The 243,793-nt window shown below is 40.4% G+C and overlaps 2 protein-coding genes across 5 annotated transcripts; one reads left to right on the forward strand and one right to left on the reverse strand.

Annotated features, from left to right (window-relative positions):
* Positions 1–43,842: 43,842 nt before the first annotated feature.
* Positions 43,843–88,629, reverse strand: GABRA4 (gamma-aminobutyric acid type A receptor subunit alpha4). The gene is made up of 9 exons (XM_054825204.1): positions 88,391–88,629; positions 88,162–88,280; positions 78,766–78,833; positions 76,101–76,321; positions 75,916–75,998; positions 73,986–74,129; positions 72,435–72,587; positions 68,844–69,103; positions 43,843–52,574 (listed from the first exon to the last, which is right to left on the reverse strand). Exons 1-9 carry the CDS (start codon positions 88,471–88,473, stop codon positions 52,041–52,043), a joined length of 1,665 nt encoding a protein of 554 aa, XP_054681179.1. The 5' UTR covers positions 88,474–88,629; the 3' UTR covers positions 43,843–52,040.
* Positions 88,630–106,532: 17,903 nt separating this feature from the next.
* Positions 106,533–239,552, forward strand: GABRB1 (gamma-aminobutyric acid type A receptor subunit beta1). Of its 4 annotated transcripts, XR_008576766.1 has the most exons (11): positions 106,533–106,685; positions 106,768–106,859; positions 106,951–107,018; positions 175,874–176,094; positions 209,444–209,526; positions 230,152–230,289; positions 230,395–230,547; positions 231,785–232,035; positions 232,373–233,850; positions 234,051–234,214; positions 234,331–234,639. XR_008576766.1 is itself a non-coding variant. In XM_054823104.1 (9 exons), exons 1-9 carry the CDS (start codon positions 106,597–106,599, stop codon positions 239,526–239,528), a joined length of 1,443 nt encoding a protein of 480 aa, XP_054679079.1. In that variant the 5' UTR covers positions 106,533–106,596; the 3' UTR covers positions 239,529–239,552. The 4 variants fall into 4 exon arrangements, 1 of the variants encoding a protein (XP_054679079.1); XR_008576768.1 differs by lacking the exon at positions 234,331–234,639 and adding an exon at positions 239,181–239,300 and having other exon boundaries at positions 231,785–233,850; XR_008576767.1 differs by having other exon boundaries at positions 231,785–233,529.
* Positions 239,553–243,793: the final 4,241 nt, after the last annotated feature.

Genomic DNA, 243,793 nt, shown 5'->3' on the forward strand with positions numbered 1-243,793 from the left:
ACCCAGAAGACTGATCTAATTAACATTCTGAGAGAGCAGATCATTAAGCCGTTAATTAAGAAATACACATCTCAGTCTCTATGATTGTTACAGCACTAGGCAATATCTATGAGCAAAGGAGATAATTAGAGATGCTTTCTAGTTTATCTTTCTAAGGCAATCTAAACATTGTTGCTTGTGGAAGGGAGTGTGATACAGAACATGTCAAAACAAGAACTGCAAACACTATTTAACCGCTGTTTTTTCTGCTTTCAGTTATTTACAGTTGAGGTAGGGCTTTTACTTTCCACAAACAAATAATAGTAAAACTCTGAACCACTAATGTATTAATTTCTCCTCTACTGGAAATAATCTTCACTCTTGCCATGGATCACTGTATGTGCCATGCTTTAAATGAAACTGGAACAGAAAATAAGCAGTTTGCTATGCTGGTGAATGCGAATGAAGCACACACCAGCCCATGGTATGGTGACGATTAGGAAATACTATTACCCCCTATTATCACTTTAAATAAGTATTACTAAAAATGTAACAACTGGTTTAAAGAAGTTTAACTTGATACTATGCTAGAATTATAGAAAGTAAAATGATGACTGTTTTAGTATAATTCAGGAAGAAGAAAATAGAATTGGGGTGTCTATATTTCTCACTATAAAAGAGAGATTCCTGAGCCAGTTTTAAAACAGGGAACGTATCTAGTGGAAATAAACTTAGTGTGCATGCACTTTATACCTCTTATAATGCATCATGGTAGTATGCACAAATGTAGGAGACTATAGCTCTCTCAGGTGTCCAGGGGGCCTCCTGGTTTTCAACACATACATTTGAACAGAAAATTAAAAATAGATATTTATATAAAAATACATTTAATCAAGTTTAATATTAATCTGTTAATCACAGGTTGCCCAGAGAGGTTGTGGAGTCTCCTTCTCTGGAGATATTCAAAACCCACCTGGATACAACCCTGTGCAATCTGCTCTGGGTGATCCTGCTCTAGCAGGGGGGTTGAACGAGATGATCTCCAACCCCTACCGTTCTGTGAACAAGTTTGCTGATCCCTCAATATAAATCCTTAAACAAGCCGGGTTTATTCTTATTATTTAATCTGTAAAAATATTTAATTTGCATACACATATACATTATTTTTGTAAATTATACTTATAGTACTATTCATTGTAGTTAACAGAGTTCACCTTGTTATTTGCCTTAAAGCTTATGCTGATTTCATATCACAGATATTACCAGGAAGACCAGATGAAAAACAGGTATTTGGAAGTATCTTGGAAAGCAGAGCTTGACTTTACTAAAACTCTAGAATACTTAATGCTCAAATGTCTTTACTACCTGGTTTATAAACATCTTAAACATAATACATAAATGCTAATGTTAACGCATAATGCATAATGTTCATGTGCATTGTTATTAATCCATTACTATCAGAAAGGCTACATAATTCATGTTCAACTGTTATGTAGTTTGTTCATTCTTATTTCTAAAATCTGAATGTTCTTACATTTGTTTGAAAATAAGAAAGCTTTTAGGTTGTCTTCTTCACATCATTATGATTTTTTATTTGTACATCTCTTACAGCATGAAAGTTTTCATGTTAATAAAGTTAACCCTGGACTTACAGGATTACTGCCTTTGATACTTTAACATTTTTCTCTTGTTATCTGCCAGCTGTTCACTTATTCTTTTTTATAATTTACCTTGTTACTTCATATTTTATTAAGTCCTCAGTTTTGTCTGTTTCCTCATATTTTAGCATATCTAAATCTCTATCACATATACTTTCAAGATAAGTGATGATTTGAATGTTTTCTACAAATCTTTTTTTATTTCCTTTCTGTAAAAGAAAAGACTTTTAAAAGTCTTTGTTTCTTACTTCAAATCTCATTAGATAGTTGCAGAACTAATAAAACATTTTATATGATGAAGCAAAACATTGTATGCTTTAGATCATACCGTACCAAGTAAAATGTAAAAATAAACTGTAAGTAAAACTAGAGAAGGACATGCGGCCAAAAATTATTTTCCGATTTTTTAATGTGTTAAGTGAGGCAAGCCTTTTAATACAGATCGTATCACAGAAACATATGCCTGAAACCAAGTCAGATTCCAGACAAATAGGGTATTAAAGTAGAATGAAAATTATGTAAGCTTTGTGCTCTTGGGGGATGATGATTCCCTCTCTTGCTGCATAACAACATTATGTTTCTATTTACTCATTTAATTCCCAGTCACACCCTTTGATGAAGAAGGACAGTTAACCTTCATAGCACACACATGTTCAGCTGGGTTTTGTGAGTACAGTCTCAGCGTGGAGCCCCCCAAATGGGGACCCTACACAGCGTGGTTCAAATGGGCTGGAGCAAAGAATGAAATGGCAAATCCTGGTTTCCCTTTTTGCATTCCTCCCATCTTGGACTTAAACTCCTCTTTTTTCCCTTACCTTGGGTGCCTGGTGCACCTGTGCAGTTCAGTGGTTTAGCAAAAACCCCATATTTTTTACTAAAAATATATAAATATATATATATGAAAGTATCTATGTTAAAAAAAAAAAAAACAAAACATATGACAGTAGACAGCACATGTGCTTCTACTTTGGGTAGCATAGCATTTACTGCTACCCAGTTACCCAGCTATGACCAGTGCACCTGTGAATCTTCCTGTAGATTTTAAAGTATTCCATTATTGTTGTAGCCACATGGCCTGCAGTCTCAGTAGTTACACTACTAACATCCAAGAGCAACTTTCTCTAAAACTGATCTTTAATAAACCTCTTCCACCTTTACCATGCCTCATATGAAGCCTCTTCATTTTCTTTTCTCCTCCAAAATAGGCACAGATCCCAGTTTTCAATCATCAAAATTTCCATTTAAATTCAGTTTTGTACCATTATAGCCTCTTTTCAGATGTGAATGCTTTTTCTTCCCCTGGTATATTCTGATTTCATACTGTGAAATCCATGTTTCCCAAGGCTTTCCCTGACACTGCCTTCACTGCTGCTAATACTTGTTCACTGTTATGCCAATCTGAGCTGAACATTTCCAGGACTTCAGACAAAAAGTTATCAGAAAATTCACTCTGGGTTACACCTTGCCAAGAAGTTACGAGTTTAAGCATAGGCTTTGTTTTTGGTTTAAGATAATGGCATCTAATACTAAAAGCCGCAAGTGGAGAACAAATCATCACTGGGCAGGAAAACTCATGGCATCTGGTTTACTGTATACGGAGAAAGAAGCAGCCCATGCTTATGTGGTTTCTGAGCTATCCCGCATTGTACTGGGCGATCAGTAAACAAAATAGAAGGTAGAAGTCTAGAGCTCAGAAGCTACAGACCTTCTGTCAGAGACAGCACTAAATCTCTCCCTCCTCACCAGCCACCTACAAAACTAGGAGCAATTTCATATCTTTGAGATCTCCACCCTTCTGTCATGTCCCATTGAAAATATTCAGTGGGCTAAAAAGTTACAACAGCTTTTGGGAAGGGGGAGGAAACAGTTAATACTAAAAGCATTGTGGAAATGCACAGCTCAGAGTTTGGGCTTCTGGGTTGTGAACGGGTGCTACCTCCCACTTGGCAAAGAAGCGGTGAAGGTGGTGGAGGTCATTTGCAGTTGGGGAACGCAGCTGAACTGTGACGATGGCAAACAGAGCAACACCCGGTGGGGGAAAGGGACCACGAATAACAGCTGAGGCTCAGAATAGTTTCCAGGATTCTGCCCAAAACTGGAGCATTTCATAGCTGCTCAAGTTCTCTGACCACAGTGAAGCTGAAGGAAAGTAAAGCAAAGACAAGGTGCTCTGATTTGAGGAATAGTCAACAGGAGTCCCAAACTAGCATTAAATATGTTTGGGAACAGGTCTGGAGGAATGTTATAACTCTGGAAAAGAGTTACTGCTAAGATTCACCTCAACATCTAGCAAGTTATGTATCTGCAGTATAAAAAATGAGACTCCTGGAAAGCATTTTAAACTCTTGACTCCATTAGGTTCTTGTTCCCATCTGAATGTGAGGGTTATTTAAGAGTAAGGGTTGACTGATTGCTTTTTGAAAGAGTATTGAAAGAAAAAGTTGGAGGTAAAAAAAATTATGGACTAGAGACTGATTTGTGCTTGGCTTAAGGGAAACCAAGGACAAGTCTTCTTATTTATACAACCTGCTGAATGAAGCATTTAAGCTAGAGAAACCTGGATAAAGGATTTAAGATACTGCTCTAAAAAGTATTCATTTCCTATTTTCTCTGTTATCATGCCACATGCCCTTTGGAGATTGAGACAACCAGTTTGTTTTACATAGGCTAACGACCAAGAGTAATTACTTTTAGTCATTATTAACCTGAACCAAATTCAATACATTGTCCAAAAGGTGAAATTGTCTCTGCACATTGTTAATCCTCTACAAAAAAGGCAGTCAATGGTCTATGTTTTAGATTATTAAGAGATGGTGCACCTCTCAGAAGCACAGTGACATTATGTAGATGGTTTAAAATACTCTTAAATTATAAAATTTTGAATGCCTTTCCAAACTTACTTTTCCTGAGGCCGGAAGTGGAACCTCTAGCATTTTGGTTTGGTTTGTGGAGCAGCAACGTGAAAACTCCCACTTCCCATCGGTGTTCAGGTGCCAGGCAGAATTGGTCCAGTCAGCACAGCATTAGCTGCCCTACACTCAGCTTACTCTATGTGTCCATTTCTTTCCCAGTCCACCCATTTGTCCATCCATCCGTCCATCCATCCATCCATCCATTTTCTGAATACTCCTCAGGCCAGACAATTACAGTGTTACCGGAAAGCGGCAAAATAATTCACTCTCTAAGACTTATTTTGAAGTTTTAGAAAGCAGGCATTCTTTATTGCAGCACTGGGTGCACGGGGGATAACTCCACCTAATGTGCACACCCAAAAGACAAAACTAGCAAGTATTTATACTATGTTAATATACATATTCAGTATATTTCCGAGTAGTGCTTATCACATTCATGGATTTTCCGGGAACTCATTAGCATATGCTAATGTCTTTCGCACATGTTTGTTGGCACCTCCAGGTGGTCGTCAGGGTTCTTCAGACTCAGTCCTGGTAGCACCTATACCTTATCCCTCAAGGCTGGTTTTGTGATAACTTTCTTATCTTTGTGCATCTGTTCTTCCAAGGCCGAGCTGTTTAAAATGAGATTGTTCCAGAGCTTCTTATCTTACAACTAATTATTTTCTAAGTTACAATGTTTTCCCTTTTGTTTGGTTACATCTATTGAGCAATGGCTTTAATTGCTTGAATTGATCTTAATATTTCAATATTCACAGGTATCAACAGGCCTCAAGATGCAAAAAACTATGTGCGTACATAGCGATGTGAATCATATCACTGCAGCCTGTCACTGTGCAAATCTTGGAGTTAAGTTTATATTGAGTGTTTTCAGCTTGAGAATATAACTTTACCAGGCTCAGGGAGAAACCTCACAGCTCCTGTCTGTCCCAACATGAACACCCTGTGCTGTTTGGCCTGGCAATGAACAGAGTGCACAGTGCAAGCATGTAGCTAGGGACCATGGCAAGGAGAAAAAAAAAAGAAAAAAAAAAGAAAACAAAACCAACACCAATAAAAAAGCAATTCACACAAAATGAGACTAGGGAACAAAAACTTGAAGACTTTATTTCTGAAGATTATTTGATGATGTAAATAGCAAGTTATATTACAATCTTTAAGCCTAATTAAGTTGTGCATTATAGACAGTAAAACTAGGTTTGAAATTCAGCAGACTTTCATTTTTAATGGAAAAAAGGTGGCATGATTCAGCCCTAGAGATGTAACTATAAATGCCAGGCTCGACTACCTGATTCCATAATAACAATGCTCCAAGTGTTCATTTTGCACATGCACATAATCACAATAAATGCCACTCTGACTTCCAGTTTGGAGAGACTGAAGTTGCACAAATATAAAACCAGGTTTTCGTGCCAGGTGGGATATGCAAAACTTAAAGCTCTGCCAGAATATTGTCCAGAAAAGGAATTTCACACAACAACATCACATGCACAGAGGAAAAGACACTAGGCATAATCTCAGCTGGAGTACAAGGTGTTCACTTGTCCATTGACTGGTCTGAAAGGGGAAGAAGTAAATCAGTAAATTCATGTAGTATAAAAGAAAACATAGTGAACTTCTCTATGGAAAGTATTGCAGAAAATAAAGGAAGTCTGTTGTGTATTCTGAAATACAGCAGAATGTATTGTTCCATTTCAAAGGCAAAAGAGAAAACAAGTATACCTGTTAGTACTTCATGTGACACTTGAAAATACCACTGCGTGTATATAAATAAGTGATAAAGAAACAAAACTCTCCCCAGATGCTTATGTTGACATCCTGTGCTGCAGATATAACAGAAACATGAGGTGTTTTTATTATTTTGACAGGTTACAAATCAACGGTATTCTAAGCAACAAATTAAAACTGTGTGTCACAAATTCCTGTTTTCTATGTCGCTGATGGCAAGAGCCTAAAGCAATACATCTTTTGAGGGCTGCTTTGGTTGATTTTGATGTACCCTGATGAGAAGTAATTGCAGGCCCCATACATTCTTTCACAGCATTTTGTAAAGTGGCTTTCAAAGACAGGCATTACGGGGATCCTCATTTGTCATCTCTCAGCACCTCCCTGTTCAGAGTTGCTGCCATTCCTTGCACACCTTGGCAAGAAGCATCTCTGCTTGCATGACAAGGAGCTGCCTGGCTCGCCTGCAGTTAAATATCCTTCAGTCGTGATCTGAAAGCTCTGGCAGAAAGCATCACAGGAAAACCCATGGAGGAAGGCTTGGATTTCCTGCCATGCTAGGGAGAGCTGGTTCAGCCCATGGAGACAAGTGAGGGAGGAGAAGTTACTGAGACAGGAGAAAGAGCCTGCAATGGCCCCAAGAGGAAGCTCCAGGAAACCAAGGGCACCTCAACCCAGGCCTAAGAGAGCCCCAGCACGATGAGGAACCTGAGGCAGATTTCATGCATGCAGCACGTGTTTCACAAAAGTTTTGCCATCCAGACTAATGGAGACATTTCACTGAGGGGCAAGGATCTTTTTTCATACTAAAAATTAAAGGCAGGCAGAGAACACACAGGAGCTTGTTTGAGCACAAAAAAAATTCCACACTTTCTACTGAACCAGTCTAGAAGTCAAGAAAAGCTTTCAGAATAAGTCCCGTGACCCATAAACCCCACACATTTCATTGACTGAAAATGTGGGCACGATTGTAAGACTAGGCAGGTGGGCTTTCACTAGTCCACTGTAAAAGAAGATGTGTAGAAGTGTATTTGATCCTTGCTGGCATTTTAGTTGCTATCATGCCACCTCACTGACATAAGCAAAGAGCTCTTTCTTGGTGGACTTCGGTTGAAATTTGACCTCATTAATGCTGATGGAAATATTGCAGCTAAGTGGCTTCTTTACCACCAATAAATGTGAAGATTTGCTATTTGGCAACAACAGTGTTTTGAACCAAAGATAGATGTTCAGTTCTGCTGACTAGGAGCTCTCAGGATTTCTGTCTAAAAGGCCATAAAATATAGGAGTTGGAAATAGCTGCTAAGGCATTAGGTTTAACTCATGTTTGCCTTTTGATTTCAGTACAGACCAGGAGATTTTGACGATGAATATTGTAAGCCTCGATATGACCTTCTTAGAGGGGAGAACATTTACCAGCGATTTGTCTTTCAAATTTATGCTTGATCATATCAGTAGGTTAAATGTTAGTAATTTCATTCCATGTAGGTGAGTAGTATCGTGCATTAATGCGGTTAGCCGGGTGTGAAGTGAGTGCAGTGGAACAGGTTAATGGCATTGCTGACCTGAGAGACATCAGAAACTGACTCTGATACAGGCGACAGGATTTCTGAGACATACTCCATTTACTCAAATTTTAAACATTAATGGTACTTTATTAGAAAGAAACAGCTGAAATGAAACACATAATGCTTCAGAGAATGGAGATATCTGCACATATACAAGTATTCTTAAATCTTTACATAGTTCTTGAGTCATTATGGCATTTCTTTTCCATTAGTCATCAAGAAAAAAAATAATAAAAATACCACTGATGGGTATTTATATGGGTGGATTTACCCATCTGTCCAGCTAACCATAAGGAAACTCAGTTTCTCTGTGTATGTGTGTGAATATACAAATACATATATATACGTATATACCCATATTTGACAAGTATTTATGATGTTACTCTTCAGCTAGAGGACAAGCTGTACAAACAAGTAACAATGGCTTGAAATCTTTGTTGTAACCAAGTGGGTTACAACAAGGTGGGTAGAGGTTCATATATGCAGTGGTTACTATAGTTACAGTATCTCTCTCTGTCCCTTTAATGAGGAACTAATCACTTTGTTCTCTGTCCAAGACATCCATATTTTGCACGTTCGCCTCTTCACCCACACCAGACAGTATTTCTTCCCCAAGGGGAGGCAGAAATATAGCAGTGTTAACCCTCCTTTGACTAGCTAATCCCAAACTCTTAGGGAAAAGAAATAGGATTTTCACAGAAGCGCTGAGTTTAATAATGGGCAGGAATCTGCCATGACATGGCAGTGGATAACGCTTCCCACCTCACCACAGCTACCAGAAACCCTAAAAAGCTGCTTACATTTCTATTGCCATTTCTCATTGAATTAAATAGCAGAGATGGGAAAAAAGGAATTCAAATTTGCAAGTATTTAATGAACAGCTTGCTACAAGGCCCAAAAAATTAGTAGTTCCTAAGATTAAAGACACCTGCAGGCTCTATATGCATGCATGGTAGCTTTTTTTCCCCTCTGAAATTATGTCTTACGGTAGTAGGTGATGAATTGTGACCCAAATCTGGGAAGGGATTGGAGGGCTCACATCTGACAGTTAGGACGCTGTGCTTCTCAAAATGTCTGTCAGCTGTCTTTGGTACCTCACTTCGCAGATCTATCTAGCTCTTTTCTTTAGGTAAAAAGGACAAGATTCAGGGGCATAAACATAGGTGCAAATGCCTTTTCTAGGCACAGTTGGGTTTCTGAAACCGGGTCTCATCCTGTCAAAATCTCACTTGCTGGTAGGCTCAAATACTTCAGCACCCTGAAAAAGTGCTCTTTGACACAAGGACCGACAAGGGAAATTTAGGGCTATCAAGTGTCACAGTACATTTTACCTCTCTAATGAGTTGGACACTCTCCCCAGAGGTGGAAGAGTCTGTTATCAAACACCCTAACTCATGGGTAAGAGTCACCTGAAGAATGATAAGTATATTAGAATAATCAGCTACTGATCATTTAATATCACTAAGTAAATGCAGCAAAGTATCTTTTCAGTTTCATCCTTCTGCAATACAAATGAGAAACATCAGTCTCATTAGTCAATTTTGACAGCACCTTTTACTGAGCGCAAGCCCAAGCTAAAGAGTAACCAACAACGGCAAAGGCAATTTAATGCCCCTAAACGCCACGTACATCTATTACTTCTGTAAGCTACAACTTTCAACCTTTTCAGATGAACTTATAGCCGGGTTTAATGTTGAACTGAAATTACCCACACTTGATCTTTGCCTCAAGGAAATGAGGTTTAAATTCACCAAAGATTCAAGTGTCTGTGTGAATATCTACACATCTGTCTGTATTTCTATGTGCTCTTCCTCTTTTGCACCCATTGCCAGTTATCAGACAGGTTTGACAGAGTTGAACATACTGTCTTATATAAAGACATTAAGACATAACTTGTCTTTAACCCCTTAAACATATTCCTAATACCTTTATATTCTTAATTATACCTTAGCATTTTTAATATTTTCATGAAAATATTAAGTTTTATAAATATGGGTGTCCAGAAAGAGAATTAAAAATTGTACAAGTGCCGAGGCAAAGGTTGTGTTGTGATTTCAATCCATCTGCAGCAGAGGATACAGGCACAAGACATAAGAAAATGGGATTCATTGGTTGGAACAATGACTAACATTATATTGAAATTCTAAAAAATAAACAAAAATAAAATAGGTTTATTATTTTAGATTTAAGACAAGGAAAATGTGGTTATCAGTTTCGCACAGGCTTCTGACTTCTCTCAACACATCCTTTATTATTTGAAGGAATAAATTTAAATTTAACGTGTTAGATCTTGCACATGAGAAATGCCACCTTAAAATCTAACAAAAATATGACTGAACTGTCGTTGCAGAAAGTCACTGTTCCCAAAGGAGCAGCATCACAGAACAGGGTTTCAGGACAGGACACAGACAAAATAGCTGTCCTTTTACTTTCAACCTCCTTATTCTTTGTAAAACAAAACCTTCTCAATGTAATGGATGACTAGTGTATATATATATATGTCAACATTGATGAGGGTAAACTTATGGTTTGTCAGTTCAATTTGGATGCCTGCAGTCTAAATGCTGAGTGGTCCACCTAGGACTGACAAGATACATACAATAAAGGATATCATAAACGCTGATAGGAGCTGAGTTGGGGAGGCACTAATGCGAGACCTTTTGGGTTTTTTCCTAGGTTTTTTTCATTTGTAAATGGTCTACTTACACAACAGTAAGAGGGAAAAAATTAGCTGATGAGAAAGAAATACTGTGCAAACAGGAGACAACTAAGGCAATGCTTTGCTCTTTGTAGAAATGTTCTCTTAAAAGATCATTTTCCCTTGTTAGCTAAGATCTTTCTTTTTCAGCAAATAAAGAAAATAGGAAAAAAGAGTTTTTCAGACCAGTGTGTGATACATGCGTATTAGCCTAAGAGTGATAGACAGTTGCATAAGCTCAAAAAGAAAAGATATTTTAAGAAAATTATAGCACCATTAATTCCTGAAAAGGTTATTGTCTTTGAATATGTTCTCCCTTGTTCAAAGGCCCTCACTGATAGCTGCAATTACTTAAAACAATAGTAATTATGTTCCATACAAATTGACACAGATAGTGAACATGTTGGTAAAGTAGGTGGCATCATCCTATCCCAGGATTAGGCTTTCTCTGCCTAGTGAATTAGAAATACATCTGTTTCTACGGCAAGATCTAAATTGTACCTGCTATTATACCTGTTTCTCTGAATTTGAATTATGTAAGAATATGAAGCCTAAACTGTAATAACAGAGTTATCTTTGCTAGAACCTGCTTATACAAATTCCCCACGTTGGGAAGATGACACTTTGCTGAATGCTACTAACATGGCAGCTAAGAAGTTCCCCTCTGAGATATAAAATAGTTTATAAGACCAGCAGTTGTCTATTTGCATATGAAAGACAAAAAGCAGCAACTAAAATAATCTCCAGAAGATCAATTATTACATCATTGCAGTTCTATATATAATTTGTCATATCATATTAGCTTTTCCTTGCTAAAATATTATGCACAACATAACCATTTCTTCCCAACACATCCTTCTGCAAGGCAAATGAACAAATTGTATATTTTAAACACTTCTGCTCTATTTAAAATAGAAAGTGGGTCACTGGGTTTGCAGATAATTTAATTTCATTCTCAATTGTCCTGTGCCTCTTGTTATCAGGATGAACATTAGACAGTATTAAATCAAATGGTGCTAATTACAGGGACTAGCAAACAAGCAACTGCATCGCGTGGCAGGCTGCTGGGGACAGCAAAAACTGCTCACACCTCAAATGGCCCCACTAACAGGACAGCAGATTAATGCAAATCACAGGCACATGCAGACCCTTTTCCTTCTTTCCTGCCCTGGTGAGAGGACTGTTAGCATAGTAACCACTACAACTGAGGTCACCCACTTCAAACACCAGCGTTCCCACTCCCCTGCCAGCATGCCAAGGGTCTGAGCTGCAGAGGGACAGGCTGACCTCCTCCTCTGTGCCTCTCCTACCCACAGGGACGATGACTCCCGCAGCAGGACAGTTAACAAAGGCCAGTAGCATCACAGTTAGCTCATAATAAGACCAGTAACTTTTGAAAAATGAGGTGCCTTCCACATCTGCAAATTCTCAGCCTGGGCATTGATGATGTATGAAGTAACGGAGAATCAAGTTGCGCGCTTCTTAATCAGCAAACAGCTGTTTCTTGTGGAGGGAAATGGGAATGGATACTACCCTAAAATATCCTGTACAGCAGAAATAAACAGGAATAGTCTTTGCTCCAGTTATGGCCATCCCCATTAAAACCAGGTGATTCTTCTCACCTTATTCCCATACCCGGTGGCCAGGAGGAAGGGACACCCTGCCTCAGGATAGGACAGTTTATCAGGAAATCATATGGCACTGATAAACCCAATCTATTTGAAAATCTATAATCTCAGTAATACCAAAAAAAAAAAAAGAGGAGACAATTATCTCAGCAAAAGTCAACAGAGAGCAACTTCTGGAAATAAAACGCTTTATATTCAAATTGAAATAACAAACCGGCTAAAACATGTGAGTAATAAAAGGCTACTAACAGTAAAGCAGAGTGAAAGTGGATTTGGCTAGAACATGTGTGCTGGGTATCTTCACTTGCCTTGCGAACAGTGAAGAGTCAGGTCTCAGGAGCTTGGAGGTAAGCAAGCGCAGGCAGCACCCACCAAGGCAGCTGCACTGCAGAGCAGCACCCACAGTGCAAGTGGGCCCCAGCACCGAAACAAGCATCTAATGTTCCTTCTCAATTTACCATTTACTCAGCAGAGATGGAGGACCACTGAAAACTGAGACCCTTATGATAAAGTGACTTTCTCCAAGATGATACATCCATTAAGAAAGAGAAGTACAAGCCACAGAATCTAAGACATAGAATCATAGACTCATAGGATCATTTAGGTTTGAAAAGATCTTTAAGATCGCAGAGTCCAACTGTAAACTTGACACTACCAAGTGCACCACTAAACCATGTCCCTAAGCACCACATCTACACATCTTTTAAATACCTCCAGGGATGGTGACTCAACCACTTTCCCAGGCAGCCTGTTCCAATGCTTGACAACCCTTTCGGTGAAGAAATTTTTCCTAATGTCCAAACTAAACCTCCCCTGGTGCAACTTGAGGTTTTTTCCTCTCGTCCTATCACTTGTTACTTGGGAGAAGAGACCGACCCGCACCTGGCTACAACCTCCTTTCAGGTAGTTGTAGAGAGCGATAAGGTCCCCCTCAGCCTCCTCTTCTCCAGGCTAAAAACCCCAGTTCCCTCAGCCGCTCCTCATAAGACTTGTGCTCCAGACCCTTCACCAGCTTTGTCACCCTTCTCTGGACACGCTCCAGCACCTCAATGTCTTTCTTGTAGTGAGGGGCCCAAAACTGAACACAGTACTCGAGGTGCAGACTCACCAGTGCTGAGTACAGGGGGATGATCACTTCCCTACTGCTGCTGGCCACGCTATTTCTGGTACAAACCAGGATGCTGTTGGCTGCCTTGGCCACCTGGGCACACTGCTGCCTCATGTTCAGCCAGCTGTAAACCAACACCCCAGGTAGCTTTCCACCAGGCAGCTTTCCAGCCACTCATCCCCAAGCCTGTAGCGTTGCCTGGGGTTGTTGTGACCGAAGTGCAGGACCCAGCACTTGGCCTTGTTGAACTTCATACAGTTGGCCTCATCCTATTCATCCAGCCTGACCAGATCCCTCTGTAGATCCTTCCTTCCTTCAAGCAGATCAACACTCCCACCCAATTTGGTGTTGTCTGCAAGCTGACTGAGGGTGCACTCGATCCCCTTGTCCAGATCATTGATAAAGATATTAAAGACAACTGGCCCCAGTACTGAGCCCTGGGGAACACCGCTTGTGACCGGCCACCAACTGGATTTAACTCCCCTCACCACAACTTTCCGGGCCCCGCCATCCAGCCAGTTTTTTACCCAGTGAAGCATACGCCCATCCAAGCCACGTGCAGCCAGTTTCTCCAGGAGAATGCTGTGGGAAATGGTGTCAAAGGCTTTACTAAACGTAATAAAGGTAAATATCTGCACAGGACTGGCAGATACAGTCCAGGATTTACCATACAGCCCCACTGTTTTGAAGAAGAGGCAACCAGGGGCAAAGGGGGTCTTCCAAACATCTAAAATGGTTGTAGGCCCTTATGTGCAAGTAACTGAATCCTTACTCTGAAGTCAAACAGAATGAGCATAATCAAGCACAGGATGGGGTGTGAGTTCTTAGTCTCTCAACATAAGTGCCATTTCCAAAATGAGACAGGAGATAATAGTTTTGGAAAGGGGAGGGAGAAGGAAGTCTCCACTCCTGCAATGTGCTTATAAAATTTATAACTCCTGACAGTGTTATAAAAATGGGAAAGGTACTGGGTATACCAATGAATATGGTCACTAATTGCTAAATGAGAAGTCTGAGATAAAGAATTTAGTTTTGTATTCAAAACTGAAATCCTTGCTAGCACTGCCTAATATTTGCTGGAGTATCTAGTTTGGCTAGAAAAGGCCATATCAACATTAGCAAAATGTCATTAAATTTCACTGTACTGGTTAACTTCCCTTTCCTCAGCATAAAAAGGGGGAAAAAAATCCATGAGGAGGAATTTGGATTTAAAACTTACTGTAGGGTTGATTAGTTTGTGGGTCTTTTTTTTTTTTTTTTTTTCCATAGACATACATCTTTATACAAAGCCAGTAGAAGTGGTAATTTAGAATTTATCAGAACAAAAGTATTTTTTTGTTCTTGAGCTTATTGCCATCTGGGTGTTCCGTGAAGTCATGTTTCTGTGTTGTCAATATAGTGCAAGATAGTAATAAACTGGGCAGCTGCTAAGCTATATTGTAGCTTCTCATGCCCATTATTTTTGGCAATCTTGAATATAGCAAGAGACTGTGCACAGTATTATAAAACTAAGGCAGGGGTAGTAAGGAGCCACTGGTGTAATAACGATGGCTTCATAACTCTGCCCTTTCAACAGCTGTGTAAAGAGGAAAAAAGATGAACAAAACAAAACATGGAGCTCTTTCATGCTTATTGGACTTGAAATTAGCTGCTGTCATTTCTTTATTGACTCAGCACCTTCACATAATGCTCTTAGTTCTGCCTCAGTTTGTGAATATGTAGTTGGCTTTATACATATGCAGTATTTTTCTAAATGGCTTTATTTTTCTAGCAGAGAATTTTTACAGCATCTTCAAAGCTTACTTTTTCCTTCATTGGTGCTTTTTGTGAAATATGCTTTTACTTTCATCAGGGTTTAGTATCAATTAAAGTTCTGTTTCAAATAAGTGCAAACAAATTTATCTTTTACACAAAGGTCTACCAACTCTCTAAACTGCCTTTTAAATTTAAGGAATTAAGGAGTCCTTATACTTAAATAGTAATTAAAGAAGTCATTTTCCTTTACCATTAGCAGTCTTTGGAAAGACAGCTCCTGCTGTAAGGAAATTGCTTGGTCACTGCCAGACCATCAGTCCAAGTGACCATAGATACTCTCTTCTCAGATCATTCCTTACTTTGGACTCCAGCTGGAGTGTCTATTTAGACCAATACACTATATATACACCATCTCACTGTTCAAACACAATGTTGAAAGTGAATTTTCTGGTGGTTTATGTTAAGACAAATAACATTTGTAGCTACACATCTCAGGAGACTTGGCTAAAGGATTTAGAGGTGACATTCACTGCATTAAGAAGCAGCATATCTGAGATAGAAGTTCCATCACTTTCCAACTGTGCATCTGTCTTAAAATTTGGAGATTCTAGACAAAAAAGTTACTTCAGGTAAGAAAATCATTGTCTTCTCTGTACAAGGGTTTAAACTAAGGTCATAGTCAACTCCAGAGACTGTCAGAGGTTAGACTCTGCTCTACCCTACGTGTAGATCACAGTGAAGCTCAAATCAGTGGGATAGCTTTCATTTAAATAAGGGAGCCTCTGAATTCCCCTATAAAGGCAAACTAAGGAAAACTTTGTGACCTAGTTACAAATGCTGCATGAGTTTTTGAGCTGTCCTGGCTTAGGTGGCTGCCAGAGCAGGGATATTCTACATTGCTATTTTTAATGCAGATGCCTTACTAGATCTCATCTTAATCCTCCTGACAAAAGCCTGACTAATTTAATCCAGATTCTTAGGAAGCCATGAATGGTATTATCTCAGGAAGAAAGCCAAGTGCTCAGAATGGAGGTACATCAGCAAAACTTGGAGAAGAAACACATCAAGCTAAGAATGTAGATCTGCATCTATCCATCAGGATTAGTCCTGTATCCTTCTGAGCAATATAACATGACTGTATATTTTAACTAAACACATGAATTTTAATTATACACCACTGTCAAATGGTATGAAAAGAGATTTGAGGGAAGTATACATTAGAAAAATACAGTTTCAGAAAGAACACTAAGACTGCCCATTACAGCTTCTTTGACTAAATTTAATTAGCTTGGAGTTGCAGGAGCAATAAATGACCAATTTCCTGATAGTCTCATTATTTCAGTCTCAAAAACATACTTATCAAGTATAGAAAAGAACAGATTTTTATTCATAGTCTGACAGAGGATTGTTACTTTCCCTAGGTGTAAACTAAATAAAAGTAGATTAGGGTATTGCTTCTCCGGAATAAGAAATGTATGGACACCTGGCTTTTCACAGGTAGTCTTCTGTACCTTTTACATCTGCTCAATGCAAGTGTAAATTAGTGCCCCTAGTGTAAACAAAAATCAAACTGTAACGTAATAGTGTTTCAAATCCATTTGACTTTTTTCACATGCGATGGAGAAAGAAATCAGCTCTATATATTTCAAGGAATAAGTAAATAAAAATACTATTATTTACTGGCTATTTATCTGCTTTTGTTGAATTCAGATGTTTAAAGAAAGACATTCTCTACCTTTTGGCTTTCATGTATAGTGACCTTCGGAACGGTCATTGAATTGGAATTGGAATTATGAAAAAAACAGAATGAAAAGTTATCAAACTCAGGATAAAGTGAATGGAAAGAATCATCAGTCACTTACCTTCTCCTTCACCTGGCATTGAATCCCCAAAGTATTTATTAGATACTAATTAAACTATCAGCTATCATCTTTCAGCTTTAATCTGGCGGGGCCACACCAGCAGAGCTTCTGTCATAAAAAAGGCTCCTAGTCCCCCATCTACACTGGTAGTCTGACTCTGCATCAGCTGTGCTTCAAAGCCAGCTTTCCGCAGGGTAGGTGACCAAAGTCAGATGATCATTCCCTAAGATGAATTCTGACTGCTGTCTCATAGAGTGGTGCTACCAATCTCTTCTTATACCTAAATGCAGTTAAGAACCTAATAGAACTGGGAGAGCCAACTTTTTATTTTAATTTGCTTATTAAAGCTCTGAAAATTTATTATATCAGCTGGACCACCCAAACGGTGTCTCTCTAACTAGATAGTACAGCTACAGAGAAAGAAGCTTTGTGTTTTCATAGCCTGGCACAACATAGTCCCACTCCAGGATGGGTTCCACTGGTACATACATTTATTAGTCCTGCTTTTATTTGTAATTGTCTCTGACATGCCTAGAATACCAGCTGGTAGAGGCTCCACTCTTATCGATTGTCATATTTTGAACTTTAAGGTTTGACTCCACAAGTACCTTTCTTGGAACTGCAGAAACAGGTCCCCTGAACCCTGGAGCTTGCCACATTGGTCAAGCATCAGAATAAAAAAGCAGCATCAGCAAATGAACAGAAGATCAGAAGATGGAGTCAACAGTTGCATAGAAGCTGAGTCTTCAGTCTATATAACTAGCATAAATGAGATATAGCCTCATGGGGAATGTGCATGTCTGGAATTACATATGATTTTTAAGGAGATGTCACATGGTGACATTTCAGCTGCTGAACACACAGAAATTCCACAGTGAGGTTCAATTTGCATTTTTATGTTTCTTAGAGTTCCTTAATGCAAATAAAAAGCATTTTAAAGTTCCTGAGATCAGAGCCTGGAATCTCTTCTTGGTTCTTGGTGGATGATGCTGACACAGCATAAATTAGTATATCACAGAATACACGAGCCTATGAGCTTGTCACGAGCCTTTTGTCTTGACGGCTGCTCAAGCAATTACTTAGTAGCACTGAAGATGAGATTAACCAAACTAAATTAGAAAAACACTCATATATTTAACTTCCATTCACGACCAATAATTGCCAGTTAAATTTAAATTTGTTCATATTCTGGATGATAAAGTAAAAATGTCCTTAGTGGAAGTATTTGACTACTTATCGACTCAGAGGGAAAATTGGGCTATTTATGGAATGTTAATGCTCAGACCATCTGAAAAGAAAAGCACATATTAATCTTTTACATATTAAGATTTCCGCTGTTGTACAAAAATGTGTAATTCTAAAAAGAAAAAAATCTGCAAATGAAAATGTCTACTAAATATGCAACAGCTTCATATGCTAAACTGATCGCAAGAGAAAAAAGGTGATATAGTGTATGAGCTACCTCTGAGTGAAGAGACAGGCCTTTGAATATAATTCTGAAATAGCTTTATTTTAAAAAGTTAGGGTTACACAATGAGCAAAAATCAATTTGCAGTCAATGTACAGCATGTGATGTGACCTGGAGATAAGTGACTCTTATCAAGCTATAAATACTCAAAAGCTCAGTAGTGGTCTCACCATGAGCAGCAAAAAGGAAAGCTCAAATTGCTTATTGTCGCAGCATGGCTTGGATCATGCTGTGATCAATCCAAACTAGGTGTGATTTGTGTGACAGAGATGAAGGAGAACAGCTACAAACTCGGAAATAAGTTGGAGGCTGCTGACTGGAACCCAAGGCCTTCTCCAGACACCTTATAGCTGGGTGCCCTTATTCTTCAAGCAGTGTGCCTGCCTGCTCTGTCAGCAGGTTGGATGTTGTCTGGTTGCGTTAGACTGGCAGTGGGCCCAGCCTAATAAGTCCTGCCTTTCGGGTTACTGATTCACCTAGGGTTAGCAATGTGCTATCTGGAACTATGCAGCTTTGGCTTAGAGCTGGCTCACGTTCAGCCAGCTTGAAGCCTGGAAAGAGCCAGCTTGCTTCTACTCACAAAACACTGAGTAGATATACCAAAAGCCCAACTATACTCTTCTTTCTTCTCTGGCATCCACAAACCTTTAACTTGTTCCTGCACAATGGAACAGCTCTAACAGAGGTGACATCTTACCTAACACTCTGTGGCTGTTCCTGCACAAGGCAACAGCTCTAACAGAGGTGACATCTTACCTAACACTCTGTGGCTGTTCCTGCACAAGGCAACAGCTCTAACAGAGGTGACATCTTACCTAACGCTCTGTGGCACTGGCGAGCATTCCCCTGGGACAGGACAGATCTGCTGAAAGTGTTTAACCTAGACTTCCCTCATCTCGATGGCATTCCTAAACATTTACATGCAAACTGACCTCTTTCCACAGAAACAAACTTCTATCATGTCATGACGAGGGATCCCATCCTATCCACTAGGTGCACCCTAAAAATGCCCACATTTTTGTTTTTGTTTATAAACTTATGCCAGTGTAGTACATTGGAGGATGGAGTGAGGGAAGTTGACCTTCAAATGGACCAAAAGCTGATCTGCCAAGATTAAGCAGTGATAGATTCAGCACCCCACTGACCTGTGCTATCTAGAGTTGGTTTACAGTGCTGGGGTTGTGGCAGATGCTCTTAATGATTTGCCTACCACCCTTTAGATATCAGCCATGTTCACCTATGGTTGTTATGTGCTTTTTTTTTTACCTTTCCTCTGTGGTACAGATCAGCTCTTGACTTCAGTATATCTCTTTCTGATGCCAGATAAAATAAAGGCTTAGATAGGAGAAATGAGACCTTCCACGCCCACTGCTGGATAGGACATTTTGTTGACTGTCATTCTCCCCAGGGTTTTAGGTACCACATAAGCTCATCTAGTCAAGCAAAAAGGGATTTAGGTTCTGTCCTGAAGGCAAAATGTTATGGTGAGACTTAGGATGCCCTTGAATCACTGTGTTTACATCACGACCATTAGACATCTCTCCGAAAAACTACCCCCAAGAGCCAGGAGTATCACGCAGCACAAGCCAGACACTCCAGGCAGTAAGAAATGCAGGCAGTAACTGCGTTGCCACAGGCGTGCTGCTTTGCTGACATTGCTGTCGTGCCTCCTGACCTGTGCTGGTACCTCTGCCTGGTGCTGCAGTGTCACATGCCACCTCAGGGTCTGCGTGATGCGTTCAGTCCCCCGAGGCAGACATTGCCTTAAGACAGCTGGGATTTTTTAGAAGCCTTGGCAGGTTTCAAATTTATATCTACACCACATTTCACCAAGTATGACACAGCCAAAGTATTTTTCTTCTCTGTTCCCACTATACTAATGCTGAGGGGGTTTTTCAGGGTTGGTGAATTCCATTGCCAATTTCCCATGGTAGGACAGCTTTACATCAGACAAACTGAAAGCAGAGCATGTGGAGTCTCCAAATTTAGCTTTTTAAATTAAAGCAATAGGCCATGACAAGCAGTGAATTTCTTGAACGGTTATTGCAGACTGCGGGGGGCATTAAAAGGTACAAGACAGAAAGCCAAATGGCTTTTTAAGCACTCAAGCAGAGTGAAGCTCAACTGGAAATGAATTACCTGGAGTGTGTTATTGCTACTGTAACATGCAATTCAAACATCTAAAAAAAAAAAAAAAAAAAGAAGACAAACTATGTTTTAAATAACATATAATCTTAAAGAAACATAAACTAGGAGGAGTTGATAAAGGCAGACATTCTGCAGAAGGTCTATGTGTAATTTCAGACAGTTCATCCATAATTTTAAGGCTCTGAACCTTGAAAGAGAAAGCTCACTACACAGACTGTTCAAAGATATACTGTGCACCTTCGTCATGACTTTACTGAGTATTGAAGAATGAAAAATGTTTCTAATTAAATATATCCAAGGGCATCTAATTCTAAAAAAAATAAATCAAAAATATTTAGTTAGAATTTCAGTCAGCCATGTATTTAGAAAATTTATAGGGGGTATTACTAATTGCACTCAAATTTTGTCCAAAATTTCATGCATATAAGTCTGGCTACCCTTAAAATAAGATAAAAATCAAGAAAGTGACATTTCTAAAGTTTACTGCTATACCCAGATTATTCTTTATTCAAGTGGGCTGTTTTCTTCAAGAGTTCTTCCTGGTTTCTTGGGTCAAACTAGGTGCTGCAAAGCCGAATTTCTAGGCAAGTAAGTCCCTATTGTATCTAGACCCAAGCAGGCACTGGCGTCCCCACTGTGAAATTACCCGGCCTTCACAGCAACATGCTGCACATCTTGCAGCTGCCATGCTAGCACTCCCAAATATTTTTTACTTTAGTTTAGAAACCTAAGCCAGAAATATCTAAAGCCACTCTCACATGAGTTTAAATTGGAAGATAAAGTTGAGATTGGCTCAGTCACCTCTGTGGATGCATAAAGCATCTAGAAGATGGGAGATCTGTGGCAATTTCTCTTTGAAGAGAACAATTGATTTCAAGGAGAAATAAATACTGCATCCACCAATGGCAGCCTCCTGCCTGGATTTTAGTTGAACATTTCATTTGCAGAGCACTTGATTTATCTGTGTAAACACACACTTAAGGTTGAAAGACACGCAGTAACTGCACAGCATGCTGAGCCAGGAGAGCCAGTGACCATGGAAATGGTATGGGGTAGCTTAAGGTTTCACTGAAGTACCAGATTCTTCAGAGATGCTCTGGATAACAAGATCTTACAAGAACACAGAAGTCTCCATTTCAGGCTTTTAAATTCTTCACTGAAAAGTAGGAGAGGGTTTTTTAATTTATTTTAACAGCAGAAAAGGTCTATTAAGTGCAACAGACTTTAACAGGCCGGCATAAAAAAAGCCTGCATTATATATACTGCATTCTGGTTTTTTCTTTCTCCATTCCCACTTTACTGGAATGAAATTTTTCTTTACCAAAAGAAAAAAATGATCCACACCATTTTCAAGCATGGATTGTGATGCAGAACATTGTCACTTTTGCTAGCTTAATTCTGTACTTGCCTTGAAAATCTCACCTGCTGTTGTTTTGATGCTTGCAGGATGCTCAATTGCCATGCTGCCAAGGTTGCACCGCTCTAGAATTGCAAGAACGTAAATATATCCATTGCTTAACAGGGTGTTTGAAAATGCAGGGTAATATTCAACTCAAAAACTTAATGCTGACACAGGTTTTGATGAAGAGTTTTTTCAATGTGTGCGCTGTGTGAGCTTAACTGTAGCCCTCCCTTGCATAAACATTTGAGGGAGAAAGCAGATGGCTGTCACTGGGAAGCGTGGTTACCTTTCTGGGGCCTGTGGCAGAATGAAATCTCAGGTGTAATGGCCTCGTGCTTATTGCGTCTGATAAGCAACGTGCATTCATAGAGCAGAGAGATGACCTGAACCTGGTAAACACTCTGTCCTTTTAGCAGTAGTTATACACCACAGCATCGCATCCTACTACGCCAGCCTTGCGCTCCTTCTGGTCCTTCTAATTTGCAGTGGACATGGGTAAGTGCAAGCCTTCAAAAGTAAGAAAGTGCATTCTCACCGATGGAGGTGGGAAGTGGTCTCACCAGCAGAGAACCAGCATGGGGTGTATTGATTAATGACCTTCCTCTGCATGCCCAGGTGGAAATTCATATTCAGAAAGGTACAGTTACAATTTTTTGGGGGTCTCCTTCAACAGCTTATGAACTGTGGATCAGATCAGGGATTTTGGTGAGCAGGAGTTATCATGGTATATTTTAATATCCTTCTATAGCTGAGTAATTGCATTGATTCTGTCCTCGCCACAAAATCCAGGAATCGTTTTAGTTCCCTGTGTCGAAAATGAATATAAAAAGGTGCAGAAAATAAAATACTATTTTAGATTTACTTTGGATGATATGAAAATAATGTCCAAGATAAAAAGGAACTGTGGCTGGTATCTGGATAAAGGCTAGTGACCATCTGTAAATTTATGGATTGCATGGTTTAAACAAATAGACCTGAATAAATCCTGAAATATCTGTGAGAATAATACAGATGTGCACATGCAAAAAAATGAAACAAACAAGGAATAGGGCCAGCAAGATTTAGAAACCCAAGGGCAGCTAAAAAGCATAATTTCATTTTGCTCTAATTTGTGCATTTTATCAAATTCTAATTTATGCTATCTCCAGGTTAAGACAAATAAAAATCACTCATTTAAATTCTTACCAGTCTCAGATGGGCACTGAGATTTCTATGTAATCATCACATTAAACCCCCCACAGGATCAGAATAGAACAAAAGAAATGAAACCTCCTCTTTCTTCTATGTAGGCTTTCCAGAAAGTCTTTTTGTAATGCTCTGAGTTTAAACAGTTGGGAAAAAAAAAAGCTTTGATTTAACAACCCAAAGGTCCTTGAAAAATGTGTGTAGAGAAAATATGTTTTAGCCTTTGAGTGAGGCTACTGTTAATACGCACGTAACAGGTCAAATAGAGGAGCTCACCATATGCCAAGGGGTTAATTTAAACTTTCAGTATTCCTTATTATTGCAACATTTTGTCTCTCTGTTGGCAGGGAAAGATATTTTTTTTTCCCCAGAGTTTTGTCTCCTGATTATTTCCACATTAACCTTTTAGGACTCTCTTCAATATTTAGATCATGACACATTTCCTCATTTTGTTTAGAAACATTGATTGAGAAGCTTCTCATCCCTCCCTGTGAAAATAAGTAACAGATATGTAATGAAGACAGATGTAGTGGCCAGCAGCAAGAAAAGCAAAAACTCCAGCCTGGACCCTAATAACAACCACTGCATGTCCCAAGGCTGCATGTGGCTCTTGTTTGCCTGACCCATAAAAGAATTTTGGGATTACCAAGTGGCAGAGCTTTGTGATGTCTTACAATGTTGCTTCAAAGGCTGCAGAGATTTGAAGTATATTATTGAGAGAAAGATAATTACAAAAAGCATCAGTTTGGGGAAGAAACAGAGAATTAAAATCAGAAAGCCTTGTCTGGAAAAAGGAGAGTACAGCTGACCACATGCTCCAAAAAAAGTATTAAGAAATCAACCAGCTTTCCAGTTGACCGTGGTATGCAGTCATTGTTTGTAGCACCAATATTGCATTAGCTGAAGGGAGATCAGCAGCAAACTGACACTAAACTCTGGGACAATTCTTTTTCCTCTACAGCCGCTTTCTCTTTGAGACAATTAACAACTGTCATTACAGTAAATCCCTTTGCAGTGCAAAATGTGCATCATTTAAAAAAAAGGCCAAAACTTTGGATTCTGATTAAGTGTGGCTTCTTGGTGCTCTAGGTTTCATTTCCCCCTCTTATTACTTCTACTTTGGAACAAAAGAGATCACAGTTACAGGTATGAGAAAACGTGAGATTCAATTTGTGGGAGAACAAAACTGTGTTCCAAGAAGCCTCACGAAGTTCATCACCAGCAGTCACAATTTCTTTGTGCATTAATCATGAGTTTGATGACTGCAAACTGTTGACTCTAAGTATTCCCTGAATAGTTCAGATGTCTCCTTCATCATACAAATTAATACTGAGGCACTGACTATTTCAGTAATCTTTATTCATGTTGTGCAGAATTTCCCTGACTGGGGAAAGGAAGACCTTTAGCATCAGGAAGAGAAAAGTAGACTTAGATGAAAATGAGAAGTCTTTCTTGAAGACTTTTTTCCCTACTTTTTGACAACGTATTCAACATTCATCCGCTATTGAGCTATTTGAAGAATGGCAAATTAAGAACAACACATTACAGCTGTAGTGGGCCACTGCTTAAGTAAATATGCACAATCAGTGGGAACCATTCATGTGTGGAAAGTCACGTTGTTACCAGTGCTCTTGGTAAAGATAATTTAGATGAACAGTTGATTCACAAACAGCTTAACTGATATACAACCTTTGTATAAACAGTGTGCACCCATTAATCTAGACAGCATTAATCTCTTTACTGGCAAATAATTTTGTGGGTATGGGCTAAAGCTACCGAGAGTCTTAAGCATCTAATTGTCCTCATCACTTCAATAAAGAGCGTTTGCTTAAGCTGTGGGTGACAATGTCTCCAGTTGCCCCCCATGCCCCAAACTGGACTTAGACCTAACACAATTCACCTCACAAGAGGCTGCTCTGCTGCGGGGATCTCAGTCCCTCTTGCTGCTGCGATTTTCCTCTACCTGGCGCACTAGTACCACCCTCTCCACGTTTAGACACCAGACATAAGAAGGCAATCCGTATTCACCCCCTTTTCTTGGCCCACTGAATGAATGACTACTCCGCAGAAAGCAAAAAAGAAAGCCCTAAGATCCTCACCCCAGAATAACCCAGAGCAACATCTCCCCACGCACAAAAAAACTGCTGGATCAGGGCAGCACTGATTACATATTTCTTTTATTGCTTTCACAATATGAATCTTATTAAAAAGAAAATGGTGAACAGTGTTAAAGTCTTTTCCTGTCTTTTCTCTTAATGTTTGCAGTATCTCACTGCTCGGCAGCTAATTAGCGTTGTGCTGAAAAACAGTGCTGTGAGTCACTGCCGGGTGACGGGGAGGGGAGAGGGCTGCAGACTGGTTCGATCGTTCACACACCTTCATCTGCAGCCTGACCACCAGGCATGGGCAAGGGAAGAACCTGACTCAGAAAAAGCATCGTGATTTCTGATTTATTGGCAGGCCACAGTCGCGATCATGGCACCCTCAGTGTTTCTCTCCCCTCTTTTGCAATACTTTGCAAGCATGAATTTGGAACCGAAATAATTAAACAACGTAATTAGACATTTATTTTAACTCTGTGGGCCAACGTGTTGGCTGAAGCTTTGCAAATGACGAAAACCACAGCTGCCATGTTCAGCTTTGGGAGCAGCTCAGCTGTACTGTGTGTCATCAGTTCCCATCCTGCTCTCTCGTTTTAATTAGGCTCTCTTGCAGGCAACAAATCAGACTGATATTCTTCCTAAACGCTGGAAGTGCCCAAAGCAAACAGTGAATACTAAGGGAAAAACAAAGAGACAAACTAGATGTTTGTGCTCTTTAAGACAGCAGAGCTTTGCAAACACAGTCAAATCTATCAAAATAGCCATGTTCAAGAGAGAGGTGGCACACTACTATCGCAGTAGTGTTACTTCAAAGTTGTCAGGCAGAGATACTCCTGGCAGAGACACTCCCTGTGAAATCAGGCTTGGGTTATCTGAGGTTCCTCAGATAAAAAAATCCCCCCTAAAATGAAAACCCTAAACCTCTCTTCCTTCTCCAAGCTCTTCCTCTTCTTGAAGAGGAAGCCTTTCAAACTTGTGAGCTGTTTCCCATCACCTGTCCTTCATGTTGGCCAGTAGTACGTTCTGCCTGCGTTGTACAGCAAAGGACCACTGCACTTTGTGAGCTGCTCACATTTTCTCCTCTCCCGCACTTTCCCACACTCTCTGCAGCAAAAAATGCAGAATGCAGCAGAGCTCCCTGAGGATGGCTGACCCCAAGGGGGACTGGTGGAAGAAACAGCTGTGATAAGTAGGAGAAAATACCACTTAGTGTGGAGGGAAAGGATGAAGCGTGCCAAGGTCTTGCACTGCATCCTGAGGTGAGTCTGAGCTCCCACAATTTCTGATCAGCTGAAAAGACATTGTTATAATAGGGAGGGGAGACCCACAGCCTCCTAAAATCCCCCAAAAGTAAAAAAAAAAAAAAAAAAAAATAAAAATTTAAAAAAAATCTACTTTAGTACTGATACTGTCAGTATCATGTCAGTATCACGATAGTCCCTGTCACTAATAGATGCCTGAATGAAGTCCAGATATCAAATGTGTAATCATTCCATGCCAGACTGCAGCACATATTCATAATCACACTATCAAAATATTTTAAGCACTCTAACAGCTACTTTGCTTCAGAAAAACTGCTCCAGACATGATGTGAAAAGATCCATTGTAGCAGGTCTCATTCTTTGAAAGAGGTGAAGAACTCTGTTCTTCCAGCGTTTACAACTTGGCTAAGACATGAAAAGCACCTTCAATTTCTCTCACTATTGTAATGATAAAATAAAAAAATATTCCCAAAGAAAAATATTTTAAACCATTCACAAATCAGCAGATCACTTTACATGAAGAACTAAACTACTTGTATGCTGCATGAGCCATATAGTTACAAGTTAATTACAGAATAAACTGTGGATTTGCAGGATGATTACAAATGAGGCTCTGGGCATGCATATAGCAAGATCCTTTAATTTGAAATGATCTTGATCAGGAAAAACAGCAGAGCAGCAGCTTTCCTCCTGAGGATGAGGAGGTAAACTCTTCTACCAAGGTAGGAATGCAATGTGGCAGGGGAATAGGAAATAAGAGCTAATGAAGATAGGCAAAAGACTGTCTCCAGGATGTCAACATCTCATTTTAGAGAATAGGGTACTGCTCACATGAGCAATATCAATTGCATGATCCTGGTCCTGGAAGTATTAGTATTCTAATAGAATCCTAATAGAGTGTAAAAGTTTGAATAACTAAATCATCTGACCTGGGACTGCATGGATCCACAGTCGTCAAATTCACCATTCTGGACATTCATTCAATCTCATTAAGTGAAGGCAAATGAAAAAATTATTCGAGTGTTGGGCCAGGCTAATACAAACTGAGGGAACAAACACTGCTTGAACAACAACTTGTTGACACACTGAAAAGCATATGCATGTTTGCCAAGGCAGGCAGCTCCTAAGGATTACGCTTTTCCCTGAACAGCTATCAGCTTGCAGCATGTATCTGAGTTTACAAAAAGAGGTTTAAGAAAATGTATTGAACTGCAAACAAAAATAGTACCAAGTGCGGGCAGAGCTCAAACAGCTGCATTGCAGTAGATGTTTGCTTTGAACATCGTGACAGAACAGCATTCAGCAAAAGCTATCCAGTGCGTGCGTTCAGAAAGGATGCCAGGATGCTGCTGGTTCTTGTACTCCCACTGACTGGGATGACAAAGCCATGAACATAATTGTCAGGCAGTGAAGAACTGTGCTGAGGGGCTTCAACAAAGGAACATAAAGATTTCTATGATCAGCTTACATCTGACTAGACTATGGGGGGGACACGGCACGGAGAAGGGGAAGACAGAGCAAACAGACTGACGAGAGCACTAGAGACACGCTGAAAGAGGAAGGACTGGCAGTGCAGAAGGGAAAATTGCTGTACAGTAGTCAAAATTAAGGATGAGGAATAGCTTACAGAAGAATGTAGAAAAACTAAACAACATGAAAACAAATAAGTAATCAAAAGCTTGTAAAGTCTTTGGGCCAAAAATCTACCTTTTCATGTGTGTCTTACCAAACATGACCAGGACAGGGTCCCTTGGGTTACAGCCACGTGGCATGCCTCAGTGTTGAGGTAATTATGTTACTCCTGGCCCCAGGGTCTATCAGATCTCTCACCAGACATCCCCTGCTAATGAAATGAAGTCTGCTGGAAGAGCTTACAATGAAACAAGTGTTGATTCGTTTTTAAGTGAATCGTACAAACTCAGGTTAACTCCATGTGTTGGAAATTACTGATCTGAGCTAAAGGTTAGACGTACTAAGGAAGAGATAGGCAGGCCCCACAGCAGGATTTAGCCAACCCAGTTTTTCCCAACATAATTGCATTCAGCACCCCTCAAAAACCTGGAGGTGCTCAAATCCCTTTGACACCACCCAAAATCCTCAGTTGCAGCCTTCTACTCTTCTGCACATCTGCTCCCACCTGCGTAGTTCAGCTTCCAGCTCCTACCCAAGTCTCAAGGGGATGCCAGAGTTAGCCATTCCTCCACCAAAGTCTTGAAAAGAGCCCGTTTCAAACAGGTTTCATAATGCACATAATTTGTTCTGGATCATATACACTGTGAACTCTACTTTCTTTGAAATGTGCGTGCCAGAGGGAAGCTTTCCAGCGACAGATCACCTTTTCAACGCGCAGCTCGTACCAGCAGAGCTTTTAGCTCAGGTAGAACATGATCCTAGCACAATTATGCAGCTTCTCAGTCAGAGGCTGTGAACATACAAGCAAAACTACCTTCCCATTCAATTCTAAATATCTATGTCTCTAAGATTTTATTGGGTACAGCCTCTAAGCTACTTTAAAAATGCAAAATATCATGTTCCGATTTGTTGATTTTTTTTTTAAAATCCCATTTGATTTTTCTCTTGGAAACACAGGAATGAGAAAAGCTGCTTTTAATCAAAAGCTGTTTTTATGAAGCTCAACATCCTTATTTTCTTTTTTTTAAAGAGATTCTGAATTCTCAGCTATTTATTCTGACGCATTAGCTTCTTAAAAATTAATGAGCCTACTTTTCTCATTTCCTTTCCTTCTTACCCTTGTCCAGTTAGTAAATCCTTTTAACACCTGATTAGTTTCAGCCAAACCAATTACTTATTACTGTTATCTTTTCTATACTGGTTTTAACAGTGCTTTTAATGTTCTTGCAAATGTCTCCTTTATTTTCTGCTTATGGCTTAAGTTCCCCCCCTCTGATTTTGCACAGTCCTTCATGAAACTACATTGCTTGCTTCTTGTTTCACAAAGAGGTCACAGCATCCTTAATCATGCTTTCTCCATTATCATCACTCACGAGTTTTGACTCTCAGAAACTAAAGTTCTTCTAATCAAAGGACTGCTATTTCAATCCTTGCTAATGGATAGATATTTTGTTCTTGTGATTTTACTCCTACACTTGTATATTATTTCAGTACAACTCTCTATTACAATCTTTCTATTATTTCCCTTTATTATTTCTCTGTCTTCATACTATTTTAATATAATATGTAAAGCATCACTATCTTCTCCTTACTTACTAGGCAAAAACTCCTTTCTTTGTTTTAATTCCCTCTGAATGTCTAACTCAGGTTGACTGCCTGTAATTTTCTTTACCCACTCATTTTCTGACCTCCAAGGCATTTTATTTAAATCTTCAGCCTTTCTTCAACTGCTGAAGGCACTCTAAATACTTCCCAAAATCCTTTCTAAGAGGTTTATTCACTTAAAAAGATATGGTGATCTTTTCTACAATATTTTGGATCCCAAGTTTCTGATCTTTCCTTTCTCAAGGAAATCCCAGGCATCGTATTCACATCAATTTCTGAGCTTCTTCGTACAATTTGTTTTCGGCTCAGTTTTCTTCACTCATTTTATCTCACAGTTTTGTCTGCAAATTGAACATCTTAATTATACACCTACTTTTTTTCTCACAAAATTTAAGGAGAACTGACACATGTCAATTCAATCTAAGGATGTTTTCTAATACCAGATCTTTTATCACGTTTTCAGTGCTTACCACGCTACCTGTCTATACAAATTTATGTCCAATAAGGGACACAGTGAATTGTAATATTAGGACACAGAGGGAAGCCAGAAGAACAAGTGATTACATGCAAACAACTACCTCGCTAGTAAAATCTACAATCAGTGACAATTAATATTTAACACCTAACCCTAAATAAAGAAAACACAAACACAATAATATTCTAAAATAATAAATACATTCTAACTAAAAAAATGTACTGTTTGTGCAGCAGTTAAACATATTTCCAAGAATATATGATACTAATGCGCCCAACCTCTTCTTGTCCCTTACCCCAGTATACAGTGATATCAGTGATGACAGCAGGCAATTAACAGCCATGACCCCAGTACATAACAGCTGTCTTTTTTTTTAAGCTGACAGGGTCCAGGTTTATTCCCCACCTCCAAACATTCATACTACTCATATTCATTTTTTACTGTCACACAGAGCTTCAGTTAATCTATCTGCAACTTGTGCTTCTCTGACATCACATCTGCTGTGCACCACAGCCCTCTCCATCACTCTGATGCTGAAATATTCATTCAGAAAGGTGTACAGGTGGAGGGCTGAAAAAATGAGAAGAGCAGGAACTTTTAGCTGTACCTTTTGAAAAGAAGGGAAGCCATAATTTGAATTGCCTAGGTGACACACTGTTTTGGTCACACCACTCACCACTACCTCACGCATACTGCTTCAACAAGGTAAGGCTGAGCTGCAGCACAGTTAAAAACTAAAAGCAATGTTGAGAACATCATAGTCTAAGAAAAGCTTTGTAAAAATTATATTTTGATAAAAAATTAATATTTTTATCAGTTTATGTACAAATTATCTAACCTATTTTTACCTAAGAAAACTGAATATACAGACACAGAGTCTGAATAGAAATAGAAAAAGGCTAGGCATATAAACTGCCAGTCACCGAGTCATGCTGTGTGACAAAGACATAGTAGCAAGAGTCCTCATAATAAAGATGCAAACTCTTAAGAAACACAAGGAGCTATATTCACAAAAGTATGAATCAAAATAACAATTTTTAAAAAATCACTTGATTCATTGGGGTTTCGTTTTCTGTTTTTTTCTGAATAAAGGAAATACACCTTATTTTTCCTCAAAAATGGACCTTAAGCTAATCCAGACTCATACCCAAGGCAGGACCAACAGCATTAAAACATTTCTGAGAAAGGTTTTTTTAAGAAGAAAAGGCAATGACAAAGACTCAAAACAAATTCTCTAGGCAGCCCTGTGCTGGAATACAATAGCAGTCAGCATGTTTTTCCAAATGTCAAAGGGCTCCCTCGCTGTGTAAATGTCAACTCCTGAGTTTGAGTTGCCAGTCAAAATGTAGAAGACCAAAAGGTAATCTGCATATAGATGATCAAGAGAGCATATAAAGTCAGCAGGATGTAAACACATGCTTAAAATCACTCAAATACACGTTGGGGATGGATTAGCGAAGTGGGACACAGTATTGTCATCACCTGAACACCCCTGGTTTTCCCCAGCCATAGAGACCCTGACCATCTTCTCGGTTTTAAAGCCTGACATAAATAAATTGTTAGTGAAAAACATTCACTGATGGGCATCGATCAGCAAGCACTGGGCTGTTTGACGCTGTCAGCAAAGAGCCGTGAACCCCATAAAAGCTGATAAATGCAAAGGGGGTGCAGTAATTTAGGTCAGGGTAAGAGTCTGCTTTCAATTCTGACCTGGAAGTAACTTGTTTAATATCCCTATACCTTTTCAATGGTACTATCTTCACGTTGCAAGTTTTCAGCAGGTGTGCAACTTTACTTACTTGCTCTCAGCTTTTTAAAGGCCTCACATCAGAGATGTTATACACGGACTGTCTTTATTGGCAATTGCTGAGCCGGGAAGTCCTGAAATGAAGAAAGGTATCCAGCTTTTTTCCTGTAACAGCTTGAAGTCAACAGCATTTAGGGTTTTCTTTTTTTATCCCTTAACATTTCCTGTTCGAGGATCAGAAAAGCTGTTCTCTTTATGTAATTGTTTCCTTAAATTGCTGTTTTCAATTTGCATAATGTATCATTTAAGTAAAGGTAAAGAAGTGTTCCATCTTGATAATTTTTGCCACAGCTGAGATTGCAAAATTGCTTCTTGTTAGAAGGAAATTTTTAAAAAGTGCAATCACTGCAACTTTCCAGATGGCAACTAACATATTTTTCAGTGTGCTGCAATAGTATGTTATAGATATGCTTGCTATTCAGTTCAAACTAGGAAACATTTGCTCCAGCTGAGGTAACTTTTTGGTCACACTTTTTCATATTTTATCACACTTCTTGACATTTTATGATTTTTTTTTAGTTCCATGGCTCTAAGTTTTGTCTTGTATATAAAAATTCTCTTAAAATTTGACTTACCAAGATAGATACTCTATTTCTCTGTTGTTAATTTCTTTGCTATAAAAGCTGATTAAATCTTTCCTCCAGACTTATCTGAGAATGCAGTTCTGTAGCCACAATACCATTCTACATTTATCAGTCCTTACCACCTCCTAACTTAAATTCTCTTCTATTATTAACAACAGGTATTCATACCTGTAGTAACCTACATCTTAGATCTATTTGCAAGGCCAGATCTAAAACCCACTAAATTCCTCATAAAACACCATGGAGGTTCATGACTGATACCTCTGTGAAATTAGCCTTTAATTAAGAGGTTGCTGGAAATATCAATGTCGTTACATTGAATAGTTTCATGCAGATCTATATGTAGGTCAAGAAGCATTCTTATTTACCTGAACTTTCCCACCCTCTTTTTGCACTTCAAGGAGAGCAGAGTATGGAGCCTTATTGTCTCTGCAGTACAGGGCCACAGACCTGTGCAGATGATCAGTAGAGTAAAACAAGATTTGTCCTTGTTTCAGTCATCTTCCTGTTCCTACATTTTGAATGCTATCCTTCTCTGCCACGTTCTCTATCACCAGTATTAAAACTGTAAGTCTGTAAGCTGATGCAACCCCTCACTTGAAATTCTTTCATTAGATCAAGTAATTAAAGTTTATTAAAACAGGGCATGCACATCCCTACCCAGTGGCTATTTTATTAATCTGTCTCTATCAGAACTGGACAAAATTCCAAATTTTTTCACAGAAAAATTGAAAATCTTGGTTTTGTCGACATGTAAACTTAACCAGTTTAGAGATTTATATTTCAATCATTGGCTTTGTTTTTTCAAGCTCAACTTTTTCACACAGAAGGAACCTACATGTTACAATTGGAAATAAAAATCTGTGATAATTTCATTCTTTACAGCATCTTTCTTGGTCAAAGAAAGCTCTGTGAAACATTTCGGCTCCAAACAACTTCCCTTATGTTTAATGACAATGACATGGACTCGAGTGATCTGCAAGAAGACTTACAAGAAGGCAGTGAAATCAGCCACCTGCACACAAGGGTCAGAAGGATTGCCTGTGTACTGTCAAACCTGAAAGATTACAAGGAGCGCAGAGTTTATCTAGAATATGTGCATGGGGTTGATGATTCACAGAGCTATCACTGTAGCTTAGTCCATGTGGAATAAGTTGTGGTATGTCTCGGGTGATTTATCTGTATGCCGCTGCTTGGGTGTGATCACAGGCTGCGAAGTTCACGTGTGATGGCACCCGCAAGATCATTTACTCCCAGTGTCTGAAACACTAAATGGCTTTATTTCAAAGGTAGGGATTGTGTTAGGGTTATTTCCTAGACAATGAAAAGCATTTGCAAAGGACCAAATTGCAGTAAAACACGTCATTTCATTTTGAAATACAGGTATTAATGGCATACAATGCCACTAATGGTAGTTAAGCTTCACCTTCAGCTAGGATTGTTATCGCCCTGAGGGGTATTTCTGTGCAACTGCTTTTTAAAAAGTCCTCTTTCAACAAACACACTTTGCTGCATCCCTCCATACATTCACAACCCAACTCAAAGAAGCTTCTTTGCAGCTTCTACTTCATGACCAGGTAAAATTACAGACCCTTACTTTAAGGAACACAAGGAATCTTCTCTACCCCGCTGCAGTCTGGTGCACCTACACTACTAGGTTAAATCTGCCCAGGACCTTTGCCTGCTGCTGAGGCTGGTAGAGAACTGAGTAATGCCATCTACTTCTCTTGCCTTCCAGGTCAGGGCAACTATGTATTGAGAAAGCTCCTGTCAGGAACTCCTACATTGTGTCCAGAAACCACTTGGCCAATTGATGCAAGCCAAAAAAACTCCAGAGACTAGTTTAGGTATTTAACTTCCAGTACAGATGTAGTCAAGAAGAAAAAAAAAAAAAAACACCAAGGAAGAAATAAAACGATGTCTTTGTTTCATTGTTCAAACACTGGACTGCATAGTATAACTACTGCACTGGGGGATGCCAACAAAAGCTCCTAAATTAATACATAAGTGGAGTTATTTCTCTTCCACACCAGGTATCTGAGAGAGGTTTATCTAGCTGCCTGAACAATTTATGAATAATTTGTGACAAAATGAACATGAACAAATTGTTCTTGCATTTATTCATAACTCAGAAAACTCTTCATAAATGTTATTTACTTCACAGACAATTTCAGCCTTGATTAACTAGAGCATCCTTCTTCAGGAGAGCACTTGAGCATGTCCTCAAGTCCCATTGAAGTCAATTATTAGGTTAGTTGAGGGAATCAGTTACAAAGAGAGATTGGGGAGGAATATTGGACAAAAGAGGGCAGGAACTGAAAAGCAGAGAAGGAGAGAAACAGAAACAGTATATGGGACAAAGCCTAGCTGAAAAAAACTACAGGATTTGAGATTAAATCTGGTGGCCTTGGACCACTGTACTTTGGCTATCTGTACCTCGCTCTTCAGTAGCTCCAGCACAAACACAGTAGAAAATATCTTCTGTACTTATTTCTTCATGACTCTTGCAAAATGCTTTATTCTATACAAGTTTCCCTAGAAAACTCTTTACATAAACTTGTTAACAGAACATGAAGCTGTTTGTAACCTGAACTAACTACTTGTGAGGTCACCTAAATTTAAAGACATTATAATGTAATACCTCTTAACTGAATAGTGAAAAAAACCGAAATCATGGTCACAAAGAAATGCAACAGCAATGCATTTGCAAGGACATAACCAATACTCATGGGGAAAATCTATGACAATGAATTAAGCACACGATTAAGTAATGATGTGGTTGATTTGCTCAATTTAGCACACCCTGCTCCTATGATAATGGAAGTAAGAGATGCTCACACTGTATAAGATAATTTCCTCAATGAATTTGACTTTCATGTGAACAAGGTAATGATAAATCAAGCTGCACGAAACAACAAGAGTGCTTAGGCTCATTCCCTCAGCTCTTGCTTTGAGCACCTGTAACCTATCGCTGCCACACGTCATTTCTTCCCACCTGAGCAACCAGACCACAGCATGCACTGGGACAGAGGCTGGATACCTAACCAAAGATTTCATTTGGACTTCAGTACAAGTCTGTACATAACCAAATTTAAACATTTTAGCAAGACTTGCATTCCAAAACATACTTGTGAGAAAAAGAGACAGAAAACAATGATCCCTTAAAGGACTTTGGAAAACAAATATATTTTTTATTATTCAAATTACACCAAGATTGTCTGAGAAAAGATTTGCCTCTCCCTTCCATCCACTGCCCGCCTTTACTTCCCTGTCACCTGCCTTTCTCTCCTCCTCCCTGCTCCTACAAAAAGTGCAGGAAGAAGAAGGGCCTTTGCAATGGTATCAGCATGAAATAGCATCTGCTTGGGTTTAGGTTCAAACTCTACTATAGGTTTGTATGTTGGATTTCACTGAGTGGGACCACCATCTAAAAAGCTGGCGTGACTGGCAGTTAGCCCAGGGTTTGCAATCCAGAGCCTCGGAGAGTCTCTTGGTTCTCCTCCTGTGAGATCTTTGGCTCCTTATCCTATGTTTATCAGAGAGCTAGGGGGTGTCACAAAGGGATTTCAGAGACTAGGATGCCAGAAAGGGACTATCCTGAGGTGGCTCAAAGGGAAGCACTGAGAAGACAGCGTCGGCTTCACTCGGGTTTACGGTAGGACATCTCTATCATTTGTTACCTCCACGCTAACAACTCTTGGTGAGTTGCTGATAAGTGCATTTTTTTTTTTTTTCGGCAAACTGTTCAGGCCTCGTGCTTCCAGCGCATCTTCTGTATTTTTGCCTCTGACAACAGCATTTTTCTTCCCTATTGATAGCATTTATATCCACTGCTTTTGCATTCCAAGCAAAAGCTTCAATGACCACAATGAGCACTCAATGGCTAAGTACTTAAAAGGCACATACAGAACATGAACAAAAGTTTTCATATCTAGGTTTTGATGCACCTAATTATTAGACTTTGCCCACAGATGCCTCGGACAGAGAACTGAACAATCCATTAGAGACTGGCTCTTTCCAAACCTTTCTCGGCATACAGACACATGTACTTTGCACAGATTTCAGAATCTGCCAAACCAACTTCTTCCCTCATCACTACTTGCAACGGCAAGCTGATGGCCGCTTATGCTTATGTGATTTTATTCATGTCCCAGAGAAGTCTAATTCTTCATATTTTAGAATGCAGCTCATTGAAAACAACCTATGAAAAGAAAGGCAAGATAAAACATGCATTACACATGAACTGATTGAAAAAGATCTGACAGATACAGTGATCTACAGGTGGTCACAAGTTTGATAACAACTAAATACATTCAGAAGCATCAATATTGACATTTTAACTAATCTAGGTTGATGTGAAAATTATCAAAGACCAAGATGCAGATAGGATCCCAGGCTCATAAAATCATAGAAAAAGAGGCTTCCATTTAGAAAAGTGGAGCAGACAGACACAATTTCCTTACTTATGTAGCTACATTCATAAAGAGTTATAATCTTTTCTCACATTCAGGGATAAAAATTTATCACACTTGCTCTCCAAAAGTGATATTTATTGCAATCTGATACACTGAAGTTAAAACATAAAAAGGGTTTTAGGGTAATGCCACCTGCAGTGACTCTCAGGCAGACCTCAAACACCTCCTCCCATGTGATGGCCAGGGAATCTGGTAGGGGCCTGCTTCTGTAGTCCCAAGGCATCCCACCTTCTCAACCTTCAGATCTCAACACACAAAGCAGAACCTACGCACGCAGTCTCCAAGGTGCTGCTGTGCTTTATAGCCCACAATAAATCACATAAGAAAGATGCAATGCTGTTTTAGAGGAGCTGGAAATTTAGAAAAAAACACAAGCACAACTTCCAGACTAAACTGACAGATATAATTGGTTTCCATAAAAGTAAAGAGAGTTATTAAAAAGAAAAAATAAAGGAATCAAAGTCAATTGCATGGTAAAAAAAGAGGCTGCTATATTGCAGCAGCAAAAATCATTCAGACAGACCTAGACCCATATAATCAGGCTGACTGAATTTCCAACCGGCTACCTCCACCCTTACAAAGTCTCTTTGAGCTAAGTATCTAAACCACTATGGCATTTTGTCACACAGCTGGGGTGAAGCTCACAGGATGGTTGTGCCCCTGGGGAAAAATAGTCCTATAGCTGGATCTGTGTCCATTCAACCCATGTAACACTTGGGCCTCTTCAGTTGAGTCCAGTTCCCCTATTACAAGTCCATAAACTGCTTTATCAGATGCTATCTTAGCAGCATTCAGGGCTAAATCCAGCAACATCTGTTGGTGCTCTTAACCCCTGTCTATATGCACTCCACATAAAACGTTACCTGGTGCTAAGGTTCCCTGGTTCCTCAAACAAGGGATCCAGAAACACTGTCAAAAATGTGTCTGAAATTATCTGCTGGAGTAACAACCGAATCATGCACTGTTCTCCACTCCAGATCCTGCATAAACTTCTGAAGCAAAACACCTTCCAGCATGCTTCAAGGGACTCCATGAGGCTTCTCCTTTGCTATAATGGTCCACTGGTTATGGTTACTTCATGTCATGGTTACAGTTATTTTATGTCATCTGGGAACTCGCACCTATATACAATTGTGAAATGGGCAGGAGTCTTTGAAGGTCTTTTATGGTCAAGTGCTCTAACTGTTAGCCTAGTAAAGAAAAGGACATAAGAAGTACCTCTGTCTGTAATCAGTTTTAAAAAACACCCAGTAGACACAACACCAGGGAGCCCAGAGTTGTTCGTGCTGTTTTGGCATGCTCTATTAATGCTGTGCATGACACTTCAGAGTAGCTCTTTATTCAGCTTCTTGTCATCTGAAAAAGAGAATACTTCAATACATTTTTAATGAATTTTCTGAGGTTTGAAATGAAATTTTCTGTAGTTTGAAATTAAATTTTCCTCAGTTCACAAAGTAAAAATCTCCACAGAGCAAGCAGAAAAAGTCATATAGGAAACATAGCCAAAACTGCAATAAATACCAGTGAGTATGCTTGGATGCATTTCCCATCCTAGAATGCCTTTGGCATCTTGTCCCAACAGCTTCATGCCTGATAGCTCTCCAGCGAGATTCCTTTCACACCATCCCTCCAGGGCAGCAACATAACCCCTGTCTGAAGGCTTTCATCAGCATTAAAGCCAGCTCAGCAATACAGGTAAGTCCTCTACTCTTAAAGACTACCCTTCGGTATCATTTTCCAACAAAGTTGAAAAACAAGTCTATTAGATAATTTCTCTAAATCTTGATGGCTTGATCATGCAACTCCTGCCTTCATCTTTCCTCACCTAGTAACATCAGGCTGTGACCAGTTCCTTCTCTCCCTCACACTGGGACTACCCTTCACCCCAAATCTTGAATTTCTCCTCCAGCATGACTCAGCTGTGCTCCCTCCTGAGGCGAAGTCAATACAACCGCCTGTCTCTCTGTGCCTGCGCTGGCTGTCATCCTGGCATGACACTTGCTAGCCTAAGCTTTGAAAAGCCACCTGGGTTACATCCAGCCTGTTCCCGGGTGTTCCTTCACTTGTATCTGCAGCTGTCATCTGGTTGGTTTCTTAGACAATTTTACTGTTATCATCCCAGGCCACCTAACAGCCTGAGCTGGTTTTAATATATTCCAGGTCAGAGCCTGCTCAGTAGATGAACAGTGATACTTAACATTTGAGATCAGGACTTTTTATTCAAATAATATCATTCTTACCTGCTGCTTCTCCAAGACCATTCCAACAGAGAATCCCAGAACACATCTGCGAGACCGAGCCCTGCAGAAAGGAAGGAGGAAGAGCGCAGAGAAGAACGGCGGGCAAAGAGCCAGAACCTGACTTCTCCAACCGAGTCCTCCTCGGTTGTGGTTTTTCTCTTATGAGAAGTACTAAGCACTGCGTATAAAAGTAGAACATTTTAATGGGAATTGAGAGCACCTATTCCCAGCTCAATCTCAGCTTTTTCATGGGTCTACAGTGAGACCACTCACACAGCAAACCCAGGCTCAATTCTCTTCTTCAATTCAGACTGAAGATAAACCTACAAGAGAAGTCTCATGCTCCTAACTACCAGGAACCACTAGGGCTCTCAAGAAACACGAATCACATTCAAGCCCTGCACGTGAAGAGGTATGAAAAATGAATTTAGGAGGTACTTTGCACCAGCCCAGAGCGAAGCCTCCAATTGCTTTCAGCTTGCAGACTGAATTCCCCTTGCACCACCAGCAGACGGAGTTCTGACGTGCATAAAACCTGATCCCAGCATCCGTTGAAGTCAATGTCAACTTTGCTCTGATGCTAAACAGGCCTCATTCCCTGCCTAATCAATATGAGTGTCATTAATAAAACGTGGGATGGGGGTAGCATCATGCCATACATCAGTCAGTGGCAGCAACAGCACATCTGACTAATTTGTGCATCAGGCTTAAAAAGTACACCCACAGAAGCCAAGAGAAAGGGATGTAGAGTCTCCCACATCTATGAACTAGCTGTGGTTGTCAAACAAAGCAGATTTCTTGGAGTCAACATCTGTGCCTGAAGCAAGCAGCAATTACAGCTCTTTGCAGCGCTGTAAGCCATTCTGACAGCTCTCAGCCTGCAAGAGGATTTGATGGCCCTGGCCACACTTAGCAAAAGATATGAGGGTGCCCCACTCCCTGCCTTGCACAGGCCATCACACATGCTCAAATGATTTCTCCATGCATCTCTCTCTACACATATTTATTGCTAGATATCTTTCATCCTTACTGAAACACAGTTTTTGCAAGTCTATGCCCTTTGATGCATGGAAGCTTTGCCAGGCCCAAGCATGGAATATTAGAAAAATCACTTTAGCTCATGTAATGAAGTAGAGCAGCTGACAACTGGCCTCTTGGCAGGTAAGGCAAGCAGTAGGCGCTGTTATATTACCTCAAGGGAATTTAAAAAAAGAAAAAAAAAAAAGAAGAAGAGAACGAAGTGGGCACTGCCCACTTGTTTCTGCTGCTGTGAGAGGTAAGGTAATTTATCCAGCTTTTAGCTTGTTAACATAGTAAGACATATCTTGGCAATAATACATCAGTAGACTGGTGTGCCATCTTAATAAATTATACAACATTATCATTCATCATATTGCTGATGAAACCCATCCCTTTATCTGTTGACTGAATCATTTAGCTAACATCAATGTTCCAGCAATAACTGCAGGAGGATCCATATCAAAGTTTACTATACTCCTTCCTCTTCATGCTTTAGGCCACAATTAGAAAGACAACTGTTTAAGAACTCTCACAATTGTATTTTATTTGACATCAGCAATATACACTGGAGTATAATAGGAACAATTTTTTGCACAATCTTTCTTGCAAGATGGATTTATTTTCCAAATACATAGATGTTCATAATACAGGAAGGTAACAGTTAAGCTGCACAATAGCAAAACAAGTTGACAGCTATCAAACCACCTTTTAAGTTTGTTAGTATAGTCAGGTGACCAGCGCTGAATATATGCCTTCAAATAATTTAGGTAACCTCTGATTCTTCCAATCTTCCCAGCCACATTGTTCCATGCAACAAAAATGTGCACGAAGAATAGTGTAAAAGAATTCAACTCCAAGGCTCCTCTTGCTTTGATTTCCTTTCTGTTTTTCCCCATGTATGAGTCAATACAAAGGGATAAACATCAGAATTTGGCATGGCACATAAACTCTTGCAACATGCATCTAGAGCAGTCACATATTGCAGAAGTAGTAAGTTACTGAAAGAGAAGTTAGGGGATTTAGGACTTTCATAAGAGGATGTCAAAGAAGCATTTCTACCATGCTGCTCTAGCGTGCATTTTCTGCATGCCATGGCTTTTACAGAAAACGAACATAAAAATACTTCCAAAAGCTTCATATTTTTCACTGGGAGTCTTTCTTACAATGTCTAAGCTTAAACCCAAATGCTTTGGTTGCAATGGACAGGGCTTCACTAGAAAAGAAAAGCTTATAGTTAATTACAACACCAGTAAATACCATCTTCTTGCTTTTTATTCTTTTCAGCTTAAAAATAACACACAGCTATAGCAGCTGCTGCACATCACATAGAAAATTCCCTTTTTCTTTTGGTTCCTCAGGTGGTACAGCGATCACACTTTGAATTAGCACAGAAGTTAGTATCTCCCAGCCTGCCTCTCTGACCACTGTGAGTTGAGAGAAAGGATGTTCCACATCATTTGTTGGATGTGGAACAGCTCACAGATTTAACAGCTCACAGAAGTGCCTCAGCAATTTGGAGTATCAGAACTGGCAGGAAGGGCAGAGCACGAGGGCAGTAGGTAAAGGTGAGGAGAAACAGGAACTCGAGGCAACTATTAGGTGGCTTATTATTGCCAGCATGTAAATACTCTGTCTGCAGCCAGGCTTTTAACAAACTGTCAGTGCTCTGTATATTTGCTAACGATGCAACACTCTTCACATACATCCAAGTGGAATGGTCCTTGCCACAGCAGCACACAGCACGAGCGGGCTGGCAGGGCTAGCACTCACCCAGAAAATCTAGAAACCAGAAAACCTTTTGTCTACTCTACAACTGACTTGTGTTTCAAGCATCCAAAGTGCTTTATGCCACTGCATTAACACTGGATCTTGAAACCCACGCAATAATCTTTGAAGACCACTGCTTCAGTACTCCAACCCTACCCACGCTGCACCTCACCGTTTGACTGTCGGGTTTTATCTGCCACCAGCACAGACACACGCCCGCTCCCTGCCCAGGCTCTGCTGTCCACCCTGGTGATGCTCAGCGCAGAGAGCGCCCACAGTCGAGGGGAAGGTGTGCGAACCGTGCACCGTCCCAGCAGCTGCCTCCCCCCACCTCAGCCGTGAGGCAAGGGAGCAGAGCCAGGGACAGGTCTGGAGAGAATCAAAACGGTGCAAAAGTAGCAGGACACGCTGAAGCATATCTTTAGATTGTACACTTAACGGTTTTTAAATAGCTAATGAGCAGCTCTTAAGCCTAATTCAACTCTCACATCTTACTTCAGCAAAATGCCTAATGGTCTCCAGCCTCAGCTGTTCTTACCCAGAAGTGGGATACCTTCTGCCGAACAGATTGCTCCACAAGGACTAAATTTAGACTTAGGAGACCACGCTCCTATCTCAGCAAGGCCACCACCGAGTGCCCTCCTGACTGGACTGATGAAGATAAAATTCCTAAGCCTTGTTGGAAAAGGCATTGCCTTCTGCACTCCCCCCAGGGCACAGCAGAGGGGAAACTTGGAAGTGTATAGGGAAGCTCTTAACTCATGTACTCAGTAAGAACAACTGATTGCTTGCACATCAGAGAAGGTCTTGTCTTTTACTTGCATATTTTCCTCTTACCTGATTTCACTGTATGTATGCACACCCTCTCCAGATAGGAAGTGCGAAGTAGCCTTTTCAAATCTCTCTACAAAATTCTCCCACCTTCTGTTTATGTACAATATTCACATTCGCCAAAGGAAAAAAAAATACAGTCCGTGTATTTATGAAACAGCTACTGAATATTACATGGCTAAGCATCTTCCCCACCATGATATATACTAACCAGCTTAACAGAAAAAAACGCACATACATTCATTGTGTCTTATCTTCCCAAGTGAAATGGATACAAATAAAATTCACATTTTCAGTACAGAGAAAATATTTTTATAAACTACAGCTCATTTAAAAAGTTGTAACTAAATACTCTCCAAATGAGAAATTATATTTGAAAACAAAAGCTGTCTTTTTAATAATCACAGATATTCCCCTGAAGTTGCCTTAGGAGTCTTTGCTACCTTCCCAAAGTTTGCCACAGAGCTTGTGATTTCCATGCGTGCAGGTGAGGAAACCTCTTTTTAAAAAAACAAACAAACAAAAAAACCCTAGGAAAAAAAATCAGCTTGATTTTTTTCCTCATGAATAGACAACAAAACAGAGAAATAAGCATCAAAGAGAAAACCCCTTTTCCAATGTTTAACCTATGGGAGAAATGGTAGGGGTATAACAACTACACCTACCCACTCCCCCCGCCCCCCCCCCCAAAAAAAAAAAAAAAAAAAAGAAAGAAGCAGAGATGGGGTTCTGCTTCTGGGGAAGCCCACAAACTGCCGGCAGGAGCCTGTGGGTACTTCGCAGGCAGCAGCTCTAAGCATGCTCAGTTTCATTACTATACACGTACCTGTCGCTCCCACCACTCGACGTATCAGAAGATTTAGCAGACATGCAAGAAGACAAGACTGCAACACACCTTGGTTGTGCTTTGGGATGTGCAGTGCTGTTACAGTGAGTATCAGCAGTGCCGTTACAGTGAGTATCAGCAGTGCCGAGCTGAAGGACGAGTGTTCTTCAGCTTCAGTCTGCCCTATTTTGTACTCCAAGAAAGCATTTTCCATCCCACTCCCAGTGCTCCGAGGACCCCGATTCCCCACGGTACAGCTTGGATGCACAGCAAGCTGGATGCATCCCAGCTGGCAGCCGCTGCTAGCTCACATCTTTCCAGTCTTCCAGTCACAGAATCAGAAACCTTAGGACAGATTAACTGTGCTGAGCCTTGGGCAGGATTTGCAGTTGGTGCTGAATTCCACATTGTGCTCAGCCGGTGCCCAAGCTGAAAGGAGTTTAGGGGGCATCTTCGTAAGTGGCTTAATCCAGTGTAAGATCTGCACTGTCTCTGGGAGAGGCAGTCTCACTCTCCTTCCTCCCCTCTACTTCCCACCACAGATTCCTACCTTCTCCCCCATCAGCAACCTAACAGCTCTCATGCAGCCATATGGTGGGTTACAAATGCATCTTTGCCTTTCACGGGATCCTCGCAGTGCAAGTGCCGAGGTTGTGGATGTACATTTTCAGACACGTCTACTTTAACTGCAGCTGCAGCCCACAACCTGTAGTACTGACCGGATTGTCAGAAATGTTCAGCACTAAAAGCTCCCAATGAATTCAGGTACCAGCAATGAAGTCTTCAGATTTAGTACAAAGGCATGATACTTCCAAAAACTGGCTGTAACTGTAATGAAAGCTTTTTTCTTAAACACACCCCTCCCTTCTGTAACTGAATTAAATCAGAGGCAGCAATCTTTGTATTCAGTCTCTTAAACATAAAGCAAGTTAAATGCTAAAAGTTCCAAAGTGTTTCATTACTCAAAATTAAATATATGGACTCCCAGAAAGAGTTTTTTTTAAAAAAAAAAATTACTGTTTACATTTTTTTGTTGAGAAATGCTCTAGAAAGGAGGGAAACAGTAATAATAAAAATCTTTTTCCCTTACCATTCTGTCTCCTAATTCTTCCTGGCTGATGATGAAAATACCCTTTTTTAATGAAAACAACTTCAATGGAACACAAATGTTTCTAAGAGGACATTAGCAACTTATTTTCTTTATTACTTTCTCATTATACTTATAATGAAGAAATAATTATTTCTAGGCTGTTTCCTGCCAGATGCTGTTCTAGTACCTCTAATAGGACATATCTTAAAATAACTGCTTGGTAGCAAGAAACTAAATTTTTCATCCTTACTCATGTTTTCACTTCTCTTCCTTTTCTCTCTCTTCAAATAACTTTATTGATTTAGGCTCTTTCATAAATTCTGACCTGCTTATGTTTTTATTTTTTCGTCTCCATTATTTGTCATTGAAGTAATTCACAAAATCACCTTTGTGGAGGAAAAATGACTGAGGTTCAAGAAAGCCCGAGAGACCCTCTGTTACCATGCCAGTGGAGGCAGGATGCGAATCCTCATGCTGTGGTTTCACGTCAGCTTCAACCCAGCTCAAACCCCCAAACTGTAAGTGAGCTCCATTCCTCCTCTTACAGCAAACATGCCCCGAGTCCTGCCCTGCCCAATATGCTTCATGAGCTCTTCCAATATGGGTTAAACACTCAAGGCCAGGATTTTGCACAACTGGATTCGTTTCCACCATGAATGTGCTGCTGGCACTGATCTGAAAAGACATGCATCTATAACACAAAATTGTATTTTCATGTAATTCTACAAGAACTCTGGTTATCTAAAATTCCTCAAATCTCCACCACTGGTTTGGTGCCAAAGAATGTTGCCACAAATTAATAAAAACCGAACTGCATGTACATACAGGGGAAAAAAAACTTTTTAAAGTATGTTATTATTCATTTCATGATGTGGTAAATTCTAGAAGAATGGCAGATTTTCAAGCTTGTGACTGTAAAGCAGACTATGAAATTACCTTTAGTAATAAGGTTCAACTATCTCATACTTTGAAAGCACTTTAAAGAAATACTTGTACGTCTTCTTGACTTCAAGTCCTCCATCCCTGAGCATTTTTACTTACCATGGAGATGAGCCACCAGCACAAGATGATGAGGGAAGACAAAGCAGTACTCGATTAAATTTTGTAATGCATCGAGCTCAGAAGTCCAGCTGAGTGCTTCATACTGCCACCTGCTTCTTGTACCAACCTCCAGCTAAGTTTTTTCCAAGGATAAAAACATATTCACAGATAATGCTTATTTCTTTAAATGCTTCTTTATGCCATCAGATCACCTGTGGAGTGCTACATCAGTCACAGCAACATGGATACAACATTCACAAAAACACACAGCAAATGTTGAAAGAGATCACCAACAGCAAGACCACCGGCAAGAAACCACCTTGATCTCTGTGCTAGTTGAGGATTAATTCAGTAATACTGTATTTTTCCTCAGGATCTTTTTCTTGAAAATAAAGACATGAAGATAATTAAAACAACCTACCTCACACGGTGCTTTCCAGCCAGAAAATGGAACAAAGTCTTGTTCAAAACAAGACTGCTTGCAAGTATGTCTTGAGTCTGCCTCCCTTACAATTCAGGGGATTCATATTATTTGAATGGATACATATAAATATGCATCCTGGCTGTGATCACATTACTATTTTTAAATGCTAAAACTATGCTATTATTTAAAAAGAGCATTCAATAACTGATGGGAATTTGGATGGTTTTCTAAAAAGGGAATCTCCAAGGCTTTTTATTTTTGCTGTTGTTATTTTTATTTTAAAGAAGTCATCACGCTCTCAGTTTCTCTTGCACAAGAAAATGAAAATAGAATTATGACCACAAAACAGTGAACCGCAGTGGACAGTAACTGGTTAGCTTTGAAGTCCTTTCTAGAGGAATAACATGAAAAGCGTAAGGAAGTTCTAAAAGATATTTGTACATGCATTAAGGTACAGGCAGGAAGGCAATGCTAGTCAATTCTGAAATAAATACCTACTGCATTGTCTAAATTCATGTGAAAACAAAGTATGTTTTGCAAATTCTACCAATTTTACAATAATTGTGTTTTTCATTCCCTCCAGTTAAGAACACAGCACATAACATCAGCGGAGAGAGATCTTTTCAGAGTGCTCTGTACTTCACACTACTCTCACTTGCTTGGGATGTGGCAAAAACTTACTTTCAGAGTCTGATTTACTCAGAACATGCTGAAACTGCTCACCACACTCATATTCTCCAAAAAAGCTACATCTTGACTTTGAGGAGAGACGTACAAATGAAGACTGTACAAATTAGTGCACATCAGACTCTTTCAAAATGGTGCATTTTTCCTTCCAGTAGACATCCTGTTTAAAGTGCACTGAAGTCAATGAAAAACCATGTATTGATTTCAGTGAATACCAGTACAGGTCCTTATAAGTAACCTACCTTGGAATCACACAGTAAAATACATATGAGGTTTTGAAGAAATAAAAAATATTTGGGAGAAAAAGATGCTATTGTCACTTCATGGGTTTCTTTTTTCCTGGATTTTTTCCTAGTTCTTTGGGGCTTTGAGGGGGGAGTGGGTGGTATTAATACTGACCTCCTTAAGGCTATTTAACCTTTGGATTTTCACTGAGGGAGAAATTTTATTTAGAGAGTTTTGCTCCTCCAACTCTATGCTGTAATACTTCTAAAATTTTGATCATCCTTGGCCTTATGTATCTCATCATTAAACATTATATTTCACCTAGCTTCTCAACACTACGGTTGCCATTTTGCTAATCCATTACTCAATGTAAGGATTAAATAAATCCAAGGGTAAATTTTTGTCAGCTGTCTGTATTGCAATTCCCAACAGTGGAAACAGAAACCACGTTCCAGCTTCTCACACCGAGAAAGGTTCTCCTAGGAAATCTCCTGCAGCATCTATGGGAAAATGTCCAATTTGTGGACATTTTGTGTCTCTTACACAACTTGTGTTGTCATTTCCGCCATTCTGGCCTTCCCTCCACTTCCAATAGGACAAGGGAGATGGGAATGTTGGGCTTTGGATAAACTGGGTAAATATACACTGCACACTCTGATGTGCTCACATTGCACACAGACACGGTGCTACACAGTGTAAGGTACAATGTGGCCAAAGGACATACAGGAGGCATGCAAGAAAGTGGAAGGAGACAGAACTCCGTGTATATTAAAAAGTTGAGTTCATTCACTTTTCTGTAGAAATACTGGTTAAATCCTATTAAATACAGTCACTTAGTTTCCCCCAATTTTTTGCAAGGTCCATCCTGAATTATGAAAATGACGAGATGTCGAAGGCTACGCTTGAACTCTCTGTAATCAATAACTTTTAGCTCCCATTAACAGAAAAGCTCTAGTCACATTCTTTATTAAATTATTTACCTCTTTTATTCAATTATCACATGGCCTACTTGCCTGATCACAGGGTAATGTAGAGTGGATGACTAAACAGTCTACAAAATCTGCCTTTTTTTTTTTTCCCCTTTAAAAGACACATGGGAGAAGAAACGTGCCACCAACATCCACTTGATGGAGATGAGTCCATTTTATAGGAGGAAAAATAGACTCCAGTTCTGCTGGCGAGCTCTTAAGAGCTCAGGTCACCATGGTGGGACAGGGTCTAGTTTTGCCACCTTGGTGGGCTTCATTATTTTCACTATTACAGTCAAACCTGTTAATAGCAGGCTGATAGAAATTTGACCTTGCTCACAGCTGACTATAAAATACACTTCAATGCCCGTGAAGGCAATCTTCCTGAACTGAGTTTTTAAGTGGTTTTCTTAAATGCCTGTGTCACTGTTTGGGGCTGCATCACTGCAATGTGTGGGAGTTCTGCTGTTGGTAACAATGTCTCCGAGGAAACAGCAGTCAGTGGAGATCTCTCTCTGCTTCCTGGTAAGGTTTTTTGGCTTTCTATCCAGTTTCCTTTCCTGTTGATAGAATGATCTATCTGAAGTGTTTGGTTGGTTTTAAATCACTATGGTACTGACAAAAAAAAAAAAAAAAGATTGTCTGACAAAGCTAATAGAGAAAAAAAAAACAAAAAAACAAAAACAAAAACCAAAAACCAGCTCCTGTAGAGTTCATCTCACTCAAAACCATCCCTAGCAAGCCATTTGGTCACTGTACTGACACCTGCAACATTCTCCCTTAGGATTTGAGTTACCAGTACTGAACATTTGGGCCATTATATTTAGCATATTCCTGCTTTTGTTTGTGCTTCTGAATTACACAGTATTCAGAACCTGCCAGTATTACTGAGTATATTGCAGGCTCTTTACTGTTTCTGATCACTCTACAAGGAGATTAAATGTAAAGAAGAATCACTGTTAACAATAAATTCCTATTTACATTGTCCATAGGTACTTTGGAAAGCTAGTTATGGTAATTGTTTCATATGCTGTAATACAAAATCATAGCACAGTACAATAAATCAGTCCTATACTCATAATAAGTTTTTTTTTTTTATATCTCATTTTGAACGTGTAGGCATGCAAGTGTCAGAAGGTACTTCAGAAACAAACTGACAGCTTAAAAATAGATTTTTTTTTTTTCCCCTGTGGTATCATTAAAAATTTCTTCCAAAATGGAAGCAAATAAATAAATATTTGGAATCTATGAATTTTTGCAATCCTTTTTCCCTCCTTACAAGTCTTTGAAATGAAACAGGAACTACAAATGAATCCAAGTAGCACATTTAGATCGATCTTGGTCAAATAGCCTGAACTAGCATTGATCCTACTGAACAATGCCCTGAAAAAGCAGATTATACAGTCAGTATATAGGGATGGGTGGCAGGAAGAGACAGCTGTTTCTAGTGAATCGTTTAAAGCTCTGTCTGAGAAAAAACATCCTTGGTTCTCATCAGAGAGGAAAGCAAAGAATAATTTCAGTAACTTCTGGCACAAACACTAGGTTCTCAACACACAGAAGGCCATTGTTCCTCATACCACAAATATTTTATCATTTGCGTAATTATGATCAATAATTGCCAAAGAATTAGCTTTGTTTCCTCTGGCTTAACAAAATAAACAAACAATCTCTTGTAGACTATCTTCTACTCTGACAATCTGCAATAACGTGACCAAATTATGGAAGAAACAGCTACAGCTCCTAGAGATACATCTAAAGATGCAAACTACTGCAGTTGGAAATTTTGTATGGATGCTCCATTTCCAGTTCTGTGCCATAGCGCATGTAATGGTTTTCCAACGAGTGTTGTAAGCTCAGGCTCCTTCTAGATGTAAGAGGCAAAAAGAGAAGGACCATACCTGGCCTCTCAAGAGCATCACTTAAGTAAAAAAAGAGCAAGGTTACTGTTGATATCACTACATCATAATAAAGTCATGTACAACATTCCCACATCCTGTGCATTCTATCATCAACAGTCCAATGCTATACGTGAAATAGCAGCCTGGGACCCATATTACACGTTGTAGTATACATCTCTTGCAGTCTCCCAGGTCCTGCAAGGTCTGACTCTCAGCCGTGAACCGGCTACAAGACTTGGATAGAGAGAAAGAGGCACAGAGATACAGTCATAGTTTCACCTTCTGGGGTCTTTTTACTCTGATTCTCATCCCAAAGGAGTCTAGGTCACTCATGCATGTCCTCAATTAGCCCAGCTGCTCATGGTCTCCATCAGCCACTTGATCATTACTTGGGCACAGACCACTCAACACTCACCTGATCTGCCCCCCAGCATAAAACTTTGACCACGGGCTATCAATCTGCTGTGCCAATCAACTGAAGCTAAGGATTAGTCCACTGAAAGAAGATTCGACTACTTCCAGACCCTTCAAAGGCACAGCCAGATCACAGCTGAGAATTTGGCCTTTGATTTTCACTTGTCACCTGCACAGAAACGCTAACCATTTGCCTAGCCAGATGGATCTGTGCAAACACTTTCAGATTTATTGCCAGCATATCTTCCACCCATTCTGGTGAAAAGAACATTTCTGATCAAGCTTTCTATCAGGTTTAAACTCTTCAATTCTTTAACAAAGTTGCCCGCTTGCATATTGCAATTTGAACCCCTAAGAAAAGCACCTATCTATGCCATAGTGTAAGAGAAACAAACGGACCATAAATAAACCTCGTGTCTCCCCCAGGCTCCACCTAGAAACTTTCTTTTCTTATTTATGTCACAGCATTCCTTCACAAAAGGGTGTCTCTCATTCACTCAAAGATGTGCCATAGCCACACTCATCAAAGCACAGGAAAATTTGTTTTGCTTAGTTTTGAAGCCACTTTTAAAACTGTGTTGAAAATTTAACTTGACTCAAACATTATATAAAAGGGGGAAAGGGAGGAAGTATGCATTCAAAGGAAATCAGAGGAGCGTGACTGAAAAATATGGGGGGAAAAAAAAGAAGAAAAAAAATCAAAAGCATCCAAAGGAAAGAACAAAGAATTCAAACAAAAAGTTGAACATTGTGGGCCTGGTCCTCCTATACCGCAATGGATGTAATTTAGGAATAAATCCACTCAAGCTGGTCAGCAAGGTCAAAGAAGAATCGCACACTTAAGATCACCTTACCAAACAGAAAACTCCAATTTTGAGAATTGCATCAGATTTCAGATTTTACAAGGTTCACTCATTCTTATTTTGAAGTGAGAATTTCCCAGGTTGCAACGCAAAATAATACTTAGTAAAAATACACGGAGCTCTACAACTCCTTTGCATAACTTTTCTGGAGTTGCACTCTCCCAGGCTGGCCTCTCTTTTCTTTTTCCACTGTTCATTTCCCACCCACCTCCCCCCCTTCTGCCAATTTTGATCTAGCAGGGAAAGTCCTTTCCTAGCAAGCACTGCCAAAATATCGAGGACATGGGCCTTGCACTCAGAGAATGCAATGCTGTGTCCAGACAGCAGTGCTGGGTGCCTCAGGCATTTATAATAATCAACATGCATATTCCTAGCAGTCAAGATGTGTTCCACTGCACAGCTGTGCACCTCTGCGTTTGATTTGTTTCGGGTGCACGTTCCTCCCAAAGGCAAGTTCCATGTAGCCAGAGTAGTCTGTCTGAACAGAGTGATGGTTCACTGCTAGCTGAAGGGAGGAAGACAAATCTGTTACCCATTACTCTGGTGGGAGTCAACTAATTATCCCCAATAACTCCAGCCTTTACAACGGGAAAGTAGCACACAGCTTTTATAAATAAGAATTATTGACCTTTTTAAATAGTTTCAAAAGAAGAAACTCTGCATCAACTGTGAGTATAATTTAGGAACTACTACATAGCAGCAAAACTACATTAGACTTTCCGATTTTTCCATGGTATCCTTGGATAGATACACCACCCAGTAGACCATGTTAAATGCTCCAAAGGTAACAGGAAATAAAATGCGTGCATATTTGTCTATCTTACTCGTGCCAGAGTGGGAGGCAGGGGGAGCAGGTGGTGTGACAGCAGATGGCTTTGCAGATGCTCCTAATGTATTAGGTGTGGTGGTCTGAATCTGCTCCAGTCTAGATCCAAGCAAGTGCTGAATGGAAGGGGATCCAGCTGTGGCATGCTGGGATACAAATCCAGTTAAAATTGGGGTAGAAGGAGGAGCTGGAGGGGTGGCTCTTGCAGAAGATAATGTCTCTGATGCATTGATGCGTGTGAAAGGGTTGGGACTTGATGCAGGAAGGGAGTGGGGTGTAATGTCAGAAGACCCCTGAGCTACAGAGGGAGGCTGGATGGAGCTGTGCCTTGTGTCAATTCGACTCCCACCATCAGCTTCGGACTGTACTGTGGCGTTCGTTCTTTTCCTCACATTTGAATTGGCATCTGTACTCTGCAAAGTTTACAAAAAGAGTTACTAGTCATTCTTAAAATAAACACTTAAACAAAAGCAATGGAAATTTGATAATCAAGCACTATCAGAGTAATACTCACAAACATGAACAGTAGCTTGATCCTGAAGCACAGATACCGCATACTCACGACAATAGATTTAACAGTATTTAAAGTGATAAACAAGAGTTCTTTTTACCTGTGGCTGGAATACCAGGGTGAACACATCTGATGCATCACACTCCATGTGATGTGGTACCTATATAAACTTAATAGCATGAGGCTAACAATTCTTGGGTTAGAGTTGGGGTTTTTTTCCAGGCTCATGCTCAAAACAAAATTCTCTGATGTTTACCTATTTCTCCAATGATATGAAAACATTCTAGACACAAGTTACCAGCCATGATGGTTTACTTCTGCTTTATACCTCCAGAAAAGTAACTACAATATATTAGCAACTCTAGTCTGTCTTCCAGAGTAGACGCTATTAAAATGCAAGTATTTACCAAACCAAGTTACCACACGGCGGCTCTTTCAGAAACAAAGGCAGAGCTTTTCCACATCAACCACAGGCAATAAATTCTCCAGCTGCAATTGAACCAGTGAATAAATCAGTCTTTCACCAACTACTCTTTTCCATTAATTAACTAAGAAAAGTAGTGTATTCTCCATCACTTGATGTCTTCAGGCAAGTCTGGATGTCTTTCTGAAAGATATACTTAAGCCAAATAGTACTTATTAGGCTGGATGAGAAACTGAAATACAGATAAGGAAGTACGGATGGTAAATGCAGCAGAGTTTAATATTTTACTGACTTCTGGGAGTGGGACTCAGGCTCTCCCTTTCTTCTCTGCATTTAAGAGGAAGCCTAACATCTCCTGAACCTCCTTTTGGAAGGGCACCTGAAGAACAGACCTTCGAACCTCTAGCCCTGCACCTAAAATATAATATAAAGCATGTTATATCTTAGATATAATACATGAATATATCTTGTGCAAAGACTCGCTGCTTTCCAAAAGACTAAGGTTTAATGGCAGATAGAGTACATACACTCAACAGCAGCAATACTGGTCTAAATACAGGCAGGACCAATCACTTGTTATATATCAAAAACCCACATGTTTTGCACCTCTGTAGTGATAACCATTCCCAAGCATTGCCCTGCACCACACCTACTGTGCCTTTGGCTCCCCTTCCCCTCATCCCTACCAGAGAACCCTGCCAAAGCTCACAGCACAAGGAAAGGGAGAGAACGTGAGCAGCAATCTCTCTTCCCTCCTTCATCCAACAGCAATTCTCTCCAGCTAAGTGCCAGAGCAGTAACGGAGAACAACTCACGTATTCTTCAAGGTACTAGTACCTTGAGTAGTGAGAAGAGCGACAACTATGTCTGTCTGCTACATCAGTTGTGCTTAGCTGTTTTGCACAAGGAAACATAGAAATGGGAGCTGAAAAAAAATCTGAAAAAGTAATTAGAAAAAAAAAAAAATCAAGAGCCACTGGACATCTCCAGTACTCTGACCATGGCCAGAATGCTGGTCCCAAATCCTGTTAATTGCAGTATAAATCAGTCACTAGCAGCACTGCTGGCCTGAATTTATCTGAAGCTGTCACAGCTATATGCCAGTTCACGGCTGATGTATTTGCCAGCTCATGGTTGATATATCAAAGAATCCCTCTTAGGTTTCACAGTTTTCCTTCCTGCATAGAAGAATGTCAATCCTTTTTATTTATTTTTCTGCATCTGCAATCCAAAGAAGCAGAGGACTGGAATAAACACCAGAGGAAACTGGTATTTCCTGAAAGAAACACTAATTGTACTGTTTGAAAGAGAAGCCTGAGTCATTCTTTGGGAAGTGCAGAAGTACACACAGGTGTGCAATTTGGATACTTCCACACCAGGGTTGTCAATGACCCAAGAAGAGTAAAGCTGCTTTCAAGACTGCTAAATTGAAATGATAAAGTACAGTCAGGACAGGAGTGCATTTACTAAAGACTTGGTAATACCTGATGGAGGCTTGCAAAGCTAAGCAGATGCAAGTCATTGATGTTCACTGTTCAAAACAACAGCTCTGTGCTATGGAGAAGCTGGAGAGGAGGTGAGCTTTACCTTCTGCATGCAGATCCTTGGACAACCTGGCTTTGCTCAAGTAAGATTTTCCCATCATAAAGCTCTCAAGCAGTGCCTGGAGGGCAAAAGCCCACAGGCTGTGACAGGGGTTGCAAAGTAGATCTGCACTGGAACTAAGGCATGTCTCGCTTCCCTCCTGCTCTCTGCCTACATTAGACCAGCAGCTTAGAGGCGGTGCTGCTGGAGAACAGAAGTATCACATCTTCGATCACTCCAACCGCAACCATAAAGGAATGGCCCCAAGCGCAGAACAGAGAATTAAGTGTAATTCACAGAGGCATCATTTAACGCTCCTGCTTACTTGTATTGTCATCTGTTTTCAAACAGCCACTTCAGTATTATTCCCTTCTGTGCATCATCAACCACAGACACTAATAAGACAAACAGGTAACAGCCAGGCTCCTTCTCACATTCCAGTCATCTCCATTTCTTTTGTGGGAACTTGTTTCCATTGATACGTTTGCATAATACCACTTCCCCCCACTTCAGCCATCATCTAAGTGACCAAATAAGACCTGTTGCTACTTAATCCACTATTGTCCCATTACAGTGTTTATTCTAGAACAAAATTATCTATACTATTTCAAATGGTCAAAGCATGTAAGTGTTGAAAGGTCTACTGGGCATTCTCTTTCTTGCTGCTGATACACAAAACTTCCAATATTTCAGGAACCTTAAGTTTAGAAAGAAACCCAGTTTCCTCGTATTATCACGATGTACACACAAAGCCTAAATAGATAACATTGTAAGATATCACAACATAGCACCAGCACATTGCCCCTCACCTCATATATCCTTTTCTTGCACTTGCCTTACTCAAGGCTATATCATGACAATAGCTCGTTCTCCTCCTTCAAAGCACTCAGGTGTCTCTTCTTTTTGATTTCTCCACTTGAAGAGTTTCTAGCAAAAATTCTTGTTATCGCTTGTCTACATATGACCCCTATATATTCCTCAATTCAGTATTATAAAGATAACTCATTTCTTCCTACATTAGTCTATTCCTCCTCTGTACCGATGCTATCTTACAACTCTACATCATCTGAAGGTTAGTGCCAAGGTCACTAATAAAAATATTAAAGAAGGCTGATTCCATGGCCAAGCCTTAACGAACCAAAGTCTGTTGACATCAGCAGAAGTCAGGTTAATCACTACATTGCAAAACATAGTACAATGCGACATTCAGTTTGTACTAAGCAAAACATTCCACAGATATTTCAGCTATGGTGCATACCCCTAGTAAAAGGATATTGCAATAATGACAATCTGACCAACAAAATTATATACATATGTAAAGCACTTGCTGCCTCCCAAAATTATTTTACTTAGTCTTTTTAAAAACAACAGCAAGAAACACAAACCTACTGCCTATCAGTAGCTTTTAGTTTGGAAGTACAGAAACAAGAAATAAAACATGAAAATCAAATGGAAGCCAAAGTAAAATCCAACCCAAGAAATTATTATCCAAGTAAAGATTCCTTTCTGAGGGCAAGTCGGGAATCTACTGAATTGTCCTGAGCCAACAGAGAGCTGCTGTGCTAGTCCAGATGGGGCTCCACAGGAAATACTGAGTCCACATTTTTTAACATTCTCACTCTAGATTGAGAAAGGATCTGATTTTCTGGAGGCACTTCAGTGAGATTTTTGGGAGACATTTAAAATGGTGTAGGTCAGGAACACTGGAAGCTACCATAAAACACAGTGTATTACAGCATGCAATGCCAGACTTAATACATTTGATAAAGATTGCCCTTCTATAAACATAACAACTTGCTGTTTACATAAACAATGCCTCACCCTTCCTTTGAAATAGCCTATCATTCTGACTTGGTCTAACCAACTCCACACTTCACAACCACTACCAAAACAGAAGTTGCAAGTACTTTGCTTTGCTGTATCTTCCTTCAAGAGGAAACCTTCTTGCTATTGATCCTGTCGGGAAAATTCAGCCTCTGAACCTTAACTGGCAGAAACACTATGGATGAGAGTTTCCAAATCCTGGGCGATCTGAGAGCACAAGTCCTCTCCATGCATAGACTAAGTTCTCAAGAGCTCTGATAATAATCTAAGAATATGTATTTTGTTATAATTGTAGGACATCTTCATTGGATACAGCTCTGTAGTTGGCTAGGTTACATTAATGCCGAGAATCTACAGCACCGGTCTCCTATTTGATTTTTAAGAGCCAGGATTGGCAACAGTGAAAGTTAAGTTTCAGCCTCCATGGCACTTCAAACATTTATCACCAAGACTTTGATTTAGGGACACTAAAAGGTACAACATGCCAGAGGTAGACAGGTGACTACACTAACAAAGCCAAAGAATTGAGCAAACATAGGGAAATGCAGACTCCAGTCTGATTAATAATCACTCCTTCTTCCTATCCAAATTAATATTTTATTAGTCCATGCAACCAAAAAAACCAAAAAAAAAAACAAACAAAAAAACCACCTCAGTAGAAGACATTTAGAAAGCTCCAGTCCTATGCATAAACATATTTTACTGGAAGGCAGGAGGCCATAGGGTAGGACAGCAGGTTCAAATTCTGTCCAACAAATTCTGTCATACAGCACACAGTATGCAAAAAGCTTTTGAAATATTTACTGTATTAAAAAGCATAGAGATCTTGCTTCAATTTTAAGCATCACATGCTATTTTGCATGGGTTTTTTATCTTTAAAAGAACTGAAGTGGGGAAAAATACATTCAGTACAAATTCTACCTATGTAAGAAGTCCTGATCTAAGATGCCCTTTTGCTAGTCCCAGAGCAGAAAGTCCATTTTATTTGGCATAAAGATAGGATATGGAAACCAACCTCCTTGCAGGCGTGTGTAAAACATGGTAATTAATGCTGTCTCCTTCCCTTGACAAGTGGATTCACATGCAATTGACCATGAATAATGCAATGAACGATGCTGTTAGCACACTTCACAATAAATCTATACCATTTATTGTTAAATACTGTGGCAAATTTGCGGAGCAAGTTTGATGGTCAGCTTCTATGACAGAATGTATAGGGGGAAAAAAAACCCCTACAACAAATCTATTGCCAAAAATCAATTCGCAGCTCACTTGCTTTTCCATTTAAGCTAAACTTTGATGGATACTGCTGTTTACTACTGCACTAAACTGATGCACAAATATGAGTCAGTCCAAACTCTTCAATATTTAACAAGGTTTGCACACTATAAACAGCTGCTCACTTAATGTGGACATTCTGAAACTTTCTCTAAGCCTACATAAGCCTTGACTTGAGCCAAAAAAATAAAGTACTGGATTGTTTTGTATGTATTACCAGTTTTTGACAAGCAAGCCAATTTTGCACTTCAATGAAGTCAAGATTGCAAATTTAGCATGAACTGAAGTAGCGTGCAGCAGCTGAGCTGAGATTCACGGGAATGGGATCATCAGCACAGCAATATACAATACTGAACTGACAAACTTAGCCATCTTGTTACAGAACAAAGGGAGCTGGTAACAACCACAGTGCGTATTCCCTGTGACGAGCCCAACCTAGAATCTGTAAAACAAACAAGAACATTATTTAAAAGCCACATGCCAAGTCCTGGGGAGAATGCAGCAATGATAAAAGTGATTACCAGGGCATGAGGCAACTTTATCCTTAGGACTGTATTTAAGTACGTAAGCGCTGAGAACACTGTGAGAAATTCTTGTGTTGTAGAGCACTGTACAGTTAGCTCCTTCATACAACTCAAGAGCATCTTCCTACAGCCTGTTAGTGCTCTACACAGCAGTTTTCAATCAGTCTCTGCAATTTTAAATTGCTTCATCGTTGTTATGATGGATATTGGAATGTGAATCCAAATTAAGCAATTCCTACTGCCTGAGCTAACAGAGAACCAGTAGTTCTCAGCTCCGAAAATCCCCTTCATAGGCCCTCTGGCAACTAGAAAGCAGAGTGATCATCAACGGCTGATAAACAGGTACACATTAAAACTGGGGCCATGTATTTGCAATATAATTCAGAGGTATTCTTCTAACCCACATCAGCACTCTTTGGAAAATAGCTCAGCAGTCCTGGGGTTGGATATATAGACACTTCAGAAGACCTGTGTCAGCCTCACCCTACGGCAGACCTTCACAGCAACATCATGCAAGGTCTCAGGGCTGCTTTTGCACTGTCTGTTTACTTACACAGAGAGTTCACTGCTGCAGGTCAATACATTTTCTAGATCCTTAGCAGATCTTTGACACAGGATATCGCTAAAGCGGTATGTCTCTCTGGGACAGAGGGATTACAGTATTTAAAGCAGTAGTTTCTATTTTCTCAGGGATAAATTCGCAGCAGAATTTCCAAGTCACAACACCACCATCTGGTACCAGTCCTAGCGGAGAGAGCTAACGCTTCGACATCCAGCAAGCAGCTGTCAGAGCTGGAGAGAAATGCCCTGGGTAGGATCACAGCCTGAATTACATGCCTTTGCAGAAGCAGCCATCCAACTGTACCCAGCACTTTCAGCTCTGAGCTCTTTCCTGGAGCTAGAAACCCAAGTCACACTGTAAAAAGACACTCAGAAAAAGACTCTATCCTCCTCTACGGTAACCCGGCGACCACGATGGGAATGTAGGTTTGGTGATAGAAGACCTCTTCTCAAATCTGCCCTGACTGTCGCAGGGGTATCACCGCAGGCTTCCCACATCTCAAACGCTTCCCCACCGGGCTACTGGATATTCTAGGACAAGTTGTCCTCATTCCTTGTTAGAGATGTTGCATTCTGCGCACTTCGATCTCACCCTCCCGTGGCAGTGCGTGCACAGACAAGCTGGCTCCAAAATCAATTCCTCTCTTTCTCCCTGGCCCCATATAAATGATTTAACATAATAAGAGCAGCTTCAATAGGAAGTTAACATCCCACAGACTACCTAGCAGTCTGGTTACTAACACAATTCTGCAAGACAGAAGGGACAGGACTCAAGCCTGCTCAGACTCCCAGGTGAGGTTCGTGTGAGGCTGTATCTAACGGGCATGCTGGCCATTTGGATGAAACGGAGTAGGTATTTTTCCACCTAAGATGCATAGCAAACACTTTGGAAGCAGCAAGTCAGTTCTGTACATGCCTACCTGGGGAAATACAGTAATTAAGCCTTTTAGGTGCCTAATCACCATTTTGGATATTTAATCTCAGTTACAAAAAAAAAAAAAAAAACCAAACCAAAACAACAAACCTACCACAAATACCAACCAACCAAAGGAAAAAAAAAAACCAAACAACAAAAAACCAACAACCAATCTGAAAAGGGTACTGCAATCAAAGCAGTGTTAAAATCACACATAAGAATTTTAATTGTTTATTAGAATAATCAAGCATATAACAAAGAGGTATTACTATAATGAAACAAAAAATGAACAGTAAATAAACATCTTTATGCCTCACTTAATTTTGCAAGACTAAGATTAGAGCCTTCCATGACGGCACTATTAAACCTTCAAGGAGGTAAATTAATATATAGGAAGGTCAGTGACATGCTGTATGAAAGCATTGGTTTCCCAAATTGGGGGATCTCAATTAACTCAAATGAAAACTCATGCAAAAATTGGAAGGCTTAAAGCAACTGAAAGCCTGGCATTGCTTACTGTTTAGCTGCAACATGAAAATTGTTTGTGTGGTAATTTAGTAATATTTTCCTATTAAACTCTACCATAGTGTTTTTTATCCTTACCATTCTTTCCTAAGAAAACAGTCTGTTCTTCTGGGAGGACATTACATAGCCTGCCAAATTCACACCATTTGACATTTACCAGGGAAGTAGCATGTTGTCATCAGTGTAAATAATGCTGCTTGTCCCAAATCCCACTGAGTCACCATATTGCCGTGCTGCTAGCAAATGCACAACTTGGAGGAGAAATCTACCATGTTTTACTATTATGTTGTAGAGCCAGTCAATCAAAATTTTACTGGAATAGTACTAGAGATTTTGTTTTGCTTTACAGAGACCTGGAATATGACCAAGTAAAAGCTCCACCTGCCACAAAATACAGTGAATTCTAGTCCATAGCTTTAGAGGTGTAAAGAGCAACGCAGATTATTTTAGGAGGAAAAAAGTGAGGGTAGATAAGCTTAAAAGCCAGTCGACCATCCAACTGCTCATTTTGTGATCTGAACCATATGATGGGAGGGGAGGAGAGGTAAGAGCAGCGCTCCATCTTATGTTCCACCATTACATAGGCCTAAAAGTGCACGATGTGGAAGAAAAGTGAATTCCAGGTTATTGAAGAGCCATAAATTAGAAGAACCTTTTTTCAAAAAATGGATGACAAATTTATGCCAAATAAACCCATCCACCTGTATGGTGCTTAAGAGCCATACATATGCATACATATGTGTATGTATGTATATGTAAGTACATATGTATATGGTTCTTAAGTACTGGTGTGCACAATTCTGAAAGATTTTATTTATATCATGACAAAAAAGAAAGAACTGAAAACATAACTGGGAGGCGGGGGGGAATAAATCCATTAGGCTAGGTTGGGTGCTAACCAACTGCTGAGGTGCTCTGTATAACATCTATGAAAGGAAGAACAGCAGCTGATTAGGGACAAAAGACCTTCATTATTTTCTGTATCTTTCAATTTTTGGTGACCTTAAAGCTGTAGTTAAATTTGCTTCAGCAGTTCACTGAAAATGCCTTGAACACTTATTGCCTTGTAGATTTTCCCAAGCCTCTCAACATTTATTTCTTCTGACTCCAATTTTCCCAATGTAAAAATGAAGTCAGCTAGAAATCTCATACACAGCTGTGAAACTCAATTGCAATTTGGTGTCATTGGGCTCACCAGTATTGAAAACTCTTTGCGGAGGGGAAACAAAACTGAAATTTAAATATAAATACAGAAAAAGCTTTAAGCAGAAAATATGAAGAGCCTTGTGTTCAAAGGCATCATTTCATACTAATCATCTAAGGAAAACTATAAACTCCTTGACAATTTGCATTATCAGGGATGCTGAACAATCTGAAAGTCTTACCCCTGTCACCATACAGGTTTATTCTGACTTGGTGTTTCTGAAATGCTACCACAATTTTATTTTTTTTTAGTACTTAATATTTGCATGTAAAAACAAAAAAGAAAAAAAAGAAGGAAATTGCAATTTGATCAATACAAGACCTTGTTTAATGCCTGCAACTGACATTAGTAATAAAAGTTATTTTCATGCTGAACAGGATTGTATTCCTTATTCTAATGAGGAAATCATAAGGAGTGTCTGTTTTCAGCAGATCAGCACGATGACAGAGAAAGGCACTTAAGCATACTCTAAAAATTAAAAACAATGGGGTGTAGTATTTTCTAGAATAGCCACTTAAAATACTGACATTACTGGCCTATGCTTTGGTTTCCAAAATAAAAGCCTTATCCTAACACCATTTAAATTAAGTCTTCCAGTAACCACAGTAAAAACTGTCAGGTATTTGAGCATCAGATGAATAACAGCTGAGCATATCTCTCACATTCCCTTGCCTACTATTGTGGTAGTTCATTATAATACTTAATGAAAATTGAAGAGTGAGCAATTACTGCATTTCCTAATAAGGGTTGGAGGAGATAGCACTCCAGCAGGATTTCTTGTTTAGTTATAAATCAGGTGTTGAAATTAAACTCCTGCTTTTTTTTTTTTTGGTGCATATTAAAAAAACCCACAAATCCAAAGAAACAAAAAACCCGAACAAAAAACTTTTTGACTCTAAGAAAAAAACCTCATTCCCCAACTTTGAATTCCAACACTTACATTCGTTTTATCAACACCCAGCCATTTTTTACCTTCATCATAACAGAATTCTAGAATTCAATGGAGTTTACATCACAGTTACGTTGTGGCAGAATCGAGCCCCAAAACTTATACTACATCGCATACTTCCAGTAATTACTCTGCTCACTTTGCAGTAGACAAATGTTTCTACTTCCAGTGTAAAATTATTCCACAACTCAACCATGTTAAAGGTAGAGCAATATCAGGTTCTTGGAAAGAGACCAAGTTTTTTAATATAGCATTTTAATTTGTGCTATTTAGAAAGACATACTACGTGAAATATTAAGAAAACCATTTTAAATTGTACACCCCATATTTATGTCCCAATCATATTGTTTGGGCACATATTTAGCTTTATACATTGTGAGTTGTGTCAGTCGCTGGGTAGGACTCAGTCTAGCGAACCAAGTAAAAAACAAAAATCAAAGAAAAACAGAAACAAACCACAAACAAAACCAAACAAGCAATCAAAAAAAGAACTCCCAAAAAATAAAATTTAAAAAAAAAATTTAAAAAAAAAGGAAAAACCCCACAAAACATTGTCCCTGAGCATCACAGCTTATAAAATATTTTAAGAACAATTTTGGATCTATTCTATCTTCGCGTATCCAAACATTCAAGGTTCCCACTAAGTCACTGCAACCTTACCCCAGGTAGTCGTTCTCTCCTATTTTTCAAATAGCGTTCAGTATGAGATATGCCAGTTGTTTATGACCTGCATCTACTCTCATCCTACTGAAACATGATGCCAGCATATTATGACTGCAAATCATTGACAGCAAAAATGTTGACTAATGAAACTAGAGTGACAGAAAATTGTTGATGTATCAAAGAAATTATTCCCATGGCACAGCAGCCTCCCTTTGTGTGGTCCTGTCCTTGTATTTGCACAAACTCTATGCATTTCTTGAGACCGGAGTCCTTCATTAGGATCCAAGTTTTAAATGCCAGTGCTCTAAAAAAACCCAAACCATAACACCCTAGGCAGTGTGGAAGTACTGAAGCAGCAAAAAATTATTATTATATTTAAAAAGTGAAATGCTGTTCCAACTGCAGGACTATTCAAGTCACACAGAGGAGGTAGGCTATGCATCCCCATAAGGAGTTCAGTAAACAGACCATCATCATCTTGTGGTCCAAGTACCACCACCATTACGATCTGACTGCTCTTCAGATACCTCCCTCCATATACGTGAAAAATGCGTTTAACTCCACTGCTCTGTTTACTGGGACAGGGGAAAGTATTTTTCTACTAGTCCAAGGAAGAAGCAAAATAAATTTAGCGGCAAATAAATTTAGCGGCAGTACCTTCAAGTACTACTCTAGAGATGGTACATTTTATGCACCTCTCTTCATTATATGTCTACATATTCAAAAAGAGGTTTTGGTTTAAAGGTTAAAATTTCCACTTTCACTTACAGTCTAGGCCTTAGACACAAGACACACACACACACACAGAAAAAAACCCAAACAAAACCCCAAAACAAACAAGCAAACAAACAAATAAAAAAAGTAATTATCCAGCCTACAGCCTCTGGATTGTATCCAGCCCATCAGAACTTCCTTGCTCTGGAAGTCCTGAGACAGGGCACTGAGTTGGGCATGAGCTGGATGAATTGCTCCAGATGTTTGTTCACCAAATGCTGCTAAAGCATCCCCGCTCTGCCCCCGCCTCCATCATATGCTAAAAGGCAAGTATTCCCCTCATAGAAAATACATCTTCATCCCATGAAAGCATGTATGCAGGCTGCCCACATGACAATGTTTCTTGTAAACTTGTCAGGCACATGTCAGTCACATACCACCCCACCATGGATCCTCCTGGTGAGGAGAGGAGTGTGCATCTACATGGCACTGAAGAGTTTGACCTTTGAGTTCCTCCATTAGATGCAATGAGACTTACTCAAGACAATGTGACACTTAACTGGCTTCAGAAAAGAGGAAAAAAGTTGGAGCGTTACCATCTATTTGTGACCGAGTTTAAAGAAATTATTGCATTCAAAAGGTTTGTTTGAGCCTGAACTGTTTTTTCAAGTTTCACACTCTTTTAACAAACAGCTGAGGCTAAAGCTCATGCTAACAGTGTTTAGGAGCCTATTTTTTTTCAGACTATTTTTCAGTAGCATTCTTCATCTCCAAAATTGGGTAGATCTTTAAAAAGAAACTTCATAGGAATACAGTGAAAAGGAAATAGTGCAGAAGCATAAAAATAGACTCAGGAGTCCAATAACAAACTATAAATCATTCATTTCCACCACACACTGACTTGCAACAACACTTCCACTTTTACTAAAGAAAGGAGTTCAGAACATTTAGGGACAGGTTCGTTCCTTCTAACCTGAAAGCATTTTAACTTGCTTCCAAGATAAGGATATCACAGGAGACCATGGTGTAAGTCATCTGTCTTGGCTTAAAGAGACTCCAGTACTATTTCACTGTGCCTGACAGAAGGGATGAGTGAGGCTGTCCAAGTCCTTTGTGAGCTCAAGGCAGATCTCCAACAAGCTTGGGTCTTACTCATGTGATGTCTACTGCAGAACTGCACTCCGTAGGGAAACACATTAAATTTGTGTCAGAAAGTTATAGGTAACGAGAAGAAAGAGTTGAAATGGGGCAGGGAGGGGGAGGAGGTCAAATAATACCATGGCGAAATCCAAATCGAGTGATAGAGGAGCACACACTGCATTCGCAGGTACTACAGGCTCACTCCTGCCACCCCCCGCCCCGTAAATGAGCTTGACATCGGGATTTTTTTGTTGGAATCAACACAGTTCAGATTACTTGGCTAGCCTCCAAAATTCATTTAATGCTTTCTGTAATCAATATATTGATCAGTCGCACTCACCATGTAGCTCCAAAAAAAGTAAATATAATTATGCAAGAGAATAAATTAGAAAGGCATATATGTTTGCTACAGTAAAGATGTATTGGTTGGGGCAAAGAAATACATAATATGAATGAACACATCCCACATTATTTGATCATAATGATAGGAGTTGCCTTTGATCAAAGACAACTGCAAAAGTGTTTTTGACTGAAAAGAACAACCCACCACCAAGAATTCTAATTAGTGCAATATATGAACTGATTCAATATAGAAAACCCACTTTAATTCTATGGTCAGAAATTGGTCAGACACATGCATGTCAAAAAGGGACTTCCAACTATGTGCAATTTATCTTTATTTTACCAAACCCTACTATTAATATGCCTAATTTCTAGTACTATCAGATAGTAAAATCCCCATGTTCTATAGGGAATCCAGTTTCATAGCCCAACTTTCTGCCTCCTAGAACCCCTCTAGGACAATCCCACCAAGTTACTGGATGACAACAACAAAAAATCAAATATGCATAACAATACAGTGAATAATGCAGAATCAACAGCCTATAATACAAAATCCTCATTTAAAAGTATAATTATCACCTTGCTTGTTTTCCTTAACAGCCTCAATTGCTCTGTATTTTTCTTCTTTTCAGGGGACCTATACAGATGAGACCAAAATTATGAAAAGCCAGCACAGCCAGCTTTATGCCATTTCAAGGCAGGCAAAAGTACAGGGCTAACAGACATAAGAGTATTCCAATTTCCAATTAGTAGAAGATCCAAAGCAGGTTGCAAATGGTAAGATACGCACCAGAAAGAACCGTAGGGTTTAGGTATTCGGGCATCTTCTTTCCCAATTTACACACACTTCCTCCCTGGGCTAAGTGAAAATTTTTAATTTTGGGAGATTGGCAAGTTTACCAGGTTAGGTAAAGTCTGTTTGAAAAAAAGTTTCAAGTTTAAAATGAAATTTTTCCTTGAGCTCTGGCAATTGTATTGCTAATAACAGAATTTCTAGCACAATAGTGGCAACGTAGTACAGACTTTTTTTTGAAACACTAACTGGGTTAAGAAATCAAAGCCTATCATTAAGCTATGAAGATAAAATGTGTAGTCTTTATGTTAAGAAACAATGCTGACAGATTACATCCTACAGTCAGGCTATTGTCCTTCATTCTTTGTGCACCACAAACTCCCAGGGAAGCTGAAATTCTGTTATCTCTGGTAAATCAGCACTGATTAGACAGTGTATGTGTAGGGGAAAAAAAATCAGATTCATAATAAGGCATAAGAAAATTCTAGACTAGCCTTTTATAAGCAAAACTAAAATTTTAAGGAGAAGGACTGTATTACAAGTCAGGTTGGAAAACAGAGTCTAAGGGCCATACTAGCTTCTGTTCTGTGCAGCAGAAGCTGAGGACAGAAGTAATTCTCTAGTGATGGAAAGGACTGCACAATAGCTAAGCCTTTATAACAGTATCTGTGGGCTCACCCTGTACACCTGTGTTGGAAGAGCAAAGACTCAAGTCTTAGCATAGGCATAACTGGAGAAAAAGCCATTAAAGAAACCCAGTTCAAGTTACAATCAACATTATCACTCATTTGCATACTCATAACATTAACGTGTAACCCTTCAAAAAAGTAGATTGCTCCCTTGAGTGCTCTCAAGATCCCCCAACCCGTAAGCACACTACCACATCTATCACAGGGGCATTCATTAAGCTGTGGTATAGAACTGTTTACATCTCATTTTGCCTAGCTTTCAAGTTGAGTGAAGCTCTGTGTGTTCTGTTGTTAAAAAAAAAAAAAAAAAAAAAAAAAACAAGAAAAAAGAGGGGAAGAAGCATAACAGAGAGCAAAAGAAGTTTCTCCAAATGTGTGTAAATGGCTAAGCATGATACAAGACTGAGTTAAAGCAATTCTGATCATGAATCAAAACAGTGTTAAGCCTCCATCATTGCTACCCGAGAAAACTACTTTTTCCTTTTGTTTTAATCAAATCTTACAAATAAACCTAGGATGAAATTGTGCTTATGTAATTTATTGTCCTATGGACCCGAGTAAAACCTGACTATCACCAAAAGCAGTATTTATTAACTCTCCTCAGGAGTGCCCGAGATACTATACAAAACCGCATGATGTATAATCAAGAAGCTTAGCATAGACTAATGGCACCAATTCCTCTATGTACAAGGCAAACTATACACTACTATAAACAGACTCTTTCTTTTTCCTGTCTCTTACTATTAGTCAAAGGAGTGACATGTGTAACCAACTCTTCAAGACACATCCATCCTTTAAAGCAGAAATGGGAGCTAACAGGACAACAGAGTCAGGAGATTGAAAACAGTAATGATCTATGGTAGGAGAGCAAAGAAGAGGAAGAAAAATAGAAGTGGGTGGACAGCAGCTGAGCAACGGTATCAAATGGAAAGGGCAGGGAGGCAGAAAAGAGCAGATGAATAGGGAAGGAGACAAATGAGATGCGAAAAGAGACAGAAGACAAAATTACCAAGAGTTAGCCTAAAACAGCAGTTCTTAAGTCACAGCTCAGCCAAAGGAAATTAGAAAGTCAGCCTGACAGGAAGAGTAAATTACAATGCTGCTGTCAACATCTTACTTCTTGAGTGGTGTTGCCAAGAGAGTCAACCATGGCTGGGAATTACTGGCCTACCACACGACTGGTGCAAGTGCTGTAATGACTTTGTTAGCTAGGTGTCTCATGAATAGAAGGAGTAATGCAGGAGCTAGTCAGCGTATGGGAATGGGAAAAGGGAGGAAAGGAGAATCACTGGTGAGCTGGAAATGAGATCAAGTCTTTATCAACTGGTCTGCACGCTAAGATAGCTACCACACAAGTCACGCTTAATCCAAAGAGCTATGGAAGCTGGAAATTGTTTTGTTAAACAGAGCCCCAAAACCTGTTAAGGAGTTGAGGTGAGCTCCTGTGCAAAGATGCATAAAGTTACATTAAAATGATATCTATGGTGGACACAAAGGTTTCATCCATCATTCTTCAAAAATTCCTGAAATTGTAACTGATGAAGAAATATAACTCTAGATAGATGATACATGCAACGAGCAGAGAACGGTGACATCTACGAAAATGCTCCAAGGTAGAACTGCATACTTCGATTCTTTAAAGACATTAGCCACATAAGATAACATGCTGTCCTTATAATCTGTAATATCATGGTCTGTATAATCAGTCCAATCAGAATCAATGTGCAAAGGAAAAGACAGTTTCCTAAACATACCCATCCTAACTGACCTTCACCAAGACACAGCTAAATACAGAAAAGACTGCAGGTATGGATGGACACAATCTCCTCCTCTCCTCCAAGTTAATCCAATCATGCAAGAAAGAATTAAATAATGTTTTACAGGATTTTATCATTGAATACGGTGTAGCATTAGTCTTGCATTATGCCGACTTACACTGCATTGTTAGCTCAGATGGAACCTGGGAGGAAGTTAGAGGCCTGTTTTTACTGAGAAACAGTACCAAAAAGATCAAAAATATTTGTTTAAGTTGAAAACGTACCATGAGTGTCTCTTCTGTACTTCTTTGTCTTTGTACTGGAGCAACTGGAAATTCAAGGAGGGATTTTACCGTCTTCCTTTTGGCTTTTTCCATTTGAATATTAGTAAAATAGTTGACAGCAGCAAACTCAATGAGAGCAGAGAACACAAAGGCAAAGCAGACCGCTATGAACCAGTCCATGGCAGTAGCATAGGATACTTTTGGCAGTGAATGTCTTGCACTGATGCTCAGTGTCGTCATTGTCAACACTGTGGTTATTCCTTCAAAGAAACAAAACAAAAGCACTGCTGAATCCAAGTAGATCAGAGTGAGAACAGGCAAGCAGGTTCAAACAAAGAATTTTAAATCATGTAGGAGTCTTTCTCTGCTGCTTGGGAATAGTGCCTTAGATTTAAGTCATGGCAACAATCATATATCTATGAGCAGCTATGCACGTAAAACAGTTAAACAGTTTTCAAAGGAGGCATGGGAAGCCATGACTTCAGCAGATCATCTATAGATCACATGAAGAAAACATGGAAGCCTTCATTTCATTCTTTTTTCATGTCAAGTTCAATAGGATTTCTTACAAGCTCTTTTCTAAACATTTGAACATAATTTAAGTTGTTAAATAGGGGAGAGCTCCTCATCCTGCAACAAAAGCATCGCTTCTCCTGTAACGGGTTCAGAATGCCACCTATTAACTCTGCATCTGTTCCTCTGATCCCACTTGTAATCCAGGCGCCACCAAGTCATGGAAAATTGTTTTGGTGCTAAGGAAAACTGGAATATTATGTAAAAAACTCTGTTAATAAGCAAACCATCACCTTTACTTTTAAACCCTTCTGCTACTAGTGGACCAATGAGATTTAATTAGAATTTCATCTTCTGAAAGAACAACTTCTTAATTAAAATGTACAGGCATGAACACTGAGCTCATAATATGACCACTTCATGGTAACACTTCAAATGCAAATACATGCTGTATAAAACCAAGGCATGGGGTTTTTTTCTTTTTGCATCCAAAATATCATTCAAATATAAAATAGTGAGTATATAGTGAACACTGCTTAAGTCCTACCATGATAACATCAAGGAAGACTGACTACAAATGGAGATGTCTTTACTCTTATGAAAAGAACACTGTACCCATTGTAATTCAAGATGAAATGCATATGTTGAGAAGAATTCAAAATAATTAAGAGCATGTTTTCCAACATGATCCTCACATCCCCTATTCCCTAAATGGTGCTATCCCATCTGGGTAACATAATATGAAAAAGCTTCACCTACACACTGCCATACAGAGAACAGGACGCAATGAAACCAGTCTCTCCTATTAAAGGAGGAGAAAAAAGAAAAAAAGACTAATAGCCAGTTCATGAAAGCACAAAGAATATCTCAGAGAAAACTCAGCAGGATAAAAACACATATGTAAGCTCACAAAACCTTCTGCAGTGGGAAGGTGTTGAAAAACACACCACTGAAAATAAACGTTTAAGTCTGAGGAAAAAAAATTATGGAAAGTTATTTTTTTCCTGGAAGAGACCCATCCCCGCTAAGCCCTATCCTTCCTGATTCTACCTTTGTCCACTTTAAGCAAATAGTTTGCCTGAATTGTCTTTTTAAAGACATTTGTTTAACAGATGTAAGAATAGGGCAAAGTGACTTGAATGGCCAACCATTCCTTAAATACAAAGGAGGAGAGGGGAGGCTGTGACAGTATTACAGTTTACTGTCAGAGTCTTTTATCAGTTTTCCCCCTATTCAGTCATTGTTCTGGGAAACTCAGTTGTCACCGCAACTGCCCTTGGATATGTGCCACAGAGATTTACGGGGTAGGGAATTAAGTTCTGGTAAAAAATATTATATATACACATGAACTGTAATTATCCAGAGCTAAATACTTGCAAGCTTCTGATTAGAAATGCATGTAACCATATAAAAATATATTAAAGAGTATTTTAATATAAAAATTAATTTTAAAAATCTGTTTGAAAATTACTGCTGTCTTTCCCCTAAGAAACACCAAACTCCCACAATCACCAGACTCAAACATCTGAAGCTCTGACTGCGGAAATCACGACCTGATGTACCTTAGTTCCTTGTGTATCCCTCCTCTGTTACCTTTGCCAAGTTTTCCCTAATCGTGCAGCGTCCAATGGAAAGATCTTTTGGTTAGCATCTTCTGACAGTTCCTCTCAAAAGCTGGTACCGTAGCAGATATTCTGGCCTCATTCCTATCTCTTGCCTGCAACATTTCTATCTTAAGAAAACCTCTAAAAAACAAGGTCCCTTTCAGCATTTGTCAGAAAACTAAAAAGATGGTTCTAGCCATACTTTAAGCCACTTGTTTTCAAAGGTGTTTGAGAGACTTATCTGTAACTCAGTGGATGTCCAACCTTTATTATTTGTTTTTAATCTCATATATGGGTATGACGACACGTATTACATCTATGACGCTATAATGTGTACATTTTCAATTATCACATTTTGTCTCTAAATACAGATTTTACCTTATAAGTTCATGGCAATAGTCCCTTCAAAAAAGTGCCATTACTCAACATCACTGCAAAGGCATGTGAAGTGATGTCCTAGTTTCCCTAATGTAATGCTGGAGTTGAGAGCTAGTGGAGTTCTTATTAGGTTTACAGGTTGTTTCTCCTATAACTCATCATTAAACTTGTCTAATTTGTGATACTAAACAGTGTTCTGACTCTACTTACATGTTTGAATGGGCCGTCACGTAGAAACATTAATTCCTATCACTCTTGCCAGCATCTATCTATCTATAGAAAGGCTTTTTGTAGAACATTCTCTTCCTGATTAGTCCTGCTTTAGACTAAAGTCATTATAAAGTCAAGACATTGCTCTACAAAGACTGCTTTTAAAAATGTTTTTATCCTACTTCTTTGTTAGGAATCGTATTTCCATTTAATTTCTTATGCTTTGACTTCCATAGAAGCTTTTTTGTTTTTTTATTTTCAGAGTTCACTGTAGCATCTCATTCAAGCTGTATTTTGATGAGGGCAATTTTAATATCTTGCGATCGTTTTGTTTTCTGAATTCATTTTCATAATGGCAATGGCAGAAAGGAGAGAAGCGCACTAAACATGAAACTACTAAAAGTCTTACCCATAGCAAGCTTCCACTGATGACACATATCTCACAAGAAGACATCTGTACATCTCGCACACTCCCAATCAAATTACTTTAAAAGGATTTTAGAAGGTGTGAGTTTAAGTAATTATATTACTGTCAACTGGAGGATAAAACTGCTCTGGATGTAGGCTGAGGACTTGACTGGATTACTCAGGGCGAGGTCTTCCCAATTTGCTCCCCCAAGTAGGCAGAATACCCACAGATGTACATCCATGTGCCACAGGTAACCATGTCACCCTTCTGGTTAAATATTCCAGGTTTCTCTTCAGTTTCCAAGGATTCATATAATACATTCTTCATACATTGATAGCAAAAATTCCTCTGAATTTCCATCTTTCCCTTGTTTCTGCACTGGCACAGAGGCAGTACACCCCATCCACTAGAAAGGCCTATTCCAGTGAAAGTCATTAAAAGAGGAAGTATGAGAAAAAGTAAAAAAGAAATAATTACCAAACACAGTTCTAGCTGGAACAGACTCCTTATTTATCCAAAATGAAACTTGAGAAAGGATCACAGTCATAATGCATGGGATATAGGTTTGAATCATAAAATAACCCATTTTCCGTCGGAGGTGGAAGTAAACTGTCATAACAATATATTCACCTAAAAAAAAAAAAAAAAGAAAATATTTTTCTGGCTGCGCATAAAACGTTTGTGTTGCAGAATAACTGTTTCAGACTAACAGCTAGGATTGTTTAAGATGATGCTATTCATACCACTTAACGTGTATAGAAAGGTATGTTTCTCAGAGACAAGAATGAAACAAAGTTTTAAACAAAGAATTCTTGTAGGTCCATACAGTGCCATTCAGAAACTGCTATCAAAAATATTATAAATGTACAGCTAATACTGGATCACTTTTTACAGCATAGGCACGATTTTAAAAATTCTTTTGGCATCTTTTTGAAGAAAAGACCCCCAAGACACAAGCTAGCTACCTACCATAGTATCCAGAACATTATGGTACCTACCTGTCAAATAAAACAATAACAACAATAATGCACATTAAATTACATGGAAGTATCGCAGCTTTTTACTAGGTTTACACATCAGCACCACTGTGATAATGAAGCAAATGCAAAATTCATTGACAAGAATTAAAAATACTGTAAGTTTATCTAAATATTACCATTCATATTAAACAAAAAAGAAATTGCAGTTTTACCATAAACTGAATAAACTGTCTAAATAAAGCACTACAGAATGAGCATTTTGGGGATAGTAAGGAAATTCTGTTGCTAACTCATGATAATCAATATGCTGAAAAGTAAATTTCTAGTGTATTGCAAAACGTTGTTTCATCTTTGAGAAAAATATTCACAGAGCAATACATCAAATATATTTGCATTATCTGTTTCATTTTGACCATCTCGTAACACCCAAACTTGCTGACGCTTAGAAAATGATTCCAAATTTTAAAAATATTTTGGGAATATGCTTGTTTATCACCACACTGCTCATCAGTGACACTTCACTCATTTCGGATGCCTGTACTTGCCATTTGCCTTATTTCTTACAGCACAAATCAGCAGAAGTATCTATTGTGACTAATGCATTTGTGCCTATCCTTATCTGACTAGAGGGTTTTTAGGGCCCTAATAACCCATTCTGTACGCTGTACTTCTATCCCGAGCTGTTTGCACCGTCAAACAAAGGAAGTCTTTTGCACATAATGTGGATACAGTGCTGAGAAATTACTTCCTCACCCAGGCATCCTCTTGACTCTTCAAACTGCATTTTAAGCAGTGATTAAATGCTCATTTTGTCCCTCAGAGTAATGATCTCATTCTAGCTTTCTGAAAGACCGTCGCAATTTACTGTAATGAATCTGCACATGTAAATCTGAAGGACAGAAACCTGATTCAGATTTATGCTCTCAGCCCTTAAAATATACCCTATGACATTCAGTAGAACACCTTACAGAAAGGAAAGAAAAACACTTCAGGCGATGTTACAGGGTAAGTTTTACCTCAAGTTGATTTTTACTGACGAGATTCCTACCTGTAATAGATTTAATGGTTTCAGTGGATACCGTATGCCCAAGCAGGTCATACTGAACTAAACTGGAAGACTCCTCAGGAACTTCCACTGACTTCTCAGGTCCTTTTGTCCAGGTATAAATCATTTCACTCTTTGGATAAGCATCTACAACACAGCATCAGTTTGCATAAATAGGTAACGTCTACTCACATCTTACTAAGAGCCCAATCCAAACCTACCGAAATCAAACGGCAAGACTCACACTAAAAACTTTAGAAGATACCCTTCACATTAAGTTACCCCCAAAAACAACCCTCAGAGGAGAATAAATAGCAGCTAAGGTGATATGTCAAAGTGTCACACACAAATTCACATTTGAATGTGAAGTCTAAACATGAGTTCTTTCTGGATCAGCCGTTTTGGGCATGTAAAGTTTATCTTTAAATTATTTTAGAAATTGCTATCTAAAATTTTATCATTAAAATATACTAATATATAAAAAAGCATGTATAAGGATGATACATTTTGGAGAATGGGTGCACATTTCTTTACAGAAAAGAATTACTATACTAAAAACTACACAATACTACAAAGTATAATATTTTAAACTTGTGTTTAAAATATTTCCCAGAAACCAGAGGTCAGCAAAAAATTCACAATAGCCCAAAAATAAGCACACCCAAAGAAACATTTTACATTTAATACAAAAGACATAACTTAGGGCTAGCATTCAATCCCTACACAGCCCAAACTCCTGTTAAAATTAATTTAAATCAGTCTTGCATTTGAAACGGCTACATCTTATTTCAAGTGTCACTGAGGAAAGTATCAGATTAGCGTCAAGCGCAATTTCTGCTGCCTGGTAATCCTGCCTGAAGAAATATGCCTGTGGGGAGAAGTCCCCACTATTGAAGCTGCCCTGTCATACAGCTGCTACCAAAGCCAATTCTGGCAGAACCTGGTCTCCAGTCTCCCCGTAACAGGGATGAAAAACCTTATCAGAGCAGTGCCTTTTATATGCCCCCCTTTTGGTTGACTACCCAGCCGTATGAGGTAAATTTATGCTAAGGAAAGACTATGAGGAGCTGCCAGCCATTTCTAACTTCAGAGCTCTGGGGTCAAGGAAAACAGATTAATGTCCAGCCACTGACTACATCGGAGTGTAAAGCGGAGAGGTCAGTGATAAAGGAGGCTTACAAGAGTGACAAGGTAGTTAATGGAGTGCACCAACCATCCCCAGGCGGTCTCAGTGGTCTCTGCTGCGGATTCAAATCGGGGAAACATAACTACCTCCCTCGATTGTTATGCAGTATGCCCCAAAATGTCCCTTCTAGCCAAAGTCTGGAGATTATCCAAAAACCCATGTCTGACTTGAAAGCAGAAAAGGCAAGTCACCTGCACTAAGATTCCTTTCACGAGTCTAAAAATTATTTATCTGGTCTAAACTTGCCACACAGACTCCCATTACAGGCCAGGAGACAGACAAATACAACTAAAGATCAAATCTGCACATAACCTACACATCTATCTTATGGTGTCAACGTGCCCCCGCTAACTGTACAGAAAGACAAATAACCTGCTTCTCTAGGTGCCTTTTCCCTGGCTGTTCTAAGCTGAGATGGATCCCACCCTCTTTGTCTTCTCCAGAGAATCTCTCCCTTCACTGAGCACCCAATTCCTCACTAAGAACCAAGAAAAACCTACGTATTTCAAGCGTGTAGCCAGAATAGTGGGGTTTCACATAATAGCTGAATCAGTGCCTGCTTTTCAGTTCTCTGCCTGGGTTTAATTTTTGAGGCCCTAAATAAAATTCCCAAGGAACTTAACAGGAGTTTTGTCTGTGTAAGGATTGTGTATCAAGACTAATATTTAGAAAGTTTAGTAATTGCTCAAAATCTACTTCTACTATTTAAATTCTGTAGTTACAAGAAATTTCATAATTGCAACTTACAACTCCCAAATTTGAGAGGACAAGCATGACCATCCATGGGAAAATCCACTAATCTCATGGGACACTCTGCACTTATTGTAAGCCTATAATGGAACAAATTAAATAGTCTCTGGTTGCCATTTTGTCTAGGCAGTATAACTTTTGCATACAGTAATTGTAAGAAGCTGAACAAACACGTTAGATACCTCATTGTGTACAGGATGGTGCCATTTCTCATTATTCTAAAGAGTTTATTGGGGGCTGTCATATTATGTGCAACAGACTTTTTCCCATTCCTGAAGAAAGTGTCAGGAGTCCACACCTTTGAAACCATCAAGTTGTTAAGTCTTAAAATTTCAATAGGGCCATCATATTTTAATCTTTTGTCTACCCATGTCTGACGGAAGAAGACATCCATTGTATATTCCTGTATTAAATCGCAGAAAAACAAAGATCACATTTGCATGTATGAGTGTTTCCTGTAAAAAAAGAAATCCCTCAGGAGCAAAGAAATCAATCACTAGTAAAGAAAATGCGAAGTCCACTACACAAACATATTTCCACCAATTAAAGCGTGTTGTGTACTTCTTAATAGCTTAATTTCCCATATTAGTCGTATCAATAAATTGCTACACGTATTTAATCATTAAGGAATAATTAATCTAATTAGCTTGCAGGAAGCAGGCAATTGAATTTGCAGTCAAGCATATAACTGGAAATGAAATGATCTCTGACAATAAGTGTCAACAGATTTTTAAAGAAAAGATATCCATGCATTTTCTGCTGCTGGCTAAATTAAAAATACCAGGACAAACGATTACTTCCACTTTAAAGTCAGGATAGAAAATGTAATTTCAACTCATGGCAAGTAAGCTTTTAACTGAGGAAAGCTAAATATTTCCTTTGCCATGCCCACAAAACATGGATAATAAATTATATATAGACTTGCATATGTACACGTTTGCTTTTAACTACGTAACTCTCCCGTTAGTTTCCTCAGAAAAGCCATTCGGGTGCCCCAAAGAAAACATGCAAACAACAACTGGAGAACTGCAGACACAGGCACGCCATCAGAAATCATACATGAAGGAATGGCTGAAGGAATGCATTTCTCATCTTGGGAAACTAAAATATTTCACAAAAAAGCATCATGTGCCATTGGAAAAGGTAACACAGAAAGCCTTAAGTCTTTTCTAACTTACGGTTGTGATTTTGTTCCTTTCTGACTTTATTGCAAACTCTTCTGCATAATGTTACCATTGAAACTACTTGTATGGCCGTATCTATTCAAATGGGCAAGGAGGCACGTCTACCAGCGTAATGCATCTTAGAATTATGTCTGTCATCTTTTCCATGGCTGCGTCTTCCACTGTGGTTTATAGTTAATCTATGAAAAGTCTCTTTTCTAGTGTCATTTCTTGCTGGTGACTTCATAGCTCATAAGTAGCAGTTTCTGTTATTAGCTTCTACGTGAAAGATTTTGTAATGTAAGATTTCAGCCCTTTTTATTACACTGGGTGCCAAAGTAACCCAGCTCTAAAAAGACATTCTGATCATCCCCTGTACCGAGACTGTACCACACTTTGCTGTTTCAGCGAGATTTTTGAATGCAGCCACATTCAGATTACATTTGGTCGCTAACGGATACATTAACTAAAAATTATTCCAAAACCAATTCCTGGATCCCTGAATAGTCTCCTAACTAATCCCTGACAATGAAACAGGAAACATCTGCTGTAAATTCTCCTTTTGCCAGTACCTTACCTACCTTCAGTCCCTGTTCTCCTATATAACTCCTGCCTTATTCTATATAACTAATAGTTTCCCATGTGGCGCCATGTCAAATGCTTCACTGAAACCTCAGAGATGCCATGCAGCTCTCATTTTAGACTTGAGGCACAAGATGTCCTTGGGACCAGATTCTTGTATCCCTTGTCACACTGCACAGCATCACGCTGTATGTGACAGCCATTGAAGGGGTAAGATACATTTCAACATGAGACTGCTGTCACAAATCTAGCCCTTGAAAAGATATCTCGCTATCACATACCTTTGCACGTGATAGAACCAAATCAGTTGCACCACAAAGTGCACGACAGCACTGTATGGGAAGAAAGTTACCGCCCTGAAACTGCCTTTCCCTTAAAGAAGTTCAGTTCAGCACATACAGCTGTGTTACTTCCATGTGATTTCTTGGATATTTTATAAAAAGAGAAACTATTGTATGATTTAAGCGTATACCGCAGGACTATACAAGTTGATGAGAGTTATGCTGGATTTGACCTCAGATGAATGCAGATGCCGTTCAGGCACAAGTACCAGTACATGCAAATGTAACGTTTCTCTTCTGTGACTATTTCATGCATGTCACTGACATTCAATTTCTGCAGACACTTATGAAAAATCTTATCAGTCAAACATTTGCTGAAAGCGATGCTAAAAGGGGCACAAATATCGGCAAAGGGCGTTCATCTGAAATGAAAATGTCAATGAGTATTTGTGAAACGATGTCATTATTATTCACCTGAGAATAACACAAGTTTCAGAAAGGAAAGGCAATTTCAAAGATATTACACGTTTTCCCCACAGCAGAGCGACTTAGACACTCCCCACAAGGCCTGATTCTGATTCTACACCATGAAAGTCTGTTTTAAATCCTATGAAGTTAATTCCTTAAGCCAGCCAAAAACCAGTGAAAGTGTGACCAGAATCAGGCCTGATGTACCTAATTATAACCTGTAAATTAAGCTGTTACTAATCTTGTCTACTTTGCATAATTGACAGAACAGTACAGATGAAGCATCCATTCCTCACTGCAGTTAATGGTTTCTCAGAACCAGGAAATGGCATTTTAATCCCAGAAATACATACCATTTCTACATCAGAAACAGGTCCAAAACTGGTGACATATATATCTGTTTTGACTTCAGTAACAGGACCTAATGTATGAAAAGGAAGTGAGCAAGAAAATTTGAATTTTGCAGGTCAACAATTCCCATAAATGATCCTGGCATGTGAACAGTTATTGCTTTGAGGGTTCTGTGGACGAGCAAGAGCAAAATGCAAACACAGGTCATGTCAGGTAAGTCTCTAATAACAAGCACTGCTCAGTTACCTTTACCCCATAAATAAATCAAAAGCAGCATTTCCATGCAAACCCCCATTCTGAAAACCTATGTTGACTCAATGGATAAGAAAACAGATGCCAAAAAACAAAAAGGCTCACTGAAAACACCATGCTGATTAACAACAAGCACTGAATTCAGGAAATCCACGTTCCCCAAGGCATTTATTACTAACATTTGGTCCTATTGGTAATAACTGGACTACAGGTATTAGCATGCCATGCATTGGGCAATTTAGTACTGCAGTATCAAGAACTGCATCCGTATCCTGAGATGCACTTAAGTGCTTCAATACTAACAATCAAAAGTTGGACATCTAAGCACTTTTGAGGGTCTGAACCTAGGTTCAGATGCTCCTATGAAGCCTGTCATGAAAGCACGAGTGATGCCTAGGACACCGTTCAAAACACTGCACCGACCAGAGGTCTTGCGCTCTCACAGCTCGGTACCACAAAGCAACCATCAGAGAAAGCAGTTTCGGTTTAACGTGTATTTCCTTTACTACAGGACAAAACACCTTGAAATTTCAGACGTGCATTCACTCTGCAGTAGACTCTACAGTTCCCCTTAAACCAAGGAACACATGCACTAACTAATTTCACTGGGATTTACGTCTGTTCCCAATGTAAAAGGCTAGAAAGCTGCTAATCGTTACCAGTTATTATGATGATTCTGTGATCAAAGCATTAGCTATCAGTTTAAATCAGGTAATTAACTCACATTGTAAATTAAAATAAATAAATAAATAAATAAATCTACCAATGGTCTCACCGAACAGTATCTGTTGGAAAAAAATGTATGATCTACAAATTCACAACCACAGTTTCTAAACCCTTATAACTCAAATTTCTAAAGAGGGTAAGTAGCTCAAGTCTGTTAATTCAGGTTGTATCATAGTATTTACAGCTAAAAATTAAAGGAGACTTAGCAGCAGCAGAATATGGCCCTCTTGCAAAGAAAAAAAAATTAAAAAATCACTGTTCACAGATGCCACTTTGAATCAAATGTTAAAAGGAGAAAAAGAAACAAGCAACTGGAAAACAGGGAACTTAGACTTCTTGCACCCAGAACAAGTGTCAAACTGTGAACAAAAAGTAAAATAAAACCATGTAAAATTATTTCACTAAACAGTTTGCAAGTTATGTAGAGAAGAACTGCTAAGAGTTTTTCAGCTAAATGTCAAAAAACCGACTTTGCTGGAAGTTAACAGAAGGACATTTTTTTTGAGATAAAATCTAAAGAAAATTCACCCTACAATAGCTGGTAGCTCAGTGGTCCCTGGAAAGTTGGATAGTCTGGCATGTCTGGCTTGAAGAGGTTTTAGGAAGAAACTCCCAAGTTTCAGATAACACACTTTCATACCACGCTGTTTGTTTTGCAATGGGTTGCTCTCTGAGCACGTCAAATGGAAGCTGCTCGTCTTTCTACAAAACACAAAGTGTTCATTAGGTCAGGGAAATCCATGAGTGGTTAGACCACTCATTTTACTGACAGCGTAGTCCAATGACATTTCCTGAATATAATATAATTTCTGGAGAGCAGAAGATGTCCGAGAGATTGGAAAAACTCTTACTAGAGCTGTCAAGATACTGGAAGTGAAAACATTCATCTGCTATGTTAAAAAATAAGGGACAAAAGCCAAATCACACTTGTACATAGAAGAGCTCCAATCGTATCTGACCTCCCATAATCACAAGACTATAGTTTATCTAGGGTTGGTTTAAATATATAAATACTTATTTGACCTGAACTTGACATGCTTCTGAAATCAAAGTTCTATAGAAATGAAAAAGTCATTTCCCCCACATAGCTCTAATAAGAAAATGTAGGAATTAGTCTCTGTTTCTCAATAATAAGAGAATACTGAATATTCCACTCAGTTCCTGCATCCCTTGCAGGAACTGCTTTACTTGTTTGTTAGTTCTAAGAAACTAAATAGGAACATTCCTCAAAAAAAAAAAAAACCCAAACCTTTAACTGCTTTCCTCTAGTGATATCACCTTTTCTTTAGCTATCAGAACACTGTAATTTTATAATCATATCAAATTAGGCAAAGGGACAGATTTTTCCCACAGGCATGAGCTGCTTCTCCTCAGGCACTAATTTCTTTTGTTTCATTAAATGATTATACCTTCACGGGCAATAAGCGTTCAGAGATTTTTTGCAAGTATATTTTTTGGAGTTTCTCAGAAAGAAGGGGAGAGTTAAGACCAAGAAGCTAATCTCCAAAATGGCAAGCCTACGATTTAATGCTATTAGAACTCCTATAGGAGCAGCAGCAGCACAGGACTAAAACTATGCTTGAGTTCACTCTTCAGTAACTGCTATTCTGCTCTCAAACCTTTACTGATTAGCAGGACCCATGAGAAAGAAGGAAGCAGGAACTCTCAGACAATAATGAAGCCACAAAATAAGGTGGAAATTAAAGTTTCTTTCGGATGCTTGCCTGACATGATGGCAGTACAGTGACAAAACAAATGTTAAAATCACATTTCAGGCTGCTAGAAAATGCAGATGAATGAGAATCTAGAAATATTTTAGGCATCATAACAGTTACCGAGCTAGTACTGATGTGCAAATCCTTGCTTTGCATTCAAAACCTCAGTCAAACATGAAAACGTTTGGTAGGAGTGAAGACAGCAGCAAGGGACAGTGACGCTGATTATCTCCCTAATGCTTTTTCTCCAACTGCAGCCCTGTCGTGCTCCACGTCTTCCACCTACGTTGTCAGTAATGCTAAGGCCAAACTTTGGATTTTCTAGCACATCCTAGTACTTAATGCCAACCCAGGAGTATCTATGGCGACACCAAAACCTATCTCTTATTCTTCCTGTTCGAGAAGAAAACTTAACTCCAGTTGGTAACAATAGCGGGGGTACAAATAGTGAGTCATGCTTCTTTTTTTTTTTTTTTTTTTAAACTATTATTAATCGTGGGAATTCCTGTCAACAAGGAGGAGATCTGTAGTCACCTAACCTACTTTTTCTGGTGATTTAAGCAGCCCTCCGAAATGAACGTGTTGCACCACTTAATCAACTCAGGCTCTGCAAGCAGAAGATCCTATTAGAATCCTTAACACTCTATTACTGGCAATAAAATGCAGCGAGTTGTAAGAATGCCAATTAACTTTAAATATGACCATTTGGGCTTATCCCTCAATGGATGTTCAGAAAGCATCTATCCACCATAAATCTTCAGGAACGCTGAAGAACTATTTATAACATACTGGTGTGTATTTTTATGTCAATGAAATAGGAGGAGAGTCCTACACACTGCAGTGGGAACAGTTAAGTCTGAATCACTGCTTGCAAGATAATATACTTTAAAGAAGCTCAGGCAGGATTAAAAGCAACCCCTGCAAAAAGCCAGAATAGTTCAGCGTTAGATAGAGATGTTACATGTGGGCTGGAGAAGCGATGCCAGGCCCTAACCTTGTGAAGAGGAACATAAGACAGCTCTCCCATGCATTTTATGCCAACATATGGGTTGAACTGCAGCACAGCTTCCCAGTGAAAGACTTTGGGCTCCATTATCCCCGCGTCTCCATAGGCAACTGTCACTGCAGAGATCTCCGCTGTATGTAAACAGTCAAATCCTGCGCAGACTTTCTGTGCGTTGCAAATTTTGCCATCAAGAGTCACACAACCAATCGGGAACATTAGCAAACAAGTCTGTACAAAGGTTTCAGTATACAAAGTACAATTTAAATCCTAAGTGCAGTTATCGTTGCTATTATGAGATCAGTCCCAGGATACATAAACTACATGAGATTATATTACATCAGTTCCTACAGCTACATCTAAAAAAAAAAGTAAAAAAGTAGTAAAGTAGATGCTACAGATTTTTTAAAATATAACTACATGAAAAAGATTTGGTGCTTTCTCTTTCCAAATTCTTGCTGTCTGAATAGGGTTGATATCTTTTAAATAAAATAAAAAAAAAAAACCCAACAAAAACCACCATCATACGAAGCGTGTTCTCTTGTTTCGTTCTATCAGAAAGAACAGCAGAGGACACCTGCTATACGTAAGATTTCTGTTAGGAAGCCGGAACAGCTAGGTAGGGCATTTTTAAAAAATTAATGTAGAATTCAAACACATGGGCTACATTCTCTACCAAAAAACAAATGTAACAAATGCAGCAGCACACAGTAACCTTTGTTTCTACATATGTTCATCCATCAGCATGTCTGGGCCCTGAAAACGGAGAAACATACCTCCAGAAATGAGGAGACTACTCTGTTTCTTTGCCTGTTCATCAGCAAATAATCTCTGCTGAGACAGCCAACAAGCTTGATACTGGTGCCAGTTTTCGTGATGTGGACACCTGTCTAGTAAGAACTGGACTAAGAATATCAGCTAATTTTATACAGGTCACTGAACAATAGACAGATGGTAATGACTTCAAGCATTACTAACCTCAGCCAAATTCAAATCAGTCAACTACAGGTATCTAACACCATATCCTGTTAAGCCTTTGAGTCATCTACTCTCACCAGCTAAGGAAGACTGGACAACTGCCTGAAAAAAAAAGGATCAGCTTCACTTTACAGTGCTCACTTAAGTCCATTTGCAATCTAAAAAATAAATAAAGTACATCATCTATTATGCTGAGCAATGGAACCTTGAAGGTACGTGAGAGTTCCTAAGAAGAGCAGATAATCACGTAGATATTTTTCTGTTCTCTAAAACCAGAAAATTGTCTTTACTCTTCAAATGTATTCTGTGTTTATTTTCTGACTAAAGTCAGTCCTCCTGCATTGACAGGAAATTAAACTCTTCGGAAACACTGTTCATCAGCTGAACATCAAAGAGCCTAGAAGGGGCAAAGAAGCCTTCTCCTACCCTTCTTAAGGGAGACAATGGCCAACATATTTAATTCCACCAAGTACTCAGCTGCACTTTCACAGGTACAAGATCATGAGCAAGAACATGAAAAGAAGGAGGAAAGAAAAAGAAAAAGGAAAATGAATGAACATAGTCCTGTTCCTTCTACTCATGAGCCAGCGTAAGTGGCAACTTCTAAACAGAAAGCCACAGAGCTATCACCATTTTGCTAGCTGATAGCGGGACTCGCGGCTCGTGCCAGACTACCTCACGCAAGTAACATAATCCGAGAGGAGAGAGAGCTCCAGCTTTCACTGACTGGTGGGCAACCACACCACAACGAGCCAGTGGTGGTGATACCATCAGTCCATTTAGAGCCAACATCAGTGGGTTTTGCAGTCAACCCAACAGCCTTGGGCAGGAGGCAAGTCACACACCACCTTCCTTCTTTGGTTTGGCCATAAAATTGGCCGTTAAAGGCAAGACACTAGAGATGAGATGTTCTCTAAAAGGCACACCTAACAAAAAAAAAAATCACAAAAATGAGCAGATACACGGCAGCACACAGTGACACTGTCCTCACCAGCTTCAGTCCTCTCATTCCTTCTTCCCAAAGTGTGATGAGTTACCATATCATGAAATTTTCAGTCAATTAGATTTTCTAAAGTTATAATCCAATACAGGCTTGAATCAGGCGCTTATTTATGTCAAGAGTTGCTCAGGTAAAGTCTGAAACCATGCAAGTGTTTAAAATGGCAAATCAGACCCAGGCCTTTTACTTCAAGCAAACAACGCTCCTGTCAAAAAGTCGTCTGGATTTCTACTGTCACTTTGAAACTAATCACCAGTAGAAAGGTAACAAGGGGAGTTTCAGAGACAATCCAGGTTTTGCAACTTCCTATGGTTTTCCTTTGGTTTGTATCATACAGAAAATTTTTAAAAAGCAAAAGAAAACCAGAGTCAGGGTATAACTAGAAATGCTTTTCCTTCAAAGTTCTCCATCTGAATCAAAACAGTATTGTGGCAGCACTCTTGAAGTTTTCCAGCAGATAATGTTTTTAATTAATCACACTACAAGTGTAAACATCCCGTTCTTATGATCTGTTAGATTATAGAGTGGTCTTGACCAGGAAATCCCCGTGCATTACAAATTGCGTTCTGAAATTCAGGATAATGATAAAATGGAGTGTACAGCGTAGGGAATGGAATTGACTTCATTTCCACCACACTATTTTCAAAGATCATATAGCATTACTTAATTCATTAGTCCCTAAATACCTTCCCTCTACTGAAATTCAAAACTCTTATGCATTTAAAGTCTTCCTGACAGCACTTGGGGGTTTTTGTTGTTGTGGGGTTTTTTTCTTTCCTACACAAAACTGCCCATTCTGCTTTGTTTCATTACATTTCTAGGTGAAATCTCTTTGCTTCTCTCTTGCTTCTTTAGATTCCCTCCCCCTCCAAACTTAATGGGAACTTTCACCTAAATGGTCTTCAATAACCTTTTTCATAAACCTGTCCGGGTTTTTTTCATATACTACCAAACCTCACAGTGCTTAGTAAGTGACAGCAACTTTTTAGGTGTTTTTTAATCCATTTAATAAAGTGTGTTTGCAATGCAAAATGTCAACCAAATGACATGGGCAACTTTATTCCTCTATTGACCCTCAACATACACCATGCTCCTGCGTAAGAAGTACCAAGACGAGCTCCCATATACTCCGTTGAGGGTCAAAAACCTCCTGAGACACCACATTTGTAAGCATGTTCAGGCAATTTAACTTCTCCTCTGTGACTACCAAAAATTGTGCTAATTAATGATAGCGTGGAGAATTTGGATCCAATTTTAGGAAATCTCCAAAATCTAACATTTTCTACTTCGCTCTGTATGCAAAAATTCTTCATGAATTCTTATTTGTGGCAACTCTGGAAGATGCCAGCAAAATTCAAAATTTGGCTACCTCCCTAATCTGATTTTAAACATCATTTGCGCCAGAATTAGAAATGTTGTCATTGATTTGAAGTTTAAAATCAGCATCAGTCAGACCTCTGTGGGGCCTTTTGTTCTTAAAATAAAACCTTCGTTTCATTTTGAGCCACGTGAAAACTAGATGGTGAATCAGCTTCAAGAATAAAACAAAAATATTCTGCTCTTCATCAGAAAGTGACGTAGCTTTAACGTTACCAAAACACGCTATACTTTCCCTCTCTGAATATTCCCATCCCCTCTAACATTTTGTTTGTTATGCTATAAACTAGTGAGTGACCCACTTTTAAGATGCAAGCCCCATTTGTCATAAAGATTTATTCAGCCAAAAAAACCCCAAAATATAGGGAAAACTTGATTTGGATAGTGTATATTTTAATAACTAATCTATAGTTGCTACTCTGAGTTATGTGAACAAGTCAAATCTGACCAATTGCAGCAATTTCTTTCTTTGATTGGTTTTGTTTTGTGGTTTTTTTTTTTTTATAAAAGCTGTTCTTGTCAAATCAGGTGAAGGTAACTTTTGCTGTGAGGAGCCAGGGAGGCAGGCATCATTTTCAAAAATAAAGCATTTTTTCCCCCGTGTGTTACTTACAAGTTCAAAACTCAAAGATAAGCAGTTTATATGTTATAAGGAGGAAGAAGCAAGAAGCAATATAATATCCATTTCGTGAAATATTTACCCAGAAGTGTTTTCCCCAGGCTGAAACCTGAGGGTTTTTTTCCTCCCTCTATCATTTACTTCAAGATTGCCATTATGAAAGTTCAAGGAGATACAATGAACTTTTTCTCCTTGATAGCATTTTGCTGAAAGTCTGCAACGCTTACTGGGTAAAAAGATCTACTCTTGCAAAATATCTTGCAAAGGACAACTATATTAAAAATAAAAAATCAGATAAACTGTATGCCATATTACATATTTAGTAGTTGTTTAATTTTGGAAATCTGATAATGCTCAAAAAGCATCTTTGCTAGATGACTAATTAGTTGGCATTCAACCTAAAATGATGCCAAACATAGCACATCTCTGGTACGCATGCAGAAGTGTCTGTAACCTCTCCGCAAAGACTAAATTGCAAAAGGCTACCAGCTCCCAATGATTCCTCCGGGTGCTAATAAATTTAGCTTCCTTCTCACTTAACGTGTAAGCTAACTTATAGAAGGCCCTCATTTATCCCATACGCTCAAAATAATAAAGGAGTGATCAACGATGCCAGGTGTTGTCCTTTAACAATCACGATCATGTATCTGAGCACTGTATATGGCATGTGGGGAACGTGTTGGCACACATGTCAGTGTAGATGTATCACGTGTATGAAGAAGGTACTTTCAGGGGAGGAAGAAAGTATTTCGCAACATAAACCTACGCAAGGATCTCATTCAATCCTGTATAGGAAGCAAGCCTATAAAATGCTCGTTATAGCTTTATGCATCATGAGGAGGACTGTAGCATTTCTTCTTAAATTTTCTTTTTCTACTTTCAAATCTGTATTTTTAATATCTTCATTCCAGATTACAGAATAAACTTTTATTTTTGTCTGGATCCTAATGATTTTTGGTTCCTAGTCCCTACACAGTAACATTAAAACCAATAAAGATCAGCAAATCTGGCTGCTTGTTCGACAGCACAAAACTGCATCTTAACAGCCTGGGGCAGGAAAGGGGCACAAAACTCCCACATGCTGAGCACGGGCGAAGGCAAATTCAACACTCCTCCACTTCTAATTCCTATACAGCAATTAAATCTACTACTTCTAAATCAAAGCTGGAATTCGAGCAACTGTGGTAAAGAACTGGTGTACTCCGGCACCTGAGCTCTGGTTTTCCCTAACTAGTGGAACAGAACCCACCAAAGACCTGACCTCTTAGGCTGGTAAAAGTGCACTTGTTTCTAGTGGGACCCGATCCGTGGCATTTAGGGGTCAAAAACTGCCAAGAACCCGAAGAATCCGGATGTCAGACAGGTCCCTCCATCCTCATCCAGCCAACGCACAGCGGCTTCAGGGTTGGGGGGTTTTTCCCCCCAGCGCAAGAGCAGCAGCCCGAGCCCAGGGTGCGGGCAGAGCAGCGAAGCGGGGGCTGAGCCCGGGACCGCCCCAGCAGGGCCCCCACGGCGGGGGTCGCTCAGCCCCCCCAGGGCTTTCGGGGCCAGGCGCTGCCTCACTGCCGGCCCTTCCCTCCCCGGAGGGCTCGGACCGCGGGGCCGGGGAGGGGGGAACAGACGTTTTCAGTCGGTAACGGGTGGGTACGAGCGGAAAGCGCTGCGCCCCCCGCCCCTGCCCGACGCCCCCCCACCACCACCCACGCCGGCACCGCGCCGCCACCGTACCCCCGAATCCCGGTCGCAGCCGGTTGTCATAGCCATCCAGGAGGCTGTTCAGGATGCTGGTGAAATTCTCCGGCCACAATTTCTCCTCTTTTTTGCTCTGCCCTGGCGGCCCGGTGAGACTACGAGGCAAAGGGGGAACGGGTGAGCGGAGCCGCCGGGAGCCCGCGGTGGCAGCGGCACCGGGACCAGCCGCCCCGGGGCCCCCGCCGCCGCCGCCGGGGGTACTCACCACGTCGCCAGGCACAGGCAGTGCAGGAGGGCGATGGAGAGACCCGAGGACATGGCGATGGCTGGCTCCTTGGCAGAAACCATCTTTGCATGCCATACTTCACGCCTGGGCACGTTAAACGCCTTGTCCGGGGCGGGGAGGGGGACGCGGGGCCCGGCGGGGGGGGAGGGGGAAGGGGGGGGCGGCGGCAGCCCCCGGCGGCCCTACATGCACGGCGCCCCGGTTGCCAGGCGCCCTGCACGGGCGGAGGAGAGGCAAGTTTCCCCGCGCCGTTAACTCTCTCGGGGCAACAGGCGCCGGTCCCCGCCGCTCCCCCCCCCCCTCCCTCCCTCCCTCCTCCGCCCCGCCCCGCCCGCGGCCCCGCGCTCCGCCCCGCTCTCGGCTCCCGGCCGCCCCGTGGCACAGGGAGGCCGCCGCAGCCCCCTCCGGGCGACGGCCGGGCCGTGAAAGCCGCCCGCCCGTTGGCTGCCGGTGGGGGTGCGGCGAGGTGGGGTGTCTGTGCGGGAGGGTGCTTGGGGAGATCGTGCTGGTGACCGCGGCGGCGAAGTCTTCGTTCGTCCCAATCATCTCTGCTCCCCGAGGGGGGAACTAAGCCAAGGCGGGGGGGGGGGGATTAATTCCCCAGCGAGGGAGGTTTGGGAGCAGGAGGGTCCCTCCGCTCCGGTGTCAGAGGAGCTGGGGGGAGAGCAGAGAAGGAGGAGAGCGAGCTCTGACTTCAAGGTTAAAACCGAGCGTGCCCAAAATGCCTGGGAGCGAGTGGGTTATCCCGGGTTTCTAAAAGCAAAAATGCCAGAAAAAGGGAAACGTTTCACATTATACCTTTTTTTTCCTCTCTCTCTTTTAATTCCTATAATTAGGAAACAAGATTTGGTGACCCAAATAATTTCCATTATACAAGGTCCAAGGGATTCTGCGGCAATTACAGTATAATTCACTCACAAGTGTTGCTAGTCTGTCACAGGCTGTTGGGTTGGTTGGGTGGCGAGGGGAAGAGAAGGGAAGAGAAAGGGGGGGTTCCCCCATGCAATAGGTATTGGCATTTAACAACTTGTTCTTCTGATCAAGTGTGCTGCAGGGGCAATTGTTTAGGTTTGGAAATCAGTGTGCATGTCAATTTTAACGAGGATGCTGAAGTTCATTGTGCAGGAGTGCACCGAGCAGGTACTGTAATTGACTCCAAGACTAGAGTACTGTCAACGCTGACAGAAAAAGGCTTTATTCATTACTTGCTACAGTATCTCCCAGCACTGAAATGCCTGATTATCTTCAAAACTACCATACACTTGAAATCTTCCTGATTGTACTTCAGAGCTTGTTCCAGTGAGGGTGCCCTTTGCTGATTCCTTTGAAAAACAATTAAAGCTGTGCTTGAAATCCATTTAGCTTGCTGATGCTGTTTATCTTTCAAAAAACTCTGTCTAGGCAGTCAGTTCTTCTTCCAATTTTAAAAGCCCCATTTAGGCCTCTGCAGATTATTAGTCTGCTTCCTGAGATTTTGGCAGGATCCTTATCTGCTGACTGCCTTACAGGATCCTGCTCTGACTGCCTTACTGGAATGAGGAATGCTCTGCTGAAACCTCACAGAGCAGGCAGCCTGCCGATGGACGGCACGCGCGCTCCATGCAGTATTTACGAGCCTGGACAACGCAGACGGTAAGATGTCACGCAAGGTCACATCAGCTCCTGTGATGAGGCTCTAGGATCAGCCTGTTTAACTCCACACCAGCAAGAGCTGGCTCCATTAGCAGTCTGATCAGGAACGACAGAAGGATGGATCAGCAGCTCTTCAGGAGTCCAATTTCCCTACATCAGATAAGTTTGCCTGGGTTAATCAGCCACTTTTGGTCTTCTATAAAGTGATGTAATTTGGTTTTCTGGACCAGTCTTCTGCTATAGCATGGACTATCCCAAGGGGATGCTTGGGACCGGCCTCCAATAAAAAGAATCTCTGGTTTTCCTGTCCCTTGCAAGAAAAAGTAATCCCTCATAGCAGAACATTGAAAATGTTTCTAAGTGATGTCATCAGATCTAGGGATATCTCAGAAAAATTCTGCTGGCAGAAGCCAAACTCACAAAATTAAAACAAAGGCAATAGATGGTGATTGAGTACTGGGAAGAATTCTGCTGGCTAGTCAGACACAGAGCAAACCACGGCTCTACAGCACTGCCACTTCTAGCAGCTGCCGTGGAAGAAAGCCAACACCACCCTGGCAGAGCCCGGGGCACCCTTGGGTTTAGATTGTTTTATTGCCTTCGGCATATGTACAGACACCTGCGTGAACTGAAATAGAAAAGTCGAGTGGTATTCACCGGTAATGATCTCCCCACATGAATGTCCTGAGAAATGTTATCGCTTAACCCTCTCTGAGATCTGTGCCTGGAGTCACAGGGAACATGGATGCCATAGGCCCAGTAGTTCTTCTGCAGGTAGAAATCAGAGAAACTCACTCGGTTATCCCCCTTCCAGCAGTTTCAGGAATGGACCTGGTCTTTGCATGATTCCCAGGTTCTTTAGAACGAAGAATAGTATTACTGATACCTTTTGTCTCTTCAGGAAAGGTACTTCAGTAAAGGTAATGTCAGGTTGAAAGATTTGTGGACATGCCATGCCAGGGCATCAGGTAAGAAGTACTCATGGCTTCTAAGAAGATGCTCATGTTGTTTTTTCTAGGAAGAGGTAGACATAGTGCCCTTCTGTCACACCGTCCCTGCCATAGGTTATATTGGTGTAGGATCCAGGTGCCACCTGGGTGCTTTTACTCCCTTGAAGTGCTAAAATTAAATGAGAAATCACTTTCTCTAAATCTAGAAAATGAGTTCAAACACTTTTCAAATTTATTGGTGGATAATATCTCCCTTAGATCCAGCACTGACTATCAAGTATTAAGTAAGATTAATACCAAAACCAGAGATTGCTGTCCTTGATATCTGAACAACTGTATCATTTGTTTATTGCTGAAACTTTTACAAAACTGGGCTTGAAGGGAACATAAACCAGTTCAAAATAACAGTAAACCATCCTGTAAGTCAGATAAATCACTTCTGAGTACCTGTTTATACCTTTTGATATATGCATTGCCCTGGCTAATTTCAACATTTTTTTAGTTACATCTTAAGAGATAGTCTAGATTCTTTTGTAATGTATTTGTAGCATAGACACACACAGAGACTCCCAGGGTGCTGCTTTGTCACCAGCAGTATGCTGATTTTAAAAATACTGCTTCAAATGGTCTTTGATCACTTCGAAGGATTTCTGGGTTATATCATCTCTCTAAAAGAACTTGATGACACCAAGAAAGATTTAGTGGTCACAGGCTGGATTGATGGCCCCTAAAAATGCTGAATTTGGCACTTCCTCAGCTTCTCCAGCTTTTACCACCAATTCTTCCAAGATTTCTCTGAAGAAATCTCACCCATCGTGGACTATTGTAAGAAGGGGACTATTTTTGCCCGGCTCCATATGCTCAGAAAGCACTTGAATATTTTAAACAGACTTTTTTTTTTTTTTTTTTTTTTGTACTGCCCCTATGCTGATGTATCCTCCTAATGATTTTTAATGAAGCAGACATTCTGGCCATGCCTCAAAAGCCATTTTATCCAAAGCTATGGATCTTCCAATATAGCTTGATAATTTTTTATTTATCACAACACACAGAGAAGCAGAAAAGTTTTTCGTCACTCTTCCAATTTCTACTTTACCATCAGATTAAGTGGAAAGAAAAAGAAAGTCAGTACTTTTCTTGTGGAAGGCACTATCTAGCCTTTCCAATTTTTTTTTTTTAAACTATGGATTCCACCAACATTACAGGTTATATAGGTAGATTATAGGTTACATCGTTTTTCCCAGCAGATTTCATTATTCAACTGATTTTGACCTGATTTAGTCCTGGCATCAAATCCATGAAGACAGCCAAACTTATATGGAAAAGAGTGGGAAAATCTTTAATGCCCAACTATATATTGCATAGTTAAAAACCTCTAACACTTAGAAAAGAGAAGATAAAACTGGGATCTCTGCCAAACACCTAAATGTTTCTTTATCTGAATAGCTAAGTCATTGATTTCTTGGACTTTCTACAGTTTCTGCCCATATCAACAGAGCTTCTTACAGTCTTGATCAAACAGCTTGTCTTCACGTACATCTTTTTTAAAGGTCAGGGGTTGAATATCCATTCTTTGGAAAATGTGTACCCCAACCCCATTTCTGGCAGATGACCAAGAAAAGACACGGCTACGTTTTCTGTACGGCTAACTAGAGAGTCTTTTACTCCTTTCCTTGCACCTCCTCAAGGGTGCAAGGGGTCTTTCACTACCCTCCTCTCCTGCATCCACGCACATTAAAGAAATCACGGGGACCTACAAAAAATACACCTGTCCTTGCTTTTATCAAGACTTTGATCTGGAGCTCAGGAGAAGTCTGAACTACCTGTTCGAGGAAGAGTTCTCCGTTGGTGGGGACACCAGGCTACTGTGGGCCTTGACTGCACCTCTAGCCATGTGGTTACATTTTAGCAGTCCGGATTTTGGGCCTATTGACTGCAATTTAAGTTCTGCTCTGGAAGCAGTAAGACAGATGCTTAAGCTCTTTCCTGCTCTTCTCCCAGTCCAGCTTTCCCTCCCTAGTGTAGTTCTGGTAGGTTTTTTCCCAGCTCCTTATTTCGGTATCTGATCACAAAGTTGTTACCTCCAGCTTTAAAAGGATCCAGTTGCATTCAGTGTAGCAAACATGTTACCAAGCACAGTTCTTTCTCTCAAGAGCTTACAGTCTAGATAGGTAAGACTAACTAAGGCTTGGACACAATGAAGTACTATTCTTTTTCCCTGGGAACTGAGGTGCAAAAAGCCTAAGTCACAACGCAACACTGTAACACCATGGAAGGAATTTGGAGCAGAACAGGAGCTTAATTCCAGCCTGCTCTGTCCCAGGTCAGGTCTCTAAATCACCACCTCAGCTGTCTTTTCAAAGCACAGCATAAACTCTGTGTAAAACTGAACCTTCAGCTGGCCCAGCTTTGCTTCACTTCCATGGCCAGAACTCCTACGAAACTGCAGGAACTGATGCCGACATGCATTTAGCCGTGTATTTTTTCCTCTGACATATGGTATTTACAAGACTGTTCTACAGTACCATGGTTATTTTAACACACATGTCCTTGATTTCTTGGAATAAGGCTAGAAAATCCTTTAGGTACCAAATATATATATACACACATATACACATATATATTGCTATTACTGATTGCAATAAGATTTATGTGGATTCTTCTAGTGATTGACACATGGAAGTTTAAGGAGGTAAACGGTGAGCTTCATATTTAAGGGGACCTCTACTCTACACACTGCAATGGAAATGTGTTTGTGGAAGCAGGAACTCACTCCAGGAACTGCCAATTTGGGGCAAAAAGTGTTCTCAGCAAGAAAGTATTAAAGAATTCCTATGCCTCCATCATCTCCTTTCTTGTCTAACCCTACTGCTTCCACAGGGGACACACTCATATAATCGGGCATGTCACTGACCCATGTCACATCTGCAGCAGGAGCCTAGAGGTGCCAGGGCCATTGGGGCAGGTCATTGTCACCTTCTCAGTGGCAAAGCAGGGAATAAAGTGGATCTCCTGATTTCTGTATCTGAAAACATGATAAGAAGATCTCTTCATGTGGGGAGAATAGAGGGTTTTTTTTCTAAAACAAGTACAAGGCTGGCTGTTTCATTGAGGTGCAGGACCTGGCAGCCAGAGTTGTGGGAAGGAATTTGGGAAGTCACTGCCCTGTACCCTGCCTTCCCCTGTTAGAGCTTCCAAGTTTAATGCAAAATGTGTCAAAATTTTTGGTTGCCCTGAGCAACAGTAGCAAACCTTCTGCAGCTTTCAGAGGCAGCAGGCAGGGCAGAGAGAGGGGCAGGGGGCCGAAGCACGGGCAGCTCACGGGGGCTGCCATGGCTCAGAGGGAGAGGAAGGCTGGGTGTTCCTGCTTGTGGTCTCCTTCAGGTTCCTGCTTTCAGGCGGAGCCTCCACACTACACCACCTTATTTTAAGATAGCTGCATCCCACTGCTGGCCCCTGCTCCCAGAGGGAACGAGAGAGCAGAAGCACCAACAAAGTGCCTCCCTGGAAGGCTTCATGTTCCCAGTCATTACACATCCATTAATCCCAGAAGTCATGAGTCATGGGCAGATGTCTGGGGAATAAGTTAAAGCATGCCATCGGAGCCATAGGTCTGGCTCCTGACTCACGCTGAAGGCACTGGTGTCAGCTCTAGTGATTTTCTCCCTGCCTTCATGGTGCTTGGCTTGCCTGGGTCTCTCAAAGGCAGGAGGAGCCCTATTTTTCTTTCAAAGAGAGAGCAGGAGAGTTGCAAAGTCTCTGGATTGTACAGTGGGAGAGAAAAACCTGAAAATTTGACCTAAGTCTTTTCTGTATAAAGAACCCAAAATCCTTCAGGCAGGTAAGTAAAACTGAGACTTCTGAATCTCAAGACCCCTGTGGGGCTGACTTCTGGTTCCCAGGTCCGGGGCTAGCAGTACTGATGAGGCTCTGTTTATGTTTATCCTGCTCTTCCCTCCTGTTGCCGTGCCGGGGTGGGGCGGGGGGTCACTGAGCCGTGCTCAAGCACCACCTCTGCACTGACAATGATGTTCAGTAAAGAAGAGACACTGCTTCGGTTTGGTTCACTTCCCACCATTGCTCTCTTTGCTTATGTCAAACACACACATTAACAGAAAGACCTTCCTTTCTACCTTGGAAGAGATACATCCTTTATGCCGTGACATTTTAAGAAATACTATGGCTCCAGAAGGAGCAAGGCATAGTTACCTAGCTAAAGGTGTTCTGCATCTAGCTTCTTGCAAGGGATAGCTTGAACACCAGCTATAGTCAAAACCTTCCTTATAATGGCAACATCTCTGTATTAAATAATAATACCAGCATACATATGTTAGGTAGAAAATATTGCCTTTAAAATGTTTTAGTATAAAAACAAACAGAATGATTTTTTTATGCAAATAGAGCTGCCAAACAGACTTTTGCAGTAGCCCAGGGGTCTGGAAACAGCTGAGCAAATTGGTGTTTAGAGCTGTACTTGTAAGCTCTGCTTGCAAAGGCAAAATTTGCCATTGTGGTAATACACTTAATCTACAGAAGACACACAACCAGTCTGCTCTTCATTACCATCTGGTGGTTGTTGCATGGAGTGGCATTACTAACCTCTCAAAAAAAAGTTACTGAGAGGAATTTTCATATCATCACCAGAAAGGAAAGGGCGCTGTAGCAGCAGTGGGCAGCACAAGGGGGCTGGTTTTGCCTTACAGGCATTGACACAGAGGCATCAGGCCCAGAGAACACTGACAGGATGAGCAGGTGGAAAAGAGAAAATTAAGAAGCGTCTGGTGGTACTTCAGCATTTCATCATGTAATTTAAGGCGTACCTGAATATCATTTGCAAGGAGCTGAGAACTGCTTGGGAAGTGCAGTGCGCTGTTCCCTCCCACTGACAGCAGTGGTCCCTGAGACCATTTGGCCGGATAAGGTATCTTGTTAACCACTTTCAATAACTAGTTCCCAGATCTCCTTCACTACTTACCCAGAGAGGTATCTTACAAGTGGTATCCTAGCAGGGGGCCTATGTCCTCGGTGGTAAGCAAGAGGAAGATAATCCCATTCCTCAGCTATATGGGGAGCTAGCTCTCCTCTCGCACAGTTTGTGCTCTCCACTGTATAATCTCTTCCCCTTCCCACACAATGGATTCATCAGAGGGAAACTCGGCAGTGGGATTCAGCTTGGAAGGGACTTTTGGAAGTCATTGATCCAATCTCCTGTTCAAAGCACAGCCAACCTCAAAGTTAGATCAGGTAGCTCAGGGCCTCTGAGGACATCCTCACCCTTTTCAATCTTCTTGGAGTATTTCTTATCCTTGGAGTATTTCTTATGAAGGAAGGGTAGTCTGCTCTTACACTGAGTGAAAGAAGTAGAATAACTGGTGAAGTACAACACCCTTTTGCTTTTACCTAAGTGTGTGGATCAACAGATAATTGCTATACAGTGAAGAGTCCACTCTAAGTACTTTGCAACAGAAGAAATATAACCTCCTGGCCACAGTCACAGAGGGTGCTAGTTTGGATACACCGCGGGGCTGATCCAGTGCAGCTGCAGCATCTCTTGTCTTATGCACTAGATTGAATTTTTCAATAATAGCACTAAATTAAATAAATTCATTATTGTAATTATAAAATTCACAAAGCATAATACACTTAAAACCAGAAATAGTTTTATGGCTCAATTGCTTTTACCTTTAAAAAAGATGCACTTTTCAGTTCCTTTCCAAGCTCTGCCACTGATTTCTGCGACCTTGGAAAAGTAATTTAAGCCAAATCTTCTCAACAAGTGTAGCTAACACTAAGTGCATGAATGTATATGAAGGTTTTTGTACATAAGAATGACCCAGATCTTGTGGAGGCCAAATACCCAAATCTGCATTTAAAATTTTGATCCCCAGGCCTCTGTGTCTGAATTTCCTGCTCAGTAAATTTTAGAGGAGACTTACATATGTTGCAGCGATATCTGAAGGTATTAATTAGTTCAAATGCATACAGTGGCTTAAAAATGTAAAGTATATAAATACTAAGTAGTATTATCAAATGGGTCAGTATTTAACCAATACTCATGTCCTTGTTAGCTTAGACATTTCATTGACTTTGTGTCTCATTTTGGATGTTTAATACATAATCAGCTTTCTAAATATTTCTCTGCTGGACACAGGCATCAGAGTACATGAGATTAACACTATCTGAGGAATAAACACTCCTTAGCCAAAACACTGGCTATATGAAGAGGCCTCCACAGTCACCTCCCTGACCTCTCAGCCCACTTAGACATGACAAATGAAAGACTTCCACTGATGATGGTGAAAATGAGTCGGTAGAAAACGCAAGGGATGAAAAGGAAGCTGAATATTTTACAGAGACAAATACACAGTTCCAGGAGGCGGACTTCACAAGATGAATGGTTTTAAGAGGATGGATGAGGTCTGCACTCACCAGCGCTCTTTCTTATCTCATGGAAAACCATCTATGTCTTCCCTGCCTTATTACTCCAGAACAATACATGCTCTTTTCCCTGCCGTATGGTTCAGCTCACGGCCCAAAAAGATGAAGTACAAATCCACCCTGACTTACGTACAATTTAGACACCAGTGTCATTTAGGTTCCGTTCCAAAACTCACTGAAGTGAACTAAAAACCTGCCACTCACCCTGGGGATTTTGGATCAGAACCAGAAAGCATTTTTCACTCCAAGTTCCTGATTTACTATGGCGCTGGGGTTTTCTCTATAATACTTTGTTTTCTTACAGCCTCGTTGTTGTTGTTTTTATCCTATTATACAAATGTTCTAATTCCTCAATTCCCCATCTGACAGACAGGCAGGTGACAATTTTCCTTCATCAAATGCAGGTGGAGAGGAATTTGGCTTGGCTGCCACTGCTATGTCCAGCGCCTCAGACTGGTCTTAACGCAGAGACAACACTGAAACACATTTTGCAGATTTTCTGAAATTAAAACCTTGATAATGTCCAGAAACTGAAGTAAAATTTAAGCCTTGATGTGCCAGTTGAAGGTAGAGAAACTCTCTGAACCAAGGAACAAGTCACTTAGGAGGCACTTGGCAAGACAAAGGGAGACACAACAGAGAGGTTAAGAATATGAGAAGTTAGCTGATGGGAAGGATCCAAAAGTCATCCCTACAGTAGGAAGAGATGAGAAGGAAATGCTTCCAAATTATAAAATTAAGTTTTTTCTTGATATTTCTTCTTTTGGCCTCTTCTGCCCATGAAGCTAAGTCTTTCAATCTCTCTCACTTCTGTCCAGAGATGGTATTAGAAAATATCTGAAGCTAACATTGTTGACATCACTCAAATGCTTGGTGCTGCTCAGGGGAGCACGGGGATGCTCCCCCACCCCTTATCTCACCCTTTACTTCTTCCTGAGGGTTCGAGTTCTGCTGATTGCCCTGAAACAGGATTCGGGATGGTTTTGCACTCTGTGGCGGTTTTGAAGGCAGCCACAAACAGTTCAGTCTTTTCCAAAATGCAAGAACAGTGAATTAACCAGTAACCTCTGTGGCTCAGCCATCCCTCCCGTGGGCCTCTCCTCAGAGCAGGTATCCCTGGGACAGCCCCTGTGCCCCGTGCCCAACACTGCCGTGGGGAGAGGTATCAACAGGGGCTGCACAACACAACACGTAACGTCCCAGTTTTGTGACCTCGCTGAGGAACTTCTCTCTTGTGTCTTTACCAGTTCTCTGTGATCAATTTTTCTTCCAGTTCTTATCTTTGTCCTTATTTTAGGCTTTATTTTAGGGTTCTTTTTCAACTAGCTAAAACCAGCACAAATGACAGGGCGTAATCTATTTCTCAGTTTATGGACCACTTCCAGTGACTGCTGCCAGCCCACACAACGTATATCAATCATGGATTTTAGACCTGCACCCCTGCATCAGTTAAAGAGATAAGTAAAATTACTTGTTGTCTTACACCTTCCTGTTGACAAAGTGACTCCCAGCTGAAGAGATTCACATATGCTCTTTATTTCAGCAGGCAAGAAGCATCTATCTCACTCATCAAATGTGCTCCCGAGACAAGAAAGGAGTGTGCAAGCAGATGTTGTGTAGGACTATTGCATTTGTTAAAATCATGCCCACTTTGTTTTCTCCCAGCGTAGGTATGACTATACATGGCGATACATATCTAATGCTGTCATTTTCATGGCTGTAAATCTACTCAACAGAATTCCAGAGGAATTTGCCATCAGCAAAGAAATCAGCCTGTCAGTTTTCAGTCTGGCAGATTTTACAGTTCTAGTTTACTGGTTTTCTAATACGGACTCTTAAATGTGAGACGTGAAATAGTTTGTAAACGTATTCTTGAAATATAATGCAAATTTTCGTTCTTGTCACCTCTGTCCTTGAAGGCAGCAGACAACCTTGGTAATGAGTGGAAATAGGAAATGCCAACCTTTCGTGAGGCAGGGGCAATGGCAAGAGGACAGAGAACAGTTTCTATTTGCAGTGACCATTCTTGACTATTCTAGCTTTTACTCTTCAGGGTCTTACCATATAGAAGCACAACCTCTTAAAAAAAAAAAACAACAAACCAAGTATTATACAATCTTAACCAAAATGTCTTGTTTATTTTCTTACTGAAGTTGGCTCTTTGAGGGGGTATGGAATTTGGAGGCTGGGTCTCCTATGAACTAAGGACATTTTCAGGTAGATCCAATTTTAAAACTGGAAGTGCAAACCAATGGAAAAGGCCAGTGTTCAGCATCAGTTTTCATCTCAAATCAGACTGCAGTAAAAAAAACCCCAAAACTTTTAACGTAAAACTAGCTTTGAGGAAAAACTAGTTAGGGCCTTCAATCTCCCCAGCAACGTAGTACAGCAAGCGAGCAGGGGCTACTGGAGATAACAAAGGAACTGGAACTACAGTTTCCACTGAAGAACTGCAAACCATCAGTAGAGACAGGCAGTGATGTTACCACCCTTTAGAGTAACAAGATCACAAAATACTTGAAATTAGAAGGGGAAGTTATCTAGCCTACCTCCTGCTCAACTTCAGAGCCAAGTTCAGCTCTCACTCTGAGCTGCACTAACCTCAAAGATAGATCAGGTTGCTCAGGGCTTTGAAAGGAATATTTTTTAATTCTAAATTTCTTGAGAGTAAATAATGCAGAAATCTATCCTTTCTCAAAGAAAAGTTCATTTTGATTAAGTATTTTCTTTCTTCTTCCTGATGAGGGAACGCTTTGATCAACACACTTATGTGAAAATATCCCCAGAAAAGTTGCTTGTGTGACTGAATTCAGCTTTTCTGTCTCTTCATTGCTAGAAGCAAACAAGCTAGGCTCTTTTTCATGTGACTCACACATTCATAAGAGTACGTAGCGAGTGCATCACATCCCTGAAATGGGACAAAGAGACACATTGCATTCTAGTGGCTCAGTGTGGTAAAATACTTCTGAGTATGAGAATGCTGCTTATATTTCTCAACTCACTACTTTCAAAAGGACTTATTTAACCTGACAATTTAAATAGGGTTTTGCAGTGAGCTGATTCAGAAAACAATGAAACAGCAAAGCTGGAGAAAATTAACTCCATTTATCAGAAAAATAATTTCTGAGCCATGCCAGTAACAGTGTTTCATTTCTTATACCAAAAAAAATCCCCATACAAATAAAGACAGGACCAGGCCTAAGAAGTGTAGAAGATCTCAATCCTACAAATATGTACACAACTTTCCATAGTATGCATCAGCCTGTTAAAATCAAGGGAGCTGCTTGCAACGGAAAGGTATATGTGTGCTCAGTTTCCACAGGATAATACATCAGGTATTAACTCTTTCTGTCCTGCTTCTGACATCTCACCAGCACTGACAAACCTCAATTGTTAGGAACTGTATAAAAGCAAGTACCTAAAATACCTTTTAACAGGAATGGTAACAATATCACACTTCTTATGTCTCTGTTCTTTAAATATCTTGTTAAAACCAGCCTCTGCAGTGCTGTCTACAATTGCCTTCCTTTTTTCAGCAACACTTCAGACCACTGGCTCTTTGTAGTTCACGGCTCACTGAGGCCACTAAGCTATGCAAGTGCATACAGACTAAATGCTACTTGCGCCTTCTTCATGTCTGTCTCAACGCTTGTTGAATGTCTGCTTAATTTATCCTGGATAGTTTGTTCTCTGCAGCCGGGATTGTCTTTTTTGATAATCTCTATAGCATCTGGCAGCAAGACCTTAATCTTCAGCCTCTACAACTTCTCTTGAGCTAGCATCAGAGGGAGAAGGAGCTTGTGAGTCTCCCACACCTGGGATGAAGGACTGGGAAGGTGAGCAGAGTTGCTTCCCGCAGGTAGCGAGGAGCGGGGCAAACACAATGTACTGCCAGGGTGGGGGGGTTCTGTCATTAGGCGTGCAGCGCTGGACACGAGCACCTCAAGAGGAAGCACGTTCTGTCATGTTAAGAAAGGATGTTGGATGAGCGGTGGACACAAGGCTGGGGGATCCAAGAAGGGATTTCAAATGAGTGCTACAGATTTTTATCTGACATGATTAAAGACTCGCTAAATTATTCTGGCTGTAGATATAGGATAAAAAGAATCCTATTGCTCTTGTATATTCTCTTCTCACTTTGATTATTAAAGGTGAATAACTTCAATTCACAGTTTTGATATTTATTAGTAATTCTTCAAAACACTGTCCTAAGTGTTTTACAAGTTCTTAAAGGAAAGTAGAACCTGCACTAAGAAGATCTTAATTGACCTTTACAGCATAGAAAAAGCAAGATAAAAATGGGGCACAAAGAGGGCATGAGTTTTGAGCTGACCTTTTTTTATTTCCTGAGGGAAAGGTGAGGGTGTGGAGGTTTACTGAGAGACCCGAAGGAAAGGGAATGGCTGGGAGGGTGAGGTGCTCTCCTCACTGCGGGGCAGCATCCCGCCGTCTACAGATCCCAGGATAAAGTGCAAGCTCAGTGTGTCACTCCACAGCTCTTCTCGATTGCTTGCACAGCTTTCCCGCTGCACTGAAATCCCCGCAGTATGCTAAAAGTATCTCCAGCTTGCTGTTTTCTGCCATCTGAGAAGACTGCTCACAAGCTGCATTTGACTCAAGGGATTACTGTAGGTATGAAATGACAATAGCATTATCACTAAGCAGATGAAGTATGTGACCTATTTCATTACCTGCCTTTTCTCTAAGCACAAATACTAACCGGGTGTGGGTTTTACCTGCAAAGTTAGTCATTTCATAGTTCCTAGGTTTGACTTCATAGTTTTGAAACCCAACCATTTAGCTTAATTTTTACAAATCTGAAAATTTGATCTAAAATTTGGAATATATCTTATCAGTATAGTTAATGCAAAATGTCACCTGCTCAGTGCCAAGTAAGAAAAAATGTATACCTATCCTAATTCTCATTTTTTTTTAGCTGGGGTGTATACAGTATGAAAAGCCACACAGCCAAGCAATCAGCAGGGCACAGATGTCTGACAATGAAGAATCCGAAGATCCTGAGCTCGGTTTCCCATTCTGTTTTCTGTGCACACTGTTACACCGTAATGCAATTTTCCTAATTAATGCTGCTGCTCTCACACTTACCACCAGTCCTGCTTCTGCCCTGTGGCTGGTGTACCTGTTCCCACAATAGTTCTCCCCACTGACTGGAAAACTCCAAGTCCAGTTGGACACTTAGATTACGAGTATCCTGGGTCTGCAAGTCCCTATTTCCAATTACTCAAACCAGTCAGTATTACAAATATTAGCATTTTCAATCATCACCTCCACATACAAAGTGCACAGTGTGAGGCACACAGCTCTCCTTCTGTTTTGAGCAGAATCACAAAGACACACCTTCCCTCATTCTACATTTAAGAAAGCACAACATATCACTAGAGGTTGCAGTCACCACTTTTGCAATTTTTTTTGTCTCCTAGTTTCATTAAAAGTTGTGGTCTTCCTTCCTACAGATCTTATCCAGTGAGAAACAGGAATAATTTCCCTTTTTTCAGTGATCTTGCATTCTTTTTAATTAGCCAACATTGTCTGAGCAGGACATTATCTTTGTACTGTGTGCACTTTCTGATTCCAAATCAAAATGAGCATGGCAAAAAAGATCTTTAATAAACTGGAAGCATTTCTTTGTGTAAAAAAAAAAAAAGGCTCCCCACTGAAAGTTTATGCATAATGAAGGTGAAAAATGAACATGCAACTGGTGCGGGATGGTTTTATGAATCATGCTTTGCCATTGTATTATTTGTCTTGCTTCTAGGAAGCATTCGACATGCCTCAGAATATGAAAAAAAAAAAGAAGTCATGGCTACTATGTTAGAACTAGTGGATTTCAACTGTTTTAGTTTACTAGTGTTTATATATGCTACTAACACAGCCTAGAAAACATTTTTTTAAAATGTTATTTACAAGACGTATGGCTATCTCATAGACCCTATAAATATTAAACCCAGCACAGAAATGAGTGGGAAAGGAATTTGGCATTATCGTTAGCAATGGCTTAAAGAAAAGAGCTTATTGAACAATAGATGAGAAAATAACCATAAGAAAAGGCCGTAAGAGCAGAAATTGAAGCCACCACAGAAGTCTGTTTTTCTTTAAAAATATTGCAAACTAGTGGCAAAAGTCTCTCAATTAGCCTCCTAGACTTTTAGGCACTAAGCAGCCTGATTTCCAAAGGTGCAAAGCAGTGCATCTATTTACATGCGTAAATTCTGGGGTGCTCAGCAAATTCCAAGATGCTCAAAAGCCACGTTGGGCACCCATCAGGTTTCACTCAGCCTGAGTGAGTAAACCCCACCACAGTGGGTGAAAAGACACACTGCTGTATTTTGAATCAAGTTTATTGACTGCAGAAGAAGCTGCAGTTTGAATCACGTTTGTAAATCAGACTACCAGATGCCTCGTCACCTGTAAAAGCTTTTAGAAAATGTTCGTGAACAACAGTGATAATACCTGGGCTTTGAAAGCTAGCCTCTTTGCCACAGTCACTCATTGTGGACATCACCTGTTCTTTGTAAAAGACGTCGTTGAAGAGATGCCGAAAGCAAGAATTATACGCCAAGGAGTATTTTTATCAAAATTAGGACAAGATTCTTCCACATTGGTGGCCCGGAAAAGCATGCTATACTTTCCTAGAAACATATCTTCTGCAAAGAAAGCGGAACTTCAAATTCTTAAACTTCAGATAAAACTACTGTGCATTTCAGTTGGTAACACATGGGAGCTCTCTCACATGAAATCCTGCTATTAATAATTTATCTTTTCCAGTCCTGGACACAATGAAAGACAGGTCCCAGACGTGTTCCCACACCATGGGGCAAAAAGGATCCTTCTCACCACCCCTGCTGTGGCAATGTAATGCCATGCACCTCCTCCTTTGTGTGGTTATTAAAAATACCGTATCAGCCTCTTTGTTCCCAAGTCCCGGCTACTGAGGGATCTTTTCAGTATTGTCTCCACATGGTGGGATATTTGCAGTTGTTTCAAGACCCCAGGTTAGAGCCCCAATGTCCCCAGTGATCAAGCTGAACAAAATGGAGTTGAATTTCCTTAGCATGCCACCTTTGGGAAACAGTCGACAGCTCAGTAGCCTTATTTTTGGGATGCTCAGTGGAGGAAGCTCGATGCTGGTCTGCAGAAGCCAGGACAGCTCAGCAGGCAGAGCTCTCGGTGGCACCGGCTTGCCGAGGAGAACATCCTTGTCCTCCCTGCAAGTCCACTGGTTAGGCTGAGGCATCCCTAATGGCAGGAGACCTGTAGGGCAGGGTCTTAGCTCATGCCTTTTCCAACCAGATGATAAGCTCCAGAAATGCACCTAAAACATTTCAACCACTAATGGGCATTCAGTCCAGGGACCGGACTACTGCTAGTCCGAACTAAAGCTGCCCTGAAATGTAGAGAACGAAGAATACACATAGAATAAACCTCTGCACTTATGCCTTAAGACAGATTTTGGCAAGCCATAGAGACCAGTGGTCTCACTTTCATATAGGCATATGACTTTCACATGGCTTATGACAAATCTAAAATTATCTACAGAATATAATCTGCACACCATCAAGAAGTAAAACAGGACTCTATCGTCTCATGGAAAATTCTCATTCAGTGCTTCAGAGGACCAGGTAGCCCTATTATGGCTATGTCTGATAAAACTCTGAATAAAAAGATACCTTTTGGTAGACTTCTATGAGCAGGAATTTTTTTTTTAAAAGTGCTATATCCCAGCCGCACCAATTATAATTGAACACTATTAAAATTTACTAGTAATTAGTACACAATTGGTAAATTTTAAAAGCTCTTTCCAATGCTAAAAGCTCTTTTGCAATGCCAAAGTACCATCGAGTTGAGCTGGGGGATCACATTTTTCAGCAGCTAAGGACTAAAATAGGAGGAAAAGAAAGATACGTCTGATATTAAAGTCCCCAAAGCCAATTGAAAATATTTATTATACTGTTATAAACCATCAATAATTATTTTCATAAACTTGTACTGCCATGGTTACAGAGAGTAGCTGTGAGGGTGAAAGACTCCTGCGGTAATCTCTCAGGAAGTGTGCTGTGCTCCTTCTCCAAGAGTGACAAATTTGCATAGAAATATGCATTTTTTTAAATGTTCAAAATCATCACTAAAATTTGTGTCACAAACTACCTGTTTCAATATTCCTGCATTTTACAAATATCGTGGCATATTTCAACCATGAAAGCATCACCAAAAGTCTGCTATTTCTCAGAAACAATTCTCCACAACACTGTAGGAGCCTCAAAACCATCAAATACCTATCCCAAGGTCAGTGCACAGCACTATATAGTGCACGGATGAGGGGGCTGAATTTGAAAGGGATAAATGTTATCTCTGCTGAGCTACTGGTGCAGGGAAATAGAGCAGCACCGGCAAAGTCATAAATTGTTCACAGGGCTCCAATTAGTCAGCGTGTAATATTGCTCAGAAGAGCTCAGGCAAAGTTAGAGCATCAATTCATTCTTTTAAAAAAAACCCAAAATCCCCTTCTAAACGCAAGATCAATTACTTTGGTTGAAAAATAGCAACTAAAAATCTGTTGCGGTGTCCTGCAGATGCCGCAGCGGGTACTTCTGCGGGCCAGCGCCAGCCGCGACCCCGCTCAGGAGCAGCACGATGGCTGGGTGCGTAGTTAAGCCTTCGCTGCCGGGCGATGTACTATGTGCACCAAACCGTGCAATTTCCTTCGGATTTGCCGATTCCCTTGTACGTTATCTTTAACATCAGAGCCTATCAGTGTGAATTTTCACACACAAGTGCGCTCAACAATTATTTGTTTCCTCCTGACGAGAAGTTCGCGCCCCGGGGCGGGCGGGGAGGCGACACCCGGCCCCGGCGGCCCCTCACAGCAGCCCGGGGGCTCTCGGCCCCGCTCTGCCCAGCCAGCCGCTTGGCTTCGCCGCCCGCTGCTGCAGGGCCGCCCCGCCGCCGGCACCTGTTGCCGCGCCATCTCCCTCAGCCCCTCCGCAGCGGGCCGGGCTCCGCTCCGGTCGGGCACAGGTGCTTCCCGGGGGCCGCGGCGCCCTGCTCCGCGCATGCGTGGTGCTGTGGGGAATTGTTGCACCGCTCCGCACGAAGTTGCATTCCGCGGCTCTTCCCCCGCGAGGCGGCGGCGCGGCCGCGTCCGGGATGGGGGGGGCGGCCGCGGCGGCGAGGCGGGGCGGCCCGCGGGCTCTGTCGCTGCCGCTGGTGCTGGCCGTGGCGTGCGCGGCGCGCAGGTGAGCGCCGCGGGGCCGCGGAAGGACGCGGGCGTGGGGCCGCCCGGCTGCCTCCCTAACCCGCCTGTGCTCCTTCCCGCAGCGCCGACGGGCCCAGCAACATGTCCTACGTGAAGGAGACGGTGGACAGGCTGCTCCACGGCTACGACATCCGCCTCCGGCCCGACTTCGGAGGTGAGGCGCCCGCGCTCCCCCGACCCGCGCTCCATCTCTCCCGGGCACTCCCGTCCCCGCGGGCTAACGCCTCCTCCCGCTCCCCGCGCAGGTCCGCCCGTGGATGTGGGCATGCGGATAGAGATCGCCAGCATCGACGTGGTCTCGGAAGTCAACATGGTGAGTGACCCGCGGGCCGGGCCGGGCCAGAGGGCGCTGCCGCCGACTCGCCGCCGCGGCCGGCCGGCGCGATGGAACTCCCCCCGCTCCACAGCGCCGCCTGCCGGCCGCGCCGCAGAACTCCGCGCCGCTCCTCAGGTGCGGAGTCAGGCAGCGCCCCGCGGGCAGAGCTCGTCCGGTCGGCAGCACCAGCCCCGCGGGGACCGGCTGGGACCTGCCGGGTGCCCGGCTGCAGAGGGGACTGCCTCCCGAGCGAGAGCAAATGTTATAACATAGCCGAGCACCTCGCTCCCGGTTGTTGAGGTAATGTTTGCATGCCTGAACTGACACTCCAGATGTGCTCCCTGCCTCCATCAAAATACCTACTACAAGTTTGAGGTTGGTTCTGCTTGTACTGGTCTGCCCTTTGCATAGTCAACAGCTGTCTTCGGAAGTGTTGGAGTTTCTTGAGCTGTAGCAGCAGATGGGCAGACGTGCATTTTATATGTTAAATGATTTAAAAAGTTAGAGACTTCACTTTGCAAGCTAGTGGCATTGAGTAAAAGGTGCAAAACCAAAATGGAGCTTCTAGAAAACGCTCTTTCTTGTAGAAGGAAAAATCCCCACCATTGCAGATCAAGTACATAAGGACGTTGCCTATCCAGCTATCAAAATCAGAAAAGTCTCCTAGCTACAGGTGTGAAACATACTGCATTTGATTTCAGTTCTGCTGCTGGAAGGAATGCTAATAGGCATGCAGGCTGAAGGAGCAAAAATGTGTCTGTATAGTGCTTGCCTTGTTTGACAGCCTTTTCCCAGAAGAAAGTGAAAAATCAGTTACAAGTTTGAACATTTTACAAAATCTTGTTGGATTAGTATGCACCGTGGGCATTTCGCTCTCTCTTTTCTTATGTTTGCTCTCATCTCAGATGCTTTCTTTCCATAGGGGAGCACCTATTTAGTTAAAAGAAGCTAGAAACCTTGCATTTCTGTCCTGATAAGCAGTTTATTTCACTCAAAAAAGGTGGTATTTGCCCATCTGAAGTAGTTTACTCAAGAGTGGAGATTTTTTCCTTGGTATATTAGTTAATAGTTGTCATTAAAGCAATCTCTTCAGAGATTGTTTTCATTTTCATGTTTAGTTTTTTCTTTTCTTTTTTATATATACACAGTTCTTGTGTGTGTTTATATATAGATAGATATTCCTATATATACACACAGTTTGTATGTAACTGTTACATTTGCTTATGAATATGCTTGGCAGAATGGAGAGGAAAGGAGATTTGTCACATTGTGTGCAGCATACCAGGCTCTGCAGAGTGCTAATACCACACAAAGACAACCTGGAGCTCCTGCTGTTTCTGTTGCTGTACTGTACTTTCAGGGAGGACATGGTAGGGACTCTTCAGATGAGGCAGAGGAAACAGAACATAGACCATGTCAACATAGTGAAAGAACAAATCTACTCCAACTCCAAACTGTTCTACTGGGACTGCTGCTTCTACAAAGTGGTACACCCTTGGAAAGCCAAACACGGCAAACACCATCACCAAAATACCTGCTCTAAAAGGTTCAGAACTTACCTTGTAAAGTCTCAACACCAGAAATCCTGTTAATTTCGAGGGGAGTGGATGTGACAGTTTCCAGTGGCAATGTCATGGGGCATTGCATTGCACCACAGCATTTCTGCTTAGCTTTGGTGGATCTAACATGCAGCTTCCTCCTCTATTCCAACCCTTGCACAGCCCCTGGGAAAACTGTAATTTGAACTTTATGATTTTTAATTGAGGAAAGTTATGTGCTAGATGGATTCTTTGACTAATCTCCATTGCTAGAGGGGCAGCTCAACTAAAGACTGATCAAAAAAGTAAGAAGATGTTTTCATTTCATAAAATGCCACATCTTTCACAGTGGAAGGAAGCAGCCATTCCCAGATATAGCAAATAGCCTGCTTCTTAAGGCAAAATGTGGAAAAACAATCTCCATTCTGAATCGGTCTGAAAGGGCCGTTCCCATATCACAAGTGCTTATCTATACACACCCATGTCTAGAGTGTTCTTTGTTGCAAAGTCTTTATTGTGTTGCTAGAGACTATTCATGTTGTCTATTGTCTTAGACAATGATCAGTAATTTCAGCCATGAATGCAGAAAAGAGGGGAGTGATATCTCATCTTAAGAAAAATTGTATTACCTAGTAAAATAATGCTTTATTCTAGAACTTTTTCTGAGAATCACAGCCTTGAAATGCTTAATGTTGCAGCCAACGGTGAATCATTCAGTTTCTCTCCTTTCCTTTGAAACTGTTGTCTTGAAGATTATTTTTTTCTTTGTTTAGTAAGAGCTACCATTCTGTGGCTTCAGAGCCAGAAATATTTACCAGAAGATGGTAGTTTATAGCTTCTGTTGTCTACAGGGCAGTTTTGATGCTCAAGGACACTGGTAACATGAGCAGAGAGGGCAACATTGACATCGTGTGAGCTCCTCCTGGCAAGGGAGTCTGGTTGGAGTCCACCAGAGCTCTGTTCAGTCTCACCCTAGCAGTAATGGAGGGAGTTGTCTCATCCCTTGGCTCTCCTCAGGCACAGGGAATCTTATTTCCGGAATGACAGAAGCAGCTATTCCAAATCCTGGTACCCACAGGCAGGGTTGAATTTTCTATTCCAGTTTCAGTGCTTAAATAAGAGTAAAGATTTAAAAAAAAGAAAACAAACCACAAAAAACCCCAACAAAACCATCTCTAGGCTATGAAGGAGATGTACCCCTTTAGTGCATTAGCTGAGACTTTGTCATGGCTGTAGTCTGTCTGCCAGGTCAACAGGCTGATGTATATGTCCAAGTAAATCCAATCCTCAGGTAAAAAGTTGAAATATAGACAACAGAACTATTGAGAATTCTGTGAACACCATCAGTAATAACTCTCTGCTCAAGCAGCTTGTCTAGTTGTAGTGGCTTCTTCAAATACACTAAACTGTTGTGAAACAGTTAATGAATCGAGACTTGCACAGCCTTGAAGTCAACCTTTCTGCTATTTCACCTGAGTGCTCGGTCCTCATCTGTTCAGCTCTTTAAACTGCATTGTTTTATAGCTGCTTGGTAGTTCAGTAATACTGTAGGGAGCTGCCATAGCAACTTTTACAGAAGACTTAATCGAAGCACTCATTCTCATGACTCTCCCATTTGTCATCAGATATGTTGTCATATATTGATTTTTGCAGGTAATAAGCTAAAGAGCTTGTCATACATCAAACAAGCAGGAGAAGTAGAATGTAAAAGTCCTAATGACCATTGCCTGGTTCTAACCATACTTTCTCCCTAATATACTATGCGATAAGTTTTAATCTGTTACCATCAGATTTTCGCATCCTTGCTACAGTAACTGGAAACATTCCCTTCCAAAGGTACAAGATGACCCTTCGCTTTGTCTCAGTTAATGACTTTGGCTACCTTCCATCCATAACAGAGTTCCTTTAGAAGTATATCAGACATTTGCATTTTATAAAGAGTTCATTAAGAACCATGCTACAACTAAATCTATTAAGCTGCTGTGACATGAATTGTCTGGTTTACTCTGGTACCTTTACACGGTTAACAGAAGGTGCTGCTTGTACATCAAGTAAAAACACTGATAGCATGATTCATGGTAACTACCTTCAAGGCAAGCAAACAAATAGCATATTGCTATATCTGCTAGGAAACAGTCAAGAAGTAGCTGGACTCTGTGAAAAAAATTCACATGCAGTACATGACAACTTTCTGTAAAAAGAGAAGGTGTCAAACCTTTATAATAGGGAAAAGATAGCTGTACATGTTCTAAAGTTTTGAAAACCAGTGTGCATGATAAAGACTCTTTTATAGAACAGTTAAGAGACACCAAAAAGAAAAAAAAAATGCACCCATTATTTTATATTGGGAACACTGTACCTGACCTACCATACTGATTTTACACTGATGATGAAGATTTGGTTTGTATGATAGCAGATTGAAGGTTTTGTGTCCCAGCAAAAAGAGGGTAAAGAAAACATGGAAAGAATGTTTCATCATTCTTTGACAGAAGAAATATAATTCAGCTTCTGTATACCCAAAGTCACTTTTACTCAAGGCTTTTACATTTATCTCATCTCCCAAATAAGCCAAAAGTCTTGCAGAGAGGCAGGATCTCATCTGTTGCCTACTGCTCAAAAGTCACTACCTGGTTCTCAAGATTGCTTCTTAAGTAGTCTGTCTTTTATGCTGTCAACATCCCGACCTGTTGGATAACATCTTTTTGCCCTGGAAAGAATTTAATTTATCTTAAACCACTCACTTTTTGTGTCCTTTTGGGAAAACTGATAATTTAATAAGCCAGCTGTATAGATTTTTTTCTTTTCATCCATTTCACTTGATACCGCACTCTCATATTCCATCTCGATCTTTCTAGCCTGTGTGATTATACATAAGAAATTAGACACCGAGACAGCCATTATCTTCTGGTGCATCTTTGACATCATGGCTTATGCTGAATGATGAAGTCATGTGTTTGCAGCACAGAGTAGACCTGCGTGTCATGTTTGATCCCTCACTCTGTCATGACTACAGATTGTCATTGGTTTGGAGAATGAAGCGTCTCTCACAGTACTTACAGCTCCACTGCCCATATTGTCACACATCCTTTTCTACTACACTTACTTAGCTTTCCCTGGAAGCAATATAGTATTTATCTTTTTTCTTGCTTTAGGGCTGCTCCCAGGCCTCCTGCTGAAACATTAGCTTACATTAGAAACTGAATCCAAGAGAAATGCATTTTCCAATATACTATAAGTTTACAGATATATTACTTTAGAGGCTTATAAACAATTCTGTGTCTGAAGGCTCGACTGTATTAGTTCAGAGCATCCTACTTTGTTCAGTTTGGGTAGTGAACAGTTCTGCAAGTGTGGAAAACTGAAAAACAAACTTGTGTTCTCCCCCCAAAATGATCTCTATAAATAATCATCTTGATCTCCAGAGTGTGTCTTTCTGTGATACTTCATGCTTTTTCTGTTTGGTCTTCCACAGAGTCATTTCCCACATGTCAGTGTTGATGTATTTTACTTGTTTTAGGATCTGCACAGGTTTGCTGTGTTTGTTGTTTATCATCAGTCTAAGGGCTCAATTTCCTTCAAAAAATGACAGAAATCAACAGAATATGTTCCAGACAGTCTGAACATCAGAACCAAGCCAAATGAATAAGCAGTTTTTATCTGAGTAAATATCACTCTGCAGGTTGAAACAAAGGATTAGAGTTTTGTTCAGTTGTATAAACAGCAGTAAAGAAGGACATCTGTGTTCAGAGCTGCATGAAGAGCAGCACAGCCAGTGGGTTGAGGGAACTGATTATCTGTACTTAAGACTTGCTAGACCACACCTAGGTACTGCATCCAGTTCTGGGTTCTGTCCCACCCCCAGCCAGTACAAGAAAGATGTTGAACAAAAGCAAGTTCAGTGGAGAGCCACCCAGCCGATCGTGGCTGGAGCACTTGCTCTGTGAGGAGAGGCTCTGGGACCGGGGCTTGTTAGGCCTGGAAAGAGATGGCTTCAGAGGCAGCTTCCCAGGACCTGTGAAAAGGTTAGGGAGAAAATGCAACTAGGCTCTTCACAGAGGAACGTCGTGGGAGGACAAGAGATGACAGACATGAAGGGAAACAAAAGAGATTTAGACTGGATGTTAGGAAGAGGATATTGTACCCTTTGAGGACAGTCCAGGAGAGAAGCAGGATGCCCAGGGAGGTTGTACAGTCTCCATCCTTGGTGGTCTGCAAGACCTGACTGGATCAAGCTATGAGCAACCTGGTCTGACTTCATAGCTGAATTTTTCTGTTTTATAAAATAATAATCAGTTAACGTATTCAGGAGGCAGAACTCCCCTTAACATTAATAAACATTCACCAATAGTCAGCTGTGCCTACTTTCAAGAGTTCCAGGATGATCAAACAAGATGAACTTGACTATATATACCTCTGTATTATACATATATATATACACACACACACAAAAAAAAAAAGTTTTCAAATTTGCCTGTAAATCCAAGGCAAGGATATAGATGCCTCCAGGGCCTAGAAGAACAGAAGGGCTTCCCCTTACTTTAGGGCTGATGCCAGTCCAGGTGGCTGTGGCATTCTAGGTGTTAGTCAAGAGAAGCTAAATGTGCGGGTTTAAACACTAAGGCTGGGTAAGGCTTAGAACCAAGGCACTGAAAGTTTGCCCATTAATCCTGGCACGGTAGTGCTCATGCATTGGACCCCAATTTTAGGAACGGTAGAGAGACTTTGATGTATGGGTGAAGGTTATCTTAAAGCACTTTTTGCAGGCTGAGGGAGGCTTGAGCTGTGTTTATAGACATAGCCAGAGTTTCACATGTCATCCTGTTCTTTCTCCCTGTCTGGATAAAGCATCTGAGAATTTAGCTTGGTGGCTGTTGTGAATCTTAATGTAGGAAACAAACTCTACACTAGGGAACCAAATCAGCATTATGAACCCCATCTCATACCTCTTTGCATCACAGCAGCTAAGTCTCATTTTTTGTAATCTCCAATCTGGCTCCTGGCAAACTAAAAACTCAAGCTCCTTCAGCTCAGCCAGTGAGGCAACAGAAGCGATCAGGGTAGTCACAATGATAATAAATGCAGATCCTTGATCTAAATATATTTGCCTGAAGATGTTCATACAGATTAAACTGATTTTTAAAAAAGACATAAAACTCAATAATTATTAATGAAAATTTGCTTAGCCGTAGTGCAGAAGAAGAAAGGAGAATTACTTTTTTGTTATGTAGCAACTCTCTTGAAGAGCATGAAGTACACGCAAAACCACTTGAATATTAATAAGAATGTTCAGCAACTGATTTTATTTTTTTCCAGTAAATATGGAAAAAACTAATCAAGTAATAATACATAAAGGTCAGATCATTTCATCACTGTCTATTCCAAACGAGTAATTATATTAAAGAGTGAAATATGGAATGAATGTAGAAATAGGCAGCTTGAGGTTAAAGGACTGGGTCACTGTTATTAGATGTTTTGTTGGGTTATTTTTCATTTGACTACATGAATAAGCAGTTCTTCAACAAAATTAACAAGTGGGCAAAAAGGATAAAGCAATAACTTAAATGTTTTATATGATCCAGAAAATGGATAGATCTTAATTTTTCAAAAGTTAAACTAACCTGAGACCAGCTTCAGGGTTGATACAAGCTTGTCATGGTTTAACCCAGACAGCAGCTAAAACAACCACACAGCCGTTCGCTTACTCCTCACCCCCACTGGGATGGGGGAGAGAATTGAAAAGGAAAAAAAAAAAAAAAGTAAAACTCTTGGGTTGAAATAAAGACAGTTTAATAGAACAAAAAAAGGAAGAGAATAATAATAGTGATAAAAGAATGTACAAAACAAATGATGAACAGCACAATTTCTCACCACCCAGAGCCGATGCTCAGCTAGTTCCCAAGGTGCCCTGCCTCCCAGCTAACCCCTCATTATATACTGAGCATGACGTCATATGGTATGGAATATCCCTTTGGCCATTTTGGGTCAGCCGCCCTGGCTGTGGCCCCTCCCAGCTTCTTGGGTGCCCCTCACTTTCTTGTTGGCAGGGCAGTATAAGAAGCTGAAAAGTCCTTGACTGCTTGGCAACAACTAAAGCATCAGTGTGTTATCGACATTATTCTCATCCTAAATCCAAAACACAGCACTATACCAGCTGCTAGGCAGAAAATTAACTCTATCCTTGCCAAAACCAGGATAAAGCTATATTCCAAATGTTCTTTTTCAGCCTGATAGGCATAATACTTCCCTGATTTCAAGGTTTAAACAAACTAGCTATGAATGCCCTTCATAGAAAAGATGTGATTCTTTTATCTAATGTTAAATTCAGTTTCCCACAAGGACAACTCTCCTGACTCCCTCAATTGTTTCTCTTTCCAGCCACTGCAGGTGGCTTACCCTCACTTTCCAGCTTTCCTCAAGAGCTGATAAGCTCAGTTCTGACCTGTGTACTTCATCTTTTAGCCCAGATTTTACACCTGACACCACCGGGCATCCTGACATATCTGCAGTCCAACCAGATAGTATAGCCTGTGCAGACTTTACATTTCTGAAGACAAGAAGTAAAGCGGTCACACTTCCTATTTGTTTAAAACATATTCCAGGAATGCAACAGAATGGCACAAGATAACAAAGGACAGAAAATTACTAGTCAGTTGAATTTTTAACATAATTTTTTTGGTAAGCTGCTTCTTACCTTCTTGTTTCTCCTGAGCATAGAGCAGAGAAAAAAAAAACAACAAAAAAACCCAAACCCAAAACAACTGCAAGTCTGAAATATGATGGTATTACTGTGATGAACTGTCAAAAATCTCTTCCACTGGAGTGAGCAAGCGATCACCTGGAAAGGAAAGGGCCACACGTTTTCTTAATCATGCCCTAAAACACTTCTCAGCCAGGTCTAGTTCCTGAAATCTACAGTTCATCGTATCATAGTGGTGAGCAGTGGTGCATATGAAATGGAAGGAATAACACTCTCCCCATGTTTAGCGGAAACTTCAGCACTGAGTTTGAGGTCTCTAGGATTTCACTAAATAAGGGGTATACCTGCAGCGAGGTATGCCTTTCAGTCATGTGGGTGAGAAAATCCAAGGTTTTCCCAGCACTACCTGTTTTGTGCACCCACATTAAATACCACAGCTGTGCTGTGACCTCTGGAAACTTCCAGCTTGTGGTCTGTTAGCGTGCACAAACCCCACAGTTCAGTGACACAAGCTTTTTGAAACATTCAGGGTACCAAATGATTAATAATGGAACGATTCACACAAAAGATTCATTCCCCAAAATTAACCACCTTCTAATACGAGAAAAATAAATCCATAAAATTAAATTTTAAGTTCTTCCAGGAACCTGAAAGATGTTTCTTTTCTTGTGTGTGTGCAGGACAGGGCAAGGGCTTTAATTGAAAGCCTGAGTTTTCATTTTCCCCAATTGCATTGCCTTTTTACTTCTGATTCTGGAAAGGAGAGAATATTAGAATCTTCCAAATTAAGCATACACTTCAAGTGTCAGCAGAACTTTGTGATTTTTTTCTTTAGTCAGCTTTACTGTGTACTCTATTGCCTGGAAAGTATTCCTCAACTCCTTTAGGCTGTATTCATAAATTCTCTACCAACTGCAGGTCAGTACAGACCTGGAGCTGAAGCTGCGCAGCCAAGAGAGAGGAACAGTCCCACCACCAGTTCGCCCCGAGGTGGGACAAGATCCCAGCCTCGGGGGACGAACAGTAACAAGCTCCAAAGCTAGCACCCAAAAGACTTCTTGTTCCTCTTCACAGGATGCCAGGTACTCTGGGACAACAGCTGAAACTGTTAAATCAGACCCAGAGATTGCCATCACTCAGAAGTATCCCCAGCTGATGTGTTTTGTTGATCGCTGTATTCCAAACAGCAGCTGCCTGGAAGAGTTCTCTGGGGTGTCTCATCTCCCATCTGTCTAACTGTGCTGTATTTTAAAGCATCAGTAAGGCCTGAAAAAAACAACTATAAGGGCTTCTAGCAGGTGATGAAAGAGTCCAAGATGGCTACCAGAAAGATTGTATACTTCAATTCTCTTTGGGAGTCCTTTTTTTCTTCTAGAAAAATAATTCAGGATCTTAAGGCACACACTTCCATGCTTGTAGAATTCCTCTTTCCTCACATACAATACCGCCTGTAATGCTGACAGTGCTCCAAAAAGCATATTAAAAAGAAATTATTTCCACCCCAAAGGCTAAACTACTGCAAATATGTTCACAGTGAAATTGGTAGTAGCAGTCACTGAATAATCTAGCAGAATAACACCAGATAATGCAGTTTGTTCAATTCTTTCTTTAAGCAATAGCTCTGTATTAAGATTTACATGGGCTGGAGAAGGTAGATTAGATTTCTTTTTCTAGATTTCAAGATTAAAAGGTTGCTTTTGGCCAAAGCAGTGTCACACTGAGGTTTGCTCTGTCCTCTGTTGGGGCAAATCCTTAATGGTTTGTGTCATGTCATGTCATGAGCAAAGCAAAGGTAATTTAAAAGACACAAAGGCAGCTTCTAGAAAGCTGCATTATCACACAGACATCCACCCTATAGCAAGATTGAGTTGCAAGGTTTTAAATGCTCATAGCAGAGTGTGTAGTTTCAAAGCAAAGATTAATGATTTCAGACTACGAAACTCAATTAAAGGTTGGAATAAATGTTCTCCATTAAAATTCATCATCTATTTGGCTGAGATGGAGGAATTTCAGTCATGTCTTTTATAATTGCCTATAGAAAGAACTGAAGAGATAGCAAAGTTAAAGCTCTTGGAACAGATACATGGTGTCTAAATATTATTCAGAATCTTAATCATATTAAAAGAGGAGTGCAATTAATTCCCCAGCATATTTTTAACCTGAAGAGATTCTTAAGTGTAGCTGAAGTAACATGAGTAGCAGTCAGCTGCAGGTACATATGTTCATGCTTGTGTATCTCAGGAACTTCTAGGCAGAACTAATTCCCACAAAGCACTGAGGACTCTGGTCCCCTCCAAGGAGACTTGATGCTGATAGTCCCGTTGGTTTCAATGAGTATGCTATTGGTTTCAATGAGTATGCTCATGGATAGAATTTCCCACACCAGTAAAATTAAGTGCATATTAGCTTTTCCAGCTCAACAGTTTACTCAGCAGTTTGCAGGAGCAGTCCATCTCTCCAGTTTACATCAGTTTTAAACCTTTGTTCCTTTGTAATTTTCTGTGTCATTACTCTCCAGCATGAGAGAATAATCAAGCCTGGAATGATATTTATGACTATTTATCCTTTATTTAACCAATGATTTTGTAAACCATTCACTGGTCAAAACAATACACTGGTCAAGGAGAGAAATGGATGAGGTTCAGAGACTTCATACATATATTGCATTTCATAGGCAGTGCAGCTTTGTCACAGGCTTCCTATGAAGGAAACACGGGATTAACAGCCACCTGTAAATTCTGGGTTTTTATCCACTGTGCCAGGACAAACTAGGGGGAAAAAAAAGCAAGCTGCAAAACATCAATAACATGCTGGGAATCAAATCTGCAATGACAGACTTCACAGCTTGTTAAATGCTCCATGGATTCCTAAACTAATAGGGAGCAAATTCAGTGTCATTGTGGTGTCAATTGGAAATGAATCCTGAATATAGATGTTTTTCAGTTCCCACTGTCAGGGGAGATGAGTTTGTTTTCCAGAAGCACACGGGGGGTCTGAATTTCTGAGATCTTAAGGAATATTTACATTCCAGACAACACATTCCTTCCTTTTAATTATTCCTAGTAGAAGCTCAGAGTAAGCACAAAGCAGATGATGAGAAAGACCAGCATATTTTGGGAAAATATAAAGACAAACATAACACAGTAGTCACCATTCAACTCACAGCAATCATCCTGGCTCTGCTCATCAATATGATATGGTCTATCAGAGAGAGTTGCTTTTTGAGGAAGTTTTTGCACTGGATCAATGCAGTGAGCCAATTTCAAATATGAAGCTAAAATTTCCAAATGATGGACATTTCATCATGCCAATGCTGAAAACATAACACAAATCTTTCACTGTTCCCTTCCCAGAACCCTATAATCCTAAATGCAGTTTATGCTGTTCTGCCCTTTAGATAGCACCAGGGAAATACTGCTACCAGAGAGAAAATAGGGAAATGTCCATGTCCAACCACTGACCTTCTCTGGGTTTGATCTCCTCAATCTCTTACTGGAACAGGGATGCTTTGTGAGTAATACCGCTCTACGTCCTAGAAGAGGAATAGGCAAGAGGAGGCATAAACAGCATGAGTCAAGACTGTTCTCATGGATAACGTGATACTGCACTGTCACTGTTGATCTCTGGACATTTTGCAGTGTGACATGGGTACAGTATTGTTACACTGCCCACTATGAACACCATGGATTTTAGGGTTTTTTTATTTTATTTTAGTGCCTTCAAAGTACCTGTAAGAACTCCAGTTAGTCAAAGAACAGACATTAAATACATATTGTTAATTACTTTTTAAGGGGTATTGATATTAATTCTTCAGCTCATCGTTAAGAGCAAGTGCAGCACTAGCAAAGAGCCGCAGAGCAGGCAGCAGTGCTCTCAGTGTCAGGTGTTTGCTTTTCACATCTGCAGAAACCAGAAGCAATTAAAATGATAGGTCAACTCCTGAACTGCCTCCTTCTCTCAGAAGGTAACACAGAACAAAGGACCATCCAGGAACACTGCTTATTACGTTGTCCAATTTAAAAGCTGTTTTTCTTTCTCAAAAAGAAAGAGAAAATTGAGAACTTTTTTTTTTTAATTGGTTTTCAAGTCACTTTTTCTCTTGGGCTAATACTCTTGCTTATACCTACCCTCCTCCCGCAGCATGATAGCTATTATGCTACTATCTTAATGGAAACAAATACTTTTTTTAAAAAAAAGATTAATCTGCAGATGACTCAGACATGTACTATTCAGGCAAGCTTATTACATGGGTTTATTGCAGGACTTTTGCACGGCTTGTATTCAGAAATCCAGGCAACACTGGCGCTCCACATCATAGAGAATGAGTCCGGAAGGGCTGCTGACGACAACCTGTTGTTCCAGGGAACAGCGTCAGCACCTGACTCCGCAGGAGAGGACTGCTGGCTCAGCAGGGACCCGCTGATCTCACTGCTACTCTGCAGGACCCATCAGGTCAAGCTGCTGTCATGACAGATGGCTAATTCTTTTCACCATATTTAAAACAGGAATACTGTGGTTTAGATTAGTTTTTATCAGACTACACAGAACCTTTTACAACACAGTCAACATTTTTTATGAGTTTCAGGTTTGCTGTATTTCCAGAGATGTTTGTGGGGCTAGAAGGGAACTTGAACTAAAGCAGGTAGATCTACATTCTGTAGTTGTTGTGGGGTTTTTTTCTCATCCAAATGATTACAGTGATAGAGAGCTTAGCACAATGTTGTGGAAAAGGATTAGAAAATATGGAGCTCTGTACTTAAAACCTTTTGAATCCAATAAACTCATTAGGATGCATAATTTTGCACTTATTAGTCCAAGCAAATGGAAAGTCAGTGTTTCGCGTGCCTTCCAGTTACAGAAGTGATCACTGTAACACATTGCAATATTCAAGAACCCTGGAACAGGAAGCTGGACACGCTTCAGGCAATAGTAAGCCAAACCCAATTTGGAACCAATACACTGTGGTTAAAGTACTTCAATTAGCTAATATTGAGTTACAACCATGTGCTCTTGAGTCATCTTTTATAGCAGTTCTGTAGAAGAAAAATATGTTTGAAGTCTAGATAGGGAAGAAGTTATCCCCATTTATTAGCTGTTCTTCCACTGAATATCGGCTCCTAAGGGCTCTTCTGGAGCACATGGAACATAGAAGTGCTCGGCCCACGCTGCCCTTTGGTTAGGTTCCACTGAAATCAGCGAGGATGCACCAGTAATGAATCACACCAACCTTAATCAAACTGATTATACTTTCCTGCAGTAATAGCATTTTCTTGCAAAAATGCTGCCTATAACATTTGTAAATTTAAGACAAACTGAACTGTCCTGAACACACAGACGTCAAGGAAAAACTTTTCAAAATGCTTAATTTCTATGCTAAATCTTCTGAGAAGACCTCAATAGCAAAATGAAAACAAATGAAAATGAGCAAGTGAAAAAAAAAAAAAAAAAAAGAAGCCTGTTACCCTCCCAGGAATATATTCTCTGTCATTTCAGAGCCTTGGCTTGCAGACAGCTTGGTTTTCCTTGCAGCTTTTTTACAGTTTTCCTGCTGCTATATTCATCCATCCTAACCTAACGCTTAAATGTTGGTATAAGAAGCTATCGGTCTTTCTGACAGTAATCTGAGATCTCAGTCTCCTTACTGTACATTGAGCCAGCTCCAGTGGAAACAAAATGAATGTGAACAACTACCTATTCATCTTCTTTTTTATTATTCACACCCACAACTACATTATCAGAATGACATACAAGCTTTAAAAGTCACAGGTGAGAATCTCTTCTGTTCTCTGTAGGTATGTGTGATTAGCTATCTGTGACTTTATTTGTATATTTGTCTTTAAATTAAGAAATCAGAATAGGTGCACAACAGGAGCTTCAAATTTTGTGCTAAACTTGGGGAAGTACGTGGGTGTTAATGCTTTTTCCTCCTGGCGATTGCAACAGTCATTGTAGCAGCAGAACAAAGCTGCGAGGGGAGGTCCTGATTCCAAAGGAAAAGGCAGCGATTCAGCTGGCTTGGGACAGGTGCGGAAAGTGTTTTAGACACCAGTGCAGAAGCCTTAGATTTCACTCTGTGTGCAGCAGGAGATCAGTACCTACAGCCATTGTATATTGTTGTATTACAGAAGAAAAAACACTTGGAGAGATCCTAGGTGGAACCAAAGGGTCAATTTCTGTTCCTTACACAGAGGGGTTTTTTTCCTTTTTTTCTGCATGACTGTGGACACACAGCAATTCTTCTGGCTCCCAGTTCCTCCTCAGTTATGATTTCTACCTTACAGGCATATTAGGAGAATTAAATGCATAGTATGAGTGTTCATTTGGACAGTGGGCAAGTTTCTGCACACTTAGGTGGAAAGAAAAGGCATACAGCCTGCAGCTGAAAAAGAATATATCCCCTGTGACCAGTAATTTCAACACAGCATCGTGGCTTATGACCCAGCTAGTCTCTTCCTACATCTCTACAACAGTATTCCTGCAGTACTGACAGGAATTTATTTCTTACTTACCTAGTGAGAAATCCCAAGACAGCACAAGATGTTGCATGGTAATTACATTTTTTCTCAGTGGGATTACTGAATGACATATTGTGATATATCAAGAGGCAACTGTGAATTTAACTTGAGTCAGCACAGTAGGCTTTGCCCCGTACAGTGGGTTTCCAGATGAACAAAGTGTGAATGTAGGAATAAAGGGAATTTTCTGACTACCTCACAGCATCATGCATCCTCTGTCAGCATTAGCTTTCAAAACACACACAGTTCTGGGCTGGCTTGGGAAAACCTTGTGTAGTCGTTATTTATTTAGCTTACACATTCACTTTAATATTTAAGAACATACTGTTTGCAGTAGGGATTCATAGGAGAAGAATGATACTCATTTGTCAAAAGAATCAGGCATGTCAAAATACAAAACTTACTTTTTCTTTCTATTTACTCTGATGCCGCTAACGGCCTATTTCTTGTGAGTAACAGAACAGGTCAGCAACATGCATGACCACTGTGTAAATAGGCTATTTAATCTCATTAAGTTTCAGATCATTATTTGCCCAGTTTTTGGAAAATGACAACAACATTTAACAGCAGAGGGCTCTGCTGATCATTAAAGAGGTGGGCAGATTTTCATATTTAGATATGACATGGTTGTGTTGTCTTTTGCAAGAAATTGCAAGGGTTGTATTTGGGGAGGAAGAAGCAATAGAGACTGACACAAATTCTGGTTTTTGTCTCACACACTTACCAGGGCAGTTAGCATGAGCAGAAATTCCCTTCTTTGGAAAAGACTTTTTTCTTTAGGTATTTGTGGAAGAGTTTTAGTGCACCCTAACAAACCATAGCCTTAATGCAAAGTGTGCAGCTTGTAAGTGGAAAAGTCTTCCCAGACCTGCCATTGTCATTTCTAGAATGGACATTTACCTCACTGGGTTCTCTGTTGGTGCCTAGTGTACTCTAAATAACTTGGCTGAAGGATGCTCATCTCTCTCCCCTTTAATGCTATCAGGCAAAGTCTATGCAGATATTTCTCCAAGGTTAGGAAGATAAAGTTGGGCAGTATGGAGACCTTGACAAAGATTATTTTTTCTTGCTTTATTATCTGTTACTCCTTAAATTCAAAACAAGAAGCACTTTCTCCCCCATCAGGCCTTAGCCTCGTGATTCAAGCATTATCAGACCAGTTGCACAAAGTAATTCAGAGCCACCTAAAAACTGTATGGATATTAGGTGTGGTTTGGTGGATAAAATTGCTCCTCAGACTCATTCTCTTGGCCATGTTTCTACCATAAAGACCAGTCAAAGGCAACAGAAGGTAATATGGCTGGGCTGTGCCAACTGGAAATTTTCGCACACTTGGCAATAATGTCTGGATAACTGGGTGAACTGGCGTTATAGCACATAAAGATACTGAATGAGTCACAAGACCTAAGCGAGGACAAGATGTTTAGATCCATGACAAAAACTGCTACATTTGTTAAGAGGAAAGTATAGAAATCAGTGTGAAATGAGAGAAGTTGTCTTATCTAGTCCATCCACTGAGTGAGGAGAATCCTGCCTTGCACTGTGTATTTTCTGTGCTTACTCCAAGCTAGTCTGAAAGACTCCAGGAACTAAAATCAGGTCATGGCTGAGCAGTCCTTCCATATCTCAGTGAGGGGGTTCCCCTTGTCTCTGGGACATTATGTCTCCTATATTCACTTTATAACTTTAAATCACATTTCCCAATACCTGCTCCTTTCACATAAGGGTAAGTCCTTTTATGTCCTTTGTTTTACATCCCATAATCCATTTTTTCTCGAGTTTTTCTCTTATATAAGACCCTTAAACTCAGTGGCCATTTTACTTATTTTCAGGTTAATGAAACAGCATGTCATATGTCATTCCAAGTACCAGCCTATGTTAAGGATCCACTTTATCAGTCTGGAAATGCACGCTTGGCTACCTTGCTGCTTCCTAGTTGTATTTTCACACGTGTTGCTGAGAAAACTTAACAACTGATGAGTAATGTCATGCTTTGTAATGTGAGTAGTCCAATTTGGAGTCATATTTTTTGCTACACATTGATGTTGGATCAGAATTCCTGCTCACCAACACTGTTATAAATTGGCAGTGACTAGTCTGAAATGAGTGAATCAGATCCAGATGAAAGAAAGAGGACAAGCAGACATAGCGTATTTTCAAAAGCCAACTTCTGCATATAAATTCATCCCAAAACAAAGCATCTTTCAGATATTGGATGGAAAGTAATTGCAATTCAGAGTATTATTCCCAAATCTCCTCATTTCCCTGTAATTTTTGTTCTTTACAGCATGGCCCTACTTTTTTTTTTATACTATGAATTATCTTTTATTAATTCTGTTATCTTGCCTGTTTTTACTTCAAAGCAATCTTATCTACACCTAAGCAATCTTATCTAAATGTACCTGCATCCCATTGATTTTAATCCATGACTTCCTGCATTCACTCAGCTTTCTGCTTGTGTCATCCTACAGATACATCGGTATCAAATAAGCTTTCTCACAGAGGTCACTTGTGGAAACATTGGTACATTCCATCAAAAACTAAGCCCCATCCAACCTGGGCTCAAACACTTCCAGGGAGGGGGCATCCACAGCCTCTCTGGACAACCTGTTCCAGTGCCTCACCACTCTAACAGTAAAGAATTTCTGTCCAACACCTAATCTAAATCGACCCTCCTTCAGCTTAAAAAGTTGTGCCATAATTAGCTGTTGAAGAACACTGAGCTAAGGGAAGAACAGTAAATGATTTACACTAAATTCATCTGTGAAAAGAGCAAGGAGTTAACAGGTTCAGGATGCTTTATCATACAAGATGCTGTGCTGGCATAAATTATTTCTCATCGAGTTCCCAGGTGCTCCATCTGAGGCAAGTTTTGAACCAATGTATTTGAGATAAGGCTGAAGATAAAATGCTTTGACCAGTCAGCCTGGGCATTATTACAGACCTGAAACAAACAAACTCCTGGAAAGGCAGTATATTTTCCGCAGTATGACTTCCAGTAGATAGTCAACTTCTATATTGCTTTCCACATCAGTGCCACAAATGAATTTTCATGCAACGCTGAGTGAAAATATGTTACAAGATAAGTAAACGCACATTTTCTAATGTCAGCAATCCAGCTCATTTTCTCAGGGTTGGGTTCTCCATTGAATATGCAGCAGTAGGCAATCACCGAATGTTTTTTTTCAGATTCAGTATCTTCTGACACATGAGATATGCATGATGGGGCAGCAAGCTGAGGGCTCACCGGGTGTCTGATGCATTATCATGGAGGTGAGCAAACCAAACACCTACATGGCAGATGAGAAGGGGGACTTCTGGCAGACAGTAGGAGGATACCCAGCTGGAGTTTAGTTACGGACTTGCTGAAATTGGCCTGTACTTTGAGAGTCATTTTGGATGTCATTCAATAGTTTTTATCTAGTTCCAGGGAGAAAATTACAACGTTTTAAAATGGCACTGGAAGCAAGGAAAGCAAATGGTGAGTGAGCTTTCAGCCCAGAAAGTGAGGCATAAGCTAGACCCACATCAACAACAGTGCTTAAAAAACCCCAGCAGTCTTCTCCAGCATGTTTCTGAGTTTTGCGAAGGTGGGAGGTATGTTTCTCTAAAGTGGATTATAAGCATCAAGCAAAAACATGTTTCTCACCTTAGCAAGGCGTCATATAATACCTTGATAGCAGACATGGGCAGTTTCTCAGTTTCTTTGTAGTCTTGATACACCCAGTCAGTCTTATTGACTACTGCATTCACAGAGTCAAATGATAAAAGCGTATCAGAGGATCAGTGAAATGTATTTCAGAAATGATCAACAGAAAACATATGTAAATAATATGATAATAATGTACCTAGAGCGTGCCAGAATGGAAAACAAATACTAAACAGGGTATTGTGTACAATCTATCATAGTAAAATCAAATTTAAAAAAAAACCCCTACTTTTTTCATTAAAATGAAAGATGGTTTCTGAGCAAAGTGTCTCAGAAGACACAATGTTAAAAACTAAATACAAAACAACTGCTTTTTCATCCATCTCTGTTAACAGATTAAATCTCTATTATCTGGACATCTGTAAGCACAATATAAAGAGGAATACAAAATGTAGGATCAACTTCTGTTTCAAAAAAAGTAATTTTAATTTAAGTTAGTGGTTTTTTTCCTCACTTCAAGTTGTTCTTACTTTATGAAATGTTTTGGTGCCTATGTTTTGCTGAATGGGAAAGGATGGCCAAGAAAAATTTCCTTCAAAAGAGAGCTCTCTGCACTCTGCTGTCCCATGGCTCCCATCTCTCACCCCCATCCCTTGCTGTATCAGCAAATGATAAAAAACCAAAACCAGCGTTTCAAAGACTGGTGCTGGGGTGTTCAGCTCAGGTAGTTCCATAGCTAGGATTCTGAGCAGGAGGATTTTGGCAGAAGTATGGTGGGGAAAACACCATCCTAAAAATGCTTCATAAATTCCTTTATCTAGTGACTTACATAAAAGCCAACAGAAGGCTTAGGTTATGCTAGGGACTCGTTGTATGGAATGGGATAATCTAAAACATCACTTTACTCTCTATTGCTAAACAAGTATGGCAAAAGTAAAATTCACAGAAATCTTCCCAAAGATGAAAAACAACCCTGTAGTGCTCCACCATGATTGTGAGCAGAACGTATTGGCTTTGGACCTGAAGCAACTTCACAACTCTACTCCAGAGCCTTCTTGCTCTAGAAAGTGTTTTGTAAACAGACAGTGCCAACTTCTTGTTTTGTAAACCAGACAGTGCCAACAACTGAGCATGACGTTAAGCAGCGAGTTATGAAATTTACTCTTTGCTTTGCTACTATTTCTAAGTACATATACAAGACTTAAAAAATATAAGACTGACTGTAATCAAAATGCTGTGATTCAGTTTCTATCTAATCAAAACACTATGACTCAGTTTCTGTGTCCCTTTGCAGTGTGCCATGGCAAAAAGCAATAGATTCCCACTGCGGACTAAGTAGTAAATGAAAACGTAGTGCAGTGCAGAAATCCAAGTTTTATCCCGCAGGTTTTATAAACCAGTCTTCCTATACCTGTGGCAGCCATTGTTTCTTTAGCATGGCATCCCATGTTTTGAAATAGGTATTATTGGTTCTCTTGCAGGATCCGCTGGAGCCTTCTTCACTTGGCATTTCCTGCTGACAAATTGTCAGTATACAAAAATCCATTGCAAAAAATACTCCAAAACCCATGAATCTCTCCCTTGCCTCCCACAACAGCTATTTGCTACTGTAAGAATACAACAGTTGATCAGTAGCAGGAGAACTGTGAGTGTATTGTACACAGCTCCTCAAGCTACACAACCTGTGAAAAAAAGGTCTTTGAAAAAAAAAAATCACTCCCAAATCACTCCCATAAGAATGGCTGGCCACAGTTATTTAAACATTTGCTTAGACAAAATGATGAGTCGGACAGAGAAATCTTAGGTGAGAATAAGAAAGTGCACAGGACAGCGATCAAGGATATCATATGTGAGGTTGTTAGGGATCTTATAAAAGTCCATATTGTTCTTCCCTCAACCAAGATTAGAAAGAAAAGCTGGTTTTTTGGGTAAGATTCTAGATAGCCTAATTCAATTCCTAAATCAGCTGTAGAGTTCTATTTTATCTAGCTATATTATTTCCTTTTGCTGAAGGTCTAAGCTTTCCAGCATGGCCAGTTATGACAATATCCAACAGTTTTACTACTAAAATACTGGATTATTAATTCACTATGACATTTTATGATATCTCTGATTTCAGTTTAAAAGCAGAGTTATCTAAATGAATTTCACAGCATAAGAGCTAGTCACAAAAAATTATTTATTTTTCTGTGTGATATATTTCTGCCTCTGTGTATTTTTATGTGTTGTTAGGTGACTGATTTGCTTCCAACATTTTCAGGTCATGGAGGTGTTTCTTTGAATGCTCATAATTCAAGTTACTAATCACTTGAGAATTCATTTTTGCGCAAACAGTTGGGAGAAAAAAATAAGTGGTTAAGAGGATTATTTTATGAAAGAAAATGCCTACAAAGATGCTTTTTTCTATACAAATTTTCTTCTGTTGATTATAAGCCTAAGAGAATTAAATTAACAATATTTACTGGACTTACGTTAGCAAAAAAATATGTAATTTTTATGGAGCCTCCAAGTCCCTGAATGTTTTGTCTTTTCTATAAGTTTCTGGAATCTGTAACCCAGTTACAGAACAGCAAGAAAAAAGTAGGTTTTTTTGTTTTTACTGAGTGAGTCTGCCACATTGATCAAACCAGTGATATCATTTGCTTCCATGGTGGACTGCAGAGAGACAACCGTTTTTTACTTTTCTTTTCCATTCACCATCCATTCTGGGGTGAAAACTGGAAGCAATAACAAAGTCAGAATCCTTCCTGAATTAAACCAAGGGAAGGCTGGCCAATGTAGACAGAGAATGGCAAGATCTGTTGGTATAGCACTTAGTCACAGTGTTGTCTTGCATTTACTTTCAGTAGGTCATTTCCTCTATCAAGTTCTCCCTGTGTAGACTACTATTTGGTTGCTTCAGAATATCAGAATATCCAGAAGATAGTATAACAATGAAAAATGGAGGGGAGGGTGTGAAAGAAGTTCAGAATTGCTTAACATGAATGTAATTTTGGCCATTTCAGAAACACTGGGCTTCCCTCTCTCTACATCGCTGTACAAAATTTATTTTTTTTTCCCTTTTACATTGTTCTTGTTCAAACAGTAGAGAAACGTTCATCCATTTCAGAGAAAACTCTGCTTCTCCATTACAGTGGTATTGGAAGATTAGTTGTAAAGGAGAAACAGAAGTAACGCTTAACTTTTCACTAGTTCTCTAAATGCATAAATACTGCTCTAAACTCAGTTCTTCGGGAGCATTCCTTTAGTAATGGCCATCAACGTAAAGTATTAGACAAACAAACATACATAGCTTAGCAAGGAAAATGAAATAAATTTAAAAAAACCTGGTGCCCAGCCTCTGTGACGCATGTTTTTAAGATTACATGGAGAGATTCTACTTCCCATAAAAAAGCCTGTTTTTCACCACTGTATTGAAGGAGCCAACCGTCAAGTTCTGCACATGCATCGTGGTCTCAGGCATGTTCGCCTGTGACTGGTGGTTCTCCTTTGCTGTGCAGGATATCATCTGTCAGTAGTCATTCCAGTGTGCAGCCGTTAGGTTCAACATTCACTTTGCATTCAAATCTGAGGAAATTGCTAGCTGTCCGTAAATCTGCCACTGGGGAAATAGCACAGAACATATTTTTCAATATCTCTACAGATCTTCTGATAACCTGTAATCCATATACATCAATTCTTCTGGCAAGCGACACATAGGTGCTGTTCTACATTAGAGCCATCAGCATCTTTCAATGTCTTTGATAACAAAAGATGTGATTATTAAAAGGTGGCAACGGTCCTCTTCAGCAATTAAACTCATTTGTTAAAAGGTGGCCGGGAGCATTTGCTCACTGTCTTACCAACATCTCTTTGGGGGCAAGTAGAAGGAGCCACTCTCTTCTCTCTTTTCAGTATGGCTATTTAAAAATAATTCAAAATTGAGCACAAATAGGTGAAGAATCAAAGCACGCTTTTTTCTCGGCCAGTTCGGAGTCTCTGAATCTCTTCAGATGTAGTTCTGTCACTCATGTGGTGTTTGGGCTGGAGCCCAGACTGAGAGTAGGAACAGCAGAGACCAGTTCACAAACAGAAGGAACCATAATCCCATTCCCAGTCCCATGCCAGTGGTAACAACCTCAGCAGGACTTAGTTCTTCCACATAAATCGTCAATAACTCCATTTATACCAGGGGCTTATACCAACAACAGAGAAATTAGTATCAGGCTTAAGAACTACAGTGACAAAATACTGGTTTCTGTAGCATTTTGAGGGCCTACATAGTGTTGATGCTATTGTGATGAAGCTATTTTTATCAATAGAGCTATTAAACACTGGGAAAAAAAGAATAAACTACACATGTGATAAGATTGGGACACAGTTTTTCTTTTACTGAAAAGGCTTCTAAAGAAGCTGTAGAACAAGATCAGTTCATTAATATTCATAGCCCAGTTAAGATGGCATGACAATATATTTTGTGTAACGAAAATTTATAATCTATCTGCCTATAAAAATATGCTTTCAGGTAGCTTTTTTAAAACTTGAAAATGTCCTGTGTTAAAGAGAAGGATTTTTTTTTAAATCACATTAACCAATCAACTGCATCCTTGAAAACCAATAAGAAATTTAAACAGAAATTTTATGACTCTGACTGGAAAAAAAAAAAAATCACACTGCCTTGAATAAAGAGAAAAGATGCAAAAAAGGAAGTGATTACAGGCTGAGAATTTATATTCCAGGTTTCAGTTGAATGGTTGTATTGTAGACTCCTCAGATTCATTATGTTCACACTGCCAAGAACTACTCTAACGTAGTAGATGAGAATTGCTCTAATCTATTACCATTGGCTGCCAACAGTAATTCTATTAATTCAAAGAGCTAATGACATTTACTAGTATTGCCATGCTGTTTTATTGCATCTTTGAAAATAGATGGGAATATTCAGTGGTGTGTCATTCTAAACAGACTAAATTTAGAGCCTTGTTCTCCACTCTTTCCACTCTATTTCATGTGACCAAATCTGAATAGCAGTGCTTTGCGTCTAATTTGCAATGGTGTGATTGAGTAGGTGTATGGCACGTGCACTCCTGAATTACATGCTTTACACCATACATGGAGAATCTGAGGTGTCCAAAATGATGGCTCATCCTGTGCTGGAGTGTAAGCTAATACCCTTCCAGGCTTGTGTTTTCACATCATGCAGGATAACAGGAAGTTTGAGTCTCCAGTTTGAGTCTGGAAGCAGGGAAGCCAGATCTTGCAGCACTATGCCCAAAACAATTAGTCCAGACTCAGCAGGGATAATAATTTGGGCTTGGTGTCCACAAATATAACTGCACCATTTCTATTTCACAGCAGACGTGGGTCAGAAATAGTTTAGGTTCCCTGTACCAAGACATGCAGCAAAAGACACACAGGCACCAAATTAAAGCATGAGGTCAGCCCACTAAGCAGAGATCAGCCTAACCTAGCTAGATAGAAGTTGTTTCCCTAACTGTGAATGCTCACGGTGTAGGCATCCTAGCCAGATGTTTTTCACAGAAGAGGAAGGTGCAGTACTGTTTCCCTTTCACTTGGCTGCCTACGGGCTTGAGCAGTCATGCAAAATACAATTTCCCTGTTCTAGAGTAACCGATTTCATGCCTCCTTGAGGAATGGTCTGAACAAAGTTACCCTGGTGCAGGGCTAAGTTGTTCCTGTAGAAGTTGTTATACGTTTTTGAGTAAGAAAACATGAGAGGAAATGTGTCTGAGGTCCAGCCCTATGCCAGTAAATGCCTCATATCAAATACACACTAATTTCAGACAAAAAGTTTGCCTATGCAGCTGTAGTGGGACATCTCTTTCCCCAGCAGTTAAGCAGAAATCCAGCAAAGTTACAAAATAGGAATGTATGAAAACTCACAATTAAGAAGTTCTTTCTTTGCCTCGGCAAGGAACAAGGACTGGGCTGAGGCTTCTTCCCCCATCTAGAAATTTGTGTATGTCCACGCAAGAACCTGTATTACTAATTTTCAGTACACAACATTTACATGGCCGCATTTTCAGCAGAGGTAAGAATGACAAAAGAAGCTAAATAATAAAGTAGGGTTGGGTTTTTTTTAAGAGAAGTAATGTGTTATTCCTCAGGAATCTCCACAGCGAAGTTGTAAAACCTCCCTAGAAAGAGAAGCCTGCTTAGAAGATTGCTTGGACAGCTGAAATCCCTCTGTACCAAATGCGCACGGGCAGGCTTTGTTTTTTCAGATGACAAATTTCTTAATATGAAGTCCCTTCTTCTCAAACAAAAGTGCTAAAATCTAACAGCAATACCGCAGTAGCCACAAGGATTGTGAACAGGAACGTGTCTGGCGGTAACTAATTTGATACCTTTCTCCAGTCTTGTAGCAGATTCATCATCAAAATACATGGCATCTATAATTCTAACTGAAATACGCACTTGGTAACTCTGCATGAGCTGGCTGTACTGGGAATTACAGGCTGGAGCACTTGCAGCATCCTGCCCCTTTGTGGCTGCATGTGCTAAAAAAGAGTGGAAAGCAGGAAATCAGTAGCTCCCACCAGGTCAGGATTCCTTAAGGACTGCATCACCAAATGCTGGTGCCGTGTACAGGAGCATCGCAGTTATTCCCTGCTGGCTTGCAGTTCCCAGACAGTACAGGTTAAAACAGAGCTTTGAAGGCTACACTCAGCAATGGTGAAGGCACAAGCTAAGTAAGCGGTTACCTAAACTAAGCGAGTGCTGGGCACAGCAAATTTGTGGGGGTAAGCAGAGGAGGGAGGTCCTGTAGGTCTCACGGCAGTGACCCCAGCTCTGCTCCAGGCTCAGGCTGTCTTCCCAGAGCAGCTCATTCAAGTGCCCTCTCCCCACACATCTCTGAATGCAGGTGCCTCTTGCAAGGCACGCCTGCACGACTGCATGCTCTGCTTGCCAGTGCTGATGCTGAAGGAAGCGGCTGCGCAGGTAAAGCCGCCTTGGTGGGCAGCACGGTGGGAAGGAGAGGCAGCTGGCCACCTTCTCCTCACCTTCTTCCAGACAACAGGGCAAGAACTGGGTGCACAAGCTCAGTATCAGGAGGAGAAGCAGCAGCTTTAGATATAACTGAATACACAGACACAAGCATCAGGGACAGGAGCTCATTCAGCCTTTGCTCCCAGCCCACGTAGGTAGATGGTGCCTGACAGCCACACTCTTATGACTGTGAAAGTGAATGATGTCAAAATGAGGAAGTTATTTTATCTTCATCCTCAAGGCAATAATATTTGTGTTTGCACTGATATGAAACCTGCAGCCAACTCAGTACGTAGGCAGATGCAAAACAGCTCATGATGCATCTTCCATGTACTTTTCACAGCAGAAGGCCACAGATCTTGACACAGCATACTTTGCCACGAGGAGAATCTGTTCGCTATCATTGAACATGTCCTCCATAATTAACAAGATGTGCCTTCACTGTGCTGAATCTATAAGGACCAGGGAGCAGTTACATATCAAATATGCTTAAATTTCTTATGCTTAAATTTCCCTACAATCTACCCTCTCTAAGTCCAGAGGTCGTCTTACTTACTGTTTTTGACTGGTATAAGGGTTAGCCCCAAAGGAACAAGAAGCCTGTACAAATACTCTCAAACCCATCCTAGAAGAATCACATCAGTCTCCCAAAGAGAAGGTTGCAAGAGAACCAAGAGCCTGAACTGATCCTGCTGCCTGCAATCCCACAAAAGCAGCATCTCCCTACAGGGTTAGGCTTGGTTTCAAAAAGAGAATTTGCTGCAGCTATTAATTAAAACTAGTTTTATTTTTTACATAAGCTCTTTTTCAGTTTTCTCCTACCTGACAAAACTCTTTCAGGTTATCGGAGGGAAATTATGAAGGCCCAAGATGTGTAAACTAAACTACTCACCGAACGTGAGCCTTGTCTTCTGCAAAGGTGGAAATTTTCTGGCCAAAGCACAGCCCCCAGGTGTTAGGAATCTGGTCCACACCAGGAATCTGAGCTCATTTGTACTGTCATCGGAGAAAGACATGTCTGCCCAGCAGGTTACCAATCAATTCATCCCTGTTCTAAGATGTGTAAGATGTCTGTCAAAGTTGTGATGAAAGGTTCTTCTACTATCAGTGAAATGACAGTTCACATAAAATAAAAGATGATTTAGTGAAGAAGGGAGGGGGGAGGATTTACATGAGATAATGAGCAACAGAAAGAAAATGAAATCAAGAATCAACAATAAAATGTTTCAACAAGCCAGTGCAATTGAATCAGTCTCAAATGTTATCTGACATTTTTCCCCACTCCCAATTTAAAGCAATATGTGTGGGTGTAGCAAAGGCTATTTGGAGATCCTCTCCAGTTCCATATTTGTCATCTGGAAGTGGCGTGACAGAAACACACTGATGTGCACTTAAACACACACCCACACGCAGAGTGGTCCCAGTTAGACAGGAATATAAAGCAATTAAAGCCTCTGGGAAAGAAACAGCATTATGTATTGCAGCTAATTTCATGCCTCCTTGTGCACATCAATAAAGCATCAATAAAGCCATCTTTCATGTGGAGTTTAAAATGTGTTCATCTGAATATAATTAAAGTGGACAGCATGAGCTTTAGGAGGGTTACTGTAAGAACATAGGTGGTGTAAAGAGGGGAAATCTGTGAATGACCTTCAAGGGTTTTTCCTCTTGTGTGTTCATGCTGACTATGTGAAGTGCTTGCAATATCCATATAAAAGCCAATGAAATAATTCTTATTAGCGTTACTATAATGAGTACAGAAGAATTGTTACCAATGAGCTCATTTTCAACAGATGTAAGTCCATTACAGCATCATAGAGCCCACTTAGGATTTCAGTGAACTGTGTTTTCTGAAAGGTACGGATAGGGAAAAAGAGGAGGACAGAACAATTCATAAACACTGCACCCAAACTCCCTGGCCCTCATCCCATTTTAAATGTTGCCATTTATTAATGGCATCTTTATTATCTGTGTCTCCTATTTTATACCCATCCCTCACATCCCTTCTTACAGCCCCAGCCTCAGTCCATCCCTGTGATGGGGTGGAGGGGGCATTTCATGCCCTGGCCTGAACTCCCTGTGGCCCCATCACCGCATCCAAGGGATGAACAGGAGTGCAGCATGGCTTCTCCTTGCCCATACACTTGATTTCCAAGCATGGAAACAGAGTCAAGGGAAGATAGAACAAACTCCACTCATTTCAGATGTTGTCATGCTGTATTTGTAGACTCTGTGTAATTAGGTCATAGAAGCACTAGGTCTTCGGGGCACCTGGTGCTGTCAGACTTCAACTGCTGAATTAAAAAAAAAAAGATACTGTTTTTCTGTATGTATTTCAAATTAAAATTGCCTTCAGCTGAAGAAAGCTTCATCAGTCAGGGGTTATGGGGCTGAAATTTAAAGGACTGGTGGCAGTTAAGAGACCCATCTTAACACCAATTCTAAAAAGGCAGAAACTCTACAACTTCCTGTAAAAATAAAAAAGTACTTATGTCAAGCAAACACAGAAATATAAAAAGGACTATATTAATGAAGTTATATTTAATAGGAAAAAATGCTGCACCTTACTGCTCTCTAGTAAGTGTTAATGATGCAAATGGCAGCACTTCATTTTTGTTGATAAAGCTTCAAAATGAGGAGGTATGTCCATTTCTGCTGAAAAAGCCAGATTCCCCAAATCCAGTTGCTGGCTGGACTGAATAGACTGTGTGCACATGTCTTATCACAACAGGTTTCTTTACAATAGTGTGATCAATGTATGAAGTAGTTGCTAGAGAGAGAATGATAATAAAAGTCCCATGTAAGAAACATACCATTTGCTCTGAGCTTGTGTTCTTTTATAGATACCAAGTTACCATCATGGATTTTACTAGCACTAATACAGTTCCAAGAATCTTCTTTAAGTCTGTACCTCTGACAGGTCTCACACCTTTTCCTGTCAAGATCCTCTGGTTGGTCAATGACTGAACCATTTTTTGAAATTTTTGTTCTCTTCCAGTATAGCTTACTGGGCCAAAAGAAGTATTTCTAACTTACTAATCTTCTACTGTGACTGAGAGCAGGTTCCCCAGGATGACCATATGCTGTGATCTAACCCTTAGGTAGCGCTCAGTTCACTTTGCCCAGCAACTAACAGGTGAGCCAAATTGTTTTATCTCTGCTCCAGCCTCTGTCTTCATGTGGAGCAACAGCAGCTGATATATGATGCACTAAACAAAATCAGATGGTGAACCAGGATTAATCAACTCAAAACAAGTGGGTTTAATATTTAAAGGCTTCACCTGATAAGCAATGGCTGCAGCCCCCTCTCCTGGCTCCTAACACACTTCCTTTCTCGTCCATCATTGCTACTACCCCTCTACCTTATTTTTCTAGCATGCCTTTTTTTTTTTTTTTTTTTCTTCTTTTCTCCCCTCCCTTCCCTTCCTTGTAATGTCCCATCCTCACCGGCAGCTTGGCAGCTTGCTTCCTTTGCACACTGGCTGGCCAATATGCTGAACAGCACAGTGTGCATCTTAACCAGCTGGCCGCTTTCATATGCCACGTATTATGCACAACATAGCATAAAAGAGAAGATTTATTAAATGTTTAACTGGAAATCAGACATTAATCAATTAGTCAAGCTCTGCCATTTAGGGCCATTTCCAGAATGAGAGCTCTACTCACATTTCTTGCCAAGTACTTGACCTGAAATAGTTCCAGTTATTAAGCTGATCCACTGACTTAGGCACTCTGAACAAGTGAAGGGCAAGGGAGAAAGTACCAAAGAGAGACCACAGCCATCTTTGCATAGAGGAAAAAAAACATGTGCAAGACATTAATCAAACAGTAGGTGGAAGCTCTGACTCAAAGACTTTGTAATCTGAGTCACAGGACTTAATATTTGAATAAAGCAGACAAGTGAGCCTGAAGAAAACTGTGTAGGAATCCAGTTTGTATTGAAGAGCAAATTTTTTTCTGTCCAGTCACCACCATTCTGGCCTTTAGAACAAGTGGTCCTGATGACAACTTACCACCTGCCATAGCCAGATTGAAAGACTGTTTGTATGTCATGGTAAAGAGGGCAGAAGGAATTGTCTGTAGGAAGTTTTCCACAGTTAGAAAAGGTAATAGGAGAAAATAAAGTTGTCGGGATGTGTGTGGGAACCTCAAAATCAAGACTTCAGCTGAGGATGGCCCTGCAGCTCCCATAACAGAGGCTGATTTGTATCATGGAGATTACTCTGTGTGTATTTAGGATACTTTCTTTAGATTATATTCTAAGTTTTTAAGACTGGGATGTTAGGAATTGGCATTAATAGATATTTGGGTAATTGTAAAATAAAAGTACTCCAGGAAATGTTACCTTTCTCCCTGCCTCTTATCAAGTACTATCCTGATGAGATAATCCTGTTATATATGTATTGGCATAATCCCAGAGAACCCTAAGAAGGTCACACAGTCCATTTCTTAGGAAGCAGGGTTAGTGGCGGTATAGTGCCTGTACCACACATTTGGTTACTACGTACTTAGAAATGGCCAGTGACTGATTGCCTGTAACATCCTGAAGCAACTGATGAAAAATTTATCCTCAGTATTAGAAAGTTTTCCCCTTACTAACTGAAGTCTACCTTGCTGCTTTTTAAATCCATCATGTCTTGACTTAGTCGCTGCTGTTGGCAGCAGCCTTTCATGCCATTGGAAGACTGATGGATATCACGTCTTCTCTATACTATGTTAAACATGAGATCTTGCAGGTTCTCTGTTTATATGTCCCCCTACAGCATATGCCTGGGGTTTTTTCTGCAACAGCTTGACATTAGCCCATATTCATCTTGTAAGCCACAATAAATGCCTCAGATCCTTTTGTTCAGAGCTGTTACCTATTCCCTGTCCTGTATTTGCACATTTAGTATTCCTGTTAGGTGTACGCAGGAGTTTGAATGTGTCCTTAACTGAGTCACGTCCACTTTTTCAGACTATTTCTCCAGTTTATCAAGATCTTGACATGAAGGCAAGACAGCTAAAGGAAGAAGACAGAGCAGAAATCGCTGTCCTTGAAGTGAGATACTCTCAACATCACATCGTTAGGGTACTTACCCACCGATTTTCTGCTCCAATAAAACACGTTCCTGTGAGGAACCTGGAAAGGCACCTCATCAAAACTGTCCAGGTTGCGTGTTTTGGGAAGGAGAACTAACATAACAGTTGCTTCCTGTGATGTGGAATCAAGAATACTGATTCATATGCAATACAAGAAGTATTGGTTTGATTAATGCTTCCCGGTCAATGGGAAGCCTGCAAAATCATAGAATCATTTAGGTTGGAAAAGACCTTTAAGATCACTGGGTCCAACTGTCAACCTAACACTGCCGAGTCCACCACTAAACCATGTTGCTAAGCACCACTTCTACACATTTTTTTAAATACCTCCAGGGATGGTGACTCCACCACTTCCCTGGCAGCCTGTTCCAATGCTTGACAACCTTTCAGTGAAGAAATTTTTCCTAATATCCAATCTAAACCTCCCCTGGTTGAGGCCATTTCCTCTTGTCCTATGACTTGGTGTATTGGCTTGGGCTGAGCTGGAGTTAATTTTCCCCATAGCAGCCCTCCTAGTGCTATGCTGTGTACTGGTGGCCAGCGAGGTGTTGATAACACACCAGGGTTTTGGCTACTGCTGAGCGGTGCTGGCACAGCACCAAGGCTGTCTCTCCAACACCACCACCCCCCCCCCCCCCAGTAGGCTGGGGGTGGGCAAGATCTTGGGAGGGGACACAGCCAGGACAGCTGACCCAAGCTGACTGAAGGGATATTCCATATTGTATGACGTCTGCTCAGCAATAAAAGCTAAGAGAAAGGAGAAGGAAGGGGGGGCATTCGTTATTTACGACATTTGTCTTCTAGAGCAACTGCTATGCATACTGAAGCCCTGCTTCCCGGGAAGTGGCCAGACATTGCCTGCTGATGGGAAGTAAAGAATAAATCTTGCTTTTCCTTTGCTTCCAGCCTTTTGCTTTATTAAACTGCCTTTATCTTGACTCACGAGGTTTTTCTCCATCTTATTTTTCTCCCCTCCCTGTCCTGCTGAGGAGGGGAGCGACAGAGCAGCTTGGTGGGCACCTGGCATCCTGCCAGGGTCAACCCACCACACTTGGGAGAAGAGACTGACAACCACCTGGCTACAACCTCCTTTCAGGTAGTTGTAGAGAGCAATAAGGTCTCCCCTCAGCCTCCTTTTCTCCAGGCTAAACAACCCCAGTTCCCTCAGCTCCTCCTCATAAGACTTGTGCTCCAGACCCTTCACCAGCTTCGCTGCCCTTCTTTGGACACGCTCCAGCACCACAATGTCTTTCTTGTAAGAGAGGCCTGACAATGCACTAATAGTATCTTTCCTGTCCTAACAGTGATTGCTGCTTCTATTACAGACAGAAATTCAGAGGAAAAAAAAGAGATAACAGTTCCTGATCACAAAAAAAACGTTCAATATAGAATTCACCACTATTGCAACAGGCTTGTATCTTATCCTCTCCATACAACTTTGTTATGGAAGATGACAGTTTCCAGTGAAATTTTCTCCCTTAGAAAGAATGCTGAGAACTCACAAAAAAAGCCAGAATGGGACCTCAGTCTTCTCAGTGTTTCTGATAACTTAGTTTGTAAGTTCCAGTTAATATCTACTCAAAGTAACCACAAGGAAGTCACATGCCAGCATATTTTACTTCTACAGTCAGTCACTTCAAAACATGAAATTCTTTTTTTAATGACATATTTTGGGATGTGATGTCTGTCAGCTTCTAGGAGCTATAGAGAAATTTGAAGTTGTTGAACTACTTGTATTGTAACAGAAACCAAGAGAATGAGTCCAGTTCATAGCACACACCAAATTAAAGGCAACTACTTATTGAAGCCAGAGATGCCACGCTTCATCTGCTCACAACAGAGTAAATGGAAAACAACTGACAACAGTAATGCAGAAATCAGCACAGTATTGTTTCCATGTAATATTTAAGATAATGTGTCTAACTGTTTTTACAGTACTACAGAATACACATCAAAATATTGCGAGGAGGAAAATATACAATGAAGATTGGAATTTCAACTCCAAAAGCCATTGGAAACAATGGTGAACTTGCATTATCTCAAAATAAATGTGATTACTAGGCAAAGATTAGAAAGAAAAGGCCTTAAATCAGTCTTGCTGAATATCTAGTCCAGTAACATCCAAAGTCTCTATCCAGAATTGAATCCTCTGTGAGAACTGTACAGAGGTATAGGAAGGCAGTACTTGTCCAAAATTATGAGTATCTCTACTTACTCATTTCAGATTTTAATACTGATCCAGAGTAAGGGTTCTTCATCTCAAGGAGAGACAGTTACAGCTTATAATCACCTCTTGCAACAAAAGATGGAGAGCAGCTTATAGGCACTAGAATCAACATGGATCATTGTCCATTCTTTCTCAATCTGTACAAGAAAGAAGGGAGGAAGTTGAGTAACAGCTCCCACAGATGCTGCTCCATCTCTGAATCCAAGCAGGTTGGTGACTTATGCAAAGAACTAATCCACCACAAACTGGTAGGGCAAGAACAATCTGGGCTGTCATGATTTAATACCTGCCAAGGATACTGCTGCTCAGAAGATACATTTTGCAGTACTACCCAGTGCAAAATTTGTAAAGACCAACTGTGGCATATACGTGACATCCATGGCAGGATGGATTTATAACAGACAGCTCTGGGAAGTTGCTAGGTAACAGTGTCTTGTCCTCACAACCATTGAGCAGTGATAATCTGTTCTCATGATGCAACACTGCAGCCTAATGTCCTTGCTCAAAATTTCTGTGTGTGCAGATTTTTAAATAAAAACAGATCTGCGCTGATCTCTCTAATTTACAGAATGTTTCCTTTGCCAACTTTTATAATAGTCTGCCTAATCCATCACTCTCACACCAAACACAGCTCTTCTTATTTCTCGGAAATCACAATCTGTTTCTGAATGCCCACTCTTTCTGGAAGAGCAAATCAGAAATTTTACAGCAGAAAGCTCACCGGTCTGCCTGATTTCATTAAAAGATGACATGACATACAGTATTGCATTCAATGTATGCATTGTCTGGTGACAGCTCTTGATCAAAATAAGCATTAAGGCAGCAGATAGAGGAAAGTGAATTTGAAGTTTATGGACCATCTGAGAAAAGACTCACTCTGCAGCAGGGCTCTCAGAAGACCTGAAACAGCCTAGAGGAAAAGAGATGGTTGCACCAAAACAAATCCAACAAAAAACCAAATTCCCCACAGCCCATCATAAATAGTAAATAGCATCTGCTGCAGACATAGCATCACTGGGATTTGTATGATTGACTATGACAGCCAAGGAACTCTGACACTGACAATGACTTTTCTTGGGCTTTATTTTTTTCCAAGCACGATAACATGGCTTACCCATTCCATTACTTCGTTTCACTGCTGCATTTCATCCTTCCTGTTGTTTTTAAGAGTAGAGTGAGCAATACATAATAGATCCTTGTCTTCCTGAGTTAGAATCTCAAGACTAAAAAGCCACCCTCTGAGGAATGAGCTGGTACAGCAGTTCCCAGGGCTTCATGTCCGAGGTGGGCACCAGGTCTCTGAAGGACCATCTCAGCTGCCCCATCTGTTCACTGTGATGCTTTATTCCCCAATAGGGCAGGCAAAAGCCATGGAAACCTGGCCGCAAGAGCCAGAGGAAAATAGCCCCACCTTACTATGCAGAGAGCTCCTACAGGCCACATATCTTCCGTCAGATCCATTACAGAGGGAAACAAAACTGTAACTCAGGTTGATATTTAGAGTGATCCCAGACTGCCCGACACCACTGTCAGTGTCCCGCTTGTGGCAGTTTCTGTCAGCTCCAGCCAGGGGAAGAGTTATTAGCTTAATAAATTCTGTTCAGCCAGAAGCCAAAGATTCTCAAAAACATTGCTTTTTCTAAGTAATCATAATTTTCTACTGATTTTCTTATTTTTCAGTGTATTGCCCTAAGCATTCTTTGTACTCTTCAGAAGTAATGGCTCCACGTTAAAGACTCTAAAGGTGAACAAGGGTTTGCGAGGTTGCCTTACACCTTTTGCAACAGTGCCACAATGTAAGTGCAAATAAAAAACCTCCCTCGCTCATGTTATAGACATTCTTTCCAAGTAGGCCAGAGACTTGCTTTTTCAGCAAGATAAAAGCTTCATAGTCATGAGGTGCTGCAACTTCAGGTCAGGCTGTACAGTAAGCCCTTCACAGAAGCACTTCTCCACCCAGGACACGCCGCGCCTGCACCTCTCTGGGCAGAGCCTTGCAACTCTGCCAGCATTACGCTGCTTGAGTAATTCATCACATCCTTCTGACGATGGTGTTTAATCTTTGGGAACCTGGTTTGTTAAAGTTTCTTAATAACACAGGTACATAGTAAGTGAAGTAGAAGGCAATGGCATATCTGACCACTGCTAAACCATAATACTTCCTTGAATTTTTTGTTAAGGTCAACTTCTTTCAGGCATGAAGTGGATTCAGCGACTGACAAGCCCCTTTCCCCCCTGCAGATTCCCTTTTCGGTGCAGTTAATTTCAGCATCTTTCCCAACACACACAGACTTTCAGCAATACTGTCTTTGCCATGGGATCTTCCCAGTTCTTCAGAGTACACTGAGTTTTCAACTGACCAAATGTAGCTTCCTTAGATGTCACGTATTTATAACCAGTAGCACTCAGTCAGAATCTTTCAGGACATACTGGGCTGTTCCTTCAGTGCATTATTGTGCCACCACGAACCTGCACAGGCACATTTCCCCATTCCAGTGCCCCATACTTTAGTCAGCTGTCTGCCAAGCATTTGCACATCAACCACACCTTTTCCTCCTAGAGGAAATGCAGTATTTTTTAAAAGCTCTTGTTATATGGTTTAGAAATCCCCTCCCCTCTGAGATGGATGTGAATCTGTTCCTTCTAACTACAAAGGTTACTGTTGTGACTGTAAAAATAGTCTTAAACAGAATTTTTTCTGAAGCTTTTTCAGGGGGGATATTGGAGACAAAAGCAAAGAGTTCAAAGAAAACAGAGACTTCTCTTAAATCCATCACAGCTGCAGACTTCTCTGATTCTTGCTGCTGCTATAGTGCTCTTTTTTCATTATTGTATTACATGGTCTCTCAGCTGCCCCTCTTGGGTTCGGTTCAGCTGTGAGCTATTTGAGACACTAGTCTTGAAATAACCTGTATGGAACCAGAGATTTCACATAACACAACTGCACACTGTATTATTCAACTCCCCATTTCTCTTTTGAAAACAATTTTGCAGACATTTCAAACAAGATTCCCAAATTTCCTACTCCTGGATAAACGTTACATGTAAAAGTCTTCTTCAGTAACCACTACTGGCTTCTCTAGACTTTCCTCATAATAACACAACAGGTGATTAAGGAACATCATTGTGATATATCCTGCCTGATTAGCACTAGATTTATTCTTCCTTGAACTCAATGTCAGACTACCCAGTACAGTTTCTTTATTACCACAGATCTTTACCCATTAACCTTGCTAGAAAGCCCCACAAACCCAACACTTCAGAATATAAATCTGTCTTGTGCATTAACATATTCCACGTGGAAAAAATTCCGCTCATTGGATAATTTTTAAACTGGTTTGAAATAAATGTGATCTTTAAAGATGTATGTTCTTAAAGTAAATAGAAAAATCTAATTAAGATCCCTTTCAGTATGAGGAGTGAGTTTAGTTCGTGTCATACTAGGTGTTTGGACCTGTTCTTGTCTATATCGAATCCATTCCAAAATGGATCATCTAAAGGCTTCCTAGACCCGTGCATGTTTTTAACAGCCTGCGTTATAAGGCGCAATGACAGAGCTAGCATCATTTTCAACAGACATCAATACCAGAAACAAAATGACTATGCAGATTGCCATCATTCTGCCCGAAGCACAGAAATGATAGATAGAGATCAAAGCAAAAAGTCTGGAACTCTGTGAACTGCTGTGGCTAGTTAAGCTCACTGCATGCCCAGTGTACACCTCCAGTGAATGTCTCTTCCACTAAACTTTTGAGCTAGCATCTTCATAAAGTGCAAAAGTGCGGGGAGGAGACAAGTCACATAGCCAGCAATTTCACTGAGAAGTTAAACGAATAAAAACACTTGCAAAATAAGGTTTCAAGATTTTCCAGTTCTTTCTAAAGAATGCATACCTGGAAATTTGCCTTGTTTATAATAGACACCTCTTAACACCATATGCCAGCTCAAGGTCCCCAGAGCACGTCACTTTTTTGTTCATTTGCTCGCATTTCTCATTTCCCGGCTTGCTGTGATACGAAGGAAAACGGTATATGGATTATTACTGGTCATGAGATGCTTCTGCTTTATCCGCTCTCTTTTGAAACTGGTTGTTAGTTCACACATTAACACTAATTGCAGCAGCAGAGGTATCAGATGTGGAAAGCCAATTCTCTGCAATAACAAAGTCCCAAAACATTTAGAGCTTTATAGGGTAATAAGGCAGAAAGCAGCTAATGCAGCATGCAGTGTGCTAGCAGAATGTGTGAAGCATTACAGCTTAGATAAACCCATTTGAACCTAATTCACCTTTTGGGTGATCTCAGTAAATAGTTCCATCTACTGCATAAACATGTGTTGGTGAAGGGTGATTATGTAAGTCAGAAAGGCCAAATTCTCCTCAGTAGATACTGTGATTGGACAAACATCCAGGATTTAAAGCACTTAAAAACTGCAAACTTCTAATAGACTATACAGTGATAAAAATCACAGAATCATTGAGGCTGGAAGGCATCTCTGGAGGTAATCTGGTCCAACCCCTCTGCTCAAGCAGGGTCTCCTAGACCACACTGCGCAGGACCGTGTCCAGACAGCTTTTGAATATCTCCAAGGATGGAGACTCCATGACCTCACTTGGCACTGCTTGGTCACCCTGACAGTAAAAACGTGTTTGCTGATGTTCAGGAAGAACCTCCTGTCTTTCGGTTTGTGCCTGTTGACTCTTGTCCTGTCACTGGGCACCACTGGAAATAGCCTGGCTCCATCCTCTTTGCACCCTCTCTTCAGGTATTTATATAGGTTGATGAGATCCCCTCTGAGCTTTCACTTCTCCAGGATGAACAGTCCCAGCTCTCTCAGCCTTTCCTCATAGAGGAGATGCCTCTGTCCCTTCATCTCTTCATGGCCCTTTGCTGGACTCTCTCCAGTATGTCCATATCTGTCTTGTTCCAGGAGCTCAGAACTGGACGCAGGACTCCAGGTGTGGCCTCACCAGTGCTGAGCAGAGGGGAAGGATCACCTTCCTCGACCTGCTGGCAATACTTTGTCTGACACAGCCCAAGATACCATTTTACTTTTCTGTGGCAAGGGCACATTGCTGGATCATCTTCAGCTTGGTGTCCACCAGGACCCCCAGGTCCTGTTCTGCCAAACTGCTTTCCATCTATTGTAGTCATTAACTGGGGCGGGGTGTGTGTGTCTACCTGACCACAGTCATCCAATACCTTGTCTATATCTTCTTTTTGTTATAGCCCAATATGGTACCTATGCATTATTAGGATTCCTGGCATCTTGTTCCTGTTAGTCCCATGGAACAACGAGCATCCAGGATTTTTCAGACCTTTTCCAACACCTCTTCCTTCTATAGGGCCATTCATCAATTTAAATCAAAGGGTGTCACTGTGAGGTATCAAACCCCACTCTTTTTATATATATGCGTGTGTGTGTGTGTATTTCCCTCTGTGATTTGCATCAAGGAATTGCAAATTTCTTAACCAAATGTTAAGCTACCCTACTGTAGGATAGCTGTGGGGAGCGTTTTAAGTAAAAGATACTAATTGAGTTAAGACTAGCTGCTATATCCAAGGTACTTTAAAGGATGAAAAGCCAGTTTCCTTCCTAAGCAATCCAAAATTCATTTGGGATTGCAAGTCTACCAAAAATCCAGGCAGAAATATACTAAACCCCTGTAGGCCTTCAGAGAAGCCACATGCTTGCAGTTCCCTAGGCAATGACAAATAGACTTTGCCTTGGTTGTGAAGCAAAAACAGGTCTCAGAAAAGATACTGCAAAGACATCATTTCTAGTACCCAGAACTATAGCTTTCCAAAGGATTCAGCTGCTGTATTGTAGAAGGTGGTAGATTAATGGCCTTCAATATCTGAGTTCCAGTCCCTCATTTCTATGCTGAGGACACTGTACAGTCTTGTGTTTTGTCTCTGGTTTCCAAAGTCTACACATTCCCACTTTAAACAAGTCTTGCAAAAATTAGCAGCAAAGGAAACATTCTACCAATGTATTTTTTCATTTCCATTCCTTACTGCTTCCAAAATTCCTGCTGAAAAAAAAAAAAATGTAAAAGCACCTTCAAGAGATACATCCTTTCTCTCACGTAAAGCTATTTGGACATTTCATTTCTTACCCCAATTACAGTGTGACATATTATATATCACACTATAATAACTATAGTTCTTTAAAGAGCGTGATTAATTAAGCCTCAGAACAGCCCTGTGAAATAGCCAAGATTTATTATTTTACAGGTGAGTGAACTGAGGCGTAGAGAAGTTAGGATCAAGAAAAAACATGAGAAATATTTAGTATGAGCTCACCACAATGATTCTTGCTCAGATACTATGTTTCCACTACTTGCTTCTAACAGCTTATTAATTTGCAAGAACACATTCAAAATTGTGTATTAATTGTGTAATAGGACTGGGTTTGAATAGTCTGTTAAAATCCCCCCCCTTTTTTCCCTTCCCCTCAGAGTTTAGCATATAGCTTGAAGGTCTGAAATTTCAGCATCTGAAGACACCAGGCATCGATGGTTTATGAAGGTCATTCAGAAAATAAAAATAATAAATTTCTGAAACTGCTTATGGTAGAGGATGATAGATTAATTATCCTTACCTGTCACCTGTACAGTTCATCTGATTATTCTCATGAAATATTTTAGCAGCAATAAATCTATACTAAGGCTAGCCTGACTATGTCTTGCAAAACAAGCCACTGAAAGCATGAAAGGAATCATTATGTTATAAATAAGTAAAATAGTAAAGAAAACTCTTGTATGGCTAAATAGCACATATAAAGTAGAACAGTAAAGCATGGCATGGTGGATGCAGCTGCCAATAAACTATATTTTTTAAAATTCTGACAGCATTTTAGGGCTAGAATGATTTCCATTTCACAAGGAATCAAATTTTTATTACTTGGCAACAGCATGATGTAGGAAGCATGAAAACAAGGGTGGATTTTAATGAAGATGGTGACCCCAGATCCCATTTATTTTACACAGTCTGCAGCTTCAACTCATGAGTCCAGGACCACTATCCCTGAGTTCAAAGGCCGCCAACTTAAGTAGCCCTCACTTGTCAAACTGCACATTTATCCCGTGGTGTTGCTCTGGCACAGCATCTCAGACTCTCTCCAGATGAGCCATGTGACAGCTCATTTTATAAGGGGTCACTGAATTTTTCAACAGACAGCCCATAGTTTAGAAACAAGTCTTCACCTGTGCCAGCACCTCCAGTCTGCCTTAACCAGTCAACTCAGGCAGAGAATGAGAAAGCCTCAATAGCAGAATATCGGAGTTGAGAGGAAGAAGTGCTCCCCATGTTGCACAAAAATACATGAACTGCCCAATAAAGGAGGAGATTAAGAAGTACTGTAAGAATTGAGTCATTACACTGAAAAACAATAAGCACTTTCAACGTCACACTGACAGTAGGTACAACAGATTACCATCAGAGAAATGACTTATCCCCTAAAGACCAGCAGCAGGAAACACTGGTCACCTATTTCGACCTCTCTCTGAATTAATCCTTTCCTGTACAATACTTCAGGACTTTCTATATGAACGTGTTAGAAAGACTTAGTGCGTATTACCTTCTTAAAAATAAGAGTAAGCAATAAAAACTTTCAAAATATTGCAGGACCAGTGCAAAGACACCCAACTAGAGCTAGGAAAAAGTAGTTTTGAGAAATAAGGTACCAAAATGATGACATTTCAGGGAAATACAACTAGTAGCCTGCCTTCAGCTGGGTAATTCAAGAAGTTACCTGAAGGGAGCCAACAGGTACCAATATTTTCATTAGCAAGTGCCCAAAATTCTGCTACTATTCAAATGCCGTCATTGGGCTGGCAAGTGCCTTACTGGTTGTCATCTCATGCCTGTGGTCCTTTAGAGGACTCACACACAAGATGTTCCCATCATTTTGAAAGTTCAGGTGGCATGTCACACTGAACCTCTCTGACAGCTTGAAAGCAGGAAACCAAATCGAGCCTTTAGCATATGGAACGACCATCAGCAGGTGTGCATGCGCTTGTGCACAAACTAAAGGCCTGTAAGCAAGTTGTTCTACAAACAGGCTCTAAGGGCTGCCCAACAGGTGAGGTGGAATGGGCAGGCAATTTAGCTTCAAGGCTATCTCAGCACAGCAATGGAGAGGCAGCTACCAGATCCACAGCTCCTGATCAGGCGGCCTCCATCATCGCTCCCACTGGCCTCAGGGGACTTCATAAGAAGGTACAGTGGATGTCTGTCTATGGGCTCTCCGCAAGCTCATTAAATCCTCTCTCCCCAGTTCTCTATTACTCCTTATTCTTAACAGAGCTCAGCCTCTGTGCTAGGGAGCTACAATGCTAAGCTTATGGAAACCAAAGTGCCCAGGCAGCAGACTGACCTGAAGAGACTCTTTAGAGAGTTTGTCTTCCTTGATAAATCTTACTGCCTGTTCTGACACAAGATGATGCCCTGGCACCACTGACTGCTCTCAGCACATCTCACTTAATTTCTGTGTCTGAGTCATCTGTTTTTAGGCCAATTCCCAAATTAAATTATATGCAGTGATTATTTAAAATAAATCAAGGGAGCTTAAATGGAAAAACTTACATATTACTAAAAAAATAAAAAATCACAATGAAACAATTTCAGATTCTCACATATTCTGTCACTATCAGGTCTATACAGCAACCAATGTTTCCAGAGCAACTTCCCCACCCCAGAGAGCATTGCAAGGATAAACATAGTGCTAATGCCTGTGAAGGACTCAATGTGATAACAACTAACTGAAAATAATTTAAAATTATATTTTATTATGATGAGGTAGCTCTTAGCACCCTCAATGAAACACCATGTAAACACATCACAACACGCTCATCTCTTCCCAGGGATTTGAACGTCAACAACACAGGATACACAGTGTGACCTCATGTATAGACAAGGCTGTGTTCTGGTTCAAAAGGGGTCTCAGATGTCAAAACTCTGTAGCCTAAAATTGGGCTTTCAGGTTTTGACTTAGATTCTGAAATTGGTAGCCTGTTGCTCTAATAGCAACCAGTAGCCCTGGTAGCCTTTCTTCTCTTGTCCTTTCATTCAACCATCTACTGATCTACCAGCAGTTTCATTCATCTCTTCTAACCCCTCCCTGTGAGCACAGCTCAAGAATCTTATTGTCTGGTGGCTGGTTGATTGTCTTTTTGCTTTTCTAATTATTTTTATGTTTAGTCAAAAAGTACAACCAAGCTTATGTTTCACTTTCTTCCTCTCTTCCTTTTTTAAACTCTTCAAGATAAGATAGCATTGATCCTTGCAGTTGTATGGTGTGTGAGCACCTTCTAGGGTTTTTCCTGTGAGAAACACAGAAAGCCACGCTAGCCAAATCCCATTTAAAGTTTAAAATAATTATTTCTGTTTCCCTAATACTGTGGCACCATACTCGTACATAAGGAGACAGTTTTTAACATATAAAACATACAAATGATAAAATTTACTTCCATTATGTTCTCTCTAGAAACACAAACACAGCCTCTCCAATCTAGGCACTGCAACCTTACTCCTGTCTTTTGTCGCTACCCTTTAGCTCTCACATGTAATTATTTTCATGCCAAGTGGGATGAGAGATTGGCCTTTCTCTTCCTGATTTACCACAGTTCAACCAGACATATTTTTCTGTTGGCTCTAACAACCCTCATGTAGTTTTAATCCACTTACGAACTAGGAGACTTCAGGGAGACTCGTCACTACCCCCTCCAGCCCAGCTCACAAGTGTTGGGGAATCCATCACCAACAACTTGACTCAAACGACATCTGCCACAAGTCCCTGCTGTGTGCGCACAGTTTGGTGTTGCCAGCTGTCTACCATCTCATTATCACCTGCACAAGTATGTTTGGGAGGGACAGTGTGACTACAGCTGGAGACTTCCAACAAGTCTGAAACCATAGAAAATGGTAGAAATAAAAAGGCATCTCCCTCTTCACACAGTCCCTCTCTTTGGTTCCAAATTCTTTGCAGTTAAGTCTTGAAATAAGTGGCCTGATTTTTTTAAAAAGTGCGAGAACCCACCTATCTGCTCTTTGGGACTGTTTCAGCACCTGGTACATATCTGGGGTTTGTGTCTGGCTTTTAAAGTCCTGGGTGTAATTGTAGAATATAATTGTAGAACTGTTAATGGTCCAGGGAGTTAAGGCAAAAATAGTTGACACTATGGTAAAAGTCTACATGAAGCTCCATAGTATGTCAAAGAAAAGACACTTAAAGAAAACAAATCGCTACCAGAATATTTTTCAGGGATTAATTTTCTACTTTCCATTTCCAAACCACAGAAGCCTTGGAGAGTTTATCCCAAAAGAGAGTGTTGGTATCACATGTCAGGTTCCTGATGTGATTGCCCAGACAGTTTTGTTCAGAGAACTGTCCTTTGGAGAAAGAAATAATAACCTTAATATAACAGGGCTGACAATCTAAACTAGAAATGCCTGTCTCGGTCATATGCTAATCAAAGGATTAGCAACTTCATATTTTGCAAAACAGTCAAATTAATAGCATTCATTCACACGTGTGCCAATTTAATTTTTGTGCATCTTTTTCATTTTGTATTTTTTTAAAATTATTTTCCCATTTACTTGGCACAATATTTATGAGCCCATTCCAAAGATGTTTATCACAGGGATTTGACTCAAATCTCTGTAGAGAGCTCCTAACGCAGAGCAGAGTTCAGTTACAAAACAGTTGTTTTAACATCTGCCACCACTCAGCAGGGCAGATGACCTATTTACGTAAGGCTTTTATAAAAGTCTTACAGTGCCATGTAGTCCTTTAGACTTTGTCATCTGGTTCTATAGATGGTCCTTTCTAAACTCTAAACTTTGTGTGTGCTTGTTCATTCAAGAGTTGAAGTTCATACTTTCAATGAGGCTGAATTCAATTAGGAGGACCCAAGAAGGGAAGGAGAGCTAGCTGTTTGAGCATCACATAAATTTGACTTAAGGCAAAATTGATGGAAATATTTATATTTTCTACTTTCATACTCAAGAGAAATTACAGTTATCTACTAAAGCTAACACTGACTGCTAAAATATGTTGGATCCAGTGAAGAAAAGTGAGTTAGGAACATCTAATGGAAACCTCATTCCCTTGAATTCCATAGGCTGTTGCAATTCCTTGGGCAAGTGGAAGGTAACTGCTACAGGCACCCTTTCCATGCAGCATCTTCCAATTTCTGGGAAAAGTATGAGGCTCTTACAAGCAAGCTAATCTTTAAAGCGTGTCTCTAACAGATTGTGGGCTTTAGACTTTTCTTGGGTGGGAGTGAGGAAAGGAGGGGAGAGAAGAGAAACATGCTCACTAGAATGAGCTGAAGAGTATATCATAATGTATATTAAGAAAACTAAAACAATATGTTGAAGTAATCCTCGTGTCTTAAAGGTCCAGCCATGTGTCACTGATGGGAAAGAGAAGTACTTTGGCAAGCTGATCCAGACATTTTCAGGATCAGTGAAGCTTTCATCAGGGAAGGATTAGCTGAGTAGCAAAAAACATGCCCTTATGCTCTATGGAAAGGAATAATATTCCTTATGGATTAATTTTAAATGAAATTAACCTCAGCCCATCACTTCTCTGTAGTGTTAGTTCTTCCTTCATCTTCTAAATGAACTTTTATCAAGTCTATTAGAAAACAATGAACTTGTCACAGCCTGAACTTTCATACCAGTGATTTCTGCAGTCTGTAGACAGTAATGTCTATGATAAAGGATTATTTTTATATTAACATATAGGCTGAAAAGGAGAGAATAAGACTATCCTGTAAGAGAGGAATTTAGAAAAAAAAAGTGAAAGAAAAAAGGAATTCAGAAGAAATAAAATTCTTGGGATCAAAAAGGATAAAGAATCTTTATCTTGGTAGTAATCCTACAACTCCTCATTGCAGCAATATCTGTGGCAAGTACATATTTAATGTATTGATAAAATGTTGAGAATTCTCTTTTTCTTCATGTGTAATGCACTCTTAAAGGACAGTTTCAGTATTTGAAGCATACTTTAGGATAAAATACTATATCATAGTGGAACCGTAAGGTGGGCTGTTGCAGGGGGAATACCTTTTTACTCCAAAAGAAAGCCCCTCTGAATACTGTGTAAACATGTTTCCATGATAGAACGTAATTTGAAATTTTCTTTTGTAAGATAATGGCAGATCTTTCTAGTCTGTTCAAAACTAGTCATTTCAAAATGAACTCAATTACAAAAAATTACGAAGAAACAAAACCCACTTACATGACACAAAATAAGCAAATAACAAAAACTCCAGAAATTCAGGCCAATAGCTTCAAAATTCAGGTTATCAAAATAGTCAAACCAGTATGCACAGTCTTTTTTAATTTACCAGAAATATAGCAAAACAGATACCAAGAGCATATCTCTGAATTTAATACGATTCCCTTATTTCCTTTAAAGGTCCTTGTCAGACATAAGTCTGTGCTTACTTAACATGTTAATTTCTTGTGAACAAAACATTCAGCAACTTCTGCTTCTTTCACTTTGCATACTCTGTACATGCAAATTATAAATTTCCTTGATGGGAATAATCCTTGGTAATCTTCAGTAACTAGCAAACCTGGACTGCTTATATTTATGAGGGTATTTGAATTTTAGGGTGGGCTAATTAACTCTGCTTCAGTTGCAAAGTAGGGTTTTGAAAGTTCAATGTGTATAAACAGGAATAGCAAATAAACAGAATTTACTTAACTTGCTAGAGACATAGAAGCACAGAAAGAAAACTCACAACGAGTGGCTAGCATGCATAATCACAGGATGCGGTGTTGGACTCTCCAATAAATATCGCCAAAGTCTACTTCTTTGTTTCTCTCAACAGGCATTTGGAAATTACCACCTCGCTGTAGGACAAAAAGTTACATGTGGCCACACGCAGCAGAAGGTGGCAGCTAGAGGAAGGATTATAGGTTCCCTTAATTAAAACATTGATCCAGCCTGGCATCAAAAGCCAAATTTAGGTTTCAGAATCTGTGAAATGTAAGAGTTGTCTTTATTAGATTAGGGAGGTTGCCTACAGCTGACAGGAGCAGCCATTATAAATTAATGCATTTGTCAGAAAAGAGTATCGATTTCCAGAGCAGTCACCACCTGCCCTTACCAATTTTTCTCTGGAAAGCTGGTATGCTGCTTTTCCTTGCTTAGGGAGCTCTGTGAATCCCATGTTAAGTTTCTTACAATAATAATGATTTTCTAGTTTTGCTGCTGGCTATGTTACATACTTCTGCCCACTATGTTACCTACATCTTCCCACTGTATATCAGATGTTTACAAACCTTCACAGAGCGGATAAGATAGAGCTCTCCAGCCCAATTCTGCTGGGCATGGCACTTAGAGATACGTAGTTACTCGCTCATCAGAAATAGTAATTCAAGAAAAGGGCCTGGACCCAGGTCCCCGTGCCACTAAATTCACTTAAGGAAACAAAGGAGCAGCTTGCTCACAGGCTTATGTTTGAGCAGCAGCAGACAAAAGCTTTGTTCTAAATCAAGGCTGAATATTCCTCCTGCTAGGAGAATGTGATCAAAAAGAAAAAGTTGCAGAAAGTACCTGAGAAAACTAGTGTCAAAGTTCAGTAGATCAAATGATGTGTTCACATGAACATCCCTGAAATGTATATTACAGCTTGTGGAGCTCTAACAGAACAATTACATATTTTAGACTAACAGTGTATAAAAATCAAAAGGCTCAGAAACAATTCTTGTAAGACACTTAACACCTTCCTAAATTTACAATTCTGATGTTTCTCCTTTAATTTCTTCTTCCAGATTTTCCCAGGACTGAAATAAGATCTTCCCTTCTTTCTGCAATACCATCTTCCTCTTTCCCAGCATCTCCATTGGCAGTTTTAGTTTCAATTTAATTTGATTTTTCTCTCTTTGTCCCCATACAAATATTGTATTGCCTTAACCAGCAAACTCTTTTGTAGCCTTCATTTGCAATCTAATTGTAGAAGCTCTGTAAGCCTCTGCAAAAACCAGGCTGCTTGTTGACCTAACCAAAGCAGTGTTTGTAGACAAATTCAAGAGGCAGAATGCACTGTGTTCAGAATTTGTGCAGGTTCCAATTTTACTCTGATTCCTTCAGTGGCTTTACAGCGTACGCTCAGGAGATGAAGACAGCCAGAACCACCCTGGCTTAAATAGGAGGTATCTTATTAGTCATAACCACTCAAAACAGCCATAAAGTAAAAATTGATACTAAAGAATATTTGCAAACTGATGAGAAAGTAATATAAACACTATCTTAGTCCTTAAGGTTTCTATTATGCTCCTTTATTGTAATATCAGAATGTCTTCTATTAGGGAAATGTATTGTCTTTGTTCAAGAAATATGATATACCTTAGAGAAGAGAAAGGGAAACGAGCTAGTATTCTAAAATCAAATGTCAGATCTTTTCTTATCTAAGCTTGCAGATGATAATGAAAAGTTTAGCTGGAAGCCAATTGTTATGCCAGGACATACACTGAAGCATTCCTACAGACTTATTACTTGAGCTGCACTCTTATTGCTATGGTAGATACCTAAACATCAAAATACATTATCCAGAAAGAACTATTATTCGCCAACACCAGCTAAAGAAAATGCTGAATACATTCTCAAATCACCTGTGCATCTCTACGAGCAAGCAGCTACAAAACTTGTTTCCCAACATTTCTTTGCTAGAAGCACACTAGCAAAGGATGCTTTTCTTTTGGGGGTAACAGAGCACTGGAACAGGCTGCCCAGAGAGGCTGTGAAGTCTCCTTCTTTGGAGATATTCAAAACCCTCTTGGACATGATCATGTGCAACCTGCTCTAGGTGATCCTGCTTTAGCAGGAGGTTGGACTAGATGATCTCCAGAGGTCCCTTCCAACCTCTACCATTTTGTGAAAGAAAAAAAAGAAAAAAAAAGAAGAAAAAACCCACAAAAAACCCACAAACCCCAACAATTAACATCATTCTTAAGGTTCCTCTGAGCAAAACAAACAAAAAAAAAAAACTCCAGGGCAAAAAGAGTTAGCAATTACTCATCTCAGGCCTCAGATGCAAATGAAGCTTAATCTGAAACAAATGCATCCTTTCAAACATCCGCAATCTAAACCCAAGTGATAGCAGCAGCCACCTCCCAGTTCACATACCAAAGCAACAAAAAAAAAATCCCACGGTAAATATGTACTAGCTGTTTGAGATACAGGTGACTTAGTTATAAAGTTCAAAGACTTGTGTGGAGAAAATACCACATCCAATATTATGCTTAATAGATTCGGGACAAAAGCCTCACAATTATGATGAGTCACTAGATGGAAAAGATTACTTAGAGCAAAATAGACAACTTCAATTTTCTCAAAGACTCAAAAAATTAATATCATAAAGTAAAAAAATCATACCAAAATGGAAATACGTGGTGTGCTATTGACAACTGTAATGTAGAAAAAAAGTTATGAATGGGATTTACTTAGGGATTTGCTTAAAAAGTCTAATTAGTTCATTAAGAAAAAATATCTGGAGAAAAGATATTATGGGATAATGAGCCCTTCAAGATTAGCAAGTAATGCCATTCTGAGAATGCAACAAAAAAAAGCACACTGTCAAATTTTGTTACAAAGTCACTTGATCTGCACTATTTACTGTACTCGTGTTTGAAATTCAGTTCTTGAGGAACTCTAAGCCTTATTTTCCCATCCATTAAGCATAAAGACAACCCTGTACAATCATGTATTGACCTGAAGTGCAGAATGGTCCAGATTAGATGTTCCCCATCCAGATTAACTCCTATGCCCGAGCCACAGCCAGAAGAGACATTTGCCAGTATAAAATCGTAATTTGTTCAGATTTTCCCATTAGGCTTGGCCCTGAGCAGAGCCTGCTGCTCTAACAGTGCTCAGGCACCTACGTTCCTCTAAGCAGCTTCCATTTCAGTGAGAACACTGGGCACTTGCAATCAGGCACAAGGTTAAGTAAATTACTGATCATGGCAGCACCAGTACAAATCGACATCGTTTTCAGCGCTGCAGAGGTCTGGCAGATTAAAACAACAGAAGATCAAGCACAGATCTGTGTTCCAATTTCCATTCCATAAGAAACTTAAGCTCAAATCTAACTTTGCACACACAAGCCACCTGGTTGAAGTTAATTTGCACACTTGATGTTATGCAACAGCTGGGCAGCTCAACAAATCTCCCATTGTGATTCTGGTCTTGGGTTGTTGATTTGGCTTATGGATGGATACCTGTCTACTAGAGAGAACTGTGGTAGGTCAAGTGATTTTCCACCATCTGTAAGCAATTGGATTGAAATTAGTTACTAATTGGGGTGAGAGACCTCAACATAGGAAATACCAACCACCTGGGCCATAAAGTCATCTGTTGTAGGTTTTTGAAACTCTGGTGTTTCATAATGTTCATAGCTCTCATAATGCCTAAAAACAGCCCACAGTGATGTCTTTATTAATAATTTGCAGCTGGAAAGGAACCATGTTTCAATCATTTTTTTGGCTGACAGTGTTGACACAGACTGCTAACCAGGTGGTGATTATATCTTAGATTCCTGACTTGAAAAACCCAATGCTGCTTTGAGCTGTGTTTTAAACTAGTATGTATTCTTTCACTTCTTATGTAAGCAATCCATTTATAATAACAGACCACAGTCTTGCAAGCAAAGCGTTGCAATGGAATTATCTAAAACTGTCAATGTCTGTTTTAACACTTGCAAACATGATCCCAAATCTCTGGGGGTGTCTCAAATATATATATATATATATATATTTGCTACAAGTGGTAAGACTTAAATCTTGGACACATTGCTAGAACTGGGTGCTGTAACCATGGTGATTTCCTTTCAGTTGCTAGACTTTGAGTTGCCATGAAATGGAGAAGGAAAAGGTTTGGGGAGAGATTTAAACAGTTCATCTAATATTGAACTGACACCTACTGCTGAACCTACATTGATACTGTAGAAAATAAGTATATTTATGACAAGCAATCTTTGTATACACAATTTGAAGAAGGAACACAGATAAAGACTGACTAAAAACAGGATTAAAAAAATGGATTTGTTCCTGTAAATACAAAAAAAGGGAGAAACAAAAGCACTGTTCCCACACAGAACACTTATCTTCTGCCTAACAGATTCCCCATCACAGAAGAGCTTTTCACAAACATCAGGTTGGTGATATAGGAGAGGGTATATGATAAAAAAAAAAAAAGTGCTGGGCAGGGACTAAGCTTCTTAGCAGCCCCCTGAGATGAGACATAAGTCAAAAGAGTATTATCCATGTCACAGAACTGTGGCAGCTACTGTTACAGCAGGTGACGTACAATACTTTACTAAGCCTACAGAATTTCATTTTGCTACAGCCAAAACCAAGCTATTCTCCCATCCTGTCCCCTATACTTTCTCAGTACGATTACATATGCTGAATTAACCATATCCATGTTTCTTGCAGAAGCTACAGAACTCTTTCTGATCTGCAGCTATTTCACTGCTCAATACACAGACCTTTGTTTGCCTGTTTTATCACGTCTGTAATCCGGCCGAGACCCAAGAGTTAATATTCATCTGGCTGCCTTAGAACAGGGCTGTCATGCTGCCTAAGACTTGAGGTCCATTTAGAGTCCTGTCTTCAGTGATGACCAACATCAAATACTACATAAAAAGACACAAGAATCCTCCAGCACACAGACGTGCAATAATCTCCCCACAGCATTATTTTTGTTCTGACCCACAACAGGGAAGTTATTTTACTCTGAACCATGCTCATTTATATTCCTTCCAAAATTTATTTACAACATGTTTTCCTAAGCCTGCTTTAAGAAGTGCAAATTAGGTGTCAGATTCACTTCTGTCATTAAAAATAGCAAACTGAAAAGCATACCAGAAAAGCAATCAATTTTACTCATCTTAAATTATGAGAAATTATAGGAGATCTCTCCCCGTGAACACCGGTGAGTGCTGGAGTGAGACCCGCTTCTGGTCTTGTGCTCTAGGGTTCAGAGTGGGTGGGAAAGGAGGCAGGACTATCAATTTCTAATGATCTGCTAACACAAATTGTTAGAGCAAGCTGTTCAAGGCCCAGAGTCACTATCTGATTTTATATTCTGTTCTGAAGAAAATGGACTATTGCATCTGGCAAGTTTGCTGCAGGGTGTGTCAGGAAGCGAATCTGGTGAAAGGAATGAAGTGCTAGGGTGAGAGTTAGCAAAGAGATCAGAGCTATCCCTAGTTGTTTCCCAAACACTCTTCTCCACTCCATTCATTAGCTTTATGATTATTGCCTGTGAAGAGTCAATCTCCAGGGAACAGATGTTCATATTATCCTGAGATACCTAGAGATGTAATCAGCTGAAAGCAAGCAAGAAGATAAATTATTTGGTAGTTTGGTAAATTTATTACTATACTCTAACAGATACAAAAGCCATTCCTGCTATAAATAAATGAAAAACTAAACACCCACTCAGATACAACAGATCCATATGGAAAGTCCTGTGACTAGCCAGAATGTTTGTCTCTAAGCATTCAGTCTCTACTGATGCAAACCCACTAATTCTGCAACTATTTAATCAAGCTTTATGCGCTGGGTAAGGCAGATAACAGGCAATATATGGAAAAGGTTCATTCCACTAAAGCCGTACTTGACTATATCTACACCATATAATCAGGAACCTTAACTGAAGCCATTTGCCATATTGCTTCAAAGCTTTTGTTACTGCATGGTACGGTGCTGCATCCTACTTTGTGCTGGAACATCACTTTATCAGGTAAGGCCCTTTTCTGATTAGAAGTCACCAGGCAGAGCCATTTTATCATACTGAAGAATAACGAGGCTCACCACCATTACCACAAAGGAGAGAAACCTCCCCATCACCTCCATTGTTGCTTATGTCAAGAACAATGGCATGACTTAGTCACCTCTACCATACACCAAAACTGCCAAACAGCTGGTCTCCAGTCCTTGTTCTGTTTCTTACTATCATCCCCTCCTTGCCACAAACCATCTTTGTAGGTGGCAGGAAGAGCTACATCTGTCCCATAATTTACTCCTCTGCCAGGAGTGCTGCTTCACTGACATTGGTTCCATTCCTGTCCACAAAAACCCCATTTATCAGCGTTATCTTCAGAAAAGCCAAGCCTTATGGACCTCTACACTTCATACACCTCTGACACCAACACCTTAGACTGGCTCTGTAATAAGTTAAGCCAGACCTACAAAAAGCTGTAAGTTGGGAAAACATTATATTTCAGCTTTAATCAATAGTGGCACAGACCTGGGCTTCACATAGTTTGGCCAGCTGCATGTGTAACTTTGATGGCTGAATACAAGTGGATTTTAGTGGAAAATTAGTCTTTCTACTCAGTGGAGGAATTAAGGAAAAGAAACAGAAAAGCAGCCGTATTTGTAGAAAAAGGAATAAATGCATAGGCACAATTTGAAATGCTTGTTTCACTCCTAAAAACACACTGAATTTCCATTGCTCTATGAGATGGAAATTGTCTAATTTGCAAAGCAGTGAAAACTTACCAGTAACAAGCAGCTATTTGCTTGGTTTTAAATGGAAAAAAAATCATGAGGACTTTTAGTTGACATGGTTGAGGCACTGCAATTACTCCAGAAATTAAAGCCCCAGAAGGAAACATTGCCTGGCCAACAACCCATGGATCTAGGAGCCCTCAGCCCTCAATAGCCCCTCTAGCCTATATCACGTCAATCGCAATAAATTAAGGACACACAAAACCTATGCCTTCTGTGTCAATGATCATCACGTATGAGATGTTTGAACTTCACCCTTCGTACTGTGACACAGCTGTCCCTAAAAAGCACCAAGGGAAGTGAAGTGCAAGAACACTGGGATGGACCAAGAAAACAAGTACTTCAGAAGGGGGGGGACAGGGGATGACAACAACAACAAAAAAACCCCAAAACAAACCCCAAAAAAACCCTCAACAAATCAACACCACAGTTCTCTCAGCAAGGCTTCCAGTCTGCCCCTCTCAGAGGTCACCATGCAGAACAAGCTTCACAACAGTGCCTCAACACTCAGTAGTAGGCTGTAGGAAGCAAGGAAAAGCTGAAAGGCCAGACTGACTGTGGATGCTAATCTTTTTTTTTTTTTCCCCAGTTAATGAACAAGAGCAAAGGCAAGATAATACTGAAACAGCTGACTGGCTGCTGAGCTCCTGCAGTATTTTAGTGCTGTGAAAACACTAATAAACTTACATAGCCAATGTAAGATAGCAAGTAGGCCACTAGATGCCAACCCACTGACCTTGGGTGCCACAGTCATTTGACAAGCGTTGGTGCAGCCCTGGCAATAGATTTGAGCTGCTTCTGTTACTCTGACCTGAAGCTGTAGAACAGCTTTACAGAGCTCATAAACCCAGCCTCTGCTGTAGCCCCATGCACGGCACCACAATGCTAACTCATTCTGGTTTGTCCTGGCCTCCTGTGACTAGCAAACATGAAAAATGCAATAGCGCTTGCCTTGGTTGAGAACAGTGGTAGGTGTGCTCTATGATCTTCCACAAGTCCTTAAGTTTTTATTGCCTCATTTTTGGGGCTGTAAAACCCACTCCAGAACTGTAGTGTCACAGCTGCTCTGAGCTGCCCTGCAAATGAGCTGCTCTGCCTTCCTCCTTCGCTCCTAGCTGTCCTTTCCTGCCCCAGCGTTACTGCTTAGGTAACCATGATGGGGACATGTGGTGGGTTGACCCTGGCTGGAGGCCAGGTGCCCACCAGAGCCACTCTCTCACTCCCCTCATTCACTAAACAGGGGAGAAAAGGCATAATGAAATGCTTGTAGGTCGAGATAAGGACAGGGAGAGATCACTCACTAATTATCGTCACGAGCAAAACAGACCGAACTTAGAGAGGGAATTCATCTAATTTATTACTAGACAAAACAGAATAGAGGAATGAGAAAATAAAATCAACTCTTAAAACACTTCCCCCCACCCCTCCCATCTTCCCGGGCTCAACTTCACTCCCAGCTTCAACCTTCCCCCCCTCAGCGGCACAGGGGGACGGGGAATGGGGGTTATGGTCAGTTCATCTCACGGTGTTTCTGCCGCTTCTTTGTCCTCAGGGGGAGGATTCCTCTCATCGTTCCCCTGCTCCAGCATGGAGTCCCTCTCACGGGGTGCAGACCTTCAGGAGCAGACTGCTCCAGCGTGGGGTCCCCCACGGGGTCACAAGTCCTGCCAGCAAACCTGCCCTGGCGTGGGCTCCCCTCTCCACGGGTCCACCGGTCCAGCCTGGAACTTGCTCCAGCGTGGGCTTCCCACGGGCCACAGCCTCCTTCAGGTGCCTCCACCTGCTCCAGCGTGGGGTCCTCCACGGGCTGCAGGTGGAATCGCTACACCCCCTCATCCTTCCTCCATGGGCTGCAGGGGGACAGCCTGCCTCACCATGGCCTTCACCACGGGCTGCAGGGGGATCTCTGCTCCGGCGCCTGGAGCTCCTCCTCCCCCTCCTTCTGCACTGACCTTGGTGTCTGCAGAGTTTCTTACATCTTCTCACTCCTCTCTCCGGCTGCAAAAGCTCTCTCTCTAAGTGTTTTTCTTCTTCTTAAATATGTTATCACAGAGGCGCTGATTGGCTTGGCCTTGGCCAGCGGCGGGCCCATCTTAGACCCGGCTGGCATTGGCTCTATCAGACACAGGGGAAGCTTCTAGCAGCTTCTCACAGAAGCCACCCCTGTAGCCCCCCCGCTACCAAAACCTTGCCACGCAAACCCAACACAGGACAGGATCAGGAAATTTATCTACATAAAAAAACACCACACCAAAATAGTAATGACAAAGTTCATTTCTAACCCGGATCAATTCCCTCCACTTCCTAACTACTTATTCAAATGCGTGCTGGCACACAGAAAGGGATGGAAGTAGTGGTTGTCTTGGACTGCAGCGAGGTGAAAGCCTTCTGAAACTGTAGTTTCACAGAGGGGTTTTATTGCCCTAAGCATTAAAGAAAACCGACTTTGGGGTTTGCTTTATTTATAATGTCATTTGCAAGAACATATGTTCCCAGATTTTCAGTATATTGGTGCTAATCCCAACTGTCTGCACTAAGCTACTCGGTTCTCCAAATAATTACTATTCATGTGTTCTCCCTAATTACATATTTTGCAGGAAAGAGAGCTTGCACTTCCACATCCCAATCAGTACTCAGGAATATTATTCACATGCCTTCAAACTGACTGATGAGTTATTATTTGCTCTTGCTTGTTTTTTTCTTTTCTAAAATGCCAACACATACTATAAAATGTTTTGAAATGTGGATTCCCATGAGACTGGCAATGGCACTGGCTTTGTAGGGTTTTAATCAGATTAATCTCATTAAATTGGCCAACTCAGTTATCCAATTGGTTATGCTATTAGTAAAATAAAAATAAAACAAGGTCCTTTATTATCAACACTCTAAAAATACCCTGGATTCTGCTCTGAGGATTTAGTGTCAATGATACATGCATCTAAAGGCAAACTGATTCCCTGCAAAAGCCAAAAGCAAGTTTTCCACAGAAAATTTGCATCAGTGTTGTAAACTCATCAACTATGATGTTAGATTATCATGTAAGCAGCTTAATATTTAAATTATGCAGCTCATGAGAAATCATAAGGAAGCTTTTTCTCCAGCTGTCTTTTGTAGAAACATCCCAGATGCAAAGGAAGTGTTTACAGTGCTCTTGGTTTGCAGTGACCACAAGATGACAGAGTTCAGGATCTGGAGGATAACTGGGAAGGTGGGCAGCACAGTTAGGGCCCTAGGCTTTAGGACAGTAAAATTTGGCTTGTTTGAGTAATTGCTAAGTAAATTTCCTCAGCAAGCAGTCATCAAATAGAAAGGGTGGAGGGTGAATTTTAAAGAAAACCAGGAACAATCCACCCCATCATGCAGGAAGGCCAGGATTTGAGCAGAAGGCCTGCCTGGCTAAGACAGGAGCTTCTTGATGAACTAAAACACAGAAGGGAGTTTACAGGAGGAGGAAACAAGGCAACAGAACTGGCAAGAAAGCCAAAGAATTATTTATTGTTGAACAGGCTGGGAAGGTGAGGAGAGGGAGTTGCCCTCTATGTGAGAAAGCATCTGGAATGCATGGAGCTCTGCCTTGGAACGGGTCAAGAGTCAACCAAGAGTTTATGGATCAAGATTAGCAGCCAGACCAACGTGGGTGCTGTTGTAGTGGGTATCTACTACAGACCTCCTGACCAGGAAGAAGATGTAGACGAGGCTTTCTTCCAACAACTGGAAGAAGCTTCACGTTCACAGGCCCTGGGCCTCCTGGGAGACTTTAGCCACTCTGATATCCGCCAGAAGGATGATACAGCAGGGCTCAGGTCATCTATGAGCCTGCTTGAATACATTGATGACAATTTCCTGGTACGGGTAACTGAAAAGCTAACAAGAGAATGTGCTCTGCTGGACCTCATAGTTAAAAGAAGGAAGAACTTGTCCGAGATGTGAAAGTCAGAGGCAGCCTTAGCTGCAGTGACTGCGAGGTGATGGAGTTTAGAATCCTGAGAGGAGTGAAAAGGGCAAAAAGCAAGACCACAGCCCTGGATTTCAGAAGAGCAGCTAAGGCTCCCTCTGACTTTCATGTCTCAGACAAGTTCTTCCTCGATCTCAAGAAATCCCTTCCAACTTAAATGATTCTTTGATTCTGTGAAGCATGAAAGTATTGCTTCAAAGTCCAGCTGGACCTGAAAGCAGAAAGAAACAGGGTAATAAGAAAGGCTTTTGTAGGTGCATTACTTGCAAAAAGAAGGTGAGGACAACATAGGTCAAAAAGTACTTAGGAATTGACCAATACAATTTCAAGACTGGTGCCTACTTCTGTGAATGATGTGTGTGATCGGGCGGGTCTCTGATGATAGGAAAGAAGACAAATGTTATACCCATCTCCAAGAAAGGCAAGAAAGAGGGCCCCAGGGAGCTATTAGCCTCACCTCAGTCTCTAGAAAAATCACAGAGCATATCCTCTGGAATCAGTTTCAAAGCATATGAAGGACAAAGTGGTAGAGAGGCAGTCCTGAAGAACAAAGGAATCCAGGAAGGCTGGACATTCTTCAAGAAGGAAATCTTAAAGGCACAGGAGCAGGCTGTTGCTGTCCCATAGTGACTAAGGCTGAGGAAAAGGCTGAGATACTTAATGCCTTCTTTGCCTCAGTCTTTCGTAGTAATACCAGTTGTTCACTGGGTATCCAGCCCTCTGAACTGGAAGACAGGGAGCAGAATGAAGCCCCCATAATCCAAGGGGAAATGGTTAGTGACCTGCTTCACCACTTAGACACACACAAGTCTATGGGGCTGGATGGGATCCACCCAAGACTACTGAAGGAGCTGGCAGAAATGCTCACTAAGACACTTTCCATCATTTATCAGCAGTCCTGACTAACCAGGGAGGTCCTAGTTGACTGGAGGTTAGCAAACGTGATGCCCATCTAAAAGAACAGCCAGAAGGAGGATTCGGTGAACTACAGGCCCGTCAGTCTGACCTCAGTGACGGGGAAGGTTATGGGGATCAAGTGCATCCTCAGTAAGTTTGCAGATGACACCAAGTTGTGCAGGAATCTTGATCTGCTTAAGGGTTGGAAGGGTCTACAGAGGGATCTGGACAGGCTGGATAAATAGGCCAAGGCCAACTGTATGAGGTTCAACAAGGCTCAGTGCCAGGTCCTGCACTTGGGTCACAACAACCCCAGGCAATGCTACAGGCTTGGGGATGAGTGGCTGGAAAGCTGCTCAGCAGAAAAGGAGTTGGGGGTACTGGTTGACAGGCAGCTAAATATGGAGCGAGCAGTGTGCCCAGGTGGCCAAGGTGACCAACAGCATCCTGGCTTGTATCAGAAATAGCATGGCCAGCAGGACCAGGGAAGTGATTGCCCCCCTGTACTCAGCACTGGTAAGGCTGCACCTCAAATACTGTGTTCAGTTTTGGGCCCCTCACCCAAAAGACATTGAGGTGCTGGAGCGTGTCCAGAGAAGGGCAACGAAGCTGGTGAAGGGTCTAGTGCACAAGTCTTATGAGGAGCAGCTGGGGTAACTGGGGTTGTTCAGCCTAGAGAAGAGGAGGCTGAGGAGAGACCTAATCGCTCTCTACAACTACCTCAAAGGAGGGTGTAGTGAGGTGGGTGTCAGTCTCTTCTCCCAAGTAATAAGCGATAGGACAAGAGGAAATGGCCTCAAGTTGTGCCAGGGGAGGTTTAGTTTGAACATTAGGAAAAATCCCTTCACTGAAAGGGTTATGAAGCATTGGAACAGGCTGCCCAGGGAAGTGGTTGAGTCACCATCCCTGTAGGTATTTAAAAAAACACATAGATGTGGTGCTTAGCAACATGGTTTAGTGGTGGGCTTGGCAGTGTTAGGTTTACGGTTTGACTCTATAGTCTTAAAGGTCTTTTCCAACCTAAATGATTCTATGGTAATTAAAATAGTTAACACAGATCTATCACAGACGAATCACACTTGATCAATCTGACTGCCCTCTATAATATAGAGGCTGTGTATGTGGATGAGAGGAGAGCAATGGATGTAATATAACTTGATTTTTGTTGGGCTTTTGACTTCTCCCACAGCACTCATATTTGGAAGCTGAGGAATGATGTGCTGGGCAAATGGGCTCTTAGATGTGTTGAAGATTAGCTAGCTGGACTGCCAGGGCTCAAAAGGTAGTGATTAATGGCTTGATGCCAAGGCGGCAGCCAGCAACAAGCAAAACAGTCAACATTGGAGCCAACACTGTTCAAGATCTTCATAAATACCACAGAGTGCATCCTTAGCAAGTACATGGATGACTGTGTTAGGGAGAATGGCTGACACAATCAACAGCAGAGCTTCATTTCAAGTGATCTTACTAAACTAGAGGAATGGACTAATAGGAAACTCAGAATTCAGCAAAACCTACAGATGTCAGCCCCTTGAGCAGGTTGGAAACTGGTTAAGCAGCAGCTGAATACAAGCCACCAAGTGCCCCCTCATCATATGTAAAGCGAACTGCATACTAAGCTACACTGGCAGGGCTGTGGTCAGCATAGAGGGAATTTATTACCCTCCTACATTCTGTAATAGTAAGGCTGCACTTAGAACAGTGTCCCTCATTTCTTTCCTCCCCAGTTTAAGAGAGATACTGAGAAACTGGTAACGGTCCAGCGGACAGCTATCAACATAGCCAGAGCGTAGAGCACATAACCTCTCAGGAGAGAACAGGGGAGCTTGCCTTGCTGAGTCTGGCAAAAAGAAGAGCCAGGGGAAAAACCTTATGGCAGCCTACAACTGCCTGAAGGGAAGATGACAGTCAAACCTCTCTCAGTAGTGGCAGATGATATAACGAAGGGCAACAACTATTAATTGCACCTTGGCAGGTTCAGGGTGGATGTCAGGAAAGACTTTTTCCACCAGAAAAGCAGTGCAATGCTGGAAGAGGCTGCCCAGAGATGTTGTGGAACTCCCATCCTTGAGGGTCTTGAAGGTTTGCTAGAGAAAGTGATGTCTGATCTGAGACAGGGTTGGTGAAAGTCCTGCTTCAAGCAGGAGACCGGACTAGAAACTCCCAGAGGGCCTTCCAACCACCATGTCAGTAGTTTTGTCATACTATGACAGTGTCATTAGTGCTCTTAGTGTTATCAACTCTTAAGTGCAAAATACCTCCGCTTTGAGAGACATTATGAAGCAGAAATGTCAGGATGCTCCTCTGTCCCTGGTTTCCAGATACAGCACAAAAATATTATAACCCTTCATTTGAAAGTATCAGGGACACAGCCTGACCTTATGATTTATGGGTTAAAATTCTGTAAAGCAGTCAGGATGCCAACAACATACAGGAAAAATCTCTCCAGGCACATAAGTCTTCATTATCATCACCATTTTATGCAACACGATTCAAGCATAAACATCATGAACACTGAACAAAGTAGTCCCAAGCAATTTAGAAAGGAGAAAAAAAACCCTCCGGACAACCAACAACAACAACAAGTGCAACACTCAAAATCTCAAACAATAGATACGTACAAAGCAAAAAAGCAACCAAACAAAACAACAAAAAAACCACCAAAAAAACCCCCAGCAAGGTATATACAAGTCTAAAGATCTGGCAGCTAAATGAATGCTTTTTCTGTTCCAGGTAGAACCACTGACTCACTGCATGTCACTTCAACCTCCATCTGCTTCTCCCAAAACTAGAGAAAATTGATATAGTAGAATGACAACTGAGAAGCAGGCAGGAGGAATCAGATTTAGATCACCAGACCACAGAAATAGGAATAACTCCTACCTGATCTGTATAGAAGTAAATTGGTAAAAATGTATTACATATATATATATATGTATGTTAGGGCATAAAAAAACCCCAATAAAAATCAGTAGCTGTTGTTACAAAGTTAGTCCAGCCTCATATTAAGATAAATGTAACTTTCCTCCTACATTGTTCAGCATCTTCTGGAGCCACGGAGTCCAGCCATGGTTTGCTGTCTTCACTACTGATTTCTAACTCATAAGCTTTGCTTAACATAAGCCCCTGCACAACACAGAATTAAGGGTTGTAGGACTTTACATGCTCAGCTAGCTTGTCCTGTGACTCCAATTCATTTTTTACATTGCTGACACTCTTGTGCTTGTGTTCTCTTCAACTTTCTGTCCAGTGCTTATAAGATTTCTGGTACTGTCATCGCTTACACAATAGCATTCAAGGCAAAAATTCAGCAAACTTCTCCCATCTGCTCCTAAGCTAGCAATTGGTTCAGCTTTGCCTGCAGCGCTGTGCACTGACACCACAAGGAATGCTTCTGAGCATTTAGGACTGCGTCCTTCTCTTAAGACATTCAGTGTACTTCGTAATGGTCTCACAGTTCACCCCTGCTGAGCTAGCTGGAAATTACAAAGGAAAAAAATAATAAAAATCAAGTGCTTCAGAAACAACTGTTGTTAGAAAAAAGGCTGCTTTCTAATTATCTTGCTTATAGGTAGAGCAAGGGAAGTGTGGTTTAATTAATTCTCCACTCTTCCACATGTTTTGCCTCTACAGGAACTTTAAAGTGCTGCATCCACGTTGGGCAACGTGGTCTAGTGGAGGGTGTCCCTGCCCGTAGCAGGGGGGTTGGAACTAGATGATCTTTAGGGTCCCTTCCAACCCAAACCATTCTGTGATTCTGTGATCCTTCCAATACGTCTTTTTCTTAGTTTGCTTTACTCCTCACATCACATTCCGTGTTGTAGACCTTCAGAGCTGATCTATGCCCACCTCAATAAGATTCAGTCCTCCAGTCAGTAAGGAGCCATCTCCACACGGTCCACGCAAGAACCTGGAAGCACAGTTTTCTCCCAAATGCCCACTCGCACTCCTGTGTATTGGTGCTTCCAGTTCAAGATGGCTGAAATGTTTTGGAACGTAAGTTAAAGCTTTGAAATTTCTTTTCCTTGGAGTGCTTGCTCCACCTGCTTTACAGAGAAGATTAGGACACCACTACTTGGGCACAACGTCACAGTCCTCAAACGTCATCCCACCATTCCCATTCATACCTGCATATGAACAGACAAGTTTTTGCACAACTCACAGGAGAAGAATCCTAGAACATTCTCAACTTCAGCACAAACCAGCATATAATACCTAGAACACCTTTGCACTATAGTTGCCAATACGTGGACTTGAACACTAACCGGAATCCTCATATACAGACAGACAGGTACAGACCACCTGGACAAGTTGGGTTTGGTTGGGTTTTTTGGCAAAAACTTGCTTTCAGCTGCCTCACAGAGAGAAATGTCTAAGAGAAAACATGTTTGTCTCTTATTGCTGTCTACATTTGCTCCTAAAAGATCTATCTAGACACGGATTAGTGTATGTTGGTCTGTGGGCTACTTGCTAGTAAGAAGCTTTTCTGTTCCCTTGTTTTTCCTTCAATTCACTGGAGCCAGAATATAAAAGACACTTATTTGCTGCCTGTAAAAAATAAATGCACACATTGAATACAGTTACTCTATATGCCAGTACACTTGTATTTGTTTACTCCAGCATTCATTGCAATGCCATCTTACTTAAGCACGTATATCTCCTCTGCCATATTTTCCTGTTCTCCACCCCTCTCCTCAAGCATCCCTATGGCAGTATTACCCTCTATATAGAAAAGATTACCAGCTTCAAAAGCAAAATAGAATAGCGTGGGAATAGATATCATTACTTGTCTCCTACAGGTACTAAAAGCAGCTAATTCATGTTTCAGGGAATATGAATCATACCATGGACATGTTCTGATTCTTATGTCAGCAATTAGCGTAGCCACTTAAGACACAGTATTAACTTGCACTCCAAGCAACATTATACTGGTTTATCTCATTGCTACCCCAGACAGTGGGTTATGTGGCTGGAAGTTTGAAGTGCAGCTGGAAGTGCTATAGTGGTTTTCAGGCTTTCTTAAAGGAGCTTCCTGCATGCGATGAGGATAACAACAACATATCTGTAAGCCTTACCTGTACCTTACTTTTCTGGTAAGTTTAGCCAAGTCCACTCCTAATCAAAGCAATCCATATTAGTATTTAGTAACGTCATCTCTTTTCTTTCTATACAAAGAGCAAGTGGCACGTTCAGGCCTCCCAGGTTAGGAAAGCTCAAATAACAGGAAAAAAAAAAAAAAAAAAAAAAGAGGGCAAGGCAATGGCATATTGATCCAAAGTACAAAGCCTTTACTCTTCTACTTTGTGTCTTGAGGAGAACACAGAAGATAAAATTGGGATTTTACCCTCCTCTGTCTTAAATAACGCCAAGCCAATGAAACGCAACTATAATAACCATCCATTGAAATGCCAGAAGCAGTAATAAATACTTCTGTTAAGTATTATTACTAAAACACTGAACAATATGCAACAAAATACACAGTGTGCTGTTGTAACTGAGAAACGTTTTGCCTTTTGGTTTGCTTTTTCAGTAGTGATTGAAGACGCTGGATGTAATTCTAATCCCACTGCAGTTAAAGGGACTTCTGCCTTGCCTGCAAAGAGTAATATTGGATCCCAATACAGTAATGATAAGCGCCTTCATTTCCAACATGCTACTCTTATAATGAGTCTAATCTTGTTCCTCGCTGTCCTTTGACCAATAAAGAGCATCATCATTACAGCTATGCGGACTCCTGCCAGATCTCTGCTTCTTTCTGTAAGACACAACTGTGATGCCACGTACTTAATTTAATTGTGAAGTTATAAATGCCAGTAAGGTTTATGAAACATTTCTCTGGAGAATTGTCAGCACATTTGACAAATAAAAATGCAAGGCACTTCACTAGCAACTAGAGCTACCAACTGGATCAAACAAAATAACAGTACCTTTCACAACTTTTTCTCCTACAGAAATCTCACATCTACAAATTGTTTGCAATTTTCTGACAGAAAATGTGATTTCTGCAAAACTGAAGCTTGCTGTGGAAAAGTTCTGATCCTGTTAAACCAAACAGCTTCTCTCAGGAAAACAGAAGGCTTTTATTCTATTGTCCTGGAGTCAACGGAGCTTCCTATCTTGTTTCCCCTGGCAGAAGCGTAGTTCACAAGAACCACGGCCTCCTGTGAACCAGGCCAGTACACTGAATAATTTGAGTACATGGTCCTTCCCCCCTCCTCCCACTGCTTTGGACAGAAGAGGGGAACTGGATAACATATGCTGCATCAGTCTCCATTGAAAACAAAGCCAAAAGGAAAGCTGAACTATGTCCTTAGAAAGGAAGGCAAATACAGTATAGCCACTAGTGTGCACGTCCCTACTCCCTGCCTTCCTTGCTTGTCTGGACTGCAGACTTAATGAAGAGATGTAGCTGCCCTGACATTTTTAGAGAAGAGCATGAGTAGAACCAGTATTTTCTTCCTCCATAATTTCTGTTAAAATGTTTTCCCCTAATTTCAGTGCTCAATTCCAGGTACTGCACAAAGTATATATGGGAAATTATACAGGATTTAAAGGAAAAAAAACCCAAACAAAACACACCACCAAAACCAACCACACAACAACAAACAAGCAAACACACCCAATACAACACACACCCAAAAAACCAACCCCATACCCAAAAACCCCACATCACTATTTGCATTCTCTTATCTTAAAATAATAGCTCTTTTGAAGATGAGGGTATAGCTCTTCCCTAGGAGTTCCAAGAGAGGACAGCTAACTGTTGCTAAACAAATGCTAACAGCTTCTTCTGATGCATTAGCATGCTTACAACATATGAATAGTATGGTCTGTCACAATTCGCAAATTCAGCACTTACCATTGTCTCAAAACTCTGCCCTTCTCATTCTTGTTAGTATCCGATAAACACAGAAAATAATCTTCCCCAATCAATAGCAGCTTGCAGTCACAGCAGGATTTAATATGATACTATTCAATTTAACATATATTGCTGTTCTACATTTATGGCCTTATTGTAGGCAATATTAGTATTCTGATCATCACTCCATATTTAATTTTAAATTGCAATTTCAGTTATGCTTTTCTTTATTAAGTTATACTATATTTGAATTGCATTGCATCTCATTTTCTGTGATGCTGCCATATATTCGATTATTGAATGGTTCCCAAGGATATAATTTAAATTTAAGATCATTTGAGTGTACAGCATGCATCCCACAATCAATACACAGTGTTACCTATTAAAAGTATTACATTGATGCGTTTCATGTATTTGTTTTGCTGCACAGTACCTTCATGTGCAAAGGTATCTAGAGATCTAACATTTGATATTGAATTGACCTAGAACAGCTAAATATTCACAAAATATTCTTCTGTTTGCTAACTTTTGCTCAGAACTGCATGCATATTGTTATTTTTAGCTGGTAAGACTTTTGGAGTGTGCTTTGATATTCAGTTATTACTTAAATATATCACAATGTGCTAAGCTGTTTTTCAGTACATGAAACAATAACAGAACTTACATTGAGGCCACCTTGGAAAGAGGAAAAAACACAAAAGGTCTTTTAAATCACAAAGCTGAACATTGCAATTAAAGGATTCCCTATTTTCCCCTTAAAACACAAATGTCTGGAATTTGTGAAAGATGAAACAACTGCCAGTAGAGCAGACATGTAGACTTGTCTTATATTCCACCAGAGTCCATAATTCAACTGATAAGCATGGTGAAGTACCAGTTCTGTGTCTCCCAGAAGGTTAGATTATAATATAACAGTGTATTCCACACTATATTCTGCTGTGCTGAACTGGTGAAGCGCACAGTGGAAATTACCAGCAAGTCCAAATTATCTAGCTATTTTAATGCATCTCTACTGGTTTTAGAGAGCTGAAGAGGTATACGAGGAACAAAAAATTCCATTATTGCCCTTACATCGTCTATACATACTGTACAAAATAGATTAGAGAAACGAAAAGATAGAAATAAAAAGGAAACTTAGTATTTTATGGGAACTCTCCAGTCTGTTACTTACTGGAACTCAAAACTGTTCTTCTAACTTCAAGTACTATATGCATTAGTGGTCCATTCATTTTGTTTACTATAAGAAATTTATATTACCCAAGTGAACTGTGAAGCCTGGTGCCAATATTTGTTTATGAGGCTGCTTAAATTCAGATTAAGAAACAATTTGCCATTTTGAGTAAAATAGGCTAGTTTCTCTTACATTTTCACAGAATCTCTAGGACTATGATGTAAGTATTTGTCTTAGCAACCTAATCTTATTAAAACACTGTTTGATACAGATTCACGTATGTTATACTACACATCTATACATGCTCACTTAGACATTTCCAGTTTGATACAAAGAAATAAGAAATTTGCATAATTACTAAGAAAGGAAAAGACCCATCTCGTTCTAGCAAATCAGAATTCATTTAAAAAAAATAAATACACATCAAAACAACTTTATCATCAGTGCTCAGACACTTACCACTAGGAAGGTTGACTATGCCCTGGAAAAGCAGGGAGATACTTGTGGAAAGCATAGACAGCTCAATTAAATCCACTGAAATATAATTATTCTTCAGGAGCATTAAAGCTCTTTCTTTTATCATAGGAAGTACAGTTAGGCCAAAAATATTCAGTGTACTTCTAAAACTTTAAAAAAAAGGTGAAATCCTTTTTAAATAAATCATTCAAAAGAACAGTTATCTGCAGAAACAGATCCTCTTTTTTAATTTTTACATCGGGCCTTGCTTTGTTAACTCATCATTAGAAATTCTTAGGTACAAAATGTTAAACGTAGTGTGATTTATTTTCATATTTAGATTGATGCTTGAGATCTTGGGAAGCTGTCATAAAAAGCTAAAAAAAATCTGGAGCCAGTTACCACTATAGATATGGAAGATTCAGGAATTATTCATACAGTCTAGAGCTTGAAACCACAAAGTCACCAACAAATTTTACAGGGTAGAAGGCAAGTAGTCATAAAATCTTCACTTCACTCACACCACTAAAATATTAAAAAAAAAAATACAAAAACCTCCAAGATGTGGCTAGCCATGTAATTTGCCATTATTTCATGCTTCACTGATGAAATATGAGAAAGATAATCTGTATTCCATTAAATTCCAAAATATATAAGTTTATAATTTGGGTTATTGTAGCTCAGATATAATTTGCTTTTCATTAAAATAACCTTTAACTATGCTTTTTAAAATAAGAACTTACAGCAACAGGGACCCTCGCAGTCATGACACATGACTCTTCATTTTCCTCCTTAAAATATTGAATGAGTAACACCCCCACATTCTGGGGAATGGGAAAAAATAGATTCTGAGTTAAGAAACACTGAGATTCCTTTAGGATGAAGCTCAGATTTTTTTCTCTCCATTAACACTTGTTGGCTTGCCACATACTTCTACATAGTATAGCACAATTGCAGGGCAGAGGATCACTCTACCATACTGTTACTAACAGCATTATGCTGTATATAGCAGACCTGGATGAAATAAAATTTCTAAAGCAGACTATAATGCTAAAAATAACAACTCATTTTTCTTTTAGTAGCCATAGCTAAGAGACAGTATTTGTTTATTTTATTTTTTTTCTTCACTTGATCACATACTTTAAGATCTCTTGTAGCTTATCTTGGCTATTTTTCTCTCTTGGTTGAGCTTTGAGAATCATCATATAGGCACCACTCTGAATTGTTAGCTTTTTTCCAGGACAGCATGACAGTTCTACAAAAGCAGCTTTAAGACCTAGTGAAAATATAAAGGAAAGCAGGAAGGAAAAAAGATAATTATGTATCACTGGAATTTCTATTCCATCTGTGCTGCAGACTGCATAGGCTCTGCTGAATCAGGCAGAAGATACCAAGTGAGGCACTGAGGATTTGACTTGTATCAGCCACGTATGAAAGCTTTTCTACCTAAAGTTGCTTGAAATGAGACAGGCTAGAAAACAGATATATAAAAACCGCACCGGAATAGTGATTTTTATTTTTATTTATTTTCATTTTTATTTTTTCTCATCCAATTCCCATCTGGTCTCTGGGTCTGTATATCCATAAGAGGAAAAAGGGCTTCTCTTTCAGTGTCTGCTTCTAACCCAACTCTAGACAAATTGTACATTCAAAAACTAGCTTCCTTGGCGTTCATGCTTCTCCATACTGCAGTTTAAATTATAAATCACCTATTCAGCAGAGCACAGTATACACTCCACTGCATTATTTTGTAGTCCTAGGCTTGGCCAGCATGGTCTGAAAAGCAAAAGAATTTAACCTGATCTCCTCCTAGTTATCTGGGCCAGGAACAGAAACAACTTATGCCTTCGGCATACCACCTCTTGCCTCTGTTGTGGGTAACCATCGTCTTGCAGCCCTGGAAAAGCACATAGCTTTGAAATCCATGCAAATCGGTGCTCAAAATGGATGTAATTGTCCTGTTGTATACGACCACTAATCATCAAGTGATGGCATTTCCTCCATACAAAACAACTACTACAGGCACAGGGCAAGCAAGAACAGTATTTTCATTAACTTCTTTTACTGATGATAAGTCTACAGTTTATAGCTTTGCTAGATGCAACGTTTCAGGCAGAAAGTTTTTTTGAAATGTAACAACTCTGCTTTGATTTCATGGCAATGATACAGTCTTAAGAAGCCACTGAAGATGAAGACAGCAAATCACATCAGACAGCTTTTATGCTATTTCTTCAAAAATTAGAGTCCAGACTAGGATTTGTGAGGATGACAGAGGTAAGGCTTTCCCTCACGCAAAAGAAAATCTTACCCCTGACCAATTTTTTCAATAATATCTATAATTTTGCTGCATTTCTACAGTAAAAGTGTGTGACAAAATGACCTGCCATTTGAAAAGGGGGCTGGGAGAGGAAATGAGGAAGAGAAAACTGATAGTCCACATACTCCTGTTCCAGTCCTCTTTTAAGAACTCCATCAGCTACAAAGTACGTGGGCTTTTCCACTTTAAAAAATTGACTACCTTTAAAATCACCAAATTCCCAGAAAGACAGACACGAACGAGTAAATCAGACCAGAAGCCTTTTAGAACAATTTCTTTTCAGACTAAGTGAAAGCCGAGGGACTGCATAAACGGTATTTCATCTAAGCTACAATGTGATAGTCAAGAAAAGATGTTCATTTTCTATGTGGTAATATCTGATTGCCAAGGACAGAAAGCACCACATTCCCCAGGCTGAGGTGAGATGTGCCCAGCTATCTAAGGTCATTACATCTGGCAACTCCAGCAGGTGCAGAATAGGAGGTTGTCCGTTATAGGTTCTGAGGTCGTATTTGCTCTTTCTCAGGAGGTCTAGGGACTACTGGCCTTTCTGGATTGTGGGAGGAATCTTTCAGGATGAAGGGAGGAAATACCAAAAGAACATCCCCAATGGTATGCAATGTTGTTTGGCTGAGGCCAGCTAAACCCCGCTCTTTTCACATTAAAAAAACCCAAACAAAATGTGCAAGTGTGTTCTACAGACTGGAGACCCAAATGTACCGTGTATTCCCTCTAGCTCAAGAGGTTTTGAAAGCCCGTGGCCAGGGGTGGTCACTGCCATTGGTGAGTAGCGTGAAGTTTCAGATTAATACGATCATGCCAAGACTTATAATCATGGTTAATGACAACAGCATCCTAACAATCATTAAACTTCCTATTGCTACTGAGAGTTATCTAAAAATAAGCTTCAGTTAAGCTAATCAGTATGCAAAATACAAAAAAGCCCTTCTTATTTCTTCCCTAGGACTACACCCTGACCATGTACTTCCAGCAGTCCTGGAGGGATAAAAGGCTCTCTTATTCTGGAATACCTTTGAACCTAACTCTGGACAACAGAGTGGCTGACCAGCTCTGGGTGCCAGACACGTATTTCCAAAATGACAAGAAATCATTTGTCCATGGGGTGACAGTGAAAAACCGAATGATTCGACTCCATCCAGATGGGACGGTCCTTTACGGCCTACGGTACGTTGGGATTTTTAATCAGCTATATGGCTGCCCTGGCAGAATGCAAGTCGTGATTGGTAAGTGCAGGTAACACCAATTCTGCTCTCCTCTCTTTTTTCCTAGTTTCTCAGTGCAGCTTTATGACTCAGCAAATACTCCATCTAGACCACCACAACACACCCAAGAATTTTCCTCAGGGCATCAAAAATACTGTAACTACCAAAGCCTAATGCCTTTGTTTCTTTCAGCTCTTTTGATCATGTTAATGCTACTGAGGAGTTCTTTATTATGGTTTTCACCTGGTAATCAATCACAGCTTAGACAAACACTTCCTTCTTTCTGAAATTTCTCCAGCAGTTCTTTAGAACAATGTAAAATAGAAAGTTGGGAGTCATCTGAAGAAGTGTGACCAACATTTGGTAGGGAATAAAAACAAGACATTTGTAAATTTACATGAACTATTTAAGGATTATCTATACATCTGAGTACAGGTTTTCTTTAATCTGCCTTGGTTTATCACTGCCTCTTCACACCACAACTGCTTCTTCATACAGTGCAACCTATATTCACCCCTGTAGATAAAAATAGATTCTAAAATCTGAACAGGCACAATCTAATGATAAGGTACACAAATGTAAAATTAAAACTAAACTAAGTTATTTGTTATGTTGAGATTGCTGCAGAGCCTGAGTAGGCTTTGCATTGTTTTTAAAGTTAAGGTAGCTTTGCTTGGAAAATAAACCTTGCCTGCCTGAAACAAACTTTGATCACTGTTATCATTCAACAGTGAAAATAATGTCCAGAGGACATAAACCTGAAAGCATACCTCAGTTAATCAGGAAGAAGTCATAAAGCATAAAACCTAGCTGAAATACCTCAAAATTGTACCTAAGATAGGATTGAGAAAAAACCACACTGCTGCAGCAATTCAAAACAAAAATAATGTTTGGGGAAAGATAACTTAGAGCTTACTGAAAATAAAAGTTTGAAATTACTTCTTAGCCTGTAAAAACATAACCTTTTAAAACACAACACTACCCATGCACTCAGAGAAAGTCTTCCAACCCATCAATTCACGCTTCACAAGAAACCAAAAAAATTTATTTAAAAATTATTGTTTTGGTTCATCATAAGTATTCTTTTGAACTTGTCACATTTGCAGGCAGTGCATCAGTTGCTACCAACAACCACACAGGCACTTTGATACAGCCAGATCTGTTCTGGTACAGAAAAACTGCTACTTCAGTTGTGAAAAAGAAAGCAAGGAACCCATGAGGAAATAGCTGATAGACTACAGGCTGTCATTATCATCTGCTAAACAGAGCATTTGAAAAATACATCTTTCCCATTGCCTTCAGACCTCCTACAGTTCCTTTCAATCAAACTGACTCCTGAAAATCGGCTTAGCAGAGCAGTTACCATTAGAGAACTTTTTGACCTGAGAACTTTTCAAAATATTTATTTCTTCATTATTTTTTTTATTTTAAGGCCAGGAACTAAACTTATTTACATTGAAGGATTTGCACAGTGGCAAGAATGTGTATTAGAGCCAAGTAGTCCCTCACAAGCAGTTGTATACAATATAAACTATACCTAGAAATGTATGCCATGCACGTGCTTCGACACAAACACCATACATCTGGTATCAATAACCGTCTGCTGCAGAAAGAGAAAAAGAAGCTGTGACACATCTGGTGAACCTGCTGCAAGTCCTCTCACGTGCTTCATCCACAAAGCACCAGCCTGGCCAAGAAGCTGTGACCTTGCCCGAGCATAATGTCTGTGCTCTTCCTCTCAGAGGTGGTCAGGCAAACCTCCAGTGCAATAGCAAAGATGGTCACCTTCGCATAACAAGGTTGCTAGTTCATATAATTAAATACCCATTTGAATGGTTCAACAGCAGCTCTGCAACTCTGCAACAGCTGCAGCTCTGCAACTGAATACCCCATCCGATACCTCACTGCTCTCAGTAGGAAAACCAAATAAAACCAAAACCCAAATTAACAGCAAACACACCAACATAAAGGTCAACCTATATACCACATACTTGCAGTCTAGTACTGGCTGATTCCCTTCTCCTCCCTCACCCCTGCCTTGTGCCCTTAACACACATTGGCACAGAGGCAACCTGGGGCTCTTTCCTACCTCCTTACCCCAGAGAAAGCAGCAGGGACTCAGGGTGCAGCAGGGCCAAGTATTGCCAGATGCACCCATGTCCACTGACAGCGTTGTCATCACCAACCACGTGCAGAAAGAGATGCTCAGCTGTTAAGTCTTTTTCACAGCTCAAGCTGATGTGCCATGTTTTCTCCAAGGACAAGGCAGCTGTTTAGACACATCTGGTGAGCAGACTTTGGTCTGCCAGCTGCCAGTGAAAACACGTGTAGTGTCCCCATCCCACAAGAAAAATCTGGACAAATAACAAACGAGCAGAAGAATGAAGTTAAGAGACATTAAAACAGGTTTCATACATGTCGTGAAAGAGTGGAATGCACCTCACTCAAAATAGAGAAGCAGCTATAATTTTTATTGAGGTAGAATAATAACTTGACAGAGTTCAATAAATTTGATAGAATTTAACAAAGTTTAACTGTGGTTTACCAAGGTTCAATACGTTTGATGGCAAGGGTCACCTTATTAATTACTACATGGAAGAAACATACAAAGGAAAGTTGAGTTGGAATCAAGTTAGAATGATTCACACAGAGACCAGAGACAAAAAGGGTAAGGAAGATCTTCCCATTGAGTCATGAGGTTCAGAGTGGACCCCTTTGCCTTCTAAACTCCTGATGGACCTTAGGTCCAATCTTAGTCTCAGACTTGGACAACGGTTTATGTCTAATGAAATTATCTATACAAAGTTTATAATATTTAATAGCTACATGAATTAGTAACATTTCATTAGTATTAATTCAGCATACTATCAGTTATTTACCAAAAATCTGCCATTGGTAAAGGGTCTCTCTGCCTCGAGGAGCGACCTGAAGAGGTGTCCCATCTCAAGGGGAGATCACCACCATGCAGCCACCCTGCCTAGCAGTGAGAGCTCAACAAAGGCTCACCTAGGCTGTCACATTTATGGAATGAAGTGGTTGGCTTGCAGTCAAATTGCGTGCGATGGGAAAGGTATGCATGAGACTCCTTGCACCCATAGCTGTCTTTGTTCCTTGATTAATGAGTCTTGGAAAAGCCACCCACTGTTCACAGGTGAATTGCATGATCAGCGTTCCAAGCTTATATGCATTGATGCTCACTTTGCCTCTCTGCTCCTTCGTGGGTTTTCAGAGAAGAAATTCAAACCAGAGGAGTTCTTGGCCCAACTACGACTCAAGCCTTTGCCTCCTTTGGATCCTGTACCAAACTACTGCTAGTTTGGTTAAGGGGTTGAGTGCATCCATCACAGTACAACAGATGGCAATTATTACATTGTTTGCATCTATTAATGGTCACTTTCCTCACAGTAATAACTATGTTTCTGTCAGCCTTTATATCATACAAACAGCAATTTCTTTAAATACCAGATGACACATATGCCTCATGAGAAATAAAACCCTGCAGAAAATGTTCTTGGGTAAAATTCAGCATTGCCTGTTAGAAATTTGAGCACAGCTCCAATTTTAGTCTTATAAGTAGAGAAAAAAATTTTGCAACATATGAGCTTGTGTTCAGCTTCTATACAGTAGAGTGTGAAGACAGTATCACCAAACCACACAGCAGCTGTGACCTGTGAGTTTCACTTTCATTACTGAAGACAGAGCATTGGCCTGGCATGACTTGAACAAGACAGACAACACCAGTTACGCTGCAGACCAGGGTTCGAGTTCCCAACAAATTAGGTGGGGCCTTAAACCATGTCTCAAGGATGACTTAAATGCTTGCTTTCCCCCATGCCTCCTATTCCCCACACAAATTTTCTATTTTCAGTCCAGAGTTAAATGTTTCTTTTCAGGCTCAAATATGAAATTTTACTGGTTTCTTTAAACAGGAATTGGAACAACCACAGCAGCCTTAAATAACCTGCTTTGCTTGTATCCATGTACTTGACAGTTTGGCATTAATGCAATGTTCAGTCTCCACAGAGTTGGGGAAAAATAAAACAAGGTTAATCATCTGGCTTTACAGATGAATAAACAAGGAAAACATGCACTGAATACACTGGACTGGTTTTCAGTCTTATAACAAAGCATTATCACTTCAGTATGTCGCCATTATAGTATTATTTCTATACTGGAAAATAACAGTCCCTTTAGCTATTTTTTTCAGTAACTTTCAGCTGCTATATCCCCATAGTTTAAAGAACGATGTGTGCATATAAACTTGTGCAGACACAGGATACTCCTAAACGTTCTGCCCTCTAAAATTGTGCATTGCTGTTATGTCTCGTACTGCAAATGCTACTTTTATTAATTATTCACACTACTGAATAATGGGTAACATTACTAACCAAATAACTCTTTCATCCTATCACCCAAGCAACTAAACACACATAAACATATTTAACTCCATGTTAATGTTTCCACTGAATTCCATTTCAAATATATCAGGTAAGTTGAATGTCACTGTTAAGTATTATGTACCTGAAGCACATGATTCTTCAGTTCCTATCAAGTACTCCCACCAGCAGCTATTATTATTTTCTGTGGTGTAGCCACCTGCTTCCTAAGCAAAAGAAAAAAAAAAATCCCTTTGAGTCAATGTGCAAACCTGCAGCACTGTGAGGTGGTGTCTGAGACAGCTCTAGCCTGATCCCAGTACAGCTGGTAAAATACCAGATTCTTCTTTATTTTTTCCACATTTTTAAGAAGTCATCAGATCGCATTAACTATGACCCTTTCGGCACTAGCAGTGTCTCTCATTACTTTTATTGCCTTTCAGGCAAGATTCTCTAGAAATCTCTCCCAAGGCTTTGGATTCTCAAACCAACATATGCTGTTGTTTCTTTTGCTTTTCCTTTTTCCCCCTTTCCTGGGTAAGATGCTAGACATGTAATCTGTCTTTAAGAAATTAATAATGTTTCCTTAAATATATTGTCCTAAATTCCATATTCAAATTCTTATATGATGATGTCAAGAATGGAAGCTCTGATTTAAATCATCCTTTCCTAGTATTTTTATGCCACCTCTTAATTCTTCTTAGCATTTCACTAGCAGAACAATGACATCTTATTGCTTTTGAGACATCTGTTCTCTTATCATGACATTGCCTCAAAATAAACATTAGCAGAATTTCATCTGGTGTGGTGAAAGCAGCACATCCTTCAAAAGTATTAGTTGTTAAGAAGCGCAACATACCTTCAGTGATGCCTTTACACAGATTTCCTTCCCTTCTGATGTTCAGACACAAACCCATCTTTCATTAGAGCAGGTCTTCATTTATTTCAAGGCAGGGGAACTGAGCATATCGTGACAAGGATGCAAAGATCTGACTTGGAGCACCGCAAACTTTTGGGTTTAATGAGACCACACATTTTATACCGCTGCAGCAGAGGCTGCCACTTTGCTAGGCACTGCTACAGCTGCAAGGGGACACAGGAAAGAACGATCTTTGCCTTCAACATAAGGACTTATTTCACCACTTACACAGAGGTTTTCTGTGATGTAAACACTGTCAGACACATCCACCTACCTCCAACCATTTCACAAATGTGAATTGACCCTGGCAACATTTGATTTACTAACCATTTATTCATGGAATACCCATGGAAGCCCATCTAGCATATCCTAAAGGTGGAATACAAGAAAAGCTATATTTAAATGCAGAATGCTTTGGTTTTAAATATAATCTTAAAAGTAAATTTGACTGTAAACTTCCCTTCTTGACTGTCTCTATTTTAGCGATATATCTGAGAGTGTTACTAAAGAAAATCGCTAGCCAGGTGCTTACATCTTTTAGTGCAGTGAAATTTCACTGCTTTGTGGATTGGTTTTGTATTGCCATGATTTGGGGCTTTTTACCTCCAAACACCTTCATGGATTTTATTGAAGAGTCAGTTATTTGGTCCTTTTGAGGACATCCCATCATGGCAACAAGCAGCCTACTTACACTGGTACTCAATAGATTGTCCTCACCGGCGTTACTAAACAGCTCCAGCCAAAAAAAAAAAAAAAAAAAGACTGCAGTCATTCTAAATGATAAAACCCAATGTCATCTAGCTGAAATGAAAAGCTACTTTTTATTTCACTCTACAGAAAAATACAGAACAACTTATAAAGCATTCTTTTATCAGGTGATAGAATAGTTTTGAAAATGATACAAAAAGCTATTTCTTCCATATATCAGTGCCAAAAGATTTAGCAGCAGGCATCTTAAAAACAAAAACAAAAAGTGTTATGCTGGAGTGAAGAATCCAATGAAAAGCAAGACATTAGATCACAGCTGACACAGAAAACTGTACTTTCTACTACTTAGTGTTTTCATATGCGATTACCTGGTATTAAGACTCACAAGAACCAATGTGGGATTTCCTTTGTATTTTTAAAACCTGAAGAGATACAAGAACTTTGCAAAAATAAGTCAAATATTTGCCATTTCTTCCATCTCCCAAAACATTTGTCTCTGAGGGTCAGTTTTCAGGATTCACAGGGAATGCATACATTCCTCAATGTACAGCTGTTAGGAAGGGGTAGGGATGAGGGGGGCAGTTCACATGTGTGTTGTGGATGCCAGTTCAGCCTGCCACAGGTCACGCTGGGCCTGCTGCAAACTTTCTTCCGACAGACTACCCTCAAACGAGCACACGTGCCTGATGGGCAGCCAGCATGGCGCCTAATCACACGAGGTACACTGCTAGGAGCATTTGTTTAACTCAGAAGGAAAAAAGGAGAGGAAGAGGACACACCAAATTGATCCTGAAGCAGATGGATTTTCCTCTTTGTCCCTCCCGCTGCTTGAGGACTGTTCAAATTGTCTGTGCCCCTCTGTCAATCCTACTGTCATCTCCTCTTCCTAGTCTATAACCCAGTCCTTGGGCATGGTGTGTCTAGTGCAAGGAGATGAGTGAGCAACAGCCACTCATCCTAAACCCGTGGGGAGAAAGCAGTTGCACCAAGTCTATGCATGGAAGACAGCCTGCATGGCTAAAATACAGCTGCATTTATTAACCAGGCTTCAGTATAGAATCATAGAATGGTTTGGGTTGGAAAGGACATCAAAGATCATCTAGTTCCACCCCCCCTGCCATGGGCAGGGACACCCTCCACCAGACCACCTTGCCCAAAGCCCCATCCAACCCGGCCTGGAACACTTCCAGGGATGGGGCATCCACAACCTCTTTGGGCAATGTGTTCCAGTGCCTCACCACCCTCACACTAAAGAATTTCTTTCTAACATCTAATCTAAATCGACCCTCCTTCAGCTTAAACCCATTACCCCTTGTCCTGTCACTACACTCCCTGATAAACAGTCCCTCTCCAGCTTTCCTGTAGGCCCCTTCAGGTACTGGAAGGCCGCAATTAGACCTCCCCGGAGCCTTCTCTTCTCCAGGCTGAACAGCCCCAACTCTCTCAGCCTGTCCTCATAGGAGAGGTGCTCCAGCCCTCTGATCAGCTTCGTGGCCCTCCTCTGGACTCGCTCCAACAAAGTAGCTGTAGGAGAAAGAGCTACTCCTTGCCCTTGGCAGTTACCAGAGGGAAAAAAGTACCGAAGTTCACTTATGCTTTCTCATGCTTGAGCACAGACTCTTCCAGCCTGCATGTTTATAAAGTCAAAACAGGGAACATCTGGCCGACAACTGCAACACCATCAATATGTGATGTTGCCATAAGCTAAAATACATTTTCAGGGTTGTTCTTACCATCTGCAAAACTGGTTAATTTGACACAGTCTGTCCCAGGTCACTTCCCACACACTGCAGTTAATTTGATAGAGATTGCAAACTGGTTTGTATAATACATTCTTAGAAAAAAAAAAAAATTATCATCTCAATACAGCTACAGTCTGCAATTTACTGCATGAAGCACAGTAGCACTCAGGAAGGCACTGGCATACCAAGGTATAGCTTATTTTTCACACAGAAGCTGAGGGATGTGCTTGTCTAAATACTGCTGAAAGCACGAGGAAGCAGCACAGGTGTAGCCTGTCTCATAGCTCTATACAAGAATGGTGAAGGAGCGTCAGGGAATGAGACACTCTTAGCGTCACTCATTTTTAGTGAATGAGTGAGCAGTTCTAACTGAAGAACAGTTATATGCTCTAGTTGAGGGAAAAATATGGAACAGAATAAGGGAATCCTGCAGAAAATGTATTTGCTCACTTTGTTTTTCAGACACAAAAAGAGATGTAATTATATTCAGACACCAAATAAAAAATAGCAAGAATAAAGGAACTGTAACCCAGCCACTCCTAAGCTCACAAGAAACAACTGCTGCATTACTCTAGTTCCAATAAAAAGTACTTTTTGATTTATTTATTTTTAATGGTTGTCTCCTCCCCAGGCTGGGTGTGCCCTGCAGCCATCTAACTTGCTAGCAGCAGGCAATGCAGCAGTAGCAGCACAAAGCTCTACCTCCCCACTGGGCCTATTGCATTTCAGAAATATTTTTTCAGGTCCAGCCAGGTTTTTCTCCAGCTTACATGTTGAGCTGCATTTATACTTCCCGCCAGCTTAGCTGCACTCTCCTCTCCAGGTGTGAACACTTCTCCCCAAACCTGCCTCTTCCAGCTCCTCCAAGATTCTTCATGCCCAGCCCGTGGCTTCTTATTCCCCTACTTAACGTACAAAGATTGGAAAGCACAGAGTGCTACACAATGATAAGGATGATAAATCAGTGGGGGACTGGCACATCTAGACCATTTGCTGCATGAAGCTCAATTCATCGTTTTACTTCACCGGTATTAAGCTGGGCACTGGTGGAAAACTCTACATACCGCATCACTCTATACCCATCCTCAGAGGCTGCTGTGTACTTCACTGCTTAATGCCACAACTGGAAATCAAAGAGACAACCTTTATTCAGGCACCTCCTTGCTCTGGAGTGGTTGGATTTGTAACCTTTATGCTATGACCATGTAATGCTCTTTACACAGTGAAATGCAATCTCACTACTACTTTACTCAGACATTTGTTTTACATTATGTAACATACCAATCAACACAGGGCGTTATCATTTCTGTAACATCATTTGATGAAGAATACCTGAGACCGAGATTATTGTAGTAATTTATAACTGAAAGCACGCAGCCAAAATCAAGGACAATTTAAGACAAAAGTGAGTACAGCCCTTAACGCTTAGGGGTGTCATTTACGTAGACCTTTACTACTGCAGGTAAACCAGAAAACCTGCAACTGCTCATGGGCTCATATGTGCAAACCAAAACCACTGCTTCCGAAATGCTGAGGTTTTATTCAGCGTCAAGCACAAAAGGGAGCCTGCAGGCTTGATAAAACAGAGTGGGAAGTTGGTAGTTAATAAATAGCACAAATGGAAACGGAGGACTGAAAACTGTAAGAAAAAGGAGGAAAGCTAGGGTTTTCTCCAGCTGCCAGGGCAGGGTAGGAAGTCACAGGCATAACTCAGAGACAGCCTTGCTGTCTTGCTTTAGCACGAATGGCCTCACAAACAGCTGGGGGAAGCCACCGGCAGCCCATCCTCAAAAGAGGTGCTGTCCTCATCACTGACATCATGCAAGCTGAAATCCCTCCAGTGACATACGCGGCAAATCTCCCCCTTCTCTTACCCCAGTAAATAGCAGACGTGGCAGAAACACAGAACTCTGTGGGGAGAAACTATTCATAAACTCCTACTGAATTGTCAAATAATTCCCTGTATTTGATTTAGAACTTTTTCCCCCAATTTCACTCAACTTAAAAACGGTACATGAAAATGGAATAACAATTTAGTGTGAAAATAACCTAGAAGAAGGTGGGGAAACACTTCAGGTTGAAGGAACCCTATAGAGAACGCATTAAAAAAAACCAAACACAAACAACAAAAAAACACGCAAGTACTTAACATGAACTCAGCTTTAAATACGCGAGCGGTGGCTCTTCTAATCAGTCGTTAGGTACATAAGCAGTCTGGTGGAGTCACAGCAACTGGCTTCACAGGTTTGAATTTAAAACACAAGCTTTAGATGCTGTAATTGATTGTGGCTATCAAGTACAGCACTTTGAAGAACTGAATTATAAGCATTTTGTAGAGCAAAGCCCACTAGGCTTTATTCAAAGACCACTTAATTCAAGCAGATTCTAGATCAAACTCAGATTACTGAAATTATATGTCACCTATTTAAATATATTAATATTGTTAAAATACTATTTAGCCATATGAATACTATCTAAAGAACAATAAAAAAATAATTAGACAACATTTAAAAAATGTTTAATTTTAAAGATGAAGGACACCACAAAGTATAGATTACATATTTTCTATGCAGCACATTATCTCTCCCTGTCTTGGTATAAATGGTTTTTGGATGATTTTCTTATCCTCTGTTTTACAGACTATGTTCTGCCTACTAAATCTGAGCAAGTCCTCCTTTTCTGTCATATCAGAGGTGCAAATGTCTTCCGATACTTTGGAATTATTACTTTTTTACTGTCAACCCAAACTGTATCAAAATTACACTTCCAAAAATAATGGTCTTTAATTTTTTGTTTACTATTTATTTATTTTTAAAAGAATTCCATTCACACCAATGTTCATCTCTAGTGTATATAAATAATGCTATTATTTATAGTTGCCTCAAACGTTTTGGGAGACAGAAATTAAGTAAAATTAAATTTAATGGCAGAGATTAACACTAAAGTTCTTTTGATTGACAAGAATTTCAAATAAAATATTATTATATACACTCTAAGAATCACTTCATCCAATAATATCATAGGCAATTTTTTACGAGTATTTCTTTCTTTACTTGCTTTTAGGGGACAAGTAGCAAATGAGAAAGGAGGTTTTGTATATTTAACATCTCAGCTTTCTGCTCTCACAAACCATAAAAGCTCGTGCCTGATAACCTGTTAGGTGCACAGATATCTTCTAATTGAGCAACCAGAACAAAAATCCCCACATGCTTTTCACAAGCGAGCTATGTAACTCCTACTGTATCAACGTGGCCAGTTGCATACGTACCATTATGGTAGCACGTGTTTCATCTTCATACTCTAGAAGTTAGTGCTTAAGTTTGCTTAACTTTATAATATTTGCGTTTTCCCTGAAATACTAGATTTTGAACACATTTCTTGCTGCTTATACACCAAATGTACATATACAGTTACACCAGTTACTTGTATTTTTCGAAAGAAAAAGGCAAAAGCTTTTCTAAAAACCACTGCAGTTTAACTTATAGAGCTGGTATGTATTGTTAGCAGTATAGACTGTTTAGTATATCTTTTTATATAATGCTATGTAGGCAGGTACATAACAACAGAGGTCTGTGCTGAATCCTAATATGCTAACATACTTTAAGTAGTACATTTCATATCAGCACACATTTGGTACATACCACAGTATGTGTGTTTTCCAGGTCTTGAAGTTCATGAAAAAGACATTTAATAAAAAGCAAATCCATTTCCCTCTAATAATAAAAATTTAAAAGGGTCAGTAATTAAAGTTGTATTTTGCTGTAGATTTTCAGTTTACATACTATTAATTTTGAGCTTGCTGAGAACAATTATTACTAAGGGAGAAAATATAAGTTCTTAGCTGCTCAAAACCAAACTGACTCTCATTTCATTTATATTGATGTTGATCAGTGACATCATTAGGGGGTAAATCCGTACCTTTTCTATGCAATAAAAGTATCAGGCAGGTAAATTAAGGTCCTAGGGGAGGCAGCAAATATTTTACCAGACCTGCACCAAGTTGATGAAGGCACTTAGATCTACGAAAGGGAGGAGTCTTAATTTAGGTATTCTCTCGAAGAGACAAGAACTGTCCTGACAAACACTACCCTAAAGTTGCTAACAACACACAAAGTGAAAAAGGAAAATTAATAAAAGGTGCCAGGCTGCTTCTCAAAGACATCCCTTTTGCTCACAAAGCTCACAGCCGTCAGGCCGTACCTGCTCTGTGCCACACCACACAGAAGGTTGGCTCGTACCATATCAACTGTTTAAGGGTATCAGCATCAAGAGCAACCCTACCTTGGTTAATTCACTAAGGCAATCAAACACAGTAGGTTTAAGTAATTTTAACACAGATTAAGAACTGTTTTTTTGAGTACAACACTAAGATGCAAATAATCATGCATTAAAAAAAAAAATGTTTTCAGACGATGTATTTTCTCCTTAACCTTCACTCTTCTACAAATATCTCCACTTAAAAAAAAAAAGAACATAACCTTTCTTCTCAAATATAATTGGCCTAATTTAGAAGTAGCTGCAAGAAAATTTACAACCTAGAAAATAGCTCAGCCCTTGAATATAATAAAATGTAAAATGAATTACTCTATAAAATACAATAGTACATTCCTCTATTTGGCACTTTTGCTATAGTATCAACACACGTGGTCTCATAACTGCCAGGCCAAAATATCCTCATTTTAAGAGGCAAAATGTGTGACAACTAGAATGTTTTAATTTTATAAAGCCATTAATAAAGTAAGATTACCAAGTATTGCTATAGCATTGGTAATACAATCCCACCTTAAACTGCAAATCTGACCTCTTTTTGTTAGACCAAGAAGTCAACTTGAGCAGACATGAGGAGGTAGGTATTTCAAATACAATTTATTTAGTTGTGGATGACATATTTAATTGCATTACAAATTAATTAGACATCATCTTTCAGGGAAGAATCTAGAACTATCAGAAGTACTGGAGCTTCTAGGAGCCTAAAGCAAGAGTCAAAAGCGTGGACAAAGCAACTTGAAACTCAATCAACAGTTAAGCCTACAGTAGGTAGATTTACATGGGAGTGACCTATATGGGAGTCTGAGCTGACTGTAGACTATTTCTTGATCTCTGGGTAAACCATCAGGCAGCAACATTAGCCTCAGCTCCCCCAGCCCAGGTACACTTTTGTCTACACCCAGTGTGACTGGTTTCACCTTCGCTGAGGTACCTGCTCACAAGTCAGAGCAGGTAACACCACAGTCACAGCCTCAGACTTCACTTACCAACAACAACATGTCCCACTGACCAAGGCATTGGCTCCAATTCTTGAAATTCCATTAAAAAACAAAGAAATCTCTCAAAAAAAACCCCAACAAAACACCTCCCAAAACAACCAAACGAAACGCATAAACACAAAGGAAAAAAAAACCACACACAGGTGCTTGCTAGAGTCAGGTCAGTAAGAATATACACTTCACTTCTCTTTGGAAAGAGCAGCGAAAACCAAATCAAAACAAGTACAAATTATTTGTGCTTACTTTTTGCAAAATGGTGTACTTTCCACATGTGAAAAGCACCTGGTTCTTCGCATTCATGAAGAAATGCCAAAGACCAATTTTTCAAAGCCACGTGCATAACAATAGGCTTGGTCCAACAAGACACCAATCATCTTCCAGAAAGATATATACACACTCTATTATATTATCATCTTTTCTATAGATCAGACAGAAAAGTTCATCATCTGAGAAGATAAGTTACATACAAAGGGTAAGCTGACATCTCCCATGCATCATGGCACAGGCAAAAGAAATTTGGGGAAGTTTAGACCCCTTGGCACTTCCCAGGCCTGGGAAATTTAACTCTCTGATGCACCGACACATGCTGCTGCTGTCTCTTTTAGCAGAGCCACTCTAACCACCTCTGAGAATACGGACACAGGAGACTGCAAATGCAGCATTTTTCATAATCTTTAGATAGATGGATCTGTAAACTATGTAAGACAGTGTGATCAAGTGGTTATATTGGAAGCATAAATCTACTTCCAGCCCTGTCCCTCATATATTTGTGTAAATGAAGAGCTTGGTGTGGAAATCTTAATATTTTGGGGTTTATTAGCTGATGTGGGGTCTTTTAAGCTTGTTCTCAGGTTTGATCATAAACCTTTTTACAAAGGAAAACCCATATCTCTTAAGGTTATCTATTTTTTGGTAAAATAGGAGATAATATTTAAGAGTTTTTAAAAGGCCTAACAGTTATCCGAGTAAATCACCTATATATGCCCCATGCTGTATTTATTAGTTTTAGTATGTTCTCACTGATCAAGGGACAGAAAGAAAAACATTGCACGGATTCATTTTATTTGTAAGGACTTAGTTCACATAATGTCTTAACCCATTTCCCATTATTTTCTTCTGTCAGAAAACATCTGTGGAACATGCCATTGGAGTCCAATAAAATAAAAAAATACATCTCAATTTTATTTTATTAGCTCATAAACTATTCTACAAGAGATATTTCAATACCTGAAGAAATGTTTCTGAACAAATACTTTTGATGAATCTCTAGTCAGACCTTTTGCAAATGGGGGGGAGTCAAATTATCTCCTAAGAATTATTCCATTGACCCCAGCTGGCATCATTTGAAATACAGTTGGCTACTGGCCTACTTGTCTTGTTACAAGGCCTCCAACTGTTGAGTCTTCCACTAAAAGAAATAAATGAAAATGCTATGAAATTAGCACCTTTTTTTTTTTTTTGGCAGGATTCTAGGGTGGTATATCAATTTTTCATTTTATAAATTATTTCTTTACAAGAGACTGATAATTCTGCTCCTAATACAATTAATGTTGCCTCTTCTTGATACAGGGTATACACTTAACCCATTTGCAGAAAACTACTAAAATGCATAAGAATTCCAAGCTTTCTCCAAGATGTTTGATGGTGTTAAGCCTAAATTGGCACAAGACCTGTATCAGCCAGATTTTTAAAAGATCCAAGGCAAACCCAGCAATTTCCACTGAAACATTTTAAGATGAGCCAGAAGAGTTCAGCAACCAAAACCTTCCTTAAGTAAAATGCTTTAAAAAAATAATAAAGACTCTAAATGGTAATTCAACTCAAATTCTAGGAAGTTTTTAAATACAGAGCTATCATCGAAGTGTGGGCAGCCAGTGTGCATTAAGACTACTAAAGATTTCTCAGTGTTACCTGGGAGCCCCCTGCTGGGACTCTGCCTTTGGAAAACAAGCAAAGAGAAGAGTTTTGTTTTGAAGGTGTGTCACAGATGCTTCAGTAATATTTAATTACTCTACATATGTTATATTATCAACCTTAGAGTCACTGAATGCCTCATCTCTCGTAAGCAAATCACTACACAGGAGAAAAATAAATATTTTTTCTCTGCATAACAAATGCATTTGCTTGGTATTAAATACTTTTAAAATATTTTAAAATATTCTTAATTCTAGGAAATGCATGAAGATTCAAATGGACAGCCTGTGTGCTAGATATTAAAGACGGTCTGTGTGGCTATCATTAAAGATGCCATCAACAGAATTTGATTAATAGTTTGATTAACAAAACAACAGCAAAATACCCCCAAACCAGACAACACAAACAACAACCCAGAAAAAAAAAAAAAAAAAGGAAAACAAAAAAGCTACTAAAAAACCTTTATGACTGTAGGAAAAGAAAAAAGCCAAAATTCATCTTCATCATTTATGGAAGAATAGTATTTTTATTGCACCACCTGATTTAACTGCAAAAAGAAAAAAATAGACAAGTTTTCAGGAAAGTTTTCAGGCACACAAGTTCCTCTTTAGGTCAAACTGAAGCAACAAATTTCAGGTTAAGTATAGGTTAGAAAAATTGCTCTGAACTCACAGATCTGTCAGTATTTTCTTTCCTGACAAAACTCATGTAAAATATTTCAACCCATGCTGCAGTCGCTACCTCCTCTGTTCCACCAAGCACAGCCATTCCGAGCACCGTACAATTAAGCTACCCGGGGGTATAAGCAGCAACTTCTTCCACAGGTATTTTGTGCCCATATCATTTCACTCTTCTGGTGACGAATGGTAACAGCCATAAAGCTTCGTTTCCAGATCCATCTCTGAGGACGTATTGTAGGTCTCCCTATAAGCTCAAGATTGAGATGTCAATGGTGGTGTGCGTCTGCGTCACTGGAAATGTTTTCTCAATGGCAATGGGAGTTTCTGTCTTTTATGAGCAAAGAGCTGATGGCTGTTTGATATGTATATGAGCTTTCATTCACTAGTGATCTTTTATTCCATTTCTAATCCCTTTTTTCTATTATTATTTCTTAATGGCAAAATGTCAGGCTTCTTTTTAAGATGCCAGTGGAAATATCAAAGCATTTTCTTGAAAAAATTCAAAAGTAGGCATGCCCACAAGATTATAAGTAAAGCTGTCTGAATACTGCACAGCACTGTTCATGAATTTTCACTCACATGGGGAATAACTCAATCTTCTGCCATACTCACTCACCTGTAGGAAATTTTATCAGTATAAGTGAGGTATTATTTGCCAAATTGAAGAGCTATTAGCATACTCAAAGAGACAGCCCTGGCTATAGCAAGAGGAGTTAAATGATCAAAGGAAAAAAACTTATCATAGTTCTTCCCGCTGTGCCAGGCATGCGCTTGTTTTGTGTAAATGTAACAAGAAGTAGAATTCGTATGTAAATATTCCTCCTCCCAAAGAAGCCTTAAATTAGAAGCAGGAAGAATGTATTAAACTAGTAGATACTTCAATGTATAAAGTTTAAAATATAACAGTCCCAAACCCATTTTTAGACCCCTCTCCTGGAAAGGTTCCCAACTCCTTCCTTCAATACAATAAGGTGTCCATTCAAGGGAAAGAAATCAATCTGCAAAACCACCGGGTAACCGGTATGGAATTTGAATGCGATGTAATAGCTCCTTATAGCGAACCATTTGCAGCCCATAAGAGAAGGCAAAAAAATGGCAAGCAACATTAAGCCTGTTCACCCAAGGAGCTCATGCTCTCTCAGATGATTTTGAAACAGCTAAAAGGGGCTAAACCCAGAGTTTGGAATCATTCCTTATAAATTACATATTCCTTTTGCATCTTGATCTGCTGGGGATAAGAGAGGAATTGTCTGTTAGCTTATGTTTGAAGTAAGCCATCCAGCTCTCTGAAAATCCAGAGTTCATGATGATCCACTGAGCAGTCCTCAAGGCTGTAGATGTATGGCATCATACTCAACAACATGTGACGTGGTTTAGCCCCAGCTGGCAGCTGAGCACCACACAGCCGCTCGCTCACCGCTCCCCCGGTGGGATGGGGAGCAGGACGGAAAAACAATGGCAAAACCTCAAGGGCTGGGATAAGAACAGGTTACTGGGATGGCAAGGCAGAGGGAAACAATCAACAACAGTACTGATAACAGATATTCACAATAGGTGATAACAGAATGCAATTTACCAATACAACGACCAACCAGATGCTCAGCCCGCCCTGGAGCTGCACCGAACCCGCCCCTCCCCGACTGGCCCCCTTTTATGGTGAGCATGATGTCACATGGTATGGAATAGCCCCCTGGCCAGCTTGGCTCACCTGTCCTGGCTCCTTGCGAAAATTAACTCTACCCTAGCCAGAATCAGGACAACATGTTATTTAGCTACTAAACATGAGAATAATAGCAAAAAAATTATGCAGAACGGAAAGTGGAAGGATGAGCATTTCAAAACAATACAGGTCGGCATGATGCCTTTCATACTTTCCTACATTTTCAGTAGTGATCTTGATGAAAGAATACCCATGTAATTTATTATGGCTTCCCTCATTAAAACATTTCAGAGAAGAACTACTGAACTATGAAAACCAGAAAATACAATACAATAGTCAAAACAGCAATGTCTTCCTGTATTTCTCTGTTGTCCCAGGAGAAAAAACAAGTAAGATTACCCAACCGCCTCTTGGGGCTCCAAGAACCCATGCAACACAGCAAGGTTGTGACAAAACACTGCAAAATGAGAATTAAATAGACTAAGTGAGAATTAAACACGATAAACAACCTGATTTTATCTAAAGATTCTCCTTACTAAGGAGACAACTTGAACAGAAATTTGTCTGTTTCTATAAGCTTTAGTCTTAATTCAGTATTTTAACATTATGGTAAAGAGCATCTCTGTCATCTAAGGAGATTTTTGCTTATTCTGTCCTTATGAACATTGCATGAATAAAGGCAAAGTAGAATTAAAAGGCATCTATCATACTGTGCTCTTAAAGCTAAACGTGGAAGGAACAGGCACAACAATAGATACTGACTGTGAGGAATTATATGTCAACTATTTGTAGAAATCAATGCAGATGTGTTGCTAGGAGAGAACAAAAGCCTGCAGAGTCCAAGCTTGCAGAATATTAAAGCTTACTTGAGGCAAGGAGGAAAAAGGTGACGAGAAGGCCTGCTAAGGTCAACACCAGAGCCTGAGCCAGGAAACTCTCAAAAGTACATGAATATTATCTGCCCTGATGTTTAAGAAGCTGAGGAAGACAAGTCTTGCCCTCATTCAGCTCCTGGCTTTGGTTCGTAAAACGTGCTCATTTTATTTCTTTCAACAAGGCTTTGACTCTCTCTGCTGGAAGAACCAATAGCTAATACATCCCCATACTCACATAACATCCAGCTTCCTCGCATTTCACAAATGCATGTGATCTTGCCAAATGTATTCACACCACCATTCAGAACATAGCTAACCTTCATGATTTTAGTGAGAAATCAAGCGTTCTCTAGCCAGCCTTTCTAGGCAAGTACCTGTACAGTCAAAATGAATATGTAAAAAGGTACCATAAGATTCCATTCATACCTCTTCTTGGATCTCAGATACAAATTGGCATAGTTTTAATTACAACCTGACAGCCCTATAAAATGCTAAGTATCAAAAAGTATGTCTACACTGCATAATGAAGCATGGAGCGGACAACCTGAACTTTAAGTACTTAGTTGGACCTTTTACTCTCCTACTTGAACAGGTCCACCTTTCTGTCTGTCCCATATTCCATCCATTTGAAAGTGTTCTGTGCCAAGGAGAAATTAGAACAGCTAGTGGATTTTGAAAACCTAACTTGGATGGCCAGGCAATCTTTTTATGAAGCTTTTAAAAGCAATGTGCATGTTTTGGAATAAAAAAATAAAATTAAAAAAAATGAAAAAAGGGCAAACAGACAAAATAAGTTCTTTGAGATATCGTAAGAAAAGCATTTATCAAGTATATTATCTATAGGACATACACGCTTCTTTAAATTATTAAATATATATTTAATTCCTGAAATAACACTGTTTATAACAGGCCTGCGTGCTCTGTTTATGAGGGATGATCAGTTTACAGAGGAGGAGTGACAGATGTTGTGCATTCAAGATGCTACACAACTACATAGCAGTCTGCTGGACCACTGGTGCACGCAGCACTCAGGAAATATAAGAGATCACTAGGTTTCATTGTTTAAAAGTAAAAAGAAATCATGTAAAGGAAGTCTAAAACCAATGTTGAAGCTGTATCCCATTTTATTTGGATGGACTTGTTCTCATCTCTATTAAAATATAAAGTTAAATAAATAAATATATATTTTGTGCTCTAGAACTGCTTACAGTATTTGCACCTTTTTCTTCCCCATAAGACATTTTTGGTATACACGACTGCTACCCACCTTGTAAAACAACTACCACTACTGAAAGACAAAAGCAGTGAAAATATTCCACCATCATCCCCCCGTCCCCCAAACACATTCAAATACGAAATATCCACACACACCCCCACCAGTTCGAAGTTATCAATATTGAGTTTGGTTAACATTTTAGGATAAAAATATCTCATTGGCACAAACTCAATTTTCTTTTCAAATATATGACCCACTCAGACGAAATCTGCATATGACTCATCAGTGTTGGCAGTCAGGAGAAACTAAAAGCTCTGCGTATAACTATGCTACTCGTTCTCTGGGGCTTGTTAACCTGCTCCATCTCATGCAAGCCCAGCTAAAGAACTGGGTGAAAAGGACAAGCTCAGATAAAACATTCACACAGAGGAGCCCACATATGTACACATATATTCTCTCCTAATCCACATTGTGCTGGTTTAAGAAGGTCTCTACCAGTCTACTCCAAGTTACCCATCACCATATTTCTGCTAGAGATTACAGCTCTCTTCTAGATGCTAACTAAGGTTGCTTTGGTGAACACTTCCTAATATATTTCAGTCATTATTATATTCCACCTTACACAATTTAACTACCAGTCAACAAAACAGATTCATAAAGACTACTCAAGGTGTTTTCACATCAGCAGCTTCGCTGGTAGATAATAATGGATTTTCATTTCCAGGGAAGGGGGATAAATTAGAAAATGCTAACCTCTCCATCTAGTTCTGCTGCGGCTGGGGAAGGACATATGTCTCCTTAGCAAGGACAGAGCAAAGGAAAAACAACATTAGGACAAAGTGCTAAGTCACAGGACGATACTGTCCCAAATACAAAGGGGTACACATCAGCCATGAATAAATTCAGGCTGGAAATTAGAGAGCTAACTATCAGAAAAACATGGTTCTCAAAAAGCTTCCTACATCTTGATCAGCTTATGAAAGAAGTATTATGAGATGGTGCTCACAGTAGCATGAACAATCACCCAAAGTTCCTTCCCTTCTCAGTGTGTGAAACATCTTGTGTTCCAATTACAATGAATGGCAGGGTGCAATTTTTATTCCTATGTTTGTTTTAACTGACTCAACAGCGCAATTTACAGAGAAAACTAAGGCATAACTACAAAAGCACTGTACTGGAATAACAGAAATACCCTACTGTCCCAAGTTTATTTGAATATTACAATTAATTTATGCTCATTCAAAAAGTTATCAGAATTAATAAGCTGCTGTAACTAGAAATCTCTTTGAAGTAATACATGTCTTAAACTGATTCACTGTCACAGAAGCAGTCTTGGTCCACATGCAATGAAAACATTCATTTCTTCTCTGATTTATCTTGTTTTCCAATTAAGATCCATTGACAGGACATGATCATCAATCCGTTTTCTACACAAAAATCACATCAGCGTTCCTCCCTAGTCAGGGATGTGCAAAAAAGCAATCTAATTTCTTTGCTCAATCTAATTTCTTTGTTCACGCTTTACACCGCCAGCAGGGTCAATATTTTGGCAAAAACAAAGATCCTCTCATTAAGGTCCTAGCACAAGATTTTCATTTTACTTTCAGTTCTCCAATGAAATTAGTCGCCGCACATGGTAGATTAACTGCAGTAGCTCAGCTTCTTCAGACGCGCTCGAGTCTCCTCACAACATATGTATCAAGACGTAATTACGCTGCCAGCTTCGCTGATTGGAATTATTAGTTTTCACATTCAACTACCTACCTGGAAAAAATGAGGTGTGCTTACTGTCTGGTCAGGCTGGGAAAACAGTGACTACCAGAGACCTGAGAAAAACTTTCAGAAATCAATCACACTTTATATTAAGAATCGCTTGACTGGCCTGTAAAGGCTTGATAATTTAACATCTTCTCTATAAGTGGTAAAAGCATATTTTAACGAGTATTAGGTCTTGCAGTCACAAACATAAAGCAGTACAATATCATACTGTAAGAAGGCATTTATTGCTGCTATTGCAAACTCTCTTAAGTGACACATCATTAACAGATTTCATAGGTGAGCTCATTATAAAGAAGCCTGGCCATAAAACTAACCAAATACTCAAGTGGAAGCCTCTTTTCCTTTGCGTCAAGGTTCCTCCTGCCTCTTATCTTTCCTTCTTTTCTCCACAGGACCCCTATAGACAATGTTACCTTCCCTCTCTGTTACACTCTTCTAAGAGCAGGAGCTGTACTTTCAAACAATATTGAACAACGAATTCCTAAAAATCTCAAGTCAAATTTCTCTGCAATTGATTAGTTACTAATTTCCTCTTTCTTACAGCTAAAAAAGAAGCAGAGCTCACCTTCCATCAGCAAAAAGCCTAGCATTTCACATCTTAAACAGACACTCAGCCTAGTCAGGCACCTGTTTCCACAAACAAGACAGAAGTTTGGCACTTACTTGTATTTTCTACCATTTTTTTTCCCCAAGGCAGCTCCCTGCTCAGTTCATGGTGCCAGAAGAAGCAAACATCAAGCCAGACACAACCAACAGAAAGAGGCAGGTACCTCCCCAGGTGCTCCCAATTACTCTCTCAGAGCCCCGCTCTTTCTGCTGGCCCACACAGGTGTTGTGAACCAACAGTATGGGCTGACCACCTGTGGTTTTAGTAATAGTAACTGCGTAACAGAGAGTCAGAGCACACACCACATTCAAAATCATTCCATTTCTCACTTGTGTTTCACAAGATCAAGAAAGGAGTAAGCTTCTCAACTATCAAAGAGTTTCCATGCCACCCATGAAAGCTTATAACATCTCATTTCTCTTCATTTAAAACCACCGTATCTCTAAGTCTCTCAGTCAAGTTTGTTTAGTACCGAAGGCACTGTTTTGGCCCATTTTTCCAGTGCATAGGTAAACCACAACCACTGGAAAAGGAGCAGAATCCCCCATCTTGGAAAAGCCAACAGGACAGTTATCAGAAGCAAGCAAGAAATTTCAAAGCAAGAAATGTTTTGATCCTTGTTTCTGCACATTTGCTCCACATTTCCCCATCTGACTGTAGGTTTCTGTTTGAGCAGCGCTGGTATGGGTGAAGTTGGCACGTAGAAGGTACAGAGGAGTTCCTGAAGAGTTACACAGCACCTATAGGGAAATGACAGCACTCTTGTCCAGCCCCAGTCCTGCTTCCAAAATCTAGGAAGATCTTCCTTGGTTACAAGTAAGATAGGTAGTGATGGGTCAATATGAAGGATGCCTAATCCCAGAAACAACCTGATTTTTACCAGTCGTTTTGACCAAGCACATCCTGAAACCTTCCAATTACAAACCAGGCTGGATGTAGAAGACGTTGCCTAGACTCCTCTTCTGCTGAGGAAGTGGAGACATCTGAACGTGTGCACGTCTTTCTTTTACATACACGCAATACATATCTCAGTGTCTGGTTTGGTATTATTTTGGAATAAACAACAACAAACAACCCAAAAGATGAAGATACCAAATAGCACGAACATTGCTGCTGCCATCTAGCAGACCTTTATTCTCTCCCAAGCAGGATATTTCAGTCTGTGGACATTATCTGCAACTAGGAATTTCAGTGGTAACATCACTCTTCTTGCATTTAGTCACTTTTAGAAGGTTTGTATAGAGATACTGGAAAAGTTAAGAGATTTAGCACCATTTTTTTTATTAAAACCAGATTGAAAACCAGTTATCTGACTTTACTTCCCACTTGGACCTTCCTTTATGCTAAGCACTTCCCAACTGGCTCACTTTCTTCTTCTTTTTGGCTTGCAACATACTTGTGCTGTCAAGCTAAATTACTTTTTGCACTAAATTTCAGCTCCAACTCTCAGGCACTTTTTATTGAAGTATCTTGTTTGCCCTGGTATAGTTATAGTTCTCTTGAGGTTTATATTATAAAATTTATTTTCATGGGTTTATAGTTGTGCAGTAAAAATTTTCATTGCACTGAAATTTGGCTTACAAGCATCGAAGAGGGCTTTTTGCTAGGATTTTAAAAGTTACTGTAACATTTTAGTGATTTTGATATTTCTAGATCTTTACAAGCAAGTAACTCTACTCTGAATTATTTCTGATACACTGTATTGAACAGAAAAAAGATCTTAGATTACCTATAAAAAAATCTGGCTTAAGGTTTTGATTTTAGAAGTTTCTAATTCAGTCAAAGCAAAATATTTTCTTACAGGCCTTTTCCCACTACCTCTCTCCCCCTACTTATCCCTTCCCCACTACCTCCTGCTCCCAGCGCTGCCCTGGGGCTTCAGGCTTGCCTCCTGGGGAAGGCAGAAGCCAGCAAGCCTATTTGTCCCCATTTCAGGTAATCTCCTCACCCCATTCCTGCTTTTTGATAGTACTATGTAACTGTTCTCTGAAGCAGAGTTCTGGCAGCTAAAAATCAGACTATTGGGCAAGGATTTGTTTCTTTAAGCAAAATAACAGTGATTAATTTACTGACAATTACTTTGGGTGCCAAGGGAAGTCTCCGAAGACAACTAAAATGTGATATCCCCTTCCCCAAAATATTTTAATGCCTACAGCACCCAAGTCCACGATTATCTAAACCTTTGAGACACTTCTACTTGGCACTGACTGCAGAAGTCTGTGTTCTATGTGAACAAACTACAAAGAGCTGGCCAGAATGCATACATAGTATAGCATAAGAAATCCCGACTTCTTCCCAGGAATCAGAAACACCTTGAAAGGGTTGAACACCTACTCATATGGATTTTATTGTGCTAGGTTATGCTTTATAGTGTTAGGCACTTTGTGCGTCTCTGCATTCAGAGATCTGGTTCATTGTGAGGATGAGTTCAGGGGTGAATAGCTATTGAGCTGGTGTTTACAATATACTTGGCTTTCTTTTACTGACCCTAAAACTTACCTTCAAACCAGCCAGCTGCTAGCGCAAATCAACTTTTAAAATATGCTAAGCATGACAGTGTAGTGCTAGATTGCAGTGGGGATCGCTGAATAAACCTGAAGAGAACATGATGTAGGCAGTGAAGGAGTGTAATGAATCCTTCCCATCAGGTTCTCACCCTGACACCTGATGTGCCATAGTGTGGCCCACCTGCACACTTGATGCTAACGAGCAGCTCACACTGGATTTACAGGGCTGAATAAGAGATCTGTTTTTGAGGGGAAATGGTACTTCAGCCTGTGGGTTCGTGAGCTGGAGAGGAGGGGGTCAGCAGCAGGGCCAGCTAAAGGAGATCCTGCAGCACCTGTGGATTAAAAATAACATTTCCTTGTGGAAAAGTGAATATTTAGCCCTGAACATCTCAGTGTTTTGGGTGACACCACTGTCCCACAGATACCTCTGCCAGCACACTGGAGGGGCCAGCATGCAGCAGCTCAGTGCTCAAGGTGGCATTGGTGGTGAAGTATCCGGGCCATCTGCTTGTCCCAGGCAGTTCTTAGGCAGCACATGGTGCTGTCCTATAGATCACAGCACCGTGTTTGCAAGGCACTACAGCTGCAGGATCTCATCAGAAAACCCATAAGCCTCAAAGTGCTTCAAGTAATTTCTGAACCTGGGATCCTTAAAGGAAGACCAGCAGTGACCATTTCCAGACAGCCCTTCATCATTTAAACAAAAAAACCTGACAACAACAACAAAGAGGTCACAGGAAGGAAAGAAAATAGCAATGAAAGTAAATACAACCTGTAAGAGGGAAAAAAGAGAATAAACAGCAGATGGGTAAGAGGTTTCAAATTCCCAGTCAGTTCAGTCTAGCAAAAGGGTGTTTATACTTGAATAGATGGTAGCACAAAGCTGATTCTCATACTGTAGTCTTTAATAGTTTGCTCACCCTGAATGGCTGGAATTGCCAGAGATAAAGATACAGCCCTGTAGCTCCTCTGCTTTGTAGTATGCATTAGTTATTTATGCCTGCTCCAACTCAGCACAAAATGTCAGTGACTCAGTTTGACAGCATCATAGGCTTGCTTACAAAGGCATAAATTAATCTACAATATGCAAGTCCCAGAGCTCTCCTTTTAAATTTTGCACACCTTGCCACTGTATATATCTAAAAAAAGAATGAAGGAGTTGGGAATTTTTAGGTATTTTGTGATAATATCCACATCTCATCTCTGTCTACGTGATCTTGTAATTCAGGCTTTTAAAAATATATATTACCGTACACACGAAAGATGTTACAATGCACTGCACCCGCTTCTACTTGCCTGAGGCTGTGGATGCCACAACCTCTGCTGACAAAATTTCAGGTCACGTGAGAAACTCAGCAGGACCACTCACATAAATAGAGCTCTAAAGACCAAGCAGTGCCATCACTAGTGCACAGGTGCAAGAGACTAGATCAAATATTTGGGAATAGAAAACATTTCCTGGGCATACAGGAGTGAAATATGGATACATGTTCCTCTTTTTAAATCAATCTTGCTTTGTGCTACTGTAAGTCCTGTAGAAGACTGGACTATTTCCACCCATCTCCTAGTGCGTATTAGATCCTATGAAGGAAGTTAGACCTTGCTTCCCTGAGAAGCACTACCCCAACCTCATTCACTGCACATGCAGGCTATCCATATAAACATGCTGGGAAAGTTGGACTCACAAAGGAAGGATCTGGGGGAATGAAAGATAGTCTGAAATGGACTCCAGAGTGGTGAGGGGTAGGCCTCCACTTTAGTTATTAACTTGATCAAAGGTAAGAACATTCAAAATTATGAAGAAGGGCCAGACCAAAGGTCCATCTAGCCCATGGACTTGTCCCCAGCACTGACTAATGGTGGGTGTCATGGAAAGAGCTTAAGATGATTTCTGATTTCTTGCTTTGCCTTCCCCTCACCACCAAGCTACCATGTATTCTTGGAAAGAACTCATGATTTTTATTAAGTGAAAAAGAAACCATTTACTGCATAGCTTTGTAGGAACAAAACCAATGTACGAAACTAGTGCCTGGGTTATGTTAAAGAATATTAATTGAAGCAAACTGAATTGACCACAACAGCAAGACTAGGCACATGCTTACTGCAAACCAACATCTCCTGCATCAGACCTGGTAACCATCTGGACATATAAAGACACACTCACAAATCATTCTTTCTCTCTCAGATGGATGTCACACCGTGCATTAAATCAGTGGCTTGCCCCTGCCTAAGACATATTGAATGTATCCCACAGGATTGGACTCTGCTGCTGAGAGAGGAAACATTATTTAATGATTGCATTTTGACTCTCCCAGGACTTCCATCAGAGACAAAGCTCAAGCAGCTTACCAGCAATGGGCTGACCTTGGCAGTTGCTGGTGCACAACACTTTACAAAATTTGTTGTGTGCCAGCATTGCCTTCATCAGTTCATCATCATCAATGCTCTCATCAGAGATGGTGCCATTTAACTATCTTTGGGGCCCAGCAGTGAGCCCAACCTATGAACTCATCCATGTTAAACCAACCTAAAAAGAACAATAATCAACTCAGGCTAAATCTGCCTTATTTGGGTGGGCAGCTCTTACATTGATATGACTAAGGAGAAAAAGGAATGGGATAAGGAGTGTTTCAGGGGAGCTACAGGACAGCACAGCAGCCCAAGCAGGCAGCTCAGTAACTTCTGGATAGAAGAACATACATGAATGGAAAGAGTAGTAGGGACAGTAATGTTTTTATTAAGTTTTGTGGGGTTTTTTAACATTCTTATTTCAAGCCAATGCAGTTGATTGATTTGACACCCGGTAGATTAACTTTTCATGCCTGTCTTTTGCTTGGAAACAGACATTTGTGTTTATATCTCAGAGAAAACCGAATATTTCTCCTCTACACTTGACAAGTGTATTCACTCTCAGGAATATTACTGGGTACACAGGGATAGACAATGAACTCAGAATGACTCCTCCAAGTCTCAGCATGAATCCCAGTCCATTACTGTACTACAGCACCAGCCAGTGGTATGATTATAGTTAATTCTTCTTCTGATTTTTTCAGTAGTATTTTTTTTCCTGACCACTGCAGCTCTTTTCATCTTAAAAACAGTGTTTCAGCCTTTGAAAGGCATTGCAGAATTTGATCATGTGTGCTTTCCTAGCTGAAGATACTATGCCCCAGTTACTCATCACGTTGATACCTCAGGTTGCCAACCTTACTGCTGAGCTGCTTCCATTGCATTCGAGATTCAGTGTGGGCAACTAAGGGGGCAGATTGGGAGGAAAGGAACGTGGTGGCTGGGGAGGAGGAAGCAATAGCACTGCACGCCAGCGGGAGCCATAGCCAGAACACGCGGTGTATCCCTGAGATGCCTTTCCACGCCACCACTGTCCACAAGCGCTGGAAGAGATGGCTTCTGGAGACAAGCTTGATTATTGCATAAAAACAGGTCGGCTCTTGCACGGCCAGAAGCTGGCTGCACTGCAGGTTATGGTGACCGATCACCATAGCACCACTGGCTGGCTGGGCAGTTCTGCCTAAAATAATTACAACAAATTGCTAATAATGTCTCAGGAGAAAGAATTGACCTAATGTTTACTTATTTGCAGTGTGTTAAATCCACATCCCTCTGCTTAATCCAAAATATAAATAGCATCTTTATTTACACACATATACATACGTATGCTTACACGCATATATAAATATACACTTTTTTCAGAAAGGCACATCACAGGTTTTCCACATTTAAAACCCATTTTCATTTCTTTGTGAATTTTAATCCACTTTTTGAATATTTTCTCAACGAAAAACAAAGATGAAGGGGAGGCAAATCAAGCACACACTTACCAGTTTGGGGTATCAGTAAAACACAGTAGAAGGCCCATAGTCTGACATTTTTCCTGGACTCATTTTTATGTGACTTAAGTAGACAGGTCACTTTACCCGATATAATAAAGGTTGTTGGGCCCTTCTCATGCTAGACCCTGTTCTCAGCTGCTTACAGCTTTAACTCTTTGAGCTGTATATTTCTTTGTACATGTCTTGCTCAAGATGCTTTTTATGTTTTCATGTTTATGCAACTCTACTGTTTGTCTGAGCAAGATTAAAAGAAAATGTGTGTTTCACTTGCTAACCTAAATCCATACAAAAGCTTTCCTTATAAACTTGAGCGTTATCTCAAAATATGTTGACTACAGCAGTGACCTAGCAGTTGACAGTTTGTCTCCCCAGAGTCAAAGATATTTCCTACTGATTATGTGGGAGGAGGAAAAAAGAAAATAAAAAAAGGGAAAAATATAATTAGCCAAATTGTATTTTCCAATCTAAAAAAAAAATGTTTTGCACATGCTAATGTACTCATATCTAAAACTAAGTATCTAAATCTTTTACTGCATCTGGCTCAGGACTCAGTATTCCAATTTTCTCTCAGCTTCTAATGAGATCTGTGAAAGCATTATTATTTAATTACCTATTGGCCCTTCCCAGTCTTACTAACACATGTAACTTCTTTTTTAATAGATTTGGACCAGACAAGCAATACACAGACTGTTGAACACAAATTTCCCAAGTACACACTACATTATATAAAATATATGATACCAGCCCAAATCATGCTAATGCTCAAGTGTACCTCCTGTAAGTAATCTCTGTCAAGCACTAGAAGTTGGGCATGTTTGCAGGTTCAGAGCTGACATTTTCTCCCAGGGTCACGCGCTCAGGCTTTGCTTGGAAATTTACAGTGTCAGCAGGCATGACAACTGTAAACCTTGTACATGGCATGGACAGAGAAAAAAAATTGCAGATTAAATGTACAGATTTTCTGCCTTCCTCTATTCCTTCAATAACTCTGCCTGTAAGACATCTCATTAAATCTTAAACATCAAGATTTTTCCTGGTTCCAGAAAAATTAGGTGAGTTACACCAGGGATATGGGACTGGAGTCTGATGTCAAACATATGCTATAGAATTAAGTTCCCTGGTACCACTGAAGTTAAATTAACACTGATTTAATAAAAGCAATGTTTTACCTGGGATATGAAAATCTACTTCCAGTATGTACTAGAGCCCCAGCTCTGTAGTGATTAAGAGAACCGTGGTTATTCTTTATTTGATTTGAAGATTTTATTTTGGAAAAAAATTTATTAAGGAAAAAAAATGAGTCCATCCCAGTTCATATGTTCATATACATTTATAATTTACGCTCTGTTGACTGAGAGAAAAAGAACAAACATATTAAAATTTGATACCTGTCCTCCAAACAGAGGAAACATTTCACAACAGAATTTGCATTGTTCAGCTCTGATCATCTCCACATTTAGTTGTCATTGCTGTCTTAAACATTGCTTCTGTTTCTTCTTCAAGAATTGAGGAACAGCTTTTTGACAGCATTTTAATGAAATGCACTAAGTACTGAACCACAATTCCACTTCCCGTGTTCATTCTGAACTTTAACTGCTCACTGATGACTTAACCCAAAATATTAAGCTTTACCATTTGTTCCTACAGGCCTGCTGCCCTGCAGGGAAACCTCTGAAGGTATTACTTAAGAAAGTCAGTTCTGCAAATACTGGATATCAATGTTTTCTTTCATATAATTTTATTTTGGGCAAAAAATAACTTGATTATATAGTAATATAATATAGTAATACAGTAATATATAGTATGGTATTCAGAGAGTCAGACATCAAAATAAAAGCTAAGCAGTGGATCAGATAACCTGAACCCCAAGCCACAATTAAAAAAAAAAAACAAACAAGCAAACCACAGTTAATTTTGCTTTTTTGCAAATTGTTTTTATCTTGCCTGTTAGCAATTCAGACTTCACTCCATCCCTGAATGTCTGAGTACTGACATGAATGAAAGTAAGCATAATGATATATCTCCACCTAACTGCTTGTCGTCTTTGCATAATCCCATCTTTATCATTTGTATTCAAAAGAATCTAAAGACAGTAAGGATAGTAGGGTAAAAGACACTGTACAAACAAAATAAATTAGCCCCGACACCGGAAAAATACATAACTTAAAACATATTTTAAGAATGGAGAGCTAAGTGACATATCTTACTCCAAGATATAAATAGCTCTGCTTCAAGAGTAGGATTAGTCCTCCACTTAAACTTTTACAGAGCCTCATGATATTCCACTGTTGCCACAAACTGCTTGTGCCTAGGGATTTTCAGGACTAATCCTCTTGAACACAGATTTATTGCAGCTTTACCCTATCTTCAGACTATTGCCTTCCCCTTCCTGCCATTACACCCTTATATTCTGCATTTGAATGTCTTCAGTTTTAAGCTTCTGGTGCATGTGCAAGCCATCAGTTACCTTCTCCACTGAGAGACTGCAGCCAGTAACAGATTTGGGGTTTTACTCTACTTATTATAAGATTTGATATGTTTTAATGGAGACAGCAATTACTATGGTTGCATCTGGGTTTAATTTATCTCCTTAAACAAGTTTTGTGGTTATCCAAAGCATAATACCATTAAAATTTTTAATTTTAGCTGAGATCTATCATGAGGGAGAAAGAAGCGCTTGAAAGATAGATTTATGAACTACAGGTAATGAATGTTGCTGGATCCTGAAGCACTCCTACTGCAATTGCAAGTAGCTATTTTCAAGGAAGCCTAAGATTCCCAATAAAGTTTAAGCACCTCCAGCTTCAGGAGACAGCACGTTGCGTTGGCAGGTTGGCGCCTCCCTCCTCTTCAGGGAGGTGCCTCCAGTAGCTGCCGCCTGCCTTTTCCCATTCACACGGGCATGCGGTTCAGGCTCAGCTTGGGCAGATACTGCTCATCATCTCCCCTGCCCAGGGCATTGTACCACTTCCGAAACTGCGGGTCTACAGGTGAAGTGGGATCCTTTCTCCTGCTGCTGGAAGCCACAAGCTTCAAGATCCTTGACAGCCAACCTCCGCTACCTGCTTGACAACAGGCTCCAGTTGTCCTTCCTGTCTCGCATTGTGCGACTCTCGTCTCTGCAAGCCTCAGCAACAACCATCTCACTCCCCTCTTCCCCGGAAGCAGCCGCTTGCTATTGCACCAGAGAGCTGCAGTAGTGTTCAGCACTGCTGTAAGGGGTTAAGAGAGTCATGAGAGGGGAGACCTGCTCCCCACCAACAACTTTGACGGCTCTGGGAGACTTTCCCCAGAGTATGGAGACTGACCCCAAATACAGAGACTTCCTTACAGGCCCTATGGGGAATGCAAAACAGAGCTGAGGGAAGCAGAGAACGTAGATTAAGTGTTTCTGTTTTACCTTTCCTTGCAGCATAGAGACAAAGAGTGATTTAACAAGGATGAAGGATGAGAAATTACCAATAGACAGGCCAGGCAGATTTGGATTACTTACTTCTACCAGAAACCAATAGTAAGGGTTTATTATCTTTCTTCTGCATAATCCAAGTATTTACTTCCAGACCCCACCTGCAATTAGCAGTGCAGTGTCTTAGTATCACATACGGTCATTTTTGTTCTTGGATTATAGTAGTGATCAGACACACCAAACCAACCAGTGAGCCAAAAACTGTGCACAAATAGTGAGAAGGCAATACAGTTGTGCAAAAACTTATCAGCATTACAATGTCAGGAAAAGAAATATTACGTGGAATATTTAAATCTTAGGTATACAACAACTGCATTATTTACTACTGCAAAGTTGCGACGTGACAAAAGTCAGCCTGAGGAAAAGCATAAATATACCAGTTCCATGGTATTTGACACAGTATTCTAGAGTAGTTTCATAGACTGGTTCTTATAACAGAGTTTGGTCCTTATACACAGGTAGACAGATGGATTTTGTAGACTTAGGATAATTTGAAGCGTGTCACAGTAATGAAGCATGTGGCATTTTTTTTTCTTTTAATTGTCAGTTCTGTGACAGCAAGAATTATTACCCCAGTACAGCACGTAAGTGTGCTTGACTTTAAGCACATCAAAAGTAAAATCTCCAGATGTGTTCCTGTGGCATTAATTAACATGGAACTGGAACGAGACCAAATCCAGATGAAGAGGTTATCTGCCTTTCTCAGATAGGAGATGTTGGAGAGAGGGAGAGAGACCAATAAAATTACAAGCTAAGTATTCCATTCACAACTTCAGAAGTTTTATAAGCATTTAAGAACCCATCTATCACGAAAAAGGCAAATGCAGGTACGAACTCACTTTTGTGAGCTGGAAAGCACCACTAGGAGTGTCTTAAAGGGATCTTTAAAAGAAGCTCTAATTTGACCCCTCTCCTCACACGGTCACTTAACCTTCCTCCCAAGTGTCACAGGCTTATCAGCAAGCATTTGCTTAGATGCTCTGTGATTTAGTCTAACAAAAGGAGAGGAGCTGCCTTGCAAAAAGGCTTAGGCTATGGAGAATACCTTCAGGGACCAAATATCAACTCACATGCCCTCTAGGAGCAAGGATTTGGAAGATCCAGCCTACACATAGCTTTCGAGGTTCATTAAGTAACCACCATATAATATTATATTTCACAAATGTTTTATTGCATCATGCCATTTTTAAGATGTGATATTCAATTATCCTAGTTATTGATAAACTGATTATGAAACAATAAAAATAATGAATCAGATATTACCAATATTTCCACAGCATGGATGAAAGTGCACATACCTATCAGACAAAATTAAAACAGCAGTAGGTGACAACAAAATGAAAAAAAAAAGCTATCGGCAGTACGAGTTACAAGTAAAACAATTTGCAAAACAATTTGAAGATGTCTGAATTAAGAACATTAAAAATAAGCTGTCCAAGTAGAAATCTTGCTAAATGTTCTTCAAAACACCGCACACTTTTCCATGTAAAGTTTACAGTCAAAATCCTGTTCTGCGATATTCAGCATATGCTCTGATGCTTTATACTGTAACCAGTATATTGTGCTGTATAAATTATTTAATCATGCTTTACAAGCTATGTAGAGATTGTATGCCAGGAATCCATGCGCATAACCATTCTGTATTTAAACAAACAGAAAAGCCACTACAGAAAATCTTGCCTTCTCAAACAAGTAAAATGTAGTTTCAAATCTCATTATTTTTTTCACCCTCCTCTTTCAGGATCACAACAACAGCTGCTTGCATGATGGATCTACGGAGATATCCTCTGGATGAACAAAATTGCACACTAGAAATTGAAAGTTGTAAGTTATTGGAGGGAGAGGGTTGGCCAAATGACAGTTGTGGATTGGAAGCCATTCACAGGTTTGGTAAAACAGGAGCAAGTTGTTCAAATATTGTGTGTCCAGTGAACTTGCACACTGAACATACCCAATATATTTCTATAATGCCTAAGTCAAAATATGTTTAATGCACACTATTCGTTGATCCAAGCTTGTAAGATGTCTTTCAAAATCTCTTGTCAAGGAAGGGAGAAGAGTATTTCTTGATGATTAGATCAGAGGACAGCAGCCAAGCCTGTCCATCTTTAGTGCCTAATCACTGCAGAACCTGTATTAATTACTTCACCTCAGTGCGTTCATCTCTAACATCAAGATTAACATCTGCCCCACGTGGGGGTGGGAGGATTGATCAATTACTCTTACTGAAACACTTGGAGGTTATAAAAGGAAACAACTTGATCCTTCAGCACCAAAGTTAATGAGAGCTTTGCCATTGTCTGCCATGAGCACAGGATCAAGGCACACACTTGCAAATTTTTGTCATTAATATAGTTTTTATATCTTATATGATGCTACCCTTTAGAGAAATGCCCATCAAAGTTTTTGAAAAGAATTTTTACTCTGTCATTGGTCAAACCAGCTGCTGCCACCGCCCACAGAGCAGTCTGTCTAAACTGGTTAAGACTAAAAGGCAAAACAATGCAGCAGTTTTCTAAGAATTTCCATTTTTCACATTACAACTGTTGCACTGTTGGAGTTAAGCAATCTTTTTTTGTAATAATACTTCTCTCTGAAGTATGAGATTCTACAAAGGATTAACAGATTTCCCCAAATACAGTGTCTTGGTTTAGTTTAGTGAAGAGAAGGAACAATTGTAGTATTTGAACCTCTGCTTTGATGGATAGTTTGAAGTATTGAGTAAACAGAGAAAGCTGATCCAGGATTAGCCAAAATAATTTTCTAATACCTATGTCATCAACAAAAGGGATGTTTTCATTTTATGTAGCACACCCCATTCAGGGAACTAAAAGTTCTCAGAAGTCTAGTAAGTAGAGTTTTCATTCTGCAGAAACTCATGAGATAAGATTTTGCTGTAGACTGAAAAGACATTAAATTCCCCAAAACCTCAGAGCATCAATTTTCAAAAGGATTCCATTAATCTTCAGTTGCTTAGATTTGACAAATAAAAACATTTTCACAGTGTCAAAACAATGGAATATTCACATATAAGACATTTAATAGTATTGTAACTCGAAAATAAAATAAATAAGTCTAAAGCAAAGAAGACAAAATCACTTTGAGCCTTAGAAAATGTTGCTGGAAGAGATTTCAGTTTATTCGGAACTGCAGAGGTTTTTGTCAGTTGTGTATACATAAATATAGTGTACCTCAACATATCTGTGAGGTGGCGACTGTCAGGCGCATGCAGTCAGTCTAGAGCACTGACGAGAGACAAGATGGGCTCTCAGTCCAATGGTTATACTTGTTTATAATTTCTACTTCATGGCACCAGAAAGATGCCTTATTTAAAGCATTGAAATGGGCACATACCTTCAAAATTACTCTCCATAATGAAGTATTTTATTTCTTTGCAAGTGCATAATCAATATCAGCTTTAATATAAATCAGTGCAGGTGTGACTTTTCATTTAGATTTTAAATTGTTTTGTAAGAAACTTGAAATGTTTCCCCAAGAACTATTTGCTTTCGCTCCTTTTCCTGGGATGTCATTTTATAGTGATTTTAGAAATTCTCTGCCAGGTTGAGAACAACAAACCTTTTATTCCTCCAGCAAAAGATTTCAATCAAGTAAACATTCACAGTAGGCTTAATGAAAGTATTTTTTACTAGAGAGCATTGTCTGAACATAACCTGCTCATCTATTTCTTTAGAGATTAAAAAATGGTGGGGTTTATTTTTAAGATTCTAGTGTCCAGAGCTGCTCATTAAGCTGCATGGTTGTCATACCCATCCTTAGGCTTTGCAGTTCCCTGTCTTTTTTGGCACAAAACAGTTTTCTTGTTGTTGCTTGCTGCTGCTTGGCTCATCTTCTGGCTCAAACTTAACAGGGCGTGCAATGGATGTGTTTGGAGAATGAGTCCTATCTTGATTTTCAAAATAAAGTCCATAATACAGCTCTTCAGTAACTTTTCTACCTGATCAGCAGAGGAAATGGATATACGTACAGTACCACAGTAATCAAAATGGGCAACTTCATACTGAAGTTGGCTCCATACTGAATTCATACCTGAATTTATTTGCTGGGAGATAGTTGATTTGAAGTCTCCAACCCAGCAATGACTTAAGCTGATCAAAGCACATGAGCGTTTACCAGCTAGCAGCCCAAAGAATGAAACCAGGCTGACACTTGGCTGGCTCATACCTTTTTATTCCCAAGCTTTCACATAAACAAAGCTTTGTAGGGATGAATCTCAGTGAGAATGGACTTAGATACTACCACTGAGATCTCATCAAGAATCAAAATTAGCATCAGATGGAATAAGCAATTAAAACGCTAACACAATCAGGGATGAGGGAATACCATGTCACCCATGTGGCCAGTCACACATTCCCAAAAGAAAACTGTTTTTCAGACCTTTTGAACACTTGTTATAAATAATTCATGTCTCCAAAGATGTATCTGTTGATATAAGACTTGTTGAGCTGATCCAAAGAAATCAACAAAATCTTTATTCACAATTTGCCAACAGGGCAAAACTGGCAGAGTACCTTACTGCCCATGAGTATTTGGATCAGTTCTCCTAACAACTGACTGTCCAAAAGCACAAACATGCTTACCTGCTACCAAAAGCTCACAGGCAGTAGATGTGTAAGGAGCACTGGCATCTTTGACAATTCTCCACCTAAAATATACCTTCTAATGCACAACAGGTTTTCTCCTCTGCATGTCTAAAACTCTTGAAAGTTATTGTTCATGTACCTGGCAGAAGAACACAGATCTGAAGACCAGGCTGCCTACTTCTCTCTTAAAGAAGTACTCAGCACTTGGTAGCACCCATTAATCTCCTTGAAAGCTACCAGGGAGCGGAGCAGAGAGGGTGAATAAAGAGGTGATAACTGTGACCACTGCCTCTCTGTTAATGCCACATGCATTAGGAATGTGATGTTTTCTTCCATGACAGAACCAGTTTATGAGATTCCCACCATCGATCTCTCCTTCCAGCTCCTGCATCGCACTTCAGCTATTCAGCTTTCTGTTGTGCCAGTATACAAATCTTCACAGAGCTAGGATGAAAATCAAATTGTTAACATTTCCTTGGTTAAAAAAATATCCCTTTGAAAGAAAGGCTTATCCACCTCAATTTTGGGAAGACAGGAATTAAATAAACCCCAGGGCAGAACAGTTCCTTAAATAAAAGGGCCAGGGAAGGTGGTGCTATAATCACTAAGCAATCCTGGAACTGCTTGCATAACAGTGAGCAGCATCTCTCACTGCTAGACAGATACTATGCCCTACATGCACTGTCAGACTATCTCCAAAGCACTGGAGAGTGTTTTCCTTCAGTTTTATACTGTGTACAGTTATATGGTTTAACCCACGTGGCACCAGGTTCCAGAGCAGTACAGTTTGTGGAAACCATCACTGAACTGCAATCACTGCTTTGAGGAGATGCGCTCTAAGCTGCCATTGCCACTGACTTTCTTCTGCTACTTACAGTCTTGTTGGCTCCTGCAGGAGTGTAATAACAGTAACACTGACCTTCTTTTAATCCTAACTTTGCTTCTTAACAGCATTTTTACCCTTGGTGCTGCCAGTAATCATGCAAGCTTGATGCATGCAGAAGGAAAACAATTAATGGAACTAAACACACTGCAAAAAGACCTGTGTGGATGTGTAAATCTATGCAACACTAATAGCCCTAAATCTAGTAGCTCTCAGCAGCATGTAATCTGACATAGGTGTAACATGTCTGATCTTCAGCTCGTGAAAACTGGCATGGCTCCATTTTTATCAATTAAACCACCCCACCTCACACTAACTGAGAATCTTTCCCATCTGCTTTTTTTCAGTTGTTTCAAATGTTTGTTCCAAGTGGATGGCCCTTTCCTCAGCTCCACCCTTTAAATTAGATTTGAGCAGCAAAGACACTGTAAATGAACTCAGAAATGAGGAGAAATGTGTATGAGGAGTCCCAGGGTGCTTCCTCATCTCTAAACCAAGCTGGAGACCCACTTGGCCCTCCAAAACTCAGTGCTCCCCGGTGCACCCACACCAGCTGCGCAGCTCTAGCAGTGCCAGAGCACACCAGTACAGTAGCACACACAACCTGGCCCTCTCTTGAGTTCCCCTGTGTTTTTAAGGGAGACTTACTCCTACTGCAGAAGGAGCACGCTCCAGAGGAACCAGGCTGTCCCACAGACGAATTGCTCTTAAGCTACTCAAAGAATAGACGTACACGGCACTATTTGTGAACAGAAAGGCAGTGAGTCATTACACCTCAGAGTGATGATGTGGAAATTAGCCAAAGACAATCCCTGAAAATCTCAAGTGCTAAGAATTGTTCCTTAATACTACTTACCAGGGAGTAATTTAAGGCACTGCAAATAGCAGCAAAACAACTGTGCTACGCAGGAATAGCGAAAGAGCACAAAGAATCAAACGCTGCCCTGTTATCAAACCTCTCCAGCAAAGCAGCCAACGCAGGTATAATACATGCTTATATTGAGCCAGCAGATTATTTTCATTAAAAAATTACATTTCCAGCTTTCCCGAAGCTATCTTACAGGACTGCAGAAGCTGTATGCACAGCTGACAACCAGAGAAATGTATACATTTAGGAGGAGGAGAGCATTTTGGCTGCACGTGTTCCTTCACGCAGGTTTTCACAGCTTTGCTCAAGCAGTTCACCTTATTCCAAATTCTGCAGCAGCAGATGGGGAGACCATATCAGAGGCTTTACACCTGTTTTAGTGTCTAATACTGTGATGGCCACTGGAAACTGCTGTGTATAAAATCAAGGGATTTTATAACTGGAACTGCTTCATCAGCGGAGCTGGGATCTGTGACAGTCCATTTCTCACAGATTAGCATATACTGGGACAGAGGAGACTTAATACTTGGCTGGAGGTTACCCAGACTGCTTGGCACTCTCACGTGAGCTCTGATGGATGTCAGCTTGGCAATTTAAGACATTAAATCCCCCAGCTGTTAGTTCTGCTGTACCAGGTAGCCTCTGGCAAGGGCTACAACTGCTACGGCAGTTCACAACCCCGTGCCTTGGCATAAGCCCGCCGTCGCTGGTAGCAGCTGCAGCAGGCTCTGGACCGGTGTCGTGGTTTAGGCCCAGCCGGCAGCTGGGTGCCACGCGGCCGCTCACTCACCCCTCCCCCAGCGGGATGGGAGAAGAAAAGTATAACAAAAGGCTTGGGTCGAGATAAGGACAGGGAGAGATCACTCGCTAATTGTCATCACAGGGAAAACAGGCTGAATGTAGAGAGGAGATTCATCTAATTTATTACTAGGCAAAACAGAGTAGAGCAATGAGAAAATACAATCAAGTCTTAAAACACCTCCCCCCACCCCTCCCATCTTCTCGGGCTCAACTTCACTCCCGGCTTCAACCTCCTCCCCCCTCAGCGGCACAAGGGGGCAGGGAATGGGGGTTGCGGTCAGTTCATCACACATTGTCTCTGCCGCTTCTTTGTCCTCAGGGGGAGGACTCCTCTCAACATTCCCCCGCTCCAACATGGAGTCTCTCCCACGGACTACAGTCCTTCACGAACTGCTCCAGCGTAGTCTCTCCCACAGGGTGCAGACCTTCAGGAGCAGACTGCTCCAGCGTGGGGTCTCTCCCACAGGGTGCAGACCTTCAGGAGCAAACTGCTCCAGCGTGGGGTCTCTCCCACAGGGTCACAAGTCCTGCCAGCAAACCTGCTCTGGTGTGGGCTCCCCTCTTCACGGGTCCACCGGTCCGGCCAGGAACTTGCTCCAGCGTGGGCTTCCCACGGGCCACAGCCTCCTTCAGGTGCCTCCACCTGCTCCGGCGTGGGGTCCTCCACGGACTGCAGGTAGAATCTCTACACCCCCTCATCCTTCCTCCATGGGCTGCAGGGGACAGCCTGCTTCACCATGGCCTTCACCACGGGCTGCAGGGGGATCTCTGCTCCGGTGCCTGGAGCACCTCCTCCCCCTCCATCTGCACTGACCTTGGTGTCTGCAGAGTTTCTTACATCTTCTCACTCCTCTCTCCAGTTGCAAAAGTTTTTTTCAACTGTTTTGTTTTCCTTCTTAAATATGTTATCACAGAGGCGCTGATTGGCTTGGCCTACGCCAGGGGCGGGTCCATCTTGGAGCCGGCTGGCATTGGCTCTATCAGACACAGAGGAAGCTTCTGGCATCTTCTCACAGAAGCCACCCCTGTAGCCCCTCCAGCTACCAAAACCTTGCCACACAAAACCCAACACAACCGGCATGGGTGAGATGCCGACACACATCTCAGCTGATAAAGGAGCAGACAGAAGGAGGAGGCAAACAACCAGGGACAGTAGCATCAAAATGCTGCAGCTAAATCACCCAGCACTTGTCTGTTAGAGACTTCTGTCTGCACACAGCTGCTCCACTCTAGCATCCTTCATTACAAATACAAGTGCTGACCTCACCACACCGCCTAGAAGATAAGACGGCATGCTGTTATTACTCTAATACTCTTTGCCCCTTTGAAGTCACCAGTATCACAATCATGGTGTGACCTTGTGGACTACGCTTGAACCTGGCTTTCACTCAGCAGAGAAAAAGGATGTGCCAACAGCACCACTCTGACAATAAATTCAATCTTCATTTGGGGTTTCTCTTCTAGCATCCCCCAAACTTAAGTGAAATGTGCTTCACTGTCACAGGAGAGGGAAGGCCAGGCTGTGCTCCAATTTGGCAAAGTTATTTACTTATTGGCAAGCTACTATCTTTTAACAACAGGTCTGAGCAGATTATCAGAACTGTCCCTTTGGTCTCAAAAATCTGTGTCTCTATGACAACTGTAATGCTGCAGCGTGATTCAGGGATCGACACTGCAACGCTGAACCATGTGTTAGCCTTGTCAGCAGCACTCTTAGAAACCACTTCACTTGTGTGGGTGAACTGAACAAGCCCACAGAAACCTGAACAAAGCCAGTTCGGGAAAAGAGGAAGATTTATTTAGTCGGCTACAGTACAGAAAATGGCAATTCTGCTGTGACTCCGTTGTTTTTATGGCTGTCCCTTCTTCACATAGAAATAGACCTAACAGTAAATATATGTAATGCTTTGATGAAAGCACAACCAACTTAAAGTGATATTGCAGTGAATCAATAAAATACTCCACTTGAACCTCTACATAGTTTATTGCCAGAAAAAACAACAACTGTGTTCATACCTAAACATTCATTATCACCTCTGTTGGCACAGAGTGGTCTGACAGAATGAGATTTGAACAGATTTATCACAGCTCCCTGCTCGAGACAAGATTGCATTGATCCAGGGTATGATTGCATTTGAACTACCAAGGATGTAAGAACCTACACCTCAAACAAAAAGGGCTATTTTTATTAGAGATGAAAAACCTGTCTTAAATCCAAGCTTTCCCAGACAGCTTTTCCTTTGCCTGTCTGCAGGCACCAGATATCTAGTAATTTATTCATGCCTGGCAATAAAAATTCACTAATGAATATGACTGTGCTGGTACCTGAGGCAGCAGGAGCTTTGAGCCGGATCCACTCATGTCTTTTCCCTAAAGTATCCAAAACCACTAAAAGGGCATCTGGTCTCATCCTGCTTCTTCTCACCAAGCACATCAAATTGCTTCCACAGAAGGCACAATTTCTCCCCTCCAAAAGGAGCTCGTGGCTCAGAGTATTCTAAAACCCAGTTGCAAGGCCCCTTCCCAGTTTAAAAAAAAAGTCTGGAAGGATGCTCAATTCTATGCCTTTTTTAAGAGACATTTATGAACATTTAATGTTTCTAATGAGGGCAGCTCCCACTCCTCACAGTTGCTTAAGTTCTGCCACATCTGTAAATGAAGAGCTTCCGTCACTCACCCACCTGTCAGACTCCCCCTGCTCCCCCATGAGACGTGTCGGCCGTAAACCCATGTCCCAGCATGTGTCGCTTCCCACAGGCCCTGCAAACCCTGGGGAAAAAAAAAAAAACCTCATTTTCTCCACTTTGACTTGTTTCTGGTTGTTAGTGTAGCACTGGGAATAAGAGCTCTCTTCTGCTTCTGGCCAATTCCTTTAACTGCTCTAAAATACATACTCAGCCTTAAATTTCTTTCAGACTTGGTGGACTATGAAGAGAGTACAAAAACTCAGATCACCCAAAGAGTGTAATCTTTCTGAGATTAACTATCTGAATGCAAAAGGCAGAAGAGTTCCTGCCTGCCCATCTTGACTTAATCTGCCAGCTACAGGTGACACAAGGTTCTTAGCATTTCATCCAATTCACAGCATTCACAACTCACCAGTGTGCAGGTGGGTCTCCATCCATGCCGCCTTCTGTGCTCCCATAGCTGCCTGCTCTGTGACATGCCCAAAATGTCTGATTTCACAAGGGCTCTGCTATGGATCAGATGCCATATTCAAGCAACTAGCTCCCACGAACCCTAGGCAAAAGAACAGTTAGCACTAGAAAACCAGAAAAGCACACTTGATCACAGCACACTCATAAAACAAGCAAGGCAGTACCATAGGAAACATCCCAGCAAGAGCAGGAATGGAGATCAGCACACACAGGCTGCTGGTGTGATCCCATATACTGCCCATTGGGACAGCAAAGTGACTGCTCTCTGGGCAACACATTTTGCAATTTGAAACACACTTTAATCATTCCTAAAGACATTCAGATAATACACCCTAGGTCACTTCTTATACCCTCTGCAGAATACACACACTGAGCTTGTATCACTGCAAATTCACTCTCAGAAGGATCACCCGTGGAGACTCTGCACGCACACAGCAATCTGTAGATCCACATTAGCTTCTCACACAGCTGAAATGCCATCCTTCTGAGCTGCAGAGAACACGCTGGCAGCAAAACAGGAGTGGTTTTGAAGTTACAGCACCAGCATCCACAGCAGCAGATTTAAACATCACGGGGACAGAAAGACTAGCACAGAGCTGTGGAGCTGAGCAGGTTGTTTTTCAGATACTCCGAGAGGCAGATTCACAAATAGCTTGTTGATATTGAAACTGAGAAATTATCCAAATAGGACTGTATGTTTCAATTTTTTCACATCAAAATTTAAAGTGTATTTTTGGCTCAGTTTAAGTCATTCCTTACCGTTCGTCTTTTTAAGTCAGTCACTAAGCTAAAATAATTCATTCTTCACAGCACACTAGTGTTAAGCCACAGCAACTGCTCTGTTTCCACACTTTGGAAAGATTTCTTTCTCCAGAGGACTATAAACCAGTTATTTTACTTTCACAATGTATTTTTACACTGCACACAAATTTAGAAGTTATTCAGATGCTGATAGTATAGTCTATATGATTTTCCCTTTTTATTTTCAGAAGATGATGGCTTGTCTCTATTCAGATGCACAGATTTTAACAGCAAATGCTTGACACTCAACAATTTCAGTGCATGAGCACATGAAATTAGCCAAGTCACCTATCTGGTATATCTTAAGCACTTTTCTGTTGCACACAGAGGAGCACAGAGTTATTCTCGCCAGCTGCTTTTCTCATTTTAATGCCATCTCAGTAGCCTCAGAGGTGCGATCCAGGGCCCAGGCTGTCCCCTGGTGACTGCAGAGGACAGGAAAGCTGGGGCCGAGTCACTTCCCAGCACAACTTCACCAGGTCTTCATTCTGCAGCCTCTGACAGCCCCCAGGCTAGGAGAACAGCAAAAGGAAAAGCTGGGCTTGCTTTTCAAAAACAAGGGTTCACTTCGAGGAGGGGCTGCTTTCTCTGGAAACAGCTGTGCTCTTAAATGAGTCTTATTTCTGCAGTCAGAGCAGCAGGAAAAATAATCTCTGCACCTGGTCATACCACATTTTTGGAAGAGCTGGCATATTGTGCTCTGAGATAATGCAGTTGTCCTAGGATTTTACAGCCATAAGCACAGTTTATGCTTTTACTTGTCTTCTGCCAAGGTGTGAATTGCCGTACAAAACAAACAAAGCCCAGAACAAATTGAAAGATTCTGGTACTCATGGATTCACTTCAATTTGTAAGAATGAAGCCTTGCCCCCAGTGCATCCAAGTTTACAGATATTATAAATCTTGAGAAATTCGCTGTTCAGTGCCTACCCACTCTGTGTCTTGATCTCTACCTATGGCTCCTTGGCACTGCAATAATACAAATAAACAAAACACAATGCCTCAAGTCTCAATGTGGAAAAACTGCTTACGTGACCTGGGACAACATCAACATGAAGTAGTTTTATTAAGTGGACAGTATGCTTACATACGAGTCCTTCAGCCCTCAGGAATCTACTCTGCAGAACTGAGAAGAGAGTTGAGTGCTTCAGATAAAATTCTTAATGATTCCTCCATTAGCTTTCTGCTACCACTTCTAACAGCTTTATTTATTTATTCATCTTCCTCATAAACTTAAAGCAACAAACATTAAGTGCAAAAGCAGACTGTACAAAGAAACATCGGTCGTTCTGAGCAAACCACAGTGTGTGGGAAACTTCAAGAAGAAAACATTGAGCATTTCAGTTGTGTTTGAAGAGTTCATTCATACTAATATGATTTTTCACTGAATTTATCTTTTCGGGTGATTGGGAGCCTTCAGTTCCTCAGGCTTCCACAGAAACAGTGGCACCGAGTTTCCCAGACTGCCAGCCTAGATCTCCCTGGCCATGCAGGAACCATCCGTGCAGAGAGGTACAGACGTTTGTACGAGGGACAACTGTCCATCAGCATGTAGGTGGAAACTGAATTAGACAGTGAGTCATTTCAGACGACACACTGGATGCCAGGATCAGGGCTGCATAGCCATAGCGCTGAGGGCCAGGGAAAATGGAAAGGCTGCACAGTAACTCTAAGTACAGATCTGAGCTAATGAAGCAGCACCTAAAGGTTGCTAGGTTGCTATCCAGTATATCTGTTACTGCTGGTGAGGTGCAATTTTGGCTAATACCCTCAATGACTTACTTTTAACTCAGAATATATGGCTAATCTCCTCAGCAATCTATCTCCATTCATTCATTTATATTCTGTAAGTGCCTATGAACACTAAATTACCTATGGAGAGTTCTGCCTGAGAAAACACACGGTTAGTTCACATATTACCATATCTAATCCAAACCACACAGAGCATGACTGCCTTATTTGAATTCATGTTTAGGGTCAAAGCAACAGAACCCATAATTCTAATATTTCACACACTTACTGTGGGCAGGAATTTGTATCAACAAGATTAGGCGCAGAAAATTATTCAGTGTCCTTTGATTGTAAGACCTTGGACCTTCTCTCTCTATGGAGCGCCTGCCCCTCCATTAACACCTCGTATTAGTCCACTAATGAGAGCGTGCCGCATGTCTGCCTCCACACAAAACTGCAGATACTAAGCAGATTTTGTACATCAACCACCTAAAAAGTCTGTTCCTCGACTTTAGCCTATGTTTTTAGCCACATAAAACCACTACTCATTCTTTAGTGCTTAAGGAAAAATGGCAGCCATAGCAGTATCACGGACACCTTGGTGTCCAAGAAGCCGTTCATCTCCTCTGTGCAGGACTGAACTGACTGAACCTAAGCCCAGCCTGCTCATTGCCCAAGGGAACATGCAACTTGCTAATTCTGAGTTTCAGCCCAGGCTGTCCAGTCATACCAGACCAGTAAGGCCTAACATTTCTCTACATACCTCCGTCTTTGGCTTATCATTGATTTGCCAAGGTGAAATTAATAACACAACACATTGGTAAAGTGCATTATGTTCTTTCTATACTTCCACATTATGCACTTCAGGTCTCCCTACAAAATGGAGATGGATTCAATTTTTATAGTATTAAAGTCTATGGAGACAAAGTGGTGTATATTTTTTTAGTAGTAACAGAATTTGGCTATTTTCTACCATAGTTTTCCCATTTTGTTCCTAACCATTGCTAGCACATATTCGGTCTCAGCAACACAGACAGCCCAAGAAATGCTGATAGCTTGCGCTGCTTAGCCTAGCTGTGAACTGCAGTATGTGTCACGGTGCTTAAAATTATGCTGGCTTATCTCAGTGCCTTAGCAGAAGTAAATTTTCTCAGGAGGAGCCAATGCCATCCTGGCTTCATAAGCAATGGGAGTAATTTCTACAGAACCAAGACCGGAATTCAGTCTGAAGCTCCTTTTTCTTTCTTTTTTTTTTTTTTTTTTTTTTTTTTTTACTGTTACAGCTATAAATCTATTACCAAGTCTAGATCTGGATGTACTTTTCCCTGAGTTTTGGGTCTTTGCAGGACCTTCTTGCTCCTGTTTCTTGGCAGTGCAGAATTAGTATTTACCTATGCTTACGGAAGTGGATCAGTGACAAACTTTTAAAACACCAGTCAAATCTACATTTCCTTTCGTGGTCTTATAACAATGTCATAAAGAACAATATGGTATTTTTCAGGCAAGGCTTCTTCCCCAGTGAAGTATATGGATTCAGTAATGTGAAAAAATATGCATGCAGAAGTGTAATACATGCACAATACATGTGCGTTGTAAAATATATTTTCTAAAAAAAGTCAATATTTCATTTTCAAAAGTCAAAATAGTTGGTATTTGTATTTGAAATTAACTTTGTTTAGAAAGACACTTCTTTTTTTTTCACTCAATTATTCTTAGTTTTGTCTGAATGAAAATTTTCGTGTAGCTCAGTATAATTTTAAATCTTTCTACAATTGTTTCTGAATTGAAAATTCAGCTACTTACATAGTCAGAACAGTCAGTGAGACCACCAGGAAAACTTCGTTCTCATTGTTTATCTAAAAAGCCCAAGTACAGTGGCCTCATACTTGCCTCCATAATTACCTCTGAAAAATTTATGCACCTGAATGAAATAATTAAAAAATTTGAAGGGTTTTCACCATCTTAGACAGGAACACAATATTACATAGAAATATAAGGTGCACTTGCATAAGCCCTGCTGGCATAAGTAGGAAACACAACACGTCCTGATTATTCTGCAGTCTGAGTCCTGTGGAAAACAGAGACCCTACTGCCTTAAACAAGAGCAGGTTTTGTCCTGACACGCTGGAGCACAAACCAGATGGACCTGGATTTCAAATGCCTTTTTCACCAAGTACAACAGCTGTATCTAACATTGGGGGAGTCTGCCCGGCAACAAAATGAGAGCACTTAGAAGTAGATCTTAATTAGTCAAATGAAATAAGTGCTGAAGGGCAAGATGTGTTTACAATACAAGCAGACAAAACTATGTACCATGCAATATTGACTGAACTAAATTAATTGAATGCTAAGCAGCTGGACCTCTGTTGCTAATGTTTACATAATGTGCTTATAAATAGTGTTGTTCTCTTTTTAACTTTGTAAAGCAACTCAAGTCAGAAAAAACTTCCAGGATTATGGCTCAGACTGGCATAGCCATCTATTGTACAGCAGTTCCAGATGAGAAGGAAAGAGGAGGAAACTGAGGGGTGAAAAGAGTGATTTGCATCAGGCTTATAAATTCTACATAAAATGTGCTCCTGACAGCACTGCAAGCAAGTGACCTTAGTCTGATTCATGTGAAGGTGTGGAAGTCCTTTGAGTTAGCAAAAGAAGTGAGGGACTGCAACACTGGGCTTTCAGGAGAGGTCAGGTCTCTCTCAACACGCCAAGGTCTCTCATCCTGAGTCAGCACCCCCAGCCCGTGCTGCCAGGGTTGGAGTAGAAACGATTTGTGGTCTGCGTTTTGCTGCTCCTGAAAATGTTTTGGGTTTTTTTTTCCCTCCTTATCAAACAAGCAGGGAATGAAGTGTAGAAGATGAAAAGAAAAAAGGGGGAAAAAAGCAAGCAAACCTCACGAGAAGAGGTCAGAAGCTTTGCTTCAACTTTCTGGATACATACCTGGATATACGTACCTGGATAGATTTTTATTCTGTGAATATACAATAGCTTCTGAACAAGCATAAACTTCTGACACTCGCGTCACTTTACGCAATGATTTCTGCAATTTATCTATACATTGTATTTCCCTTTATTTCTTTCAAACTAGCCACTAAACATACGACTTGTCGCTTTCTTGGGGACTGTGAATAATCATGTCCTGTTCAAGCTCCCTATACTAACTCAGGATCTTACAGACTTTTGTCATAACATTCCCTCAGCCACCTTACCTCCAGACTGCAGAGTCATAACTCAGCCAGTCCTTCCTTCAATGGAAGCAAGTCTATCATTAATCATCACCTCGGTCCTTCTTTGTAGCCAACTTAGTACAGCTATTTTGGGGAAATAAAGAAAATTGCATATAATAGTAAAGAAATAGCACAATGTGAACTGGAAAGCCTATGAAAATGCAAACAAAGAATTTTGCATTTGCTCCCCTTTCCTTTCCTATTAATTCCTTGGTTTGGTTTTTTTATAGCTAATGAGAATGAAACTCTTACTAGTGAACAGGAAAAAAAACCTAAAAATGCCAGTATAAGAGGTACCTTTACACATGAAAGCCATACTACATAAAACATACTATGTGCATTTCTGATTGTGCACTGCATTATATTTATTTTAGGCTCAGTAGGTCCTTTGACATCACTAGCATAATCCAGTAGGAGACAACAAATAAATTTGCATTTTCAGTACAAGTGTGACTACTTATCCAGAAACCTTCAATGTTTCCATCTATTGAGACTACAGCGATACTGAGAAGTCCTGCTGTGTTAGCCATTAAAGAGATATTAAGTAAAACCAAACAATTCCTCTCCCAAAGGACTTTCAACCTTGTATCAACTCTCACTGGCAAATGAGATTTAAAAAGTTAGAGGGGCAAACAATGATAACAAGCAACGATGAACCAATATTAAAGGCGTTTGCACAGTAAGATAAGGTTATAATTCACTCTCTGAACTAGATTAGGATGTTGCAAGAGTGACTTTATGCTGTAATAACATTTATTTTCTGCTTCTAATGAATAGGAAGTGATGTCTCCAACTGAGATGGAACAGATTGCCCCGTATGTTAAATTTATTTTTATTTAAGAAACCTTCTTAAATAACTGACAATTTGTAGAACTCCAGCAGCCTAACCAAGTTTTCATTTGGGTCACTATTTCTTAGGCTAAATTCTGACTCATATCCCCAGTTACAGTCTGCCATCTGCCTATATAAAGTATCTCAGTGAAAAAAAGTCACTTATAGATACAAACATGCACTCAAACACAGGTGGCAGGGAGCCTTTTCAAGCAATTCTATCACCTTAATGCTAACTAGTGACATTGCTTTCCAAAACACGTCTTCAGATCTGCAATGTTGGGTTTAAGTTGAAATAGTACAATCAATTTACCACTGTATGGACCACCTCGCTGGTGTGCAGAAGAAATGCGTTATCTTCCCATTTGAATACAGTCATAGAAATAATAACTGTGTGAAACAAGAAAAATATATTGTAAGAATACATTCAACAACAAAGCTACATTGTCAGGAAAGGGACGATCCAGTAGTGATGGAAGAGGGTTGGGTTCCAGCCTTGTGTCCTTACGTGATTTGGGACACACCGAGTGGAAATATTCTTTTGAAATGCCCTCTTTAGATTCGGATCCCTAGTGCAGAAACCCTGTTGATGGGTCATTTGGAGCTGCCTACCTTGGAGAATCAGAAGGAAAATGGTCTCCGTTTGGACATCTCTGTGGAAATGGTAATACTAGTAGAACTGTGACTGTATTTGTTAAGTTAATGTAATACAGACCTTTTTTTTTTTTTTTTTTTTTTTTTTTTTTTATCCCAGAGGTATTTGAGATGGTAAGTGCTGTGGTGGAACAGCCTGGTGACATAAACATCTAATACACTGTTAACCTCGGCTATATCACAATGTCAGCAACATTTCTAAAATATTTTTTTCTGTGAACAGCAAGATTTTACATAACCTATTTCTTGCTGTGCTTGAATCTAGTTACTTTTTAGATCTGTGGTACTCCTGCCTAAGTGTTCTCGCTTAAACTCTCAGCTGCTGGTCTAGAAAAAAAAAAAAAAGTATTGGCACATCAAGGACTATATTATCATTTCTAGACATTATTTTCTAGGAAGCAGAAACTTAATATCTCAAGCTGGGCAGTTAAATATATTTTAACAGTTTTGAAGCTGGAAAAGAATCTAGCAAGCAAACAAAGGCTTAAATAGATCAAATAATTTTCATGGGACCATTAGTAATTTAAAAAAAAAAAAAATCTTGGCAATCAGTTATTATTTAGGTCAACAAAATCACGCACAGAAATCCTGGGAAAATTGTTTGATTAAGTGGGCTAGACTGCTAGGGATGTCAGCCCAGAAATCGGGCCATGTTTGCTCCAGAAATATTGAGCAAATGTGTTTAAATCCCAATGCACCCTCCATATGAAGTCCAGCTATTCAACCCAGTCTCTTACATTAAGCGACTCGGCACCCATCACCACCCCGAAACCCGCCATACTAATTGCTGTCCTGGCCAAATTCGGCGTCCCCCCCTGATCGCACGTTTTGGGCCCGTAGAGCCAGGCTGCCCCCGAGGCGAGGCTCGAAGGAGGGCGGCGGGCAGCGGGCTGGAAGCGGCGGGCAGCGGGCTGGGAGCTGCGGGCAGGGGGCTGGGAGCTGCGGGCAGCGGACAGCGCTGGGGGCCGGCCGCTATCACGGAGCGCGGGCGCCCCCCCGTGTCCGCTGGGCCGCGCTGCGCCGCCGGGCGGGGGCGGGGGGGCGGGGGGGGGACGGGACACGCGTGGCCGGGGCAGCCAAAGGCCTCCCTGCCCTGTGCCCCTGCGACTCCCACGCTAATTCAGATTTTTAGGCAACGGGCATAACTGAATTAGGTTAGCTCGTGTTATTAAATCAGTTGAATGTTATTAATGTCATGGTCTTATATATTTGGGGAAATAGCTCTAGGCTTCTGCAGTTTGCTACCACTCTTGACAGCTATTATGAACATAACTGAAATATTTCAGTTTCCCAGTATTTGACTTCCATGAAATTTGTGTTCGTACATCACTGCCCAGTTGTAAGCACTGCTCTCTCAGTCACAAAAGCAGAGGCATCCCTTTAAGGCAGTGACATGGAAATGTACGCAGAGAGAAAAGGATCACATGGAAAAAAAGCTGCCGAGGGAATACCTGGGCTATACAGATAAGTTCAGTGAACAAATCAGCCTGTTAGAGCTAGCCACTGCACAGACTAGACCCACTTTTTCTATCATTGAAATAGCTTTTCTACCATTGTAAATGTTAAAGGCATATGCTGCCAGAAATGAGGGTTTATCATTGCCTGCTAGCCAGAAGCCAGCGCTGCTCCACACTGAATGTTTCTTAATTCACATCCCTATGGGTCCTCACTTGAAGGCACTATCCTTCAAAAAGGAGAAGCCATGATCTGTCCTCTGCTAACTGTTCAGAGCTGAGATCGGTTCCAGTCCCTAAAGTGCAGCCAGCTGTCTTCCTCTCGAGTTTACTAGTTTGGAAAGCAAAAAGCAATGCCAACACCTATGGAACACGAGGGCCTCCAAGCCCTGCACCTGTGAGTCATTGTCAGCCGTGAAAGCAATGCCTCTCACACACCTAGAACAACGTGCAAAGCACGTAATGAAAGCCATCACACAAAAAAAATCATATCACGTCAGGGAATGGACTGCCTGGGGAGAGTTTACACCTTGTTAGTGTCTAGCAGAGTTATTACAATGACTGTCAAAGAAATCATGATTGTGCTGAGGTTCTCTCTGTACAAAACCACAGGAAGATGTTCCTGCTCAATTACTCTTCTAAAAAGAGACCTAACAAATGTGAATGCTCCTGATTGACAATCATCACTATCCCTTTCTCATAATTTCCCCCAGCTTTAACTGGAGTAAATTCAAGGAACAAGTCAGCATATTAGAAACAGTGGTAGCTCACACTAGATCCATTTTTTGTAGTATTTGGAAGTCTTTTTTAAGTTTGTAGAGGTTACAGCCATGGCTTGCCAGCAGTGATGGCTTGTCATGAGCTGAAAACTTCCATGCAAGGTTCTTGCTTTTGGTCAATTGACTTCATAACCTTGTAGTTCTACTTTTCATTTAGTAGCCAAAGTCATAGGAACCTTTCCAAGACTAGTGAAAAGCACATTCACCTATATTACAAAACTCCTGTAATTTGTTTTTGCGAAGGTCCAGCATCATCACACACTGTACCAGTAACATGGTGCAATCCTTTTGTAGGAATTTGTGCTTGTTTTCTTTTTGAAATCTGCCCTGTGATATCCCAGGTGTTTATTTGTTACCATTGTGGTTTTAACAACTAAATCTATAATAATTCACCTTTGGAGAAGGGAATTTTTTTCTGCAATAAGGTGCCCAAACTATTCCCTCTTCTGTCAAGCAGGCAGAGGAAGTGCAGAGGCTGGCAGAGGCTGCCTGAGGAGACAGCAAACAAAGTCAGGACTTGCTGAGGACTGGAGATGGCTCCCTTCTCTGCCCTGGGTCCCAGTGTGCACTGGCTGAGGAAGCCGCATGATCAGAGCAAAAATGGAGGGAGGGGGTGTGAAAAAGGCCCCAGGTGATGATGGCACAGAACAGAAGAATCAGGTTCACCATTTTCTTCCAAACCCTGAAGCAGAATCCAGGATTCTCACATCTAAAGCTTCATCTGTGACTTTGCAGCAAGTACCTGTGCAACGTCTAGGTAGTGCTGCACCCTAGCCCCTAACAACAAACAAATAGCTATGAGTGTTACCTCATGTAGAGAATATCTGTGTGGTACTGAGTCTACACATGATCAATACCCTTTCAGTATGAGATGACAGTTTACTATTTCCTGGTTTGCTCCATCTTTTCTTAAAAGGGAAAACATTCAAGAGATATTTTTTTATAATAGAGATATGCAAGAAAATGAAGTTAACATTTCCCTGACAATCTTAGTCTTAGCCTTTTAAACAGACTTAGCAGTCTTCATTCCCTCCTTCAATCATTCTGTATTACACCCAACACGTGGCTCATGTTGGCCCCGTGGTTTGCGTGCTTTAAAGTGTTGCGAGACTGAAGTCCCACTACCAAGCAGCTACCTTGACCTTTTGCAGTGAAAAGCTTTTGGCTTCTGCCTGGAAGGAATGAAAGCCAGCCATGCAGAGAGCCCTGTGTGGCAGCCCTGGGATGGTTCATTTCAAAAAAATTAGCATAAGTAATGGCAAGCACAGTTTTAAGCAAACTGCAGCGATCCATACTATACAGGTTAGTACAGCTTTGGGAGCAATTCAGATAGTTAGCAAACCATGGCGCTGAGCAGTTCACAGATAAGATACGTCAGCACTTAACCTTGTTCAGCTCGTCACTGTGTGTTTGCATCGAAAGATAGCTGTTCAATAACTGCAGGCTTTCCAAGCAGTCCCTTGAGCCTGCCAGCAAGTTGTGAGAGCTGCTCTGATTGTCACCAGGGAAACTACGGACCCGTTCTGCATGTGGTCAGCGTTCCAGAGATGAGGCTGTTACCACGCGCTATCATAGGAAAAGGCATCTCAAGACTAATTTCCCTAGCTAGAAATTGCATTACTGGTGCATACAAAAGGATAAGTTCCTAACTCTGTAGAGGCTTCTGATGCTACGGTTGGTTCAGCTGGCAAAACTACTGTCAAGTTTTCTAAAGCTTTGCGTTCAAACACATGTTTTTATTTGATCTGTGTTATATGATTTAAACCTGATTAAATCTAGTACCTGAAAGAAAAGTCTAAAAATAGATGAGATGTTTTTCTTTCCTTTGGTAGATACCTGGAGAAAGTAGTAAAATGTAATAAATTGGAACCAGTTTAAATATTAGTTCAGAAATGTCACCAATTGTGAGATTTTTTTTGAAACTCAGTAACTTTTGAGTTTAATCAAAATGGTTTTGAAAATGGTAACAATAATGTTAACATTCCCCTTGGTAGAATGGCGAATTAATTTTTAATTAAATGATAAGTAATCAACATCGCTGTTAAAAGAGAAGAAACACACTAGTTTTGAAGTCAGTAGGAAATAGTTCCGTGATAACAGAAGATCAAAGATGGCATTGTCTAATTAAAATATAAAATGCTGCATGAATATCAAAGGGTACCTACAGCTCCCACAGACATTGTCAGGTATTAAATAGTACAGGCACCTGAATTCTTCTAGAATCATCTTTGCCTCCACTTGTTCCAAACTTTGTATTTTGTCACAGCCTGCATAGGAAATCGAATGCAAATCTGGGAACTGAACCTGGTTTTACTGTCAGAGCTCCTTCTAGAGAGTTTAAAAGTTTCGCTGATGTTATATCAGTCTGTTGGTAAACTGAGCAACTCAAACCTGAACAAAAAATGGTAGTATTAGAGCTAGCTAAAAATTGATCTTTAATCTTAAATTCTGTCCTTGTTTTCTGTCTTCTCCCTTTCCACACCTAGAAGCTTCCCCTGGCTACAGAGGAGGCTACGTGGCTCCCGCATACAGAAATGTCACGCAACAGAAGGCTGAATTCCTGATTAACGGCAGCTCCTTCCACTTTAACCGCAACTATTTAAGGCAAGTAATAAACTAAAAAGAAAAACCAATAGTCAAATTGTGCCTCTGTTTCAGATGGATACACTACTGATGATATTGAATTTTACTGGCATGGAGGAGAGTCGGCAGTAACGGGAGTTAATAACATCGAGCTCCCACAATTTTCTATTGTTGATTACAAGATGGTATCAAAGAGAGTGGAATTTACAACAGGTGAGCACTGGCTATTTTAAAAAGCTCCCCCCTCTTCCCCAACCCAGAAATATCAGTATCTAACTTTTGTCAGGCATTAGTCATTATATGACTTCTTTCTTTCAGGAGCATATCCTCGATTATCACTTAGCTTCCGGCTTAAAAGAAATATTGGATACTTCATTTTGCAAACCTATATGCCTTCCACACTGATCACAATTCTGTCGTGGGTATCTTTTTGGATCAATTACGATGCCTCTGCAGCCAGAGTTGCACTAGGTAACTTCTTGTCAAAATCACTGATCTGCATAGATACTTGTTGCCTTTGAATACAGCAGCACCAAATCCACACAGCTGATTGCAGCAGCATTAATCGTGAACTTACACTTGCAGCTCTGCAGTTAGGTTGGGATCCTGACTGACTTCCACTTGCCATAATGGTCTTTGGATCTGGCCAAAAGTATCTTGCTTCCAAACTGAAGCATAAAGGTCTAATTCAGGTATCTAAGGGTATCTACACTGTGCTGCATCAACATTTCATTGCTGTTTAAAAGCATCCTCTCAGGCCAGATGTGTGGCTGGAATGAATACACAAGATCGTACTGACATCAGTGGAGGTATCCCAGCTGACACAAAATAAACCTGTTTTACCTACATAGTTGGTTATTGACCATGCCATGTTCCTTACTACAACTTTCCATAAGAACCAAGATCTTCTGCCACCATCTGCACTTTAAGGCAGATATGCTTTTCAAATGCTAATGCCAGAAAGCCATTTTGTCCCACCTCTATTTTATCCCATCCCACCTCTCTGTAAGTTCAGCTGATTACACCTGTGCCTAGAGTTATTATCTGGACACATTAAAAACCACACCAAAAAAAAAAAAAAAAAGAAAGGATCATGCAGTGATGGATAACACAATGAGATGGGAATGCTTTACTTGCGGGCACCCCTTTAACAGGAAAAGCTGTTGTGGTACAAGTTTATATATCACTTTCTCTACATCAAAGACCATCATTTTATCATAAAGCTTCTCCTTCTTCCAATCCTCTGTTTTCAGTCAAAAGCTACATACTTATTCTAGTTCCCCAGAGTGATGCAAGCCACCCTATAGGGTCAAGCAGGGCTACTGCAGCAAGTAAAGTGAGAAGCATTTCCTCATCGAAAGAACAGTGATCAACTCTTTGCTATCCAGGTCAGCCAACACCATGCTCCCTAGCAGAGTTATTGTAAAAATTAAGGCAAGATGTATCAAGATAGGCTGGGCTTTCAAAAGCTATTTTGTTCACGCTCCATTGCATGGAAAGCCAAGGAAGGTGCCATCAGCAGGCCTGCAAGGATATCTTCCTTTCCAGCCCTGCAAAATGCATTCCCTTGGCTGTTAAGAATCTGATCACATAGTTAAGCCAACTGCATGAGAAATGCGTGGTAGCTGGGCAATGCTGTCATTACGCCTTTCACGCTCCAATCTCCTTCCGCGTCTTCTTAGTCAATGTCTTTTTCTTCCTTTCGCAGGAATCACAACTGTGCTGACCATGACCACCATCAGCACCCACCTCAGGGAGACCTTGCCAAAGATTCCCTACGTCAAGGCAATAGATATTTACCTGATGGGATGCTTTGTGTTTGTGTTCCTGGCCTTGCTGGAATATGCCTTTGTAAACTACATATTCTTTGGGAAAGGACCCCAACGTCAAAAAAAGGCAGCAGGCAGGGCAGGACGTGCTACAGGCGAGAAGAGCAGACTGGAAACAAATCGAGTCCAGGTAAAATGTTTAAGCTAACTTCAAACATTATTTCTGCTGTGGCAATGATGATGTATATGATGATGAGACAAATGCCGTTTGAACACATATGCAAAAGCATTTAAGATTGTCTAGAGAAAAATCATATTTGAAGATTACAGCAACATATGGTTTGTTCCATCTTCAACTGAAAACAGAGTAAGAAACAACAGAAAATGCAAATCAATATTCAGAACAAGCATGTCTGCAGCTCAGAAGAAATACAAGGAGCACAAGGAAGTTAAATATTTACCATTTCAACTGTATATTTCTTTGCTATAGAAGAAATGTTTATTATATAGTTCCTCTTTACACACAGAAACTTCACCAAATATAGAAAGCAAAGACAGATACTGTTGCTTCAGTGAGTCTTGAATGAAGCCCACACCACTGAGCTTCCAGGAACACACAGAGGATGCTGCTAGGTTCTAACAGCTTTCGGATGTCAGGATTTTTCCCTCAGGCTAAATTCAAGCAGACCACCACTACCCACTCTTTAAAAACAAGCCAGACAAACTCCAGAAGGTAATACTACAGGCATTTTTTTAACAGGGAAAAGTTTAATTTAGCAGTACATCACTGAACACTTGCAAACTTCTATAAACCTATTCTATTTTTTCCAATTTTTCAGAAATAAACACTTCCCTCAGGTGCATTTGGCCTAGTCTGACTCAGAGAAAAAAAATACATATCCTAATGGGCCAATAATTTTCTTCCGTTCTCTGCTTTTCTTACAATGTATTACATTCAAGTATTAATGAGATCTTACCCAGGCTGTCCTATAAATTTCTGTACTGTTGTGGCCTGAGGTGATAACGTTTGGACAAAACTGTATTTGAGCCCTCTGTTCAGCTTGACGAATGAGACCGACTCATGAAACTCTAACAGGTAAGACTAGCTTGATGGGTGGTTGCAATTTCACATACATGTCAGGAAGAGCATTTCAGAGACTCTATGATATTTTACTAGTTCTAGAGTTGTGTGTCTTGTGTCCCAGCAGCTACACCACTGCAGCTAAGCATCATTAATGGAGTCATCATGTCCTCAGTCTCAGTGAACTCGTGAGCACATTAAAAGTCCTTACCCGCATTCGCCTCCTGTCCCAATGTGTAGGAGACACTTTATTACAGTGGGTACACAAATTCAGCTCAGGCTTGCAGCAGTCTCCAAGGTCCCACAAAGTATTGTCCTCCAAGAGCAGAGGAGATAAGCCACCCCGTTACGGATGGTTGTGCGCGCACACTGTCTATCCATTCCTATGGAAGATAAGGAAGGGAAAAAACCCAACAAAACCCACAAACTTTGACCAGTCACTTCAACACCTCCTGAGATAATCCAGCCTAGGTGAGAAGAAGCACAGCAAGGGTTCATGATGAAGAGGGAAGCAACACGGCTTCAGAAGTCAGCCTTGGCTACATGGGCCCCGGTGCACTGAACTGAGTAAAGGATGAGAAAGTGTGAAGGATAAGAGTGCAGGTAAGCTCTTTTTCCTACATATTTGGAGAATTTGTTTAACTAACAAAAATCCCCAGTTCATGACTAAAAGCTTTTGTCTAAATGTTATGCTAGCAAAGATTACACTGAGACCAGTACTCAGAATGGGATGGAAAGTATTTACAACCACACTTGAACTTTTCAGACCACCACATGCATCCACCAGCATTTTTTCTGACGGAAAACGGAAGGCACACATGTATACATGCTTTGTACCAGGATTTGTAGGTGTTCACACCTTAGACTGCAATTCCATTCTGAGACTGAGAAGTGAAGAGACTGCTCTCTGCCTGTACAGTGCAGGTTTGTGATTTTAGTTACACACTTATATATATTTTTATATATATATATATATATACATGCACATAGACACACACATGTGAATGGATATCAATGGATTTTGTTATCCCACTGGAGATACATTGATGTGGGACCTTGTGAGCATTGATTTTACTCAGCATGCAAATGCTGATGTCCAACAGCCGTATTTCTGTCTTCGGCAGGAAGACTGCACATGACCGGAGCAGTGGGACACAGTAAGGTTACGTGATCTCTAGTGAAGACAGCTCCCAGCCCCTCTCCATCATGTTTTGAGATTTTCACTGGAATTACGATGTCCATACCAGAGCAAGGGAAAGGTTTTTTGGACCACAAAACAAGTACAACTGTAAGTATATACAGCTATAGGATATTTTTTTCCCTTTTACTCTTGACCCATAACACTTATACAGGAACCTATAACCAATAGAAAATATGTAACAGTGCTTCCTCTCTTTGTGCCAGGTGAAGATACTGGTCATTCCCATCTGACATACAACTCCCGTGACTAAAAGAGTTCAAATTCCTTCACCAGATAACAAAAGCGTTAGGCAACACTCGGCAACACTGACTGCGACATTAACACAGTATAGAGAAGACCAGGTGGAAAATGAAACCATACTGCTGTTTCATATGTGGCTGTTCCTTGCTCTGCAGACTGAAGAAGGTGGAAATAAAGCTTCTCCACTTTCACAAATTATGCCATTTTAATTTTTAATATGCAAAAAAAATATTAATTTGTAGTAAACAAGCTTTCTGTTTCTCTGAATAAAGCATCAAGACTGTTTATATCTCTTTGTCCATTTGTCGAAGATAGATGTCACTGAGGAAACCACTATCATTATGGATAAATAGGACAAACCACTCAGCAAGAAAATATTTAGATAGTCTATGCATGCAACTGCTTCTGTTTCCCCAATTATTATGTGAATAATCATTACACAGAAGATGGCTCTTGAGCATGAGAAAGAGATAGGATGCAATCATAATGCGAGTGGGAAAGGGGCTGAGCCATCAAGGGGTTCATAAATGGCAACACAAGGCAGGTGGTAGTTGGTCCCTTGCTCCCCAGTTCTGCACAGCATCACTCCTTCCTTTCAAACCTTCTGTGAACTTCAAAACACCTGGGGTGAAAGGCCAGAGACCAGCCACAGGCTCCAAGGAAAACATACAGTTTTCCAGTACAGCAGCTACTGGAAGAAGAAAAAGGAGGGAGCACATAACCACCCAGCTAGCTCAACCTTCAAGTCAATCCACACCTGAATAAGTATATCCCTGCTGAGTATAACCTGTTTCTTTGCAGATCAGATTGTGATAACACTACTGCAGTTGTTCCAACAAGACAGCTTATATGAGTAACACGGCCCTGAATCTTTCATCTTAAGAGGAAGAAAAGATGGTTTTGTATTGAGACAAACAAAAGTTCTTACCTTTTATCTCCCAACAGTTAACATAAAAAAGTAGGCAGGTAAAAACCCATTCCAGACAGCACTACGCATTTGAGACCCATCCTCTGTCAAGGAATGCCAGCATGCTCTTCCCCTAGAGTTGACTGACTACTTTTAATGTGGTCAACACAGGACTGTTGTTTTGGGGGTTTTTTATTACTTTAACTATTCTATACTTACAATATCATTTGATGATCCTAAGCAGGAAACTCATTTTCTAAGTAAACATACAAGATATTGTTATTTCTTTTTATGATGTTTCCCGAGCACACATCAAGGCTTTTCCATCACTGATGAAGATTCACATATATATACGTATATATGTATGTATGTATATACCTGAGCTGATTTAGGCTTTAGTTGGTTCCAGTGCAAAGGAAGAATTGAAAATCTATAAACTCAATATAGATACACACTCAATATAGATACAAATGTCATTACAAGAAGCGTCACTGTATACATGCATCTGAAGAGAATTTAAACTTTGATAATTATACCAGATGACTAACGTAACGTCAGCTGTAGATGCTTTGACATCCTCCTCACATATTCTTCATGATATGTTCAAAACACAAAAAAACCCTAAACAATTCTTCAGCTTTCTACAACTTTAGGCAAAATTTAGGCATTGTACTAACAAGGCAAAGTGTACGTTCATGCAAACACACATTTAGGCTCAGAATATATGTTAGGCAAGAAATTCTGTTTTCATCTGAGCAATGGTCGGTTTATGTAATAAAATTTAGGGCATTCCAGTTAAAGAACAACAAGGTGGTATTTGAAAGAATAAATGTGTTATATCCAAGCAAGGAAGAACTACTCTGGGCTTGATACGGCTCATCTTTCTTACCTAAGGACGGGACTGAGATACTCTATTTGTAAGCAGGCAGCCAGCTAGTGGGCCAGAAAACTGCGTAGACAGAGCCTTGTCTCTTCCATCCCCATTTTTTGTCATGGCATCCTGTGCAAATGTGTCAAAGACTGTGTACAACTGCAGTACATACCTGATGTGGGGAAAGAGCCTCGTCACTGAGACATGGGGTGGAATGGGTTTAAAGCCTGCTGGCTGTTTCTGATGCACAGGCTTCCTCCAGCACAGGACCAACAGCAAACCCCAGGGTACCTTGTGTTAAGTAAGGGAGAAAAGATTTTAAGACAGAAAATTGACAGCTTTTACTGTGCACATATTTGCTGTTAATTCATTCTAACATTAACATAAATGAAACTAATAACAAGTCTCTTTTGGGGATCCCTTAACAATTTGTACATTTTCCAGATTCCTATGGGAATTTGTAGAAGTCCAATGCTTCAGAAACAAAACCTCAGCTGCACAAATTTTAAGAATATTTTGGAGTGAACGTCAATAAATTCTGAAAGGGTTTTTAATGATGTGGGAAATTAACTATTAGTCCAGCTTCACGTCGCACAAGTGGAGAGTTTGACGCAGTCACATAAGAAGAGGTTTTATACTTCTCTGAGCTAATTTATTCAAGATCAGTGTAAGGCCCTTTGCTCTGAATTGCAAAGACTGCTATTCAAAGACTGAATTGCTTCATGATGTATACAAATCATCCCACCTAAAATGATTTAAATAAAACTAATTTTAAAATACAGCAGGTTCATTCATAACAATTAAAGCAGGAATTCATACGCTGCTTGGCTTATAATAAACTGTCAGGGCGTATTAGTTTATGAAACATCCCTGTGAATCACTTTAGCTTGTAGGCAGTTATGAGTTGTCTTCACAAAAGAGAAGTCATAATAACTGCTTAATGATGCTTGCACTACCATTACTACTGTTACAACTCTAAAGTCAATTAGCTTAAATGATAGATTATGTAATCAAAGACAGCTCAAAGAGCTATTTCATAAAACTAGGAAGAAAAGGTTGACTTATCAAAACTTCTGAGAATTAAAAAAAAAAATGCTCTTTTTACATGGAGACAACTCTGAGATCATTGCTTTCTCCACAGAGAAATGTCAGAACTTAGGAGCAATGAATAGTCCTATAGTTAGGGCAGTCCTCTGTAGAGGAGGAACTCCTAGCTTAGATATTCCTCCTGCTTAAATTTGAAGACTTGACCTAAAAAGTATAAACTGGGTAGCCCGTATCTCAAGTAAAGATTGCAAACACCATGCTGGTTTGTGAGCAGCTGGCCTCTCTAACCCAGAATATGTGAGCTTTTCCCACCAAAACAGTGGCGGGAACTGGGATGTTCCCACGGAATGCCCATTTCAGCATGTACAGCATCAGTTGCTAAACCTGGCTAGTGCATTTTCTATCTGTGGTGACTTATTACTCCATTTAGGAGACTTTTTTCCCCACAGCTCTCCTGGGTGGATTTTGTACAAATAGCCCCTTCACTTCTTTGTTTTCAGTTAGTAAGTGCTAAATCTGGCACAGTGTAAATACACCAGCAGTCATCACAGAACGTTTTCTCCTCCTGGCGATGGGAAGGAATATCTTCCACGCTCCAGGTGGAACTGAGGCTTTCTCTGGCTTCCAGCTTTCCTCTGCAGCAGCCTCCAGAGACTGGATTTCCCCATGTGCTCTGCTTGGAGTTTTTTCTTGAACATACTTCAAACCTGCTGTAAATTATTATACCATTTCCCAGCTCTGCTATATGTTGCTAAAACTGTAAAGCTCAGAGTGCGCACAAAGCATTGCATATCACTGATGCTTCACAAGATACTGTCAATAAGTAATTTTCTGGGCGTAGGTTCAATGCCACAGTTTAAAAAAAAAAAAATTAATACTCAAGCCTCAAGGTGAAGTCCTTCACGTTTCATTTAAGAGGTCTGTATCCTGTATGTATTTCCCTCATAAGAGCTACAGTGGATTTTTAAATGTCTGGGAATTTGAAACATGTAAAAAGTCTTTATGGAGAAGTCAGGAATCTTCCTGGAAACACCAAAAAACTTTTCCCAGAAGAGGTTTTACTACAAACACGTAGAAAAGTAAAGATGAGTGAGAAGGTAAACACTTTGTAGTAATGCATCCATTCATGGTTAATCACATTCATAAATAAAAAAGGCAATGATATTAAAATATTTTATATAAATATATATATATATTGTTTGCGCCAGACATGTACATACTGGTTGCAGTTTCTAGTTCTTTGCTCAGATACTTAAACCAGTGCCCTGACTAACTAACAGCACAAATAAAGTAAGTGATAAACATATTTGAAACAACTGCTTCTTGTACCGACATATAAAAATGCAACTGAATGTGAGGTTTCATTGAGTAAAACAGATTACTCTGTCTGCATGTGAGCAAGTTAATGGTATGCTGTGGGGAGTAGGGATTTCCATCTCTGCAATATAGTAATTCTCCGAAATTAATTCTCATCACCAGCATATTACAATAACTGATAAAATGCACGTGTACATGTATGTTCTTCATATGATGAACCCATTGTTACAAAACTGTTCTTGAAACTAACCTACAGGACTAAAACTGTACAAAATTGACAGAGACAGCAACATTTTTTTTCGCCTTGAGTACACAAAAGCTTAGGGTGTCAAGTCACCAGACATTAAAATTCAGTATTTCATAAAGACCATGATCTAAGTTAAAGATAAAATTAGAAAACTCTTGCTTTACAGGGGATGAGATAAGTAACTGAAGGAAAAGTTCCCAGACCAAAGAGCTGGGTCAGAATGGAAAATATTTAGATGCCTAACAGATAATTTCACACCAGTCAGGAAAGTATATTTTCACTTCTGTCAATGCTATACAAGATGTGACTGCCACTGCAGCCCCAGGAGCACCTTGGCAGGAGAGCCAGAAGGTACCTGTCCATCTGGGAGACACCTTGGGCTGGCTGAGGAACTTGTCTAATTCACATTCCTTCCTTGACACAGGTTGATCCCCACGGAAACATGCTTCTTAACCCACTTGAAATACGAAATGACATCAGCAGCTCAGATGTGTTCACGAGCCTCCATGACCACCGAACCACCACGTACACATACGACAGTGCCAACCTGCAGTACAGAAGAGCCACTTCCAGCAGAGACCCCTACAGTAGGAGTGGTCTGGACAGGCACAGGCTTCATAAAAAAGGACGCTTACGAAGAAGGGCATCCCAAATCAAAGTCAAAATCCCTGATTTGACTGATGTTAACTCGATAGACAAGTGGTCCAGAATGGTCTTTCCCATCACGTTTATTCTTTTCAATGTTGTTTACTGGCTGTATTATGTCCACTAATTTATGCAATAACATTACCATAGACTAACATCATTAGACTCGTTTCTTTTCCTTCTCAATTTTCTAAACTCTGAAGAACTGCAGTAGCCATAATGTTACATGTTCAAGCTAAGATACCCAACCATGGAATACTTTCAGATTTAAGCTTTCAAAACAAACCCAACAAACCAGCCTCATCACATTCATATCAGAATAGTACAGATCTGGTCTTAAAGAGCATCTTCAGCAAAAGCACTATTCCTTGATTTTTTTTGTGCATCACCCATGATCTTTCTATACCTACTTTTATATTTTCTTTAAGTGGAATAAAAATTAGTCCTATTGTATTCCTTACCACGTATTGGCAGCCCACAGCAGCATGCTTCCAAACAAGACAGCAAAAGGACTCAAAGTAGTAGTCATGTCACAGTCTTTCCACATTTAAAGAGTGTAAAGAAATTTGAAGAAGTAACTGTTTGAAAGATTATAACTATTACATCATGCATCATTTCGAAGTTAATAGTTATACTGGGAAGTATTTCCATAGTGTCCGTGAGAAGTACCACTCGATGAGGTGGAAGTCAATTCACATTTTCAGAGACAGGGATCTTCAAAAGAAAGAAAGGGTAGCAGAGACAAATCCCACTGAGTTTCCAACTAAGGAATCAGTTGATTGGATCTAACTGGAATTTTGTTATTTCCACAAAATAACAAAGTTGAAACTGATAAGAATAATTGTGCCATCCGTAAGTTTGTATTAAAAAGTAGAAAACAAACATGCTCATTCCTACAAGCAATTCCTAAGGGATACTCCAGCCCAACAGTGGCCACTTTTCTTGACTCCCAGGTTTGCTGTGGCTGGTAGTTGCAACACATTCTCCCAAAAGGCGGCAGATGTCTGGGAACAGATCTGAGGAGAGATCTGCGCATGGTTTCCTACAGATTTCCTTACTCTGCTGAGGAACAAGAGATACAACTGAGTCTTATGGCACACTGGTGATGCTGGGCACACTGCTCCTGAGGAGTTGCCTCTCCCAACCCGCTGCTTATGGCCTGACACAACTCCAACCAAAGAGCCACAGGCAAAGTGCAACTGAGGAGCAATAGCTCAGTCATTTCCTATCTGTATCAAATCCATTTTCCTTCTCCATTGCCTTTTTTTTTTTTCCTAACAGTGTTTACACTATGCTGCCTAACATAGCATTTTATTGAAACGGAACTAGTATCAGTTAACTTTTACTTTGTATTGGAAGTGTTTCATACTTTTAGGAGAGTCAAGATATACAAGCCAACAGAGTCTAGGTAGATACCGAGATGATTGTTACCAGCGGCAGCTGGTACAGAAAGAAACATTGATCAGGACAGTAGGCAGCAATGCTGGCAGTTAGGAGTTAGTAGAGAATACAAACGAGTGATGTGGAAAGCTTCTGCACCAGTTCCTCGTTGCGTGGCAGTAAGGTCAACTGCTGATCTTATCACCAGCTGACATTTCAACTTTTTAATCAGAATGCGATAATAAATTAAACACCCCACATGTTAGTGTTTGTCACATCCTGCAAGACCTGGACCTCCTAACAGATCAGGACGTGCTGCCCCTCCCCTTTCTGTGTGCAGCAGGCTTCTGCAGAAACAGTGTGGAATGGTAAATCACCAAACAAGAAAGGGATTAGGTTTAATTTACTCATTACAAAAAATATAAGGCTGCAAAAAGAAGCATTTGGCATTGCTAATCTAGGGGCATCGTTGAGACTATCAGTTTTTCTGTGGGTTCCAAAGTCTCAGTCTCATCCCAAGTTCAAGGGAGCACAAAGGTGGTCTCCTCAGCTGTCTTCTCTCTGTTACAACCTTTAACATCTATTAAAGAGTTGCACAATTTTACCAGATTAATCGGCCACTGGGTACAATTTGAGGTGATTCAGGACAAATATTAATTCAGTCAAATGGCTCTTCTGAACAGGGTATAACTTGTGTGCCTATCCCCACCCTAAAACAACTCCAAATAGTTTTTCAACATTTGCACCATATCGGTAACCAAAATAAGAACTGCCACACATCATCCCACATGGGACATTTTCATTAATTATTTAGTCAAATTTAAACAATGTTTAGATCAAGAATGTTTTAGTGGCAACTAACAATAGTATTTAGTTATCATAACATAAACAATACACAGAACATATGCAAGTCTTGCATGCTAAGCAAACCGAAATTTCCATAACTGCAAAAAATAGCCCAAGGAGGGAGCCAGCAGTAGGGCCGTATGTGCTGCCCATTCCAAACACGCACCCCATTAAACAGTTTTTAATTCAATGAACTGGCACTGGACTTTACAGAGAGAATAATTCCACAAGCCAGTGAACTTGCATGCTTTGTGGTTATACACAGAAATAAATTCAAAGCAAGCAATATGTTCTGCAGATTTGTAGTGTAAAATACTCTGTGAAAAACAACTGTCAGTGACCCAGGTTTTGCATTACCTGATTTCCCAAAGATACTCCCAGACAGACCACAGGTCAGTAATTTAACCCAGCTGTTCTAGTGGTGTGGAGACATTACAACCCCTCCTTACAACTATAGCCGACATTTAGGAAGAGCCAACATCCAACGTGATCTTGAAACAATTTAGGTAATAGAAAGGATCTGCTGTCTTCTATTACAAGCAGATGAGCTTTACTGGTCTTCAGCATCTTTTCTTGTAGACTTCTAGCATCTGGATATACATAGTTTCTAGCTTACGGATCGTCCAGCTGGTTCATACTCAGATGAACATGGGATAAAAGCAGTTACATTGTGCAGTTCCAAGAAAAAAAAAAAAAAAAAAAAGAGATATGGAGCAGAGGAAGGGCCATTAACAAAGAAAGAGCAGTGCAAATGCAAAACTCCTTCAGAACAGCATGTTCCAAAATAGCAGGGTCCACTCTCGTGCATCAACACATGCCACCAATACAAATCCCAGCCCTGCTGCCTGTTTTGAACAGCAGGCACCTGCATCCAGAGCTAATAACTGCACCAAATATAGAGGCAAGAGCCACTTGCTGCAGGTTGGCAATATCTTAGCCCAGAGCCAGCATCTCCTGCGTCCCGCTGAGCGTCTGTCTGCACATTGAACCACTAACTCTGATAAACAAAACAGAATTTGGCATACGAGCTTGCAAGACACATTGAATTTACACTAAAACCTCTCTCAAAGCCTCAAAAGAGAACCGAACCCAAAACTTGGGAACAGGATGCATAACCATAACTAGCACATTTTCCCTCTTTCAACTACTTTTAGAAAAAAATCAGGAGAAAACATTTCTCACTTGAGACAAATAGCTTGGCAGCAAGGAAAAGGCAGTGGTTATTAGAGGCATGGGATGAAAAAATGTGGCTATTTATGGGGTACCCATGTACGTTGCCATCTGGAGCTAGGAATTAGTGAGTAAAAAAGAAAGGCAACCTCTTCCCATCAATAGGTTGGAGTCATTTGGCTGGCTTTAAGCAATAAAGGTGAATAATGCTGTAATGCTAAGCTCCGTCACTGTCGTACTTTAGTAGTTAGTTTCCCTGTCCTTAGGAACGAGACTTCAAGATCAGCATAGATAAGGTCCTATTGCTAATTAGATTCCAGCGAAACCCCCTTACGATTTGTGCAGCGCTCTCATGCAATTTGTGCTGGAAATCCTTTTTAGCTAGGTTTCCCAAGGATATGAGCTTCTACTGTCCCTGAGTGTGTATGCTTGTGTGCCTACCTGGGAGTCTCCCAACAATATTTGAATTCATTGGCAATTTCAACCGCAAGAGAACAGAACACTAAGGATCTATGAGATACTACATTCTTAAAAGTTTCAACAAAGCAGCTAGCTGAGCAGAGGACAAAGCTCATGCTAATCCACTCCTCTTCTCTGACAGAAAGGGACTTTGATGAACCCCAACCTTATTAGTCACAAAAAAGAATATTTTCAATGTCACAGGAGTATTTCTGACAATATTCCTGTGCTTTATGCTATCACTGAACAGCACAGAAGTTGCCATTTCGGAGTTACCTGCTGGTTCACCTTGTTCACCCCTACAGAAAATATTCCATCCCCTTGTACTGCAAGTGGAGGATTTCTTGAAATAAATTGTGAGGAAAGTCATCCAGGGCAGGAGGCCACGTTCCACCAGCTGCTTCCATTTCCCATCACCAGTGAACCTCTGCCCCTTCTCCTGAATTCCCATGTTCTGAGGATGCATTGCTAAGACTGCCTTGGGAGTATTAGTCAAAAAAACAAGGCTGTGTTATACCTGTTATGTACAAAAATATT

Source organism: Grus americana, chromosome 4, assembly GCF_028858705.1.
Source record: "Grus americana isolate bGruAme1 chromosome 4, bGruAme1.mat, whole genome shotgun sequence".
NCBI lineage: Eukaryota > Metazoa > Chordata > Aves > Gruiformes > Gruidae > Grus > Grus americana.

What these genes read in the sequence shown, in the direction of transcription:
- GABRB1 (XM_054823104.1), top strand. Translation starts at nt 106,597, where the DNA reads ATGGGGGGGGCGGCCGCGGCGGCGAGGCGGGGCGGCCCGCGGGCTCTG. An exon ending in CCTCCGGCCCGACTTCGGAG is followed by an intron (nt 106,860 to 106,950) that starts GTGAGGCGCCCG and finishes CTCCCCGCGCAG; the next exon opens with GTCCGCCCGTGGATGTGGGC. An exon ending in CACACTAGAAATTGAAAGTT is followed by an intron (nt 209,527 to 230,151) that starts GTAAGTTATTGG and finishes CCTCTGTTTCAG; the next exon opens with ATGGATACACTACTGATGAT.
- GABRA4 (XM_054825204.1), bottom strand. Translation starts at nt 88,473, where the DNA reads ATGGTTTCTGCCAAGGAGCCAGCCATCGCCATGTCCTCGGGTCTCTCC. An exon ending in AACCATTAAATCTATTACAG is followed by an intron (nt 72,588 to 73,985) that starts GTAGGAATCTCG and finishes TTTTTTTTTTAG; the next exon opens with GTGAATATATTGTTATGACA. An exon ending in TCCAGCTAGAACTGTGTTTG is followed by an intron (nt 69,104 to 72,434) that starts GTAATTATTTCT and finishes GTTTCTTTGAAG; the next exon opens with GAATAACCACAGTGTTGACA.